This window comes from Urocampus carinirostris, chromosome 15 (genome assembly GCF_059441175.1).
Source record: "Urocampus carinirostris isolate Australia breed hairy pipefish chromosome 15, RoL_Ucar_1.0, whole genome shotgun sequence".
NCBI lineage: Eukaryota > Metazoa > Chordata > Actinopteri > Syngnathiformes > Syngnathidae > Urocampus > Urocampus carinirostris.
The window spans coordinates 16,547,301-16,823,287 of NC_142363.1; the positions used below are offsets into that span (position 1 = coordinate 16,547,301).

The 275,987-nt window shown below is 39.6% G+C and overlaps 7 protein-coding genes, 1 long non-coding RNA gene and 1 other non-coding gene across 15 annotated transcripts; 4 read left to right on the forward strand and 5 right to left on the reverse strand.

Annotated features, from left to right (window-relative positions):
* Positions 1 to 324: 324 nt before the first annotated feature.
* On the reverse strand, positions 325 to 129,369 carry kif26ab (kinesin family member 26Ab). Its single transcript, XM_088354967.1, has 16 exons — positions 129,316 to 129,369; positions 128,981 to 129,199; positions 72,339 to 72,815; positions 64,187 to 64,380; positions 28,987 to 29,170; positions 22,856 to 23,071; positions 19,808 to 19,901; positions 19,169 to 19,431; positions 16,797 to 16,980; positions 15,599 to 15,758; positions 15,315 to 15,477; positions 11,419 to 14,611; positions 8,399 to 8,583; positions 6,429 to 6,452; positions 6,197 to 6,347; positions 325 to 4,203 (listed from the first exon to the last, which is right to left on the reverse strand). Exons 1-16 carry the CDS (start codon positions 129,367 to 129,369, stop codon positions 4,022 to 4,024), a joined length of 5,943 nt encoding a protein of 1,980 aa, XP_088211093.1. The 3' UTR covers positions 325 to 4,021.
* On the reverse strand, positions 38,325 to 38,397 carry trnaf-aaa (transfer RNA phenylalanine (anticodon AAA)). Its single transcript has one exon. It is a non-coding gene; the product is annotated as a tRNA-Phe (tRNA).
* A 19,866-nt stretch (positions 129,370 to 149,235) lies between the features above and the next one.
* On the reverse strand, positions 149,236 to 174,184 carry aspg (asparaginase homolog (S. cerevisiae)). Of its 3 annotated transcripts, none has more exons than XM_088355090.1 (18): positions 174,040 to 174,184; positions 169,028 to 169,352; positions 166,064 to 166,190; positions 164,001 to 164,112; positions 163,793 to 163,918; positions 163,437 to 163,520; positions 162,862 to 162,988; positions 162,664 to 162,776; positions 161,377 to 161,562; positions 161,152 to 161,265; positions 160,945 to 161,064; positions 159,036 to 159,131; positions 158,729 to 158,892; positions 156,093 to 156,179; positions 154,416 to 154,515; positions 154,251 to 154,316; positions 154,137 to 154,172; positions 149,236 to 149,972 (listed from the first exon to the last, which is right to left on the reverse strand). In XM_088355090.1, exons 1-18 carry the CDS (start codon positions 174,040 to 174,042, stop codon positions 149,925 to 149,927), a joined length of 2,034 nt encoding a protein of 677 aa, XP_088211216.1. In that variant the 5' UTR covers positions 174,043 to 174,184; the 3' UTR covers positions 149,236 to 149,924. The 3 variants fall into 3 exon arrangements, with proteins under 3 accessions (XP_088211216.1, XP_088211218.1, XP_088211217.1); XM_088355092.1 differs by lacking the exon at positions 174,040 to 174,184 and adding an exon at positions 169,423 to 169,541; XM_088355091.1 differs by lacking the exon at positions 154,137 to 154,172.
* arf6b (ARF GTPase 6b) lies at positions 173,784 to 176,405 on the forward strand. The gene is made up of 2 exons (XM_088355093.1): positions 173,784 to 174,202; positions 174,421 to 176,405. Exon 2 carries the CDS (start codon positions 174,966 to 174,968, stop codon positions 175,491 to 175,493), a length of 528 nt encoding a protein of 175 aa, XP_088211219.1. The 5' UTR covers positions 173,784 to 174,202; positions 174,421 to 174,965; the 3' UTR covers positions 175,494 to 176,405.
* Positions 176,406 to 189,855: 13,450 nt separating this feature from the next.
* vcpkmt (valosin containing protein lysine (K) methyltransferase) lies at positions 189,856 to 192,585 on the reverse strand. The gene is made up of 5 exons (XM_088354924.1): positions 192,202 to 192,585; positions 190,965 to 191,078; positions 190,624 to 190,696; positions 190,404 to 190,523; positions 189,856 to 190,315 (listed from the first exon to the last, which is right to left on the reverse strand). Exons 1-5 carry the CDS (start codon positions 192,456 to 192,458, stop codon positions 190,211 to 190,213), a joined length of 669 nt encoding a protein of 222 aa, XP_088211050.1. The 5' UTR covers positions 192,459 to 192,585; the 3' UTR covers positions 189,856 to 190,210.
* On the forward strand, positions 192,471 to 205,485 carry msh4 (mutS homolog 4). 3 transcript variants are annotated; one of them, XM_088354923.1, is made up of 20 exons: positions 192,471 to 193,074; positions 196,074 to 196,223; positions 196,293 to 196,456; positions 197,070 to 197,180; positions 197,254 to 197,369; positions 197,453 to 197,626; positions 197,712 to 197,884; positions 197,946 to 198,013; positions 200,268 to 200,342; positions 200,412 to 200,476; positions 200,675 to 200,844; positions 201,100 to 201,236; positions 202,193 to 202,296; positions 202,475 to 202,599; positions 203,470 to 203,670; positions 203,733 to 203,851; positions 204,143 to 204,349; positions 204,436 to 204,610; positions 204,694 to 204,782; positions 204,925 to 205,485. In XM_088354923.1, exons 1-20 carry the CDS (start codon positions 192,867 to 192,869, stop codon positions 205,111 to 205,113), a joined length of 2,820 nt encoding a protein of 939 aa, XP_088211049.1. In that variant the 5' UTR covers positions 192,471 to 192,866; the 3' UTR covers positions 205,114 to 205,485. The 3 variants fall into 3 exon arrangements, with proteins under 3 accessions (XP_088211049.1, XP_088211046.1, XP_088211047.1); XM_088354921.1 differs by having other exon boundaries at positions 192,503 to 193,074; positions 204,221 to 204,349; positions 204,925 to 205,483; XM_088354920.1 differs by having other exon boundaries at positions 192,501 to 193,074; positions 200,268 to 200,476; positions 204,221 to 204,349; positions 204,925 to 205,484.
* LOC148351708 (uncharacterized) lies at positions 204,182 to 206,594 on the reverse strand. Its single transcript, XR_015852919.1, has 4 exons — positions 206,090 to 206,594; positions 204,673 to 204,723; positions 204,463 to 204,592; positions 204,182 to 204,367 (listed from the first exon to the last, which is right to left on the reverse strand). It is a non-coding gene; the product is annotated as an uncharacterized LOC148351708 (long non-coding RNA).
* On the forward strand, positions 206,476 to 226,380 carry ktn1 (kinectin 1). 3 transcript variants are annotated; one of them, XM_088354917.1, is made up of 36 exons: positions 206,476 to 206,909; positions 211,742 to 212,451; positions 212,711 to 212,878; positions 212,950 to 213,060; positions 213,144 to 213,274; positions 213,365 to 213,469; positions 215,238 to 215,378; positions 215,594 to 215,700; positions 215,791 to 215,923; positions 216,417 to 216,513; positions 216,597 to 216,769; positions 216,913 to 217,002; positions 217,081 to 217,118; positions 217,210 to 217,300; positions 217,381 to 217,449; positions 217,533 to 217,570; positions 217,658 to 217,748; positions 217,842 to 217,910; positions 218,090 to 218,127; positions 218,343 to 218,433; positions 221,099 to 221,202; positions 221,287 to 221,335; positions 221,402 to 221,442; positions 221,537 to 221,627; positions 222,204 to 222,290; positions 223,437 to 223,526; positions 223,603 to 223,689; positions 223,764 to 223,853; positions 223,920 to 224,012; positions 224,123 to 224,191; positions 224,263 to 224,346; positions 224,624 to 224,707; positions 225,191 to 225,274; positions 225,360 to 225,455; positions 225,536 to 225,640; positions 225,726 to 226,380. In XM_088354917.1, exons 2-36 carry the CDS (start codon positions 211,743 to 211,745, stop codon positions 225,753 to 225,755), a joined length of 3,774 nt encoding a protein of 1,257 aa, XP_088211043.1. In that variant the 5' UTR covers positions 206,476 to 206,909; position 211,742; the 3' UTR covers positions 225,756 to 226,380. The 3 variants fall into 3 exon arrangements, with proteins under 3 accessions (XP_088211043.1, XP_088211045.1, XP_088211044.1); XM_088354919.1 differs by lacking the exon at positions 222,204 to 222,290 and having other exon boundaries at positions 206,478 to 206,909; XM_088354918.1 differs by lacking the exon at positions 224,624 to 224,707 and having other exon boundaries at positions 206,481 to 206,909.
* Positions 226,381 to 228,763: 2,383 nt separating this feature from the next.
* Positions 228,764 to 250,014, forward strand: peli2 (pellino E3 ubiquitin protein ligase family member 2). Its single transcript, XM_088354615.1, has 6 exons — positions 228,764 to 229,103; positions 238,867 to 238,996; positions 242,928 to 243,029; positions 244,371 to 244,568; positions 244,671 to 244,859; positions 249,162 to 250,014. The coding sequence occupies exons 1-6, from the start codon at positions 229,027 to 229,029 to the stop codon at positions 249,738 to 249,740; spliced, it is 1,275 nt and encodes a 424-aa protein (XP_088210741.1). The 5' UTR covers positions 228,764 to 229,026; the 3' UTR covers positions 249,741 to 250,014.
* Positions 250,015 to 275,987: the final 25,973 nt, after the last annotated feature.

Here is a 275,987-nt window from a genome sequence, read left to right on the forward strand (position 1 = left end):
ATGTTTACTATGTTTGTGTACTGTGATTTAATGCTAAATCTATTCCACCCTGGTCATCCTGGAAGGGGGATTACCACTTGTGAGGCCCCTTCTCAAGTTTTCTTTTTTTCCTCACGCTGATGTTTTGAGTTTTTCCTTGCCTGCATGTTGGTTTAAAATCAGGCAATGGTGTAATTGTAATCCTTTGCAGTCCTTAAAGACATTTTTGTGATTAAAGGCTATACAAATAAATGTGACTTGACTTGACTATAAACAAGCATTGACGCACAACCAAAGCAGAACAACATTGTAAGAAAAAACAAGAGAAGTCTGTCTCATCTGTAAGAAGTTTTTCTTTTTTATTCACAGATACTGTAAAAGTAAAACACGAGCTGCCATATCATACAATTTATACACAGGGTTCGAAAATCCTTTACAAAAAAAAAACAAAGATATTCGAAAATATGAAATATGAAATGTGACCTTACATAAAATAATTTCTTGGAAAAAAGGTCTCGGTTTGGTACTATAGGTTTCTCATTCATTAGCCTAAAACCACACTCGTGAAAAGTGAAGCTACTGTAAAAAATTTGAATGGTAAAAATGGAGTAGAAATCATTATTTCAAAAATGGTTTAAAAATCTCATGCAGCATCTTCAGAGAGGGCCTGAGAAATGACATATTTGCCAAAGAAGGTAAACAAAGTCCTGTTTTGACTTACATACACTAAAAAAAAACGCTGAAATACCTTCCTCAAAAGTTGCTTTTTATAATAGTTCTCATTGATCCTTTCAGATTACAAACAAATTTCTACCTAGCTGTGGTGGAGAGTATTAATGTAATAATAAAATGCATCTAGGGCAAGGAATTCAACAGACCAAACTAAAAATTTTACAGTGTCAGAGTCGGAAAGATAAAAGGAATGCATAGAGCTGAAGCTCGGCTTAAAGAAAATTAAAAACTTGCCTACTTGTGCTTTCTGCTTTGTGCCTCTTGGTTTATGTTAACATTGTACAGTTAGATGCACATTTGCTGCCATTTTGATTTTCTTAAAGGGACAGTGTGTATGTAATTTTTGACCACGAGTTGTCACTATATTGTGTAGTGCAACCGAAAACGAGTGTTACAAAACACAAGGAAGAATACAAACTACGGAGACTAAAGGTGAGTGAACTGCACCCTTTGCTTCCCATTTTTTTCAAATTTTAAAAAGGACGATTTAAATAAAAAAGAAAGAAAAAGAAGAAGGAAAATAAAAGAAAAAAAATGGGACAAAAAGAAAAAAATAAGGTCAGAAAATAAAGCAGAGGAAGGAAAAGGAAAAATTTTAAAAAAGACAAAAGGAGCAAGAAAAAAATAATAAAAATAAATACATACATTTTTAGGGTTTCGCGGCAGGCCCTTGCCTTGGCATAATAATGTTGAGAAAAAGAAAAAAACACAGGGTCAATTACAATCCTTAACATTGGATGGCGATAATGCCCTGCTCGATTTTTTTTTTTCCTTTTTCGGTCAATTGGCATGTTTAAGAAGTACCGCATCTCATTTTATTGTGATTGTGTTGGCTTTATTGCCTTTTTCTTACCATGATAATGGGTCCCAAGAAGGTTAGTGATAAGGGGTAGGAGTAGTGGAATACAGTGATAACAATGAACCGGTCGAATAAGGAGATAATTGCTCTGTAGGGTACAGTAATTGTTTAAAAATATTGTATTTTTAGCTTTTTACCGGAGTATTAATTTTTATCAACTACATAGTGAAATAAATATCAATGTTTAGGTACATGCTTTGTTAAAACTTTTTTTTAGAACGTGGCTATTTCAAAGCAGCTTTAGGGGGTTACTTACATGCGAGTATATAGGGCTTTTGAAGTGTTTGGGGTTTTGGTGGTCATTTTGTTTTTTGGGAGAGAAAAAAAGGTAATATTTTCAACTGTCACAATCCTTCTTTTGGATTTAGAAGGGGAAATGTGTACTTAATTTGGGTCGCAACTTGGTATTAGGGTGGGATACAGGTCCTGAAGTCGGACCAGTTGAGAACCAATGCCCTCAATCATACACAATGTCCCTTTAATGTAGGCTTGGACGGGAAAATAAAACAAAAAGTGCACATCGGGAGGCACAAAAAGAACAAACAAGAGGCGTCCATCACAGTGGCTGCATAATATGTTTTGGTATAACATCTCATTTTGGAGCACCCATAGATAATAAGTTAACTACTGCTCTACCTCGGTGCATCCAAGACTCAATGTGATCAAGGCAACTGGATAAACCAGGAACAAATTAAAATAAATGCATCATTAATGATCAACACAGTCCAGTTTTGAAGATCTAGTAAACTAGAAATACAACGTAAGGCGCAAGAGGCTGAATGACGAAAATGCTGACTGAGGTTTTTGAACTCGAGAAAAAGGCAAAATCCGGGAGCGCAATAACATTAGCTTATTGCTTTTTGTTTTCCCTCCCCCCACTCTTTCAACGAGATTTTTTAAACACAACACAAAACCATAAATACACTTTACAATGCGATATAAAATATTGTTTTTTTTTCACAAAAGCAATATGTCTGTGGGGTTGCTTAGGTTTCTCAAGACATCATATGAAAAAAACGACGACATAAAAACATGGTTTTCAAAAAAAAGGCACTTCCAGGTGTTCAGAGTATGTGATGGCCACTGCTATGCATTTTGTGCTCACGTTTCGACCACCCAGACCGACCCCTCGCCTTCAAACATGTCCCGGACAACAAAGCGCTCTAGCAAAGTAGGTACAACTTTCTGTTTCCATGTGTCATCTTCGCTGCAGTACCGTGTTTATTCGTGTATAACGCTCACCCCTGATTTTTGATTCAAAATCGGGAGAAAGTTCTGTTTCGCTTTTTCACAGCTCCGACTTTGCGGTTGGATGCAAAGGGAATTGAGCCCTTTCCCGGAGTTGAACGCAATGAAATCATTACCGCTGGACCACCAGTGATGTACGCAACGCATGAACAAGCATTACATTTCATCTCCATCTATCTATCTATCCTTGAATCATAATAATTATTATTATCAATAAAAATTTATAAATCCCAGTTTGTGTGTGTGTTTGTATTTGACCTATAGCCTCCGAAATGGCTGAACTGTTTTTAGTGAAAATTTATACAGCTGTATTTTAGGCCTCTGCATGTGTTTTTAGCTAGGCTTTGTGTCAAGGCACCCCTAATACATACCAATAAAATTAATAAACATCTGCTTTTGTGGGCTCTGCTTTTGTGGGATCTCAAACACCCTCTGTTGGCCAAATTTGGTACTGCTGATCTTGACCACTAACTACTCCATGAAGCTGAATCCCATTTTCTAATCTATCGAAACCAACACCTTAATTAGAGGTAAGATTTTAATCCCAAAACCAATCTGAGCCTGACCCAAAATTCAAGTCTTCAATGTTAATCATTATGTTTGTGACGGGTCGGAGTGTTGTTGACTTTTGTTGTTGGGAGTTCAGCCAAAATCCCCCCACCTCCTCCCGTGTCCTCACAGATAAACTCTAAAATTCCGGGTTTTCTTCAGGCTCGGTCCCTGATATTAAGTTAATTGGTTGGGATCTGACCAGATCGACTGTAATACCAGCGGGCCTGGGTCAGGTCGGGCCAGATATTTTTAGGCCCAATCCACCTTTTTCCTTGATTATTGCCACACGTTCGATAAACCAGGTTTTTGACTTTCGAGCACCAGGCCGATCTGCTTTTAGTGAGATCAAGTCTAAAGCCTTTTCGTAAGTCATTTCTACTATTGGTTATCCAGTGGTTAAGATTCAACGCACTCGCACCCGTGACCCTGGTTCCATTCCTGTTGCGACCAATGTTTTGCGATTGTGGTCCGCAATATTTTTTGTCTGATTAATCATTGCAGAAATACGGTAAAACGCAGACTTTGAGTTATTTTTTGAGTACAAAAAAACGCGCGTTATACATGAATAAATACGGTAACATCCTCCAAATAGCCGCTTCACGCCACCATCTTTTCACTTTCTCCTTTCCCGGCAGTTTTTCCGTGCCGTCCTCAGACTTGGACTTCCCTGGGATCTTCTTGAATTGCGGGCCCCTGCGTGCTAATGTCGAAACAAGTCACCATCATGACTCGCGACTTGCACAAGTTGAGGCAAAATTCCAAGTCCTCCGTAACACGCTCCAAGACGTCCAAGTACTCTGGGGACTCTTTGTCCAGACTCGGGTCCACTTCAACTGTTGAGAAAAATATGTATAGTTAGGAGTTCAGATTTTAATATAATAACCAAAATGTGAGCATGGCAACTCGGAATGCAAAATAATGTTTTGATACCAATCTTCTTTTACTATTCAAATATTGGGAAGTCATTCCTTAATCATTTTGTTTATTATACATTATATTTTGCTGTAGCTCTCTCTCTCTCTCTCTCTCTCTCTCTCTCTCTCTCTCTCTCTCTCTCTCTCTCTCTTTCTCTTTCTATTTATCTCTCGCTCTCTCAGTATTTTCTTTTTATTATCTGTACTCTCTTTCTCTCTCTCTCCCTCTCTCTTTCTCACTCCCTCATTTTCATGCATGTCATCCTCTATCTCTATCTCCTTCTCTCTCTTCCACTCGCTCTGTCCTTCTATCTCTTTGTTATTCTTTCTTTGGCTCTCTTTATCCTTACTCTTTCTGTCCTCTCTCTCACTCTCTGTCATTACATCTTTCTGTGCTCTCTCTTTATTTCTCTCTCTCTCTCTCTCTCTCTCTCTCTCTCTCTCTCTCTCTCTCTTTCTATTTCTCTCTCGCTCTCTCAGTATTTTCTTTTCATTATCTGTACTCTCTTTCTCTCTCTCTCTCTTTCTCACTCCCTCATTTTCATGCATGTCATCCTCTATCTCTATCTCCTTCTCTCTCTTCCACTCTCTCTGTCCTTCTATCTCTTTGTTATTCTTTCTTTGGCTCTCTTTGTCCTTACTCTTTCTGTCCTCCTCTCTCTCACTCTTTGTCATTACATCTCTCTGTGTTCGCTCTCTCTCTCTCTCTCTCTTTATATATATATATATATATATATATATATATATATATATATATATATATATATATATATATATATATATATATATGAAATTGCATGTCATATATCATAAGATTGTGTATATCTTTGGTACACAATATTTCAAAATAAATACAATTTTTGAAATGAGCAAATTGTCTTACAGTATTCATCTATCCATCCATTATCTGCACCGCTTATCCTCAGTAGGGTCGCGGGGGTGCTGGAGCCTATCTCAGCTATCTTCGGGCAGTGGGCAGGGGACACCCTGATCTGGTTGCCAGCCAGGGCACACAGAGACAGACAACTCACTCGCTCATCCACACCTAGGGACAATTTGGACCGGCCAATTAACCTAACGTGCATGTTTTTGGAAGGTGGGAGGAAACCGAAGTGCCCGGAGGAAACCCACACGAGCAGGGGGAGAACATGCAAACTCCACACAGGAAGGTTCGATCTCATGTCCTCATAACTGTGCCGCACACGTGCTAACCACTGCGCTGCCGTGCTGCCCCTGTCTTATAGTATAATTGTTATATTTTTTAGAATTTGTATTGTTATTTTTATATATAATATTTTGAACTTTTACATATTACAAATATATATTTACAATACAACATTTTCTGATGTAGTGGATGGGAGTTAGTTATGCTCACTTTAACTGTTATTTTCGTGTGTATGTAAATAATGTCTCGTAATTACGAAATATTCTAAAATACAATTTCTAATATGGTCTAAGATGACCTTTTTTGGTGAATTACACGAAAATAACATTTTTACACACTTGGAAAAAAATATGTATTCTGTTGTTGTTGATCACATTTAAACAATATTTACAGCTCTTATAAGTATGTTTCTAAAAGGTTCTTCAGAATTCTATAGCCGGGCTCCAAGTGATGAATTATCGGCCCATTATTTGTGTGTGTGTTATTGGCCCGATAACTCATCTGATAATATTGGTGCAATGATTAACATTAATTCCGACTAGCAGTTTTTGTAAACAGTGCTTTTTTAGTATGCTGAGTTGCTGATAATGGTATCACACCATCTGCCTTCCACCACTGCTGGTGGGAATAGGCCAAAGATCTATTAAGATTTATACTGAAGAGCAAAAAAAGAGCAATGATGCTTTGAGAAATGATCTCGGATCAGAAACACAGAGCTAATAGGGGAAATAAAATGTTACTACTTACACTCTCCGGTCCACTTGCTCGGATCCATCATCAACCGTACTTTAGTGTCCTCCAGCTCCTCCATCAACACCTCATGCTTCGATTCCAAATCCTTGACTTGCTGCTGCCTCCGCTCCATCATCTTCAACTTGTTATTAAAATACAACAGTCCCTGGTGAAGAAGAAGAGCCGTTTAAGCTCCACATTGATGCAAAATCTTAATGAAGTTCCTTATTGATATTTTTGTTCTCACCTTGTCAACGTCATGAAAGGTTTGCTGAAAACAGAAAAAACATAATGTTAAAATGTTAAACAGGATTCAACACAACATGTTTTATTCAGGAGTGCCAATATTATTTTATGACTGGAATGAGTCCGCCGATTAAAAGGAAATCAGACGTAAAAGTTATTACATCTCCGTGTGGCTGCTCTAAACCTATGGGAGCAGTCAATGAGCCACACAAGAGAAGCCATAAAAGGCAATCAGCTCCGAGTGGCGAACTGATTGAGCCTGCTCGTCTTCGTTGCGCATTCCTCACAATTTCATTATCCTTAACCGTCCGTATGTCATTTAGAGCCTGTTAGTAATTGCCTCCAGGACTATTGGCAAAATTGCGATCCCTGCACTGACACTTTCGCTGAGTTGAATGAAGGTCAGATGTCTGAAACATGTTACTCCGTTTTCGTTCTTTAAAAATAAACTGAAAACAAGTGCACTAAGACATTACCACAACTTGTCCGGTTGCAAAAAATTGCCAAGGCTTATAGCAAGTAAACTTCACGATTGGCCAAGTATGATGGACCAATGCTGCTATATGTAGCAAACATGTTTGGATGGGTCATTGGCACATAAGAATCAAAAACCCAATGTGTAAGACTGAGTCCAGATGGCGACTAAAATTTTGAAATGGTGGTACGAAAAGCCCAAATATGAAATTGTTTCTAGTATATTATTTGGAACGGATTAACCTCAACTGGCTGGGCTTCTCACTGGTATCCAATTTGTTCATCACTTATTGACACATAGGGAAAATGTTCAGGCAATTTGTGCCACCTCTCATTTAAATAATATTTTGTTATGGAATAAATATACAGCAAATTACACAACAAAATACACAATAAAATACACGATGAAATACTGTCACATCTTGCTCTCTGGGTCCTGTGTCCTTTTTCTCTTTCTATTTTAACTATAACAAAGTAGACCCTATAAAACATCAACGTTTCATTTCACTGAAAAACATAAAACAACAAAGGTGTTTAAAAAAGTACATCACAATGAAGTACAAATGAATCAAAAAGTATTAATATTGAAGTTCGTAAAATTTAATCTGAATGAAAAATTCAAAACCAATTGCACTATGTGAACGATTTCCCAAATGTTCAATATCCACACCGCCTGAGACATGAATTACGGCAAATCGGCTATCCAGTGCCTACCAAAAACATTAAAGCTTATCTTGGCTAATATTTGCCACCAGATTACTATTATTTTCTTATTATATACAAATTATCTTATCATGAGTTAGTACAGGCAAATACATATATTTATTATAGTCATTTATTTTTAATATTCAAACGAAACACCCTGTATCAAAGAAAAATACTCTGTTTTTGTGACAAAAATAAACGACTAAATGGCGTTCGAGACTGCTAAGCGGAATCGAGGAAAAAAAACAATCATATATTGCTTTCTTAAAATGTTACACACGCGCTTTTCATTTTGGCAAGGAACACAAACAAACAAATAAATAAAAACAATCTCGATAACACACACTATTCCAAGACATCAAACTAGCTCAGAGCCAAGGACACAGAGTGTTAAAAGAGTGATGAGGGAGAGTCGTGATAGGAGAGAAATCAAGACAAATGCCAACAGCTGTGGGGTGAAAATAAGAATCCGGAAGTGAGAGACCAACTATAGTGAGGGGGGAAAAAAGATAGATAGAGAAAACGAAAACTATGACAAAACAAATAATGACATAAAGAATGACAAAATAGATGACAAAATGAATAATACACGAAAATATTTTATTTATGTCATATATTTAGGTATTATGTGATTTATTTATGTTGTTATTAAGTTATATGGCTAATTTGATCATATATTCATTTATATTTACATTTACTTCTTTCTACATATGGCAAGATCTGTCCTCCAAAACAAAATCAGTAAAAAGCAGCGCACAATGGAGTTTATGTCAGGGAGGACCCTCTACACACCTCTGTGACTTGTTCCTGGCGTCCTCTCTGAAGGCGTTCCACATCGTCAATCTCATAGACTTTGATTTCAAAAGGCTCTTTGAGCGTTGGGGGCAAGTCCACCCACTGGCCTGCTGTACCAATTTTCTTCCCCAGGGAAGAAGTGTCCGGCAAGGGCGCTGGAATTAAACGTCTTCTCTGGAAACCTGAAAACGCATGTAAATGCTTAATTTCATTATCTGTTTTTGTGGGTGACTATTAGTCAAGTCAAGTCAACTTTATTAGTATAGCCCTTATCACAGAAAGTCTCAAAGAGCTGCACAGACCTCTGTTGCAACATCCCCTGAACGGAAATCTACAAAGGGCAAAGAAAAGCTCTAATAAACTCACCCTGAGTAAAATTAAGAAGGGGTTGTACATTAGATAATCCCCTTTCAGCAAAAAGTATATTTATCCATATATATATATATATATATATATATATATATATATATATATATATATATATATATATATATATATTTATATAGATCAGGGGTCGGGAACCTATGGCTCGCGAGCCATATATGGCTCTTTCCATGAGTACCTGTGGCTCAGAGACAAATTTGATTGCATGCAAATTTTCTCCATCTCGTCCAAAACATAAACTACTAATTCTGTTCAGATACACGCAGAGCCTTACCAAAGTTGACAATAAACCAGTACTTCGCAGTATATATAGGGCACATTTTTCACTACAATTTACAGTCAAGGTGTCACAAAAAAAAAAAAAACCTCGTTCTGGCTGTACAACGCTAAATAATCCGTTATATAAAACATCACTATATTATCTGTCTTCAGTGTTCAGATACCTTATGATGAATCCACAGAACAAACTGTAAATACGCCAAAACACCGGAAGAGAACTTAAAGTTTTTTGATTGGGTGAGTGGGAGGGATGGGTGGAGCTATGCAAAAAGTGCAAGCACTCCCTCCCATCTCTCGCCCTGCGCCGTCTGCGCCATAAATAAGCACATCAGGCTCCCTATTTGCAGAATGTTGTGACGTTTTTACACAATAACTGCTTGCATCTGGTTTTGAAACCAATATGTATGAAAAAAAGGGTCAAAATGAGTTTAACTGATGTTGAGTAATTGCAAGAAAGAGACAAGTTTAAAGTGCTATGTTTGTTGATTTTGGGACAGGGGCTCTGGCATTATTCTCTTTTCATAATTTTTATCAAATCATCAAAAATAAATGTGCTGAAGACTAAGCTTTTGTCTGGGGCGCGGGTTTAGCAATTTAGTACATTTGTCTCATAATATATGGTGTGGCTCTTTCCCAAAATAAAATTGATATATTTTGCTTTTATGGCTCTTTGAGTCAAAAAGGTTCCCGACCCCTGATATAGATAGATGTTTCTTTTAGTTTCAAATAGCTAATTGTGTTGAGGCTAAACGATTGAATGTTCTTTGTATAGGATGTGCTGTAAAAGAAGTAAATAATTCCATTTTTGGGGGCGAACATATATGCTTGATAGATTAGCCAGGGGCTACTTGGTACACTAGAACTTTAATGATTTAACAGTACAGAAAGCTTTTTTAGTATATTGATTTGATTACAACTCTTTGAAATCTTTAGCAATATTGTGGCAATAATTTAAGCCATGTATAAATTTGTCATTTTCTAAGTGAGGTATTGATATAAACAGTGTTGGGAATAACGCTGTTACGTAAAGGTGTTAAATTTTCACTAACTGGGTAATCTAACTAATTACTATTTCCGCCATTACAACCCTGTTACGTAAACTGAAGTAAAGTGTTAATTTGACTATTTCCCCACAAACCTGAAGCTGTTTTCAATGGCGTGCTTTTCCGCTTGATAATTTGAAGAATTATTTTTCATTTTGAACTATAAATAGAAGCAATCTTAAATTCAACAAAACATTTTGCCAATGGGATAACTGCAACACTTTTAAAATGAATCTACCATTACTCATCTATAGTTTACATTTGCAGGTAGTTACAAAAAAATGTGTTGGCAAAATAGCATACCACATGTTTCCTGTGTGTATTATGTGGATTTCATACATACACTACATACACTTGCGTTCCTGCACGGTTTATGTCCGTAACGCTCAAAAGTACGCACTTGCTCACATCTTGTATACAAGTCAAGTAATCACAAGAAGTCTCAAAGGGCTGCACATATCACAGACTATTGCAAACCATGGGCTATTCATACACCATCCCCTGTTCTAAAACCTATATGAGGGCAAAGAAAAACTCAAAAACCTCAGCATGAGGTAAATGAAGACACCTTGAGAAAGGAACCCACATAAGATAATCCCGCTTCCAGGATGACCAGGCTGCAATGGATGTTGCATTAACAAACAATAACAGTAAAAAAAAAATACAAAAATTACAGTATAATATCAAATAAAAAATCAAATTCAAAATGAAAAGGATGACTTGGTTGCAATGGATGTAGCATAAACAAACAATACATACAATTATGTTTCCAGTTATATCACACAATTTTATACAGGTCCAAAAAATTATAAGACTTATATGCCCCACCGATTTCACAATTGCCAAATGAACTTATTCACATAAGGCCAACGAATATTTATGAGCCTCAAATGATACAAAACTGGTGTTATTTTTTGAGGATCTTTGTGAGTTACTGTGTTTTAGGTTGACCAATGGGATAATATAGTAGGCTGTGTTTTAGTCCCAGTTATGCTTTGAATTTCAATGTTTGTCCGTAATGGACAAAAATAAATGAAATGGGATCCCCTATGCTCATGATCAATTCATCTAACTTGATCATCATGCCTTTCGTCTTTTTCGTAAATCATCCATCACCGTTTTCCCTCACCTGCATGAATAATTCATTGGAGGCAATAGGAAATACAAATTTGCAAATGAATAATAAAGGATAATGGAAAAGACAAGATAAAGTCATGATGATGAAGCCGAAAGTCACGCCACATTGCAAAAGTAAAGTTTACTTTCCTAAACATGAGATAACCAATGCATTTCATTCGCCGAGTTTCTCACCGGTTGCTCTCTTCTTGGGATATTTGGAGCTCCTCGTTTTACCCGAAGATGACAATCCACTCTCGCTCATGGAGTCATGGGCAGACGAAGCGCTCCCGGTAGCTTCGCTGTCTCGGATCATGCTTTCGTACCCGCTACTGCCACCGCTGTGGTAGAAAAGAGCGGTGCGGCCCATTGCCGGGGGCAACTCGCCGCTCAACACGCTGCTGTTGTCACTGCCGTGACCGCTGCTGTAACGCTGGGGCCGTCTGGGCGCCGTGATTTTACTGTAAGGTGAGGGTAGGGAGGCCATCGGGGGTTTGTCCTCACCCACGTTTACGCCGCTATCGTTACCGCTGTCCGAGTCTCCGGAAGCTTTGACGTGTTTGCCCGATACGCCACCCGTCGCCAGTTCACTCACACGACTGTTGGCCGCTCGTGCCGCCTGTTTGGTGCCCATGATAGTCCTGGGCTTGCTACCAACAGCAGCAGGAGTTCGAGGAGAAGATGTGCGTCCCGATGGAGGAAGGTTAGCGTTGGTATTCCTAGTCACTGCAGTGGCCAAAGATTTAGTGGAGGAACTTAAGCCTTTTGAACTGTTGGCGGACAAAGAGCGCGCCTTACTGCTATTTAGTGACCCTAACGCACGAGGGTTTCCTGCTCCTTTGAGTTGCCCCGTTTTGCTTATCGTTCCTCCGCCCGGGGACAACGAGCAGGTAGCAGTAGGAGAACTCGATGAATTCGGAATACCATATCTGGAAACAGATTTTCCAATTTTGCTGCTGCTCCCTAGACTTGCGCCACTGTTTTCCCTACTAAGCGCAGCTCTGGAGCTGGACAGAGGCAAACTGTCACACCTCTCTAAAGACAATTGACTACTGTAATGATGGCCAGCTTCTCCTCTTGTTCCTTTTGCCTTCAAACTTGAGGTAACTTTAACATTGCTGTGGTCTCCTCTTAGGCTGGATGTTTTGAAATGAATGGACTCAACTTTGTGATGAGCTTCAAGCTCATCCACGGACACTCCTGACCTTGAACCAATATTCCTTCCCGCCTCCCCATATGCTGACTTTAAGGCACTGTGAGGTAGAAGAATCTTGGTCTTTTGGTCGAGACTGGACTTTCTCACAGGCGGTGGAGGAGGGGATATGCAACCAGGTCTGGGTAGGTTACTTGATTTTTGTGAGTTAGCCTTGTTGTTTTTCCCAAGGGAGGAAAATTTAAGGCTTGTCGGTGCCGCAGCGTCTTGGGTTCCCGTGTAGTCCATTGATGAATGGATGACGGGCACTGTTCCCAGAGTGGTGGCACCTCTGCGTAGTTGTGGCATTCTGGTGGGGGGATCAGACTTCTTGCAGGTAGATTTCTCACACCCATCAACCACCCTTTGGGATGAGGTAGGCCCATGTACCTTTGATGGTCTAGGGGAACTGTTACAGTTGTTGGATAATTTGCTAGAAGAGAGGCCACTTGGAGGAGTTCTGACAAACCCTCGAGTGGAGATAATCGCTTGAGCTTGTGGCAGCTGTTGCCTCAGCGGATCTCTGCTGTTCCCACTACTGCTACTAGTGGGGATGGATGAGGTAGGCTTTACCTTCCTTGGAAGACTAGAGTGAATCATAGAGGGACTCTGTGAAAGTGTGGAGCTAAGTGAATGTGTTTTTGTTATTTTAGAAGGTAATTTGAAAAGTGCTTTGGTTGAATCAGGGGATGGGGGGCACTTCGTCAAGGATTGCTTGCTTGATGCAACACTGTCACTGTCTTGTTCAGAAAAACTAAACCCACTGTCATTCAAGGAATTCTTTGCTTCTCGAGTAGATGATACAGCATGGAACATGTCCACGGAATCAAAATCAAAGGTGAGCCCGCATTCCAAGTTTTTGTCTGGTGGAAGGAAGACATCAGAAGATTGAGCCCCTTCACTCTCAAGGGTGCAGACACTTACTTCACTAAGCCAAGAACTGACCGACGAACCCCCACTATGTACACATTCCACTGCTCCCTCCTGCATTGGTGTGACAATTTCAACATTTAACTCAGCTCCCCCAGCAGAAGTTGTGTAAGCATCAAATTCATCATTGATGCTGCTAATGATGCTGACAGGTCTAGAGCCAGAAGCAAGGGCCTGCAGCGAACAATCACTGTTAAAGCTGATGATGCTGGACGGACGACCATTATCAACAATGCCGCCTATAGAGAGTTCCTCTACCACAGTAAACACCAGCTCGTCTTCTCCATTAAGTTCTACAGGCTGCTGCAAGGTAACAGTCGCTCTCATGATGTCCCGATCAAAACGCCTTTCTTGCAAGGTGGAACTTACTTGGCAAACCTCCATCGAAGGTTGGATGATTGGAAACAGGCGAGGATCCCTTCTTTTAATGGCTTGTTGGCTCATTCCCACAGGGGGCATTCTGGTGTTGGATCGTTCCAAATTTTCGGGATTGTCCTTGCGTGAAGCTTTCTTGTTGAAGTAGATCTTTTCCCTCACAACTGGTTCAGGGTGAGCTGTTGAAGCACTTGGCAACTTTTCCACATCCAGACTGTTTTCTGAAAGCAAGGTCCTCTCCCCATCAGCACTGGTTCGGCATACACTTGGAACACATTCTGGTAGTTTTCTTTCTTCCGAAATGCCTTGCCTTTCAGAAACGTCTGCCTTTGATTTAGTGCCAGAAATGCAAAATGGCTGCATGGCCATTAATTTAGGAGATTGTTTGGGAGGGGTGCCGTCTTGGTTGCAAGTCACACTTGGAACGGTTTTTGGTGAACCAGTACCTCCGACATCCTTGGATTTGTCAGTGTTGGGACTGGCCGGATTTCCCTTTTCCTCCCCAACAAATGCTGTAGGTTCTTCACTTCCGTCAATACATTCCAACCTCTCTTGCAGCTCAGCAAACGTGTTGCATTTAAAGAATTGGTCTCTGTCTAGAGGGTTCCCCTTTGCCGTCCTCTTCTTGTTCAGGGAAGGGATGATGGGAACAAAAGCCGGTGGGCCTTCATTGTCGCTGAGCTCCCTGTCTGAGATGGCAGCTCCTCCAGGACCCACGTAAATGACAGTATCACATGACTGCTCACTGCTGGAATAGTCTGGGTCACTGAGTAGAGAGGGCATATCCGGATCTAGGGCCACAGTCCGAGGATGGAACGGCCTGAGGTGAGGTGGTCGACGGATCCTCCCTTCCTCACATGAACTTTCCCCTCCAGATGAGCTGGATGCATACTGGGAAGGAAAAATAAGCATATTAAGGTAACTAAGGTTATCAAGGTAGTGTAATTTTAATGCATGTTACATATATATTTAAGTAAACATATAAACAACTTTCCCACAGTGTCCAAAGTTGTCACAATATATAATCATATTATTTCACATTAATTTGAACTTAACTTTTAACCGCCAGTGCAATGAAATATTTGCCTATTATTGCCATTAATGGCAGGAATTGGGAGTTTCAAATAAAAATAATTCTCTTCCACGGGTTTCATACAGTGATTCTTTTTTGTGATATTAGGAATTGATTTCGAAGAACATCTTTAATCATAAAGAAATACTTGTGCTTCAAGAATTTCTGAAAAGTAAATTGGAAACATTGAAATACTCATTAGGACCTGAGATTCAATGCCTTTAATGAGTTTTTAAGGGTTGATATGACTCCTCAGCTGGTGGTAGGCATGTCCAGGTTGAATTTTTAAAAAAACTAATATTCTCAGCTTGGGAGTCAGAGGATACCATGTTTTTTTTTATGATGTAGGGTGATTGCAACTAGTGTAATGTTTCATAAAAAATATTCTTCACTGATTGGTCAAATAATAGTGGGAAAAGTGATTTGTTGCATAATATAGATGTTCCTTCAAATCCCTCAAGGAAAATTGGTTTATGACTGAAAACATCAATATTCGGACTGGGTATTAAATGATTCTCGTACCTTTGATTTCTTTTTTCTCATGCGATGGATCCGGGATGCTAGCTGAATTGTGTTGAGTGAGTCGACGTAGTTAACTGTAGAGTCCGAGATGTGGGCGATCATAGTGGTTCGACAATTGATGTTGCCAAGGGACTCTCTCAGTAGCATTGTCAGTTTGCTGTCCCTGCAAGTGACATTGGATTAAGCAAAGATCTTTAACAGTGCTATATAATCCTACGTTTAAGGTTTTTTCAAAAACCAGGTACACATATACGGCTCTAAATATTACCCAAACAGTGTCTTACCTGTAAGGTACATGTTTTGCTCCATTTGCCAAAGCCATGATGACGTTTCCCAATGCATTGAGAGACAGGCAGGCACCGCCACCTCCCTCTCGGCTTTTGCTCAGAATCTTTTCACAGCTGCCTAGGTCAATGAGGTGAAGTCTGCTCCGCCCGCCTGTCACTAATGGTCAAGGAACAAAAAGGAGAAAAACGTCAGGTTTTTGGAAATACTAATAATCAAATGCAAAGTTTGTGAGGATGTTCTTTATGTTTTCAAACAGAATACTAACTTGAGTTTTGCTTCTCTGTAAATTATTTCACTCTCTCCCACGCTCTTGCCCTCTCAATCTCTCTTTCTCGACCTTGCATTATTTGGTTACTCACTTCGAGTTGCTAATGTCCCCCTTAAAGCGTTTGCACCTTAAATGTTATCGTAGCATTGGACCAATAGCTACCAATTTCCACCCCACAGCTGTTGTCTTGATTTCTCTGCGGTTTTCCCACCTATCACAACTCTCCTTCATTGCTATATAAACACTCTTGCCTCAGCGCTTTCCTACTTGGCTCTGTGCTAGTCCGTTGTCCTTCTTGTGACATTCCAAGCACTCTTGTCTCAGCTCTTTGTTATCCCAGGGTACCGAACTCTTGCCTGTCTTTCCGGATCACAAGTACCGCTCGTATAACTATTGGACTGTCGCCTTTGCTGCCTAGGTCTACTAGATAACTTCGCCTGCCTTTTGGATCCCGATTGTTGCCTTTGACGTTCTAGATAATGTTACCTTACTGCTTGACTTTCTATGTACAGAACACTGCCCGATTAATAAAAGACCACCTTTGAATCTTCCAATCAGTGTTTCTTTGTTGTGCTACCTCACCACCCCAAGTAGGCTACTGGTCCAATTTTTGTAATCCTCAATGTTGATATCACATTTAGACAAAACTAATATTTGCCAAAAGATGAAAACACCTACTAATTATCTACTTCTAATTTGTGATTTTGAAATGGAAACTAAAATTACGCCAATATTTATATCCTCCTCCATCACAAGCTTAAATAAAAATGGTATCGGCACAGATATTGATATCTGAGAATGGTACTCACACAAAAATGTGGAGAGATTATTCCAATGTTATGTAAATGTTTTTAATTCATATGTTCACCCTTCATTGTTTTGAATTGAATCAAATTTTAATCAAACAAAAATATAATCCCACTCACTTCCTCCCTTGCCACTCTTCTCCATGCGATACTGGTAGATATGCAAAGTGAACAGCATGTGCGAATTGCGTCGGTCTTCCTCGTTCGCGTCGGGCCGGCTGGTGCTGCGAGCTGAGATGGCAGCATCCAGGAAGAAGGCCGCCTTCTCAGCCGTCGGGGCGTGAAGCTCGCTCTGATTTTGAAGCTGCAAAAAAGAAGGTTTGGCAGGGATGAGAGGTTTCAAAGAGAAGGATATCATGAGCAAAAGAAACCACATGGTGCTTGAAGAAGATGGGGGGAAAAAGGATAGAGGAGGAAAGGACATCATGGAGCAAAGAGGGTTGCTCGTTAATTGGAACCCAGCATACATTTTTGCCCATTCGATTGCGTCTCAGGGGCAATTAAATGGGCAGATATGTGCTCAGAGGGAGGAAGATTAGCAGAGGTAATGGTGCAGCAGGAAGCAGAGGTAAGCCCTTCACCACAGATGCGATGATGAAGATGAAGTTGGATGAGACTGAGAAAGAATATGAAAGGAATCTCCATGTGGCTGCTTAAGCGGAAGAAGAGCAGCCTTTGAAGTGAGGGCACATGCACATCACCCAAACATCTGAAGGCAACACCTGTGAGTGGTTTTCAAACCAGCACCATCCCCCAATAATACTTCTATTGTGCTCACAAGCGCTCATATATCTAATAGATGTTGGCGGATGCTGAGAAAAGTCAAGGCGAATGTACGTTGAAAGGCATCAATAAGGCAACGATAGCTTTGGTGAAACAAGAGAAATGCTAGAGCAGAGGCAGAGCAAATGACGGCTCGCGGTCAACACAGGGCCCGTCAGGCTGTTTAATCCAACATGCCAAAGAAAAACTAAGAATTTAAAGGTGGGGTGTGTCTTTGTGGTGTCCTTAAAAAGTTGATGAGTAAAATTTTACTCTATTAAGTATTTGTATGTGAATGTGTGCTTCCAACTAAGTTCAAAGAGCCCTTAGGCTTACTTTTCACAGTGCCTATCTGCTTTAATCTTACTTTTATCAGAGCTGTTCGTGGCGGAATACATTAGGTACGAAGAATGGAGGCTGAGGGGAGTGCTGGACAATGACCTCATGCTCGTCCCTGCAGGTTTTTGTAATCGTTTTGTCAGTGTAGCATGAAAATGGTGAAATTAAGAAAAGACCTGCTTCGAATAGAGTCCAAACACCAACCCATAACCGCAAAAAGATAAAAAACAAAGAGTTCAAGTAGCGGCTTGAAGTCCATGATTTACAATGTTTTTCATGAAGCATTAATGTGGACTGCGGTCAAGACCAACATTCAAATTGCTGGCCACATTATTTTTGTACTGTACTTGCCATTTTTCATCATTTATTTATTTAAATTATTTTGTGTTCTTCTTCAAAGAATATTATCAAAGTTATTATAGTATTTCACCATAGCTCTTTTTTTTTCAAACCAATTTGCTGGAATTAATTTATTCATAAACAAATATAAAATTGAAGATAACATGTACATGTAAATGTCTGAATATAACAGTACATTTATTCATACATGCAAATAAGAAAAATTGGATGGGTTTACATAAGAGGTAAGATCGGACCTAAAAAGTCCAGCCCGACGCAACCCGGCCCGCGGGTATAAAAGCCCGACCAGCCTGAAACAGCCCGAACCCCAATGATTAACTTGATTTGCAAAACCGGGCCCAAAGTAAACCCGAAGCTGCGCCTTGCGTACTTTGGCGCCAAAGTGTGCGTTTCGGCAAAGGAGTGAATTATTTGACTGAAGTACGCGTGGTGCCGAAATGCAGCGCCGAGGGACAGCTCCAATTTTAACATCGGGCTTGATGTGTATAAGGCCTCGTAGTCCAGCGCCGAAGTCCACACTTCCACGCCAAAGTACGCATGCCGTTTAGGTGCCGCAACACCGTGTTATTCAAATAAAAGTACAGTTACTTCACAATTTAATCCAATCTAAGAAAAAGGAGTCATCCAAATAATTACTTGAGTAAAAGTAAGTGCATGCTGTGCAGATTCTCCACGTCAAAATAAATAAATAAAGGCGAGAGAGAAGCCCGGCCTGGCCCGGTCAGACTTGATGGTTGACATTCAGGTTGGGGCCCAAGATCTTACCTCTGGCCTAGAGTATCTTTTTTCCTTGTGTATTGCGGAGGTATCTTATTTGAGACCATGAGTAGATCCAAAAAAAGATCAAATCAATTAGGAAATAATTCCCCCGCCCTCTGTCAAAGTGTTTTAACCCAATGTGGCCAATCACATAAAACGATTGCCCACTTCTGTGTTAAGGTGTAGCTGACAACAAAAGCCAAAAAACAAATCAAATAAGAATATTTTTGAAGATGGATGAAAGGCCTGTGAAGGAATTGTGAAGCTCTTACCTGAGTGCCACAGATGGGATCTTCTCTAAGATGGATGCCCGGTGAAGGGCCCTCCTGATGGCTTCCTGACGATACTTCGGCCAGAAGGTCTGTGAGCTCTTCTTCCTGCCCCGAGATTTCTACCGCGGACACCCGGACGGAGAAGCGGGTGCCCGTTTTTTCCTTGCGTTCGTTGATGAGCTTGAAGAGCCAGGAGATGGCGCAGGGCACCACACCTAAGGTCTGCGTGGAGATGTCTTTGCCGATCATTGTGTATGTCTTGCCTGGAAAAGGTTAAAGTAACACTTACTTGCATACCTTTGGGAAAACCTAGCAATGCCCCCATAAACGAAAAACTTTAGCCTTTACTTCAGCAAAACCCAAACCAATACAAAAAAAAAAGATTAAGGTAAAATAAATACGATGTTTATCGTAGCCCAGACATATTTATTCCTTGTGTTTGAAAAAAGTAGCATGCAAAGATTTCTCTTTATTTCTGTGAAAGAAGACAAAAATAAGACATTATTTCTCAAATTGTATATATAAATTGAGTATTTATCTTGAGTGTCAATTTAACTATAAACTTATCATGATCCTTAAAATTATCATAAAATGACACACATTTTGTTTTCAGTGGACTTTTTTTGTAGCAGGCCTTACCAAGCTTTACTTGTCCGAAGCAGAAGATGCACCCATCTGCGCCGTTCGCCACTGACTGGATGACCTCTGCTACTGTACCTGAGCACACCTCAGCCTGAGGAAAACCATCCAGCACTCAAGTCACATTAGAGTCAACAATACATCAACAAGATGCCTTTGAAATTAACAATTATTACACATCGGTTTACCATATATCATCCACGGCTTCTCATTGCCCTGGTGTGTATGCATGCTTTAATGCCCTGCTCATTTTTCTAATTTGTTTTAGTGTAGGCGCTCTGGGGTTGTGCTGTATAGCTGAAGCCTGCCCCCACCTTCACATACATCATAGAGCAAACAAGACCTCTAAAAGCACAGCAGCTTGCTGATACAGTTAGCCACCAGCAGTGCGGTCCCAGCGGCACTGTGGAGCACGCTGGCCTCAGCTCTGCACTAAAACCGTTTTGGGCTTAAACGATCTGCAGCTTACTTAAGCAAACACTCGTTCCAATGATGGAGGATTTCGCTCCATTACGTAGATCAAGTATTGCTTGAGAGATGGCAAGCTTTTTTTTCACTTTAATTTGTAAAGTATGGCCTGAGCCTCATTGCAATTTTTTATCTTAAATGCTCGCTGTACTTAAAAATAAAGCCTGGAGACTGCATATTCTCATTTATTTTTTATTGGAGGCCAGAAAGATAGAATACACAGCTATGGAGCCTATTTTAGTATGACGGGCAAGATGTCTGTCTTAACTAAGATAGCGCCCAGTCCTTATATTGTCTTAGAACCCACCCATACAGGAGGGGTGACTCACTCAATGAGTGATCCAATGATCTTAACAGGTTAAAACTAGATAATGTGTATCACTGTGTTTTTTTATAGTAAGATGCAAAGCAAGGAAGGTCCCATCAATTTAGCTGGGTAAGCTCAAGTCTTCTATCTGAGAGGCCAAATCTAACAGATGTATTGAAAGTTTTCTGCAACCCGTAATATGTTGGTGTATAACTGCAGACTAACTATGCTTCTATTAAGCACAGACATGGTAAGAAAAAGCTGTAAAATCGTAATCATGACCTTTTGTCTTTCACGGCTGAGATTACATCTAGCAGTGTGTGAGATATACTTGGAGTGGATTCAAACCATTCCCAAGGGAGCTTAAAAGGCCCAGCTGGTAAGCATGACCCTGACCTAAGTGTGGCATTTCTTTCTAAAGATCATGGACTGTTCCCGCATATAGGGACCTTTCTTTACCCTTGAGGACATGGACCCTTTCAAAAACAATGCAGACGTGCGGTAGAATGGTATGTATTACGGATGGAAAAAATATGGATACCATATATCGGTATTGGTCCCAGCTTCCAAACTTTTTTTAAGGTATTGGTACACATGATGGAGGCCGAAATCAATATTGGCATCTTTATAGTGCCCATTTTACAACCAGGAACTAGATATTTGATAAGTCAAGTCAAGTCACATTTATTTGTATACCCCTTTATCACAAGATGTCTCAAAGGACTGCACAGGATTATAGACCATTATTACACCATTGCCTGATCTTCAAAACTCAACTCACAATTTTACTGGCATTGGCTACCTTCACAAACCTTGAATTAAAGGAATAGTATAAAAAACATCCATCCATCCATCCATCCATCCATCCACCCATCCACCCATCCACCCATCCATCCATACATACATACATACATACATACATACATACATACATACATACATACATACATACATACATACATACATACATACATACATACATACATTAGCAACAAAAATGGTACATTAGGATTTAAAGCTGATAAGTTTATTGTTTTTTTAATATTGAACACATGTAAAAGAGATTGCATAAATGCCAGTTCGTTATCATGACTATCATCCATACATATTTTGACTAGTATGCACTGTTCCTGTTCTTAAATTTCCAAACCTTTTAGGGCAGATCTACTCCTTGTAACTTTGGATATTTGATAAAATGAAAGGGTGTAGAGAGGACCTTTAGAAAAGTTTTCTGTTCAGTCTTTTCCTGCTCTTCTCGGATGTAATATTGGTATCAAGACCCGCGATCAGTATTTACAAATAGGATTTGGGGGTCCGTCTTAAAATAATGTTATATCAAACATATGTTATATTTATAATGTGAAATATTTTTTTTTAATGGTAAATATATTTTTTTTAAAGTTTTACACTTTTACCATAACTTTTTTTTAAACATCCCATGGTTAATTTTCTGATGTGCACACCAAGTGGGATCCAAAAAAGATACTCATACTTGAACAGCATTGGTATAAGTGTATCCAACGTCCTTACGTAAAATTAGGAATTAAAATTATATTTATTTAACATTCGGCCAAAATTATATGCCATTTATTATTACAGTATACAGGGAGTCATCAACACAGCCCAGAAACTCATTGGTTACTCCCTGCCTAGCCTGGAGGACATTGCCGTCAACATTATGAAGGACTTTTCTCACCCAGGCGACAACCTATTTGACCTGTTGCCCTCTCATAGGTGCTACAGGTCCCTTAAATTCAGAACCAACAGACTCAGAGACACTTTTTACATCAGGGTGATCACCATCTTAAACAAGCCAACACAACTGTAAAAATAAATAATTTTGCCAGTTGCATTGAAAATTGGATACTTATATCCTATGAATCGACTTATTTGGGATTTTCTGTTGCTGTAAAATGTTGTTGCTCTATTTTATTGCACTATCGTTACATTGCACTTGCAATGTAGGCCAGTGTTTAAGCATTACCATGTAAATATGTGGCTTATTTAGCCCCACTTTTTTGTCTTAATTTTCACTTTTAAGTCTTTATTACATCTTTATCCTAGAGTGCCATGTCCAATCTTGTTGCAAACAATGTTATCTACGTTGTTTTTATTGACATCCATCCATCCATTTTCTGCGCCGCTTATCCTCGCTAGTGTCTCGGGGGGCTGGAGCCCATCCCAGCCATTCTTGGGCAGTGGGGGGGACACCCTATACTGGTTGCCAGCCAGTCTATTTTTAATGACAGTAAAGACAATTCAATTCAACTTACTTGTGAGGCGTCCTGGGTAAAAACAGCATCAAAAGCAAATATCTTTGGGACAGCAACAGTGGCGGAGCGTCTGTGTCCTGAACTTGAGTGCGGAGGACTTGATGCAGGATCATAGAGGGTCACCTGCTTTTTCCTGCTGTCCACTTTTAGGAAGGACTGAGACTCCGACGCGTCTGTTGCATCCAAAGACGGGCAAATGCGCATCATCACTTTGACCTAGAGTTAGACAGATTACACCATGAGACAAAAGCACAAGCTCAACTACAAAGTGAATCCTACAAAAAGATTCAAACATGGTTTCAGATTTTCCACAAATTTTCAGGTGATATCCTTTTGCTTCTAGAGCAGACAAAAGAAGAATAAATTACACAGAGATTCTGAGTATAGCTCGGCTTCCAAAAGGAAAGCTCGGTGCCACATTGTGCATGGACGTCACGTCATCTGTATCGAGAGTTGACGGACACCAAAGGTTTCCATGGAAACGCTCCATCCCACATTGACTGGCAAGCCGGCAGGTCAGCTTCATGCCTAATGGTGTCAGCGCGCCAGCTAAACGCAAGGTGCGCATTGAAAATCAAGGCGTAGAGCGCTGCGGATGAATGAGTGTGAAGAGGGGGGATTAGCGCTCTGGTGGGGTGTTTTTCCAGGATGAGGGGAACACACCCGCATGGGAGTGCATGTGCATAATACCCCCCACACCCATGATTGCACCTACTGAGTCTTTCTACTTTTCACCTCCCTCCCCTGTTGCATTCTGTGATTGGCAAACATAAAAAAATTACATTAACATGTTACAGACAACAAATTCAGTGCATATTGACATGTCCCACAAGGCACTACCATGTTTGACCCAAGGTATGATGTTTAGTCTAGAGCTTTCTAGTGGTAAACAAAAAAATGTCAAGTCAAAAACTATATTGATTTAAATCATAAGCAAAATTAGTAAAAATACCCTTGGATCAAGAAATGTGTATTCATTTTACTTAACATAAAGGCTCACTTAGGGCCCGGTCACACAGCCGTTTGCGGCTGAATCACAGCCAGAAATTTCTGCCTGTGAGGCGGACGCTATTGGACGCTTTGAGGTCGCCATACAGACGGGATACAGCAGTGCTTTACTCGCGGTCGGAAATTCACACGCGGTAGGCCGCGCGAAAAAGTTTTGAGCTGCTCAAAACTTTGAGCACGTGTTAACCGCGGGCGGCACACGAGGTAATGACGCGGAAATGACGCGGAACGACGTGCTCTGGCCGCGGCCAGGGCGTGGTTACACATGGGTAGGACGGGAAATTTCAGCGGGTAATCGTGGGTGGAGCATGGTAATAGCATGTTCTGCGCCTGTATCGCGGTGTTATTACGTGAAATTAGCGTGTTACGCGTGTGACGGTCAAACGCCTTTCTCCGCGTATATACAGCGCGATTTGCCGAGCATACGTCAGTTGTGCTCGAGACGTCAAGGGGTGGACATGGATCCCCGTCACCGTAGTGACCTCGTCTTAATCCATTTTTATTTCTTGACATTTATTTTAATTTCAAAACAAGATAATAAAATCAAAATGAAAAACTATTACAATAATAACATATTGGCTTCTTCGGTGCCATAGCTTGAAATCTTGATCTTCACGGGACTGTGTCTTGAGCGGTTATGATTTCTACAGCCCGGTGTTATGCCGAGAAATGCATCCCTGCCGAGATTTGCATCCCATCGCTACAACAACCACTTTTACCTCGTTTTATCTCACTTTTATATCACTTTTAGGGAATTTAATGGCGAACATATAACCAAAACCACTTCGTCTTGCATTTGTTGGGAATGTAATACAACTTAAACCATTCCGTCTTTGTTTTTGTTGTGAACGTAACCGAACGGTAATGCACACCGTATATAAATCCTCCCCCCCTCGCGTGAACGCGCATTCTGCTGCGCTTCCAACAAAAGCGATCGTATTCTATATAAAACGCTTATTAAAACAATAAAGCGAGCTAATTATAATAATTGGGAGATCCTAGTCTATATAACGCGTTTATTCAAACAATAAAGTGCGATCGTATTCTACAAAATGCGTTTGTTAATGCGGATGAAAAAGTCACCAACGTCAATGCACGCTTCCAACAAAAGCGATCGCAGCAGAATGCGCATTCACGCGAAGAGGGGGGGGGGGGGGGGTATTTTGCCTAGGAGTCGGATTTGGGCACAACACCGGCTCGGGAGCTTTTATACCCGTGGTCCACACGAGAAAATGACGCAGAAATGACGCGATGAGGAAGCGGAACAGTCGCCGGCGTCTGTTTTGCGGGCATACCATCGATGAACAGCGGGTTGGCCAATTTTGCGCATTTTCCATCGCGGGCAACCACGGGCAAAAAAAAAAACGCAAAATTTTACCCGCGATACAGACGCAAACGGCTGTGTGGCCGGGCCCTTAGAGGGAGAGTTCTTCCTACTATTGGTACCTTGTGAGTCTAGTTCGTTTTCTCCCTTGTGTTTCTTGCACTCGTATTCGGTTGCACAACATAGTACAGCGACATTTTCTGGTCAAATATTACAGGGGCACTGCGGTTACTGCCTGTTTAACGTGCATATGCTATCACAAATCTACAATGTGCATACAAGTAAAACATAACCAAATATGTATTAAAACTAGCAATGGTATCATACCGATACCAGCCTTTTAACCAGCCTGTTTTTAGGGAATTGGTACTATTAATGTTGGCTGATACCAGTATATTTTGCCCTATTGGCGTTGTTTTGCAATCACTAGACCATCAATTAACATAACTTTATTTGCTGAACCAATCTGTAAATTAGGGATTGGGTACCTATGGCTCACAAGCCGTATATCGCTCTTTTCATGAGCACATATGGCTCGGAAAGAAAATATAAATTTTACAATATATTGCTTAATACAAAGCCAAGTGTTGCACATGAGAAGCCAAAACAACACTGTTGTACAAATGGTATGGTCCGGTACATATAGCACATAATTTTGACTAAAATAGAGTCAAGATGTCACACCAACAGACCCCGTTGTGGCTGTAAATCGTTATATATCCTTTATAAGAAAGCTCATTAAACATTTAATGTTCATTGTTGAAACACTTTATGATGTAAAGCAGAAGAACAAGCTTTAACCATAAAACAGACATTTTACCTAGAAGCTCTATCAAAGAATGTAGAACAATTTGATAAGTGAGCGGTAGGAATGAGTGGAGCTATATAAAGCGTGCACTCTTCCTCCCTTTTCCAGCACCGTCTGCATTGAAGGAAAATACATTGGTATCCTCGATTGCAGTATTTTATGACATTTCTACAAAAGACCTTTGTCTGCACCTTGTTTTGAAGCTGTTATCTAGGAAAAAAATTACAGTCAAAATGAGCCGGTTTTAAGTGGTATATTTCTATGGATGTGGGACATAGGCTCCGGTGTGATTAATTTTTTCATAGACTTTATTACATCATCTTAACCTCACCCTGGGTAAATAATATGAGCTAAAGAATTAGCTTTTTGTCTGGAGAGTAGGTTTGGCAGTTTTTTTTGGCAGATACTGATAACAATAGAACATAAAATAATTACCTCTGCCACATAACCAACTTATCATTTTTAAAATATTTGAAAGACCAACATATGTTCCTTAAAATTGCAAGAAAATAATGATAGTTCCACAAATTTGGAGTGCCTGATTTTAATACGGCCACTAGAGGGTAGAATACAATAGAATCGGGTACTGTTACATGTGCCGATACCTCAAATAAGGCTTTTATGAGCACCCATAGTATTGTTAGTGCCTAACTACTGGCTAACATACAAACAATGGAGTTTTTTTCCCCTTAAGTCCCACAAATTACCCCTTTCCCTTTACATTTGAGACCTTTCACATGGTTTTATGGTTTCCTGTGAGCAAAATAAATTGTATTATGAAAAGGGTTTTAATTCCAGTCTTCGGCAAAGCTTTTCAATCAATTGAAATGCCTTTCGAAGGCTAAATGAGTACAGTACCTACGGCACAATCATGTGCCAAGGCTGTGACTGAAAATGCCTTTCTTGTAAGTGCATGCTTTCCACTCAGCGGGGGGGCCGTTGCCATGACTGACACTTGCATGTGTCGGGACTATTACATTTGCTGTGACATTTAAAGAAGGCGCTCTTGCTACTACAGCATCACATACCCAGTCCACCGTCCAAGCAAATGCTTCTGTTATATTTATGTTGGCCGAGATTACATGCTGTAGGCCATGGAGGATTGGCTCCAGTACTTTCACACCTCAGACTGCTGTGCTAATGGCCCCGTGGTCCGCTACCCCTCGATCCCCCCTAACAAGTCCATCAGAGTGTTTTGGCAATCCCCAAATCACCACTGCGCCTGAGTCAAAAGTAGATATGACCCACTTTTAACTTAACACAGTGGTACAATTTAAGAAAAGTCACTTGAGAAATGAAGGTCAGCTTGTCCCAAATAGACAGAGCAAACAAACGCAATAGCTTTAAAAATGATAATCAAGTTTTACGCGATTCTAACAATGTCATAAATGTTAATTACCTCTTTGCAAACAAGCCCTTCGGGTGCACAGATGAACAGTTTACCTCAGTTTTGGGCTTGTTTGCAACACAGATTTTGTGTGCCTCGACAGGAAATTTACCATAAATGCCCGACTGTCTGCATTCCTGGCACAGAAAACGCAAGCGCTTCCTACCCAGGTGGGATTTAATTTTGTTGGGGGAGTTCTGATTTCTAAATACAGGACGCTGGCTCAGACAAACAATGGCCAATAAACCTCAGAGGAAGAGCGATGTGTTTACACTGTTTTCCTTAATGATTGATCCTTTGCTACCAGTTTGGCTTTCATGACCTCACACTGCTACTGGCGTTTAACAAAACCTGTTGTTTATACGACTATGGTTTTGTCCTCTGTGTCTGTATTACAGCAGGAGGAATGCTGGTTTCACAAATTTGTGACATTCCTGCAGGCTTGTCACAAGGATAAAGTTTGAGCCACTCTAAAGTGTCTTCAGCATGTTGTGCAGTCTATACCCCCCCAGTATTCAGCCTCATTGTGTTTTGTATTGATCGTATTATTATTATGTTGCTTCTAATTTCATAACTATGGATTTACTGTCTTTACTTGCCAGCGTGCTAGATAGCTTCTGATGTTTTCTCGTGCAGAAACACAACTTTAAGTATTTAGAGATTGAAAAGGCAATATGGCATAAACAAAGAAAATATTGTATAGCCATGTTTTTTTTAAATAATCATAGCATTTTAATTGACACCTTTCTGCTAGCTAACCATTGTTAGCAAAATTGTGCCAAGAGAGACAACAAAGAAAGAACGTTATCATCTCCTGACAATGCTTTTAGACCCAAACTCATGAATTAAAAAATATTTTTTCCAAAAACTGTGTTCCATTCCTTTTCAGTAAAGCTAATTGATAATTTAGCCAATGATTACCCACTGAGTACACAATGTTGTTTGAGCATTGAATTTTGGGCAAAAACTGGTCTGGTCTCTCCAAGAATAGATGTATGAAATTGGGCAATGATTTGTCAGTCAGATGTGGTTTATATTTAGTCCAAATTTAGTCTCTGGTGTTTTTAAATCATCCCCAGAAAGATGTCCTTCGTTAACTTCTGGAAAATGTTTTTTTCAAACCTTCAATTTCTAAACTGAATAAAGTCGTCTTTCGGAAAGAATTTTCTTCAAAGATCATTATACCAGTTGTTGCTGGGCGGGTTCTAGGCTAGCATGTAAGCTAGCAGACTTACATGGAGTCAAAACAGAATGCATACATGACAACCTTTTAACAACAAAAAGCGGTAGAGCAATTCTGAGGCGCAAAACATAATTTTTTTGAGGAGTATTAAAAAACATGTGCTTCATTAAAACCAGAAGTAGCAAACTTTTCCCAAAACAGAAATCTAATGCGATCATTGGAGCAGTTTTATCATGCACAAAGACTTAGTCACTCTTCAATTTAAAGGAGCCATAGACTAAAATACAGGTATCAACTAGTCTTTTTTTAATGTTTGGATAGATTTTATTTTTCAAACCATTGACAAACTCTCGATGAGAGCTGACAAACTACCAATATTCCCATTTTTCTGAATTTAAAGGTTGCAGCAGAGGTGTCTCACCTTTCCCATTCCAGGGTTGTCTTTCACTTTGGATACGGCACGGAGCAGGCATGGCGGGGCAGCAGGGGGCGATACCTGCAGGATGCCACTGAAGTTGGTGGGGTAGATTGAAGGCTCCTGTGGGTGGAGCAGGGTAGGTGGCTGCTTCTTTCGTTTGGACGACAAGTTCAGCTTCTGAGCTGCCCTGAAACCAAACAAGAATATTAAATGGATTGAAAAAAATACTCTTGTAATATGCGTCTAGCTTTACATTGTACTTGTGTTCTACAGTAGAATAGTTAGTTGGTTGGATCCCTTAACCAGTATGGCACAATTTCCTGTGTTGTGTCTTGTGCAAGTACAGCCTGGTGGCACCCATCCCTCCTTAGGCCAACGTATCTTTCCACCCGGAAGGACCAGAGGTCCAAAAAGTTTCCCTGTTTCCCCAAGAGAACACATTTACACAAATCTATTACCAGTAAAGATAGTGTTGCCTTGTTTCTTTTTCAGAGCCTAATCTTACATTTTCCTCCCTCAAGGTACTATCTCAGTGTACTATTGACATAGCTGTGAAAACCATTGATTTTATCTGGATCAAACAAACACAGATGTGAAACAATAACAGAAACTGGAAGTCTCTCCTCTGGGGCAATTACGACACATAATATCCTACTGTCTTATCATTCAGAGCAGCAAATGCTGTGTTGTTTCATTTTTTCAACCAAAAAAGGCACGGTATAACACCCAAAACACTGGAGAAAGCTATTTTTTTGCGGTGAAAGCTGTTTTGCACATCAAAAAAGTGCAGTAGTCTTTTTACAAGCATTTTAAAGGGACATTGTGTATTATCTAGCGGCTCCTAATGGTGAAATAAACGTTATTCACTAACAAAACAATAGTCTCATCTCATCTCATTTCATTAGCTGCACCGCTTATCCTCAGTAGGGTCGTGGGGGTGCTGGAGCCCATCCCAGCAATCATCGGGCAGTGGGCAGAGGACACCCTGAACTGGTTGCCAGCCAATCGCAGGGCACACAGGGACAGACAACTCACTCACTCATTCACACCTAGGGACAATTTGGATTGGCCAATTCACCTGAAATACATGTTTTTGGAATGTGGGAGGAAACCGGAGTGCAGGGAGGAAACCGGAGTGCAGGGAGGAAACCCACGCAAGCACGGGGAGAACATACAAACTCCGCACAGGAAGTCTGGAGCTGGATTTGAACCCACGCAGGAGGTTCCCATGACTTGAACTGTGCCGCACATGCGCTAACCACTGCGCTGCCCACAAAACAATAGTGATTTAAATAATGCAATAAAAAAAAACTCGAACTATTACATAAATGTGCAAACACTCATGGGTTGAGGGAGTTGTATTTATTTTACATAACATGAGGCTCACCTAGAGGGAGCTGTAATGATTGTCCAACATCTTGCTGCTAGGGGTATGCACCAACATCAAAAACTTTGAAAAAGGTTAAGGAAATGAGAAGTAGAATTATGCGGTTTGGTCACTTTGAGTCTCCATATTTTGTATTTTCACAATGGAGAGATATCTAGTGGTCAAATACGTAAGAAAAAAACATTAGTTATTATATAGTTATAATATAATTTGACGACATGCTACAATATTTTTTTGTAGAAAAACTTGAGAATAAATATCTAAAATGACCAAACAGACCTGTCATATGCCTCATCCAATCAATATGGTCATTTACATTTTCTGATTTTAGTAGAAAAAAGAAAGAAAAATAATACTTAAGCTAAAGATTTTTCAAAGTGTAAAATAACAACAGTGATGTTATTATGTTAACTAAATAGTGATGTAAATAATATTCACTTTCATATTTAGAATAAAATGATTAATGTTGTCTGACAGTCGAAAAGTATTATTAATTCAATGTTTTACTCAATTTTCTTGTTTTGGGCTTTGTATTCTGAAACCAATATGTTTTTGTTGGAGAAAAAAAAAAAAAAAACTTTTATGTATGTGCAAAACACAAGAAGATAAAATTATAAAAAAAGCTTTGAAAAAAACACTAGCAATTTCAGGATAATATGAAAAACAAAGCTATATCACTAGATAGATAAGACAATATTAATCCTCTTAAATCTTACATATTATGTTAGCTCTCTGTTTTGCTCTCATTATTATTACTGACCTTTTGGGTCAGTTTCATTTTCTAATGTCTTACTACGGATGTTCTCAACCCCATTCTTATAAAACCATTGGTTCAAAGTGGTATACAGTGGAATTTTGATAAGGAAAAACAATATTTTTGGAAAAATTTGACACAGCTACTCATAGCTCTCAAAGAACCCTGCTGAGAGCTACCCTCCTAAAACTGATGTAACACAAGCCACAGTTGTGAAAGTCCTCAAATTGCTTTTTGGTTTGCAAGAAAAAAACAAAAGTCTTGATCGTCAATTCCTTCCTGTGTAGCTATTTCCAAGTTTGCCCTGCAGACCCATCAGAAAGATCTCTGAAATTGAGCTAACAGCACCGTCAGGGAGAGACAGAGCAATAATCCCAAAATCATTTGAATCTCCAGTACTGTAGAGTTATTCTGGCAAAACGAAAGACTTGTGCACCAATGCAACAAGCAAGCCCCATTAGCCCTCCTCAGCTCCTCCGGACAAAATTAGCGGGTCTCCGCCAAAAACACAGCCCCTCCCTCCTTTCTCAACACCCCCCCCATAAAGCCTCCCTACGCCCCCCTGCTGCGACAACCCTTGAGCACAATCATGGAACATGCTGCCGGCTGATGGAATAATTATTGCATCCAAGAGGGCTACAGTAGACGCTTCTCCCTCGGGGAGTCACTGATGTGTGATAGTGTGCTGACTGGAAAAAAATGACGGCGGTTGAGGTGAGTGTGAGATGAAATGAAAGAAAGGTTGGGACAAATCTAGTACTCTTTTTCATCAGTCAAAGGTAAATAGGTTAGGCCTGCCTGTCCACCTGTTCGGTCATGTGCTATCTGGCATAAATGATCAAAAGAAGGGGTATACTGAATTGGTCTCGAATGCAATAAAGCTGAAGTTACAGAAATTGCCAGGATGCATACTTACAGCTCTTTCCAATCCATTCTTTAGATTTTGCTCATAGTCATCAAAGAGACAACTGATCGAGTTCAACTTTGCAGTCCATGTCTGTGTTGTCTTCATTTTCCATTACTTAAACATTTGATCTTCTGCCACAGTCTTGCAAGAACAGAGCGAGAGAGCTCAGCAAGGTCTTTTTCACTCTGATGCTGATCATAGAGAAGCCTGATTTCCAAGAAAGGGACAAGGTGAGGGTGTAGGACTGAATAGGACGAGAATACCAGTTTGCAAGATGAGGGTGCAGGTAGTCCACAAGCCTTCTTGTGAAGGGGGAAATGAGGGGGGTCAGGACGAGAATATGCGTAACCCCATTTCACACGCCTCTGAAGCGCTTGCGATTCCCAAAAAGTTGAGCCCCAGAGACTCAAGAATCCGGCAACAGTCTTGGCGCAATTTCACCCGGCATCCCTTCCATCACGTCCATGCGTTCACATCACAAGCCACGGACCCAATTCCCCATGGTGGTACGGCGACTGATTCCAAGGAATGCGTCGATGCTGCTCACACGCGGGAATTAACGCACTGGCAGGCTGAGATCGACGTGTATTCCTGCTCCTTCTATTGCGCTCTCCACTAACCAGTGAAATTCTGGCAGTTGTCCTGCTATGCTTCTCTTGCTCTCTTTCTCCTTCTCTCTCTCTGTTCCCCAGCCCATCCCCTTTCCCTTCAACAAGCAGACAGAGTGTCAGCTCACTGGATTGCTGGCTGCTGGCGGCGCTATTTGGGAGTACTGTTTTTCCCTCCACACACCACAACCCCATCGTGCGCACATGCACCCAGCGCACCCCGCTGCACGTCAGATGAATACTTAATGGACACAGGAGCCCTCCTTTCTTTTAGGGGTCCCACACTTCAAACAGATTTGGTTAGTATGCCTACAGTATATGTAAGTGAGCGTTTTGGTGTGGGTAGTCACTACATATAGAATCAGTCCTTGAATTAATAAACAGTTACATTCTGACGCTGGAAGTCAAATTTTCTTTTTAATCGCGTGGGATAAATTAAAATAGAGTGTCCCTTTTGAAAGCAGCTAAGCGCATCATTGCCTGCCTTTTCCCCTCCCTGATGATCATGTACTCCACTCAGTGCCTTAGCAGAGCCAGACACATCATCAAGGACAGTTTACATACAGGTACCCAGCTCTTTGACCTGCTGCCCTCTGGAAGACACTACAGCAGCATCTGAACAAAAACTAGAATGAGGAACAGCTTTTTCCTCAAAGTCATTACCACCCTGAACTCCCATCTACAGTGTTCAAGGGCATAATGTTCTGTAGAACTGCCATTATGAATATGCACATATCTTTTTACGTTATTAATAAATTGTTTTAAATGTTTTAACCTGTTGCACATATTTACCTTTTTAATTTGTTTTACTTGCACTATAGGGAGAATCCCTCCAGTTGTGTTTTACTTGTATAATAACAATATAGGCCATTCATTCATTTAATCATTAATTCACACATTAACCTTTCCAACATGATGTGTTAGACGAAGGATGAACTCGCGACTCCCAGTTCACCTAGACCTTCAAACTCGAACAAGGATTGGACTCGTGTCGTGAGCAATCAAAGGCTTTAGACTTGCCTGAAGGCAGGGATCATTTCGAAAATGTCTGCAAAAACTCAGGCGATTGGACAGGGACACTTGAGAAAGACGCTGGTTGAGGATTTAAAATCATCAAAGGGGGAAATATCGCGGAGAATAGCAGTCGACTTTTTGTGACCTTTTACAGGAAATCATATGCAAAAGATGTCATCATATAAACAGTCATGGAATGATTGTGTAAACCAAGAGATCGTGGCGTCCTGAATGTCCAAATTTTGTGTTGTGCTTGGATAAGGCGCAGGTGTCATAATATTGAAATGTTGTAAGGGGCGTACTTCAAAAATAGAGGACTGCCTGGATTACTACTATGTCTTTGTAGTAGCATGTGAACAAGTCTCTGTTTTTACCATATTTTCCAGATTACCGTAAATTCCGGACTATAGAGCGCACCTGACTATAAGCCGCACCCACCACATTTTAAGAGGATAACCGCTTTTGTACTTACACAAGCTGCACCTGTATATAAGCCGCACGCTCCCACGTTAAAACATGTAACAGAATCACAAAAGTAACCCAAATCCGATATTAAGTCCCGCGATTGTACCTGAATATAAAGTACACAGTCCAAAAATTACAGCCGGCAAAATGAACGGAAAATGATATCGGTAATTAACGTTTGATGCAGACCTGCAGAGTCCGGGTCCCGTTGAAAGTAATCCAAGGAAAAAAAGTCTATATTTCAAAAGGTAAGGGTGGGAAATATATATATCCACAATTGTCCGCTGCGTCCACAAACACGTCTCACGTTTACTCCACTTCCCGTCAGCCCCCGTGGTTTTCATCCCTTCTTTTATATTCGCCCGTACAAAACATATCAGAATAAGTCTCTAAAATAAATACATTACAAAAATATACAGTTGCAAATACATATTATACATGGTTACACATATTTACAAAGAAAGACGGTACACCGAGAGAGTTTTCAAAGCTTTAATAATAATATAACTTTCATCCCAAACCGTGACTGTGACAGGTAGCAACACGCTACTACCAACACGCTCGCAAAACAGCAAACGGGTCTGTTAAAAAAAGTACAACGTACTTGTAAAAACCACAGTAAACCGTCCTCATCTTCCTCCTTATAACTGACGCCATCAAAGTCGTCTTCCTCAGAATCGGAAATAAACTTTGCCATGTAAACGTCGTCCCACGCCCCCATATTCCAAAACACGCTAGCAACACGCTCAATTGCTCATTGTTTCATCTTATCGGATTGCTCGATTGCTTTTAGCTCGAAAGCTGCGTCATGTGCCTTTCTTTTTGCAATTTGCATGATGAGGGTAAGTTTACGCTAATTTAATTTGTGCACAAGCTAAGAAGTTGCAGTCTTCCTCGGCGCATATATTCCAGCGGTCTAAATCTTACCTTTTGTACTCGAGCGCCTCTGGCGGCCGTTAGAAAAATTACATAAATTGGCCGCATCACTGATTAAGCCGCAGCGTTGAACGTTTGGGAAAAAAAGTAGCGGCTTATAGTCCGGAAATTACGGTATAAGGCGCACCTAAAACCAAAAGTGCCAGAAATTCCCAGAGGGGACCTTATATATCAGGTAGAAGGTTGATTAAATTGGAAAATGCATAATTTCGGGGAATTGCCATTTTGCACTGTAACCATTCATGAATAAATCAATTTATTTCAATTGTGAAATCAGATTTTATGATGTTACTTTATGTTCTATGAAATGGATATCCATTTTCTGATATTTTTTATGAAATCTTAACTCTTACTGCAGTTTTAATATAATGCACCCTACAGTCAACTGGCTTCATACATCAAAAATATTTCGTGCAAGACTGTTTTTAGGTGCGTCTTAAAAACTTATGTGCCTTATAGTCCAAAAGATAGGGCAATCATAAAGACAAAAGGCACATATAATATAAGCACCTTGATGAATAACTCGACCGACAAATGCCACTACTAAAAGGGAGTGAGGCTGCAAAGACATTGAATAGATGACATCGAGCGACAGATTGATGCCGGACCGTGAGAATGAGTGCAGTCAGTCACCGGTCAAGGGTAGAAAAAGGCCAACGAAAGCCGGTGCGTGGGCGAGAACCCCCCGTATTCCCCGGGCTGCCAATTTAGCACGGAGCTCCCCAGCCCTTCGACCGACCGGTGTGGAGAGCGCCCGACGGAGCGAGCGTGAGTGCTGCAAGATGAAAGAACATTCAAGCGCAAATGCGTTTACACCCCGCACCATCCGACACGCTGCCCGTTTTATGAACTTAGATGAATCGACAATGGAAGCAAAAAAAGAAGAAGAAAAAAATCCAGACCCCTGCCTAGCGCCTTCCTATTTGCTGGGCACGGAATTGTAATGAAGCGGTTTGATGTATCGTGTAACCTTTAGCTTCTTCCGAGTCTCCGAACGCTGTTTGGCAGCGTGTCTAACTTAATTTGTCTCGAGGGCTTACTTCAAAGAGCAAGAATCGTCGCTAACCTTGATCTTTGCCACACGCTTCCAATTGCACCCTATCCTGGTGGCTACTGATTGCTGAGCATCTCCCGTGGAAGACAATGCTAATGTGAACATTGGTCACACTGACAGGCTAACCAGTCATTATTAGAGTAATGCTTCTCCCCCTCAGTGAGGATTCAAGTATTAGATGTCGATGTGACGTCATCGTCGAGAGCGGCCACAGTTGGAAGTGCCCCGATAGTGGTTCCGCTTCATCACTGCCTCCTCCTGAACAGACCTCAGGGACAGTTACTGATTGCTAGATATGGAAATGACCCAAAAGAAATGAGGGAGAAAAAGTCTTTGTTCCGGACGTCAGATCGTGTCCTCTCTTGTGGAGGAAGTCACAGTGGGGAGCAAGGGGAGCAGAGGGAGCAAGCGGATTGCAAAATGGCACTGTAAGCCAATGTAAATGGGTATGTATGGATTTGAATTCAGGAATGACTGTGTATGTAAGAAAATCATGTGAGGCTTGTTAGCCAAGGTTAGCATGTCCAATTCATTTGTGTCGTACAAGACCAAGGTTCAATACAGATACTAGAAGGAGAAATCAAGCATGCGCAAAAGGAATCTGATAAACTGAATGGGATGACATGAAATAGAATCCTGCTTATAAATAATGTTACTAAGCCCTTTTAATCAGACTAACGCCTGTTGCGTAAGAGCATCTTTGGGTTTCTGTTTGCGTTTACATGGCCTAATAAAATGATTTACTCAATGTCAGTGGATGTGTCTGGATCGGAATTCAGGAATGAACACATATAAGAGGAAATCATGAGAGGCTCATTAGCCAGAGTTAGGAGATCCAATTAATTTATGTCCGACAAGACCAAGGTATATATATATATATATATATATATATATATATATATATATATATATATATATATATATATATATATATATATATATATATATATATATATATATATATATATATATATATATATATATATATATATATTCCGCTTGTGAATGGCATTACTCAGCTCTTTTCATCAGAGTACTGTGTTTTCTTATCCTAATCTGATTATCCCCGCTTGTAAACATACTGAATCATAGTGCCGGGTTGCATTTCAGTCCTTGTCAAATGAACACCCCAGAGAATCATTTGTTACTAGCATTTACAATGTTGCTTGTACAAATGTTCCTCTGGCCAGTTGCAGATCTTTAGGTAGCTCTAATTATCAGTTTCTATCCTTGACATTTCCTTTCGGAGATTCTCCTTGTTTTTGTCCTTTTGTAGACACGCAGGGATCTGGGAGCGATATCAGACTGTGAACAACACACGCTCACAGTGTAGCTGATTAGCTGTCTGTCGCGAATCTTCATGAATAGAGACGGGGATTCAGAGCTCCTGCCAGCCTCACAATTGCACGGTGATAATGACTAGAGCGCAGTGATTCAGGGTCGCTCGCATTTTGGAGATATTTCGGTTCACAAAACCATGTTGTTAGCGGGATAAGCTGACAAGATGCCATATCAGCAGATGCCATGATTGACTGGGAAGGATGTGCGCTCGTCTTTCAGGTGAGGTGGGTTTTGGAGAATCAATAGGAAGAAAATCTCCCCTGGGCTAAAATCACTACATGTTGTCTTATTGATGGTCTGCCCTTGACACGATCAAAACCCTTTTTGCCCAAATACAGTATGAGCAGGGGATCAGCACAAATAAATGAGATCAACACTTAAACACACAACAATGTAGCACATACAGCCAGTGAAGGATAGTTGGGCTCCTCTCCAAATATGTGAAAAATTTGCATATTTTCGATATAGCAGAGCAATGGCCATGATAGCCAACAACCGTAATATGACCCGACTAATGCTACGCTTTGGCAATGGTGCCATTCATCACAATAGGTTCACAAGCTACAGCCTAGAATTTATAGCCGCAATGAGGTTGATTACTAAGCTTGTGCATGTGTTATCATAGATTTAGTGCTGAATGGCTGATATAAAACACACAACGGTATGATGTAATTACTTTTTGTTGACATTTTACTTAACTTAATGTGCTAATACCTTCTTAAGTATATTTTCCACTTCAGAAGAAATATACATCTTTCAATATAGGGTTGGCTGGTTGTATCTCTTAACCACTAGAGTTGCAGGGGCACCATTTCCTGTGGTGTGTCTTAAGCAAGTTCAGCTTCGTGATGCCTGTCCCTCTCCAGCCCAACATATGTTTCCACCCAGTCATGAACCAGGGTCCTTTCGCATTTTAGGCAAATGTGCTAACCACTGCACTACGGAAACATATACAAATGACAAGATTTGATTTGGTTCAAACCAGGATTATAACAACTCTTGATACACTCTGGGAAAAGTGACCTTGCGTCAGTGGAATAACAATTTGAGCTGGTGAACAGAGTGGAGTAGGAAGGTAAAAATGGGGAATTTAAAATACGAACATCAACGTGTATATATTTTTTCATTTACCAGTCCCCCAATGATTAAAAAATAGCTTTAACTGTATTAAAATCAGTTGTTTGCTAACAAACCATCATTTACTGTGATAAAAAAGCAATTTTTCAAACTGCAATGAGTCTGTTGATTTGACACATACCTCCAAATCTCAATTTAAAAATATTTAGCCACAAGAAGTTGCAATGTTGTGTAGTGCGACCGAAAAAGAGTGCTAAAAGCACAAGGGAGCTTACTCAAAGTGGCCAAACCACACGATGTTCTTCTCTATTTGTTGCCCAGCCTTTTAAAGGTATTTGGTATTTGGGGATACATGTAGCAGCAAAATAGCAGGAAAAATATGTCAGCTGTCTTCATGTGAGTCTCATTTTATGTAAAATGAATGCACATTTCTTGGCTAATGAGTTTTTTAATGCATGTCTTATGATAGTGGGTGTAATTTTGCTTGTCTTTTCTTAAAACCAAAAGGTGATAAATAATACACAATATCCCTTTAAAGTTTGGGCTTTTTTTTTACATAGGAACCTTTTCCCATAGTTGGTCGCAATTTGCGAAGAAATTGATTAATTTGGGGATCAGTGTTAAAACTCTTGAAATCCCAACGATGGCAATAACAGTCAAATATATAAGTTATCCAACAATGCATATTTTGTATCTGAGTCAAAGGTCTATTATTCAAACAGGTTTTTTCACCTGCTGTTCATGTAAGAATAGAAAAAAGGACCAAAAGGAAGTACACGACTTCAGTTTTTTAAAAATCAAAGCATGTGACCAACTGTGAATAAAGACCAAAAATGTGAATGTGTTTCGTGGTGGGCTGTATAATCATCCTCAGGTGGGCTTATCTGTAAACACCACCACTATAAACATGTATTTCCTTACTTTTACTTTTCCTGATTCACTAAAACAAACAGTGCCGAAGTCTGCACCATTGTAAACATAAGCGTTCATCCTTGGAGTGTTCAACAAAGTGGCAAACATCAGTTATTTTGCTTTCACAAGCCAATGTTTCAAACACACCCACACCAGAACTCGCCAACCATTTTTGAAATGATGGCAACCCAGATATGTTGAAATGAAAAGCAACCAAGTTTCTTATCTTTGGCTGACTGAATCTTATCACTCGCAAGCACGAAGACTTGGGCTGACTGCCTGCCTGTTTTTCTGCAGCCTGTGCGTAGTCTCATCTCTCTAGTCTCAGATTACAAAATGAAAAATAAAAATCCAACAGGTCAGGGCCAGGACGTATAAGAAATAGATAAACGAAACCTCAGTTATGGTTAACAGCGAGGGACTTGATTTCCAGTTTGTTGGGCATTATCCTGCCCAAGGTCGTATCAAACTTAATGCAAGGCTTTTAAGAGAACGTCTTTGTTTCCAGGTGGGAAATCAATCTAATATACCAGAATGCAAAATTGCTCTATTTAGATTCCGGCTACTTTTTTATCCTAAACCTTTGATTTTTTTTATATTTTGATATGCATATTTTTTCTTCTTTTAACCTTGCTTTTGTTGTATTATGTCTTATATTTTTCCTTTTTGCACGTGGGAAAGAGGGAATAATGGTATCTCTCCAGTGTGTTGAATATAGCATGTTTGCCAATAAAGTTAAAAGTTGAAGTTGAAATGGCTTGACAATTTTAGGTTTAATTTCAGCAGAATATTACCTAATCGGTCGCCAGTCGGGGCGGCACTGCGGATGAATGGTTAGCGCGTCGGCGGCACTGTACTGAGGTCATAGGATTGACTCCTTCTGTGCGGAGTTTGCATGTTCTCCCCGTGCTTGCATGGGTTTCCTCCGGGCACTCCGGTTTCCTCCCATATTTCAAAAACATGCATGTCAGGTCAATTGGCTGGTCCAAATTGTCCCTAGGTGTAAACGTGCGAGTGAATTGTTTGTTTCCGCGTGCACTGCGACCGGCTGGCAGCCAGTTCAGGGTGTACCCTGCCCACTGCCCGGAGATAGCTGGGATGGGCTCCAGCACCCCCACGACTCTACTGAGGATAAGCGGTCCAGATAATGGATGGACGGATGAATGGTCACCACTCTACTCAAGACATTCACATCAATCAACAATATTTCGATTAATACACATATCTCTTGATATTTCACCAATAAATAAGCGCCCCAACCTCTTATTTGTTTCATCTGTTTTGTCAAAGATAGCTCCCAGCTCGTAAAACACTTGTAAAACGCATTTAGCTAAATATAAGCTAGCCAAGGATCAGATAAAAAAATAGGGAGTGAAAAAAACAGAGTGGAACACGCAGCAATGAATAAATAAGAGATAATGATGCAACAGATGAAACAGTTGAAGGGCGCTGACATTTACAGTTAGATGAAAAAGAAACTACATGAGAAAGAGCTTGTAGTGAGGTTTCTTTAACGTGGCTCTGAATGATTATGTGCCTGAGAAGGAAAAAAATGATCATTGGGTCTTAAAAATCTTATTTTCCTCCCGTGAATATTAGTATTCGTCCGACTGACCATAATCAAGAGAAATAGTTATTACAAAAACGTCTTCATGTTTAAGAAAAACTTGTAGACCGGTCTAATTAACAGATGCATGTGTTACATAAGGATTAGAATTTAAATTAGAATGGTCTTTATTGTAATTGACACTTGGGGATAAACATGTAATTATGACTTAAAATAAGATAAGATAATATGTATTTACAAGGTAGTGCTTGGAGATTGGCCTCCTCGAATTACCAATTTCTTTTGCTAACTGGTTGAAGCAATTCTAAAGAATATGCTAATTCTGTAGGAAGTGGACCGTGGGCACATTCAAACCACCTTAAATTAGCCTAATAAGTTGGATCCTAAATGTGGCATGATCAAGCCTCCTCGGATCAGCAATTTGGGTTCAGAGAGAGTAGAGCTGTTTGCCGCCATCTTGGATGTGGCATGTCATCTTTGATTAGCAACTTGTGTTCAAGTTCTGAAAGCATCGGAAGAGTGGTGCAGCAAAAAATACCTCAATAATATTTGACAACAGCGTATTTCCAAAATAAGTCAATAAACTAAATGATAAGTACCGTGTAGGTAAGCGCCTTGCATGGCTGACTCCCTATCGACGTGTGAGTGTGTGTGAATGGGTAAATGTTGAATACACTGTCAAGCGGTCATATACTTTAAAAGCGCTAAATAAAATGCAGTCAATTTATTATTTACACTTTTTTATAAAAAGGAAGGAAATAAATATAACCTCTAAGACAAATAAAAAACATGACAGTGTGAGGGCGAAAAGACATAAAAGTGCTTAAAGTGTGCAACGGGACATGTGTTTCAATAGGGAGGGATCAAAGTACTTAAATACGCTATCGTTGCAGTAACTTTTTAGCTTTTGTAGGTGTTTCCTGCTCTCCTCATAAAGCCCCTGCATACTCACTGGTCCACAAAGCCCTCTTGACTACACAACCATCGTAATGAGGGCTTAAAACCAGTAAATGGGGGACATTTGGGAGCAGAAGTCACAGGCTGTAATTCTATTTACAGTTCATTTTATTGTTCTCCCTAATAAGGCCTTAAATTGGATGAATATTAGGTCATAGAAGGGGAGACAAAGAAGAGGGCATTCTCTCCATAGGACGCAATTGTCATTCGATGACACGTAGCAGCCAACGTAAAGCCAGGGAGGAAAGAATTTTAACTTTTGACCCCCTTTTGTGCAATTGTAGCAACAAGCTATCTGCTATTTCGTCAAACCCAATTAAACATGCAGCGGGCGAAATGCCATGGCATAAAATTCACTTTTTATTGGATAGATTCCAGGCTGTGTTGGGAGTAACGCGTTACAAAGCAACGCATTCCTGGAACGCAATTACTTTCGTCTGTAACGAGTACTGTAACGGGTTTTTAATCAAATTGTAATTCTTGTATTCCTGATCTTTACCTTTTCCTCCTTCGTTCATGAAGCATGAAAGCATAGTTTTACTGGCAACTGACTGACCCAAAAGCAGCGTAATGAAAATAAAACAGTTGCTGGAGAACAAATAACTTTGTTATTAATCTCATCTCATCTCATTAGCTGTACCGCTTATCCTTATTAGGGTTGCGGGAGGGCTGGAGCCCATCCCAGCCATCTCCGGGCAGTGGGACACCCTGAACTGGTTGCCAGCCAATCGCAGGGCACACGGGGACAGACAACTCACTCACTCAGTCACACCTAGGGTCAATTTGGACCAGCCAATTCACCTGAAATGCATGTCTTTGGAATGTGGGAGGAAACCAGAGTGCCCGGAGGAAACATAGGCAAGCTCGGGGAGAACATACAAACTCTGCACAGTAAGGCCGGTAGCTGGATTCGAACCCACGCAGGAGGTTCCCACAACCTCAGAACTGTACCGCACACGCGCTAACCACTGCGCCGCCGTGCCGCCCTGGTTATTAAAAATTAAATATTATTAATAACTTTCGGTTCCTATCAATCCTATGCACGTTGAGATGGTGAAGCCACTAGCCTGCCATGTTTGTGTGTGAGATACAAAAAGGGGAAGGGCTGTCGTCTGCCTCACGTTCCAATTGGGTGAAAACAGCGCTGTCAGATCCATTAATTACTTTCATTGTATCACGCTACTTTCAGGTGTCAGTAATCTGGGGGGTATTGTAATTACTTTTTTAATGAAGTATCCGTAACTAATTACTTTTTCCGTAACACGACTAAGACTGGGTGTTACGTAAAACCTGATTAAACATGCAGCGTAAATATTCACTTCTCATCCGATAGATGACAGGTAATAATGAAGACATATTCCTCTTATGTTGTGCAGACTGCAGTTTATCCCAGCCGCCACCTCACCTTCACCCCCCACCCCTACCAGCCGGCCTGGCACCGCTGACAAAGATTAACAGCTGCTTTCATCCCTTTCCTGTACGTTGGTTCACTCGGCGCTAGCTATTTCGGCGGCGCTGATCTCCGCGACTGAGGGAAGTCGCCTGGAATGACTTCACACGCCCGCTACACATGTTGAACTCAGGTTCAACTGACACTCCCGCCCACAGCTTCCCTTGAAGACCTCACCGAGCGACAATGTGAGCGGTTGTATGGAAGAAGAGACGACAAATGTTCTTTTGTTTGTTCTTAAATGTTACGGGGATGAAAATGTTTAAAAAAAAAAAAAAAAAACGCAATAAAAGATACATTATATACAATTATGTATTATATATTATACACAATATATATATATATATATATATTTATATATATATATATATATATATATATATATATATATATATATATATATATATATATATAACTAAAGTGAATAACAAATGAAAACAATAATTTGGAAATATTTTATGAAAACCAAATTTAAAAAAACATAAACAATATGTAAAGAAAGAAAAAAAATATATAATCAGCAAAAAATATGCAGAAATTCACAAAACCAAAATGAAGAAAAAGGAAAAAATTAATTAGAATCTAAAAATATTTTCAAAAAAAAGAAAAACAATTTGTAAAAAATAAAATAAATGGAAAGATAAGCATAAAAAAATCTGAACTAATATACAAGTTAAATAAATAGAAAATGAAAAATAAATTCGGAAAAACTTAAATTATAAATAAATATACAAATACAAAGTCAGCAAAAAAAGCTGTTGTTAAATAGTATTAGAATGCAGGATTGTGTTTGAAAATTGGGCAGAACTACTAAAAGGGATACTGTGTAATATTTGAGCACTAGATGTTGCTCCATTGTGTATTGCATCCAAAAACAAGTGCTACAAAGCTCGAAGAAGAACACAAACTACAGAGAATCAAAGTGATCAAACAATTCATTTTTACTTCTAATTATTTTGCCCTGCCTTTCCCTGTGTTTTTGTTTTTTGGGGGTAGCTTAGCAGCAAGATGGCGGACAGTCATCTCCTTCTAGGTGAGCTCTAGGTGGGCATCAAATAAATGACTTACAACTATTTAAAATAATGCCTGTCTATGTGATAGTCCATGCGTTTTTGCAAATTATTCAAATCAATAATGTTTTTATTTTTTAATGAATTGAGTTTTTTTCCACTAGGAGTCACTAAATAATACACACTGTCCCTTTAATTGTTGATGAACAAGAAAAAATATATATAAATATATCAATTAACAGATAATTGGAATAAATAGAGACTACACAAAGATGTATTATCTACATCAATACTTTGAAAATGTGAAGAACGATGAATGAAATTCATACATTTCCTGTTGACATTGTCATGAGCAAAGAATAAAAAATATGACAGTGTCTTGTTTTAAATATCAGATTTTTAAATTAGTTTTGGAATGTTACTTTTTATTTTATAATCATGTTTTTTCTTTTTCTTTTTTACTTTATGTGACTTAATTTATGTATTTATTTATCTAAGTTTTCTGAGTTGAACTCATATTTTGGGAATTATTTGTTTGATTTTATTTTGTATTTCGATTTTTTATTTTATTTTTGTTCATCCACAACATTTGTTTATCTGTCAAACTACTTAGCATCTGCATAATGAAAATCGTGACAGCTTCTGGCCCACTTTAGTTTTTCATTAATCACTAAGTTACAACCAAGGTGACACCCTTATTTGTTTGAACGGCCACTTAAAGGCTATCACCACAAAGTGGCCTGTGGGCTTTTACAATCATTTCAGTGATTAATCAGTAAATCCATTGGATGTGAGGCAACTAAAGGGTGGGGTGAGTTAACATTTTGTTTCATATTTCTCCTATATCCAATGAGTGTTTGCAGTTTCCAAGATCAAGTGGTCTATAGCTGACCAATACACATAAAGCATGGAATATTTAATCCTTGAAGTGGATCTCCATATAAATCAAACAATGATCCTGTATCACACACACAATAGCAAAGGCCAGGGCAAATATTATAGATAGATTTAATGGGATTTATTTTCCCCTGCATTTGTAGCCAACCCTCACGTGCTGGGTTGGGACGAGATTACAGATTAATCCCACATTCAGAAGAGGGGATAAAAGCTTGACTTCAACATTTACTTTTACTATGCTCACGGATCCCTTAACCGCAGTGGTCGTAGGGACACCACATTGGCAATTGTAACCTGGTGACGCCCATCCTTCTCTAAGTCAGTTATGGGTTTGCTCCACCACATGAAACAGATAGTACAGGTTTACAAGGTTACCAGTGGCATGACAAGCCTCCTGATCCGACTTAAATACAGCACCTGCCACATTTTTTTTGCTGTACAGGATCATCCCGCTCTTGAACAAAGATACATATTTCGACATTGATGGGCAACGGTGTGTGTCTTTTTTGATAACGCCAGTTTTTGGTGTAGAAGAAGACAACGCTAGTTTGCTGTCATGATTTGCAAATTGCTCTCACCTAAGCTCACTCGTTCAGACCCAACTGCCACTCGTTCCCTAATTAGTCCTACTCCTATTTAAGCACGTCATTCTCGTTCCGTCCAGGTCAGTCCGTCAGCGAACGTCCACATATGCAAGGCAAGCATTTTTGACTCTGGCTCCCGATCTGTTCCCGACTTGTCCCTGTATCCTGCTCGATTTTGTCCCCGTCTCCTGTATCGATCCCCTGTCCCCGGCTTCCCAATTGTCTCTGGTTACCTGACTTGTTCCGATCTCCGATCCACTCTCGTTCTCTGTCCCGGCTGCCTGACTTGTTCCGATCTCAGATCCACGCGCCGTCTTCCGTCCCGACTGCCCGACATGTTCCGATCCACGCTTCGTTCGCAAGGGCTTCCCGCTCCTCCTGCCCAGTGAGCACCGGATCACGGTCTTTTCCTCTCGCCCTGACTTCCGCGATCCCCCAATAAAGCATTGTGATACGCATTTGGGTCCCCTACTTGTGCCGGTCGTGACAATGTACAGTGTAGAACAAGAGTGCTCACACTTAATCAGCCTGTAAGCTATATACAAAGTCACCAAGTCGAAAAATGGCAAAAAATTTAAATATTTCCAATGTTCTTATTCTTTGTACTTTCATTAATTAAACCAAAAACAAACTAAAATGAATAAATATTCAATGGCAGTGAGGAAAACTGTCTACTGTATGACTCAATTCATATATTGTTTTCATGGCCACTGTTTTCGGCCAATAATGCTATTGAAGGAAATAAGTTACATTGTACTGCTGATTCCCCCTAGACTGGCTGGCAACCAGTTTAGGGTGTCCCCCGCCAAATGCCAGAAGCTGGTTGGGATGGGCTCCAGCACCCCCGCGACCCTACTGAGGATAAGCGGTGCAGGTAATAAATGAATGGATGTACAGCTGATTTACGGCATTTGATCGCTGGACAACAGTGTGTTCCAACACATAAAAAGCACTGAATTTATTTTCCCTGTACACCCAGTACTGCCGCTGAGATCTACCGGTAGATCGTGATCTATGTTATGATCACCTCTTGTGTAGAAGAACAAGATGCTAAATATAGGCATTGGAGCATAGGACGCAAGTTCGCAGTATTGGAGATAATAATGGTTATTTTTTAAGCGTAAAAAAAGTGAATTCCAGCATTGAAGTAGAAGACACGAACATTTTGTACATAATACAATGACGTATTTTTAGCGTAGAAGCAGACAACACTAGTTTTTCGGCTTGCACGACGATGAAACTAGCTTGAGTCACATAAAACAAATATTTTGTCCATTTATTTTTTTATCGGCAACAGAAATTGAAAAGAAAGATTTAACTGCGGTGAGCAAAGTTTGACACCTTAAGCGTGTTGTTGTTTTTGATGCCAGGCCCTTGGACCAACAGCGCACGATTCGAAAAAGATGAAAATACCTGAACATGTTGTTTTCAGTGGGCAACGTTTGGGGAAATCAATGGACTGGCAACCGATTAGGCAGCTATTAGTAATTCATAGTGAACAGAAGGCAATGGTGATGCTGAATGCTAAGCAGTGATGCATAAAAAGTCTTTTCCGAGCCATTTTTTTGTTTCTGTGAATATTCCCATATTAAAGCTGAGCAGATCAGACTCCATCAGAATAGTCTTTGTATATTCACAATAGGTCACGATTCCTCAAATGAGGATTAGTTGACATCAGCTAAAGCACTTTGCACAAATTTACTTTCTCTTACTCGATGATAACCGTGCATTTGCATGCCACCTGTCAAACACATTGAACTGTATAGTAGCATTCCATACTCAGGATGCATTATAATTTTAATTACACAACAGTATTTTATGATTATATATTGGGAATGTTGCTTATTTCCAGGTTTATATATTTATTAAGGGGAGAGCGATGCCACTGACAAGTCCTTTCTCGGTCTCAAGCTTTTTAAGTTAACAAGCCTTTCCAAATTAAATGGATAATTGGTCACCATGGAAGACCGCTAAGCACTAGCAGGCTAGCGTCCGTCGAAAACTTGTCGGCAAATGTTTGAAGGTAGAATGTGTTTTATTTTGTGGGCCCTATATTTATAAAATATATTTGGATTGAAATAGTAATCAAAAGTACACAAAATAACGTATCAACATCCATCCATTGTCTGCACCGCTTATCCTTAGTAGGGTTGCGGGGGTACTGGAGCCCATCTCAGCTGTCTTCGGGCAGTGGGCATGGGACACAGAGACAGACAACTCACTCGCTCAGGTTTTTGGAATGTGGAAGGAAACCAGAGTGCCTGGGAGAAACCCACGCAGGCTTGGGAAAAACATGCAAACTCCGCACAGGAAGGCCGGTTTTGAACCAATGGCTACCGAACTGTGTCATGCCTCACATATCAATTTGACTTTTTTTAAAATACTCATAGGTTGAGAAATTTTGATTCATTTTAGACATTGTGACCATCACAGGATAAAGACGGTACGTTTTGGTGGTCACTTTGAATATCGGTAGTTCTATAGTTTTTGTTTTTCCTTGTGCTTTAAACATTATTTTTTTAATTGCACAACACAATACAGCAACATCTATTGGTCAAATCATACAAACTGTCCGTTTCGGTAAATTCTGTCATCGACAGTTTCTCTATGTCAAGGCTATTTTGTCATTTTTAATGTTGTTTTTCTACTTTTGGTCTAAATATCACAATGATAGAGAATACAAAATAATAGAGCCATAAAAGAGAAATGTGTTCATTTATTTGGCAAATAACAGTGCTGTTCTTTGATTCCACATCCTTTAAGTGAGATCTGCATTTTGTAACCGAGGACATTTAATAAAAAGAAAGGGCTTTTAGAACCGATTGAAATTTCTTACCTGAGGGTTGAGTCCTCTCCTGTTCTCTTTGCAAGTTGAACATCCATTGATGTCTTCTCACCTTATTTTGAGTGTCTACTGAACAATAAACCTTATTTTAGGATTTTTTATTTTTTATTTTATGTAAATAAAACAATGTAAAGGATCTTAAAACAGGAGTAATTTCACTTAAAAAGATTATTTTGTTATTTACACGGGAAAATTATTTTGAAAAAGGAATACGTAAATGAAATAAACATTGAAAAAGCTGTATATGCACTAATGTTCTGACACTAGTGGCTTTACTGTACTCTCCAGGGTGGGAATGTAACTAATGTTTGCCTAATCAAGCAAAGATGTACTACTGTTTGGAAGAAACATGTCTTTATGCACAAATCATGGAGCCCTAAGGCATTCCATCCACTGTTAAATTGTATTGTGAATGCTCTGCACTATGTGGGCTGAAAATGGAATGGTGCGAAAGCTTTGACATTTTCTTCCCAGTGGACATGCAGCCACTGGGTATCCAAATATTTTTTTATCACCTCTATCAACATGATGAGACAAAAGCCATCCTCTGTTAAATGACAAGTCCAGAACTCCTTTCATGACTCCACATGTGAAAGAAATCAGTGAGGAGCGTTGTGTTTCTTTCCCTCTTCCTGCAGGGTTTGATCCACATGGTAAGCATTCTGCTTCACGTCAGCACTTGGACTCTTTTGTTTGTCAGACATCGCCGCACGCTCTGCAGGCTATGTGAGTGGGCCAGACAGACTTACTGACTCAGAGCTTTATGTGAGGGAACACTAGAGAGCGAGAGGGAAAAAGAGAGCACTCACGCAAGGCGTCTCAACTATCGGTCGCAGGTTGGCGACGGAGGGTGAAAGCAATACCCTGGCGGCCGTCACCATGGCAAGAGTCAATCGATGGCTGCCGGGCACAATACGATCACGAGAAAGATGAGGAGACTCACAAAAAGCATTAACATATTTTCAAGACCATAAGGCGCACATAAATGTCTCAGATTCAAATTCTGTGGTGTTGTATTGTGTTCCGCAGGGTTCAATTATGGGGCACCTGCTTTTATCTTTTTAAGACAGCCTGTGCATTGTTTTTCTTGTTAAATAAGAAATATCGTATTTGAATCAGGGAGGAATTACGCCACATTTTCAGAACCATACCGATACAGATACTCAAATCCTGATTCGCTATTGATACCATATACACAGGAAAATAACCAGTAATAATTTACAAGAAGATAAGGACCATGCATTATGCTCACTGTGGTAGTGTTAGGGTTTATGCAATTGTTAAATTTACACAATTACTGAGTACCTTGACATAAAGAGTGTTAAATAGTGTGAAGTTTTAACACTAATTTAGTGAACAAATGATCTTTTTCGACAAGTGTTAAATCAACACTGGCTATTTTACTGTCTACCAATATCAATAGTACGGAAGATGCCATTCTTTCTGCAAAAATGACAAATTACCTTTCAATGTCAACACACACTATAAAAGTCATCCTATGCAATTGTTTTCAGTGTAGATTTAATTTATTTGTTTTAAAGATCCACTGTGTTGTGTTTGACTACCAGATACCACTGCAGATCTCAGTATTGCAATAAAAGTCATCACTTGTTCAGTTAGGGTCTGACCGGAACCCACCTGCAAAATATATTAGGAAAGAAAATGTGCTTGAAAACATCCATCCATCCATCCATTATCTGCACCGCATATCCTCAGTAGGGTCGCGGAGGTGCTGGAGCCCATCCTAGCAATCTTCGGGCAGTGGGCTGGGAACACCATGAACTGGTTGCCGGCCAGTCGCAGGGCACACAGAAACAGACAACTCACTCGCTCATTCACACCAAGGGACGATTTGGACCAGCCAATTAACCTGACATGCATATTTTTGGAATGTGGGAGGAAACCGGTGTGCCCGGAGGAATCCCACACAAGCACAGGGAGGATATGCAAACAGAGGGAAGGTTCAATCTCATGACCTCAGAACTGTGCCGCAAACGCGCTAACCACTGCGCCTACCGTGCTGCCGCTTGAAAACATAGTTTTGCTTATTTTGTTTGAAAGTATCCTTTCCTTACCAGAGAAAAGATAGTAAAAATAGCTAGAAACTGACATTTACAATTACCTCAGTTTTCTGCCAAAACAATGGGATTTTCTTTTTGCAGTGTACCAGTAGAAGGCAGGTGATTTTGGTATCGGCTAACATTACAAGTAGCAACCCTTCAAGAACGGTTATCATCTGCACTATGACGAATCCTCATTGGTACTTGCTTACTTAAAATCAGCAAAGTTGTCATCCGTGGCAGATAGTAGATAATAATTAATGGTAGAAATGGTGGAAAGATTGTAGAATGATTTTTTATTATCCTGGTGGAAAATATTTCTTAGATTGATGATAAGTCTGTTGGGTTTTGATTATTGGACACCTGCAGAGGAGATTGCCTAGAATGCCAATTGTTATTTTGACTATTATACCTCACCGTTGTTTGTTATTTTGACTATTATGCACAGTTTATATTATTGTCATTATCGTTCAATAATGTTGCTGTTTAATGACTTCCACACACTTTTGCACAGATCTGCATTTTGTAAGATAATATCCATCTTCAGGTACGTCTTCTCTCCTTATTTCATTTGTATAGTAAACTATAAACCTATCAAATGAAAAAAATATATATATTTATTGTTGTCTATAGCCATAAAACATACGCTTTTCTTAGAAATGTGTTTGTTTCAAGAGCAATTTTCTTATTTTCTAAGGAAACAAGGTAAAATATCATAAAATTGGGAAAAAAGACTTTTAAAATAATTACAACTTTCTGACATTGGGGTCAGATTTTTTTTTTTTTTTTTGCAGTGTAGTGTCTCAAAAGAGAGTAAGCATTTTATATGTGAGTTTTCTGCAGTGCTATACATTCCCCTCACACTCTTGCCCCGGTGGACGAATCCATCTTGCGGTGGCTTGACAACACAACCATTACCCTCTCACCTCCAGGGAGAAGACTGTGGAGCCTTGACTATGCAAAACTGCACAGTGGAAAGTGCAGGACAAAATAGATTGAAACAAAACAGAAGACACAAGAAACTACATGACATTGTAAACACGAAAGAAGTATAATACACTCTAGAGTGTCGACACAGTTTATGTGGTTCACATTGCATTGCATTTAACATGCAGTTCCATCTAAACCTGAATCCCTGATTCCTGGTGATTTTACAATCAAATATGAGCCGCCTTTCCGAAATATATCATTTACAAGTACGCTCATCCGTGGTGCTATTCTTGCCACACTCACTGCCTGGACCTTTGCGCTTCACGTAATCTGCCCAACCTACTTATCAGGAGTCATGATCTCTACTGTCAGTCAGACGGCAGCCAACCAAACAGTCCTGACCTCATTTGTCATGCTGTTTTGACATCACAATGTCGAAAAGTACGAAAATGGTAGAAAGAGTTTTTTAACCACAAGCGCCACGTACATATATGCTAAAGGAAGAGTGTCAAAGAAAAACTGATGGAAGGGCCAAATAAGAAAAATAAGCTACATGCTAAAGGGCCGGACTGATCTCATAAACCTGATAAAACCGACAAAAAAGCTAACAAATATATTCCAATATGATCAGACAAGTAAAGCAACGTTTTCTAATGGCTCTGTTAGTGATCTTCTGTTTTCAACAGGAACAAAAGACAAATGTCCTTGATACAAATATTCCCATTACATGAACATTAATGAAAGAAACCAGTATTATTCAGGCAGCATCATTAGCCTGTATTTCATATTTTAGCAAAAGTGTGCTAAAATAAAATCAAAGAAAAAACAATTGCAATGTTCTATCATTCACTTAACTACAATAAAATGAAGTAACATACATTCAAAACAAATACACAACAATTCAATATGATACGATAATAATTGAAGATAAGCGCAGGAGCCAAAGAAAACCTTCTTGGGGGCCAAAAGTTGCCCGCAGGCCTTGACTTTGACATAGGTGCACTAATGGATACAAGGGCCAATTTAATTTTTGTCAAACCTAAACCCTAATAGCTTTCTATAACATTAATTTTTAGGTAGTTTTTTTCCTCAAATTACACATGTTAATATAAAAAGAAAGGACATTTATAATGGTAAATATTTAACATGTATCGTGGAATTTAAAACAAAGATATACTGCATTGAAACATTTTTAGAAGCAAACAAAATTTTTGAAATATGTTGTGGGTCTATGAAAAATGGTTGACTTTTGTTTGGAAACAAAAAGGAATATTGCAGGCACATAAGAGCTACAAGACAATGGCAATAGGATTCATGAGTGCGCAGTCAAAATGGCTGACAGTCACTTTTATATTGGCCCGAAACCTAAAGAAAACAAAACTTAGAGAGTGAGTTGAAGTGGAAATACCCCAAAACAAGTAAACTATTCTAATAGGCACTGATATGAGGAGCCGATAAAACAAGGCTGGTAACCCGCTACTTAAGTAAAGGCCTATCACCAAAACATGAATGCAAATTAATCAGTCACACTATCACAATTTCAAACCTTTGAACCTCTTTATAAATCCAGATAAATTAATAAACGGTTTCAGTAGACGTGGTCAGGATAAAAAAACGCATCAAAGCCGGGGGACAGACAGGAGCAAAAAACAGGTTGGAATTAGGGTCGAGTCTGAGGCAGTCGGCGCCAAAGGAGCGGGCGCGGGTGATTCACATCTGTAATCATGACAGTTTATGCTTTAGAGTATCGCTTTTCTTCCTTTAAAAACGTCTGAAGATTTAACTTTTTTTAATCTGCAGTTTATGGGCTTCATTTTTCAATTATAACAACAAATAAATATATTGACTTGAGACTAGTATAGACAACCATTAGATTTCCGTTTGGGTAAAGGTTTAACATTTCTGGTTTTAAACAAGCACATGTTGTAACGTCGACACAATTGCACAAGAAATGAAAATAGTCTTAAGGTGACACTAGAAAACCAAAAAGTTGAAATCCAAGTAGATAAGTAATGATCTTTTTATAAAAGCATCATAGAAAGGAGAATGTAAACATTGTGGATTCGATTCTGGAATAGGAGATGGAGGATATAATAATATTATGCCACATCTTGCGACTGTAAAGTGAGTAAGACCAAGTATGCCGTCTTCCAAACTAAAACAAAAACTGTGGGTGCAACGAATAGCGAGGTTAAATTTACTCGATTACTTACAGAACACAATCTTCCGCTCAGTCTTTGTGATCATTTTACCAAATTATTACCAAAACTGCTTCCCGATATGAACAAAGCGAAATCTCATCTCATCTCATTAGCCGTACCGCTTATCCTCATTAGGGTCGCTGGAGCCCATCCCAGCCATCTCCGGGCAGTGGGCAGGGGACACCCTGAACTGGTTGCCAGCCAATCGCAGGGCACACAGGGACAGACAACTCATTCGCTCATTCACACCTGGGGACAATTTGCACCGGCCAATTCACCTGAAATACATGTTTTTGGAACGTGGGAGGAAACCGGAGTGCCCGGAGGAAACCCACGCAAGCACGGGGAGAACATACAAACTCCGCACAGGAAGTCTGGAGCTGGATTTGAACCCACGACAGGTTCCCATGACATGAACTGTGCCGCACAAGCGCTAACCACTGCGCCGCCGTGCTGCGCATAGCGAAATAATATGCAAAAATATGTGTTTTTGTATTTGTTTTTTTGGTAATATTCTGGAGACAGGGTGTACAATAACATCTAATGCTTTTGACTTTTAAATGGTATGTATGTAAAAGCCAATGGGTTTTTATATGGCAGTTGGCAGGGTGAGGCACAAAAGCGAGCATGAACAATTACGTTAAGATTCCTCGTGTACGATCACCGTCAAGCAGTACTCACCTGGGCAGCAGCTGCAGGGCAGGTACCATAAACAGATACTCACTTCCTCCCGAAACCCCTGCGGGGTTGCATTCCAGCATACAGCTGTCCTAGTCGTGCCCGTGCAACCCTGATCGCATTTCTGCAGTCTGCACAGCGAATTTTCACATTGTGGGTATAAATTATAAAGGTTTTCAGTGATGTGACATCGTCCGGCAATTATTTTTCTTGGAGTTTACATTACACAACAAAAAAAAACAAAAAAATACAGCAGTAATGCAGAAAATTACAAATCACAAATATGTTAAATAGTTATATTAATTCAGTGTTAAATTCCTTTCTCATGTATACAATTTGTAGATGTTCTTTCTCAAAATTGTTGATTTTTCACATTGTTTTTTGAATAGTATTAGGGCAATTATTATGTAACTTTTACTTCTTGAGCAGATGCAAAGTGAAGCCCGCACTTATCTTGCCTCATAACAGAGGGCGATGGGGAGACCAATGATTGTGATTTGGCGAACAACAGCCCCATACAATAGAGTATTAGTGAGAGTATTAGCAAGCTTAAAGCAAGTCAAGCCATCTACTATATTTTTTCTTTGCTTGGACTTTTATCATAATGAAGTTTACGCATCTGTTTATGCTTGTATTCAAAAGTAGCAGCGCATAGACCTAATTTATAAGGTGGGGTAAGACATTATGAAGTTTGCTCCAATGCTACAGTTTTTCTATTGTTTTCTTGCTCTGACAATCATATGAGGAACAAGATGTAGGTTTTCATTTATTTACCATATTTATACCGGCCATAAAGTTCACATAAATTTCTGATTTCATTCAAAAAATCCCGGGCAGTGCGCCCTGTGTCTCATGCAGAGCGGCAGAGAGGGACCAGCTCAATGTCCTTAGGGTTGGGTGCCTGCTCCCGAGAATGGGAGGTCACAGGTTCGGGTTAAATCCCATGTTTTAGTGAGATTGTTCACGTTTCGAACTAATTATTACTTCCAAGCGTGTCCTGTGACTTTCAAGCATCTCTTGTTTGATTGCTATCATATCCCGTCTGAGCAGAAGAGTGCACGTGACATCACACGCAATGCATTGTTTGCGGCAGTACTCTTGGATGTACCCGCAAACATTATTTAAATCCAAAACCTTAGTTACACTCCATTGAATGCTCACCGTGTTATTATCCGCCATGGTGTGTGGATTTCTACGCTAGGCGGAAGAACATGGAAACCGAGCAGCCACAAGAAAATTAAAGATTAATGAATCGAAGGTTCGCAAGCTGAAACTCGGTTTTGCTTTTTTTAATACGCACACTTGTATGCTTGTTTGTGCGGTTTTAAAGCGGTCGCGCGGCACTCGCACCCAATGAGCTGGTGCGCCATGTGTGTTGATAAATACCGAAATAGAACCAACTACGGAGAGGGCACCTTTTGACAAAGTGCGCCTTATGGGCAGGAAAATAGGGTATTACAGTGTTTTATTTTTTATCTTAGTATATTGTCCTTTTAAAAGAATCTTTGTTCTGCCAAATGAGATACCTTTTTTAATACAAAAATAGAAACACTTGAAAATAGCTACATTTCCTGATAATATTTCTTACTTAAAGATGATATAAAAGTTTATAAAACACTTAACTGAGAAATATGTACTCAAAACGAGCAAAGTACTCTGCCAATGAGGTAACAATGTACTTTTTTACCTAGAGGTCCAATTAAGTAGTTATATCTAGACTTTTTATTCCCAAATTAAGGATAATTGATATTGCATGCACAAATCATGAAGTAATTATTTTGCTAAGGAACTGTTGTAACTGTTAACTGCACAGTCTTTTGAAACATTTTGTGAATAAATGGGACTTGACTAGAAATGTGACTTTTATATTTTTGGGTTGCAGGAAAAGCCTTGTAATAAGTTAGGTATCAAATCAGAACATACCTCTAGGATAACATCTTCACGAGAGTTTTGACAATGCTTAAAGGGACAGTGCACGTTATTTGATCACTAGATGTCACTGTATTGTGCAGTGCAAGATTTGGGTTTTTTTAGGTACCCGTAGCAGATATAACAAATATGTATTTTTTTTTAAAAAACTTGTCTATGTATTTTTGCTTAACATTAAAAAACATACATTTATTTATTTATTTTCTAATGAATGAATGACGTATTTGTTTTTTGTTTTCACCATTAAGAGGCGCTTAATAAAACACAATGTCCGGCCAACAGTCACATTGACTCTCAAAGTTTAAGCTCCAAAATCCCAAGAGTTGACTTTGGTCACAATCAGCCGACTAAGCAGAATGTAATGAAAACCAAGCAGGACCTTCCCCCCCTCTGTCGACGTATCTCGTGGGCCTTACGGGTAATAAACACACCTCGGCAATCAGCAGGTGTTAATGGAAGAGGAAAATGGGAATAGAAGCGGCGGTTATTTCCGCAGTTTGGCTCCCACCGTGAGCTCCACCTGCGTTCATTACACGCCGTTGTGTCAACATACTAATCATATGCTCCGTCACAAGGCAATCAGGGCTTAGCGTGCTAGTCAGCTCAATGCAAGGCTCTAAATTCATTAGCGGCCTGTACACACAAATGCACAAAAATACACAAACAAACACACACACACACACACAATGATAAGCAAGACAGCCAGCCACTGTTTGACCCCCTGACTCTCTCCGTCTCCATGCAACTGTCGAGTCAGTCTAATTGGTCATTACTGACCCTGTGTCTTCTTGGCTTTTAAGCCTTTCTGCAAAAATGAGAGGGTGGGGAACAGCCTGATTTCTTTAAAGTAGGATTCACCCAATAGGAGCACAGAGAAAAACATGACACCCTGTTGAAATTGTGAGTACGGGGTTTGATTATTTTCATATGTATAGTCAACAACACATTTACCTTATTTACTTTTGCATAACGCCCATTTTTCAAATGTACAAAAGAACAATTATGTCCTATTATGTGTGCAAAGTAATATCCAAAAAGATCATCATCACAAAACCTTGCAACAGGGTGTTGAGAGTGCCTAATCCTAATAACAAGACTACCAGTGAAATTGATCCTATTACAATATTATTTTTATTCAAGGTACCAGAGACGGATGTTAGAGAATGGAGTAAACAGATGGTTGCCTAAAACGATATATATAAACGTGAAAAAGCAGGCAAAGGGCAACAACTCTGTGGTGTATCTGACGATGAATTGGACTTTGAAGGACATTAAAGAAGCTGTACGGAATTTGGGACTTTGGTACTCTCTACCAACATCTCCTGGCTAGTGTCATCATTGCAGCCTCAATCAAGCTCATTCATGATGCGCCTTCAAGTACATGCCTTTCTTATAGGCGATCGACTAAACACTTATATTTTCATAAAACACTAACAAATAGAAACAACAGATTAAAATCACAGGAGTGCTTTTCGATAGTCATACGCCAACCAAGGACAAGTCACAGCAACCTAGCGTGTCGGCCCAAGTTTTCTACCTAATATTTGAGAAGCCTTATACAACATAAGTTTTATTTTTAATTCTTTTTTTGTCCTAAAATAAAAAAATATATATTCTAGAAATAAGCAATTATTTTTTTTATTTCTTTTTTTAATTTTTTTTAACTTTTTTATAACTGGAGTATGAATAAAACTCAGCCAATTATACATGATTGAAAATATATCCATAATAATATCTGTCATACAACTTGACTTTATTTTCAATCGTTTTTTTACTAATTGGGTGAGGGATGGGATTCCTCCCTATGTTGCAAAGCGCAGAGAAGGCCAACTGCATCTAATCGTATTCTAATTAAAAAATAATTTGCAAGTAAAATGTTGTAGGTTGAATGTCAAACAAATGTCCGAGGAGCCAGCAAGCGTTTGATTATTCAGCTTCACCATCCCAACCCTGCGGATTTGCACACAAATCCTACTAATTGTATCCATCCAGAGCAAAACTGAATGCTAATCAGATGTGGGTTTTGTTTTCAATCAGGTCTCGTGCCACATTCCTTTGATTTTCTTTTCTTTTTCCTCTAATCATTGAGGTAGGTTTTAAACAGTGTTAGTATGTTACAGCAAAAACAAAGGCGAGGAGATAATGATTGCAATAATATTTTGGTAGCTGGCGACAGCTGCAGAGAATTCAGGAAGCCCTGAATAGGCCACAATGCATCTCTCTTGTATATGTGGAATGTTATTCACCTCATCGCAACTCTTCTTCTTCAGGCCAAGCAAAACACGCAACTCCTGCCAAGCAAATTATCATCGGGATCAAATAAAAGGTGGGACCTTTCATTGTGCTTCCATCTGAACCTCCCCTTAACCCACTAGGGCCCGCTACAGCGGAAAAAACAGATTCACCTCACCCACTTTTTTCCCCGCAATCCGAATACATTTGTGGTTGGCGCCAATAAAAACACCAAAACCAATAAATCCAAGTCAGCGTCACACCCACGGTTGGGAGGGTAACTCGAAAAATGTCATCCGAGACAGTTACTAGTAATCTGTTGAAAAAAGTATAGTAATAAGTAACCATAATATTGCAGTAATGCAACTTGGTCACTTTCAATTACTTTTGGATGACTCCAATCCCATATATGCTAATAAAAGAAAGAAATAAACATCATGAAATAAAAATTACTACATTTCGTAAACAAATAATGATAGTATAATATAAATGAAAATTGCAACCTTTGAAAAATAATTAGTGGAAACCAAGATGAGGTAGTTGCTCATAGTCCTACAAAAAGTGCTCAAAGTTTTAACCACATAGTATTGTCACGATTGCCATGGCGCCCAATTGGCCCCGCCCGTGTAGCACCAACTGCAGCTTGTTGACGGATTGGCTCCCTGTCACTATTCAAACTCTGTCCTGTCAGTCCCCTTTGGTCAGTTCGTCTGCAAATCTCTGTTTTTACACGGGAAGCACTTTATCGCCTGTCCCGTTTTTTGCTTCTGTTTGTCTCCCACTACGATCTGTTTTGAGTTTGACCAAGTCTGCTCTCCTGTCCCGAATTATGACCTGTTTTGATCTTGAACACGTCTGTTCTCTCGTCCCAAATAACGATCCGTTTTTTATTTCGACTACGTCTACTCTCCTGGCTTTCGGCTTGCTTCCGATCCAGGCCACGTTTTTGCTCTTCTATCCCATCTACTGATTTCTTGCGTTCCCGACACCGCCATCGCTCGCCATGGAAGTCCCACTTCCGCGTTCAGAGCGACCTGCTTCCCGCATTGAGCAATCCCCAGATGGTGGGCGCAACCCCCTTCCTTTCTTCTAATAGAACTGTGATAGACTTTACGCGAGTCTTGTCTCCGTTCTGGTCCTAAGAAGTATAGTTTATTAACCTCAAATAGAACTTCCTTTTTCATATGGAGGACAAAATACTCTCTGTTTTAGTTCACATTAAGAGTTTATCAAACGCCAAATATTGTTATAAAACCAACAAGTGTTCTAGATGTCAAACAAACGCTGAGATGGTTTGTCTCCAAGTTCAAGTTTTACTTTGATGTGCGATGCCAAACCTTGTGACAATATTCAGATTTGCTAGGCTAAGTAAAACATTTGTACAATATAACAACACAGTGATTGTATAGTGATTTTAAACACCAATTGAATGCAAACTAGAAAAAGATGACAATCAGTCAAATTTACTAAATGTCACTGAACGCATCACTAGTGCACAACTGCACTCACAAAACAGCAGGCTCACGCCAATTCAACAAAATGACTGCTACATTGAAGGAAAATTGAAATACAGACAGAAAGAAAAGTGCTTTTGCCTGCAAAACTGTGAGACAAATATGGAATCGGTACAATCTGCGCAACAGATAGGGACGTTACCACAATGTGCGCGCACATCATGTTAAAATCTCTGTCTCTCAAGGGTCAGTGATTACAATTATGATAGACATATTTCGTCTATTGGTGGATTATGCAAATGTAACTATATTTTTCTGTAACTGCAATAGAATAAAATTATATTCTATTTTTTTTTTGTATCTTAATGACATAACGCTATTACATGTGTTCCAGTACTCCTCAAAACTGTTCACACCTCACTGCTACTCTTGTAACAGGAAGTTAGTGGACTTGGAATTCCCCTCCAAATTAAATCGGCCAACTGATCCCTAGTGAAGAAAAAGGCTAATCCCTCTTAGTGGTGTCCCACAGGACATCTCCTTCAATGGTTTTCTTTCCCTGATGGGGGCCAAACCTTCAATAGTCCCCGTGCGTCATTCCCATTAGGATTTCCTATTGCCGACATTAATAATGAGAGCTGCAGCCCTAGCCGAGCTGCCAGGGAATCTGTTAGTGGCTATGCGGCACACCGGGGAGTTGCAAAGATAGACCGGTTGTAAAATACATTATTCTAATGGTATCGTGTGTTTATTTGTTTGAAGTAGCACTATTAAGCTAGGATACATGCTTGGGTTTATTTGCAGTGCAATTACCGCGGTGTGCAATCAGAAAAAAAATGTTTAGTCAATCTGGTAAACTTTTGTTGTGGTTGTTTAGTTTAAGCTAATACTAAATGTTATCGTTACTGAAGAAAGCAGGATTTTCACATCCATCCATCTATTTCTGTACCGCTTATCTTTACTGGGGTCGCTGAGGGGACGGAGCCCATCCCAGCTATCTTTAGGCAGTGGGCAGGGGACACCCTGAACTGGTAGACAGCCAGTCGCAGGGCACACAGAGACAGAAAAAACTCTCGCTCATTCACATCTCTGGACAATTTGAACCGGCCACTTAACCTGACATGCTTGTGTTTGGAATGTGGAAGGAAACCGGAGTGCCAGGAAGAAGCCCACGCAGGCACGGGAAGAACATGCAAACTCCACATCGGGAGGCAACGGTAACTGGACTCGTGGGGCTGTGCGCTAGCCACCTAGCCGCCGGTTTGTTACACCTCCAATGCAAATTTGTTCACCAACGAGTATTTAATATCAATACACTAACGTATATGATGTGCATTTTCACTTATCATATAAATATATAGCTTTTTTTTAAATGACGGAAGTTTTTTTCAAAAATTGATATGAAAGAATTATCTAAACAAGCTTCAACCAAAAACATTTCACTGTTCCTGAGCAAAAACCTGTAAATCCGTCACAGTGGCAACAGAGCCAATAAGAGACAATTAATGATTATTTGCATTACTGACTTTATTTTGAAATTATTGTGCAATGGGTTTGACTCTTGGCTCTCTCTCTCATTTCTGTATTTTATATGTTTAAAGTTTGCAATCAAGTTTTTGGATAAAATTAGAAACACTTGGCGTTGTTTCCAGGGTGATATCGCGATTAAATGCAGTGCGACACGCTCCATCACAAAAAGAATTGAGCCTTCAGTTTGCAGGCACCAGTGCCCATGAATGAAAAGTAGAATTACATGGTTTTATAAGAGAATGAGAGAGTCTCACGCAAGGGCTTATCCTATGCTTAGTATTGTCTGGAGGTATTTCATGTTTATTTCAGTGTTTGATATATTTTTTGCACTTTGGAACATTACCAAGTTGCCATATTGTGATGGAACAAAACATGTAAATAAAACACAATTTACATATCAAGTTCCTAGGGGTGCACATTACAAACAAACTCACCTGGTCCGTAAACACTGCATCACTGGTTAAGAGGGCACAGCAGCGCCTGTACTTCCTGCGGAGGATGAGGAGAGCCCACCTGCCCCCACCCTCCCTCATTACATTCTACAGGGGCACCATAGAGAGTATCCTGACCAGCTGTATCTCTGTGTGGTGTGGAGGCTGCAGCGCTACCGACTGGGGTAGTGTGAGGAGGGTAACGAGGACAGCAGAGAAAATAATCGGGACTACACTTCCCTCCATTCAGGACATTGGCCAGAAGCACTGCCTATCCCATGCAAAAAACATTACCGGGGACCCCTCTCACCCCCATCATGGACTGTTCACTCTTCTAGCCTCTGGGAAGAGGTACTGCAGTGTGCGGTGCAGGACCACCAGGCTCCGCAATAGTCTAGTCCCCCTGGCCATTAGACTGTTAAATGGTCAATCTAACATATAGTTAACTTAAATCTAAACGGCTGCTAATCTGACTTTTGCACTACTGGCAGTTTTTTTTATAGCTTGCCACTCCTTGCACATTGCTCTCTGCACTATTGTAATTACAGCGTTATTGTTACAGTGTTAATGTTACTGTGTACCTGACTTGTTAACCTGACTGCCCATATTGCACATCTGGTTAGCTACTCTTCTTGCACTATCGGCACTATGGTAAAATACTACACGTAGCCAAAATACAATACCACATTATTTATATCTGTACATTCAAGGAAACTGTTGGGGGTCAGATGCATCGACATTTCGTTCTGTATACACGTGTACTAGAATGACAATAAAGTAGATCTGAATCTGAATCTGAATCTGAATATATTTTTAGAGACGACTGTGCATCTTGTAATGCAGTAATGTACTCCTGGATATCTTTTTTATTTCCCCAGATTTTTTCTTTTTCCTTTTCAATGTACAGTAATGGCAATATCGACAGGTTTACTCAGATATGAGTAAAAAGGTGATTCTTTTAAATCCTTACAAACTGCACAGTTTAGATTCAAATCAAACACCTTGGTGAAAAATAATGAATTTAATCTTTATTAACTTTGAATTAATCCTATAATCCTATATATATATATATATATATATATATATATATATATATATATATATATATATATATATATTATATTTATACAGATATACAGCATATATTTAAATATATATGTTTTGTTTATTTATTTAATTTAATCAAACAAACAATATATTTCAAGACAAAATTCCAAAAAAACACAAAACCCGCTCTCCAGACTACGGTTAATTCTTCAGTACATTTTATTTCACTATGTTACGTTAGATGATTTCCTAAGATCTATCAAACAATTATAATGCCAGAACCTATGCCCCATTTCTAAAAATATAACACTTAAATTGGTCTCCCTCCTTCAGTTACTTAGGACTGTTGAGGCTCATTCTGATATAAATAATGGTTTCAAAACGAGGCACGAGCGGAGTTCTTTTGTAAAAATGTCACAAAATATTGCAAACAAGAAAGATATGCATGTAATTAGGGGAGTTATCTTTGTATGCTGTGATCCGATCACCCTAATAAATTGCCTTGGCTCTTGGGTGGTGTTTTCATTGGTTCAGTGTTTTCTCTGGGTTTCATTATCAAGTGTTTTAACAACAAACTAGATTGTTTAATGATCTTCGATGTGAGGTATTTCCTTAGCGACTTAGAGCCAAAACGGGGTCTGGTGATGAAACACCAAGAGTGTAAACTGTAGTTGAAGCCATATCTTGCTTGTGAGCCATACATTCCCAACCCGAGTTAGAGAGTAGCATAGGGTACTGTGTGAGAGAGATAGGGGCTGTGCTATCTACATAGAGAACCAGTGCATTGAGGAAATTGGCAGATGAGCGAGGTATTGAACCCAGAACAATAGCATTGATCAGATCCTATTATTTGCTTCATTTTGATCATATCAATATTTGGATTGACCACCCACACCATTCCCAGCAACAGCCGAATCTCAGATATGCCGGTGGTGAAAGTTCTCACCTGATAAAGAAAGAAGCTGCTGCAGATGAGGAAGGCGCACCAGTAATAGGGGTGGGCAAACCCGTCCGCATGGACCCCCGTAGGTGACATGGCGTCAGGGCACTACTTTTAGAAGTATTGCTGCTGCTGATGGTCGCAAGCGGGGTCGCCGAAGTTGTGACGTCTCTGCCGGCATCCCCGATCCAGGTCTGGGCCTGTTGGGACATGGAGTATGAGCAAAGACCACTATCTGTGTTACCTTCTCCTGCATTGACTGCCCGACCGCCCTCTGTTTAGTTGTGCTCCAGATGGACGTGCAGATGCCGCCGCCAGCATCGCTTAGCCGGAGTAAGCACCCGTGACTGCTGAAAGACGACGGCATTTATCGTTTCCGGCAAGTCTATTGGGTGTGCTTTGGGCCTGTAGTATAATGTTATTAAGAAATGACCCACTCCATATATCTAATGGCAGCAAATATAATTACAGTTGCTTTATGGATGTTAAAGATGTTTTCCACATTTTCTATGCTCCACTAATGCCAAAACAACACTGACTTTTACATTGTGACTATCAGTTTCTATTTACCTACAGTCAGGTTCGATTCTGTCGGCCACATTTTCAAATATTTGTCTATGGTATACAGTGAATATAAAATGAGAAGAACACTTTATTAGGAGTTCATTGGGAATCTGTTTTGGACCACGCCCTTTGTCTTGGATGGCTAAAACCCAGACTATAATTGATGGCTCAACCACAATACCAGTTGCGATAGGTACATGAAAATTGTTCATTATATACATTTTAGTTTCATATTGGCTGCAAAAAATACATCGTGTGTCTCTGTTTTATTGGCAGATAGTTTTGCTTATCTGTAACATTTGTCTTATTTCCTCACTTCTGAATTACTTTTAATGATAATGCTTTTTTGATGATTTTTAGATGAGACAATTCACGGATATTTGCTTTACAATAACACACAAGATATTGTTAAATTAGGCCTCTTAGATATTAGCTAGAAGATTTGAGCTGATTCACTTGGTGGCTGTGAGCTTATCCTTGCTTATGCATCTTCCTATCTAAAAGCATTATTGCCCAAGTTTTAGGTTTGAAGCAGTTAAGACCATAGGGTCTCACTTTGGCACAAAGATGAGGTTGAGTCACCCACCCCTGCATGGGTGAGCGGCTAAGACAATATAAGACTAGGCACTATCTTAGATAAGACAGGCTTATTCTGCGTCATGCTGAAAACAGTATATTTGGTGAGTTTGTTTTTTGATTACTTGGCAAGCAGCTCAATGCGATATGTTGTGTGAACTATTATGACAGCGACCAGAGTGTGTTGCAGTTGCCCTTGTCATGTGATATTTGTGCGTGTTACAAAGATACCCAAATATTGCACATATCTACACACTTTATATTTTATATTATTGTTATTGTTGTTATTAATATTGGGCTGGGCTGTGAAAATATTGTCAGACATCAAACCGGGCCGTTGTACAAAAATGTTGGGCACCACTTTTTTAACTAAATTCCAAAAGTGAGAGCCAGCATAGCGGGCGCCCAATTCTACATTCCTTTTTTCGTAATCTGTTATCAACATACATCTGAAGGTCACAGGGACGCAAAGTTAGCCATCCAACTGATTAATTTAAATTTCCACCTCCAAGAAAGTGGAAATGAGCCATGAAATGCTCCGCCAGCCCCATGCTGGTTAGAAACTGAGCCAATGCCAGGCATGCGGGCCCTTTAAGCTTTGGCAACAATGTCTGCTCCACATTCACAGAGCAGACCTGTATGGCTTATTGAATTATTCACAGATACAGACTACTGGATATCATTTTACAAATCATCTGGGCCAGAATTTCACAAGCACGCAGGGACAGTGGAGTGCATCGCAGTACAGTGGTACCTCTTTATATGAGTACCTTTAAACACGAGAATTTGATGAGCAAATTGTATTTGAAACTAAAATCTTGCCCGCTACATGAAGGAAAATCAAGGTCACGAGGAGTCCCAAAGGCTAGTCTGTGACCGCTCATTGCCAGCATCAGCTGGTACCAGTTTGTACATGCAAATTACTACAGGCATTGCTGTAAAAATGTGTGTATGTTCACTCAAAGTTACAGTATCTTCAATGTTAAGTGTACGGTATATGCCTACCTATCATCAACAGCCTCTCTATCTTATACCTGTCAACCTCATCCCTGCATTAGGAGCCGGTCACACAGACATTTGCGGCTGAATCACGGCCAGAAATTTCTGCCTTTGAGGCGGACGCTATTGGACGCATTGAGATCGCCATTTAGACGAGATACAGCGGTGCTTAACACGAGGTCGGAAATTCGCGCGCAGGTGGCAGCGCGAAACTGTTTGGCGCTGCTCAATTCTTCAGAGCGCGAGTACACAGCCTTCCACGAGCGTATTGAGGCTGAACCACGGTCAGATATATCTGGCCGTGAAGCAGATGCTGTTGGGCGCTGTTGGACGTTTTGAGACCGCCATATAGACGAGATAGAGCAGTGCTTTACTCGCGGTCGGAAATTTTCTCGTGGTTGGCCGCGCTCAAAACTTTTGAGCTGCTCAAAAGTTGGAGCACGTGTTAAACCGCGTGCCGCACACGTGGTCAACACGAGGAAATGACCCGGAAATGACGCGGAACGACGTGCTCTGTCCGCGGCCAGGGCGTGCTTACACATGGGTAGGACGGGAAATTTCAGCGGGTAATCGTGGGTGGAGCATGGTAATAGCATGTTCTGCGCCTGTATCGCGGTGTTATTACGTGAAATTAGCGTGTTACGCGTGTGACAGTCAAACGCCTTTCTCCGCGTATAAACAGCGCGAATGCCGAGCACAAGTCAGTTGTGCTCGTGACGTCAAGGGGGTGAACATGGATCCCTGTCAGTGTAGTTTCTCTTCATTTCGAATAAATCTTTCGGTGCATTCGCAATGGTAGCAGCAAGGCTTTAATGCTGGGACCTTAGCTTGGCCTTTTTGGCTGAGAGTAAGAATCCTGGCTCCTAAGCTTTGTAGCGTATTATGAACTGATCGATAAAGAATAATGACTAAAGAAAATAGACCAATAACCTTTAAAACCTAATATCGTTATGAGTTCTACAGCCCGGTGCCGAGATTTGCATCCCCTCGCTAATACAACCGCTTTTACCTAGTTTTATCTCACTTTTAGGGAATGTAATGGCGAACACATGACCAAAACGATTTTGTCTTGCATTTGTTGGAAATGTAATGCAATTTAAACCATTCCGTCTTTGTTTTTGTTGTGAACGTAATCGATCGGTAAATCCTCCCCCCCTCGCGTGAACGCGCATTTTGCTGCGCTTCCAACGAAAGCGAGTATTCTATATAAAACGCGTATTAAAACTATAAAGCGAGCTAATTATAACAATTGGGAGATCCTAGTCTATATAACGCGTTTATTTAAACAATAAAGTGCGATCGTATTCTACAAAATGCGTTTGTTAACGTGGATGAAAAAGTCACGCGAGGGGGTGGGGCGGTGTGGGTGTTGCGTAGGAGTCGGATTTGGGCACAACACCGGCTCGGGAGCTTTTATACCCGTGGTCCACACGAGAAAATGACACAGAAATGACGCGATGAGGAAGCGGAACAGTCGCCGGCGTCTGTTTTGCGGGCATACCACCGATGAACAGCGGGTTGGCCAATTTTGCGCATTTTCCATCCCGGGCAACCACGGGCAAAAAAAAAACGCAAAATTTTAGCCGTGAACGGCTGTGTGACCGGCCCCTTAATGGTTGCAATTCCCCTTATTAATCTATAATGGACTTTACAAACTCAATACGGCAACTGTTTACTCAAAATAAAAAAGACTAAATAGAATACAGTGACAATATTAGTCATCTACAATGACGATGTCGTTTGATACCAGCGACCCAGACAATCTGGAATCAAAGCCGAAATTGATAAACCGAGATTCGTCTTTTTTTTTAATCCCTATATAAATAATGCTTTACGGCGTAAACAATTTGAAATGATCAAAAACCATATATAATACAAGGAAAACGTATAAATTAACAAGTATGGGATCTGTGTCACTTGTCCTTGCAAAACAACCACCGCCTCCCCCACTCCACCCTGACTCCAATAGTTACTGTGACTCCCTTCATAGACAGAACTCAAAATAGACTCTTGCTTTATTTTGCTAGTCTTGTCTTATTTATCTCATTACCATATTTTTATCTTAGATTACTATTTGAAAATGTTTTTTAGTGATCATGAAGATGTGTTGTATACCTATTTAGGGCTCACTGGGGTGTTTTTGGGAGGAGGGGAACGGACCAATTCATTTTTTATTATTTTATATTGAGAAATGTTCTCATTTTACGAGCAACTCAAACGGTGAGCATTAGTCTGGAACAAATTAAGGTGGCATGAAGAGATACCACTGTATTCCTTTTTGGTTTTGAGAATACAGAGTTAAGGCCTTCAACCAAGTTGCTCGCTGCAGCCTTGGACCTAAAATGGCCGCTTGATCCTGGTGAAAGTTCCAATTTCTCCCCTGTCGGGTAATTAGTCGGCGTCATTGGAGCTTTTCGTGCCGATTCCGTAATGAGCTGGCTTTCTACCCTTTAACTCCTTTCTGGTGTTCTTTTTTTTATTTGCCGGAGTATAGCAAGGCGAGGAAAGTTCAGGAGATTCGGCCTAATGGAAAATAGAGGACAAAAGACTTCTCGGGAGTTAAAGTGAGGCGGGGATTGTCGGTGTCCGAGCAATGCGGCATCGGTCTCCCGTGACCTCAGATCTCGCTGGTTAACGGATGATCACTGGCCAACTGAAAGAGGTCCACTTAATCTGGCCGGTCACGCTCCCTTGATTTCTCCGGCTAATGGAAACGAATGGAGGCCGGGCTCTAAAATACCGATGAGAAACGTAAGCCAGGCATGAGGAAGGGTGTGCGAGGTTTGAAGTCAAGCATAGCGGCTTTTCTCAGCTGACAGAAAATCTTTAAAGGGAAATAAAACCTCTACTGGTGCAAGAATAATAATTGTATGTGCTAGCAAACATTACTCTAAGTAATACTGAGTTTATAATGACAAATGGAATATATCATTAATCTCAGGGCAACAATGTGTAACATGAGTGCCTTCTGAAAGAGATATAAAGTGTAGAGAGTTTTTGCCTGCTAAAATATACATTTTATTCAGCCTGTTTTATTAAAACAATCGATTATTACTGTGTTTCTCAATTGGTGCCCTTGGGACCTAAAATAGGGTCGCAGAATAATGCTAAAAAGGGGGGAAAACGGACGGTCGATTACACTCCTTAACAGTAGATGGCAAGAATGCTCTGATCAATCTTTTCTTTCTGTTCAATTGGCATGATTATCATTTTAAAAAACATATCAAAACTCATTTTTTGTGATTTCGTTGGTTTTGTTTTATTTTTCAGCGTGTAATGATGGGACCCAGAACATTTAGTAATAAGAGGGAAGAAAACTGGAAAACACTGAGAACAATGATTGCGTTGAAGAAGGAAACGATTGTGAAATATGATAATGATGTCCGAGTGATTGTCTGCTATTGAAGCAGTGCTCAAAGGTACAGAAGATAGTTTAAACTTTTTATATTTTTAGTCCTTTACCAGTATATAACTCTTTATTGATAACATGATTAAATATTTACACTATATGAATATGTTTAATTTATTTTAGTATGTGGCTATTTTAAAGCAGATTTGAGGGATCGCTTGTATGCGATGTAGGCTTGTATGCAATGGAGGCCTATATATATATATATATATATATATATATATATATATATATATATATATATATATATATATATATATATATATATATATATATATATATATATATATATATATAAATATACATATATATACACATATACATATATACATATATACATATACGGTGCCTGAAGTTGTTTTTCTGGTCATGTTGTTTTTGGAAAACAAAATGAATATATAATACTAATTATATATAATACTAATTCTGCTTTAAACTGCACAATCTTTTGATTGGATATATTTGAGAACTGGATTTGTTTTTTAGTTTGGATCGCAGTTCGTCATAAGGCTGGAATGGTGGGTCGTGATGTCAGACGAGTTGAGAACCAATGAAATATTCAACAACTAATTGTTGTTGTTGCTAAATAATTAATGTTTTTTCTGGTCTCCTTGGCAATACAGTTGGCATTAAATGTTATAAAAATATTTTTCTCACTAATTCAAACTCTTGGAAGACAATAGATCTACAATGTTGCCCCACATTAACGAATAGGTGTAAAAACAAAAAATATTAAAATAAATACTTAGTGAATTTAAGAATACAGCATCAGATCAAGAAAATATACACACAACACACTATAATCTGTCGAGATAGTTATTTCTTGATTGCTTTTGATTTTAGGCTACTATTTATGTTTTGAACTCATGTTTTTAACTGTTGTTTTAGGTTTTAACTCACAATTTAGGATATTTCCAACCTTCAAGCTTAAAAAAATCTTGGCTATCTCTATAAAACCCCGGTGCCCCAGGAGTGCTGATTCAGAGGACCCCCAATACTTTCAAATCCAAGGACTACAACAATTATTCCAGATATAAAGAAGACTATTTCTCAACAGAGCCCGGCAATAGATCCAAGGCCGACTCCAATGGGCTCAATGTGGGAATACACTGGCGCCCTTGACTTGCACACACGAAGGATTTCTGTGCACACTTACACAATACACACCCGTTGAGTCTATACTTCTTTGTTGCTGCAACACTTGATGCCCTCCTTACCAAAGGAGCCAAGTGGGAATCAAGCTCTTGCCTTGGGGCGCTGTGGACCGCAAAAGCTTCTGTGGCTTTTTGTCATTCTGGTTTTAATGAACGGCACAAAGTACAGCAAAGCTTGCATTCAGGACCCCTTCGAAAATCCTTTGTCCCAGCAACATAACCACATGTTGCAATTCTAATGTACAAAGTTACCTCTTCATACAAGCTTAATTTGTTCCAGGATCATGCTCGTAGCTCGATTTGCTCATTAAATGAGCAAATTTTACCGATTTGCAATAATTAAAAAGTAATTGGCCCATCCCCAACCTCCGAAAAGCATCAAATTTAACATTAAATGGCTATGAAACACATCTTCCTGATCACTAAAAATGTGTTAAAATAGCAATTAAACATAAAACTGCACTAATGAGATAAATACGATGCTATTAACTTAATAGAATGTGTGTTTCTTATGAACTCATGCCATGGAGACAGTTGGCGGTTGCTAACTGTGCAGCAGTTGTGAGGGTGAGTGACATGGCACAAAAGACTGTTGGTGATACATAAGCACTTATAATTGCGTTATTGTAACTTTAAATAAACACAAAAATAAACATTTTACAGCATACATTTTTTCTTTTGTTATTTTATCTAAATGATGTGGAGCTCTGCAAAAACTCTTCTGCGGCTTTGTAACATGCACTCACTGTTTCCTCATGCCAAACCACAGTCACAGAGTCAGTTCTCTTCTTGAATTTCTCAAAGCAGCCATTACTGGGCTTGAGCTCCATTCTGGATGTACCCGACGATGATTCCCCCCTTGTTGATGCTGCTTCAAGTTGTATATCCTTGCAGATAGACATCGTCATCTCCGTGCCGCAAGCTCTTGATAGCTCCTTGTCACGTGTCGACAATAACAAGTCCTTCAATTTCGTCATGACTAGTTGTTCGCGAATTTTGAAAGAAGAGTCACGCTCTTGGTCAGTTTTATTGCCTTGATGACATCTCTCTGTTTCTAGCATACAAATAGATGTTGACTGATCATAGTCCTTGGTCACTCACAAGAACACTATGATCGAGTATTATTTAATGCTTCATTTCAATAGACGTCATTCTCCTTTTATTCTTGTGAAACATCTTAACGTTTCCCTTTCCAGAACTAATAGGTCGAGTCACAAAAAGCCACAAAAAGCCACACAAAGCGATTCAATGCGATCAAAACAAACTTGCTGCAAGTGGTGCTTTATTAGGTGTCAATCAGAGACAAGCTGATGCTGGTGGTGAATGGTCTCGAGCAGTCTTTAGCGGTAGCCTCTGAAACTGCTTGTAGCTTGGATTTACCCTTGTAAGTAGAGCTACCATTACGAGGTGATCGTATAAAGAGGTACCACTGTATTACAGAAGCAAAATGAGTTACCGATTTAGGCTGGTTGAGGAGGTCGTTGATACTGGAGATGCTCCATACACCCTCGAGGTACTGCTGTGCTTGAATAGTGACAGAGCTCACAGGTCCAGGGAATTGCCCCCCAGCCACTGTCACCTGCACACTGGTTTTTTGACCCGATGGGAGCGAGGGGTTCTGGGACCAGCACGGTCCCTTGGGCTGTTCCTCCGAGGGCAATATCGATTGTGAGGCACTTTGGCCTTTGTACAGTTGTTTGGCATAGATGCCGGAGGACGGCACAGCCAATCTAGAGGAGTGCTGAAGAAAAGGCGAAGCGGGCAGGGCCGGCATGTTGGGGCCGAGAGCCAGGACGGGAGCATTGAGAGTCTGCAGAGCCTCTTGCTTCAGTTGATGGAGAGGCGTGAAGCACACCTGACAGCATGTGACGGCACCTTCGTTGTTGCCAGACGTGTGCAGCTGCTCGAACAGAAAAGCTGCATAGTCCGCGTCCTGCAGAGTAAAATCAAACACAAACAAAATCAAGAAAAAAAAAAACCACTTCTCAAATGTATGATTAAAAAGATTGAGCAGTTTAAACCATCAATAGTAGAATGTTTTCACTTTATTTTAATAAATTAACCAGCAAAATCAAAACGGCTTTAAGTAATAATATTCATTAGTGTGTATTATTTAGCATCTCGACTCGGCAGTTTGTGCATGATTACAGCCAGCTTTATTAGCAACAAGCTTCCGTGATGCGAATGATATAGATAGATAGATAGATAGATAGATAGATAGATAGATAGATAGATAGATAGATAGATAGATAGATAGATAGATAGATAGATAGATAGATAGATAGATAGATAGATAGATAGATAGATAGATAGATAGATAGATAGATAGATAGATAGATAGATAGATAGATAGATAGATAGATAGATACTTTATTCATCCCCGTAGGGAAATTCACACTTCCAGCAGTCTACCCCGTTGTTTATTAACAGATGAACATGATGCCCTAGGGGTGCTTGTAGCGAAGTGGATGACGTCACGCCAGTCCAAAAATTCGACATCCCTGCGGCAGATGTAAAACTTTTCTTTGTGAAAATCCAGGGATACACCACCTCGTGTTAGCAAGTCCGCCTCCTCTCCGATTCCCCCCGGCTTTCGTGTCTCTGTTTAGCGGCGTTGAAGCCGGATTGCTCCGGGTAGCTCCGGGTGGCTACACGTTAGCGTCCGGAATGCTAAACGTGAGCCACGTTTACGCAAAACACAGCAACTGCGCTCCCTGTGCGCTTCGATGTTTTCCACCAGCACTCGATGATCTTATTTGGTCGTGAGTTCGGATTTACCATGATTACGGATGGTACCGAAGACTTATAACGCCGCTAGCCGCTTCGCTAGCTCCGGCTTTCCTTCCACGATAGGCCCTTTCATCACGCCGGCACGAGAATTTTAGAATGGTAGCATTACCAGGAAGTTTCATCCAAGCGGGCACTCGCATGAGCAGCTAGTTTTTTCGACACAAGTGTTTATTGGTGGGCTGGGGTGTGGGGGCGGGGGCTGTCAAAATGTACTTTATTTCAAAATAAAACCCAGTTAGGTCCTCATTAACAAGAACCATAGCTTTGTCTATTTTATTTACAACAAACTGGAATTCTAATGAGATGCCAAAATGCTGGCAATGTGCAGTCCAAATTATTAAGAGTGAAGATCTCATGCGCAGTTGTCAGTGGACCACGTAACAGCCCTATTCATATGTAGCACTATTTAGCAAATGTAATAATAATTTATCATTGTTAACGGGGATAATTGTTTAGTTAGTCAGGTTGAATTCCAAGTAAACCCTTTTTCAGTACCCGTATGATGAGGCAGGGGTAAACCAGTGAAAGCTGTCGGGCCCTGCTGTTGAACAAAAGAGTATGTTGGGTCACCCTGACCCGAGTGACATGGCCACATTCTTGTGTCCCGTTTCATCTGGAGGGACGAAAGCATGACCGACTTGGGTGCCGAGGTGCTTAACTTGTTTTGGGTGTTTGGGCATTTGGGTTGGCCATGGTCCAAAAATGTTTGTGTGTGTGTGTGTGTTTTTTTTTTGCTACTTTTTTTTAATTTACTTTGTTTTTGTATGTGTTTGTCTTGCTGTCGGTCACCCTATCGAGGGATATGACCAGGGTAGATAGATAGATAAACCCTTTTTCCGGATTATATATAATGTTTAATGTATTTAATAAGTGGAGGAAAATGGGTGGTCACATCTAATATTTTATCCAAACAAAATGAAATAACTCAGAGATTGTGTTTTGGTAAGAAATCACACAACCCTATTTTAGACTGAGGCATTCTGTCTGAATGTAAACAGTTGATCACGCATTGTGTATTCTGAGGGATCCAATCAAACCCAAAACAATCCAAACCACATGCTATGACAAAACACTGCACAGTGGTGGATTAGTCTAACACACCAAAGACAAACCTCATTAAAAATCTGTTGCATTTGAATGGATGTTCCTTTACTATGTTTTCCAAGGCAATGTCCACTAAAGTTTTGTCTTTTTACTTCAAGAACAACCCCCCCTGGGTCGTTCTTCTCTGCTGGTGGGGAATGCTAAGCGAAAACAACAGCTGAAGTAAATCTGGCACCCAGAGGTACGCAATTTACATAAGATAAGTGTCTCTGCGTGAAAACAGATGAGAAGCTAGCAAATGTGAAAATAAGAATCTCCTGAAGCTGTCGGCCAACTATTCAAATTATACCACATACTGCAACACACATTTTAATACAAACAAACACACACTAACCCTCACACTCGCACGTCTCTTAAGAGGCATAAAGGGGCATGGGCTCCAGCCCTGCGGAGTCATGGCCTATGACAGAAACCCACAGCCCAAACATAAATGTTTATGAGGCCTTTGCTCAATAGACCCTCAAAGGTGATCAGGAAGACTGAGGATGAAATAACAATCCAATGCCCTAATGCAATTCCACTTAATACATCAAACCCAGTAGACACGTGATGCATAGGACCCAAAGGCCCTACAATATATGTCTAAAAATGAGTCGTCTGAATTAAGATTATCAATAAATACAGTCCAGCTGAGGGACTATTACTATTCTGTGAATTAAGGACACGCTAGCATGACGTAGCAGGTTCATGAGTTTCTGTCCTACACGCATGAGCAAATGGAAGCACATCCCAGGCAAAAAGCGATAAACAAGACATACTGAGGTCCGTAAATCCTTAACACAAATGACAAAATGGGCCTGCGGACCACTCCTTGACACATTTGATAAATATTGACTCAAGTGAAATACTATCGACTCGACGTTCATCCGCAGTGCAAGTTTCGCGGGTCTACACCACGTGTAAATATTGTCTTAGACGAATGCAGATTGGTACTAGTAGAAATATTGGGTATGTCTTGTTGGGGGCTCGCACAAGATACACAATCCTTGACATTGTGTGAACTGAGTAGCCGGAACCCTTCAAAGCTTGCAAATGACACTTAAGAAACGCGTTACGATCTGCAAAAGTTGATCAATGTAGAAACGTCTTATGTACTTTTATGCAGCAAATTGTCTGGATTCGACACCCTCAATGCTGAGAACCCTAGGCACCACATTTATGAGCTGCTGCCCTTTTGCAGACGCCACTGGTCCCTTAAAACAAGCACTAACGGGCTCAGAGACAGTTTGTTCCCCAGGGTCATAACCACCGTAAACAAGTGTACAAAACTGTGAAAAAAATATACATCTTAAGTATTCATGTTTTATTTCTCAACTCTATTTTTGAAAATTTGTTGTAAACAATGGTCACTACATTTTTATAAATTACAGTAAACACAATTCTTTTTCTGATGCAGAGAAATCTGCCAAACTTCCAAACATGCTAAACGAGGAATTCGCCAGAATGCTGAATGCATCATTGCTAACCCTTGAGCAGACCTGCGCTTTTTACGATTAAAGAGCCTTATATCTCAAATGGAGAATGCTAGGAGATGAAGGAAAGATTGTTGATAAAAGCTGAAAGAAATCACATCACCAACAGTACATCGCTTCCCAGGCAGAAAATTGAAGCCCCCGTCAGAACTTGTTAACTTGGTCCATCCATTCACTCTCACCCTTTACCCTTTGGCAAACCCTTTACCCACCTCAGGGAACTAGTAGATGGAAGAAATCAATTCCCTGACGCTCTCCATGCATTGTTAAGTGTTGATTTAGGAGAACTAGTAAAAGCACACACAAAGCTGAGCCCATCTGCTATTCAGTAAGGTTTTGGGAGGTTAGAGAGCAGGCTTCTCCTGTAAAACTGTCCGCGAGCTTTATGCCGAGCCGCTTCGACAGAGGGTCAGGGCCACAAGTGTGCGAGGATGATGGAGACGATGATGGCCGATGATGCGAGAATGATAAAACTCAAGGCTGTGCCGTCCATATGCCCAACAGTTAGGGGGGGTGAGGTCCACAGGTTTTGCATATGAGACTATAAACATATGGAGGATAGAAGAGAGGCCCTATAGCAAAGCTGTTATGTGGGGAACTCATTCAATGCATTACTGAAGCGAGCTGAAGAGGATTGCCTCTTTGGAGAAGACCGTAACTCATGGCGGTAGGCACTGACAAAGGATTTTTGTAAACCTAATGTTATGCTTAAGCTACTTAAATAAATGGCTATCTAGCATTGCATATTGAATTTTTGTAAGACAATTAAATTTAAATTCAATGTTTCCTAATAACTCATGATTACTAGCACATCTATCACATATGTATGTTTTTACGATATAATGTATGTTATCCAGTTAAACATTTCAATGTTAATCGAACTTAAAATAACAGTGTGTAATATTTGACCTCTAGATGTCACTGTATTGCAGGTATGTCTCAAGTCTGGCCCCAGGTCCAATTACAGCCCATGATCACATTTTTTATTTTATGTGGCCTGCCAGTAATGTTGACCGGAACATAAAAAAAAATTGCCCTTAAGCCACCTTGCTCTTGGTTTTCTGTGAAAATTTTAAACCACCCCATTTCAGACACAGCGACTGCAAATAAAAAAAGAAAGTTGACTGTGAGGGCCGCCGCTTCCAGGACAAGTGAAAATTGGAGTAGTTTTTCACTTAAATCTGAAACAGCTATGTCTGCCTGATTTGCCAAGAGACTGTGGCTGTTTTGAAAAATTATAATATCAAAAGGCACTGCCTGTCCAAACCTGCTGACTACAAACGACTAACTTAAACAGCTAACTTGGAACAAATGCTGTTAAAAGGTGAAGCAACCAAGAGCTGTTTTAATGGCATAGGAACGCTTTTTCACAAAACCCTGCATGTCAAATGAAAATACTACAAAGGTGAGCTTCAAAAGGTGAGCTTCAAAAGGTGAGCTACAAGGTCGCGAATTTGATCGCAAAGTAGTGCAAACCTTTTACAGAGGGTGAATTCATAAAAGTCTGTTCAAAAAATGCTAGGCTGAATATTCGGCCCTTACAGATTTTCAATTTACCAAATCTGGCCTGCTTTCTGAAAGTTTGGAAACCCTTGGTGTAGTATAACAAAAACAAATGCTACAAAACGCAAAGAAGAATACAAACTACAGACAGAATGACCAAACAGGCACATTTTATTTGCCAAGCCTTGTCCGTCTTATCCAGCATGCAAACTTATCATTTTTTGCTCTTTGAGCACCCATAGCATCAAGATAGTGTACAACTTTTATTTTTATTGGATTTTCCCAGATTTTTCGGTCATTAGGTAACCAAGCCCCCCAATTCCAACCCCTAATGCCGAACACCAAGTAATAAGGCAATGGATATCAATGTCACAAGACTTAGATATAACTCAGACGAGGCTCAAACCAGCGACCATTCAGTCTTGAGGCGGGCGTGCTACCCCTAGCCACCGAGCTGGTAAACAATTATGCCAGCTCCTGCTAAGTTACGCTTATAATATGTAAAACAATACTGATTTCTTGATCTACAAGTATTTTGAAAAAAAATATGATATTTCATGTATTTTTGCTTGTTATCAAAAAATTGAAAAAATTTGAATTATTATTCAAATCAATATTGTGGGGTTTTCTGAATGAATTAAGTTTGTTAACCATAGGAGGTGGTGAATAATACAAAATGTCCCTTTAAAAGTAAGAATAACCAGATAGTTTCACTTTTTAAATTTAGACTCGGTAATTGACTTTTGTTTCGCCAATAGGAGGCATTTGTAGGTCATGTGGACATTGGTTTAGGGAACAGTAAATGTTGTCTTCTAAATTCAGCTTAATTATTTGGAATACAAAAAAATAAAAATGTGCTTGTTACTAATACTATGTATACAATGAATACTTCTAGTACAACACATTTCATATCTTGCGTTAAAAATACACTTATTTAAATCACTTGTATTTGAATCAGTGTTATCAAAGTTAAAGTTTGAGTTCAGAGTACAAAAAGCTTTAAAACTTTAAAGCTGCTTTATGCTGAAGTTCAATTTGAGGGCTTAAACTTTGACAGCCTTGGAAAATACTGTTGCAGTCAGTTTTTCAATTCGACCTACATCTTATCTTTAGCTCTTGACTTCAAACTTTCAAACTTTGCACTAATTTCAATATTTTAGCAAAATCTATGTTAATGACTTTAAATGCCTTCTATTTAACCTAGAGAAAAAACTGCAATGGAAGAGATCAAATAATTCTTTTTTGGTGTGGAGGCATAGCGGAATGGCATGGATCTGAAATGCCAGCCATTGTTCTGCATGAGTGATAGATGGTTTCGGTTTTCAAGCCAGGCTTGCTTGCACGGGTGTGGATAAGAGGAAACGAAGGAAGGGTGGAGAGGGGTGTTAGGCTAGGGTTGTTGCCATTTGCCTGCAGGCTTGTGGGTGGTTATGTTGGTTTACTGCCTGTCAGCACTGATCTTTATTAAACTCTTGGGACAAACGGAGTCAGATGCCGTGGCCTTATTATGGAAAGGAGGTTGGATGACCGCTGTGGGGGAGAGGCAAACCTGCCTCTGTGAAATAAACCCTGCACAGCCCTCAGAGACCCAAGTTTGTCGCAGTCTTTGATAGAAACCGAGGCAGAGCAGATCACCTGGATGTGTCTCTGCTGGGTTTATGGAATGTCATTATACACACTGCATTCCCACAGGCTATGGAAAACAATTTCAACCTCTTGGGAATGATTGGAAAGGAAGATGGACTTTTAAAAAGAAAAAATCACAGTCTTCAAAATCAAACTCTTTTTCATGAAACAAATACAGTCAAAATGTCCTTTTTAAACTAGATGTTACCCTGATTTGGAGTGACTTCAATCACAAGGTCATAACCATTTTCAAAGCACAACTTCCCGCAGTGACTGGAGGGCACGCTTCATTGAGGCTCCAAAAAAAATTCATTCCAGCAGAGGCCATTTTCCTTAGTTGCCCACGGTGGCAGAGAGAGAAATGAAGAAAAATTGTAGCGATATGCATACGGAATATAAAAAATATATAAATAGTGCACCCTGCAGATATTTGTGCAGTCTTGCCCTGTGCGTGATTTGTTTTGTGAATCCGCATAACACTGTGGCCAGTTTGTGAGTTCACAAGTCTACTTTGAGTAGCATTCTTAGATTAATTAAATCAAAAACTGCTAATCGCTAAAGCCGTTTTAACCACTGACATTTTCTTCATTTCGTTACATGACATCTCCAGTTACATTTGAGAGGCAATTATTGGGAATAAGGTTGTCCTCGTCAAAGATTTATTTACACTGTCAAAAATAAATCCATCTCCCTATGGATGGGAGTGTTATTTATTATTATCTTTCTTTTACTAGATATTTGACACATTTTATAATGTATGAAACGTATGAACCTTTTTGAAGTCATTCCCTTTATCTTTACTCCATGTTAAAATCATTATTGAACCTATTTTACTACATGTTAAACCAGTTTTGTAAAATTGAAAAACAATTACAAATACCATATTTTCCAGACTATGAATTTGAAAACAAATAACAAAAACATATGTTCCATTGGACACTTTTGCTTTTTTGATGTATTAATTTACTTACTTTACTACATTTCTAATCCCCAAAAAACATTTTAGTAATAATAATGTTTAAATTAATGCATTTTCCAGACTATAAAGAGTACCTCAAAATTCAAATTTTTTTCAGAAATCCCAAAGTGTACCTATACTATTAAATAAGCAGGTAATTCATTTTTAAAGCCTCTATTCCAGGCATGTCCAACGAACGGCCTTAGGGCCAGTTACAGCCCGTGATCAATTTTTTACTGGCCCGCGGCCTTTGTCATAAGATTACTTATATGCGTCCGACAAGGAGTGTTGACCGCAGTACTAGATACATTTACACAAACAAAAATCACCATTTCACTAGATGATGGCAGTAACATTTTGGCCACTTAGCCCTTGGAATTTCCGACATCGTGACTGTAAATGAAAAAAGGAAAGTTCACTTTGAGAGCTGCTGTTTTTAGGATAAGCGGAAATTTGAGTATTTTGTACAGAAAACAACTGCGTCTGCTTGATTTGCCAACAGACTGTTGAATAAGACTAAACTATCAAAGGGACTGCCAGACAAAACATTCTTCCCCAAAAAGCTATCTTGAAACAAACGCTGTGGCAAGGTGAAGCACCGAGAAGCTGTTTTAACAACACATCAGCGCTTTTTCACAAAACCATGCAAGTTAAATGAAAACGTTACAAAGGCGGGCTACGAGGTCACGACACTGATCGCCAAACACTGCAAACCTGTTCAAAGAATGCCAGGCTGAGTAGTCAGCAGTCGCAGACTTTTCATCTTAGCAAATCGGGCCCGTTCTCTGAAAAGTTTGGACATCCCTGCTTTAATCTTTTACCATTTGGAAGAGAGCAAGTATTCAGTTAAGTAACTGGGTTGTTTATTTAAATAATCAGTAAAGTAACTTCACTACTTTTTCAAGGTAAAAGTGGAAACCTTATTTAAATCCAGACCCATATCGGTGTAATTTCTTCGTTTTGGGCTTATCAAGCCCTAAAATGACAAGATTTAAAAGCCTCTTTGTTGACTCGTCCTAGACACTGTTGACCCACACCACACATGAGGCACAATAGGAACTGAACTGGCAAGAGATTCCAGCTGATCTGCGGTCCTCAGAAGGACGTGCACAGCTGGTGGCCTTACCCTAGGTGGGTCAGAAAGTGTTTTGGCCAGATTACATCGCCAGGATAAAGGAAACACATCCAGCAGTGAAATCCCTCGACCCGCTATATCCCCGTTTCTGACGTGCTCTCAAAAACTGCGCCGAGATCCCCCCAAGGAAAGCAACAAAGCTAGAAACGCCGACACTGATTAGATATCAGGTGAAGTTTTTAGTGGCACAGCAATTCTGCGGGATACACACCATTAAATTTAACCACTGCCTGCTTGGAGGCACACAACACAATGACCCAGGATGTCACACTAGCGTGCTACCCTGCAAACTGTGAGAACGCCTTTAGTGAAACACAAAGCAGGATGGCTCCGCAAATCACTTCAAACACATTCTGGTGCCTCAATTATGACTCGGCTAAACTGCACAAATCAGAAAGAAAACGGAATAAACACCCATGTAAGGCTATTCATTTATTATGAGTGTTTGTTTAAATCAGGCATAAGTACATCCCAAATATAATGCTATTAAAGTATTTTCCAGACTATATCTTGCTCCAGATTCTAAGGTGCACAAGAAAAAGCATATTTAAGAAAAAAAAGAATAAAAAAGAAAACATCTAAATTTCTTAAATAACTTGAAAGCAATAAAGAATGTAGTTGTGTGTTTGTACTGTTAGACACCTGCAAAGATACCTGCAAAGAATATTGCATAGAATGCCACAGTTGTTTGTTTTTTCATCATATGTTTCTTCATATGTCAAAAAAATACGTGACTTTCAGGGTCATTTCTTTCAAAAAAATATTTGTTTTTTAAATAAATGCAAATAAAATTCTCTCTCCAGTGACATAGCTGTCAACCCCCACTGCTCCATGCCCGTACAAACTGTCGTGTTTTCCCTTACAAAATACAAAATAATCTTACACCAATTTTTTTTTTTCGGAATGATGCATGATGGGAAATCCCCTGGCGGCAGACGCATGCGCACAGTAGCATCAAACTGCTAGCTCCGTTTGCAACGAAAAAAACGATACCAAGATAGAGGCTACCGCGGCGAACTCGTTAGACTTGATTGATTTACCGTTTCGTGATAGTCGGTGTTTCCCGGATGGTACCCATAATTGACAAATTTGCGTTTTTCCGTACAGACTTTCTTGTAAGTCGTTCACGTCTTAAAATGCATAATAAACGTACTTTGTACGCCAAAAACGCACAGGTTGACAGGTATGCAGTGAATAGAAAGCCGTAAATTTGCAAAAGAATTAACGCTTTAATTTGTGTAGCGTGGTGAATTGGTTCAGGTATAAACCAACTAAATTGTTAATATAAATCAGTTAACACATGAAAATCATTTTTCTGACCATTGTATGTGAATACATGTGTTATGTTAAGAAAGGATCTCTTGTCATCCGTGATTGTAATATGTAAGTTGGCTGAATGATAAAGCATAATAATGAAGACAAAGCTAAATCTCTTTAGTCTATTTACGGGTCCTGAATCTTAAATGGCCAGTAGAATAAAGTCAATAATGGTATTGACTACTATCAAAATTACAGACGCCATTGAAAGTGTCTTCACTTGTATTGGTACTATCCCATTCCTATATATTTATATTTTTATATATATATATATATTTATCAAGTACCGTCACCCTAAATTCTAGTTTTTTAATGAGATCCCAACAACTATTAATGACGCGTTCCTAAAGCCGTCAAATTCAACGTACACAAATGGCAACATTCAACCTGATTATCTATATCACTTCAAGCACTTGAGAAAGATAGGCTTCCAAAATCCATCCAGCGTGCTAACAAACAATAAGTGGTACTAACAAAGACAACCCAAAAAATCAAGCATAGCGGGGCTAATACCTACAGCAGTAACAGCATGTCCCAGTCAGGTAACTTCTCAGACAGAACAGGAGATCACGCTATTTGGTGTAGAGCGTGAGATGTTTGCGTGAGTATTCCCTTAAATGAGCAAGCCCATGTGAGAGCTTCAGGCATCTGTTCCCCAGCGGACCTTACGGAGACAGATGTCGGACTCTACCCCTCCCTGTCTTGATTTAGGCCTCTCTTCCCTTTGACCGTTGAGTAAGAACTGCTGACTAAAAATGCAAATCAGTCCTTAGCCTTTCGTGACACTTCCAACACATGACAAAACCACCTGTCCAACAAAGGCATGCTTGTGGGTTCTTCAAAGCCTTTCTGGTGTGTTCATATGTTATGCTGCATTTTCTATCAACATATTTGTATGTAATCGTCTGTCAAGTAATCACTACTATCATTGGTTATAACGCAGCCAACAAGGAGATATATTGTTTCCTCAATCTCAAAAGACCCTCCGGTAATGCTAACTTCAAGCATTCAACAAAGGTTCTCTTTTGCCTCCCTCCAACTCACTTTTCCAGCACTCAAACTAGATGTTGCTGGCCCTTTGTGTTAGTTTTTTCTAGTTACTCTTGCTCACCTTCTTCATCTCTTTATCTTACATATTGATAAATATAAACTAGTTATTAGCCTAATATTAACCTCTTTGGAAACATTGATGATATTTTAAACACATTTCACAACTTATTTTGGCCTATGAGGTGAGGTGATGAATGACAATTCGAGCAATTCTTTGGAATATTTGAGTGAATTTGGTTTCTAAATGTCATGAACAGAAACGCCAGCGTTTCGCATGAATTTCTGATTTATTTTTTTTCCCTTCAAAAAACGTTTGTATGACAATCAGATGCCTTTATGTTAGGACTGGGAGTTGCTCCAAAACGTTAGCTATAAGTGTGGTACATGGGACAATGTTAAAAATGCATCTAGCTAATTTTTTGAGCAATTAATGGGCATTTGAAAGAGATTTGACAACAAATTTGTGTTGACTTGCGTAAATTTTCAAATACAGAACATTTCAAGCTTCGTTAGAAAAAAAAATGCACTTCCATTTAAATCAATCAGATGTTTAAAATAACAACATTGTTTTTTGTTTTATTTATTTAGAACTGTGACATCAGTGTTTTTGTTTCCACTGAATGGTTCTGTTGTTAAAAGTTACATGTAAACTCTAACTGACGACCCAGTTTTGAACCTCGCCAACCAGCTCTTCTCTTCAAGACAAAAAATCCGCATAGTCCCCCAAAGACTGAGTTCCAATCATCCTCTTAAGCATCAGAAATAAAGCTTTTATTTGTGTTGGCTAAATAATGTTGGGCTTGGATCCCTGACTTTGTCTATGCAGATTGCCAATCCACCAGAAAGGGCGTACTTGTAACTGACCTTACAGTAAAAGTGTCATTGTATCTCCCCAAAAATTGACTGGACGAAGCGTTAGTGCACACGAGTGTGCTGTCCCCCGTCTATTTTTTTCCACCACGCCTATCCATCACGCTGGCTTTTCGCCACTTGGCCAGTTAATTACGCTTTCCTGTTCACTCGCGCACATAAAGAAAACAAGCCCCTTCCACACTGTTTGGACAGACTTCCATTCTTCCTCACCCCCCTGTCTCGACCTCTTCTGCTGCCCTCGGCAGGATTTACTGTTCCTTTCATAGACTTTAAAAAGGGACATCTCGCCACTTAAATGACATCTGGGCTTGCAAAAAGTAACATTATAAATTTTTAAAAATAAATTTTATCTCATTTCATGCAAGCTGGATGCAAATGGTTTTGATTTTTAAAGTCAACTATGGCGGTGGGATGTGAGGCACACTTTTAGAAAAAATAAAAAATCTCAAAACACATCGTTCATTAAAAATGTTTAAAATTGTATTCCCGGCGCCAAAATCATTTTTATTTTTTTTAAAGCTTAAATTATCACCAACCTGTTTGCAGATGAGAGCTACTTGATTTTGTTGTTTAGCACAAAAAGCTACCAGCATTTCTATAATAACAATTTATCATGTTATTACTGAATTGTTAGTATATTACTACTGTTTTATGTTATTATTAGGAGTAAGGATAAAAAAGGCCCAATCAACCAGCAAAACCTCTGCCTTGTGCAAAGAGCACGGAGTTATTTACCTTTACAAATGATTGGCTTATTTCAAAATAAACTTTAGAACAGTTGATCGTGTATTTAAAGGCATAGATCGTGTCAATGATTTCTTATGCCAGTTAGGATGTCCCAATGACCCATCACTGGTGAGCTTCTCAGTTGTTTTAGGGGCTACGTATTGCCCTCCTTCACTAGGTGTACACAAAAATTACCAGGCTAGAAAAATAGCAATAAAATATAAAATACTTTAAAAATACCATATCTTACAGACTATAAGTCACTCCAGAGTATAAGTCGCACCAACCAAAGATGCATAACTAAGAAGGAAAAAACAAATATAAGTGGCCCCTGGAGTATAGGTCAGATTTTGGGGGCATTTTTATTTGATAAATTCGAACTTAAAAAACATGCATACCATCTTGAAAGGCAGTTCAAAAAATAAAAAAAGAGGACAACAAGCTGAATAAGTGTTTATTAACGTTACATGATTGACATGCCTGATAATGTCAGTAATGACGTATCACATTGAGCGTTATTTAGCTTGCATAAAGAACATGTACAAAACTGTCAGTTTTAATCCAGTTCACTAAATCAAATTAAATTGACATCCTTTGTGTCACTTTTACCGGTAAACAACTTTCCTAACTCCAGAGGTAGACGATAAGCCGCTTTCTCCTTCTGCTTATCCATTGCTAACGTCGCTAACTTGAAACTTTCTTTCGATTGCACAATTACCATTTTGGGGTGCATATTTCATTAATTGCAGCTTGTAATGTGCAGAGTATGAGTTTCCTTTTGGTGCAATTTTTCAGCTCTTCTCCGCAAGGTTAAAATTATCATTACAGATCGAGAGCTCTCTCTTGCGGTCTAGTGTGAAAACAACATGTGAAATGATATAATGTAGCAGTCTTAAAACATTAAAACTCAAGGACAAAATAATGTGCTTAACGCAAGTAACACCTGGAGTAAAATCCATCACCAACAACACAACCCATCCAGCACACTGTCTTTTCAGCCTCCTGCCTTCTACGAAAAGACACCGAATACTCTGCTCCCGCACTACTGGACTCACAAACAGCTTTTGACGCCGGGCGTTGAGATAACTTAACTCTCTCCACTCCCGGTAAGAAGACAAATAAACACTCATGACAGCACAGCAACTTGCACACCTGCTGATTGTATTATTTCTTTTTATCTATCTTATCGTTATCTTTTTAACTTTTACATTTTTATCGTTATTTATATCAATGTCAATATTTGCTGCTTTGAACATTTTATTGTATGCCGTGTCTTATATGTCCGTTGTTTTTACTTCAGTGTGAGCTGAAATGATACTTGCACTTTTATCGAGTATTATTTTCGGTCAAGGCTGTTTCCGTGCATTTGTACTTCATTGTTGTCAATTGTTGTCTGCACACGGGAGAGTGGGAAATGGAATTTCGGTTCTTTGTATGTCAAGTAAATTTGAGAAATAGACAAATAAAATTGGCTTTGACTTTGAGAATAAGTAGCACTCCAAGCCAAACAATGAACAAAACTTATTGTCCGGAAAATCCGGTACTTAAAATGACCAAAACATATCTGCCAGCGCAACACAAAATTGTGTACTCAAACAGATTACTGTTTGTTCTTCTTAAAAAAAGAAAATGATTAAAATAAGCAAAAATGTGCGCCACATTTTTACTTAATGTAATTTACGTTATTATTTTTGCTGGGCAATCGTTAACAGCTTCATCGAACAAAATGCATTTTTAAATACATTCCCCCTTGGGCACACAATTAGTTTGTAAAAAGAAATCAAATAATAATCTGCTGCTACCTACTCACATGGATGAATGTTACAGTTACTCGGCTGATCACGGGTTGAAGGTCAAGATACTGAATAATGGCATGCTTTTTTGCAAATTGGGCAGTTTCCTGCGGCACAAAAGACAAAGTCTCATAGGTGTGCCCAAACACACTGGTTAAAAAACCCTGATCAACTATGGCAATGAAATAGTTAATAATCAAAACGTGCATTGTATGTTCCTCGCAATCTGGAAAATCCTCCGAGGCAGTTTCCAAAGTAAACCAGTATTCCGTATTCCAAACCATCCGATGGCGCTCGTTGAAAGGCTTATTTGAGATGAAGCGGCCACTTTAAAACACTCACCGCAAAGTACGGAAAGCCGACTTGAGAGTTTCTGCCAAAGCGGTGCTTGAAATTCCCTTCAGTGATGACAACCACCTGCCTTTCTCTCCTCTTCTCTACTGTCACAGCACAGGGAGCAAGGGGATGGAGTTTATTTTGGAAGGGGGTGGTCTGTTTCACAGAGGGATCACTCCCACTTTTTTACTGCTTATTTAGAAAGAAAACAAACATCTTCTCAACCATTCAGCAAAAAAAAGAAAAAAAAGAAGTTGAGAAGTTGATAAAAAGACATCAAAGTTCTATCCTATTATTGAAATAAAATATTTTTCGAGATGAATGACTGGATATGTTGGATGGGCTAAACTCAACCCAATTCTAGACTGCTTTTGGATTAAATCAAGTCCATGACACACTAGTCCAGATTTAGCCCAAAATATAACATTCAAGAGACTTGAAGAGAAAGTGTGTAATATTTGACCACTATTTGATGATACTGCTGTATTGTAGTTAAGTAAATAGTTTAATGTGTGTTAAAATAAAGAGTCAGGACCAGAACATGAGGTGGACCCAGATGCGTAACGTTACTCACAAGTTTATTAAAATATAGTCAGCGATCCGGTGCTTGCTGGACGCGGGAAGCAAACCACTCACGGGATTGGAGCGTGTTTTGAATGCAGAAGTGGATCTTCCAGAGTGGGAAATCGTAGCGTAGTTAGACGGAAAACAGGTCGTTAGCCGAGACGGGAGATCAGCACGTGGTCAGGGTCAAAAAACGGGTCGTTAGCCGGGACAGGAGATCAAAACGTGGTCGGGGTCGAAAAACGGGTCGTAGCAGGAGACAATTGGGGGAATCAGGAACGGACGAGTGGAAAACGGGTGACTAAACGGGGCCGGCGGGAGTCAGAGTCAAACATGCTTGCCTTGTGAAAAGGTTTGCTGACGGACTAATAACAGGCGAGTGAAAGGACTGAAGTAACCAGCAGCAGCTGGCGCCAAACGTTCGGGCATAGGTGAGTGTAATGAGTAATCATAACAATAAGAATTGATTGATTGATTGATTGATTGATTGATTGATTGATTTGTTTCCGTGCTGTGATATAAAGAGGGGATGATAGGTATTAGCACTGCACTATTACCTGAAATCTTATCGATATTGCGTTGTGACGTAGTGCAATTGTGTGATGGCAAGACACTGCGTGTTCAGTTCCGTGTTTGTGTTTTTCCCCTTTGTTATTTCAGTGAAAGAGTGTTTTGCCAACCGGAATTTTCACATTTCAGGTTTTAACGGCACCGGCCGATCAGTGGCAAGTTTCAATGGCAAAGTTTGCAAGCAGAACACTATGCCACACACCCACCTTGAGCCTCATGTCAGCATAGCGCAACCCTAACAGAGCTTCCCAGAAGAGGGCGCTGTTTTCTTAACATTATAGGATGTCAGTAGGTCTCAAAAAACACATTTTTTTTTCTCCAAAATCGTGCAGTTCTAATAAGCAGATAGTTATTCAGTTTTTACTGTCGCACATCTACAAAGAAGTTTGCTGAGGATGGCAGAGCTGTTCGTTATTTTGTCTGTTATTATTGCGTACAGTATTTCATTATTCTGGCTCACTGTTCGTTGTTTTGACTATTATTTCCCACTGTAGTTCATTATTTTGATTACAATGCGCTATTGACATAATTGTTACTATCAGCCATTTGTTGTTGCTATTCTTTGATACCCGCAGCCCCTAGGGATGGTCTGTTTCTTTAATCTTGAAGATTTAATAATAAGAAAGGGCTCAGTGAGGTTTTTAAGAACAGGTGGGATTTTTTCATCTGAATGTTTCTGTCCCTGTCCCCTTTGTAAGTTCAAAGTCCATTGATGCCTTTCCTACTTATTTTGAGTGTTTACAAAACTTTAAACTTATCATTTGCGTCGTGTAACTGAAAACAATTTCTAAAAGCATGAGGAAGAATACAAACTACGGCGATTCAGAGTGAGTGACCGAATTGCAACATTTTTTTTCTTTTGCCCAACCTTTCGTGAGGGTTTTGTTGTTTGGGTACCATAGCAGATAAATGGCGGTCAATTACATCAGCCCGGGTTTAACAACCTACTATTATTCAAAAAGAAAAACATTTATGTGATTGCGAATGTATTGTCGGTCATTATTTGAATATATATTATTTTTATTTTTATCAAATCAATTGTTGTTTAACCACAAGGAGGCCTTAAATAATATGCACTCTCCCTCAAAGACTGTGTGAAAAAGCAATGAAGTTCCTCTAAAGGTTGTCTCAGCCTCCCAATAATACTGTAAATCTGCTGTATGTCTCTTTCATCAATCTGTCAGTTTAAGATTAACATGTCAAGCTGCTTAGGAAAAACACTTTGAATCTATAGACTCTGGTTAAGTGCTTGCTGTTTTTATTTTACAATGTATTTTCGCAGAAACAGCACATAGCCACAGCCGTGGTTACAAAAAACACAGTGGTTGAAAAGTGATGACGGTGTGAAATGTTGAATATCTTTCATTCACGCTACACTTTACGGAGAGAACCTTGGCAAGCAGCCAAATTGAGAAGGGTTGGCAATATCCGATATCGTTCCAGACTTTGAAACCCTTCTTTCAAAATTGAAGGGTTGACTGTTTTGATTGACATTTTGAGGACGATATTATGTTTGCTAGTTCTTTATCAAACTTTAAGTATACCAGCTACGATGATGTCCATTTACTCCATCCACAAATCTGTTGTTAACACAGAACATGTTTGAGAAATACACAACAATAGATTGAAATGTGTTTGCGTTTTTGTTTGCATAGGCTCAAACCAAAATGTCAACAATTTTAGCATCAAGCCGATTTTAACCGTTTTAAAATCTTGGAAGGTTTTTCTCATAAGTTTTTACTTTGATAGACCTTCAAAATAAGGAAAGAATATATCAATAGATTTTGAAAGAATAACAGGAGGGGACTCAAACTTCTGATAAAAAATTACAACATGCTCTGAAATATTCTAGGTTGCAAAAGCAGAACTGCCCTAAAGGGTGAGAATATCAAAGATCACCAATGTTATTTTCCTACAGTGTGACAATAAAGTAAAAAAGTGCATAATAGTCTAACTATCAAACAGCAGTGAGGTATACAGTAACTTTTGCCTGGAAGTAAGAATACAAAAAGACTAACTTGGAATCTGCACTCAGTCATAATTAACTAGTTAATATCAAATGTGCTTCAATGTTAGACAACACTGACCTGAAGTTCTTGGTAGCAACACAAAATAGCGGTTTACTCTGCTTTTTCTATGACAAGGTGAGCTGTGCAAACACGCCACTCGCAGTCATTATCTCACTGAGTGACATGCTTTGTGAGTGTCAAAGCTGCTGCTTGTCCACGAGGACAAAGGAAAAGCAGAGTTGCAAAAGAGACAATCAATCTGGTGCATTGCTAGGGCAATATGAATTCACTATGAAAGACGCCCATGTTCGAGAATACCAGCTCATTTATTTTACTTATGAATGCAATTTAATGATACAGGTTTAGCTTTAGTCCAGGTGTATGAAGTGAGAGTGATGTAAAACTGTAACAATTACCTCCTGGTAAGAATAGAAGAGGAAATTACATACATTGATAACGCTAACCAGATCTAATTTCTTGCTAAATGAGCTGTCTAGACACATTCAATAGAATCTCAGAAGATAGGGAAGTAGGTTGTGTGCGCTAATATATAGTAAATCGAATTTCTTATTCAGCTTTTCACCATATGCAAGACGTTTAAGTGTTCTGCTGAATACACCATTTGTTAATTTTTGTTTTGTAGGAGCAGTTAGATCCTGCTGTAGCACATATGTCAAAGTATTCTTGATTTAAAAAAAAAATGGAAAATTAAAAATGAATGCACACAACACACAGCAAAAATAATTTTAATTAGTGAGAACATATTTAGCTTTAGTGGTTAGTATCTGTATTGCCATTGCCATAGGTTGCTTGCAGCAACTAGCAACAACTAGCTTTGCTTAAGAATTTTGACATCCCAGACTCTGTCACTCACTGTATTAGCATTCATAAATAGTATTAATAACTAGCACTGAGATCTAGCATTGCTCAAACAATCTAGCATTGCTCAAACAAAATGTTATAAAGTGGAAAATCAACTGCAAGGAAATCCATCAATTATCCGCTTAACCTCAGTCGGGTCGCATGGGTGCTGGAGCCCATCCCAGCTGACTTTGGGCAGTAGGCATGGTACAACTCGAACTGGTTGCTAGCCAGTCGCATGGTCACAAGCTCGTTCACACCTAGGGACAATTTGGACCGGCCCCACCTGACATGCATGTTTATTTGGAAAGTGGGATGAAACCGGAGTGCCCCCGCAGACACCGAGAAAACATACAAACTCCACAAGGGAAGGCTGCAGTAGCTGGACTTGGACCCTCTGCACCGTGGGGCTATGCGCTAACCACCCAGCCGCCGTGCTGTGCAAGGAAATTAAAAAATATTTTTTTTTAATTATCATTTTACATTGGTATTGGGTTGTTGTCAGCCTGAACTAAGCACATATTTTGCTTAAGTAGTTAGCTGTTAGCCTTATTATTCTCTAGCATTGCTTTATGGGTCGCTAGCTGCAACAAGCACATTAGCAACTAGCATTAGCTGCTTGTTTCATTTTAGACATTCAATCAGTCCGTCCCTTGGCTTGTAGTCAATTTTTTTATTTGACCCTCAGTACATTTTGACTTTGACACCCCTACACTAAAGCATTTAGAACAGCGATGGGCTAACTACGGCCCATCGGGCATTTTAATCCGGCCTGCCAAACACAAATGTTAAAAATATAATAATAAAGTAGTGGTAAAAAAAAAAAGTACGACTAGTGAATACTTGTTGATTGGGTACCACTCTTGTCCGCAGTGACCCCAACAATCAAATAGCTTATTTGCATTTTTTTAAATAATTATGAGATATGTATTGCATTTAATGTATTAAAAAAAGAACTGACGTCGCAAGATGGTATCTTGAGTTTCAATGTATTAAATTGCTTTCATGAGTGTTCCCAAACCAATTTTATTGAATAGTTTATTTATAGGGGGAAAAAAATCAATCAATCAATAAATCAATCAAAAAACTTCACTTGTCTCAAAAGGGCAATTAAAAGGCACACTGAGTAGCATACAACACCCACCCACATACATACAAGAATCCAATGTTCAACCGTAAAGTGCTGAAGTCCTAAAGGCCATATAACAAATAAGACTGAATAATATGTCGTCACTGCTTTCCTAAAAAGAACATTTCTGTCATTTTTTTTCTTTTCGCCTGGATGGTATGTGCAAAAATGCAATAACTAAATAAATGAAACACACAAAGACGTCATTTAGAAACTGCCGTGACAATATGAAAAGAAATGGGCTTAAGTCATCTATTTACCCTGAGTATTGGAGATGTCTCACTTAGAGACTTACTTAGATTCTGAACACATCACCAAGGCATTTTTCATGACATATCAAGATGTTTTTGACTTCAAGCTTGTGTAAATTTATATGACAGGATGACACTTGTACAATGCATGTCATCAAAACTTTGCATGTCAAGCTAGTTAAGGGATGCAAAACAATGCTAACGTCTGTGCTTGTTGCGTGTCTGAGAGGTAAAAGGGTAACTAATGGAGGTTATCATCAAATGGAGCTTCAGAACTTCACCAGAACACAAATGAATGCTCTTGGTCGATGTCATAAGTTGAAATTTGCACTTTTTGTCTCCAGTTGAAGTTCAAAAGCCTGAGGTTTTTCCTCCTTTGAATTCTGTCGTATGGCCTCGAAGTCAGAATGCATTGTTTGGGGAAAACACAAACAAACAATAGCATTCTTCCGCAGGCGGCTGGCTCTTTTTCAAGACTTCATAAAAGGGCTAAAAGTAGTTCCGCTGTCTGACTCGTGGAATTTAAAAACTATGAGTTGAACTGAATCGTGACTCAGGCCAGAAGAGGAGATGGTTATCATTTTTAAACTGTCAATAATCAACCAATTGTGCAATGTGTACTGAGTCAGCCTATCTCTTCTGATTTACGGTAGTTCTATACTGTACATGGGAGAGATATATACTTTTTCACAGTCTTGTGCGCTTGTTTAGGGTGGTGATGGCCCTGGGGAATAAGTTGTCTCTGAGCCTGTTCTTTTGAGAAACCTTGATATGTTTATACTGATTAAAATGTTGGTTGGTTGGTTGGTTGGTTGGTTGGTTGGTTGGTTGGTTGGTTGGTTGGTTGGTTGGTTGGATTCCTTAACCACTAGGGTTGTAGGGGCACCATTTCTTATGGTGTGTCTTGGGCAAGTACAGCCTGGTGGTGCCCATCCCTTTCAAGGCCGACACACGTTTTCCAACCGGCCTCGAAGCGAGGACATTTTGCATACAAAGGCGAATGTTGGATCGTACAAATATATTTTCATTGTTTGACTGACCTAAGAAGAAGATCGCATAGTATGTCGGTATGTTATTTTGATTATGGTACCTCACTGGTGTTTGCTGTTTTGACTGCTATGCACTGTTTACATCATTGTCACGAACGGCAAATCATGTTGCCGTTCTTTGATTTTTACACCCTGTAGGGCGGATCTGCTTTTGTAAAGAAAGGGCTTAGGAAAGGGCTTTTTAAACGGGTTAGAATATTTAATCCGAGGTATGGGCTTTCTCCTGTTCTACTCACCAGTTCAAAATCAGTTGATGTCTTCTCTTCTCATTTTCAGTGTATACTAAAAGTAACAGACTTGTAGCATCTACCAAACAAACAGGTGAAAGAGGTGGTGGTAAGAGGAGTCTATACAACAACATAGAATAGATGTACACAGTTGTTTCTTTTTTATATATACACATGTAATTTTATTTTATTGTATTCTAGTTTTAAACATATTTTATCAACATTGTACACCAGGGTTAGAAAGGAAATGGCATTGCCACTTTTATGTTAATGGCAATCAAGACAATTTTTGAAACTTGGATTTTTAATAATGTTGTTTCTGCTGTGATATATCACAAGCTGGCATTGTCCTTCTGACTCGACAGCCTATGACTTTTTGGGCTATATTGATGAATCTCTGTATGTTTTATCTGTTGTGTGAGAGTAGACGTTTGGCCTTTCCACCTGCTCCCCCATCTGCAATTCATAACATGCCTGAGTCGCACTAAAGTTGTGGAATGGAACGATCTCTTTCATTTCAGGTGCAGATAATTCTGACAATCGGGATATATATTTCCTCAGACTTTTGTTGATTGTTGTACAAAAGCATCCCTCTTGGTGCTTTGTAAAAGCGATCAAAACAACACAGAGACGGGTCACGCCCCAAAACCTGTCTATTTTTTCCTGGCCGGGACTCGGGAGGGTCACTCACTGCCGGGCAGCTCGAGCCAATGTACATCAATGGCCACACTTTCCTGGCCTCCGTTTTCACCCATACCACTTCCTGTTTTGACAGGAAGTGGGTGATGATAACACGGCCGCACAAGCAAGCAGTCATTGCCAAAATGACGTCATTTGATTCAGCAACATAGCAGTTCACCTTTGTAGTGAGAGACCCTTCTTCTTTGATGCTTGGGATGTCTCCTGCAATGTTGTTTATGCCTCACATAAGCAGACAAAACTCTTGGTGGTGCTTCTCTATTTGATGCTATTGTGGGCTTGTTTTCATTATTTGTCAGGGAGAATGCAGTGCGTACATTTTTTGGGTTGTCTTCTTTTCCCCTGTTTTGAAAGGCAACCAACAGGGATCTGTTCTATTTCCATTGATGTTTTCATTCTATATCATGGATTTCTGTCAAAATGTGTGGGTTTTCATTCTGTTTTTATATTGTTTTATGACAGCAGATTTTAACATTGCGCTCCAAAAAGCTCTACCAATGAAAACTTTTTTTGCATGCTTATTTTTTTTTTTTAAATCTGCTGAGAGGTTCGTGCATATAAAAAATATTTTCAATTATAGTTATATCGGTAAGCAAACATACTTACTTGGAAAAACTCCTTGTTGTTAAAAAAAAACCTAACTACGGTACTAAAACTGGCAGGTAATAAATGTCATTGTCAACTTTATTTTCAAATATGTTATATGAACAACAAACAGCCCAAATGTAAAAAATCATAATATAACTATCTATCCATTTTTCGCACCGCTTATCCTCAGTAGGGTCGCGGGGCTGCTGGAGCCCACCCGATACCTCTTCAAACAGTGGGCAGGGGACACCCTGAACTGTTTGCCAACCATTTGCAACTCACCCGCTGAGTCACACCTGGGGAAAACATGCAAACTCTGCACAGGAATGCTGGTAACTGGACGATAAATAAGATGATATTAATCAGTGTCTGAAACTCATGATGAAAAGTTACTGGACACCAGGGCAGACCATTCTGAAAAGTTGCCTGCCCAGCCATAAAGTTGCCTGCCCCATTTTTCACAACTTGGAACACAATGGGGCGGCAGTAGCTCAGGGGGTAGAGCCCTCGTCTTGGGATCCCAGTTCGAATCCCGGCTTGTCTGTGTTACATGTCGAAGTGTCCTTGGGTAAGACACTGAACCCCTAATACCCCCAATAAGCAGGTTAGCGTCTTACATGGCTGCAATACAAGGCCGCTATTGGGAAATGTGAAGCACACCGTAAAGCGCTTTGGGAAGTCATTGACTTGAAAAGCGCTATAAAAATGCAGATCATTTCATTTCAATAAGACGACTAATCGCAAAAACAAAAAGAAAATTGTTGCAAAGTATTAAAGATTGATGATCAAAATATACAACAGAACAATACTTTAAGATTAGGTTTATTATAAATCTACTTATAACATTCATTCCATGTATAGGACATCGCTGTTTTCCATCTGCCATCAGTAGGTACCTGTATTTACTCATCTTCATTCATGTAATGTTTGCGTTGTGTCGTCTGCTACAAGCCATGTGAACTCCTCTTTCCGTTATGCTTTTAATGTACGTTTACGTTTTGTAGTGTCATAAATTTTGTTAGCTTGTTTTGAATATTTCTTATGGGGCTGAGCTTTTGGCTTGATTCCTAACCACTTATCCATTTTTCTTGTGTTCTCTGTGCATCTACTTTAGAAAATGATATGCTATTGCACGACCTTATAAGGCTCGGGAGAGTCCGGAAGCACGAAGTTATTCGATGCAGGCTTCTGATTGGCTGCCGAGTATGCAAATTGCCAAATGAACCGAAATTTCAAAACCGAACGCTGATTTCAAAATCGGAATAAAGCAAACGTTTAATTTGAAAAAAAAAAAGAAAAAAAAAAAGAATGACAAAAAATGAAAACGTTTTCGGCCACCCGGAGATATTTTGTACGTTTTACGCCTGACGTAAAAGATATACGCCCCGGGCGTCCGGGCACACATTATTTCAGACACTGATTGGAGTTAACAATCTGAGATGAATGAAATCCACAAAAACATCATCAGTGTAGTGTGATGGTTATTAAAAACAATATCATTCCATTTCATTTTTATTCAATTGACTGGTGGAGCCATCATACCAAAAACTAATCAAGGAACTAACTTCTATTACCAAGAACATAACCTTCCTCTTAGTAGTCACAAACACGAACACCAAGCCTCCCTGGCACACCAAGACGTTGCATCGTATATCAAGGCATCTTCATGCTGAGCTTCAAGGCTTCCTCTTGTGCCAGTCGAGCACAGTGACGCACAAAAGAAGCCCATAAACACAGACCACCAAAGCCACGAACGCACGAAAAAGAACCAAATGCTACATCTTGCCCACGCAAGCCTTGAATTGACATCTCTGGAGGAAGGGGGGGCCATACTTCAAAGGACTGCAACTATTGACTATTTTAGTAGTTGACTAGTCACCAACCATTGAAAGAATTAGCCAAAAAAATTGGATAATTATTAATTAGTGCTTAAGTTTACCATGAAGTTGATTTAGTTATGTGGCAAACGATGAACACAAAGGAAAACAAATAAAAATCCATCATCTATTGAACATACTGCAAATTCGTACAAAAACTAACTAAAAAAATGCCCTATCTTAAAGAAATTGGGCATAGTGTATGATCAGTATAGACACATCTCCATGAATAAACCTCTCTCCATTATTTAGGAACAGGCAAATACATAATAAATCAAAATTACCCCTGTAAACCAAGAACAGACTAACTCGCAGCAGTAGAACAGTAAATAAAACAATGATGTGCATTCTGTGAAATACATTCAGTAGTCAATCACAAAGTCCGTAACAAGAGAATTTAAATAATAATAATAATAATAATAATAATTTCCTTGTATTGTCATTCTGTGTAACAATGTACACAGAACGAAATGTCGATTACACCTGACCCGTTGTAGCGAGCCGATGCAGCCGCAGCCAACAGAGGGCGCCGCCGACCACTTTTTAAGTCTTAGGAATGACTCGGCCGGGGCGCGAACCACCGACCTCCCAGTCTCAAAGCGGGCGCCTTACCATCTAGGCTACTGAGCAGGGACCGTCTGTAAAATGGAGTGCCTCCTATCATTCCGTAAAAGAAAAAAAACATTAATTTGAAGAATATAAACATGAACTAATGTTAAATTCTATAAATATTGATAGTTTGAGAAAATTGTATTTCTTTTAAATAGCCGATTCAATACCTAAAGTTAAGAACCCGCTCAAGATGGTGTAAAAGCATCAATGTCTCTCAAAAGGACAGGCTCAGAGACAGCTTATTCCCCAGGGCCATCACCACCCTAAACAAGCGCACAAGACTGTGAAAAAGTATATATCTCTCCCATGTATAGTATAGAACTACCGTAAATCAGAAGAGATAGGCTGACTCAGTACACATTGCTCAATTGGTTCAGAAATACAGATAGTACAGGGGTTTTTATTTCAAGCAAGGTTGGGCTCACGGGGAATCAGGCATCGGGACAGCAGTATCTCAATCACCGGAGGCAGCAGACGTGGTCGAGAAAGGAGCCAAGGTTCAGTGCACTAGAAATAAACAAAGCTATGACAAGAAGGCTTGGAACGTGTACAAGAGGCTACGAACTAGCAATAAGCCCCAAAACAGGAGTGCTTAAATAGTGAGCAGGAGAGGAGGAACAATCACAGCAAGTGACACCAGGGGGAGGGGGAAAATCAAACATGACAGCCAGACTGTGACACCTAGTCGTCGCAGCCATGTTTGTCTAGCATCTTGCTGCTACACTCTGCTCATTTTGTTTTGGTTTTTATTCGCATAAGACAATAAAGTGCCATCTAGGAGTCAAATATTACACAATATACCTTTAATGATTATCAAAAGTTTGAAATCAAAAAGTTTTATCAGCGGACGTTTTTCACTTGTAAGGTTTTATAATCGACGGTTGTTTTCCGGAATGTATTCATTTAATTTCCCATAAATTTGTCAGGGACAGTCTCATATAACGCTAAAGCTCTTTTTTAAAGCAAAATGCACACCTATAAAATGTACAATGCATGTCATCAAAACCGTATTAGCGTGAATGTTATTTGAATCTTACCGAGGCGAGTCAGACTCAGTTTCGTTCGACGTGCTTTCGTCTTTAAATATTTGTGGATCGCTGAGGTACTGCCACGGTACGAAAGGTCTGCTTGGCAAACTTTCCGAGTAGTCTTTTTATTTGACATATCCAGGCTAAAATACTCCTAAACTTTCAAAGTTTTGGTATGCATTGTTGATTTGATTCCATCATTTATGTATGTTACCGCTCGAGAAAGACGCAGTTGCGCATGAGAGACACTCAATAGATCTGCTATTCATGTAGATATGCATCACTAGAAAAATACGTTCAGCGACAATAATAAACGATTGAAGTCATTTTCGACGATTTCACGATATCAATTTTTGTCGACATCAAATAATCGTTGCAGCCCTACTTTAAAGGCCGGGCAAGTGTGGATGCTGAGAGTCTCCTTTTTGGAATTCGTCCCCTTTCATCTAAGCAGGAAGAAGGCCGTAGTGAGAGACACAACAAGGATGGCGAAACGACGGCTATTAGAAAAGCTTTGTCGATTGTCGGAGCTCCTCCAACGAACAAACCGTGTTGATTGCCCCCTCTGATCCCCCTGCCAGCTTTTGTTTATGAGCTAATTAAGCATTGTGGTGGGACTGCGGGAGTCTCCATGCACGATTGCACCGCCGTGACTTTCAATGGCTACTGTAGGGCTTTTACGGCACCTTTCATAACTTAACGACTATCGAGATCGAGCGAGGGAGGGAATCCCCATTTCTCCCTGCACTCCTCCGCCCCGTCTAAATCGACTCCCGGTGCGTGAAAGACCGATTGTGTGCGAGTCCAGAAGGTCAAATTCAGTTCAAACGCAGTGTCCTGCGTCCGTTTCTGGGGGAGTTCAAGTGTACCCTGACAAAGACACCGAAATGTAAATGCCCAATGTGGACCAAAGGAGCCGAGGAGGTCAGTGGACGGCCAAAAAGAGTAGGCGGGGTGTGGGTTCTAGCTTGTGGTGATGACTGTGTGAGAGTGCCGAACGCTATGGAATGTATAAAAACAAAAACGATTGTAAGCTGTCATAAAATCTCAAACCCATTTGGAGGTTTGTCGTGGGACTTGCCCTGGAAACGGACTGACCATGCCCGGTTCGGCTCGGTCACTGGGAAAAGCGCAGAACACCGTGGCCAACGCCGGATTTTTTTTTCATTGTGGCTAGTCCGAATAAATAAAGCTTTTGGTGTTTGAAAAAAAAAATTATCCATTCTTCTGAGGTTTACCAGCAAGGCTTAAACCCTGAACTGTTGGTAAATTACCTGAGTTGGGACGCACAGACAAAATTGCTCTCAATTGAGACTACTGATGCGTTATAAGGAAAATGAGAAACATGTTGTTTTTGTGCATGGGTCACCAACCTTTTTGAAGCTGGGAGCTACTTTTTGTTACTGATTGGCATAAAGGGCTACCAGATTGATGTGCATTTCTAAAATGTCAACTTAACATGTTATTACTATGTTGGTACTATGTTATTAACAGGTTGGAATTTGAGTTAAAATAGGATCAGTCAACCACTAAAACCTCATTGAAGTTAGAAATCAAATTTCCTGGAAAATTACAATGACCTATTAGCAGTGAGCTATTTTTAGAACCTGTTCGTAACCTACTCAGGGACTTTTAGGGGGCAACCTCGTGCATGTGGGCACCATGTTGAAGACCCCTGTTCTCATGGCTGTTTTTGTCCATTTGTCGTTAATGCTTTAAGAAAAAAAATCTTTCCCATACAAAATATAGATATTTGTTACTTTTCACTCCAATTAGTGTTTAATTTACTTGGGTATTCTAAAACAATCCTTAAGTCAAAATGGTGGATAAAGTTTGAAAATATTTGCCATTTTATGTAAGATTTATTAAAATAAAATAAACCACTGTTTTTTTACCCATTTGAAGTAATGTTTTCAATTAAAATCAATTCCATTGAATATTTTTTGCTTTACTAACTTTTTTTTTTGCAATTGAGTTTTTTGGGTAAAATAAAATACTTAAAACATGCACAATTAGTTTCAATGATCAAATCAATTTAGTGGACTGATGAGTTTTTACATATTACCTATGTTTTTTTAATTGATGTTCACTATATTTTGTGTATTATTAACCAATGCTAAATCTATCACCACATGTGAGGCCTCTTCTCAAGATTTCTTATTTTCCTTGTTCTGAGGTTTTGAGTTTTTCCTTGCCCGCATGTTGGTTTAAGATCAGGGGATGGTGTTATTTTAACCTGTGCAGTCCTTTGAGACATTTTGTGATTGAGGGGTATACAAATAAATGTGACTTGACCTGACGTGATATAGTGCATCAGTATATTTAGACGGTATTTATATGCATTTTATGTAGAATATCCAGATAAACTAAGAGCAAATGTTAGTTTTTTCATAGTTATATACCAGTGCAATTCAACCGGTGTGCCGGAGTACTCTAGTGTGTAATAATACTGCACCATGTTTAGTATGCAGCAGGAAATTGCCCAATTTTATCTCAGTGAAGAAAAGAATGTGTCATGATGACTGATTAGTATCACCTGTGCCCGCTCGTTGGCGCCAGCTACCTGATTGGTTCCTGTCTTTTTTAAGCTCAATCCTTTCACTCGCCTGTTGTCAGTCCGTCAGCAAACGTCTGTTTCTATAAGGCAAGCACTTTGACTCTGACTCCCGTTGGTCCCGCTTTTTGCACCCGTTTTTCCACTCGTCCATTCCTGATCACCCCGTTTGTTTCCGGCTACGACCTGCTTTTTGACCCCGACCACGTTTGCTCTCCTGTCCCCGCTATTGACCTGTTTTTTCCGTCCTTGACACCGCCATCTCCGGCTCCGGAAGATTCACTTCCGTATTCGGAACACGATCCGATTGTGTGAGCTGCTTGCTTCCCGCGTCCAGCGAGCACCGGATCGCGGCCGCTGCCCTTCCTCTTTCTATCAGTAAACTTGTAGTTAACGTTACGCATTTGGGTCCTGATTCCATTCTGGTCGTGACAGAATGGCATTGTCGAGGATCTTTGCTTTCTTCCTATGATAAGCCGAGTAACTGTAACATTCATCTTTATCAGTAGGTGGCAGAAGATTACTATTTATTGTTCATTTAATACTAATCATCTGCTCATAATGTGGTACAGAGAATGCAACTTATTTTGTTAGATAAGTCTTTTCAAAACTTTCAAATGTATGCCCAATTTGGGGTTTTGCTGCCTTATAGCAGGGGTCGGGAACCTATGGCTCGCGAGGCATATATGGCTCTTTCTATGAGTATCTGTGGCTCAGAGACAAATTGGATTGCATGCAAATTTTCTCCATCTCGTTCAAAACTTGAGCAATTAATCCTGTTCAGATACACGCAAAGCCAAACCAATGCTGAATTTCAAAGCAGTACTTCGCAGAATATACACGGCACGTTTTCCACTACGATTTACAGTCAAGGTGTCACACCAAAAAATAAAAAATAAAAAATAAAAATAAAAAACTCATTTTGGCTGTACAATGCTAAAGAATCATTTATATAAAAGCTCACTATATAATCTGTGTTCAGTGTTTAGATACCTTATGATGAAATCCACAGAACAAACTGTAAATACGCCAAAACACCGGAAGAGAATTTAAAGTTATTTGATTGGGTGAGTGGGAGGGATGGGTGGAGCTATGCAAAAGTGCAAGCACTCCCTCCCATCTCTCGCCCTACGCCGTCTGCTCCAAAGGTAAGCACATCAGGCTCGCTGTTTGCTGTTTATGACGTTTTTACAAAATAACTGCTTGCATCTGGTTTTGAAACCAATATGTATGAAAAAAAAGGGTCAAAATGAGTTTAACCTATCTTGAGTAATTGCAAGAAAGAGACAAAAGTGGTAGGTTTGTTGATTTTGGGACACGGACTCTGGCATTATTCTCTTTTCATAATTTTTATCAAATCATCAAAAATAAATGTGCTGAAGACTAAGCTTTTGTCTGGGGCGCGAGTTTAGCAATCTGGTAAATTTGTCTCATAATATATGGTGTGGCTCTTAAATAATAATAATAAAAGTATTATATTTTTGGCTTTTTGAATCAAAAAGGTTCCCGACCCCTGCCTTATAGTTTTGAGAAACCGTTAACTGGTGACATTAATTAATTTTTCAACATATTCAACAGTCAATGAGCCTCCAAAAAGTTTGAAAACACTTTTATATACACAGCGTGTATCCCAAAAGTGATCTGTTTCTAAATATAGCGTTAAAAGTCAAGACAGTCCCCTCGTATCCCAATCTCTCGGACGGCCATGTTTGTCAGACATCGCTCAGTTTTTATAGGTCATGCTGAAGAAACGGTGAACAGCAAACGGCCGGGACCGAGCTGCAGAATGGGGCTCATAAACCGAGAGGTTTAAGCTTAAGTGTCTGACACACACCAAGAGATAAAGTAGCCCGCAGCTCTCCACTATGACATCATAAAATAGAGGAACGGCAACAAGATGGGAGACATAAAGGAAGGATATATTAATGCGAGTCACTTCACAGAAGGTTTATTGTGAGAGCATTCGCCAAGAGTGCTGAGCTATTGCTCGGGTGGTATCCATCCTTAAATGTTATTATATTTTTTAATGTAAATATGAATCTCATTATTTCATCATTTCAATCAATATTTGTAGCCTTCAGACAAAAGGTAAATAAGAGATTGTGTAAAATTTGAACTTGAGTTGTTGCTGTTATATGTAGTGCAACCGAAAACAAATGCTACAAAGCACAAGAGAGAATACAAAATATGAAATGAAATGAAATGATCTGCATTTATATAGCGCTTTTCAAGTCAATGACTTCCCAAAGCGCTTTACAATGTGCTTCACATTTCCCAAAAGCGGCCTTGCAGCCATGTAAGGCGCTAACCTGCTTATTGGGGGTATTAGGGGTTCAGTGTCTTACCCAAGGACACTTCGACATGTAACACGGACGAGCCGGGATTCGAACTGGGATCCCTTGATCCCAAGACGAGCGCTCTACCTCCTGAGCTACTGCCGCCCCATAGGTGATTGCATTGTTTTTCTTCTCATTTTCCTTTGCCCAGACCATCACAAGGTTTTTCTTGTTTTTTTTTTTATTCTCGTAGTAGCAAGATGGTAGGCAATTATGTCAGTTTCCTCTATGTAAGGCTCTTGTCATGTAAAATTAATTTCTCAACCTACAAGTATTTAAAAGAAATGCAAGTTTCTGTGGTTGTTTATGCATTTTTGCTTATTAATTACTGTCAATACCAGACTCCCTACATTTTAAACACTGCTGCTTTAAATACTGAGTGCAGACTTTTTCTTTTTTCATACATCCGAATTGAACTGCAGTGGAAGTTGTTAAAAACGCTTCACTTCTATCGCTGTATCATCGGTGTCAATGTAAAGTCATGTTTCCTCTAATTCACGAGGAACGATGACAAGCAAATGCAAGATGTACTCGTTATTCTCGGTTTTTTTGCACAGTAAAAAATATTGTATGTGCTCAGCTTTGATATTGCAACCTTGAAAGGTCACCTGATATGAAAATATGTGACCTAGGCAAATAAGGAAGTATGGGGGCAAAACAGCACAGCTCAAAACGTCACTTGCAGCCACATTTTAATAAATTAGGTCTTTTTGGCGCAAAACAATACTCACTGTCCCTTGAAAGGATATCAAATAACATGTCAACTTCATTGTCAATTCTGTAGCATAAACAGAGAATTGATATCACGTTACTCTCAACTCAAAGTTTTTAGAAGATAATACTTATAGTAGTTGATCCCAATACTTAATATCAGTACAAAGCAAAAGTATCAATTTTAAATCAACACAAAGCAAAGTGTTTACCATGGATCTGTTCAACTTGAATGAATGAATGAATGAACGAAACATTATTTTGAACATGAGCCAACAAAAATAATAAGAAAACAAGTCAAAAAACAAAAACAATGTTAATGTAACATATCCGAAAAGGAATAGGAAAAACCATATGCTTATTTAATCGTACTCCTTCGACTTCCTTAATAATTGTGTCTTATGGCTAGATCTCCTGTGTATTTATATATAACAAACATGTCTCAAAAGTAGATACTTACATCACCACCACCATCACCATTTTCTTCATTATCATCATCGCTGTCTTCATATATTTTTAGGTTTCTATATAATAAAAGCATTATCCATCCATCCATTATCTGCACCGCTATTCCTCATTAAAATCGTGGGTGTGCTGGAGGCCATCCCAGCTATCTTCAGGCAGTGGGCAGGGGACACTGTGAACTGGTTGCCAGCCAGTCACAGGGCACACAGAGACAGACAACTTACTCGCTCATTCATTCTAGGGACAATTTGGACCGGCCAATTAACCTGACATGCATGTTTTTGGAATGTGAGAGGAAACCAGAGTACCCAGAGGAAACCCAAGCAAGCACAGGGAAAACATGCAAACTCCACTCAGGAATGTTTGATCCCATGACATCAGAACTGTGCCGCACATGCGCTAACCACTGCGTGCCTTGCTGCCCTAGTATCTATTATAATAACAATAATTTTCATAGTGATAGTTGACTATTTTGTGATGTATGCTGTCCATCATACAAGGTATATTTGAACCTACTTCTACAAGGGGGCTGCCCCCAAGCAGCAGGATTACCCGTAGCTAAGTGTCATGATCTTTGCGTTAAAAAGACAAGTCATGGGAGCTTGAGCTAGATACCTCCAACATCAAAACTCCATTTGTCTGCCCTAACTATGAGTTGTTCAGGTATGTCTGTTTTGTGTTCTTATTAAAAGATGTCTCCATGAGATTCTCCATTTATTGAGATCTTGTTTAATTTTCACCATCATCTACTTACTTACTTATTGCTCCAGCGAAGGTCGGGGGGTCCCGTCCCTGTGCGTTGAGCCGACCAGATGAACCAGGTTTTTCCAATGCTGGCGGTCTTGTGCCAGCTGTTCTGCATCCTCTACGGCAACTCCGTGTTGTTGGAGGTCGCCCGCAACGACGTCGAGCCATCGAGTGCGGGGTTTCCCTCGTGGTCGTCTCCAGCCTGCGGCCTTTGGGTCAAACTGGAGAATGGCTCGTGTCGGATGGTCTGGTGGTAGACGAAGGACATGGCCAAACCAGCGGGTGCGGCGTTGTGCGACCAAGGAAGATGCTTGGGGCTGGCACGTGCGGGCTCTGAGCTCTTTATTGGAGACTCGCTGGGGCCACCTGATGTTCTCGATGGTTCTGAGAGCCCTGCTATCAAAACCATCGATTCTTGTGGCCAGGGTGTCGTTCAGGGGCCATGTTTCTGAGCCATAAAGCAGGATAGGGAGTACGGCGAGGTTGTAAATGCGGAGCTTCGTCTTGCGTGCGATGGTCTGGTGCCGCCAGAGTGGTTTCCAGAGAGACTGCAGAGCAGATGCTGCCAGGGCTCTTCTGCGGAGAATCTCTGGTTTTAGGTCCCCATTGTCTGTCACCATGGACCCCAGATATACAAAGCTCTTGACAGGCTCTACGATGTCGCTACCAATTTGGATGGGAGGTGGATCTGGTCCATCACCGACATACATGAACTTGGTTTTCGTCCAACTCACTTGCAGGCCAAGCCGCGCTGCCTCTTCGCTGTAAATGCCCAGAGCGTCTCTCAGCTGGCTGTAGGAAGTGCTGAGAATGATGGTGTCGTCAGCATACTCCAGGTCAGTCAGGTGGTAGTTGCCGAAAGACACTCCGGGGATGCGCTCACTAACCCTGAACATCAGATGGTCGATGATGCAATTAAAAAGGTCGGGAGCAGCCACACAGCCTTGGCGAACGCCGCTGGAGATAGCAAACCAGTCGGAGTCAATGCCGTTGATACGGACACAGCTCTCTGTGTTGCTGTAGAGCAGCTTGAACAGGGCTATGATCTTGGGTGGTGCTCTGAGAGCTTGGAGGATGTTCCACAGTGAAGAGTGGCAGACGGTGTCAAAGGCGGCCTTCAGATCAATGAATCCGATATATAGATGGCGATCTTTACGGAATTCACGGGTCTTTTCTATCAGCAAACGGACGGCAGAGATGTGGTCCGTTGTGGAGCGGTTGGGCATAAAGCCAGCCTGCTGGGGACGGCGGCAGCTTCTGATTGCTGGAAGGGCACGGCTGAGCAAGATCCTGGTAAAGACCTTGCCCGGGATGGAGAGTAAGGTTATGCCTCTGTGGTTTCCACAGACAAGCCTGTCGCCCTTGCATTTCCAGAAGGGCAAGATGACTCCTCTGGTCCAGTCGGTGGGCAGCTGCTCCGATTCCCACACCTGGTTGAATAGGCGGGTTAGCCACTCCACCATGCCATCACCGCCGGCCTTGAGCATCTCGCCGGTAATGGCACAGATGCCGGGGGCTTTCTTGGTGTTCAGCTTCTTCAGAGCAGCTCTCACTTCCTCGGGTGTTACAGGGTCTGTGCAGCAGGTGTCGTTAGGAGGTGCTGTGCTCGCAGCCCGTAGGAGGGTGGGATCAGCCGGGATGGTGCTGTGCTGCAAGAGGAGGCTAAAGTGCTCCTTCCAGCGCTCGAGGCAGTTGGCTTCTGTCATGATGAGGTTGCCGTCTGAGTCCTTTACCAGGGCTGTCTTTATGTGTGGGCCGCTACGGGCTTGGCGTAGTAGACTGAATACGCGGCTCATGTTGTTGTTGTTGGCCGCGGACTCAAGCTGTTGGGCTTCTGCCTGCCAAAACCTCTCCCTATCTTCAGCAATGGCCACATTGCGCAGGCGATTCAGTCTCCGATACTCTGTGAGGTCGCCTCGGAGTCGGGCCTCACGCCGCTGGTCTATGATGTTTAGTGTCCTCTCTGATATCCAGGGCTTTCTCGGGGAGGATCGCGGGCGTCCGAGGACATTGTGAGCAGACTGGAGGACACTTTCCTTGAAGGCCGCCCAGTCTGTCAGCTTGTCAGGAGCCAGGGTATCAAGAGAGCGGCGGATGGAGCAACTGAAGTCTCTGGCGATGTTGGGGTCGCTGAGTCGGGAGGAGTCGGGGCGAGGCAGAGTCTTGTGCTGGTTGGCTCGGAGCTTTAGCTTGAGCTGGGCCACCAGCAGACGATGGTCTGTGTTGCCAAGCTGTGCTCCTCTGAACACCCGGCAGTTGGTTACAAACGACTTCCAGCGTCGTGATATCAGGATGTGGTCCAATCCCTTCCTGGTTCTGCCATCTGGGCTGTACCACGTCCAGTGATGGATGCATTTCCGGGGAAACCAGGTGTCAGCAACACAAAGGTTGTTTTGGTGGCAGAGGAGGAGGAGGCGGTTGCCATTGTCGTTTGTTGTGCTGTCAACGAAGGTGGTGCCGACAGGTGAGCCGGGGGACCGATCATTGCTGGATAGAGTGGCGTTGGCATCAGTGAGGATGATGGTGACGTCGTGTGGTGGGGCTTGGTTGACAGCCTGGTGGAGTTGGTCAAAGAACGCGTCCTTCGCATCCTCATCAGCGACATCGGTGGGGGCGTAGGCGACGATCACTGTCATCTTGCCGTGATGGTGGAGGAATCGAGCAGACAGTAGTCTGTCACTTATTGGTGTCCAGCTGATGAGGGACCTCCGGAGGGCTTTTGGAATGGCAAGAGCCACACCGTAAAGGCCGGTCCGACTCTCGGGGCCACTCCAGATGTAGCAATGGTTGCCAGCTGTTGTTTCACCATTGCCTTGCCATCGTACTTCACAGAGCCCTGCCATGGTGATGTTATAGCGACAGAGCTCTCGGGACAGCAGGGTGGCAGCTCCGGGGCGAAGGAGTGTCTGGACATTCCAGGTGGCGACACGGGTCTTATGACGAAGATCGATCCGTACTCGTTGGTCGGGGGCAGGCTGGGGTCCGTTACCGTGTTGGTCAGTCCGGCTTCTTTCTCTGGTCAGTTTCGTAACAAAGTGTGTTTCTCCTGGGTGAGTTGTTAGCCCTCCGCAGGATAGTCGGTTGGTGGGGCTGCCACCTCACAGCGTACCGACACGCTGGGGTCTTTGTTTGTCTGGAACCTACCCCGGAGACCGGCCCGCCATGGGTGACCCTACCAGGAGCAAGCTCCCGACGGTATCGCTCTCCAGGGTCACTGGAACACGCAAGCCCCCTCGCCGCATCAAGGCCAGACCCATCCGAGGGGGACCATCATCACTAACATATTTGTTCACCTCATTGTTTTTTTGAAAATATATACCTAGATTGCAATGAATTTGCATAATATATTGGTGACAGCAAAAGAATAACAATAACATGGTTCAACAATAACAATAAGAGTAGTCATATAGTTGCTGATGATATAAATAATACCAAAAACAATACCAACAACAACATAACTAATAGTCATGATAATAGTTATGATAATAACATGCTTTTTTATTAGCCTGGCCCATCTATTGACTGCTTAAGGCTTCTGCTCCAACTTTATTTGGATACCGATAATACTACTTATAATAATACCAATAATATTCACATAACCTAAGTTTAACTGCAGAATTTGCACCATACTGGATGAAAGGTACAAAATGATAGCTGCAGATGCATTTACAAAATCTGGTGGTTCATGCATGATGTGGAAAATATCAGCCACTGCTTCCTTTTAAGTCCAAAACAGCAGGAGAGAGAATATAAATTGGTTCTGAAAATCCATACAGATGAGGGTGACCTTTTATGCAATCTGCCTATGGAGAAATTCGCTGTTTTTGCCCGGGAATAAAAAATGAGTTTTCTGTCGTTTTGCCAAACACGTCACTAGGTTATTTCGTCTCAAAATGTCAGCATGCAAATTGCAGCGCAATTGAAATCAAATCACTCAAGTAGTCCCGCAAAACAGCACAGCTGCACTAGCTTGCAGTGGACCAGTCATACATAATCACAAATAAAGGAGTTATGAACTGTTTCCTCTGCTTTTAAACTTACATTTGTATTCAGGGTTTAATACTTTGACCTTCTGGAATGATTCAGCTTGTATTGCTGTGTTCATTCCATCCATCCATCTATTATCTGCACCGCATATCCTCAGTCGGGTCGCAGGGGTTTGTGTTTTTAGAAAAATTCAAACCACTATAATTGTCCATTGCCCTCCTGGAACTTCACATGCAATCTCACCAGAAATTAAAGTGATTATAGTCACTCGAGTCAGTTTGCGCAACCTAGAATGTTAATTTCTCCTTGAAGCTAATCCTACCACGGCATCAGGGCACAAGTGATTTGCCTCCTCCTTTCAACTAACCCCTGCGAGGCCAGGATGAGGATATAACGCTGACTGCAGTTATACAATCATAAATTGGTCAGCAGTTAAGTTGAAAAAGATGGATGGCAAACTGGAAGTCGAGGGCAGGAAAACCCGCTCGTCTCTTTCTCTTTCCTACACTACAACATCAATACGCACGCCCGACTTGGCCGGGACACTCAAGCATGAAATGAACATGAGCGGCGTGAACTTTGACGCGGGGTTCAAGATTTACGGGGCACCAATGTCCTTACTGTAGCCGAACGGCTTCCGGATTGAAGGAGAAAATCATTACTGATTTCGCCAGGAAATAAATGATGCCAGGTCAACCTAAACTAGCAACAGAACACCAAAAATAAATCAATGTATTTTCCCATTTTCTTCATCATTTACCGTATTTTATGGACTATCCAAAATAAACAAAATGGCCAGTAACCTGAACGTGTGCCTTGAATGCGAACGGAATTGGAAATGCGGTACCATATTTGAACAGTTATTGGTCAGTCGATAAATTTTATCCAAGGATAAACTTGATAACAATAGTGAGAGAACTGAACCCAACCCACTACACCCCTAGGGACATGGATGGTTGTTTGCAATTGCATCACATAGCATGCAACAGTAATGAAACTCTGATCACAGCAGGCAGAGCATTGTAGCCTATCCCCTATAGTCTAGGCCCTAGACCACTTACAGACAACACATTAAAAGGTATTAGTGAGAAAACAGAGAGTGAGTAAAAGTCAGTATGAATTTTGGTTTTACTTTTTCTTAGCTCAAACTGAAGTGACAAACATTTTGAATACGGGCGGCCGTTTATATGTTTAAAGATGACCAAATTACTTCCCACAATGACTTTGTCTTCATTCAGTTCAGAATGTCATGTGATCCGTATAGACTTTGTGAGTCTGCCGTACAATACTGTATTTCAGTGCTCCCCAATCTTTTCTGTACCACAGACCGGTTTAATTTCTGACAATATTCTCTCGGCCCGGCCCAATTATGACATCAACAATTAAGTACAGTGAGTAAAAATAGTTGGATGATAGATAAAACCAAATGCCTAACCATGTGTCATCTGTATCCCTAGTGGTTTAGAAGATAAGTTGAGTCACGCTCTCAGTCCAGATCCTGGTTCGATTCCCGTTGCATCCCTTTTTATGCAATTGTGATCAGTGATCAATCACTGCACAAATTTGCTCCATTTTTTTTTATGCAATCACATCCTATATCTATAGTTTTATATCCATGTGCCTTATAATTCAGTGCCCCTAATATATGACAGAAATATCACATGACTATTTTTGGGGGTGCGCCTTATAATGTGGTGTGCCTTCTAGTGCGGAAAATACAGTACCACTCAATTGACATTACAAGCTACTAGGTTGAGGATTGCGGGATGACATCATTCGGTCAGAGATGAGTTCTGGAGCTCAGTCAAGCAGAAGGAGGATGCCATGCAGAACCAGAACAACGATCCCAGAGGGAAGAATGGATTGATTAATGGGGCCAGATATTGGCTGGCGCAGAATTTCCCTCCCTTCTACATCAGTTGATGGGTAAATGATCATTTGAATGCATCTTTTATCCGATCAAAAGGAGAAAAAATGTCATTCCTTCTGTTATTTTCATGGAGGTTCTTTTGGCAGGATCATTCAGAACCAATTTCCACGAACCGTTTTGTGAAACAAAGTGGCATTGGCACAGAAAGAGCCTTTTCTGGCATGGTTTGTGTCCTGCTCATTTTTTCTAGAGATGTTTGATTCAACCAGTTTTTCAGTCTTTTCCGGCACAAAATCTGAACTCTTTCACTCTTACCGATACCAATATCTAGTGATGTGCAGTCAGGGGAGGTAGGTGAGCGTGTGACTCACCTGTCACCATGGAAATATAAAATTGACTATAAATTAAATATATATTAACTTCACAATTTCCTCATTAGGGGGGCCCATCCCAGCCATCTCCGGGCAGTGGGCAGGGGACACCCTGAACTGGTTGCCAGCCAATCGCAGGGCACACAGGGACAGACCCTAATGAGGATAAGCGGTACGGCTGATGAGATGAGATGAACTTCACAATTTGGGGATTTTTGCATTCAAAATCTCAAAATTTTTACATTAGATTATGAATAACATGAATACAACTACCGGTGGTATGTTGTGCATATTATCAGTGTTGGGAATAACACCATTTTAAATAAAACCTTTACTTACTTAACAGGGTAATCTAAGACTTTTTAATGCCTTTTAAAATCAAATTTAAGACCAAGTGGAGAAAAAAAAAATGAAACGAACAAAACAAAATAACACAAAATGAATTAGAGGCAAAAGCATTATCATCAGAAAAACATGGCACTCTCCAAAGATTTAGACATGGAAAACAATATGTAAAAGGAATCTTTACAGATTATAATTGATTCTCATTTAAAACTGGCAAACAACTACAAATGCTAAATAACTCTTCTGCTGCATTCATTAATCGTTTTTTTCATGGTGCATGAAAAATGACCTTTTAACTAAATATTTGTAGTTAAAACAAATATGAGTCTTATGGTGTTCCCGTTTTCAAGACTTTCGAGAATTGGATATAATACATTTTAATGACAATTAAGGCCTTATTTTTAGAAAGAAGAATTCAATGCCTTTGAAGACTTTTCAAGGATCTGCAGGAACCATGGTAAACCTGCCAAAAATCCAAACGAACACAGCGCCAAAGAACGTGCGCTGGACTACATCCCACCCCAACCGAGTATTTGCCGTGTGCATATCCATCTTGGCGGGCGTACACACCGCTGGCGTTCTCTTTTTCCTAATCCGGGCGATTTGTCTGCGACCACAAGGCCCGCTTGTCAATAGGAGGACGTTTTATGGAGCAGGCAAAAGATTACCTCCGGCTTTTCCACAAAGGCGGACCGACCCGAGCGCCTTGAAAATTTATCACAACTATGTTTCTCCAATACTCTGAATTAGCCCCAATAATGGACTGTCTTCCTTCACGGCGCACGTCTCACTTCGCCTTGACTTATTAAGCCGAGCTCGACAACGCCAAAAGCAAACAAATCAGCGCCATTACAAGTGTTCCAGTAATGCCTTGATAAATGCGCTCGTATCGTGGCGCCTCTACACTAGGGCTGCAACAACGAATGGATAAAATTGATTAAGATTGATTATTAAAAGCAGTGGCAACGGATTTCATCATTGTCATCATCGTTTATGCGTAACTCAGCACATTAATTTGATCCAAATAAGAGTGTATTGAATTTTCTTTCAATCCGGCGACAGACCTGTAGTAGCACTTTGGTCAAGGGCGCTTCGAGACCACATTTCAATGCACGAGGTCAACCTGATCCAAATTCTAGTCTTATCTAAATCTAAGGTACTCTATTTGTCTGTACTTTAGGCCTCCCTAAGTGTCATTAGCTAGGTTTCGCTGCAAGGCACCCATAATAAATACGGATAAAATTGATGAACAACTGCTCTCCTGTTGTCTGCTTTTGTGGGGTCTCTAACGCCCTCGGGCTGCCAAATTGGGTACTCCAGATCCCGACAACAGACCACTCAAAGCTGCCCAATCCAATCTTCTATTCGCCTGGCAACTCAAAATGCTGTATGAAAGCAATCAATGTGCAAAACAATGAAATCCAAAGAAGTACCTGTATTTTCTCCATTTTTTTGTACTTCATGAAAAAATATCTTACATATTTGCAGGTGTATAGCATACATTTGTATGCATTTTTGTTGATTTTTATGTCATGATTGCCAAATTGAAGACACCTGGGGCAATCGTTTGCCGCGCAGCAGCGCGCTCTCTGATTGGCTGGCACTCTCCTCTTAAGCTGTCAGCGCCCAGAGGAGAGTGTCTGACCGTACTTGTGTCTCCCTGTGTGTTTTGCCAGATTCCAGTACCAAAGACCTTTCCTGTTTGATTCCTGCCTGCCTTCGGTGTCGACCTGTTTCTGCCCCACGCTTACGACCTCCTCTTCTGCCCTGGCCATCGACCTGCCCATTAAGCCGTATCGATTCTGCCTACCTGTCACGGAACTGCCATTCCATCCAACAATGCTAGCGACCGACAATCATCGGCTTCCTGAGCAAGCTCTGTCAGCTCAATCCAATAAAGATTCCTTTAAAAAGAACGCAATTCGGTCCAAGATTCCATTCTGGTCCCTGACATTTTAGGCTTTTCGACACACACTTTGATTGATTATTGTTTTATATTACAAACTATTCTGTGGTTTTGGGGGACTATTTTGACTAAAACTACGAATTGGATTTATCGATTATTGGAAGACAATAATAGACAGATTAATAGATTATTAAAGTTATCCTTAGTTACAGCCCTACTCTACACATGAGAATTCCAGAAGTTTCTACTTGCAAATGAATGAATGGAGGTTGCCGACGAAAAAGGGTACAAACGTCTGCATGCATTATTGCCATACAAGGCAACCACTCAGATTACCAAAATTAGCAGTAGATTAATCTTTAAAATCTGCAATTTTAAATAATTATTGTTGTTTAAGTACACATTTTATTAATATTTTGGGTACATATTTCTTTTAGTGTTTGGCTATTTCAAAACAATCTTATGTTGTCGGGTTATATGCAATGTAGGCTTAAATGGGAGTATCTATGTTAAACAAGAACAAAAATAATGGACACATTTTTCTCATGTGTAAAAAGCTATGTTTGTTATACAACTGGTCAGAAAGTGCATATTTGTATGTCTTTTTAACGATTGAGTTTATGTATTGAGGGAAGAAACCTGTAGAAAGTGATGATGTTGCAAGTCCAGCTAAAAGGGCTAAAAAAAGTGATTTCGGGAACAGGCCAATCAGTTTTTAATTATTTAATGGGGAAAATTTGCTCGTTACATGAGCAATTCGGACTACAAGCACGATCCAGTTAAGTTTTTGTACTCTGTTCAACGACATTTCAGTTTTTTGTTGTGGTACCACTGTAACGCATCAGTCGGGACAGCGGCGCCATTGTTTGGTTCGGGTCTGGTTCTTTGTTACGCGTTAGGTGGGCCTTCGTCAAGCACATTTAGAAAAGGTCAAGTACGCACATGTCGGTGAATGTTCCCACTACATGCTGTTTATGTCAAAACACATAACAAAACGTGCAGGGTATTCGTTTTGGATTTTTACTTTACCTCCTCCAAGTTTGAACTTGTACTCTTGGGTTTGTTTTGGCAAATGTGACTAGCCCAATTAATCAACTTAACTTCATCCATACAGCATTCTCAAACAAGCGTTGCTACGTAACAACCTACCGTAAGTCATAAATAAGTTCAGACAAAATAACACAAGCAAAGGTCAGGTAACGATAAATATAAGCAGGCAAGTAAACAAATGAATAGCTTGAAATTAAGAATTCGAATTGGTTTAATATAGGGGTGACCAATTAAACTACTCGAGGTTCTAATTTATTTATTTAGAGTGCCTAGCAAAAGTATGCCAGAGTGCATAAAGTCTCAGGTCAAAAGCACCTACTTTGTGATGGGTTCGGAGGTATGTGAAAGCAAATACTAGAGAACAGACAGCATTATGTAGACCAAAGAACACACCAGGCGGGTACGAGATGAAGTAGTGCAAAAGTTTAAAGCAGGAATGGGATAGAGTAGATTTGCAACTCCTGGAGCACTGTGCAAGCAACAAGCTCAAAATAGAGAGTGCATAAAACCACTGCAAACCTATTAAAACCTGCCCGTCTCTCTAAACTTAAGGCCCAAACATGAAGAAAACTAATCAGATAGGCAACCAAGAGTCCGCTGATCATATTGTATGGCCTGCAGGCATACACAGCTAAGGTGGGACAATATGTGCATAAGACAACTATTAGTTGTACTCTGCATGAATATGCCTTCTATGGAAGAGTAGCAATAAGAAAGCTCTTTCTGAAAGAATGCCATTGAAAGGTCTGTTTATTGTTTGCGTGAAGCCACATGGGAGATACAAATAACATGTATCCGATGAGATGAAAATCAAACTTTTAGGGCCTAATGCAAAGCGTTAAGTTTGGCGTGATAATGACACTGCACATCACACTGTAGACACATCCCCAGTGTCAAACATGGCGGTGGCAGCATCATGCTCTTGGGTTGCTTTTCTTCAGCAGGGACTTGGTAGATAGAGTTGATTCAAAAATGGATGGAGCCAAATACAGGGCCATTCTGGCAGAAAATGTGTTGGAGTGTTAGGTGTAGGTTCACCTTTGAACAGGAAAACAACCCTAAATTTAAAGCAAAATCTATAATGGAATGGGTTAAAACTGACAATATAAAGGTGACCTCACTCACATTTATGGAAAGAGTTTATAAGTACAGTCTATTAACAATCACCATCAAATCTTAAGGAACTCAAGCTGTTTTATAAGGATAATATTTATATATAATATATAATATAATATTTCTGTTCCAAGATGTGCAAAACTTACCCAGACCAAAAAAAACGTGTGGCTGTAATTGCAGCAAAAAGGAGTTTGTACAATGTAATAACTCAAATGTATTTTACAAAGCCTACTTTTCCTTTCTCTTTTTTTTGTTAGCACAATAAAAAATGTGAAGTCAGCCCAAAAAGGCTTTTTCATTTTAAAAATGGCCTTCTGATTAAACTGCTCTTGAAGGATATGAGTTAAAGGCGGAGAATTTTTTTCTGTTTGTACAAAAACGTGGAAAAACAGTTAATCAGAAAACGGCAGCAAACCAGCTCAATAATCGGAAAAGCATGTTTGCTGGTGTTGATTGAAAATGACTTCATTTGTATACGCCTATTGTTGATTTTAGGAAGAAAAAAAACAGCTTTGGGCCATACATTTAGGAAGCAACTACGTAGACGTATAAATCCTTATGGGTGGTCAGCAGTTTTGTCGATTAACGATGGCTGAAAAACGCATTTAGCTTAGATGATGACATTTTAAGCATGGTCTTTATTGATTGACGGCAAATGAATATGATTATCAATGAACTCTAGGTTTTCAGTAAATATGTAGTGACGAGTTGCTAACAAAATGGAAAAATGTCTTTCAGTCAAGATTTGAAATATCACTTGAAGTTGCATGCCCCAATGGTCTCTTGGAGCCTGTTCCCCCCATGATTGAACACTTCTCTGGATATCTGTTATTGAGGACAATACCAGGGCTTAGCATGTTTGTCTTCAGTGAATAGGAGGCAACACCACCTTGACAATTGCCACAGAGCCAGTTGGCTAACATAAACCTGCTCACCTGAAAAGGTCCCTGAAGTAATGTTGCCTGCTTGTGAAGACATGCAGCTAAAGAACAAAAATTTGACACTTTTAAGTCAACTTCCTTTGCAATCAGAACCCGTCTCGATTCGTCAGCAAACAGTTATATGACGCGCACTGGCATTCTTTTATTATTGTTTTATTTATGTCCTCCTATAGCTTTTCATGTATGTATCCATTCACTAATTAATTTTTTTCGAATCGCAATCTCTTTCCGTTCAGTCATTTTTGTCATACAACTGGTCAAAAAAAAGTTATTCGTACGTCAGTTTAACAAATCCAATGATTACATTTATGGAGCGAATATCTTGAGGAACGCCATTGACTGCACAGTGCACCCATTTCTAACTTTAATGTACAGCTTTAAAGTGGGTTCCATTGCGAAGAAATGAAGAATATTTAAGTTCTCCCCAGAGAACCTGAAGCACCTGCTTTTCTCAATGAAAATAGGTCTCACTCTACTGAACCTTTAATTTCATGCTACTCTACCACCGAAGTGCGTGGTTAGTGAAGCCCACGATTTGACATTTTAACACGATAGCTCACCACCGTTTCCAAAAAGACCTTTCAGGCTTACAAAATGACCTGCAATTTTTGGGAACTAATCGAGATGCACAGTTGCACGCTTAAAAAAAATGGAGCGTGTGAAAATATGTCGGGCAGCTGCACAAAGAGTAAACAAAAGAAGTTGGGTGGAGAGGTAAATCGGCTGTGAGCAGCTGCGGGGGTCCACAAATACAACAGCGCAGAGCTGTGCAGAGCCGTGAGTGATGTTTGAGCCGAGCGCACCACTTGACACCGCATTATCGCTCGGCGCACCCACACAGGCGCACATCGTAAAACACGAGTATGACGCGTAGGAACTCGACTCATTTCTCTTTGCGTAAATACACGGGGGCACTGAGGTCATATGTGGTTTGGAATCTCAGGTTTTAACCAGTATACAGTGGCCTTTGTATATACAAGCTGCTCTTGTCACATATGTTAGACAGACCCAAAAGCAGGACGCACCCAACGGGGGTGTTTATTTGATATCAATGTTGGAATCACAAAGACAGGTAAGGGGAAGGGAAAACCGCTGAAGAGGTTGTCTTGGGGGGGAGTCTTGAGAAAGATATTTGAAAATATCAAAATATCTTGAGGAGAATACCTGGAGAAGTATGGCTTGGAATGAAAAGCTTGTCGTCTTGGAGAGGGAATATCTCGAGTAGAGTACAAACACAATCAACAGCCTAGAGTATTTAGCAGAGGGTGTCTAATGACAATTGGGAGTGGAGAGGTCGACTGGAAAATCGAGCGTCGCCGCCATCTTTTGGAGAAGGGGTGGGACTGCAGTCGCCAAACCATGACAGCTCAAGTTACAAGAAATTCAAGATAAGAGATGTCTTTTAAGCAAAAATCTTGCCTGACAGACGAGAGAAAATCTACGCTACGAGAATTTCCAGACGCTACCCCTAGACGGCTGAGTGCTCAATACCGCTCACTACCAGCATCACCTCATCCAGGTTAGCACGTGCGTGGTCCACCATAGAAAACTGATCTTGCGCCCTTGTGTTTTTTTTTTAAATTGTATTCATCCAACCTTGTGCTCCCTCACTCCTCTTGCACCTCTCTCCCTCACTCCTCCAAAACCATGCCTACACCTCCATTAGCAACCAATAACTTCCTTCATAGTAAGTTCTCATAATAACTATGGCTGACAACGATGGTGTCAACAATCTATAAAAGAAATAGTCGACAATGAATTCCATTGAAAACTATTGTCGCTTGACACATTTTTCCAACAGAGTGAAGCATCTTGGATGATTAAAATACCTGCTGAGAGTCGCTTATGCGCAACAGCATATCTGTTTCGAGCGGTAACATACAAAAATGACGGCGTCAACATTAATTACCGGTACCAAAACTTTTAAAGTTTGGGAGCATTTTCGCCTAAATACGATGAATACAACGACTGCTTGCGGAGTTTGAAAAGCAGACCTTGTGTATCATGGCAGTACCTCGGTGAAAGGTTTGACAGTTGAACGAGTCTGACTCGCCTCGTTAAAGTTTAGGTAACATTCAAGCCAATTTGGTTTTGATGACATCCATTGTAAATTGTATACGCGTATATTTCCCTATTGAAGAAAGCATTAGGGTTATGCCGGACTGCGCATAAAAAACGTATTTGAAATTAAATGTATGCAATCTGAAGAACAAATGTCAGTTGGCGCATTTTTAAATTGACAAACGTCAGTTGTTAAAATGGTTTGGTTTCAAACCGTTGAAAATCGTTAACTTATTTTGTTGCAGACTTTGCAGTTGACCAATGAATGTACTTCACAAAATGCATATAGCATTGCACATTTTAATTTATTATTTGTTTGACTGACCCTAAAAATAGACAGAAGTTTATTAATGGATTTATGTCCCTATTGACCGAGCACTGTGCCGAATTGGTTTGGGTGGGGCATTTTATTTATTTTTTTCTTTGAATCTGTGGTATGTTAAAAAACGGTGTATTTTTCACTATACCTATTTTTCATCATTTGCCATTCAATTAAATGAACTTAGTGATTAATTTAAGAAAGAATCCGGTCATATGACTAATCGTTTCAATAATCGGTGACTGGTCGACTATTTAGATAGTAGTTGCATCCCTAATAATAAACTTGTTTTTTTATTTTATTAATATCATCTTATTTATCGTATTACTCTACTTTTATGGTCAATTACCATTTGAATGTTTTTAGTGATCAGTACGATGTTTTGTATAGCTTTTTAGAGTCAGGTTGGATGGTTTTGGGAAGCCGGGAACGGATTGATTGGTTTTCATTTATTTCTTATGTATAAATGTGTTTGAGATATAAACAATTCTAAACACAAGCTCAATCCAGTAACTACATAATCTTGTATGTAGAAGATCTACGGTAACTAGTTTGGTTTTCAACACATTCAATTATACAATGAAGTAACATGCTTGTTGGATCCGAAACCATGGCAACCACCTAATTTTGAGTGACGGCAAATTGAGGTCCGTGTGAGGCATGAAAGCATTGATAAGAAAATTCACTCTTCTGATTTGGATCACTTTAATCTGAGTAACATTCGCGGCATGATAAAAGGTTGATTTTTATAAATCCTTTAAGACACTATAAACCGCTTTGTTAGACATGGGCGGATTCATAGAATGTAATTGGATAAGGTTTGGATCGCACATGAATACAAATGTCTCCCTAGTGATTTGTTTGTGTTCTAGTATTTTATTAGGTCGACATAAAAGCAGACAAAAGGGATTATGGTTTATTAATTCCAGAAGGCATATTCATCAAGAATATATTTGAAAGCATCGTGTATTCCACGCTTGGCAATTATCATTTTACTGTTTTTTGCTTTGACCCAACAAGTACTCTGGTTCTTGCGCGTCATCTGCCCCAAATTCGCATTGTTAATTAATTAATACGCTTGTGGAACAAGCAAGATTCAACACTGCATTTATATTCATGAAAACGGGTTTATGAGAGGGTGTTAAACACTGCTGACTCCGTCATTGACCTGCAGTGTCTGCAACCACCCTAAACTCATGTCAATGAAACGCTTACATAAACACCTTTTCACGTGAACGCAATCACAGTACATTTTTAATGAATTAACTCTGGTGTCGGAGCTAATTGATATGAAACAGGTAAATGTGAGTTTCTGAAGTTTTATGGGTGAAACAGATGTAAAAGGCAGTGCTAACAGCATAACTGGGCAATCATTTATAAAAGTGTACTGTATTATTTGAACTCTTTGGTACACTGAAATATTCTACCCACGCCCCAAAAAATATTATTTTGTTATATATTTTTCATATATAAGGAGCACTGGACTATAAGCTGCATGGAATTAAAACTACAGTAAGTTGGGGTTGCATAAAAAATAAATATATTTGAATTTAAATAATACATTTCATTGAACATAAATTAACATTATAATATCTGCTTTGACAATTAAATTTAATTTTAGCGACAAATAATTAACAGGTTAACCGCTGTGCACAGTGCAGAGCGTAGAAGCAAGATGCCAGACAAACATAGCGGTGAGTACTGGGTATGGATGTAAAAGAAGTACAAATTTATTGATCTATAATTCTTTAGAAAAATTAACATTGGTATGACAGCTCATGTATTTTTGCCCATTATTCCAATCTATTTGTTTTTTTACTTAATGAAATTTTTTTGGTAACACAAGCAGACACTAAATATTAACACCGTCCCTTTAATAGAGAAGATATTCTACTTTCAACTTTTTAAAGATACCTCAAACAACAAACCCTACAGTTGAAAACAATTCGAACAAGAGTTTGAAATTTTGCGATTTAAGTGATCACAATACGTTTCATACTTACAAGAAAAGCAAATTAGCAATGAGCTTTCGAAAGTTTGCGTCTGAGCTGCTGTCAAAGTCTGTGCTTCTCTTATGCTTCCTTTTAGCAAGAAACAATTAGTATGTTAACCATAAGAGTGCACTCAAAGACCACTCAAAGTGTTACTGAAAGGCAGAACAGCTGCCATATGCAGTATAATTAATTGTAACAATGCATTTCCAATTTTACCCACTGTATTTCCTCGTATATAAGGCATACTGGATTATAAGGCGCACTTTGAATTTCATCCAATTTGGGGTTTTTAGGTGCACCTGATATTTCACAAAATACAGAAATAGGTAGATTATGATTTAGACCATCTTTAACATGATTTCCACTTTGAGATGGAGTAAACCTGATAATCCTTTTTCTCTAAGAGCAACACATGCTAAAGTTAGCTGTGCCCTAGCATTCAAAGAGGTCGTCGAGCCAGCAAAGATATCGCTTCAATCTGCTACTTTCAAACCAATATTTACTTGAATACAAGTCAGGGCTCGACTCTTTGGGCAGCACACAAAAACAATGATGTTTAGTGGTCCCTGACCGTGTCCTGACTTTAATTTCACGGGTTAACTGGAGACACAAAGAACCAAAGTCAAATTTAGCATGTGAGTATTTTAGCCAAGCAACCACGAGGTCCTGTCTGCACAGTCTGTGATTACTGCAAGGCGCTAATTTGCAACTTTGATGTCAGAGTTTTACAGCACACGGCCTGCTTTCTTTTCCGCAAACCACCATGTCCCGCTACAATGAGCTTAGTCCACAATTACTGAATTTGCTTCTCTCTATTGAAATAATGCCCGTAGGTTCTAATTATGTAAATAGAAGTGGATGAGTTTCCGTTTGATCGCGTCAGGGTTGGGACAGTGGGGGGGAGTTTCGGCCTTTTTTGTATGTTTTCAATCATCGGCTGTTTGGTCAAGTCTGAAAACAAAGATAGAAAGAAAACAATTGCATGAACCCTCAAATTTGCATAACATTAAATGACTCAAAGGCCCCACTGGTTGAATTAAGTGGGTTGCTCCCTGCAGGTACCCAGTCAGTGGAAGCAAATAAATAATTGGGGACACAGACTCACAACAAAGAAGATACTGTGAGTGTTGTTGCCCCTGGGAAAATTTTAAAAATGTATTGTATTTAGTGCATCTACATCAGAACTGAGCTGAGTTCAAACAAAATGGAACTTTCATACTCAAACGGTCTTTGGGCTATACAATTTTGCTATTCAACAAAGTTATCTTGTATTACAGGTAACGATGCCTCAAGAATATACTGCACTTCAATAACCAATACACACTCCTCTATTTAATATTATTGCTGTCAAAAGCTTTACAAGTTGCTCTGGCCCATGCATTTAAGCTTTAACACAAGTGCTAACACCTTAATACAAGAGTTGACAAAGCTTTAGCACTTAAATTCTGAGTTTACCTTTATATAACCTACTTAAACTAGAAGAAGATAGTGTCAGCAAGTAGAACATTTTCGAATTCTGGACAGCACCTTTAACCATTGAACATGCTTTAACAAAAGAATTAAAGCCAGTTTAGAGCTTTAATTCAGAGTTAAAGAGGACTGAATGCGTTAGTGCTGTTTTTTTAGTTAAAACTTAAAATCTTTAACTCTTTCAACAGTAAGCAAGAGGTCATATCTTAGTCCAAACATAATGTTCTGGTTAATATTGTCTTCGGGGAATTGTGATTTGGTTCCATAATCATCCCACTTTTCTCCTCCTCAGGAGGTATCCATGTTCCACTTGGTTTTAACTTAAATTGCATAATTCCTCAGGGCTCAACTAATAGCCAATCAGAGCACAGCTTCAAAAAAGTTGTGCCCAAAATGGTCAATACTTGACACCTAAGTAAATATCTTGTTTTGTTTGTTCAATTGATGGGAAATGGAAACAAAGGTGCCGAGGTAGATGGATAGAAATTGAATACTTTACAGACAATTTCATTAACCATAAATGGAATAATAATTGGAATGCAATCATTCTGCATGTGAAAATGTAATGAAAGAGCCAATTTCTACCCAACATATATACTCGAAACGTAAACTAATTATCATTACCATGAGTTACATGCAGTGAGGTTGGTGTCTGGTGAGGCGCAGTCAGAATTGAAGATAAATGAGCCTACGCCTATTCCATCATTTGATTGGCAGAGCAAAAGCCATATATAACCTGTAGCTTCGGGGGAAAAAAAAAATATTATTGTCTTACTTTAACTTATACATGATGTATATGCACTGCTCGTGGCTGAACTTGCTTTAAGCTTGCTAATACTATCACAGCTTCTGATGTTTGGGGCTGAGGAGTGCACCAAATTAGAACCCTAAGTCTAACTATCGCCCTCTGCCATGAGGCAAGAGAATTGCGAGCCTCATTCACACAAATAAAATGTAAGCACTTGTTTTCCTTGCCATATTGATATGAGTTATCTTAATGATGTTTGAAATATGTCCCAAAAGGTTTTTATGCCCTGCAGATGCTCAACAAAGGGTTATATTGTAATAGCTTACAAAGTAATTGTAATAATAATATTCATCATTTTATACGAAAATTTGACTATTTTGAACAACAAAATCAAAAATTGTGGAGTTAAATGAAAAATAACTTTAACACTGAATAAATACAACTATTTAATATATCCTGCTTGGTGTGTTATTTTGTCTTCATAATGCAGTCTTTTCTCCAGTGTCTGCTTTCACAGACCTATGAGCTCATCCCAGAGCATGTACATATCAACTGAGACTTATTGCACTCTGTTTGTCATTGTTAGTCATTTAGGTTGACAATGGATCATTCAGACGTCTTCAGGGAAGTCTGAGTCCATTGGATAAGCTGAGAAAACAAGGGGGTAAATATTTATGCAACACCTACTTTTCAGTTTTTTTGTTGTAAATGTTAAAATAATTTGTTTCCCCTTCATGATTGTGTCTCACATTTTGTTGATTCTTAGAAAATATTTTAAGAAGAAGAAAATATATACGTTTTTTAGCTTTAGGTTCGAAGCCTGAAATGTGACAAAATGGGGGGGCAACACTTTCACTTGGCACTGTATAAATAATAACCTAACTTCTTTGACTGTACGTCGCTGATTACATTCAGAACAGTACAAAAAGTAAGAATTCAATTTCCGTCACGCATTCTCGAGGACAAAGCACTGCTCCCTGAATGTTAACCCACACAGCACTACTACTGTATTCAAACAATAGGGCTACAATCAGGATGGGGGCAGGTTGTTGATTTTTTCTGGTGACCAAGCCGACTTTCTCTTCACAATTCCAGGCCAGCCAGCACAGGGAAAGAAGATGGAGGGGCGAGACCAGACTCGGTGTAAACAGTACAATAATCTCGTTTGGCCATGACAACCGCAGACGCTACACTAGCTAGACATCTTTCGAATTCTGCAGGTTCCCTCATGTCACCCCCTGGTGACCTCCGAGGAAATCATTCAGAGCAATCATCCAGAACGGGAAGGGTCAACAGGTGAGCTACTTAGACTCGCATAGACAATAACTCCCTGTCTTCAACAATTACCACCCATGAATTAGGGCCCAACTTAGCTTTCAACAAGAGCGAAACGGTGATCTTGAAGAGAGCCAAGCACCTGTTTAAGGCCACAAAGTGCCATTGAAGTATCTGGGGGCAATCACAACCAATAAGAGATAAGCACTCCTAAAGGATGTGTAAGGAATTTGGAACTTTGTTATTCTCTGCCGCCATCTCCTTGGCTAAAGTCATGAATGCAGCCTCAGTCAACTATTTTATAATGCCTGTGCAATTACGTGCAGTTCTTAGATGCACTCGTAATGTCTTCTTTTTTCATCTTTTTGGGGCTTGGGGTGGCGTGTGGACTCCACTACAAGCAGGCCTTCTCTTACCTTCAACATTTCTATGCTACACTGATAGATCAAAATAATCTGTGAGACGAGCATGACGTCTCTCTCCAGTACAGTACTCCCAAGGGCCCCATTTCTCAAACCTAATGTGTTCTGCCACGAACAGCTCTGATAAAAGTAAGATAAAAGAATATAGGCGCAGTTGAAACTAAGGCATAACGGCAAAAATGCCACTCCGGTTTTCCTACCGCATTTCGTTGAAGTTAATTTTGGCCGTCATTTTTGTCAAGAATGATAGTTTCAAAACTAGGTGCGAGCAGACTTCTTTTATTAAAAGGTCATAAAACACCTCAAACAATAAGGATACGGATGTATTTAATTTTATCTATGTGATCAAGTGCTCATCATTTGTCTTGCATCCTGTTTTATTGACGTCAATCTTCAACATCTTTGAAATCTAGAAACATTCATCTTTATAATACACAAAGCGTGTTACTGATTATTTGTCAATTTTTTCATGATTTGTGCAGACTATACGTTTGAAAATATATCGAGGAAATGGTAAAAGGCAAAGGTCACACCCAAATCTATGTTCTGACGCATCTCATAGGCTGAAAACAGAAAAAAATTCTTATGACATTTCTAGAAATGTGCTATAACGCTCCTGCTACTAGTGGTAGAAATTCAGTATTGCACCCTTGTCCTCAAGGCGTTAGAATAGTGAATTTTATCCCTGAGCCAGATGAAAAGAGCCACACCTGGCTCGCGGGCCAACATTGCTGACCCCTGAATCACAGACCACACATGCTGTAACCTAAAGTCCAGGTGGCCCCTTGTACCTGCACTGCTTTGAACATCATTGGATAAGTTGGGAGAACCTTAAGAGCGTGCAACCCAATCTGCCTTTTAAAACCACCCCTCTTAAAACGAGACAACAAAAACGCGAACTGTGGCGTGGGGGGAAAGGGGGCAAAGCAGCCCGTCACAACAACAGTCGTCTTTGGGCCTATATTTAACAGTGGTGGGAACTTTGCAAACATTCAGGAACACTTTCAATGCGCACTGAAGGTCAACTGGGACTCAACTTCCTCCTTAGTCTACAAAGCGGCTGATTGAGTTCGGTCCCTCTCTACCCCTTTCCTTAGACGCAACAGCAAAACCGTGAGATAAGCATTGTTAGGTCTCAAACAATGGCCCACTTCAAAATCTGTAAACCTTTTCAATTTGGCAAACCCAGTCCACTTTTCTATTGTTAAGCACAAGAATATAAAACTTTCCCCAAACATCGTCTGCTGGAATAGAAAAAAAAAAGTGTTGTTAAGGGTAAAGCTTTTATTCCAGAATTAAAGTTTCAAATTTTTTGGAACTCTTCTCCCAAAGTATCCATAAAGATTAAAGACATTTAAGGTAATTGAACTTTGTCAACTTCAAAGTTTTAACTCAGAGCTAAAAGCTTTAAAGAGGTTGAGCTGTCTAAGACTGAAGCTTCAAAGCTGCTTAAACCCCAAGTTAAACTTTAGCCCGGCTTTAATTCTTGTCAAGTCTCATTTATTTGTTTTGCCCTTAGTCACAGTGTCAAGACCAGACCGGAAACAGGACCCAATTGCATGACGTTTACCACAAGTTTATTTGAGAGAAAGAGGAAGTGCTGCGCCCACGATCCGGTGTTTGCTGGACGCGGGAAGCAAGTCGCTCTCAGATTCAGACTGTGATCTGAACACGGAAGTGGATCTTCTGTAGCGAGCAATGGCGGTGTCAGGGCCGGAAAAAAAATTTCGCTAGCCGGCACTGGGAGAGCAAGGCGTGGTCGGGGTCGGAAACGAGTCATAAGCCAGAACGAGAGAGTAGATGTAGTTGGGAACAGAAAGGGGTCGTAAGCCGGGACGGGGAAGCAGACGTGGTCAGGATCAAAAACAGGTCGTAGTCGAAGACAAATGGGAGGAAAAACGGTAAAGGTGGGAGTCTAGTATACACTGAGGTTCGCAGATCGACTGACAACAGGGGACTGACAGCACTGGGTTTAGGGAGCCAATCAGAGCCCGAGGCGGTTGGCACCAAAAGAACGGGCACAGGTGAAGCGCATCGGTGATCATGACACCGTCCCAAAGGGCTTCACAGGTCAAGAATATGATATTCACAATACCCCTTGATCTCAAACCTACACTCTAAATTCAAGACTTTAAACTTAACATACTGAAAAGCTTACACATGAGGTTAAAACAGTTTTACATCTTGGTGTTCTAAGAGTTGAAGCTTTAAATAAATGTTCACTCTCGAGTTAAGACTGTAAAGCTCATATTTTAACCCAGGTTTAAGCTTTAACTCTGACAGCACTAAAACAATCATCTTTAAAATTAGATTAAAATTCCTTATAGTCTTTTCCAGAATAGTACAAATATCCATGACTTTTTGGTTGTGATTGCAGCTATAAGCTTGATTCTTTCTTAGAGTTCAGAGCAGTTGGAGTCAAACGCCCGCCAGTGGTAAGTCCTACTGTATCTTACTCACGTCTACTTCATGGTATGAGGTGTAAGTGAATCATATATCATTGCGTACCCACCACCCTCCAAAGATGGAGGCGTAACGCTCTTTATTGGAGGGAAAATCCAGGATGATAGCTTTTGTCGCCATTGAAAATCAACAGCAGTGCACCGGGTTATTTCTGTTCCTTTTTTTTTTATCTTTTTTTTACTTTCTCTGTTGGATATATGTTCACCTAATAGTGTCTGGAACTCATTAACCTAGGACTAAGACCAAATTTCAACGTTTTTGACAACTCTTCAACTTTGGCCATTCTCCAAAATTTACCTTATAAATATTTTTGCCTATTTATCTTAACATTATGTTGATCTTTTTTTATAGTAAGTTTATTAGATGTTTATTATAGAGTGCCACAGCTAAAATGTTGACTACATTGTTATCAGTGACAATAAAGACAATTTTATTTCCAACAATTTTAATTCTAAAGCTGGAGGAAAATAATAATTGTCATTGAAAAGTCCCTGATGCACAAAACAGCCATCTTGTTTTTTTCTCAACTAATTAATTTGAAAAGCTCTTTTTTTAAGCAATCACATGATATTGACGCTGACAAAACGATGATGGCTGGACATTGGTGGGGACACGTCCCCCTCCGTATATACTAGAACTAGTCTTTGACTATTTCTCTAAGTCTGATCAAGATTATACATGATTTGCCTTGGGGTTCATAACCCAAAAATAATGATGCCGTACCCTTTTTACTTGGAAAAAACATGCATACCACGCAATGCAAAAGCAAAATATATCTGTCAGTGAGAATCAAAGCCTACCTTGGGTGTGTTTTGGTCAGCCAGGGCCAAAGCCAGCTTCCTCAATTCAGAGACTTTCTTCTGACAAGCGTGACAAAAGCCTCCCTTCTCCTCTGTCTCAGGCACCGAAACTGAGCCGGCACCCTCTGGGGCAGGCCGGCTGCTGCAGCGTGCATCCTCCACGGACAGCAGCCTCTTCCTGGGGGTGGCCGGAGACTCCCCGGTCGGACATCCCTCCAGCTGTACACCAAGGAGAAACTGTGAGTTTTCACTGCAGTCATAAATGATGACTCTTGTGCATATACCAGAATAAAAAATGTGGGGTTTTTTTTCCTTTAGAAAAATTCTACACTTACACTTGGATGCCCTCCTCTGCAATAGGCAAACCTGTTGATTCCAAATGTGAACATTGTACACTGTTAAGCACTTCTTCAATCAAAGGTTTTGAGGTGTGAACTGGTCATTTCCTCTTTCATGGGGGCACATATATATCGAGTCATGTTCGTTTGCTTTGCATTTCTCAGACTAATTAAGATTTCTTTCATGTGTTTGACAGACAATAAAACGGAGAACTGATATACCACACTTCTTCATCCAATTGGAAAATGGTCTGCATTTGTATATCAGTTTTCAAGTCACTGAAGATCTCCCAAAGCGCTTTACAATGTGCTTCACACCAAGCATAAGGGATGAGTTTGTCGGTTTGTGTAGTAGCCGACACGGAAATCGCAAAATCCAGTTGTTTTGATGTGGTTTTGCATCTTAAAAAGAGAACTTTGAAATTGTACTAGACCGATGGCTTTGCACAGCGTTTAAATGCTTAATGACCAGCGGTGAACACTAGATCATCTTTAAGAGTAAATATTGCTTGCTGATTTCATTGGGAGCAGCTTTTTCCGATTCCTTTGAAGAACAAGTCAAGTAAAGTCATGTTTATTTGTATAACCCTTAATCACAAAGAGTCTCAAAGGACTGCACAGCCCACAGATTATTGCAAACCACAGACTATTATGACACCATCCCCTGATCTAAAACCTACATGAGGGTAAATAATACACCAATATTGTCAACATAAAATTTATGTTATTCATATGCTATAGAATAGAAGTGTGTTTTAAGCTTGGATAAAAACATTTCCACTGAAGTTGCAGATTGAATCTCAGGGGGAAAAGCATTCCACAGCACCGGGGCCCGAATAGAGCACGCTCTCAAACCTGTGGATCTCTTCTTGGCTCTTGGGATCACTAGTAGACGAGCATTTTCTGTTTTTTTCTATTTTTGCGGAGCTGTTAAATATGAATTTGGATTATTGTTACTGTTTACTATAGTTCCAGGTTTACTGTTAGATGTGTTAAGTGTTGCTTATTGTATTTGATTGAAGAATACGATTATTGTTGTTTTATTGTTACAATATTGTAACTGTTCATTTTTAACAGATTTACTTTTGAATGTATAAAATGTTGGTTGTTATATTTTACTGGAACTTCAAATTTACGTTACTGCACAAAAACATTTCAGATGATTTTAACACAGATGAAGAGTACAGATTGTTGAAATGTTCACCTTGTATTGTGCTGTACTAATTTTGATTTAGACTGATTTGTATACAAAACCATTTTGTGTTTAAGGTTTACAGCTGAGAACTAGTTGCTAAAAGTACATGATATTATTTATTTTGGGCGCAATATTTTTCACTAAATATTTTAAGAAATGGAAATTAACAAAATTGTATATAGTGCTGTTCTTGTACAGTACATTGTCACTTAATAAGCCTCGAAATCCTGTCGTTCAGCAACCAGTTTTACATAATAGGCAGATGCTGCAGCTGATGAATCTGTTGTTCACATAAACAAGGGAACACGTCCATCACAATTGAAATGTTAACGGTCCAAAATGAAAAGGTCCAGCCTCCACTATGGGGTTAAACAGACAAAAATATGAAAAATACTTGAGCTTTTATTTTTTTCAGGTAACTTTTTGGTGACCTCCCCATAAAAAAAAGAAAAGAAAGAAATCTACCCGCTTGTACCCCACCCCACCCCACCTCAACTGCACACACTCACACACACTAAAATGAAGCTGGATCCACCCCTGCTCTGCAGATATGAATCTCCTGCTATCATCTGCTGAAGTCCACTTTCAGATACCCCAGAGGAGTTTGAAAGGCATTGCAATGCACCGGCGCGCAGATAAGTGCGCAAGAGAGGGCATTTCTTGGTCGGCATGTGAGAGGGTTTAAAAGTGCAATTGTAAAGGTCTAACGCACGAAATAAACACTTTTTTTTCTACAATTTTTATGAGTTAATTTGATAATGTCTCAAATACGCCTCAAAAAGTTTTTAGTAGACACAAACCTCAATAACTCCAACACTATGAAATGATGTCACATTAGATTACTGGATAGAAAATGTTTTTTTTTTTTTTGTTGTTTTTTTTCTTAATTTATTTATTACATGTAAGTTAATTCTACCCGATATAATACCCTAAAGTCTTGCATTTTCGTGCTTGGCTGCATGCGCCTAAACGCATGTTTGACGTTACACTGGCGCCACCACCTGGCAACGAGGATTAACATCATTTTACACTTAAAGCATTGGCAATGAATTGAGAACTGCGATTAAATATTTTATTAGTAAACTGAATATTTCATGTTGAAGGTGACGTAGGGACGTTGGCCTCATGAAACAGAAAAGAGTGTCTTCGTATGGACCTTGAAAATATATTTTTTAAAATAAACAAGTCTTTCTTTTTTTAAAGTTTTTATATAATGTTTAAAAACTTAAGATGTGGGCAACGCACATGTTTTTTTCAGACATTGTAATGCTTGGATCTTCAAATTAACCATGCTTTGTTTTTCGCAAGTATTTGTGGATTTTTTTTTATTATTTTTTTAGGGCACAGCACAAATCCAACATCAACCAATAATTAACAAAAGAAACCAAAGTACATTTTTTGCACAAAAACAGATTAACTATACAAAAAAAGAAACAAAACAAAGCCCCACCCCAAGAAAAGAAAACAACAAATACATTTCAGGCTTCCAATTTTACCACTAGCCACTCCTATATCATCTAATACTTTAAGAAATTCTGAATTCATTAAATTATGAATAAAATTATTTACGTATCATCGCCTCCTCAAGTGTTTCATTGAAAACAAATCTGACGCAAATTACCCCAAAAGTGAACTACCTGTTAACCTCAGCCTATCGCATCCCCTTATTAATTATTGCGAATTCCCTTATTTAAGCGATAATAAACCTTACAAACACAACGCAAGGCAGACAATGTTGAATTAAAAACAAACGCCTAAAGAAGTTTATTTTATTAACAAAATAACCAACACAAGCAGCTATTTCAGGCTCTTTCTTAGTTCTTTCCCGAATTGGAGAAAAATCAGTGTTGCTTATTGTAAGTAGCAGTGTATTTTTTTTAAAATGCCTTTTAAAAATTAATATGGTCAAAAAACGTCTAGAAAACGAGGGGAAACGCTAAAATTGACAGGTATGAGTTTGATATGATAACGGAGAGAAAATGAAATTCACAAGTTTGACGTTTTAAATGTAGTCAGAGTTTTGTTTTTCCCTACAGTATAGCACTTTACCTTCTTTTTTCTTTTCAGTAAATGACTAGTAAATCCAAAAATAATGTCGGTGTCCACAAAGATAGTGCCCAGGTCGATAACACCAGGCTCGGACTTCTCTCCTCCGGAGGAGCCCGGAGAGTTTGGTAAAGCCATTGCAAATGTCACCTCCGGTTAAATCCCACTCGTTTTATCGCATCCTTAGAGGCTAGCCCAGTAGGTTTATGGACTGCTCCCAAAAGAAGGCAAAAAGTCCACATGCTATTTTTAATCCGGGAATCCGCGGAATTGGCACGGAACAATCTCCCAGAATTCCGTGAAGTGGAGCCATGCAATCCATATGAGGTGCTCCCCCTCATCTACTTGGATACTCCTTGGGCATCATCTGAGGAGGACCCTCTGCTCCTCTCTGCTCTCTTGCATCCCCATCACCCTCCCCCTTGACGACTTTCTCTCTTCTTTGCTCCCTTTGCTCTCTCTCTCTCTCTCTCTCTCTCTCTCTCTCTCTCTCTCTCTCTCTCTCTCTCTCTCTCTCTCTCTCTCTCTCTCCCACAAACAGTGCAAGCAATAATCACCAACCACACATGACCCCCTGTTAAAATGCGAGTTAGAAATAAATTTAAAAAAGGATAATTAGACATTTAAAGAAATCATAAAAATCAAATGAAAATACATAATTGTAAATATTAAATTCATCCATTGAACTGGTAGCTAACCAGTCGCAGGGCACACAGGTGACAGACAACTCACTCGCTCATTCACACAGAGGGACAACTTGGACGAGCCAATTAACCTGACATGCATGTTTTTGGGAATGTGGGAGGAAAACAGAGTGCCCGAAGGAAACCCACGCAAGCAGGGGGAGAACATGCAAACTCCACAAAGGAAGGTTCGATCTCATGACCTCAAAACTGTGCCACACATGCTCTAACCACTGTGCCACCATGCTGCCCAAATATTCAGTTGTATAACTGAATTATCAAATTAAATTATTTATGTTAATTGGTGAACAACGATGTATTTATACTTGTTTGGATAAAGTTTTGTAAAAAGACACCCTGAATTCTGGTGCAAGAGGAAAGTGATTATTTCTCTATCCTCAGAGAAAAAGTCCATCCATCCATCCACTGTCTTCTGCTAATCTGGGTTCGGGGCGCGGGAACAGCAGCCTTAGCAGGGAAGCCCAGAACTCCCTATCCCCCAGGAACTTTATCCAGCTCATCCGACGGGATCCGGAGGAGGCCTTAAGTAGTATTGCAGAGTGTTGTCCACGGCCTGCACGAAAACCACATTGCTCCTCTTGAATCTGAGATTCGACAACCCGACAGTCCATTTTCTCCAGTGCCCGCAAATAGACCTTACCAGGGAGGCTTTATGCATTTTATCTGGAAATGCCTTTCAGATCACCCAAAGTCACTATACACAGAATAAAGGACAGTCATGGTGATAATAAAAGTTGTCAACCGGAGACAGGGTGTCGTGGTTCCAATGAGAAGGAAATTAGTTATTTCTGCAAAATTTCAGAAAGTTGGCAATGAACCACAATTTTATTTCAGAAAGGCAGGAGATTCGGGTGGGGATGGGAATGTGGAGTTGGATTTGCAGGAAAGCAATAGTTGGGTGTCATCCGTGAAACTGTGGATAGAGATGTTCAATTTACGGAAGGTATGTCCGAGAGGGAGACGGTAGGTTATGAAGAGGAGGGGAACCAGGACAGAGCCCTGGGGCACACCTGTGGTAAATGTAAAATAATCTGGCAACATTACAATGGCCACCTTCATTGACAAAGTCACTAGTAATTATGCTACCAAAGAAAGGAAACATTCAACGATGCATACTCCAACGACAGAACCATCAGTCTCGTCAGCTATGCAAAATGCAAATAAAGTTATGCTGAAGGTACTATTGAACAGACTGAAACCGCAGGCTGAAAACATCCTAAATGAAGAAGAAGTATTTTTCAGGGAGGGAAGTAGCACTACAAAACAGATTTTTAATCTGCTCAACCTGTTTCAACAACACCAGAGAAATGTCTATCACATTCCTGTGGTTTTCAAAAAAGTATTTGACAAAGAATGGCAAGCTGCTTTGTAAGCCACTATGCACAAGTACAAGGTTGCATTATCTCGCAACTTTATTTAACATCTTTCTGGAGAAGATCTTGACCGAAGCCTTGGACCAGCATAATTGTACATTGAGCAGTTTGGGACATAAAATCACTTGCCTCTGTTTTGCTGATGAGATTGATGGATTGGCAGGAGAAGAACAAGAACTCAGAGAGTCAGTCGCCTGGACAAAGTTCATCAATCCAGTATGGTATGGAAATCAGCACAGATAAAAAACAAAAGCAATGGCCAAATACACCTGAGGTATCACCACAAACATCATTATCAACCACAATGACCTTGAACCTGTCACCAAATTTAAATACATTGAGGTGTCAATTCGGAACAAGGGTCTGAAACAGAAATCAGGACCACGGTTACTCAAACAACAGCCACACTTGCCAGATTAAACCCATCTGGAGGGACAAAACGTAGCAGTGAAATCGAAGATCAGACTCATCCAGGTGCTGGTTACTTCAATCTTCCTATACACTTGCAAGACATGAACTCTCACAGCAAAGCTGGAAAGGAATTCCAGGCAAATGGAGATGCAACAGGAAACTTCTATGATCAGATACATAGCCCTTGTGACTAACTAAACAGTGCAAATCACTTTTAGAGAGCACATTAGACCCTACAAAGAACTGTTGTCAACTGTGCGCAGACAAAAAAAACTTCCGTGGTAAGGTCATGTCACAAGATCAACACACACACTAGCGGACACAACAGGCAGGACCTGCGATTATTAATGGCAATCGTTAGCAAGCCATTGCTTTGAAATCAAAATTTCATTTTAAAAAAAAATCCTTTGTTTTGACTCAACCTGGTGACAGTGTGATTCACAAAGGACAATAAGAACGGAACTTGAAATTTCTCGATTAGACTTCAACAATTGAAAATCTCGGTGGTCGGAGTGGCGAGCTACCCAGACCAGGAATCCAACAATGATTTGATTTATCATAGAGACCCACATCAAGGCCATGGTAGGAATTGGATTAAACCTTTGCTCTTGACTGCGGACAATGTGTGCTTATAGCACATACCCATGGATTTGAGATTCCCTAAACAAGAAAACATTGAAATTTTGTTTTATTTTCTTATTTGATAAACCGTCTTTCATTTAATTGAATTGTCACTGAAATCTGAAATGTATTGTGTGATCTTAAATTCTGACACTAAAAGAGATTTAGGTTGATTCTAAAATCCTGTCGGCGCCCATAAAAGTAAATTTTGGGACAAATATTAGACCAATCAAGCAAAACTGGAGTAAATGACCGTTCATAAACTGAAGTAGAGATAACAAAAAGGGTTATCAAACAATGATTAACAAATTTTAGAACTTTTCCTTCAACATCTTAATGCTAGTAAGAGTGTTCTTTTACTAGAATTGGTTATTTAAATCTATTTCATTGTTCATTGAATTGCCAGCTATTGTTGGAATTCATTTTAATTCTGGTGTATCCCGTTTTAATCTTAGCACCATGAAACCTAGAAGTAGTCCAGTAACTTCTCTTCCCTTTTCCCAATAGCTACGATTTACAACTCAGTGATATTGAGAATTCACACAGAGTGAGTCCAAATGACGTCATCTGGACTTATTTTACGGCTCTATCTCTCCTTTAATAGTCCAGCAGGATGCAGTTTGTATAATATCCTACTGAGTACCTCAAGGTAACACTGTTGATTTTTCTTCAAGGTGCATATAAACTGCAGTGATAAACCAGAAGTGATTGGATTGGGATTGATTTTGATGTACAGTCCCACAGAATGTGTTGGACTTAATCAGCTTTACTGCCTCGAAGTGTCGGTGCCCCGATAATAAAACTTTATTGTGACCTCAGTTCATCTTTGATATTGCAACAGAGCGGCCAATAAGACCTCGTGATTACGGATCGATATATTCCATGAATGGCCCCCAGTTCAGTGTTTGCAGCTTGTTATCGCACAGACTGAAAGGATGAGACTGTTGGGTGGCAGCTTTTTCCTGAATATTTCAAATTTACTGTCACTACTAATCACAAAAAAACTCACATAAAAAAGAGGATCATCTATCTACATAGGTGTGTAGTAACAAGTTACATTTACTAAATTACATTTAGAATAAGTTTGGGACAATTTGTAATTCTGGGAGTATTTTTAAATCATTATTCTTTTTACATTAACTTTAGTAGATTTGGGAAGAAGAAAAGGTACTCTTACTCCGCTACATTATGCTACATTGAACTCAGTCATTTAAATCCAATCCACGTAGGTACACGCAATTCTACGAGTCCCACACATTTTTAAAAGAACAATGTGTATAATTTCACCACTAGATGACGCTGTATCGTGTCTTGCTACAAAAAGGGTGTTCTACTAAGCACAGGGAAGAATACAAATTATGGATAAAGTGACCCAAGAGTATAATAGTTATTTAAATTTTTGGGGCTAGCCTTTCGCCCGAATCAGCATTATGGCTGACAATTATTATGTTAAGCTTATGTTATCTAAAATAAATCTAAATATCTCCATCTATGAGTGTTTGAAAACATGTATAGTAACTCATATGTTATCGCTTATTTTTTAAATCAATTCTAAAAAAATCCCCAATAGGAGGCGCTAAATCATACAAACTGTCCCTTTATGGGATATCAGGCACCACTTTTTAGACTAAAATTGATAACATACTTAGAGTTGTTGATACAGATACTCAATGCCAACTCAAAGAAACACTAGAAAAAGTGTTCATACATCTTCATTTTAAGAATATTTATAACCATAATTTTTCAGACCAAAATTGTTACTCAACACCTAGGAATTCATCACTCTCCGTACCAGTTACCAACACCGCTGGCATGAGAATTCTTATTTCTAAATGACAAAAAAATGCAGGTATTTATAGAGAAAGACTTTAAATCCTAAAAAAATGGATTCCTAAAAATTAACCGTGATTTATTGTTCCTCAAGTACCACAAGTTTAAAAGAGGCTTGCACATGCCATAATAGCTATATCTGGTATTGATACTCACTCATCTTTACATATTTTCTACACAAAACAATGTAAACCTATTAGACAATGCAGTGCAGGAGCAAAGACAGTTCAGTGCTTGAAAAAAAGAAACGTTTATTAAGTGGATACTAACAGTTGAACACCTATAAACACTTTCCTAGTGTAATTCTGAAACCGGCAATAGATAGTACATAAAGTCTGCCACATAAGAAATACCTGTAAAACACAACTTAAGTTGCATTAACAATCATGTAACGTTCTGTAAATTCTAATGTAATTCCTGGTAGTAAAACAACCACTTAAGGGCAGCTAATCCTGGTATCACAGTTACTGAAACTGGTATTTGCACTGATAGTGATGCGCTATATTGGCACTCACTCTTCCTTATTTGATTTTTTCTGGATTTTTTCCCTTAATACTTGTAATTCCACATTGAAAAAAAATCAGTTAATGAGAAAAATGGTAAGAGAAATATTATGTACTGTCACGGTTGGCCTCGCCCGTTTGGCGCCAGCTGCGGCTCGGTGCCTGATTGGTTTCCCTCCTATTTAAACCCGTCAACGAACCTCCGCACTTGCAAGACTTGTGTTTTGACTCTGTCCGGTATCCTGCTCGTTTATCCATTATACGGTATCGACCCCCCCTGTCTCGTCCTACCTGGTATCTTGCTCCAGTGTCCGGTATCGACCCTGTCTGTCTCGTCCTGTCCGGTATCTTGCTCCCGTCTCCAGTATCCGGTGTTGATTCCGTCTGTCTCCTCCTGTCCGGTATCTTGCTCCAGTCTCCAGTATCCGATATCGATCCCGCCTGTCTCGTCCTCTCCAGTATCTTGCATCAGTCTCCAGTATTCGGTATCGAACCCGTCTGTCTCGTCCTGTCCGGTATCTTGCTCCAGTTTCCGGTATCAATCCCGTCTGTCTCCTCCTGTCCGGTATCTTGCTCCACTCTCCAGTATTCGGTATCAATCCTGTCAGTCTCGTCCTGTCCGATATCTTGCTGCAGTCTGCGGTAAGCAGGATCAATCCCGTTTGTCTCATCTTGTTCGGTATCTTGCCCCAGTATCCAGTATCGATCCCATCTGTCCCGTCCGGTATCTACCTGTGTGCCCTGTATCGATCCCATCTGTTTTGTCCGGCCTCGATCTCGTCTGCCTCTGACTTCTCTGTCTCACTTCTTCCGCCCAGCGATCGCTGCATCCCTGGCATTTGTGTTCACGCGCATGACTGCCCCATTCCCGTAATATAAAGCTTGTGTGAAAACGTTACTCGCCTGGGTCCTCCATCTGTGTGGCTTCTGACAGTGTACCTTAGATGAGTAAAATTATCCACCAACATCCAAAATGTTTGCAACGTGAATATTTTCTCATAAGGACCTGCCTCACTGTCTTGATTTTTTTTTTTTTTTCATTTTCATTTATATCATATTCCTTCATACTACAGTATATCCTTTAATTGTTGCGCTCCGGGGATATGTTATTTCTGCCAGAGTTACTTCATGCTAAAAGGTTTCATTAGCCTACCTAACATAAATTGCCGTGGGCGATTGCAGGGAACAGGATGAACAAATAAAACATGTTCCTTGATCAGTCCTATTTCCTTTCCAGTTCCGGTTCTACTTTAGTTCAGAATATATTTTCTTATTCAGTCTCAATTATTAGATTATAATTTACCTGTGAGGTTGTTGACTGTCATTCAAAATGCCCTCTGTATACCCATTAGATGGCACAACAGGAATATTCGAGCAGTATCAATCAGGTTTCTAGAATAAAATATTCGCATATGTACTGTAGAAGCGGACACTTAAAAAATGAATTGTACCTTAAAATATTTTAAATAATCTCGTATAGATCATTTAAGATGCATGAAATTATTGTCAATTTATTATTTATCCAATGTGCCATTCTTGATTGGATACTGACCCTTAGAAGGAAGCCGATATTGGTATCAGCCACCCTCCCAGATGCCAACATCTTTGAGGTTTGTATCATTCACCGATACCTATTGATCCTTGCCAAGTGAAAAAGGAAAATCTATCTATCCATCTATCTATCTATCTATCTATCTATCTATCTATCTATCTATCTATCTATCTATCTATCTATCTATCTATCTATCTATCTATCTATCTATCTATCTATCTATCTATCTATCTATCTATCTATCTATCTATCTATCTATCTATCTATCTATCTATCTATCTATCTATCTATCTATCTATCTATCTATCTATCTATCTATCTATCTATCTATCTATCTATCTATCTATCTATCTATCTATCTATCTATCTATCTATCTATCTATCTATCTATCTATCTATCTATCTATCTATCTATCTATCTATCTATCCATCCATCTATCTATCTATCTATCTATCTATCTATCTATCTATCTATCTATCTATCTATCTATCTATCTATCTATCTATCTATCTATCTATAAGAGGGGTGACCGACAGCAAGACAAACACATACAATAACAAAGAAAATAAAAAAGGGAAAAAAATAGGAAAAAACACACACAAACATTTTTGGACCATGGCCAACACAAATGCCCAAACACCCAAACAAGTAAGGCACCTCCGCACCTAAGTCGGTCATGCTTTCGTCCCTCCAGATGAAACGGGACACAAGAAAGCGGCCATGTCACTCGGGTCAGGGTGACACAACACACTCTTTTGTTCAACAGCAGGGCCCAACAGCTTTCACTGGTTTACCCCTGCTGCATCATACAGGTTCCCTGCCCATCCCTTAGAACGCGTACAAACATCCCACTATCCTTTTACAACACCTCTCTAGACTTAGACCTCTTTCCTGCAGTGCACTCATAACACCATCCATCCAAGTCAATCGCGGCCTTCCTCTTGGTCTCCTTCCATTTACTTCTGCTCTGTAGATCCTCTTCAACATTCGCTCCTCATCCATCCTCTCTATGTGTCCGAACCAACCGGGTACTCTCTTATCCTCACGCTTGCTCAGTTCCACTACTACTCCAGTCTTGTCTCTCACAATTTCATTTCTCAATCTATCCAATCTTGTCACTCCTAACATACTCCTCAAACACTTCAACGAATGGTCAAATTGTACTCACTGTCCCTTTAATTTCGTTTTTAGAAAAGGACAGTTTTTAATAAATTTTATACACTGCCAACACTAGAACTATTTTTTTAAACCAAGTATCCCCGTTGATACAGGGTATCGGCGTTGATACAGGGTATCGTACGTGCTCATCACTAATTTTAATTTTAATTTTAATTTTAATTTTAATTTTAATTTTAATTTTAATTTTAATTTTAATTTTAATTTTAATTTTAATTTTAATTTTAATTTTAATTTTAATTTTAATTTTAATTTTAATTTTAATTTTAACAAGCAAAATATTATAAACAATATTGCTTTTATTCAACAGCAATTTATAACCAATTTTATCGGCTGCCAATGTCAGGACCAGAACAGAAACAGGACCCAATTGCGTAGCTTTTACCACAAGTTTTATTGAAGGAAAGAGGAAGGGCTGCGCCCACGATCCGGTGTTCGCTGGACGCGCGAAGCAAGTCGCTCTCGTACTCGGACTGTGATCCAAACACGGAAGTGGATCTTCCGTAGCGAGCGATAGTGGTGTCAGGGACAGAAAAAGTGGTCAGTGGCTGGGACTGGGAGAGCAAGGCGTGGTCGGGGACAAAAAGACGTCGTAAGCCGGGACGGGAGAGCAGACGTGGTCAGGATCAAAACAGGTCGTAGCCGGAGACAGACCGGAACAAAAACGGGACAGGTGGGAGTCAGAAAAAGGCTTGCCTAGTATACACTGAGGTTTGCAGACGGACTGACAACAGGGGACTGAGAGGACAAGGTTCAAATAATGACAGGTAGCCAATCAGAACCCGTGGTGGTTGGCGCCAAATCAGCGGGCACAGGAGAGTCACATCAGTAATCATGACAAGCATGGCTGTTCTGATGAGGATATCGCCACTGGTCTGATACCTGATATCAGTACACACTCATTTCATCTCATCTCATCAGCTGCACCGCTTATCCTCAGTAGGGTCGCGGGGGTGCTGGAGCCCATCCCAGCAATCATCGGGCAGTGGGCAGGGGACACCCTGAACTGGTTGCCAGCCAATCGCAGGGCACACGGGGACAGACAACTCATTCGCTCAGTCATACCTAGGGACAATTTGGACCGGCCAATTCACCTGAAATGCATGTCTTTGGAACGTGGGAGGAAACCGGAGTGCCCGGAGGAAACCCACACAAGCACGGGGAGAACATACAAACTCCGCACAGTAAGGCCGGGAGCTGGATTTGAACCCACGCAGGAGGTTCCGATGACCTCATAACTGTGCCGCACACGCGCTAACCACTGCGTCACCGTGCTGCCTACACTCATTTATAATTTAATTTAATTTACGTTCTATCACATTTTATTCAAATGATACTTCTGTTGCCTTGGCATTTTTTGAAGTATAACAAAGATGCCAGACAGCAAAAAAACAAATCAGATACTACACGTTGAATGCTATAGTAAAATTTCAAAGGTGTATTTTTTTATTTCTTTGGTTCAAAATCTACCCTTCTATAAATGTAACCGTGTTCCAAGAAACTAATATTGTACGATGTTTGTGTGCAAAAGCAATTTGTATGTGAATCGCTCATCAATGTTGACCCTCCATTGTCACGGAAGGCAAAAGATGATTACTACAAGATTTACGATCTCATGCAACGTCAACAAGGGCTTGCAATAATTGATATTTTAGGGTGGAATCAATTATTGCAGCAACAAACAGCTCGTGGCCGTGTGACAGCAGCTTGTACACACTTGTTTGTGAGGGAGTGGAGGAAGGGCTTGTCACTGGGCCGATAATTGCAATCCATAGTAAAGATGATTTACCACGTCCGTCACTCAGCTCTACACCACTCAACGGAGGAGGTCTGAGCCTGGTCTCGGCTGATGAAATTCCAAGGGGGATCTCCCCGGGGACTCGGCCTGCTACGTCTGTCGCCTCCTGCACGTATGGGGAAATGCTCAGGGTGTCTCATTAAGACCTTTCTTATGTCTTGGACGTGCTTGTGAGACCTGAAGCTTTGGACAAGGCTTTGCGAGAAACGTTTGGCAAATATTGATATCCCTACCGAACGGGGGGGGGGGGGGGGGGGCATCAAAGGGAAAGGAGGCCAGGGGCATTATGGGTGCTTTGTGCGTTCATGAATGATTTATGACGTGTTCGTTCGAAAAAGGGGGTTTGGATTTGGTTGCGAGATTGTCACATTTCGTTTACTGAACAAAGCTTGATTTAAACAGACTCGTATGTGCGAGGGTTAGGCGGATCGATTCAAATATTGATATTGTCGGTACTAAGCGAGTACTTGGTTGGATTGATACTATGGTCATTGGATGGACACTTCACTTCACCACCATTTTCCTAAAAGCCCAACTCCCTAACTTAGATAGCCAAGTCGTTCCCTCACTCAACATCCTCGGCAACTCCTAATACCCCTTTTCCACTGCACGTTTCTGGCCTTACTCGCCTCGCCTTTTCTGGTTTTCCATCATGAAACATTTACTGGATCTTTGTCCCTGGGAGCCCATCCTTAAGTACCCTCTCTGTTGAGGTTCTATAGCCTAGACCGGGGACTTAAAACCTCACATACGGAACTGCCGACCACTGATCGGTGCACTACGTTGGTTGGGGCACTGCTGACCTATTGTTGCTTGTCTGGTGTGAGTGATATTCTGGTTTGCGCCGAAGATTTGAGCCGAAGATTTGAGCCGAGGATTTGCGCCGAATTATGACGCTGAAATGAAGTCAAGCTGAAGCAATGACCTATAATGGAAAAGGTACCCGGGAGGAGCCAGGCAAAGCCAAGCAAGGAAGGCCAGAACTCTGTCATAGAAAAGGGGCTTATGCTTGAGTGAGTGACTGACAGGTACACCTTTAGCAAACCTCCCTACCATGCCTGCTGCTGCATCTTGCCGGTCAGACATGAGAGTACCAAATATATGTGCCCAACCCTACCTGAAACTAAAAATAACAGAGGTGAGGACGTTTTTCAACAAAAAAAAAGGACAATGCCGGATGTAATTTTTTTGTAAAGTCGTCTGTTACCGTGGCAACACCACACATTTTCATAAACACATTAAAAAACTCACCCCTGCAAAGAGTATCAAGTTACAACCAAAAAAGCAAACATGTTGCGGTGTATGAACAAAAACCCATTGATGCGTTTTCACTATAGCAAAAGTGTCAATGAGACAATTGACACCATATTTGCATTACTGACTTTTTTCAAAATATTGTGCAATAGAATATATTTTAAGTTCTGTAGTTGACATTGCTATACTATATTTGTATGTTTTTTGTAATAAAAATATATTTTTGTTGTTCTACAATGTTAAAGTCTGCAACGAAGTTAACTATTCAATAATCACGACGTATCCAAGCAAAAAGAATCAGTACCGGATCAGTATCAATTGATCCTACAACTTTTTTAGTTGGATTGGATCAAAAAAAAAATTGCCAGGATCGCCCATGTCTATAATATGCTTTTTAATAAAGAGGGTTTTTGTTCCTCTAAACAAAACCACGTTTGTCCCCCAGGAGCAGGAATCAATAAAAATCCCATTATCGTTTTACAATTTTTTCAAGATAAGAAAATAGCAATTCATAAGGCTTTATTAGATCCCAAATCCGTTTGGTACAGCTTTATTGCTCCAAGGGAGAGTCCTGAATTATAGGCACATTTCAAAAAGAAGATAAAATGTGATCAAATTGGCCAGTAGAGGGCGCTGTTTGACAAGGTAATATAAATGTTTATTAAGCTGCTGTCCTACTGTTAAATCAACATATTTGAAGACACATTCTGATCATTTTGGAATTAACATTTTCGAGTGATTCCTCTGTTTATAAAATTAGACAAGAGAGTGAAGAAAAATAGTTTCTACACTTCTATTAAAGTGTCATTTCATATTCTAGAGGAGGAAATTTGAACATTATTCACCCTTAAAAATTCCGACCTGTTAACCCTTTTTTTGATATGAGGGGTTTTAATGATTGATGTTTTGTATTGTGCTTTGACTTTTGTTGGAACAATGTACCTGGAATGAAAATAATAAATAAATAATTGACCATCAAACGTCATTTTTACTCTGAGGAGAATAGACTAAACTATCATATGAATGGAAGCATATTTTATTGATTAATAAAAAAAAAATCTGTTAATCCAACTAGTTTTTTCTTGTAGGGCTTTGTTTTCTTTTGTCTGTCCCTTTTTTTACTATATTTTTTATTTTATTTTTGCTGAGCATCTTTTATTATTCTTTGTCATATTTAAGGAACATTTCCAGTTATTTTAACGACCTAAATTATAAATACCGTACAAATAAAAATAGGGAAGAAATATATGTTCCTGCAAAAAAAAAATGCATACAAAAGAAAAGTATGACTACTCAAAATAAAAGGCTTTACAACTTACAAAAAAGAAAGTACAAAGGTTGCCTTTTAGGTAAATGCTTCTGTATTGCAGTGAAAATAAATAACGTGCTTTTGCAGTAAACACCTAAATATAAAATATAAACACTCGAGGGGCCCCAAAATAGAGTCCTGAGGGCCACCTTATAACAGTGTGGCATGCATTGTTTTCATGTATCAGACAAATCCAATCATGGAGTTTTCATTAATTTATAAAGCCTTAACCGAAACCCTGGCAAAATTGTCTGGCTAAAAGATGAGGGTTGGTCGGCCTAGCTAACTTGCTAATTCGAAAACTATTACCAAATACTTGATTGGCTTGCAACATACGATCTGTTTCTGGATTGAAAACAATTGTGTTTTAACCAGTGGATGTCCCAAAATAAATACACATAGTACATTTTACTCTTCCTTGTTCTGTATCATGGTTCCCTAACTAAACAACTACTCAATTTTCAGAATACTGAATGAGCCATGATTTAAAACAAAAATGAATCCATTGGGTTCTAGATACAGCATCACCTGATTTGATATGGACAAAATCTTTGTTTCTGACAGCTTACTCGCACTAGTAACATTTGGTCGTTTGGTGATATGAAGAGCGAGTGACCTCTTTGAGTTGTCCAACGTCCTCGCAGGTCGGTCGTCCTTCTCCGCGGTGAGTCAACAGAGACCGATTATTTTTAATTACTGGTTTTAATCAGGACTTTTAATCACAGCGACAATAAACAGAGAAAATACGAGCGAAGTCGTAGAGTGGTTTACCGTCCTATGAGTGCCAGCAGGGTGATCAGGCAGAACCCACAACATTTAAGATGTACTAGCAATTAAAATAATGGTAAGTCTTCTTCTTTGTTGCATAGTAACAGAAAAGTAAATCGTGAACGTTAGAAATCATTTAAGTTGAGCAAAGGGAGATCCTTTCATCGAAAGCAGCAAATGTCCGACTGGTCAAGTGGTCCTAAACATTTCACAATTTTTTCAAAGAACTGTTGAACTGTCGAGAACCACTCAATCAGGGAGACCATGTTCACTCTTGAAATCCACGGTGGCGTTTCCTGTAAAAAGTTTCACCGCGGTCACCGTACTAGTACCTCGTAGGAGACGACTTCCCTTCCTGTGCATTGCTTGCTCTTAGTTCGCCTTCACCCAAGATCGCACTGCTGCACCCGGCTTTATATATGAAGGTTTGGGGCTCGGTTGGAACAGGTTCCATTCAGGCTGGAATGAGGCCTTGGCTGGTCAGACCGGATGAGCTGGGTTCCGAGCGGTAGGCAGAGACGACAGGGCAGCCGCCCTTGCAAAAGAAATCTTGACTGACAACATAAAGGATAATCCTTGGATCACCTATACAAAATTTCTGAAAAAAATAGATAATTCACTCGAATAATCAACTTGAAAAAAAAACTAAAAAATGTTTCGAACCAGATAAGCTGGGTTCCAAGCAATAGGCAAGGACGATTGGGCAGCCTTGGAAAGGAAATCTTGACTGACAACAGACTATCTGACCTATTTGGTTGTTTGATTATACATGTATGTATATATAAGGGTTCCTACAGGTTAAGTCAAGACTTTATAAGACTTTTAATGCCTTTTGAAATACAATTTAAGACCAAAAAAACACAATTATAACAAACAAAACAAAAAAACACAAATATTTCTTTCACACACTACATCGTGCTTTGTACCTGGCACAGCTTTTGGCCATGGTGAAAATTGTCGTCGGACAACCACTTCTCATTAAATGTACAGTTTATCATGGTCCAAAGTAAGTGTTTTAGTAAGCTTCTATCTGTATTATGGGTAGACCTAAGACATACGTCTGCTAAGAAAGGCCCAACTGAAACCACATCACCGTTTTGACAGTTTCATTAACGAGGTCAAGCAATATTGCCACAAAAGTAGATCAATGAATTATTAAAAAAGTACAACTGATTAATGTTATCAAATCTTTGAAGTTCAAAAAAATAGAATGTGTATTAATGTGTTCACATTTTCAAGACTTGTGCACATTGGATTTAAAACATTTAATGCCAATTAAGGACTTATTTTTAAAATAATATATTCAAAGCTTTTTAGGACTTTTCAAGGGTTTGTGGGAACCCTTTATACAGTATATGTAGGAATGTAATGTAAATGTCCTTCTGTGAAAAACATCAGTCATTGGAGGAATTGTATTTACTTTGTTTTACTTTTTTTTTTTGTACTCTTGGAATTGGACCAGAAGAGTTAAGCATTTTATGTCTGAAAAAAGGGGTACTGAACACAAATTAATATGATTATCAGTAATAGCACATATGACAACAGGAACTCGACGGACGGGTCTGTGCAGCGTCCGCAGTCATTCGGACCCTGTATCGGTCCGTCGTGGTGAAAAGGGAGCTGAGCCGAAAGGCAAAGGTCTCTATCTACCGGTCGATTTACGTTCCTACCCTCACCTATGGTCATGAACTGTCGGTTATGACCGAAAGAACACGATCTCAAATACAAGTGGCTGAAATGAGTGTCCTCCGCAGGATGTCGGAGTTCTCCCTTAGAGATAAGGTGAGAAGCTCTGTCATCCGGGAGGGACTTTGTGTAGAGCCACTGCTCTTCCGCATTGAGAGGAGCCAGTTGAGGTGGCTCAGGCATCTGATAAGGATTCCTCCTGGACGCCTCCCTCGGGAGGTGTTTCGGGCATGTCCCACCGGCAGGAGGCCCTGGGGGCGACCCAGGACACGCTGGAGATATGTCTCTAGGCTGGCCTGGGAACGCCTCGGGATCCCATCGGATGACCTAGAGGAAGTGGCTAGGGATAGGGACGTCTGGGCTTCCCTGTTAAGGCTGCTGCCCTGCGACTCGACCCCGGATCAGCAGAAGACAATAGATGGATGGATGGATGGATGGATGGAATTATTCCAAAGCATTGCAGTCAATAACAATTTTTCCTTGTATGATTTTATAATAGGGGCAGCATGGCGGCGCAGTGGTTAGCGCGTGTGCAGCACAGTTCTGAGGTCATGAGATCGAACCTTACTGTGTGGAGTTTGCATGTTCTCCTCGTACTTGCGTAGGTTTCCTCCCACATTCCAAAAACATGCATGACAGGTTAATTGGCCGGTCCAAATTGTCCATAGGTGTGAATGAGCAAGTGAGTTGTCTGTCTCTGTGTGCCCTGCCACTGGCGGGCAACCAGTTTAGGGTGTCCCCTGCCCACTGCCCGAAGAAAGCTGGAATGGGCTCCAGCACCCCGCTACCCTACTGAGGTTAAGGAGTGCAGATAATGGATGGATGGATTTTATAATATGTATTTTCTTGTTGTAAGAGGGCTGCCGATAGTTTGCATGGTATGCTGTCACAAAGTTTCTCGAATGCAAAAGGGTCGCTGCTGTCACCAGTGCTTTATAATAAGACTTGTATAATCGCAGTGTTCTCTATTGTGTATCAATACCCATTCCTCCCTTGTTAAAAAGATTGGTTGCGACCTGTTTTCGTTTTTTTGAGTTTAGAAAAATTACTGTTGTAAATTATTAGCTTATATTAATTTAATCGACAATTACATTTGTCAAGTAATCTTTCTCGAAAAGGCTTCACTTTAATTCACTATAAATAATTCCCAGAAGGATGTGGTAAAATAATAATCAAAAAGCCGTAAAAAGAAAGTAATGGACTGTACAAATCGTGTTTTAGAAAAAAAACATGTGAATGTGAACATGTGAAAGAAAAAAATGCATTAAGGATGGAATAATTTCTTAAAATAGTGCATTTGAATAAGGACTGCCCAATGGCTAATTGGGATTTTGATCTTTATGAACGGATTCCCTGTCATTGATGTCCGTAGATGTGAAATAATGTATACGTGTTACTACTGGACTGACAGGTTGGCTTTTAGGAGGTGCAGTAAAGAAACTCAAATCACATACTTCCAGTAGCAGAAACAAACGCAGTGCTTGTTTCGTTTACAATCAACATGTACTAGCTTATTTTCAAAAGACTAATTCACGGCCCCAGAAATATGAATAGATGTTCAATAAATCATTTATTAGCCAAGTTTGATTGGTGTTTTGTCAGCCAATAATAAGAGATTGTTTTATTCGTTTGACAAATTTATTTCTGTGTCCAAGGGAATCCGAGACAATATCACAAAATTGACATTCAATTTCAAAACAACCAGATTTTTATTACTTCATGACAATTCAATGAACGGCATTTATACATTCAGTCATCTCACTCGTCCACTAAAACCAATGAAAGAGACCATAACACGGACAAAAAGCGTAAGAAAAAGATGGCGAAAACAGGTCGCAACCGAAATTGCGGGTTCCGTTTGAGCGAGAGCAAAGAGCTATGCCACTCTTCCGGCTCGACGACTTCCGGATGTGGGAACAGGACGGGTCAGTTTGCGGATGAGTCGCTTCCCAGTTTTCGTGACACGTGTTCTGGCGGCAGGACACACTTGGAGGTATTAAAGAAAAAACAAAAACAAAAACAAACAAAAAAATAAAAAAATGTAGATCATATGAAGCTCGCGTTCGTCAGTGTCTTTTTGATCATTTCTATATGAAAATAAATATAAAAATAACAGGCCCTGAATTTCATTGTAGTTTCAGTCACAGTTATTATTGCATAGCATCACAGTTTGTCAAGGATTTAACTTATAGCAGCATTAGGCTAATCCTCCACAATAAAATCACCCTGATATTTAGATTTGTAGACATTTGAAAAACATACATGAAACCTGTGCTAACAATTCACTGTGTTGTGCTTAAATCAAAGTTGGACGGTGGCTCAGCAATGGTGAGGACGTGGTGTTTGAGGACGGAGCAGGACAAACTGGACCGTGTGGGCTCACATTTCAGAGGCAGGCGCCGCCGTGAACTCTATCGCGTTGCCGCTCTGATCCGAGAAGACACAGAGATGGAAAACAAAATTAGATTGAGAGAAGGTAGGGAATTGAAACGGAAGCCGTCTAAGTGAAAAGAACAATTACCTTATTTTACGCACAGAATTATAAGGCACACCCCCAAAATAAGTCTTTTGTGATATATATTGTCATATAAAAGGAGTGCTTGACAATAAGGTGCGCGGATATAGAAATACTGTAAGGGCTAGTTTTGCAGACAGACACACACACACAAAGTGCTGTATTTGCGCATCGATTGATATATCATTGGTGACAGATACATTACTTAAAATGCTAGGGAAGACAAATCGCCAGATCATGGCATGTGCCGGTTCCCATCTATTAAACCCATAGGTTTGCAGACGACACATGAAAAGGAATTAGGTCTTATCTATCTTATCTCACCATTTTAGTCGCAGTGTCAAATTGTTGATGAAATTATAGAGCCGGGCCGCCAGATTGTTGTCAAACATTAAACTGGTCCGTGATACAGCTGACTTGCAAAGTCTTTATGAAGCACACAGGATTCTGAACTGAATGATAAGGGCATTGTGGGAAGTAATTCGGTCATTCTGAACTGAATACAGAGAGTATTTCAGTAGTCCTGAATGGTGTAAATAAACAGTTAAATTAAAATGTTTGTGACTTACAATGCTTAATTGAGCTGAGAAAAAGTGAAACAACATTGACATTCTCTCTACTCTAACATGTCTAGTACCGTGACTAAAAATACTGTCATATTGGGGTACGATCTAATGCCTTTCTGTGTTGCTACGGATCTAGCTAGTGGGAACTGGCGGAACGATCCGGGTTCAACTTCCGTAGTATATAGTCATGCAATTGTGAACAATCTTTCATGTCACTGGCGGCTTGGTGGAATTGGTGCTGTTAGCATTGCTATCTGGTTCGATCCCCGTTGCCACCATTGTTATGAAATTCTAGTCAGCTTTAAGATTTATCGACTGATCAGTATCTGCACAAACACGGTAACGCTATACCAATTTTGTCCTTACAAGGTGCACGTTCAAATTTCTGGCCCATTTGGGATTTTTGAAGTGCGCCTTACAGTCTGGAAAATACGGTAATACATCAAAACTACATCACACAAACTTACAGGTTCAACGATTGCTAATGCAAAACATGGGAACTAAGAACTCTTTTTTTCATCTCTCACGTCAGGTGCTTTGGGTTTTAATCGATTCCTTTTGTGTTTTCTATCTATCCATAGATTGTATATATATTAAAGTCTTTACACAATCTGGTGTTTAAAAAAAGGAAAACATTCTGTTTAATTAGTGCTTGGAAAGTACTGATACGGTAAACATTTATAGTTTAAGAGACACTCAAAATAGGGAGAGAAGACATCAATGACATATGAACTTGAAAGGAGAACAGGAGAGAACTGTAAGAGAAACCCTCACAATAATAAATTCCATACATGTTCTAAACGGTGTGGAATCAACGAACAGTAACATTATTGGTCGATAGTTACAAACAGTGCATAATAGTTTGTATAACAAACAACAGTGAAGTGTAATAGTCAAAATAACGAACTGGCACCCTGTGCAATCTCCTTTGCAGGTGTCCAACATTTAAAACACAATAAACTGTATTTTGCCACATTTTAAGGTATCTGTACTTGTAACAGCTATTGATACAGGTGTATGATCAGGAACTAAAGGCATGAATGGCCATCTAGATTTTAAATAATGCATTATATTGTGTAGAAAAACACAAAATTAGTTTTTTGTTTTAATTCTTGACTTTTCTATATTTGTTTTAGATAAAATTCGATGGATCAAAATTTCTAGGTATTGGTATCATTGAGTAGAGAAAATATTCAAATGAATCATATTAGTTGCAAAATCTAGATATGGTACACTCAAAAACATTGAAAAATTCGAATTGATAGTTTTAATTTAAAAAACCAATGTTTTATTTGTCAAACATTACTTTCATTAAAGAATTGAAATTTCTAAGTGGCCCAAAACTTTTGAAAGGCTGTGTATTCTTTTGATTATTGAACCACTATCCTAAAAATACATGAAATGAATGGAATCGTTTAACCAGTTTCTCCCTGTACATGATTTATTTTAAAATTAAAACAGGTGTTGCATACTTGATATTAAAGACTAGCCGATTTTTTGTAAATATGTTTACATGAATCAATTTGGGATTAAATTTTAGGGAATAACATACAATTGGGTAGTATAATTTAATGAGCAAAATCCACTCTACATAATGGAAATTGAAAGAACTAAGAAATTAATTTAAAGGAGGGTGAATTGTTTGAGGTGTCCTGAAAAAAGTTAGATATTTTCTCTATTCAGTATGTGTTAACAATGCCCAAATAAATACCAACGAGACCAAATGGTTTATTTTCTACTACATCTTTCTGGTTTTATCTTACTTTTATCAAAGCTGTTTGGTCCGGAAAAGATTAGGTTGAAGGAATGGGGGCGAGTGCTGTAGAATGACGTCATACTCGTCCTCGAGCTTTTGTAAGAAGAAGCCTGCTTCAAGAACAATCCTAACATCAACCCAAACCCTAATAATGACGAAAAAACAAGTTCATTTAACCCCTTAATGTTCCTGTAAATGTATTCGTAAGTCCCAATCTAAGATGTACCCAAAATAAAATTTATGGCTGTTCTTGAACCCTTGGGAGACGCTTTTGGTCTCTTTTGAAAGGAAACACTCTCAAAGTTTCAAACTGAAATAAGCACTGAAAGTGCCACTAACATTGAGTAATATGATTTAGAACACACCGATACATAAAGGCTTTTATTCTTGCCTGATTTTTTTTTTTTTTTTTTTGCAATTAAATGAGTGTAGCATGGGCACCTTGATTGGAAAAAAGGTGAGAAAATAGCTTACATGGTACCATGTCAAATTTTATCAGAATCTGAAAAACTAAACTTAGTATTTTACACATTTTTCCTAAGTGGCCACTGAGAGACTTCCAGTTTTCAACAATAAAAATCTTTGCAAATGTGTATTTTTAGACATTGTGAAAGAGTTGTGAATGTTGGAATTCTCTTTTCAGAAGTCAATTAAAGATTGTGCACACTTGGGCATAACAATAGTGTGTCAAAATGAATCACTAGTGGCTATACGTACACTTATTCCAAGGTCTAATTTGAATACAATATCGATTTATTCAGAATTTCATTGGCTAACCAATGTGTCAATCATAATTTGAATCGGTCACTATTGGCTTAAGTTATTCAGAGGTACAGAAGGCGAGTTGGGTCAATGCACATTGTGGACCTTCAATGAGCCATGCAATCGGGCGAAAAGTATGTCAATCACAATTTTGGATGCCTAGAAAAATAATTTTACTAGTCTGTTTATTTGTAATCGGGACATCCATTGATGCAGACATACTTTATGGCTGCTTTTTTTTTTTTGCTTTTTTTTTTATCCATTGATATTATCGTGTGTTTTGGAGTAAATATTTTACACGTTTTGACTCAGTAGACTCTCACAGAGTGTAGGGTTGCGTACTATCATCAAATGTGATGGCTGCAAGACGATGTCTTTTGTGAGCTACCCTGGCTTTATAGTTTTTGGGTATTATGTTTCAGACTGATCGTGAGGTTTCTGTGATGAAAACATTTAGAAATTACTATCAGATCTTGAATCCCAAGAGTTTAAGCTTTCCAATGAAGTGTGACGTATTTCAGTGACCCGTAACATCGTACGGACACGTATTTGCCTCTCAACAGTCAAGCTAAGGGGTTAAGCGCGTATATAAAATGCACGTACTTGAACGTTTACAATGAACAGAGGCTGCAATGATGACACAAGCCAGGAGATGGCGGCCACGAGCAATATCCGTCCAGCTCTATTGAATACCAAGCACCATTTTTAATCTATATCTGGGGGAAACCTTTTTTTTAGTTTCTATGGAGTGACATTGACATCTCATTATCAGGGCTCAGCTTAAAAAAAAATCATTAGTCTTCGACTGAAGCCTGAGAATTTTCAGTCAGCACCAAGTGGCAAAGAACACCAGACTACAGAAAATGACATGCGTGACCAAACCGGGTGACTTTCACAAGAACAACCCAAAACCAAAGTCAAGCTAAATGCCATCTCATGCGGAAAGAATGAAGAATGTTTCCACGGGGAAACACAAAATCTTACTATTTTACCTCATCATCATATTCATTTGATCCTGTAAATTCAGTCTGAAATCATATGTAATTAAAGAGTTATTACACAAGCATTTATCATACGCATTGAATGAAGTAAATACAAGTGTTTACCTTCATTTTTTTGTACAGGATATTTAATAGGAAAGTCGCCACATCAGGTTTACCAATAGCGTTGGCCTGGGGAACACAAAAAAATAACGTGCACACTAAAGTTCCAAAGTATTTAAAAAAAAAGGTGCTTATTTAGCGCAACTCACATTCTCAAATAACACTCACCAATTCAATGGGTGACTGGCCATCGTAGCCCGGTTTACTCAGATCAGCCCCGGCGAGACTCCATATTTCCAGGCCCTCCAGGTCGCCGCTGACAACCAAGCTAACAAACAGCAGCAGAAACCATAAATAATGCTGACTATTGTTTTCAAACTTCCTGGTGATTTTCAGCACATTTTTAAGTGTCCTGGGGACGCCAAATAAGCAGAATCGTGCTCTGCAATGGTTTTTTTTGATAGTAAGTCAAATCCACTTCATTCATGTTGTTTGTTTAAGGTATTGGATAGAGACTTGGGAAATTACATATAAGAACAATCTGGAAATGCTTTTTCGATAACAGAAGAAAACAATTAGGATTTTGCATAGCCTGGGTATAAAGAACGTACAAACAATGAATGTGTTTATAAAATCCAACCTGTTAAAATTGGAAGATATATTGAAACTTAAATCCCTGTTATTAGTATACAAAGCAAGTAAGCACAAACTCCTAACAAATATTCAGCAGTTGTTTCTCTACAGAGAAGACACTCATCATCTAAGGGGAATCCATAACTTCAAGGTCCAATACCTTTGCACAACATTGAAAAGCCATTGTGCCAACCGAAAAGCTATTAAGGGAAGTATTTAGATCATGATTTTAAAAAATATCCTTAATTCACATCAATTTAAAAAAATCATATGTAATATAGATTTTAGATGATTATAATAACAAGACAAATATTTCAGGAGTTTATTTGGGTATTATATGTTATAGAAGTCACTAGCGATACTATTATAAGTTTGAAATATTGTTTGTTTTCCAATTTTACTCTGTGGGGTAAGGTTCTGTGTTTTTGTTTTAATTATCACCCGCAATCGAAGCGAGGGTGGTGAGAATGTTATATATATATATATATACATACAGTATATATGTGTCTGTTGCATGTCCACCCAAGAAAATGGGGATGGAGATTAGGTGTGGCCACCAATTTTCACGGGCAGTCAGAGAGGTTACCCTAGATGAGAAAAATACCCCCCCCCAAATAAAGCTCATTCAGCATTTTGGGTTTTTGTCGACTCTGCAGAAAGATATTCCACTCTCCCAGGCCAGAACAATATTGAATATCAATACCATCTCAGGATTTTGGTCTCCATCTGAACTCTAACAAGTTTTTACATTTTCATGAGCCAATAGCCCTGCCAAAAAGCAAATAGCACCCAAAAATTTTCTAGCATCTTAATGCGTGTGATGCTTTCATGGTGCACAACAATTCTAGTTTTGAATACATTTTGCCAGCAAGAAAAAGAGGAGTATGTACTCAAGAGCTTCAGCTTAACTTACGCCCTTTGGGCACATGTTTATAAATTATATTATTGTATTGTACAGCTGTATTTGTGTGTGCAAATTGTTTTTTTCCTATTGTTACTTGATATTTTTTTTGTGCTGTTCCTAATTTAAAAAAACAACACAAACAAACAAGCTCACAGCTTTGTGTTTGTGAAAGATGAAAGAGTAAGAAATCTGGCTGACGAACAACAGGGACACAAGTATGGTCCGACTTCAGACACTATGTAGTCAGGGAGCATTCCTCTGGTACTAGCAAACTGGTTGGGCTTGTGTTAGATATGTAGGATGGGTTGGTGTGGATCTGACAATCTGTGGATGCATGCGTGTGTGTGCGTGTGCGTCGTTTCTGAAACCTGCACAATTCTGTCCCAGCCTCTTCCAACTCGTCCCGGGAGAAGTGGGCTCCTGTCTTTCTTAGGAGGTTGACGACGTCCTTGTGCCTGCGTTACATGACATCACCATTTGCGTTTAAAAAAAGAAAAGAAAAAAAAAGCAATTCTCTAGCTCATTTATATCAAAAATTTATCAAAGATAGTCAGGTTTCATGTTAAAGACAATATAATGCAATATTTTCTCACTTTAGTATGCCAAGCCTGGTAGTTTGATATGATGTTATTGCCAGTTTACTGCTAACGCTCTTTTTTGTTTTTACTGTATTTTAAAGCATTATGACGATTGAGGCAGGCATATTTTTATTCTTAGCTCTCACTGGAGTTATTTTATGTTTGTGATGAGTTGGTTCAGATGTAAAGCTGTATTTACTCAACTGTTACAGTAAGCAAATTCTTAACACATTTAATGCCAAACATAAAAAAAAATGTTTACATTGTTTGTAAGTAAACGTGTTGTGCTTAGAAAAAGGTCCCTTATTATCCGTGATTATAATTTGTAGGCTGGGCTACAAATGTAGGCTGAATGTTAAAGCAGAATGCTAACAAACAAAGCACAAAACAAACTGAAACATAAAATAAAAATATCAATTGATTTCTTTCTTGTCTGTTTGTGATCAACTAAGAGTTAATGAGGAGAAAACACCCAATTCAAAATTGTGATCGCTTAACGGCATATAAAAGTAGAACAAAACTGTTAGCAGGTACAAGTCAGAACATGCACTATTGCCCCACATACGCCCGAACCGCCCACGCAGGAGTCAAACGTTCAACTACACCATTCAGAAGAACAAAAAAACAACAAGAACAAAAAGATTTCATCACAAGCCTACACCTGCACATTGATAAGTTATCTTTCAGACCAACAACCAGCATGAGTGAACCATAAAATTGGCCACAAGTTGCAAGACCTGTTCTGAAGCCACTCCTGCATCTCCACAATTGAGTTCCACATTTTAATTTAGCTAAAGCAGTCTCTTAAAAATCGTCGTCATAACTTGCATCAGCAGAGGAATGCACACCAAGTAAAGTGAGGCTGCAATGCCTCGCTTAACTGTTCAAGAAAACCTGTCGCTACATGCAAGGCTGACCATTCTTTGAAATATGTTCACGGATCCCTTAACCGCATGGGTCATCGGGGCACCAATGAGGATGCAAATCTAGACAGCTTTCTCCACTGTTCAGGGTCCCTGGCAAAATTGGCACCAGCCCATTCCTTAATGTTGTCGGCCCAGTTCTTTTTCAGTCTTACTTTCCTCCTGTGTCCTTGGACTGTGCCCTGGAGAATTAACTTGGTCAGTCCTGATGATCTTGTGACATGACCATACCACTGAAGTTACCGTCGATGCACAGTTGAACACAATTCTTCGTAGGGTCCAATGTGAGCCACTGATGGTAATGCACACCGTTTCGTTTGTCACATGGGCTAAGTAGCTGATGCCTAGACCTTTCCTGTAGCAGCACACCTCTATGGCCTGGATTTTCTTTTCCAGTTTTGCTGTGAGCAGGGTTCCCAAAGCTTAAGGCAAATTAAATATAAGACTTTATAAGACATATTTAATGCCTTTTTAAATCAAATTTAACAAAATTGAAACAAACAAAACAAAAAACACACAAATATCTTGTACACAATACATTGTGCCTCATAGACATTCACACTTTCCCATGGTCCAAAGCAAATGTCTCTGTAGGAAGTTGCTTTGTGTTGGGGGTTGACCTAAGACATTTGTCTTCTCTGAAAGCCCTGACTGAAACCACATCACCGTTTTGATAGTTCTGTTATAGTGGTTACGTGATGTTGCCACCAAAGTAAATTGGTGAATTATAAAAAGACATGTGATAAATACGGCGCAGTGGTTAGCGCTTGTGCGGCACAGTTCATGTCATGGGAACCTGTCGTGGGTTCAAATCCAGCTCCAGACTTCCTGTGCGGAGTTTGTATGTTCTCCCCGTGCTTGCGTGGGTTTCCTCCGGGCACTCCGGTTTCCTCCCACGTTCCAAAAACATGCATTTCAGGTGAATTGGCCGGTCCAAATTGTCCCTAGGTGTGAATGAGCGAGTGAGTTGTCTGTCCCCGTGTGCCCTGCGATTGGCTGGCAACCAGTTCAGGGTGTCCCCTGCCCACTGCCCGGAGATGGCTGGGATGGGCTCCAGCCCCCCCGCGACCCTAATGAGGATAAGCGGTACGGCTGATGAGATGAGAGATGAGATGTGATAAATATTTCTAAATCTTTTTAGTCCAAACAAATATACATCTTATTAACGTGGTCCGATTTTTAAGACATTCAAAAGTTGGATTTAAGACAATTAAGACCTTATTTTAAGAATAATGAATTCAATGCCTTCTACAACTTTTCAAGGATCTGCGGGAACCATGGTGGGAGTCCATGTCTCGCAAGCGTAGAGGAAGATAGAAGTAACAACAGTCACTTACGTTTTCTCCCTGAGGCCAATATGAATTTCAAAAATGGGTACCTTAGTAAAAAATTGGGACAATGATATTAATAAACAGAGTCAATTAGCCTAAATATCACAAATCGCACGTTAACCTCTGCTCGTCCCTTTGCTTCTCTGCTGATGAAAGCAAGCTCAAAACTTACCTGAAGCGCACGGCGTTGCACAGGGGCGTGTCACCGTAGCGATCTTTGGCATAAACGGTGGCGCCGATTGTCAGCAAATACTGCACGACTTCCAGGTTTCCTTCGCAGGCAGCAATGTGCAACGGGGTCCGTCCATCATAGTCACTCAGACACAAATTACTGCCCTGAGCCAAAGGGGATGAAAAAGGACAACAGGCAGTTCATTCAGTTCTTGAAATTTATCACCCCGTCAATCGCTTAACAGAGGAACAATCTGAACAGGTAATGGTGCTTGACAACATGAGGGACAAATTACGGCAGGACTTACCATTTCTTTGAGGGTTTCTAAGGCCTCAATGTCGCCGATCTTAGTGGCTGCGCAAGCCAGTGAGGGTGTCAGTGCGTCACGGATGGCCTCCAGCTCCTATGGACACATAAAATATGGGAACTCACAACATGCCTCAGTGCTTTAAAAAGGTGCTTTACAATCATTAATAATGCTAATGGACAATCCAGCAATTGTTGATTTATTTGGAAGACCAAGCTACCACATGGTTCGTACACCTTTTTCATGTCCAAATTCAAGCACTTTTAACGACTTTCAAAGCCAATTTATCAATTCATCCAGTACCATTAAAAGAAGAAATACGGTGTGAATCATGGATTTTGCAGAGCCACAAATATTTCTGCTATTCACATATGCTATTTTAATCTTGCGTGTGCATTTATCAAGACGTATGATTTTTAAATCTTGAACGAAATGTAACTACATTTGCGGATTGGAACATCACGTGTGTCAATATTTTTGACCCAAATCTCTTTCCATGTAAGTGTAGGGTAAAAGTAGCTTACATTTCCAGTTGCACTAAGTTCTAGCCATTACAATATACTCCTGGGAAACGCTACCCTAATGTTTTTGCATGGCCCATAATAAATGTTGGTAACTGATATGTAATCTCACCTTTTATAGTGCTCTGTTAAGGAGTAGCATGCTCCTGTCCCCAACCCGTAGTGGGCATTTACACTTCATAGGGCAATGCCGTACACACTATTATAAACTGCTGTTATCACAAGGAAAGAGGAAATGCAATAGCAAATCTAAGCCACCAGACCGCAGTGTTGGCGTCATTTTTAAGCAGACTAGTTGACAAACATGGTCACAGTTTCAAGCATTTACAAGCACTTCACCGAAAATTCAGGCAATTTTCAATTCTCAAAATCTCTACTTTAAAATTTAAGCATTTTCAAGAATCTGAAGCACCCGCACGAAACCTAAAACAAATAATCAAGTCAGTGACATGACTTGAAACAAATAATCTAAAAAAATATTCTAAACAAACATGTAATTAAAAGATACAGAAACAATACATAACAATTTGAATAGAATTGAAAAAAACTATAAATAAATGAACATATAAACACACAAATAAATATCTATTCAAAAATAAAAATGCTTGTCAGTCTCATTTATCTCTTTTATGCTGAAGATGTTGTCATAAAATGTGGCATTAAATATTAGTTAAAGAATATGTGGTATTAACTTTAGGGTTTGCTTTCTGCTTGTTTTGGGTTACTGCTTTATAGGGTATTTATGCAATAGTTTCTGAAGGTATTTTAAGAGTCAATAGTGGTATAATTGCAGGTCTGGAATTTATTATTTTCTTATTTCCCTTTTGTAGGGTAAGGTTCTGTTTTCTTTTTTTATTTTAAATAGGTCTTTCCTGCAAGAAAAAATTAAAACTGGTTGGCATTTAAAAGCTTCAACCTACTCCCTTTGGGCACATGTTAATGTATTACACCGTCTATTGTACAGCTGTTTTTGTGCAAATATTTTGTTGGTTACTTTTGTTAATTATTGCTTAATGTTTTTTTCTGCTGTGCAGAGATAAAAATAAGCCTTTAATCTTGTTTGTTCGTTTTGTATTTATATTTAGTTTAAGTGTATTAATTGTGTATTTTTAATATGACTTGTGTTTTGATTTATGTAGTTTATTTTTATTTATTTTTATTGTATCATTTTACATTTCGTGAATTATTTTTTTGGGTGAGTTACAACTAAGTTCACATTGTTTTCAAATAGCTTCTCCTAAGACTTTCAAATCAGTATTAGATATTACCAATTAGTGATGATCTTGGAAACGCAATTGTTAGTTTTTTGGACGAAGTTGTCAAAACAAAAGAAGGAAATTTAAGGTCAAATCAGATGTATAATATTAAACAATGCAAAAGTGTCTTACTTCTTTGCAGCTGATGCTCAAAGACTTGGCAACAACCTGGATAAATCGGCTGTCGCTCAGAGTGAACTTGGCTCCAGCCAAATCGGCAGTCATTTCACCGCGCAGGTTCTGGCCCATCAGCTTCACACAAAAATAGACTCACAAATCAAACAGAGGGTCTTTATTTTCAAGGGTTGTGTGACATTTCATGTTGTTCACTTTACAAACCTTTTTCTTGGCGTTTAGATCTAAATTCGTCTTAGCCAGCACGTAGGACAGCTTCGATAGGGCAGCTTCTGGAGTCATATCGCCACCAGCTATAAGCCCAGCATCGATCAATACCTAAATGTTGTATCACCTTTAATGAATGTGTTGAATAAAAGAATACCGTGTTTTCCGGGATGCGCCTTACAGCACGGAAAATACGGTAATCACATAATCATCATGGTCAACCTTGCCAGTTGCATAAGACGTCGACACCGTCCCCCTCAGACACTGTGTGCAGTTTATGATAATGACACCAGATTCCGTTGCCTTCTTTAACTCCTCCAACAGGTCGGCACGGTTATCCGGGCCGTTTCCACTGCCATAGGTCTCCAGCACCACTCCCTCCATTGGCGGCTGCAGAAAAGCTCTCACCTGAAAATAGATTGGGGTGGAAAAAAATGCAGTAGAATGTACTTCTTTGCAACCCTCCAAAGATAAAACCCACCCAGGCTCCTAAAAGCCCATCTGCTCAAGACTCAGTAAGGATCCAAGTTACTGGAAAGCCCTGTGCCACATCATTAGCCATGGCATATGACTAGAAGAGCAGAAGATGGCGGGGTCCACAAGGAGAGCAATTAATCTGAAGGTGTTAGCAAGTGTAAAATCATTTGGCAAGTGTGTGGTATTAATAGCAAAGTATGAAAAGAGCAAGTAGGTTAAATCTGCTTTTTTTTTTTGCCATAAGCATTTTGACAAAAAACACTTAGCACAGATTAGCAATGAAGCTCTTGAAGCGCCACACTTGAGAGTTTGGTTTCCCAAAACATCGTTTCATAAAAACAGTAAAGGGATGCGAAGAAAATCTTGATGGCCGTACTGGGCTGCAGGAGCAGATTGAGACAGTAAAGTTGCCCTCCCGGTGGCCTCCAAAACGCGAGCTGCAACTAAACGCTTCGCTATCAATGCCAAGTCTTCCTCTTTACAGGGCAATTGGTCATGGCCCATAACGCCAACCTATCTGTATCTGAGCAGAGCACTGATTAGGTTTACAAGAGCGGGAAAGTAGCAAGTGGGATAACTGTGCAATTAAACTGAAGTTAACATTATTTTATTGCAGTTAGAGTATACAAAAGTGTATACCTTTTCAACTTTGAATAACACTAAGGAGAAGAAAATTCATCATAACAGTACCAATATGACTGCGTAATAATAACCCAAATGGGTCAAAATAGGATTTTTTTTTTAAAAATTTTTACAAAATGCCTGACAAATCTAATCTGTTTTTAATAATGGACACATTGACTGCCACAGCAAGCAAAAAGCAAACAGCTGTGTTTACATCAATCTTGTGAATAATTATACTATATTCCTCCCTTACACATAATTTTAGAGTGTGTTTGACTCAAAATATTCACTGTAAGGGGGTTTTATTTGATCTATTTGCACATTTTGACTAAAGGATTAGAGTTGAGAACAGCGTGATTTTATTCACATAAGTGTATCATTAGATTAGGATTCGTAAAATACATTTACCGTAGCAGCAGTTATTCCTGGGAAGAGCCTCAGTAAGCCGACATTCCTGTTGAGCTCAGTGGAGACCTGAAACTTCACTGTGGTGTTTGCTCTCCAAACAGTGTCCCAGTTTACTGCAGGAAAGGATGAAAAGACAAATATACTTTTAACAAGTTTTCATTCACACATGACACAGATCTATTGTGCGGGCATACTTACTCGCAACATCAACCTCAGCAGTGGCGAGAGGCGCCAAATTAGGGGACGCGAATGCATTAAAACTCCCGGAGTCAACTTTGGTCACCCGATTTCCTCGATAGAGCTTGTTGTAGAAGTACAAGCACACCTAAAAAGAGAAAGGGGATTTTGAGGGACACTACATTAACAATAGTAAACAAGCGGACACTACATTAACAATAGTAAACAAGCAAACACTATTTAACACAATTGGTCCTTTACCACATATTACACAAATGCACACTCTATTTTTGTGTAATCCACCTTGTCTGCTGCAAACGGTGGATGGAATTTGTTGCACTCGAATTTTGCGCTTCGGGATAACGACTTCAGTGTTTATTCTATTCCTGGTTATTGTTATTGTGTGTTGGTAAATAAAAACCTGCATTACGTCCCTTCAGGCAATTTTTTTTGCCACAAAGAAACAGATACCCCAACGTGGTGATCTCGTATTTCTGCTAATAAGTGAACGTAAGGGCTTTTTATCAAATCTGGTTCTGGTTCATTTGATCATGAAGAGAATTAGTCTTAATAGACAGATTCCAATAACAACTCACCTCAGGGATGACAAACTGTCCAGCGATCAACAGTGCCCCCAACAGGTTGTCTCTGCCGTCATTCCTTATCTCATAGATAGGCACCTGAGTTTAAAGAGTAAATGAGTCAGGTGTTACTCAACAGACTTCCTGTGAAAGTGATGAATAACATCCTCAAGTTTTGGTTCCTGTTTATTCATGCAAAATGACTTTTTAAACTGATTTTTTTTCACAATAGTATACATGACTGTTTCACCAAAAGGAGCACATTGGAACATTATACCAAAACGGAAATCTGAGCTGCCTAGTTTGTGAACGTCCAACCCCTATCATGGCCCATTTTGTTTTGTGTGGGCTTTTCGTTTGTTTGATTTTACTTGTGAGCCGGTGAGGACGATGGGCTTGCCCAAATGTTCGCACATAAAAGACAGGGCAGAAGCTGTGTAGGCCATCGTGTCTGTGCCGTGAAGGATCACAAATCCATCGTAGTTTTCATAGTTTTTCTGCGAAATCCAAAAATAAGTCGAAAACAATCACTAAATCATTACACAGGTATAGGTGATGATTCTTGAGTGTCTTCAGTACCTCAATGTCCTTTCCTATTCTTCCCCAGTCGTCTGGGGTCATATTGGCTGAGTCCAACAAAGGGCTGTACTCTTGAATCGTGTATATTATCCTCTTTTTGGATTTACTCAAACTGAAATGAAAACAAAACAGTTATAATAGCAATTTGAAAGCCTGTCTTTAAAGATACAGCTAATAACAATCACTGATAAACATTGTTAGTATTAGCAACCAAGTGCAGTTCACGCCAAACCAATAAAGATAAACAAAAGTTAATTGGCATCACTGTGAAAATGATTATTCTCGGTCACGCACCTTGGATGCAGCCCTTGTTACTTTTTCCCCCTTCTATAAAACATTGTGGCTTAATGAAGCGGGAGAAACTCTTTAGAAGAGCTCAAGCAGTGAGGAACCAAAACTTAAATTAAAGAGTGTAAAAAGAAGGATCACATTGTGAGGGAAATTAGCCATTTTTCTTTTCAAGCGAAAGCTTAACACTCTGTGATATGGCACAACATAAGGTGGATGATTGGCTCTGTCTTGCAGGTTATTTGAGTTCCATCGTTAGGAATGAGGGCTGAGAGAACAGTACAAAATGCTAAATAATGCCCTCTTTTAAAGTAGGGGTTAAGTCAAGCAGCAGGTCGGGCCCACCTGAGACACTGGATTTGAAAACTGCATGACAGTCTCATTTTCCGTAAAATCTCCCTTCTAACAGAAACAATGTCGGCAAACACTAGCGCTGGCCGGCCTTTTATAGTCCAGGTTGAATGGACCAGCAGGGGGATACAGATGCATGTTCCAGTCCGCCAAACAGCGGGTCATCTAATAAACCTTCATCACACACAACCCTGCAACATGTTCTGCTGATAATCTTTACCACCAGAAAAATCGGATTGAGGATATTTTACAGCTAACACCGGAATAATAAAAAAAAGATTCAAAAGCATAAACAAATTATCCTAGATATACAGCTTATTTTTGTTTACAAACAGATAATAAAATATAAGCTCATGTACAGGGAAGATTTGCAACATTAGCTGAAAAAAGACAGCATTTCAAATCAATCAGTAACCCATAAGTAAAAGTTGACCTGCGACGCCAACATTGCTCACATTAGATTTGCATACGAGAAAAACGTTAGTGCAAACACAGCATGAATTCAAAGATGTGCATGTATCATAAATCATTCATGCCCACTAGCAACTAATATAAAGGAAATGTAATGAAAATACTGTACAGGTGTTCATGCCAATGTATTTTATCATGGGAATTTTGTATCTGCCAGTTTGAAGAGCATGTGTGCAGGTAAGCAACGAAGAAAATCAAGAGAAAGTCTAAAGAATAAAAAATAACGCAGATTATGTCATAGTATTAAGAAGAGAAATATGTACTTGTTTTTAACCTGCAAGAAATTATAGGTAATGACTAGGACTGCGAGATTTATTGAGACATTGCTATAATCAATTACCCTAGCTTAATAAAGTGACCGTTAACCAGGTGACTTAACCAATTAGTAGGTATGTGTCCAACTTTTAACTTGGAAACTCCTGTATGTGTGTGAATAATATTCTATGGGCAATGTACATCTTGTCAAGCAGGCAAAGGATGTTGTATATTGTGACATATAATATAGGGCAGAGCTGCCCAACAGGGTAGTGCAGGCAAAAACAAAACAACCACATATACAGCACCTGTGGAATATTGTGTCAGATCGCACAGGTATCCTGTCAGGGCAACAAAAGTATTAAATTTGGCACGTACAATCCAATAATTATGTGTCTATGACAAAAAAAATACCCATTATAAATGGTATTAACAATTGAACATACAAATCTTGTGGAAAAACATCGATTAAAAAAGAAATGTAAAATTGAGTGTACCAGAGCTTCCCTCCAGAGCTTATTCTCCCATAGTTTCTCTTCACCCTGTCGTACATTTTAACCTATTCCCACATAATTGTTTGACTTATCCACCACTACAACACAAACCATGTACAAGCAGCATTGATGATTTACTCTGAGGATTCTAAACTCGAACATCATCTGTAATCGGATCACAAAAGGAAATGTAGGTCCACTTACGGCAGGACTAATGTGCGCTCCGCATCATAGTAGTCATACATGCAGGTCTGCTGAGCATACATCTCATCGTGGAGGATAGGCAGCTTGCGCAAACCGTGCACAAAAGTGTTGGCTTTCGGGGCAAGAACTGTGGGGGATAAGTGGATAAAAAAACAATTAGTGGATACACTGTATTTTACAATCGAGGCTTGCTCCTGCTATTTGCAGATGAAGTGCCATGCTGCACTCTAGTGGTTCAAGTGAGATTACAACCATGGCAGATTCAAATGTGTTTTGAGAAATGAGACAGCTGAGGAAAACACATGACGTTAAAATGTCACACCCAAATAGAATCAAAAAAGATTACATTAAATAGATAAACAGCAGTCATCAGCGCAGTTTAGGATCTCGCTCAAACTGACATTGTATAAGGCACAGTATACTATATTCTACTTCAATAAATTGCAACTTATTACTGTGGGCAGGGGCAAGGGACACCCTGAACTGGATGCCAGCCAGTCGCAGGGCTCACAAGGACAGACAACTCACTCGCTCATTCACACCTAGGGACAATTTGGACCGGCCAATTAACCTGACATGCATGTTTTTGGAACGTGGGAGGAAACTGGAGTGCCCGGAGGAAACCCATGCAAGTACAGGGAGAACATGCATACTCCACACAGGAAGGCTGGTAGCTGGATTTGATCCCATGACCTCAGATCTGTGCCACAGACGTGCTAACCATAGCCTAGCAGCTATATTATGTAAGTATATATCAAATATAGCAGCATACATACAGTATGTATACAAACTCGTCTTGCCCATTAAGGCTCCATTCCAGATCGTTTCAATCACTAATAGCAGACGATAATGTCATCGTAGATTGCTGATACATTATTTTCGCAGTACACTAGGAAATGTTGTCCTCGATCGAGGATTCCTCTGTCACGCCTTTTGCTCTGCCGTCTTCGCTGTAATGCCAACAGTGAGTTTTCAGCCATGTGAGGAAAGTGCATGCATAGTATAGGAAGACAATTGAAACTGATACTCTGACATCTTTGTTTCAAATTAAACTAACTATTGACAGTTTCTGTTACATCAATCCATTGTCAGGACCTGTTATCCTCACAAGGGTCACGGGGGTTGCCTGAGCGGGCAGGGCACACGCTAAACAGGTTGCCAGCCGGTCGCAGAGCACACAAGAGACGGATAACTCACTCGCTCTTTCACACCTGTATTGTTGACCCAAAAGAGCGGGTGTAGCAGAACGAGTTTGAATGGATCAAGGGAAGATATAGATGTTGAATTGCATTTTTAGAGTCGTAATTTACAGAGACAACCGTTATTGTGGCGATCTGGTTTGGATTTACTTGAATGTGGAATGCCTTAGTGAGTGTACATAGGATAAGTGTCGGAAACTGCTAAGTGTTTGCTACAAATGCCTGCTAAAGATTGTAAGCTTGCTACAACTGATGCTAGCGAGTAGAAACATAATAATAATAATAACAATAACATTATTCTATCTGTCTATCTACCCAGGTCAAATCCCTCGAGAGGTAGTGACCGACAGCAAGACAAACACATACAAAAAAACAAAGAAAATGAAAAGGGAAAAAGTAGCAAAAAAGAAAAAAAAACACGCACAATTTTTTTTGGACCATGGCCAACCCAAATGCCCAAACAAGTTAAGTACCTCAGCACCCAAGTTGGTATTGGTAATTCATTTTTTTTATACTTGTTAATAATGATTATTATTGATAACATCATTTTTGGACGGCACAGCAACCTGGTGGTTAGCGCACAGCCCCACAGTGCAGACGTTCAGGGTTAAAGTCCAGCTACCGCAGCCTCCCCGTGTGGAGTATGCATGTTCTCCCCGTGACTAAGTGGGTTTCCTCCGGGCACCTTGGGTTTTCTCTCACATTCCAAGGACAGCAAGTGAAAGGTTGTCTCTGTGTGCCCTACGACTGGCTGGCAACCAGTTCAGGGTGTTCCCAGGCCCACTGACCGAGGATGGCTAGGATAAGTGCTGCAGACAAAAGATGGATGCTATCATTATTGATCTTACCAAATTAAACTACGTGTTTAAGGTGGGTGCAAACCAAGGAAAGCCTATTAGCAGTAAGTAGTAAGTTTAACTTCGGTGAAAACGAAGCCACTGTAAATATTAAATACTGATCATCTTTCTTTGCAATTAACTAGCTAAAATACAAGGGTATTTTAATCGTTACTTCCCCAGCGTCGTATATGAGTCGAAAGAGTCACACACAAAAGCTCCACAAAGTTGCACATGGTTGCTCACAAAATCTGTGTGTAGGGCCAATCAAAACAACTGTTTCTTTGTTAACTCTGATCCCTGAAATAAAGAAAGTCGCTTTCTTGTTGGTTATACATACTTTGTCCTTATTTGAGATGTCTTTTACTGTCAATTGGTTGGTATAAACTGACATTAATTCCGCTATTATGCCTCAACAATGCGCGCGCAGCTTGGTCACGTCACATTTGTTTACAAACACGGGGTCTATTCTACAAAGGCGGTGCAGCGTTGTGTTTGTAAAGTGTATTACCGTCGAATAAGGGGAATTGCAATCATTAATAAAGGGAGCAATTGTCTGAGGCGGTGTTTTTTCTAAATCCAATATTTATATAATAATGATAAACAATAGATCATTCATATATATATATATATATATATATATATAGATCATAATAACGAGCTAATCATTTAAATGTAACTTTCACATTTCAACTCGATATTATAGTTTTCTCTTTAAACTTTCAAGCGTAGTAAATAAAGTATAATTCCTATACTCTCCAGTGATCACCTGCATGTGATGCAGCCTCGTGCTTGGCGGGGCATGACATCAACAAGCGGCTAAAAAGAGGCTACCAAATGTGCTAGCAGCATGACCTTGGCTGCACACATGCAAGCCGAGGGGAAGTATTCCAAAAGTATCAAGTGGAGCCCACGTGGAGCTTAGCTACCGTTGTCTAGAAGCGTCATCCCGATGGTTCCTCCAGTGTTGATGACGAATACGCGCGCTTCGGATGCACTTGGCGAGGCGGCCAATTCGTTCCCCTCGAACGATCCGCAGCTCGTTAGCTGCCTCCTCCGGCATGGATGGACCAAAGAGTTACGAGGAGAGACCACCTCGTTGGATTCAACCGTGTCCAGTTTGTGGTGGGACAAAGCCCGGGCGAGCGGTGTCAAGGTGTTCGGGGGGTTATTGGCCATGACTGGAGAAGCGGACGCTGGGGCTGTTGCTTGTTGTAAACCCGCAGTGGTCTTTGAACGCGTCACAATGGACCCCTGTCGAGGAACAACAGTCTTGAACACTGAAATAATATCGCTTTTTAATGTATACGATGTACACACGTACCTTTTTTATTTTATTTGCTTCCTCTGCACCTAAATGCTTAGTTCATCTGGGGTGTGTACTTTCTGGGGGGGATATTGGTTCCTGTGACATCACTGATAGGGGCGTGTCTTTCCTACACACTTAATAACCAAAGGCCATTGGCTGACCAATGTCAAATGCCTTAGAAGTATTATCCAATGGAATGACGCCTGTCACGATAACTAAACGTGAAGTTCAATGTGTTGAGGCATAAAATGATCACAATAAACAATATTATTGAAGACTATTCTGTGCTACAAATGCCTCAGAGCATAGAAATAACAGTCACTTTGTTATTAATGCATTTTCATAACAGGCCTACTTGCTTCTATATTTCTGTTCTTGTAACTCAGAACTTGCTTTAAAGTGTGACTTTGACATGATGTTAAATATGGCAATTTTTGAAATGCTTTGGATTTATTTAGTTAATAAATGTTGACATTTACCTACTTGCTTAATTCATTTAAAATAACCATACTGTTTACCTCATTAGGAATTTTGTGATGTTAGTAGCTGGAGAGGAGTATAGAGTACTGAAATATTGAAACTGACTGAATCATGAAATCTTGGTAAGGCAGTGCTGAATCATGATGTTTCGGGGTAAGTCTTTAAATCGAATCGCATCGTTGGCTTTAGCAGATGATGGATTTGAATCAAGATGCACCGAGATATGCCATTATATCCAATCTTATTGTATCGGTGGCTTTAGCTAATGTATGGTAAATAAATCGGATTGTGACAAGTAAATCAAGAGGCAAATTGTATTGGGCAGAGCCCAGGGATTCCCATCCCTAGAATGAATGTGTTACAGGTACTGCATCTGCAATTCAGTTTTGCATAATATATACAGTGCATCCGGAAAGTATTGACAGCACTTCACTTTTTCCACATTTTGTTATGTTACAGCCTCATTCCAAATTGTATTAATTTAATCTCTTATCTCAAAATTCTACACAAAATACTCCATTATGACAATGTGAAAAAGTTTTTTTTTTTACTTTTTTTGAATTTATTAAAAATAGAAAACTAAGAAATCACATTTACATAAGTATTCACAGCCTTTGCTTAATACTTTCTTGATCCACCTTTGTCAGCAAATACAGCCTCAAGTCTTTTTGAATATGATCCCACAAGTTTAGCACACCTATCTTCAGGCAGTTTTGCCCATTCTTCTTTGCAATAAGTCTCAAGCTCAATCAGGTTGGATGGGAGACATTTGTGCACAGCCATTTTCAGATCTCTCCAGAGATGTTCGATCGGATTCAAGTCTGGACTCTGGCTGGGCCACTCCAGGACATTCACGGAGTGGTTCTGAAGCCAATCTTTTGAGATCTTGGCTGTGTGCTTTGGGTCGTTGTCCTGCTGAAAAATGAACCTTCGCCCCAACCTGAGGTCAAGAGCGCTCTGGAGCAGGTTTTCATCCAAGATATCTCCATATATTGCTGCATTCATTTTTCCTTCTATCCTGACTATTCTGCCAGTTCCTGCTGCTGAAAATGATCCCCAAAGCATGATGCTGCCACCACCATGCTTCACTGTAGGGATGGTATTGGCCTGGTGATGAGCGGTGCCTGGTTTCCTCCAAACATGGCGCCTGGCATTCACACCAAAGAGTTTAATCTTTGTCTCATCAGACCAGAGAATTTTGTTTCTCATGGTCTGAGAGTCATTCAGGTGCTTTTTGGCAAATTCCAGACGGGCTTCCATGTTCCTTTTACTAAGGAATGGCTTTCGTCTGGCCCCTCTACCATACAGGCCTGATTGGTGGATTGCTGCAGAGATGGTTGTCCTTCTGGAAGGCTCTCCTCTCTCCACAGAGGAACGCTGGAGCTCTGACAGAGTGACCATCGAGTTCTTGGTCACCTCCCTGACTAAGGCCCTTCTTCCCCGATCGCTCAGTTTAGAAGGCCGGCCAGCTCTAGGAAGAGTCCTGGTGGTTCCAAATGTCTTCCGTTTACGAATAATGGAGGCCACTGTGCTCATTGGGACCTTCAAAGTAGCAGAAATTTTTCTGTATCCTTCCCCAGATTTGTGCCTCAAGACATTCCTGTCTCGCAGGTCTACAGACAGTTCTTTTGACTTCATGCTTGGTGTTTATGCTCTGACATGTACACTCAACTGTGGGACCTTATATAGACAGGTGTGTGCCTTTCCAAATCATGTCCAATCAACTGAATTTACTGCAGGTGGAGTCCAATTAAGCTGTAGAAAGATCTCAAGGATGATCAGTGGAAAAAAGATTCACCTGAGCTCAATTTTGAGCTTTATGGCAAAGGCTGTGAATACTTATGTAAATGTGATTTCTTAGTTTTCTATTTTTAATAAATTCAAAACAAGTAAAAAAAAACGTTTTCACATTGTCATAGTGGAGTATTTTGTGTAGAATTTTGAGATAAGAGATTAAATTAATACAATTTGGAATGAGGCTTTAACATAACAAAATGTGGAAAAAGTGAAGCGCCGTGAATACTTTCCAGATGCACTGTGTATATATATATATATATATATATATATATATATATATGTTTACAGTTTGATATACCCAACTAAAATGAAAACTTATCATGTTATTACTATGTTGTTATTATGGTATCAGCTTGTAAGAGTAGAAGTTCAGTTAAAATAGGCTCAGTCAACCACAAATACATTATGCCAGTTAGAAAGCAGATTTCCTGGAAAATCACAATGACCCATTACTAGTGAACTAGTTTCAGAACCTCTCCACTGGCTACTCAGGTTTTCTTAAGGGTCTGCCTGGTGCCTGCAGGGACCACATTGAAGACCCCTAATTTAAATAAGCAAAAATACATCAACTATCATAATAACGTGCATTTTTAGATACTAAAAATAATAATAGGTTAAGAAATAAGCATTTATTTTACATTCGTTCTCCATTCGGGCCCCGGTGCTGTGGAATGCTCTTACCCCTGAGATTCGATCTGCAACCTCAGTGGAAATGTTTAAATCTAAGCTTAAAACACTCTTCTATTCTATAGCGTATGAATAACCTATATTTTATGTTGACAATATCTGTGTACTATTTGCCCTCATGTAGGTTTTAGATCAGGGGATGGTGTCATAATAGTCTGTGGTTTGCAATAATCTGTGGTCCGTGCAGCGCTTTGAGACTCTTTGTGATTAAGGGCTATACAAATAAACATGACTTGACTTACATAACATGAGCCTCACCTAAGGGGAGCTGACAAGTCATGTCATGTGTATTTGTATAGCCCTTACACAAGGAGTCTATCGGAAATCTTGGTTCAACAAGTACCCAAAAAACTGCGAAAAGATGGGGCAAAAAGAAGAAGAAAAATTACCGGATTTGGTCGCTTTGATTCTCCATAGTTTGTTTTCTTCCTTGTGCTTTTTAGCACTTGTTTTCGGTTGCATGACACAGTGCGGCAACATCTAATGGTCAAATAATACACAGTGGCCCTTCAAGATGTCCTAATAATGATAAATTAAAATGCAGTTGAAGCTATCGTCAACTGAAATTCACAGTTTACGATTGACAGGTCCCTTAAACGCCAGGGTCGTCGGTAAACTACCTCCTGAGGTGTGTCTTGGGCAGGTACAGCCTAGCGCCGGCCATCGCTCTCCGAGCCGTTTTTTGGGGTAAGTGTTTGCTCCCCCACATAAAACAAATAGTACTGATTTCCATGGCTTCCTGGTCTGACTCAAATACTTCACCTTCATCACCTGGTTGCCGTTGTTGTCGGTGTAAAGTGTTATACCACGCTTCAGAAATAAACCAGACCCCAGCATTGACTGGCAGTGGCATGTGACAATACTAATACTAAATCTAAAATCCCTGGGGGGAACTGAAATTAGAGATATTTACAAAGGTATTGACAAGTGTTGATTAAATTTAATACTCCCGTGGATCTAGTTTTATACCTCCAGCCCCCAACCCATTGTTGGAATAATACAAAGTTCTCAAAAAAATGTGTAAATGCATTTTAGACATCCTTAAAACCAGTTTATGATTTCCACGACGCCATTTTGGCTCGTCATAATAACTATTGACCAATTCTGCCATATGTCGAAATAAATGTAGAAATAAATAAATGCATACATACAAATATATGCCATTAAACGAATGTGAACGTAAATAAATCACGTATAAACTTTGATGTATTAGAGAAATACAATTTATTCATTTATTGCGTTTTGTAATTTGTTATGTGGATTATTTACTTCTACACGTGGCAGGAATAGTCCTCCATATTTGAGACCATTGGAATGTTCAAAACGTGTGTGTGCATTTACGCTATCACAACATGAGATGGTAGTATTGCACTTTTGTTTGAAGTGGAAATACACTTAATAAACGATGCTAACGTTAAACTTTTCTGTTATGTTTTTGTGATTTCCAAAATATTCATAACCTCTCACCCAAACGGGTGTTGGGGGGGCAATACACCTGTAAAGTCTTTAGATATGTCAGTTACAGGTCCCAATGTTGAATGGCTTAAGGTAGTAAATATACCAATCGGTTGAATGTTTTCGTGTTTGCTTTGATGTCTTTGACGCGAAGAAGTTTCGGACGTTTTCTTTTTTGAAACAATTATAATCAGTTAGTTGTTTTTGACGCACCATTGAGAAACGAACTCCATCTGCAAATGAAGGAAGAAGTGAAGGGCAGGAAGTGGCAACGAAAGCAGCTCCACACCTTTCCGGTGTATCTGCCCCGCGACCAGCTCGGCTGAAAGGAGAAAAGAACGAAGAGAATTAATCGAAAGTGGAGGGTGGAACGAAGGTATGTTATCCATGTTTCAGTCAATACGTCTACCCGATATTTTATTATAATGTGTTTTCATTTATTTGTTGTGCCGCGTGATTTGTAACAAGTCCCGGCTGGTTGGTTACCGCTAACTGTTGGCTAGCTAGCCGGCTAGGCTAGTTAGCACGCTAGCCGTCATTAGCGGACACGGGCTAAATTAGGATGTCTGACACTCCTATTTAATCTCCTTACAGAGGGGTGGCGAGACGTGGAGTTTTCTTGGTGGAATTCGTCCCGTCGTGGAATTGTGGAACAAAGACCCTGGCACCCGAGGACTGTGAAGTCGACCTGGCGGAAATCTTCGTTCGCCTCAGAAAGCTGATTTTCTTACCCGGTAGTGCTGGGGCGCAGCCGGGAGAGAGCCGCCTTACACATCGCCCAAGGAACCTCACCGTGGCATTAAGTACTACGATATCCTCTTTTCTTACACAATAACCATTTTGTGGACATCTTCTTTTGGGATCAAGAATGCTTATTGCGCAACTGCTGGTTCCAAGTTTGTAGAGTAACGAGGAATGGTGTGAAGGCCCCGCACATATATAGTGCAACTTTGAATGTACACGTCCATGCGCCTCGCAGTTTAGTAAACTTGTAGTTGGATCGCCATGAGAGTGCTTTTTTAACGTTGGCATGCTTTCTCTTACAAGCCTGTAACTGAACTGAAGCTCATTTGAAAAGCGGAGTGCTCCTGTCTGATTCTTTTTATTACCAGCAAGGAATATATGCATTAGAGTTGAAAATGGGGAAGATGCTCTCGAAGATATTTGGGAATAAGGAGATGAGAATATTAATGCTCGGACTTGACGCTGCAGGAAAGACAACAATCCTCTACAAACTGAAACTGGGACAGTCTGTCACTACCATCCCCACTGTGGGCTTCAACGTAGAGACTGTAACCTACAAAAATGTCAAATTCAACGTGTGGGATGTTGGTGGCCAGGATAAGATTCGCCCTTTGTGGCGACACTATTACACGGGCACCCAAGGCCTCATTTTTGTGGTGGATTGTGCAGACAGGGATCGCATCGACGAGGCGAGGCAGGAGCTCCACCGTATCATTAATGACAGGGAGATGAGGGATGCCATCATCTTGATATTTGCCAATAAACAAGATCTCACCGACGCCATGAAGCCACATGAAATCCAAGAGAAGCTCGGATTGACGCGCATCAGAGATCGGAATTGGTATGTTCAACCCTCGTGTGCGACTACAGGAGATGGACTATATGAGGGCCTTACATGGCTAACCTCCAATTACAAATCTTAATGATTGATTACTGACTGTTTTAGGTCAAAACGAAAATAAAATCGCAAAGAATCTCTCCCAGGAGTGTGGTTTAATACAAATTGATTAGTCTCGTTTATATTTTAATACCGCAATAATCCCCATGACTAATTTATCTGTCTCTTGGATTTCTGATTTAAAAAAAAAATGCTTGTTCTCTGTAGCAGACTTTTATCACAATATTTTAGGGCTTGCCTGTTGAATATTCAATTCGTGGGTTCTCTTATGGACGCCACAAACACTTCACCACCTTTGCCTGTTGTTTATTTTATGTTTTATATATTCTTTTACGATGCTGCATTTTTCTTCATTAAGGTGGGGACCTTTTAATCTTTGCTTGTTTTCGGTGAACTGAAATCTTAAATATTTGACGGACCGACACAGTACTATGTTGAATAGTACTTATTAGAATGATATTGATCGATTAAAATGCGAAATTTGACATTTCCATCAGTCTTAAGCGGAAAAAAATCACATTTCATTAGCCCTCTCGCTTATTTCCCTATTATGGGCTATATTGTAAGATGATGTGTCATGTCTTAATACCTAAATGTGCTGATTATTCAACAAATGGGCCTCCCGGTTTCCCTTCTTTTTTTTTCTTTTTTTTTTTAAATCGTGGGGGTGAATACTCACCAGCGGTCGTGTCATTGCTCCAAAGGAATGTCCTTCAGCTCTGAGTTCTCTCGATCTGATATTGATTAGTCTCAGTATTTGGACATGATATAATAGCCTGTATCTGTAGCATGAAATGCAGCCAACCTCCACTAGGGACCTTCTGTCATGCGGTCCAAAGTGTGCTGCAGCAGCTCCTGTTTTGATCAGGGTGGGGCGGGGATCTATGTACAGACCTTGTCATTGTAATGTCTGATTAAAAAAGTGATTTGAACTCTCCTTTGTTGTAATGTTGCTTTATATAAAGATAATTTCTTAAAAATTGAAAAACACAAGCTGCAGCTACTGACTTCTGTGGCCAGGGAGACTTCACAGAAACCTCTAATGAAAGGTTTCTGCCTGTCAATGGGAGAATGTTTCAAAACAGGAAGTTTAACTGTTGCTCTCTGGAGCAACAGCACAACCTCTCATGATTGTTTGCGTGAGAGTGGGCGTTACTATACATTATGCTGTATTGTGTACCCTGAGGGCAGGTTGTGGGATATAGTTTGCTCAAGCAGAATGTGTTGCGCGTGTACAACAATTGCTTAATGTTAAACCAGTTATTGTGCAAGCATTTCTGTCAGGAAATTTGCAAAACTCAGTTTCTAAGTATACACATTATGCAAAACTACATCGTACCAAAATGTATGTAAGACAAAACTGCAAAGAACCCAATGTTTTTTTTAATGGGGGCATGTGTACCACATCCAGTACGTTATACTTTATTTAGATGTTAATATGCACTCATATTAAAATTTAAAGTCATGATGTCAGTATTTGAAATTAAGTCTGCATATCATAAAAAATTCTATGCAGAATACTCAATATATAGAGGACTTGTGTCTGTTATACTGATTTGGTGTACAGTCCCTCAAAACTGAAATGTTCCTTAGTGATATTTTTTCCCAATGTTTATTTTACCTTACTATTGTTCTGGTAAATTGTAATTGATACCTAAAATGTACAATGATATCTAAGCGGCGGACTACAGATATTTTACTCAAATGGTAAAAATAAAAAATCTTTAAAGTTAGCATAACACGTAAACTAAGTAATGTAAAGGTGATTATTTTGGCGCATTTTTCCTGACGTCGTCTGCGGCGCACATTATTTTTTAGTTTATAGTACAGTGTTTCATCATAACTCGTTACCAAATACTATAAAGACTAACACAAGCGTTCATAAATCTAATGATCGTGTCAACAATTTTTATGTTAAAGTATCTTCAATTCCTTCATCTTTTGAGTTTGTGTTGGGACTGTCCTGTTTTCGCACTTTATCAACCCTTGTAAATGGATACTCCGACCAAACTTTTGTTGCCCATGACAACAACCATCATTTGAAATCGTAGGCTAGATGACCTTTACACTTTTGAAGGGCACTTAGACGAGGAAACCTTTCACAAGAAGTGAAAACGAACATTAAAAAAAATCAACCTTTATGCTACAAGGCCAACATATTTTTTGGCATTGCTACAGGGTTTTCCATCTTGTCGTTGTTAAAACATTATCCTAAACTATTCATACCACCTGGTTTATTAGAAATCATAGGAAAATGTTATTGCCAGATACTCTAAGCTTTTACAAATGGCCATACTTTGTAGATATATAGCAAAGCTTTTAGTAGCATGCTGGGGCTTATGTTCTATAACCGGAACTTTGAACAATTTAAATGCAAGTCATTGTTGGCAACAGAATTGATAAAAAGCCAAGTAAAAACATCTGAATTAAAAAAAATTAACGGTGTCAGTTATGTGGGGACTGCCATTTGAGAATTTGATTGGTTCATTCTGAATGTAGGCCTGCTTTCAGTCACAAGTAGGAATATAGCCTTTTCTTTTTTTTACTTGTTTATCCATCCATCCATTATATGCACCGCTTATCCTCAGTAGGGTCGCGGGGGTGCTGGAGCCCATCCCAGCAGTCTTCAGGCAGTGGGCAGGGGACACCCTGAACTGGTTGCCAGCCAGCCGCAGGCCACATTGAGACAGACAATTCACTCGCTCATTCTCACCCAGGGACAATTCGAACCTGCCAATTAACCTGACATGCATGTTTTTGGGAATGTGGGAGAAACCCACGCAAGCACGGGGAGAACATGCAAACTCTACACAGGAAGGTTTGATCATGACCTCAGAACTGTGCCGCACATGCGCTAACCACTGCGCTGCCGTGCTGCCCCAGTTTAATTCCATGTGACTCAAATTTTGCAAATATCCGTCTTTCCATTAATAAGTTGAACAATCAATGCGATTTTGACTAAAACAACCAAAAACAAGGGTCTTTGATCCAACACAAAAGAAGCAACAGAAAAACTGACAATAATTCATTTAAGTTACGGCTGATAAGGGAAATGAAACTCTCAAAATGCTCACTTCTTTTTTTTTTCATGACACTTTGTGTTCCTTTTTGAAGGACTCCAGGCAAGTCGATACATATTTTTCCTGATCTCCAGTATGGTAAACAGTCTCCACAAACCCATAACACTGTTTTTTTGGGGTATAAAAATGACAAAGTTGAATAATTTCAAAAAGTTAATAAACAATGACATGCACAAGTAAGGGCAGAACGGCGGCGGAGTGGTTAGCGCGTGTGCGGTACAGTTCTGTGGTCATGAGATCGAAACTCCTGTGTGGAGTTTGCATGTTCACTCCGTGGGTTTCCGCCGGGCACTCCGGTTTCCCCCCACATTCCCAAAACATGCGTGTCAGGTTAATTGGCCGGTCCAAATTGTCCCTAGGTGTGAATGACAGAGCAAATTGAGAATAAGCGGGGCAAATAATGGATGGATGAACTGTTTTTTGTTTGTTTTTGTTTCAATGATTAGAAAGTGTCTTGTGGACATTATCCTATTAACGCATATTTTAAAAGATCTTTGCATTTCTCACTAATTGAAAACGTCTCAGCGTAATGACGTCATCAAATGTGGGACACAAAACCAAATTGGGTCCTTTTTGTTGCTCAATGGCAACAGGTACATCTCACTTTTTGTCTTTTCAATCTATTGCGACAGCACCTTTTTAGCCTTGAAAGTGTATCTTTAGAAAGTCAGGAAAATCCTGAACGGGTCCATTTTTAAAATGCTTTCTTTAGAGGACCCCCTCAGAAAATTTGTATTCAGCATTGTGATAAAGGTCTTTATTTTCTGTAATACAATTGAAAAGAAAAAGTCATACATTCTGGATTCATGACACATAAACTGAAATATTGCAAGTCTTTTATAGTTTTAATAATGCTGATATGGGCTAAAACTCACAGATGGTATCACAATATATTGGAATACTGGTAAGCTATGAGCCAGAAATAGACAAACTAAGGCCCGCGGGCCATAAGTGGCCTGCCATACTTTTTATTCCGGCCTGGAAAATGTAATGGTAATATGTATAAAATGGTTAAAAAAAAGTACTGTTCATTTTTTTTCAAGCTGATATGGTGTCGTTCTTGTCAACAGGGTCCTCAGCATAGCTGGCTACATATTTTTTACTAGCATTTACATTACATTTCTTTATGTATTCATTTTTTTGTCAAGATATTCTTCATTTTGAGTTTTTCAATGCATATTATCAAATTTAGGACATGAAAAAAGGGACATAATACTGTTTATTACGTTACATTAATTCTGGTTGTATAACATTTCAATAAATTGTAGACATATATATAAATATATACATATATATATATATATGTGTATATAAATTCTAGAGCGAGAAAGACACGTACGCTTGTAGACATACACCTGTAGATGTCTGCACATTTATTTATTCATAAATGCATATCATAACTGCTATTCCAAAAAGTATTCATTTTTTTTATTATTTCCATGAGTAAAACAATGAAATAAACTTGTTAAACATTGAAATTCATCTTTTTGAAATAGCAACAGTTACAGGAATTTGATAGGCCTCCTTATCTTTTTTCATCGTATATTGTCAAGGTATCTTAATCCATACTGTATCAGTTTCATACCAAAAACAAACAAAAAATCCATCCTGTAAAGGCCCTTACGTCAATTGTTTCAGCCCAATGTGGCCCAAGAATAAAAATGTTTGCCCACCCCTGCCACAAATCATAACCAGCAATTGAAAAATAATAAAAGCCTAGCAAGATTTCAGGTATAATGATTCCAGAATCTAATGCAAGTTCCTTTTTTTAATTCTATTACAGAAAATATCCAAACTTTTCTCGATATTCTAATTTTCCAAAACAGTCCTGGAAAATCTGGCTTCCTTCCACTTCCCAAAACAAGCATTTAAATTCATCTAAGACTAAATAGTCCATCGGCATACAAACACAAACCACAGTTTGCTCCAGGCCTCCATTAGAAGCCAATGTCACTTTAATTGGGCTAAATGGCCGCTTTGGGTTGCACCACTTCATTACAACTGCATGATTCTTGCTGCTTAGGGGCTCCCAAGCGAGGACAGACCGTAAGCAATTTTTTTTACGATCGCTCCTCTGAAAACAGGGGACAATGTTTCTGGCATTTTGTTTTAACTCCCTGGGTGCCCGGAATGCCTTCCTGAAGAAGAAAACCCGTAGTACTAATAAAACAAGTTTCAGGTTGTTTTAATTATAATCTTTATTCCCCTCTTTTTGACTCATTTTCAGCCAACACATTTATCAGTTCTAATGTGTCCCTTTGTTTTTTCGGTTGACCAGAAGGCATGTTATTGGTTTCGGACTGTTACTATGACGATGACCATAAAGGACATCTGCTTCTGGTGATTTCAGTACCATCAAAATGCAACGTGGACACAAGTTTTAGTGATTCCCACTATGCTAAAAAGGAAGAGGGAGAATTTCAGGCTGTTCCACTAAATTCAGATTTTAATGCCGGATTATACTCGGTATGTGTGGAGGGAATAAAACAATTCCTAACTAGGTACTCAATGGTGTGATTGCAAAAGTAAAATCATCCCAGTCTTGCTGTGTTTCTGGCTTGATGTACAACTACCGGATTTGTTATGTTAAAGCACAAGAGGCAAAGCATATCATTACAGTGGTCTACAGGATCTTAAATGTCAGCAGGGACCGCCCACCCTCCTACATTTTACAAAGCCAATGCTTATTCAGCCAAAGCGGATTCTCAAGGACATTAAAAGCAGCCCTTGAGCATTTACTGTACTTTTCTCCCACGGGAGCTGTACATAACGTCTTGGGAGCTGAAGAAGCACACATATGTTGTGTCAGGTGCCCAGATTTGGTTGTTTAATATAATAGTTTTCACTTTATCAGTTTAATTTACTTCATTTTTTAACAAAGTGTCAAATTGTGCACTTAAGAGCCATTGGCATCCTCTTTGAGTCGCAGGCTGCATTGGGTTAAAAAAAATTGACAGATGAGCCCGTTAAAGAAATGTGTCAGAATTAGTATAATTGCATGCTCTCAATATTTCTCAATGCACGTCTCAATAAATCGAATATGTTAATAGGTAATACAATAGTCGAGCTGTAATATGAATGAAAACAAGTCAGTGAAATGATATGATCTGCATTTATATAGCGCTTTTCAAGTCAATGACTTCCCAAAGCGCTTTACAATGTGCTCCACATTTCCCAATAGCGGCCTTGTATTGCAGCCATTTAAGACGCTAACCTGCTTATTGGGGGTATTAGGGGTTCAGTGTCTTACCCAAGGACACTTCGACATGTAACACAAACTAGCCGGGATTCGAACTGGGATCCCTTGATCCCAAGACGAGCGCTCTACCTCCTGAGCTACTGCCGCCCCTACTGACATAGGGGAATGGACAATACACTTTCTTTTCAGTAAGCGAGCAATATTTGGTAATTGTGATTTATTATAATTATTTTTGGGGGTACAAATTTATTTTATACTGCGGTCAATATTACTGGCGGGCCACATATTATTTATTTTATGACAAAGGCTTCAGGCCAGTTAAAATTTGATCACGAGCCGTAACTAGCCCCCAGGCCAGACTTTGGACATGCCTGCTCTGCCTGAATGTTATTTGATAACTTTTATTGCCAGAGCCTAAAATAATCATAACATGTTGGATTTCTATTTAACATAAATTTTGATCGTAACGGGAAGCTCGACATTTTTATACATGCATTTTCCAAGCAGATTGCATTCTTAAGCATTACATATCATATTCCTGTAAAGCCAGATATTTGTCCATACACTGTAATTTAACTGCTTGGGCCTTGAAGTGTTTATTCAGCTGTGAAACACAACACACGCACACTTGCACGCAGAAATTCAAGGACGTCACAGACTATCAGTTTCTAGTTTTACAGAGAAGCCTCAATGAAGTACTGAAATTCAGTCGACCGAAACTGCATGTATCTTTGAAAAGAAACAAGTCTATTGTTTGTTCGGTGTATTTCACCGAGAGGTTAGGCACACAGGACAAAGTGCAAGCGGCATGAGCTTGGAGAAACTGTTTTTGGCTTTATATAACCTAAACCGCCACATCACTCAAACTGAAATTTCAAAGTAACCTTGGCTGGACCAATGCAATCACTAATCACAAAATAAGAACTTTCTTCCTCAAGATGGTCAACATGAACTACATTCTGTATGCCTGTAAAATTGTATGTAATTACAGAGGAGCTGGCTTCCTAAGTTGATGTTTCCATAGAAAACACGACAGTATACTTACCCAGTTTGTTGGCATGACAACTAGGAGAAAAAGCTTTCAATAAGGCTTTTGAATTTCATAATAGTAATAATTAGGAATGTATTAACATCCAAACATCAGGATAAGATAAATATCACAATATTACCTTACAATGACATTATTTTTGTGGTTAAAATGTCCATGCAATATTTGCGCCGCTTATCCTCATAAGGGTCATGGGGGTACTGGAGCCCATCCCATCCATCTTCAGGCAGTGGGCAGGGGACACCCTGAACTGGTCGTCAGCCAGTCACAATTCACAAAGGGCATACAACTCACTCATTCATTCTTACTTAGGGACAATTTGAACCAATTAACCTGACATGCATGTTTTGGGAATGTGGAATGTGGCGGCTGTTGGAATTGAACTCTGGACCTACGCTAACCACCCATCCACTGTGCCGCCTGATTAAAATAGCGATATTTAAAAATAAATCTAGAAACCATCAAACTTGATATTGCGATAAAACAGTGTTTTTTTAACTACCGTTGATACATAGGCGGGATTGTGTGATGTCATAATTATGCAAAGTATTTTGGTCAATGTAGTTGACAAAGAAACACTAATTTGTCTTTTTAACAAATTTATGGAGTATTATATTGTCACATGATTGCTGTGCTATATTTTTGCAGTTTTAATCCTGCAGAATCCACGGGTCATCATTTTTTAAGAAGAAAACGGTTGTTGGGTCCTCCAAGGTTCATGTTGAGACACAATGAAATGGCAAATATTGTTGCATCCTTACCAAACAACATGCACGAATATATTGTCTCCATTAAAAAACTTAGAAATTTAACATTATGGCTAACTATAAATGCAAGAGAGAAAATACATTTCTCAAAAAAACATTTCTACTATTTAGCTTTTTTTCCTCAGTAGGGGTAGCAGTGGCTCAGGAGGTAGAGCGCTCGTCTTGGGATCAAGAGATTGGAATTTGAATCCCGGCTCCTCCGTGTTACATGTCGAAGTGTCCTTGGGTAAGACACTGAACCCCTAATGCCCCCAATAAGCAGGGGCGCTATTGGGAAAGGTGAAGCACATTGTAAAGCGCTTTGGGAAGTCTTCATTGACTTGAAAAGCGCTATATAAATGCAGATCATTTCATTTCTCAGTCAGCATTGTTTTTTTTTTAAATCTTCTTTGAGACTTTTTGTGAGAAATGGCTATACAAATAAACATGACATGACTTATTTGTCATGGTTGCCATGGCGCCCAATTGGCTGCGCCAGTGTGTGTCACGGTTGCCGTGGTGCCTAATTGGCCCCGACCGCGCCCGCGTGTGTGTGTGTGTGTCACAGTTGCCATGGTGCCCAATGGGCCCCGCCTGTGTGGTGCCAGCTGCAGCTCGTTGAGAGATTCACTCTCTGTTTATATAGAGCTCAGCACTCTCTTGCTTCAGTGTCAGCCTGTCAAAGAAACCTCTGCCCCACAAGACGTGGGTTCTGACTCGGTCCTGTTTTCCTGTGAGTCCGGTATTGTTCCCGTTTATTGTTGGCCTGTTTAATTTCGGGTTCCAGTTTAGTTTCCGTCTGTTTTTGTCCAGTTTATTATTTTCTCCAGTTTTCGTTCCCGTCTAGTTTCTCCTGTCAATTTTCGATATCCTTATCCGTTATCTATCCTGGTTGTGACTTCCTGTCCGGTATCGACCCCATCTGGTCGATATCAACTCAGGCAATTGGAATCATCTTGTCGGTCTCTGGCTTCCAGTCTTTTCACGCCAGACCGGCTACTTAACGTGCGTGACTCCCCATTTCCCGTCAAATAAAGGCTTGTGTGAGAACGTCACGCGATTGGGTCCTGTATCTGTTCTGGTTCCTGACATTATTAATTTGGAAAATGGAACTAACAATCCATTGAGTACGTGCTTTCCTAATTATACTACGAAAGAAAAATGTAAAGGTCTCAAAACGAAAAACATAAATGTGCACATTTTAGCTACAGTGTATGGTTTATGTGTACCTTCTCAAGCTGTATTAGCGAAGCAAGCAAAGTTTTCAGAAAAGTGAATTACAGAATTCAAAACATTTGATAAATTTGACAAAGACAAAGGGTTGATATTTGTTAATATGACTGGGAACAGAGGTCAACGGAACTAACAATTGATAGGATGAGTGTGTTCCTAATTATTTTAAGAAATAATGCATAAATGTACACGCTTGTGGCATGGTGTTGTTTGTGTTTATCCACGCGAATGCAGTACAATTGTGATCAGCTAACTGTAGTCTGTATTTAGCTTTGATTCAGCTGATTCATCCATCTGATTTTATTCCTTGTACAGGCAGACTGAACTTTATGTGCAAAGATAGTATACATTTTGTATAAAAAAATGCATGAGTTAAATGGCGTCAGCCATTAGTAATAGTTTCTACAGCACTAATGGTAGCGGCTGCGTTACTGATGCTCGCTTTTATGGTGATTGTCATGATTACCCATTTGGATAACCTGTGCTCGCTCATTTGGCGCTAGCCGCGGCGGGCTATCTGATTGGCTCCCTGTCCCTTTTTAAGCCCAGTCCCGTCACTCTCCTTTTGTTAGTCCGTCTGCGAACCTTTGTTGTTACAAGGCAAGTCTTTTTGACCCTGACTCCTGCCTGTCCCGTTTTTGCACCCGTTTTTCTACCTGTCCGTTCCTGATTTCCCCGTTTGTCATTGGCTACGACCCAATTTTGATCCCGACGACGTCTGCTCTCCCGTCCTGGCTATTGACCTGTTTTTCCGTCCTTGACACCGCCATCTCCTGCTACGGAAGATCCACTTCCGTATTCCGATCACGATCCGATCGCGTGAGCAGCTTTTTTTACCGCGTCCAGCTAGCACGGGATCGCGGGCGCTGCCCTTCCTTTCTGTTCAATAAACTTGTTAATGCTACGCATTTGGCTCCTGTTTCCGTTCTGGTCGTGACAGTTTTTGAACAATGTGGTGAACATTGTTATAAAACAGATTAGACATGGCACTCCAGGATCAACATGTAATAAAGAATTAAAAAGGGAAAAAAAGAGTTAAAAGAATATCAGGATACATAGGTAAATATATTAACATTGTAACTGTAGTGCAATGAAAAGTAGTGTAATATCAGTGAGCAGCAACAAAAAGTCAATAAATTCAGAAAGGTTTGCAAATTTGTCATAGTCTTTTTGTCAAGACCAGAACAGACGGAGGACCCAGATGCATAACGTTACTCACAGGTTCATTAAAATATAGAGGAAAGTCAGCGCCAGCAATCCGGTGCTCGCTGGACGAAGAAAACAAGCCGCTCACGGGATCGGAGCGTGTTCTGAATGCAGAAGTGGATCTTCCTGAGCGGGAGATCGTAGCGTATTTAGATGGAAAAAAGGTAGTTAGCCGGGACGGGAGACCAAAACGTGGTCAGGGTCAAAAAACGAGTCGTAGCAGGTGACAAACGGGGAAATCAGGAACGGACGAGTGGAAAACGGGTGACAAAACGACTCTGACAGGAGTCAGAGTCAAAAATGCTTGCCTTGCAAAAACAGAGGTTTGCTGACAGACTGACAACAAGCGAGGGAAAGGATGAGCTTAAATAGGACGGGGAACCAATCAGGTAGCCAGCAGCAGCTGGCGCCGAACGAGGGGGCACAGGTGAGTGTAATGAGTAATCATGACACTTTTAAGATAAATTGTTAATATTCGTTTATATAGCAAGGAAAAGGGTCAATGGGGCTACCAATTTCTCGAAAAAGCGCCTTCCCATTTTTTTAAAGAAATAACGCATTAAGGGCCTATAACAAAAACACTAATGTGCTTGCTTTTGGTATAGTGTTGTGATTTTTTTTTGTACCCGCTCAACTGCAGCACAGCTGTCTAAGCAGCACCCTCCGTTATGCGTGAGTGTTTGTGGGGGCTTACCATTATGTTCGGGCTGTCAGGCTTGAAGCGCCACAATACACACCGTTACAAACGTTACATCTCATTATGTAATCGGAGACGGTACTAATCAAAAGAGTTCCACTCAGGCTCTGACTGTGTCTGTGAGGCATTCATGAGAGCATTTATTTGATTTGAGTCATCTTTGGCGAGCGGAGGCGAAACAGATGGACTAAAACTATGCTACCGCCCATTTTACTCAACAGTAATTATACTGTAGCATTTTCTCTACCTCTGCGGTTGTAACAAAGCACAGAAAAAAGCCATCCTTGAACAGTTGGAGTTATAGTGAGGCCACACTTGAAGAGTAAGAGAGGACGCCCTGATTTAGGGAAGGGGACTTTTCTTGGATCGAGGCACAAATGATGATAATGATGACAAAAAGGATCCTCTGTGTCACTTGACCGTGATACAGAAGAGTGCTGCAGCAGCTCTAGTGTGATGGGTATGTTGCAAAGACTAACTGCGGTTTTGAAACTCGGAACCGGCATAAATTCATTAAAAGCATATATACATGTAAAAGAAAATTCACTTTTACAATAAATGAAGGCGCACACATTGTGGTTATGTAGTTAGAGTATTTTCCTGAATATGCGGTGCACCCAAACAACAAAAACAAGCCAAAATTTTAAAAGTTCACCATCTAGTGCACCCTGTAAACACAAAAATAGCGTAGCGTACCTAAAATTGGAAACTCATAATTACTATGAATTGCTACTACATATGGTAACCATTCATGAATTAATTTTAATGGTGGTACCGATTTCATAATAATTATTGTCTATGCCCCATGTCAAAGCAAAGACCCTGGGCCTGGATGTGGCCTGCTAGAAAGTTTTAAATGGCCCCTGAGATGATCTTGTTATGTTATTGTATCAAAAATCAGGAATCCTTGTTATTTTTGCTTAATTTATTTGTGTATGATACCTCTCAGTTAAGAAAGTTTTGTTTCTTTTTTATCTTATTGTATGCAAATCGGGCGGCATGGCGGCACAGTTCTCAAGTCATGAGATCAAATCTGTTTGGAGTTTGCATGTTCTTCCCGTGCTTGCGTGGGTTTCCTCCAGGCTCTCCGGTTTCCTCCCACATTCCAAAAACATACGTTATTGTAATTGGCCGGTCCCTAGGTGAGAATGAGCGAACGTTCTGTCCCTGTGTGCCCTGCGACTGGCTGGCAACCGGTTCAGGGTGTCCCCTGCCCGAAGATAGCTGGGATGGGCTCCATCACCCCGACAACCCGACTGAGGATAAGTGGTGCAGATAATGGATGGATGCAAATCCAATAATCGAGATATTCAAAGAGCTAGAAAAATATTCCCCAAAAATCAGAAGATAAAAAGATTCAATAAAACAGAAAAATAAATCCTCCAAAAACCAAGTCCCCCAAAATAAACAGTTTTATTTAATTTTAAAGGACACCGTGTCGTTTTTGACCACAAGATAGTAGTGTTAAAACGACTGCTACCAAGCACAATGGAAAATACGAAACAACACAATTTGTATTTTTTTTACCAGCCTTTTACATTATATTTTTTTTCAGGTGGCACCCTCAACAGCAAGATGGCAGAAAATCATGTCAGCGCCCTCTTCGGGAGCTTAACATTTTGTAAAATACAAATTTATTGACGATTATTTCAAAACATGCACATTTATATAATAATTTGTGTATTTTTCAAAACAATTGTTTTTTTGAACACTAGGACGCGCAAAATAATACACAATGTACCTTTTAGTGAATGCAATTCCTTTGTTATAAATTTCCAATTAAGACTTTAATTTTCCCAACAAATAACACCATTTGAGGACAGAAATTGTTGTCACTTGGCTCCAAGCTACAAATACAATGTTTACAGTTGAAATGTGAGTATAAAAGACAACATGCAATCCCGCCAGCCGCCCTCATTTTCTGTATTCCCCAGCAGTGCTCACATAATTAGCAGAGACTATCACAACACTGCTGGAATTATTTTGGGAGAATTTAAAGACGCTAGGGAGATTTATGATTCTGAATAATTTCAATGCCTGCAGCTCCGGTCGGTAACACTGCACTTAATTATGATGCTTCCCTTTAATCTCCAAAATGATCCCCTTGGGTCACGCTCCATTACTATGTACAGGACCACAGATTTAGATAAAGTAGCAAACCAAATCACAAAACATCTAAAGTGTAAAGTCAATAACATCTCAACTAAATTTGTTGTCAGGATTAATTGGTCACCAAGGGGCAGAAGTGTAAATAGTTAGGAACATGAAAAGTCAGCAAAGGGGCCCCCCATGTGCCTGTGGGAGAGCCGGGTGGTAGGTGATGGTTTAGGCTTGTAAAAGAGCGACCATCTAGCGCCACGTCTAGGCCTTCGGCTGGAATTCCCCTTGTATGGAGAAAAAACACGGTGAATTGAGCAGCACTTGCCTCACACAATGGAAGCTAAATCGACAAAATGGACTACACGCCTTTGCATTTGGTTGTGGCCTGTACTTGATGCTGTGATGACAGAAAAGACGGGAAAGAAAACAATCAACCACAGATTTTAAAAGACAGCTTTATTGCAAGTTCTATCACAGCAGCTTGTTTTATGGCAACTATTGCCCCCTAATGTTACAATGTGGCAATGCTATTGCCCCACTTAAACACCCGGTAGAATGATTCCACGTATAATATTACAGTACACTAATATTAAAACAACATAATTGGTGGTTTTTGAGTGTGCAATTTATGGCGACAAAGTGATACAATTGTCAGAATGTCCAGTACAAAGTTTTGAGTTTTGGAGGCAAAATCTCAATCCTGGAATTGTGTGCAAATGTTTCTCCTGTGTGTGTACGGGTCTTCTTTAAACTGTGATATTTCAAAAACGTGAATGTTACATTGATTGAAACCTAAATACAATACATATTTTGTTTTAAAAACATCACCAGAACTTATATTTGCTGTCAATACCAGCTCAGTAGCCTAGATGGTAAGGCGCCCGCTTTGAGACTGGGAGGTCGGTGGTTCGCGCCCCGGCCGAGTCATTCCTAAGACATAAAAAGTGGTCGGCGGCGCCCTCTGTTGGCTGCGGCTGCATCGGCTCGCTACAACGGGTCAGGTGCAATCGACATTTCGTTCTGTGTACATTGTTACACAGAATGACAATACAAGGAAATTATTATTATTATTATTAGTGAATTCTATTGACAAACAGAAAATTTGCAGGAAAATTAAAAATATCCATTCCTATATACAGGCCCAGGTTGTTCCTCGGAGGCGAAAACCTTGCTACGCAATTGAAAAAGAGGTAAAGACAAAAATTAATAATGCTTGAAAAGAAAAATATAAATACAACAAACCCAAAAGCTGCGATGGACCAGCTCTTCTTTCCTTCAAAGTCAAGTTTAAATACTTAAAAGAAAAAATAATAATTCTGAAACCCAAAAATAATCAGTCCAAATACTAATTGCTGTTTCATAATCTCCAGACTATGTCTATGTGCCCTGAGCTTAACCTGGCAACCAAAGAAACCACAGATCAACTTAAAAGCTCAAACTTTCTTCCTAAAATGCAGGATGTGGATGTCTGGACTACTGAACTCTGTATCATGTTTGCTCAAAGGGATTTCTTCATACTCGAAGCTTTGTTGCAGCAACTAAAGGATGAAATTAAGAACATGATTGAGTGATACAGGTTTTTACAAAAGCATGCATTCATATTCATAATTCAAAGACATGACTGACCTGAAAAAAGTGCTTCTCTACCTTTGGGTTGATGCCTTCAGAGCGTTCCTCATAACAACAAATGATGCAGGTCTCTGGTCCACTGAGCAGTTTCAAGGTCTCTACTAGGGGAGTAATGGACTGAGAGAAAAAAAAATGCATTTTTGAAGTAAGTTAGATCACTGTTGCTATTGTACCTGATGATAACTTGCAAACTATCCATTTGGCTTTGTAACCATACCTGCTCATAATAAATGCAATCTGCAAGTAGCACATACTTTGGAGGTGGAAGGAAACCGGACACATCTTCACCCCTGAACAAAAGATGACCTCAGAGTATCGCTGTTCAGACCAAAAAACAATCGACTTTGGCCTGGACGGACCTATTGACACTAACAAAGATGTTACATAACGAAATTGTGAATATGCTTGATTGCTGTTAAGATTGTTGAGAAGGGTTGTTCAAACCTCACATTGTTTGTTTGCTGTTATTAGTGTCAATAAATTTGTTCAAACCAAAAAATCCCTTATGATGACATTATCAAACAACCAAGCATCATAAATACATAAAACAGTACAAACCATTTCAGTACCTTGGCAGTTATGGACCCGTTACTGACGAGAGTCTGATTTGCTTGAATGTTAACTTTCAGGAGTGTTTGTAGCTCCTCCAAGTCTGTGACGCTGACATGAGCGCTACGATAAAAAACAAAATGAACACATCACAATTGTTGAGTTGTTTACGTATTTGTATGACTGGCATACCTGTCAACCTATATGTTTTTCTCATAGTTTATACACAATTTTGCTAGAATATTTCAATACACTGTTCACGGTTCACTGTTTCGTGGATTTTCATAATGCATTATTTCTTTATATCAGGGGATGGTGTAACAATAGTCCGTGGTTTGCAATAATCTGTGGTTTGTGCAGCCCTTATAGAATCTTTGTGATTAAGAGCTATACAAATAAACATGACATGACTTGACTTGCCTAAACAGAGGAAAATACTTTATATCACCGACAAATGTGGATCCTTCTACTTGATAAACCTGATAGTCACTCTCTAGCGCTTTTTCAAAAACGTTTGATAATGATAAGATAAAGTATATGGTTTCTGTAGGACAGAACCAGACGGTAAATGCAGTTTCCAAAACGTCCACTTGATGGCGGCAAAGTATCATGTAAATTGAAATGGATGGGGTCCTTAATTCATAAAGTTGTCCAATAAGACAGCAAAATTATTTGTAAAATGATCATACGACAACACGGGGGTTATTTGTAAAGAAACATTTATAAAGCACAATACTAAATAATCGAGCCTATAAATTGGGTTTGTACTTGAGTGAAAAAATAAAACAATTAAACAAATAATAATAACATTTGTGGATTTTCACATTTCGGAGGCGCTTCCTCCCCCATTTACAGCGATGACCGAGGTAATACTGTACGCGCTAATCTTCTCTACCTGTTATCAATCTAACATGCAGGGGAAGAAAACAATTTGCAAAAGTATACTTGCAAAGGTGCAAAATGTTCTGCAAAATTAAGCGATCATTAATATAACAAACTCCCTACGGACCTTATTTTTGATATGTTCGAACCAAAAAAATGATCCTTCTCGTTGTTTTGGCAATAGACCTTCACTGTTTACACTTATTTGATAAATTCGCCAAAGACTAAAACATAACAAGATTTTTGGTTGAGGAAAATACACTTTTATAGTATGATTTGTACACTCGGGGTGGCATGTATTTGCAAACTCCACAGTCCAATAAAAAATAATAATAAAGTAATATATATTTGCAAATGTACTCACCCCAATGTGGCAGCCATCAAACCCACGACCCCTGTCCCAGCTCCTAACTCGACCACTCTTTGACCAGCCCATAAATTCACGCCTGAAGACGGATCGTGAAATTGTTTCGTTTCTAAATACTTGGCAAGAACAATGGCAGCATCCCACACCACACAGCCCACGTCCCCCATGTAACATTGTCTCAAGGTCAAAACAGAACCATCGCTTTTCTCGATTTCTCTGACAAAATAGTTGTTTTGTTCTCCGTGCACCGCCATGTTGGCTACGACGAATAGGAAACGGAAGCTCGTCTTAGCTATTTCCTTTCAAAATAAAATCGAGAAAGTGTCATTCATACTGTACAATATTTAACTGGTATTAAATAGTAAGGAGGCAAGTGGTTGGTATTAAATAGTGCATTAGAGATAGTAGAAAACATGAATAGTATTTTTTTCACAATTGGATGTGAAACAAGAATGTGCTAGATAAGGATGTAGCGAAGGGGGGAGGGCTCTGATTTCCTAGCGCCAGGTTTAATTTTTATTTTTCATTTTTTTTCTGCATATCTTTAGCTAGCTTCTCGGCTAATAGCAGTTTTTGCTACATGTCTTTGTTGCCATGCTAGCTTTTTAACCTACCCCAAACTTGACCACAACTGACTTTGAAACACAAACTTGGTTTTTAGAATGTTTCACAGCAGTACAGAAGAGATTGTCACTACTAGCGATACTTCAGAAAATGGACACACTACTGAAGTATCGGCAGATGTGAGAAGTTTGGAAAATGGAACCACTTCTAATCCAGTTGAGGCCTCCCCTGCCTCGTCCTCTCATAGTGTGCCAGAAGGGAGCACTTACTCCAGCACTGGTCCATCACCTCCTCGGACAACCACAGGTAACTCTTGCAGAGGCACCGCTTCGAAAAGCAATATTTCTCTCTTTTTTATTTGGAGAAGTCCAAGGACCGTGCAACATATTGGCCGATGCTGAACGCAACCATCCCATCTTGGCCACCGATATTTTAATCTGGAGAAGACAAATGTTTAGGTTTCAAATATTGAAATTTCTTACTGCATCGATAGTCGTGATTTTATGAATTCTTCATTTAAAACCTTTTTATTTTTTCAGTCATACATGACTACTTCACTTATTTATAAGTAACTATCCATCAATCCATCCGTTATCTGCATCGCTTATCCTCAGTAGGGTCGCAGGGGTGCTGGAGCCCATCCCAGCTATCTTCGGACAGTGGGCAGGGGACACCCTGAACTGGTTGCCAGCCAGTCGCAGGGCACACAGAGAAAGACAACTCACTCGCTCATTCACACCTAGGGACAATTTGGGCCGGCCAATTAACATGAAATGCTTGTTGTTGTTGTTTGTTTTTTTTTGTGGGGGGGAACCGTACTGCCTGCAGGAAACCCACGCAAGCAAGGGGAGAACATGCAAACTCCACACAGGAAGGCTCGTATCTGGATTTGAAGCAATGACCTCAGAACTGTGCTGCGGATGCGAGAGCTTGAGCATTATGTGAGACCGTCCCTGACAAATTTATGTGAAATTAAATGCACGCAGTCCGTAGAACAACCGTCAATTATAAAACCTTACAAGTGACAAATGTCCGTTGTTAAAACCATCCATCCATTATCTGCACAGCTTATCCTTAGTAGGGTCACGGGGGTGCTGGAGCCCATCCCAGCTATCCTCAGGCTATGGGCAGGGGACACCCTGAACTGGTTGCCAGCCAGTTGCAGGGCACACAGGGACAGACAATTTGCTCGCTCATTCATACCTAGGGACAATTCAGACCGGCCAATTAATCTGACATGCATGTTTTTGGAATGTGGGAAGAAACCGGAGTGTCCGGAGGAAACCCACGCAAGTACGGGGGGAACATGCAAACTCCACACAGGTTTGATCTCATGACCTCAGAACTGTGCCGCACACGTGCTAACCACTTCACCGCCGTGCTGCCCATTTAAGTAACTAATTCAGTGTAAAATAATTATTTATTGAATGTAATTGAATTTTTTATATATTTATTTGACTTCTTGATAATCCTTTCAATTGTCATTACATTTTTACATTAGTTTAAGTGGTTAGCAGTTAGAAGACAGCAATGAGTCTTATCGATATTTGCCAGAATTTCTTTCTGTTGTGAAGTAGGGATTTTTCCACTATCTATTAAAAGGACAGTGTGTAATATTTAACGCATCTTAGTGGCACAAAAAACTTTCATTCAGTATCTCTATTAAAAACTCATAGGTCAGGAAATATGTATTCATCCTACATAGTGGGATCCATGCCTAGTAGTTGCCACCATCTTTGGTATATAGCTATTACACAGTGATCGTTTGGCACTGGTTTTCCTTTGGATTAGACAACAGTGCTCTGTTGCAGACCCATTTTCAGTGGATTGTGGGCCTTTGCCTTGGCAAAATAATGTTAATAAAATACATTATTTTAGACTCCTTAACAGAAGATGCAATAATTCCCTTCAAATGTGAGTTGACACCCACTGTTTGACACCACAAAAACATAAAACGTGTTTACTCATGCTGAGCATGGTCAGAAGCAGATACAGCGGAGAATACATGATATATAGGTTTTATTATCCTGAAGACAAACCCACAGAATTGAAGAGTTTTGGATTTTGTTAAAAAATCCAGCTGATTGAGCAATAAAGGGAATTTTAGTTATTGAAGTCTTTTCCATTTTCTGGTCATTTTTTTCCAACTATCTATGATTTAAATTACACAATAATATAATTTCAGAAGTAGATTGTTTTTCTTGACCTGCATTGCAGCTTGCAAAAAGTGTGGGATGGTGTGTCCTGAAGTCATACCAGTTCAGAAACGCTTGTCTAATGAGCCTAATTGAACTTTCTGAAAACTAAAAAAATATAGTCCAATGTGATCACATTAATATACATTTTTTTCCCCATAACAAACATTGACGTAAGGGTGGGGTGCGAAGTTTGAGGTGTCATTACAAAGTTTAAAATTTAATATTTTCTCTATTAAGTATGTGTTAACAGTGCAGCAAGATGGCAGACAATAATGTCAGGTCAGCATGTGAAGTAAAATACATACATTTTTCAACCTACGACTATTTTAAAAATTGTACTTTTTTATGATGGTTTGTGTATTTTTTCTTATAAAAATCAATATTGTTTTTTTTCAATTAATCAAGTATTATTTACCCCCAGAAAAGAACTTAATAATACACAATGTCCCTTTGGGAGAACTGCAGTTTCGAGAACGTTCTCCATTTGGGCCTCGGTGTTGTGGAATGCTCTACCCCCTGAGATTCTATCTGCAACCTTAAAGGAACTGTTTAAATCTAGGCTTAAAACACACTTCTATTCCATAGCTTATGAATAACATATATTTCATGTTGACAATATCTGTGTATTATTTGTTATCGCAACATCCATTGCAGCCTGGTCATTCTGGAAGGGGGATTACCTCATGTGCGGTCCCTTCTCAAGGTTTCTTCATTTTCCTCATGTGGAGGTTTTTTGAGTTTTCCTTACCCTCATGTAGGTTTTGTATCGAGGAATGGTGTAATAATAGTATGTGGTTTGCAATAATCTGTGGCCTGTGCAACCCTTTGAGACTGCTTGTGATTAAGGGCTATACAAATAAACTTGACTTGACTTGTTTTTGCCATAGCCTGCCCTCCTAGTATAAAAAAGATTGCCAGACATGTTTGTACTTCCAACTTGTGAATCAAACAGCTTTGTTCCTTACCCCATTTGTGCCTCATGTACCTTAATGGTACTGCTCAACTCAAGCGCTTATTCTACCCGTCTCACAAACCGCATGTAAACAAACACGTGAGGGAATTAAAAAGCCGTTCCTCATCACAATAAACTCTCATTTTAATTTAAAGGACAAATCCCCCAGACCTTTCAGTTGAAAAGGCGCCGAGTTGCCTGTACTTCAGACAGCTCCTATCGTGGAGAAACACCAAGCTACAGGAGGACCCCGGGATCTGCAAGGATCACACACCCCGCACGGACACCATTGACTGATCACACTGGTGCTGTGGCCGAAAGGTGTACTTTGTGTTAAGTGTGTTGTATTTTTTAATGGAACTTTTTTTTTTTAGCTACAAGTTGCCCCTCATCTACAACTGGTTCTGGCTCCTTTGTGATGGTAGCCCTGGTTGAGGGGCGCGGTTTGGCTAGGGGAGAGATTGGAATGGCCAGTCTTAATTTGAAGTGTCCAGAGCTTATTCTCTCTCAATTTTCAGACACTGGAACATACGTCAAGGTATCTCATCACTCACAAAGTTGCATTTATAGCAACAAACAAAAAGCTGCAACAAACAATTATTCTAATAATTGATTAATCTTTCCATTATTTTGTTATGTTTTCATTTCAATGTCGTTTGAAACAAAACATTTTTTTTTAAATTACTATTGTGTCCAAAAAAGTAACGATTATGTAGTCACTGGTTTTGTTAGTAGCATGTAAGAAAATTGGCAAATATTTCAGTATTTTAAATTACCTAAGGCAATGTGAATTGCTGACACCAGGCTAAAATGATCTGTTATAAACCTTTTTGAAGTGACACCAAAAAAACAGTAATTTGTAAAACAAGCACATAAATAAAAACATGTGTGAACAAACCACCATTAAAGATAAAACAAGAGTACCTATTTTGTACATATTAAGCCTTTTATCATACAACAATTTGGAAAGTTTAGTCTCTAAGAGCTTTTTGCCCCCCAAAAAGATGAATAATGAATGAAAATGAATGTTAAAAAATTAAATATTGACAAAGTGAGTCATCCTAATAATAAATTAGCTGTCAAAATATTGATCATTTGTACTTGCAACTTGTATGTACATTAAAAATATGCCAACCTGTACATCTCTTAAGGTCATAACCAAGGTCCATATCTTGTTTCCAATGGAAATACTAATGCCAGACACTGCTTGTGATAAGAAAAAGGCGACAAAGCTCTTCAGCCTTATCACTGAAAACTTCCAGGTGCCAATGCAATAATACGTGTGGCATACAAAAAAAAATTCAATCTGGTGCTAAAATTCATTTTGTGTATTAGGGTGTTGCCTTAACTGCAGTTCAGAGGAAATACTTTAATGAAAAGAAAGGACTGGAGTACATCCAGCAGCTCTGCGCTCCGGAATTTAGCACTGTCCTGATGGAGGTTCAAGCAAAGTATGCCATGATGTAGACAAAAAAAGTATGAAATAGAGGCAAAATGTGACAAACATTTATCATCAACTGTTCTTTTTGTGCAGGTATTATTGTCTTGCAGCAGCTGCTGCTTTGTTAAAATACTTGGAGTTCATTCAGAACTCTGTTTATGCTGCCAAGTCACTGAAAGTGACCTTTAAAGGAAGCGAAAGGACTGCTATGATCGACTCTGCATCTGCCAGTAACATGGAACTTGTGATTAACAATAGAGACCACAGGTAGAGTAAGACCAAGAGATTAGCAAGCATCATTTCATATACAATGCTAAGTATAATGTACATTATACATTCTGTGGGAACACAGGAGCAACCATACCCTTTTAGGTGTCCTAAACTACACAAAAACTCCTGGTGGAGCCAGGAGGTTACGTTCCAATATTCTGGAGCCACTCATAGATCTGAATACCATCAATATACGTTTAGACACCATACAAGAAATGCTCCAGGATGAGGAGCTCTTCTTTGGCTTGAAGAATGGTACAAAAAACTATAATATACACTTTGACAAATTATTTGAACGTGTGTTCTCTTTTTTCAGCAATAGGTCATTTCCTTGATATTGACCAGCTGCTCTCTGTTCTGGTGCAAGTCCCAAAGCAAGAGACAGTATGTGATATAGTTCTATTACTTATTGTGCGTTCATATTGATTGTATTGAAATTATCATCATTTGGTGCATGTGATGTGAAAACAGTCCATAAAGTATGCTAAATAAACCGGTGTATTTTTTACTGAATAATCTGCAAGGAATTAGAGTGTCATAAAGATACAATTTTGAAGTTTATGGAGTTAAATACTTTCCTCAGGTAATATGCCGATATGAAGTTAAAAATGTGATTCACAAGATCAACACTTTAACATGTGTTAAATGCTGCTTATCTCAGATAAAACCTGTTTTTAATTGGATACTGATTTATGGTACAGTTAAAGACCTGTGATCTTCTCAACCTAGGCCCACTTGTACATATGACCACGGCCAGCAGATGATCGTTTTATTTTCCAGGAGATGCTCATTCTTTCCACCAGATGCTCTTGATTTTAATTCAATGTCAGCGAAACAAATGTAGCATCCCAGTAACACCTACGGCAATTTTGACAGCCATAGATTAGCAGTCAAATTAGCAATCTACTACTCCACTCATCATAATAACGAGACACCATTTCGACAGCTTTTGGCTGTCATTTTAATGGATATATATAACTAATTTATTATTATTTTTTTTAGAACTAATCCTTGTCTTAAGTCGGGTGTAACCTGTTTAACATGTTGAGTTCTAGCTGAAAACAGCAATTAAATAATAAATAAAATCTGTCAATTAACATTTTTGGATTGATTGGCCGAGCCAAATGTTTATCCATTTTGTTTAGGGTTCTTCAACAAGGCCAAAAGAATCATATCTCAATTTTATCAGCCAGTGTGGACGATGCAGATTTTAAGCCATAAACCAAATAATGTCAACCAACACACAATTTTAAAAAGGAAGTTTTATTGTTAAAAAAGGCATCCAAAATGTTCAGACTGGAATGACAGTTTTCAATACAAAATTAATATTCATGGGTATCACAAAACCTAAGTTATTAGTTATTGCTGACTTTAATTAGCACCAGATTCATGTTCTTTATTTTATTCTTATGCTCAATTTCACTGTTGAAAACATCTTCAAAATGTTTATTTTTTAGGATGACGAATTAATCAAAATAATCTGATTTATTCTTTGTAATTTAGAGTAATCTTTATTGAGTATGATAATATTGATTATAAAAACAACATTAAGCAATGTTCATCTTTGATTATTATTTTCTCATGCGAGTATTATTCATTTGCTTTATGGACATGAAGAGGTCAGCGTTTCTTCGAAATTAGTCCCAGCATGTCCGTAATTTTCAAGTAACACCTTGATGCTAAAGGTATGGAAAAGTCACTAGCAAGTAAGACTGACAAATCGCTTGTTTGTTTGTTTTATCACCCCCTGTTTGTCAGGGCTAGAACGGAAACAGGACCCAATAGCGTAACGTTTTCTCACAATTTTATTGAAAGAAAGAGGAAGGGCAGCGCCCGCCATCCGATGTTCACTGGACGCGGGAAGCAGGTCGCTCTCGTACTCGGATTGTGTTCCGAACACGGAAGTGAATCTTCCGTAGCAAGTAATGATGTTAGGGACGGAAAAACTGGTCGGTAGCCGGGACTGGGAGAGCTAAAACGTGGTTGGGGTCAGAAACGGGTTGTAAGCCTGGCCAGGAGAGCAGACGTGGTCAGGATCAAAAACGGGTCGTAAGTTGGGTCAGGAGAGCAGACGTGGTCGGAAATCAAAACAGGTCGTAGCCGGAGACAAAAGGGAGCAAAAACGGGACGGGCAGGAGTCAGGGTCAAAAAAGGCTTGCCTAGTATACACAGAGATTCACAGACGTACTGACAGGACTGGGTTTAAATAGCAGGGAAGCCAATCTGTCAACGAGCCGCAGCTGGCGCCACACGGGTGGGGCCAATTGGGCGCCATGGCAACCGTGACACTGTTAGTCACGGATACTTGGTGCTATTATGTTTGCATGAGACATAACTTTCCCTTTTCATCCGATCTGATATCAGCTGGAATTATTTATGCTGTTATTTGTCATTGGGTTTTTTTTCTCTTGAAATGTAACTGGGGACACAGTTATTCTGGTTCCTTGAATAGATTCTGGTTAAAATTAATTTTGCTTGGTTTAGATAAGGGAGCAAACCACATTTTGTAGGGGTGGTCGGAAGGCAAATAACATTTTTTGCGCATTTATTTTCTGCCAATAGCATTAACTTTTCGAAAACCTGCGAAAAGTAGTATCTTGTGTGTACGTAAAGGATTTTTATTGTATAATTTTTTTAGGTTCAGGTTGCAGAAGCAAAGATTACACACGTCATCCAGCTGAAACATACTTTGGATTTGGTGCCACAGTTGAGGGTTTGTGTCAGCCGGCTATTTGAATCCAAACAGAGTTTAAGTTATTTTGTGTATTTTTTTTTCAAACAGGTGCTGTTAAAAAACTGCAAAACAGCTCTTCTTAAAGCATACAGCACTTCATTAGAAGACAACAGGTCTGTAAATGTGTGCTGTTTAAAATCTTAACTGTCAAGTGTAAATAATTTACATAAAAACACTTTAAAATGTGTGGAATTAAGACTCAACGGTGTGGAAACTCTTTTTCTAGTGTTAATATAACCGTTGGGATTTTCCTATGTGCTAGTTGTCATCTTATTTTTTGTACTAATATGAGGGCTTGTATACATTTCCAGATTTGATATGATCTCGAAGCAGATCCTCACTGTGATTAATGTTGAAACCACCTACCTGAAGGGGAACCTTAACCTGCGTGCACAGAGGTGCTATGCTGTGCGACCCGACATCAACGAATTCCTGGACATTGCTCGACGAGCATATACCGAGATAGTGGATGACATTTCAGGTGAGGAAGCCAAGATTTATATAATCCCTGAATTTTATATTTTAATTTATTTTCCTAATGTTCCTATGTGCTGCTCATGCTTTCATTATAAAATTAAACATCACTTTTACGTGCTCATGTGTTTTTCTTTTTGGATGGGATGATGATTGAATGTTTTTCCCTTTGATTCCTCTGAAAGTGCGTGTTTAAGCTATCAACGTTATTTTCCTTGTCTGTTTTTGTAAGTGCTCACAAAGCATTTTTTTCTTTTCTCAGGACTCGTAAACCAGTTGGCAGAGAAGTATGGATTTCCCATGCGCACAAGTTTCAATGCCTCCAGAGGATTTTTTATCCAGATGAAGTTGGAAGGCATGTTTTTGCCTGAGGGGAAACTTCCTCCAGAATTCATCAAGGTATTATCTAAAAAATGTTAATTAAAAAATAATAATAACAATAATTTGTCCAGTAATCCCTCGCTCTAACAGAGTTCATATTTCATGGTTGCTTCATGGAAAGAGTTTGTTCTTTGGTTTTTATGTACAATAGACTATACTATTTTTAATAATTGTAAAAAATAAAGGTTTGTACTTCACGGTTTTTACTCATTACGGGTTGTTTTTGGAACATAATCCCCATGATGACGAGGGTTTACTGTACTTGGAATTTGCTTAATTGAACTGACATTTTTCCATATCAAAGCTTTCACTGTTCTTTATTTAATAGCTGCAAGTTGTTGTTTTTAAGATTGTAATTATTTTTGAGCAACATAAATATGATATTCATTCATTCATTATCTGCACTGCTTATCATCAGTAGGGTCGCGGGGAAAACATGCATTATCTGCACTGCTTATCCTCAGTAGGGTCGCGGGGGTACTGGAGCCCATCCCAGCTGTCTTCGGGCAGTGGGCAGGGGATACCTTGAACTGGTTTCCAGCCAGTCGCAGGGCACACAGGGACAGACAATTCGCTTGCTCATTCACACCTAGGGACAATTTGGACCGGCCAATTAACCTGACATGCATGATTTTTGGAATGTGGGAGGAAACTGGAGTGCCCGGAGGAAACCTACGCAAGCACGGGGAGAACATGCAAACTCCACACAGGAGGTTCGATCTCATGCCCTCAGAACTGTGCCGCACTCGCGCTAAACACTGCGTCACCGTGCTGCCCATAAATATGATATCTCATCTTATCTCATTAGCTGCACCGCTTACCCTCAGTAGGGTCGCGGGGGTGCTGGAGCCCATCCCAGCAATCATCGGGCAGTGCGCAGGGGACACCATGAACTGGTTGCCAGCCAATCGCAGGGCAATAAATATGATATATTGTATGAAAATAAATGCCAGTATTTGATATCTCTTTTTCAGGTCGTCAAACACAAGAACAACTATAGCTTTAGCACTGCAGATCTCGTGAAGTTGAATGACCGATGTGATGAGGCAATGCGGGAGATCATTCACATGTCTTATGTGTGAGTAAGGTATCAAATGCTTGAAACAAGTGTGTTCTTAGCTTCTACACATAATTGTGCTGTCTTTATACAATCTTTGATCAAACATATACATTTAAATATACAAATATCAATGCATGGAAGTTACTTTTTATGCGTAAACCCAACATTATTCTTCCTGAATCTGTTTCCTTTGAAGGGTGGTATGTCAACTGCTTAGCACTATCCGTGAGCACATCAATTGCCTCTACAAACTGTCTGATGCAGTATCGATGCTGGATATGCTTCTGTCTCTAGCCAATGCCTGCACTTTGTCAGACTATGGTGAGTGTTTTCAGCTGCCAATGTCTGGTCATACTGTCACATTGTGATTTTCAGTTGTATAAAACTCCCCACACAATGCAAAACAATGTCAACAACTTTGCATTACAGCTGACCTATGACATTTTTACTGAGGTCGAGAGTAATCCTCAGCTGTTCGAGAATGTCTGTCCACACAGTCGAACTTATTCACCTCTAATTTTTTCTCAATTTTCCTTCTCCATTTAGACGTGTTACGGTGCTAAGCAAGGCAGATAAACCCCACAAGGTGGCGCTGTCTTTCAGTGTTCTCTTTTTTAAATAGTATTTATTTTTCTTTTTTTACTGTGCGCATCATCTAACGCTCTCACTCACCTTACACGTGAAAGTAATACCACCACCAAGCTCTAATTAATTCCTTAATAATGCTTAATCTCCAGTTTAAGAGCGTTACAAAATATATTTCTCTTACATTTAATTTTAATTAAATAAATCTGTGCTAGAGTCATCTTGCTTCCAGTAGAAATCTTCATCAAAGGTCTGTGTGTATTAATGTGTATTATTTGTGTACGATTGTTTCAGCTGTAGAAAAAGGGACACCTTTTGAGGCTTTCAAATTTAACTGTTTAGCAGAAGTTACGTTACTGAAACGAGGAAGTCAACTGTTCTCAAACGTCCCCTTGTGGCTATCTGAAGTATAGCATCATCAATAAAAAAAGTTTGCAATAAGAATAAATTTTGCTGGGTGGTCAGAATTCATGTTTGATTATCACTGTTGTACAATGTGTAGTACTGTAGAAATCCATTATCTTTTTTGCATTTTTTGTCACTTTATATTTATTTATCTTTTTAATAATTGATTGGATCGTGTTTGTTTGTTTGTTTGTGTGCAAGTACGGCCAGAGTTTACAGACACATTAGCCATCAAACAGGGTCGCCACCCTATCCTGGAGCGAATGCCCGGCCAACAGCTCGTGTCTAACAACTGTTATGTCACGGAGGGCAGCAACTTTGTCATCATCACGGGGCCCAACATGAGCGGAAAATCCACATATCTCAAACAGGTGGCACTGTGTCAGATCATGGCTCAAATAGGTCCGTATCAGCTACATTTATAGCTGCAATGATTCGATTTTATTAGGTTTTTTTTCTTACAGGTTCTTTTGTTCCCGCTGAGTATGCATCCTTCCGTGTAGCCGACCAGATTTTCACCAGAATTGGGGTTGATGATGATTTTGAAACGAACTCTTCAACATTCATGTTGGAAATGAAGGAGGTAAGGTACCACATTTTTCAGAATATAAGGCGCACCTAAAAATAAAACAAAATATTGCCAGAAATTGGCAAGTGCACATTATAGGCCAAAATTTTATTGCAAATACATAATTACAATGAAATGCTACTTAATATGGTAACTTTTTATGAATGAATCTAGGGATGAAAAAATATTTCATAATGATATTTTATGTTAAAGGTGGGTTGCGTAGTTTAAGGTGTTGTTAAAAAGTTTAAAATTAAATATTTTTCCTATTAGGTACGTAATAACAATGCCCAACTGAGCTCAAAGAGCCTTTATATTTTGTTCCCACCGCGTCTATCTGCTTCTATCTGCTTCTATCTTACTTTTACCCTTGGTGTTCTTAAGGTGTCATACATAGTCCACAATGTCAGTGAAAAGTCCCTTATCATCATTGACGAGCTAGGACGTGGCACCAGTGCTGAAGAAGGCATTGGAATATGCCACTCAGTTTGTGAATTTCTCCTCGGCCTCAAGGTGAAGTGCAGTGATTCTCTTTTAATAAAAAAAATAAGTCTGAATGAACAATTTCCTTTTGTATGTATTGTTTTGCACATTGTAAGGCCTTCACATTGTTCGCTACACACTACCTTGAGCTGTGTCAACTTGAATCTCTGTATCCCTGTGTGGACAACCAGCACATGGAAGTTCGGCACACGCGGACTCGTGATGCTGGCACCGAGAGCATCGTGTTCACACACTTACTTAGCCAAGGATTCTCTGAAGAAAGACATTATGGTAAACAGTGTGTTTAGGCACTGTGAAAACACATTTGTCAAAACAAAAGATCACCAACACACCATAATGTTTTGCTCCCTTAGGCCTCAAAGCAGCAGAGATGACTTCATTTCCTTTGAACATAATTCAGGAAGCAAAAACAATTGCCTCTAAAGTCAGCAAGCAACTTTCGGTAAGATACCTTTAAATAAATTTAAGCATTTCTGATATTTCGTCAAACTGGTCATAAATGGTTTAAAATATGCCTATAGTGTTTAATTGACAAATCCTCTTTGAATAAACAAATAAGATGTGTTTTGTATGTATATCTTAAGGCCAAGCGTATGAGTGATCCTGAAACAGAGAGGCAACGGGCTTCACACCGCTTGGCCACCCGCTTGCTGCAAACTGCCAGAAACTCCAGACTTGACCCAGACAGCCTACGCATGTATCTGAAGGGCCTCAAGACACACTATGCTGCAGAGCTGGAGGCAACAGGGCTGCCAGATTCCTCTGGTACATAAAATAAAAAATATAACCAGATTCCTCTGGTACATAATATAAAAAATACAATCTAAAGAGGCTGTGTCAGCAGTTTTTCATATTTATTTAGAAACCTGTGTATTATTCTGCCAATGTTTACCACAAATGCATATTGAAAATCCAACGCAAAGAGAACATTGTACTCTTATAACCGACCATTGGGGTATCCAAATATTCTATGCTCTGGCTGCTGTTACCTGCTAAGTAATGAACGAAAGTGAGGGTATGAGTATTTGAGTATTATAAGTATAAGTTGTACAAATAAGTTTTGACACAGTATTTTGTTGCTATTTAAATCATTTTACATATACTTGTATTGTTTTTAATCAATACTGTATTTACATTTCTAATTAAACTATCTACCTAATAAACAGATAGAGGTGTGCTTTTAGATTTTTTTGTAAATTTGAAACCTGGTCTGCATTTTTATAGTTTTTTTTCAAGTCAATGAAGACCCCCCAAAGCACTTTACAATGTGCTTCACACGATCATCTTATCGGGGGCATTGGGGATTTAGTGTCTCGCGCAAGGACACTTTCCCTCCTGAGTTACTGCCGCCCCAACCTGCAATAAGTATTCAAATTTCCAATTAAATTGCATCCAAAAGCTCATACTGTTTACAAATATGTATTTTTATTACTTGTAGCGTGAGGGTTTATGGAAACTGGCAAGTAACCACTCCTCCTGTACTTTGATATTGGCCCGAATTAAATTGTAGGTTTTCTCAATCGATACAGACTTGTGACTTCTAGGGTAACCTTATTTGACGTCAATATATCAGCACAGCGAATTTGAAACATTTCAGACGTTTCTCCTAATATTACTATTTTTATTATTAATAGTAATAAAAACGAACTCAATTTATCGAACACATATTCAGTAACGCATCACAAAGTGAAGGTATTCCTCTGTAGTTGGAAAGCCACAAAAAAATAATAGGTTTAAAGTGTGTCTTACTTTGCCAACAGTATAGGCAGGAGAGTCAGATTTTAAATAAAAAAAAAAACATTTGTTTACACCGCGAGATCCAATGAAAGCAGGGTTTCATTCACAATAAAATGCATGACAATACGACTATTATAGTACATCAAATAAAGGCTACTTTTGTACAATTAATTGTGATCGTGAATATTATAGCGTCAACGTTGATTCGTCAACGGTGTTGGTGACGTTTGCATCTGTTTTAATGAACGTACTATATGGACTATGATCGCTTTGTTTTTATAAACTTATATGGAACGCGCTCGCTTTTGTCGAAAGCGCAGTGTGAGAAACAGAATGCGCGTTCACACGAGGGAGGGAAGATTTTGCAGGGGAGTCGGATTAGGCACAACACACACCATTGACTGTGTATACACGGAACAGATTGGTTTTAAAAATATCCCAAACATTTTGTTAATAGTGTATAAAAACTGACGTCGAAAGATACGTTCTTATTTCTCTTTTTTAATTAGACGTGTGCGTCATAAGAAAGCTGTGGCGACATAACGTAACCCCTCCTCCTCTAGTCTGAGGTTTGCTCGTTTAGTACCTCAATGTGTCTCGGCCGATCGGTCCTGTCTGTTAACGATTTCATGTACGCGGCTCGGTAAATTCCTGTGTGCGCAGTGAGGAAAATAAGCGCACCCTTTAGGGTTCGCCCTGCCCAGTGAACGGAAGACGGTGGTGCGGTGAGTGCTTTGGAGCCAGGCTGCTTTAGGAAGTGAGGAGGAGGCTGCTGAGCCCACCAAAAACCACGCATTTCCATTATAAGACAACAGTTCTCTCCTACGTACAGGTACGTTTGACAAACTATTATTTTTTGAGTGCTTTAATGTTGACGTGCGTAAGCTATGTGTTAGGACATGGCTGCCACTTGGGCCTTGAAAGTGGGAACGGCCCCCAGCAACAGACCGGCCAAAGGGAGCGACACCGGGTCATAGATTTCGGGAGAGTGGGAAGGAGGAGGCTGTTGTGGCCAGTTATAAAACGCTATAATCCACTCTAAACTAAACTCGTTTTGGTCTCTATCAGGAGCCTTTTGTGTTTCTTTTAACGCCGTAGACTTTGATGTGTGTCAACAGCCGGCTAGCATTAGCATCGCCACTGCCAGCTGAGTCTAATCATGGTCTTCGCGTGAGAGCTTTAATAAGTGTCATTGTTGACCTCAAGCTACCCAGGAGATGCTAGTCGCCACGTCCTTGAGTGCTTCTTCCCTTATGGCTTGGCAGCTCACTTGGGCGCAGTTTATCTGCCTGCCTAAACCTGTTTTGGCCAAGTGGGCTCGAGAAATCACGTCACACTGTCTAAAAGTGGCCCTAGTTTGTGCTGGAACAGCTGCGATTCACTTTACCACCATTAGCAATGTTCTGAGATTGTCACGTGACATGTCATTATAAATACGTGACAAGATATGGCGAGTAAAGGTTTGTAAAATATATTGGATGCCAAATTTCTTAGACTGATTTATATCACTATCAGTACATCATTTCACGCCCTTTAAAAATATGCGAGTTACTCGTAATGCTCTTTTCCATGGAAGTGGGAGTTTTCAACTTCTGACCAGAAACTATCACGTAAATGGCATTCGAAGTGGGAGGCCCTAAGCACAAAGTCGGATAACCAAGGTTTGCTGGAGGTCCAAATGTCTTTTAATGAGCAAAATAAAGAACTTTTCACGATCAGCCACCCTTGTTGATTATGTTCACTCGTAACACTTTGTGGTCGGATCTGGAACAATTCTAGTAGGATATTTCGAATTACCAATTTTCTGGAATGTAGCATCAGTATCCATGTGACGTCACTTTCATACCGGAATATAAACACTGCTATACTGGATGGGTCCAACAGACAAGGTTCGTCGTTCTTATTGGTCTACACCAGGGTTTGGGAACTTTTCTGGCTCAAAAGTCCATTAAAGCAAAATATTTCCGTTTTGTATTTTTCAGTGAGAGCCACTCCATGTATTTTAAGAGAAAATCAAACGAATTTGACAAACTTGATCACTAGCCAAAAGCTTATGCTTATCCTAAGTGATGCAATCAGATTTTATTTCACTCTCAGTGAAAGCATGTGATATCAATGTTCACATGGAATGTTTAAATGTGTTCAATGTGAGCACCAATGGTCGCACAACAAACATCAAGCCGATAGTCAAATGCTTGCCCAATGCGTCCGAGCGTTGCAATGTCAATGGTTGAAACTGCTTTTGTTTTTCATGCCTTCTCCCTATCCATGTCTTTTGGAATAGGGGGCACATAGACTTTCAGAAATCCGCTCAGAAATAAAATGCATGTGTCTGGAGATTTGAATGGGCAGGACATGAAATTGCAATCATTCTACCCTGACCGTCCAATTCTTCTGTCTGACAGTGTTGTGTTCAGAAACTGTCTAACCCTGAGGCTCAAATGTGGTGGTGCCTCTTCCTGTTGGAAAATGAAGCCACTATACCACGGGTGGCGAACAAGTTTGACACAAAGAGCCGAAATGTTTAACTGTAAGAGTCAAAGAGCCACACCACGCACTCACCTGCCAAGACAGACAGATGCACACAATTGAAAACATTATTTCCCATAACACACTCCTCTCCTTACAATACAGTATTGTTCTTGTGTTGATTTCAAGGAAAGTTTCCACCCTCAATACACACAAAAAAATTAAACATGAAGCAAGGTAAAGAGCCACAGCATATAGAAAATATAATGAGGCAAAGAGCCCCATTCCTATTGGCCAAGAGCCGCATGCGGCTCTAGAGCCGCATGTTCGCCACCCCTGCACTATCCTCTTCCTCCTTCAATTTATCCATTAACCAGTTTTCAGCATATCAAGGCAAGTCTCACCATTGACTGTTGCTCTTTCAAAAAAAAAAATAAAGTCCTTAGACGGCGTTCTTCAACAAAGCACAAAACACGGTCACTATTGGGGAATCTTGGTAATGCTCAGTTCATGTGTGTTATCAGTATCTCATATGTGGACGTTATGCTTGTTAACTTTGCCATTTAAGTGGAAAGCTGTCTCATCGCTAGAAACTAACTGGCCATCAAATCGGTCATCTTCAGTCTTTTGTTTCATTGCAATACCAAAGTTACTGCGAGCTGGTTTATCAGTGTCCTTCAACTTTTGGACTAACTGTGTCTTGTAAGGCGGAGTAGGAACAGTCGTAAGACACACCAAACAATTTTTGTTGGACACTGAAGTTCCTTATTTAAAAGCAGTTCAAACTTGTTCAATCACATCTTCTTAAGTTTAGGGGCGCCCTGCTCTTGTAGCAGGACAAAAGCACCCACCTGTTACAAATTTACCATCCCATATCACTTTGGACTTCCACTCTGGTGGCTCCTTTCTGAATTTTCAGCAAAATGCACATTGAACAAGATTCAGTATTTACAAATTCAAGCACACAAATGACCTTTTCTGGTTAAGTGAACGCCATTAATGGGTCTGAAAAGAAATTCTAAAATCAATAGCCATACAAAAGTCCTGATCTAATAAGCCTTGAAATGGCACAACCTTGATGTTAAGGAGATATGTAGACTTCATATGCTTTGAAACAACCTGTAGCTTGAATAATAAAAATACTAGAGGTTGTGTCCCAAATCAATAAATATTTTACTTAATCTCATACATCCCACAGTTAGAGCTGTACGTATTTGGTTTTATTTTTTGTTTTGTTTGTTTTTTACCCGCGGCTGCCATCTATTGGCTTGTGTCATCATTGCTGCTTCTGCAGCTCGTTCATGGTGCATGTGCAAGTATGTGCATTTCTTACTCACTCGAATAAACTCATATTTTTTGGGGTACGGGTAGGCGTTTGGACTGACTATTTGAAGAAGGCCTCTTCTTACCCGAGTTAATATCCTTTACTCCTGTTACCCACTGAGTGCAGGTCAGCGAGAACCTGACTCAACATAATGCGACCCCTGAAGAAGTCATAGCCGTGCGCCATAAAGCTTGGCCGAAAATAGTGCGGCGTTCCCAGGCCAAAACAAGTTCAAAAGAGAGCCCCGGGCAAACCCTAAAAGCCTGGCTCAAAATAGTGCACTGGTTATCCAGTGAGAGGAGGGCGGAGCGAGGCCCTCTTTTGGTGCATTGTGACCTACGAGGATTGTGAGGGTGCACTAAAAAGGTTGGCTGAAAATGGTGCACCGTTTACAGGCCAAAATTACCTCCAGAGATGGGCTTTTTGGAACCCTGAACCCCCACTACACGTTCTTTTCTAGCGTAAAGAATGTGTTATAAGTTCTGTTTGATAATTGGTGAATATTTGTCATCATGTTGTAGCTAGGAACCTTAGTTGAGCGTCATTTTATACCTAACCTAGGCCTTGCTAGCAACAATTCTAAAGTTCAATCAGAATAAGCAAACATTTAAACGTATACCTAACCATCTAGCTTGGCACTACCCTGGTTGCCCGTATGTATGTATTGCATTTGTTCAATGACAATTCACAATTCCTTTTAAATTCAAGTTTCTGATTGTTAAACTGGTATTAGAAGGCAAGTAATGCTGGTATTGGCTAACGTCAAGAGTATTGATACCATTACTGGCATTAATTACCAAAACCTGTAATCTTGCATTCTTTATTATGAGAGATGTTCAACAGCTAATTTATTATTAAAAACATACCTCATCTCATCTCATCTCATCAGCCGTACCGCTTATCCTCATTAGGGTCGCGGGGGGGCTGGAGCCCATCCCAGCCATCTTAATTGCAAAATATCTCTATCAGTTAATTTTGATGCCTTTTTGTATTGAAAATTTTCAAAGTCCTCTGTCAGGTTTTCACCATATAATTGCCAAATTTTCGAAGGACACATTTAGTTGATGTTTCACATGCATTTTTTTCAACAATTTTTTAATTTTGCTCAACGTGTTACTGTAGCTATGAGCGGTTAATAAGTTACTGAACTGATGGTTTGGTTTAGAAGGAATGGCTCATTGTGTCTTTAGTTTAGCATGCAAAAAGCTGATGAGGAAGCCATCTAGGCCTTTGGTTACTGTAGCGGGTGAGAAACCAGTCAGACAGGTGAAACCAATTTGTGACTGTTTTGTCTTGGTTGTCTGCTGATTTAATTTCATGTCACACTGATTCCTGTCATAGTCAAATGCCATAGTTATTTTTGGAGCAATTTAGCCTGTCTGTATCCAAAATATCTTGTGGTTTCCGTATTCTGCCCTAACGATTGAATTAAACCAAATTTGTGTGCTCTAGTTGGTACATCTAGTAGAAACTATTGACATTTTTTTCTAGACCTTGTCTCGCAGAATCCCATTTATTATACTATTGAATCATTTATCTTATAGGAAACGTTACATTCCACTTCCAGGCTCAAACTGGTGATGTGATGCATGTACCATCAACCACGTTAACTGTTGCATTTTTACATTCCACGATGGATTCCAATCACTTTGTTGTATCCACGATTGACCGGTGTTCGATTTTAACTGTTCATGGAATGATTTGTCTATTAGTTAGATAATTTGAGCTTCATGACTAAGAAGGAACAGTACACACAAGCTAAAGGGAATATAAATCATTAAAGTTTAACTTGGATTAATAGTTTGACTTTCTGTTTTGGTGGCTTTGTTATATTCATTTATTTTTATCACTTTTTTCTTTCGTCTTTTTAGGATGGCGTTGGATATCTCTAACCCACAGTACCTGCTCATCCTGGTCCCAATGCTGGTTGTTGCCCTCCTCTTCCTCCTCTTCATGTTCTTCACAAAAGAAACTTCTTACGATGAGGTATTGGCTCGGCAGAAACGCGACCTCAAGTTACCGCCAATCAAGCCAGATGCCCGCAAGAAGAATGACAAGAAAAAGATTAAAAAGAAGGAGAGTGCTTCCATGGCAGGTGGAGGAGGAGGTAGAGGTAGTGGTGGTGGTGGTGCAGGGGAGTCTGAAGAGGACCAGGGAGATTTTGAGGCAGCTGATGGCGGCCAAGGCAACATCCCTGAGTTGGTTGTGGAACCAAAACCAGTGGCTGCAGTAGTTCCTATTCCACCAGCTCAGTCTATGCCTGTACCAGTTTCAGCATCAACAGAGGCTGTTGGTGGTTTGAGGGAAAGAAAGAAGAAAGAGAAAAAAGCTGCAAAAGCTGCTGCTGCCGCCGCCTCCGCTGCCGTTACAACATCATCCTCTCTACCCGAGGAGCCAGAAGTGAACAACTCCAAGCTAATGGGACACAAAGTAGAGCAACCTTTGGTTTCCAATAAACAGCCCGGACCATCATCTCCACAGCTTGAAATTCTGGTTCAAGTTACTCAGGCACCTACTGTCAGTCAAACACCCCCACAGGCATCTAAGAAGAAGGAGAAAAAGAAGCAAAAGATGGAGGCAGGTTAGTTGCCATGAGAGACATTTCTAAATGATACATTGGGATTTCATACAGCCGTTTAGGTTATTCCGCCAACCTTTTAGAAAGTAGCATTAATAACTAAAAATGTATTGCAGCATAACGTGCACAAAAATCTAATGAGTAATCATGTTACACACACACCCCAGACTACCATTTTAGAATGTCTAAGCTCTGCTTTGTGGGAGGGAAAAAAACGTAAAAAAAAAAAATGTCTTCATACCAGTTATGTCCCTCTGCGCAGTGACTGACCAGCAGCCACCGCTAATTAAAGTGGAGCAGCTACCTGCCAAGAAGGAAGTTCCTCAAATGGCTGAGACTCCTCAGCTAGCTGAAACCAAAGTTTTGTCCAATGCAGCATCAAGTGCTCCTGGTGGAAAGAAAGGCCTGAAAAAACAAAAGACAGAGTCTGGTATATGTTACCTGTGTGCTTGAAATTGTGTGATTGTCATTTTTAACCAATGTCTTTGTTTGCCAATTTAGTTGAGGAGACTCATGTACTAGCTGGGGCAGCAGCTTCTACTAACCACCAAGCGGCCCACAATAATGATGTACCTCCTAAAGGAAAGAAACAGAAGAATGAGACAGACAAAGGTCAGAGGAGGCAAAATGAACATTATCAACTCAATTTTATGAATAAATAATATATCCTACATTTCTACCTGTTACCTTTTCAGAGAACAAAGAAGTGAAGCTCAAAGAACTCCTGTCAGGTCTTTCCTCCATCACCCTATCAGAAACTGAGGTTTTCAGTTTTATCACTTTTCTCCGAGAAAAAAGCCCAAACGCTGTGGATGCTTGGCAGAAAGTGAGATATAAAAAACGTACTGGTTTGAAGAATAGAAAATGAGGGAAATCTTCCTTCTTTTTCTGTTTTCATATTCTCTTCCATATTTAGTCTGCTGCCAAATCTGATCCGGCTTTTAAGGAACAAGAACGTCTCCTAACCACTTTTCAAGAGGAGGCATCCATTGCTAAGGATAAAGTCAAACAACTCAGCCAGGTTGGTATCGCAACCCTGCATCGCTTGAATCAGTGTTTCTCAATTTTTTGCCATGGCACACCTTTTTTGTCAAAAGATCTCGTGTTCCTGCTCATAAAACAGATTATCAATGATTGTGTGCATGTCTTCTGGGCAGTAGAGATGTCATCGAGTCATTCTTCAAGGCACAGCACGTTAATTTGTTATCTTTGATTAGATCAAAATTGACAATTTCCTGCTGCACACTAGAAAAGTTTTCAAGGCACACTGGTTGAGAAGCACTATCTTAAACTGCATACAGGATGCTGGATTATTTATATCCTGTACCAAGACCTGGGAACTAAGGAATGACTTATAGGTTTTTCAGGGCCCATACCGATTATTAGTATTAAGAGGAGCTCTATATTTGGAGCCGATATTCATTTACTGTAAAAGTTTTTTCTAAATAATGCAAAAATAAAGAATATTTATTATAAATTCACATAAAACTTTAAGAGCGCTTTGAAATAAAGAAATTAGAATTTCAACACAACATGACTAATAAGTGTGCTATTCGTTTGTTGTCTCCCAACATTTGTTTACATGGGGATATCCAATAAAACCGGGGTTCACTCACAATGGTGCTCTAGTTAAAGCGATCAGTGAACAACTACATACAATAAACAAGCATTACTATAAGGCTACTATAGTACGCTATATAAAGACTACTTGAGTACAATTAGTCATGATAGTGAATATTGTAGCGTTTAGCATCATTGGGTCGTTTCCAGTGTTGATAGATATGTCTCAAAAAAGTCATTATATAGACAACGATGGCTTTGTTTTGATGACGTCAGCCATTATTTCTTATTAAAACGTAAAGATTACAATTGGGACATAGGAAAAAACAAATTCACGTAAAGGTTAGTATTTGCTGCTTCCGCGTGTGCGTCGCTGCACGTTAGCGACATTTACTCGAAATTTCAGTCAAGGGTGGTCACAAAGGGAGGGTGGGGAGGATTACAGACGCTAATTGCGAATGTGAAAAATATTTTCGAATATGAAAAATATTCGCAACAGCCCTAACTCTCGCGGCTGGGGAAAGTGCGGTGTGGGGACAGCTTTCTGCCTCAGTGTCTCTGCCCCCATTCATTTATCCAATCAAAAGGCGCAGAGTGTGGTAGCGTCAGAGACAGAAGGCAGGAAAGGGAAAAAGAGGCTCATCTTGGCTGTTGCTTAGTGCTGTGCTTAAAAATCGGCGCCTCGAATAAGTAAACAGGACGATACCGATATCCATCAAATCCCCAAATATTGGTGCCTATTATCCGCCCACCCGATAATCGTCGATAATCGACCTCTACTTTGAACCCAATCAATGAACCCAACTTGTCTGTTTATTTTTTTATTATCAGGTTTTTCTTAAAAATATTGGCATTCTTGTGATATGTTTGTATTAATGAGCTGCAATGTAATATGATTAACGTATATGCTGGTAGTGTTGAAATCTAAGTTAATGCAACACTATTGATATCGATTGTTGCTACATTCTGGATTTATGTGATGAAAATTGGCATTTTTTTTTAAGATCAAAAACTTAAAAATTTAGTTTTTAATTTATATTAATAGAATTTACAATTCAATATTTGCTTGGTGTAACATTTTAGCCTACTTTTGTTAGGAATGAATTGCAAGATAACATGTAATTTGTGCAACACTGAGAGTAAATGCAACAGACATACACTAACCCATGTAAATCATAGTTTTTGTCACTCTGTATAACTGTAGTTTCACTCTTGCTACCTCGTAAAAGGAGCTCCAGGTTTCAAAGCAAAAGACGGGCCGGGTGGAAGCCATAATGCGAGAGCAATGTTCAGCAATGGAGAAAGAATTGGGAGCCATGCAGGCCAAAGCACAAGGTAGCTACCAAGAGTTACAGACCATGCAGATTAAGGTGGGTTTGTGAAATCTGTTAATTATTATATAATTATATAATTATTCTCATCTTTATTTACTATATTTTCACTTGTGTGTTACGTTTAGGTAGGTAACTTTGAATGTGTATGTCAATAAACATCGTAATTTATTTAAAGAGAGTAATGTAATCTAAGTAACGAAGCAGGTTGACTTCCACGTTTTAACAAATTGGTACTTTGTCATTGTGTGCAGTTCCAGCAGGCCAGGGAACAGCTGGAGAGTCAGATCAATCGGCTACAGCAGGAGAATGGCATCTTGCGGGATGCTGTCAGCACAGCCACCAACCAGATGGAGAGCAAGTGGGTCCACAACATCACTATCTGATAAATTGAATAGATAATTCTCTACCAAAAAGGTTTTTCATTTGTGAATTTTGTAATGCTCAACAGAAATACCGCCGAGATGAACAAATTGCGTTCTGATTATGCCACGCTGATGGTTGAGTTAACAGACAACAATGCCAAGCTGCAGCAGGAAGAGCACCAGAGGACGTCGCTTGAGGTCAACTACAAGCAGCTTGAGGTATGCTGAACCAGAAAGACTTTGTTTATTTTTTTCCGCCCAGCCCATCTCGTTAAAGCCCATACCTGCTCAGCACAGCGCCAAAGTCTGTGTGTCTCTAAAGATTGTGGAGTCATGCCAAGGGAACGGGAGGAGGTTGTAGTTGGTTGTTTGGGTGTGGGAACAAGAACATATTTAGGGAGGGAGTGTTGCAATCGGACGTCCTAATGTTGGAAGTTTTTTTTTCCGAGTAATAACACTGACATCCTGCTTGAAGCATAAAATAGTTATGCTTCTTTTTTTAATAACCCAGTCTTTTATTGCAGTTGTCTACAGGACGGTTAGGTCTTGGCCAAAAAAGTGAAAAATACTTGTTGTTTATCACTGAACATTGCAAAGTATAATGATAGGTTAACAGGGGTATTGCAACATATAGTTCTATCATGTTTAAAGTGTACCATTTGTAATTTAGGTTTAGTCTTATCTGTCATATGCCTTTTTTTACCATTACAAGGTTGAACTACAAGATGCTAAGCAACGCTGGGAGAAGATGAAAAACTTCCTCCATAGTGTCAATGCGGAGCGAGAAAAACTTGAGGCCTCAAAGAAAGGTGCTATGATCTCACTTGCAAATGCATACCACAAACGTTTAGGCACTGCAGAAGGAAGTCACCAGTATATTTTGTTTGTGTAGAACTCCACAGTCAGCTGATGGTGGCAGAGACTGAGATGAGCAACAAGAATAAAGAGCTTCAGAATCTTCATAGCAGTTTTACTGAAGCCATGGTTTCGAAAGAAAGACTGGAGCAAAGGGTGATGGAGCTTCTCGAGGTCTCCCAGCGCACTGTCCCTGATGAATCTCTGCAGGTTTGTGCTCAAATTAAAAAAAACGATCAAGTGAAATGGATTGATTCTCTTTTGAAAGTTGTGAAAAATGCCCCCCCTCCCCATTTATAACTATGTAATGCAATGGACAAGCACTTGTACTTTCATTGCTTTGTTTTCAAAAGGAGCTCATGAATGAAAACCAAGGTCTTCAAGCTGAAAAGGAAACACTACAAGCACAAAATGAGAATTTACATGCCCAAATCTCAACACAGGTACGGGTAACTAGTTTAATTGTAAATTATAACTCTGTGTAATAGGGATAATTATTTTTTTGTATTTCCATATTTCAGGCCAACCACGTCTTACACATTGAGGAGCTTCAGAAGCTGTGAGATTATTTTGCCCTTATGCAGATCAAGTGTTTTTCCTTTTATTAACGCAGCTTTCCATTAATGACCTTATTCCACTATTGATTCCAGGCTAGCTGACAAAGAGTTGCAGAGGAAGAGCCTGGAGGATTCTTTGAATGCTGAACGGAGCAGTGGCGCCAGTAGAGAAACTAACATGCAGGTCTAGCTGCATCCACGTAAAGTTCTTACGTTATGTTTCATAGTTCATCCATATTAACCTTCGTTCACAAATATCCCCAGGCCTTGCACAATGACAATGTTGCTCTGAAGGCAGAGATTCAGAATCTGCTGGCACAGATTGCTGATCAGGTGCGTTCTGGTACTTGAATTATTGTTTTAAAAGGTGTCTTTATTTGACTTCCTCCATCTGTTTTGACATTCCACACATGCAGACTGCCTCTCAACAGGCTTTCGAACAGATCCAGAGATGGTGTGTACGAATGAAAACCTACTCGATGCCAAACATTTTCTGCTACTGTGAGACTAATTCCCTTTTCAAACACTTGTCTGTGTCCAGTGTCCAGGAAAAAGACGAAAACATGAAAACGTTAGAGAACCTCCTGGAAAATGGGCTGATCCAAGTAGCCAACATGGAAGAGGAGCTCAAGGTGCCATTTTTGCTGTCCACACTCCGAATCACATTTGAGTGACATAAGTACCTTTTGCATTGCGTTGTTTAACCTTCTTTTTTCCTAATTCAGACTGTGAGAGGGGAGAATGAGGCGCTAAAACAAAAAATGGTTTCCGTTCAAGAAAATGTGGCTGATCAAGTGAGTGTTACATCTGTAATTTGGTTGTAATAGGCTCAAGTAAAGCCAATGATCAAGGCTGGCTTTTTTTTTTTTTTTTTTTTTTTTTTTTTTTTTAAACGATAGGGGAATTGGTGGTCGTATGGAATACTGTATTGCAATTGCTTGACCCCTAGTAATGTTGCTCTCCTTAATTGCAGGTACCATCAGAGTCACTTTTGCGAGAACTGAGTAGCAAGTAAGAATTTTGATTTGATTTATGTGTGAACTCCACATGCAGTGTTTTGTTAAGCGGGTATATTAAATGGCAGATTTAATATTGACCCATCAATTACATGAAGGGACATTATGGACATATTATTTGCTGTTAAACATGCAGCGTCCCATGTTGACCCATGAAATGGGGCACCGAAGAAAAAAAAATGAAAATTATATGGTAGTTGTGCTTCATAGGATCCAATGGAGGGATTTGAAGCTGAAGTCAATGGAGGACAGTCTGCAGGCAGCACAACAAAGCTATTTCACCAAAGCACAGACTGTTGAGGTGCTGTATATGACTAAATTGTTAATTTTTGGGGGAGACATTGTTTAACATTCCCATGCTTCAATTGCTATATTTTCAATTGCTGGCGGGAACACAAACAATATCAAAATTAACACTTTAGTGTCTGCCTCTATATTACTATTCAAAAAAAACATTTATGATTGCTGGCATGAGGTCTGGTCAATAAATCAAAGTTGTTTTAGTTGTCTGTTAATTTGGTACATCAAAAAGATAGGGACGTTGTTAGCTCAAAGTATATATGAATAATGATGTATTTTGGATAATTAAAAGATATTTTGAAAATCATTACCTCGCGTTAAACAATTGTACGAACTATCAAATTGTCGAAATTAAGTTGCGGTCAAGATTTATTGGCTTTTTATGTTAGCAAAGCGATAGTTTTCAACTGTATTTATTCGTGTCAAACGCGCACCTCTTATTTTGGACTAAAAATCAGTATACCGTATTTTCCGCACTATAAGGCGCACCTAAAAGCCTTTTTTTTTTAAAAATTTTTCAAAAACTGACCATGCGCCTTATAATACAGTGCGCCTTATATATATCAATATTAAGTCGCAAGGTCTCGCAACAAAGGCAAGCAGCCTCCGACTAGATTTTTCCTCGTAGGCGATGTGGTCCGCGGTGTATGCCTGGGATACATATGCCGGCGTTTCATTTCCCAGCAAATGTGTCAATCATCGTTTGAATCGATCACTATTGGCTAAAGTTATTCGAAGGTAAAGGGGGCGGATCCTTTTTATCATTTCCAGGCTCGCATAGGCTAAAAAGGCAAAACAAAGCCTGCAATTGGCCGAAAAAGATGAATGTGAATAGCATGTTTGGTTGTCTACGGCATAGAGGAAACATGTTTTACCATTCTGTATTTGTAAATATTTTACTCTCCTGGATTTACTACACTCACGGATATAAGAGGACCATGGTTGCACATTATTATTGAACGCAACGACTTCGGTGAGCTACTCCGGCTATATATTTTCCCAGTATCTTGTTTCAGATTGATGTCGATGTTTCTGTGATGGGTCTTTTTTTAAATTAAACTCAATTCCAAGTGTTTATTGTCATATGCACAGTAAAGTTGCGAGCGAAAAAGAAAATAGAAACTAAGGAATGGTTGGCATTTTTTGAATCCCAAGACTTTAACCTTCCGAATGATATTTGGAACGATGCATTTGAGTGACATCGTATGGACACCGCATCCGCACGTGTCTACGACACGTATTTGCTTCTTTGCAAGCTTTCGGAATGTTAAGGGGGTAATAAGTTTGACTGAACTATCTGACTATCTGTTTTGTCGACGTTCCCATTGTAGCGCTTTATAATCCGGTGCGCCTTATGTATGGAAGATATAGGACCAAAAACTATTTTTTGGGGGTGCGCCCTATAACCCGGTGCGCCTTACAGTGCAGAAAATACGGTACTTTTTTTTTTTTTTTCACTTTTCCTAGCTTAAACAAAGCATTGGAAGTGACAAATGTTTTGGAATACGAGTGGCCATGATTAAAATCGTTTATTATGTAAACTATAAATACAATACCAACATACAAGTTACAATGTATTTATTTAATGTCCTTCAAATTTCAATTCATCATCAGATACACCAAATAATTGGTTCCTTCGTCATGCTGTATTGCATTTACTTAAATCTTTTAGGACAACTTTATTCTCTTCATGCTCTAACATCTGTCTCTGGGACCATGAGTAGAAATAGTGCGATAATGAGCTCAAATAGAAAGCCTTTTTCTACGTCATCTACAGTCGTATGTAAAAAGTTTGGGCACCCCTGATAATTTTCAAGATTTTGTTTTGTAAACCATTGGAATTTTTCTGTTGGGTTGCCCAAATTTATGCACCTGCCTACTTTTGTTTAAGCAATTGTTGCACATTGTCTGTAAATCCTATAAACTTCATTTCCCCCTGAGATTTGATCTACAACCTCAATGGAAATGTTCAAATCTAAGCTTAAAACACACTTCTACTCTATAGCATACGAATAACCTATATTTTATGTTGATAAAATGTGTATTATTTGCCCTCATGTAGGTTTTAGATGAGGGGATAATGTCATAATAGTCTGTAGTTTTCAATAGTCTTTGATCTGTGCAGCCCTTTGAGACTCTGTGATTAAGGGCTATACAATTAAACATGACTTGACTTAGCAGATATCCCTGGGTTTGTCTGCTATTTGATATATTTAACTGAAATTGCTCATCCGAACAACCAATGTTTTATAAAGGAAAATCTTGAAAATGATCAGTGGTGCCTAAACTTTTGCATACGACTGTAAATTACTGGTAATCTACTGGTTACGAACTGACTCTTACTGCCGCGACCCCGGTTCAAGTCCCGTTGCATCGAATGTTTTGCGATTGTGGGCAGCGATATTTTTCGACTGATCAATCATTGCACAAATATGGTAATATTCTACCTTGCAACCTCGTGTATACATTGTGTTTAACCCTCACGCAAACGTTGAGGTTTATTTAGGTAAAAAGAAAAGTGCATTATACATGGATAAATATGGTCATTTGAAAGGGCCATACATCACAAGTTTCCTTTTTTTTCTTCCAAAAGTACACATCCTTTTTGCTTCCCAATTGCCCACAATTTATTTTGAGAAACCTTAAATGAATGCATTTTGTCTCAGACCATGCAGCAGCAGTTGGATACCCTTAACATTGAATTGGAGCAGCTGAAACGGCAAAGGCCATCAGAAGATGCCACCAAGTTGAGTTCCCAGCTCCAAGCACTGTAATAAATCCTTCCACACGTTGGCTTTCTCATTCATGGATCTCTTAATAATTCAAACACCATAAACAATTATCTCATTCACAGACCCAACTTGTCCGAATGGACAGAACATTCTGATATGGTACACCAAACGGTGAGAAAGTTTCTATTATTAAAAATAAGGACACAAACTTGGTCTTTAAACTAGTTTTCCTTTCAGCAAACTGTCTGTGCAGAACCAACCCCAGAGCTCCTTACAGCGTGAGTTCTGTGTTTTGTGCAATCATTGTATTATTTTTGTTAAAAACATTAAATTAATTGATCAAATGCTTTTAATAAATACATTGTCTCTCAGGCTGTCTGAGAAGGAGACACAGGTCAAAGAACTGCAGAGTGAATTGCACAAGGTGACAGAATCGCTGGAGCTTTACAAGAAGAAGAACAATGTAGGTTTTTTTTTTTTTTGCTAAGGGAACTTCAAACAACACTGACTTGAAAGATGTGCCCTTTGAATGGTTGGTTCCCTATACCTACTCCCACTTTACACATGTCTCCCCCTGCTGGCCACCACCCCTTGGTGTCATTTTGCCTGCTTTCAGTTTTTTTCCTCGTTTTGGTTGTCTTTTAACTGTAGTTGTCAAATTGCATAACACAGCTTAAGCGTACTCTAAAATTTACCTTTTTAACTACTCTTGAGTATTTAATATTTTTAATCGATGCTTTAGTCTTAGGAAGAGGAAAAAAATAATTGTACGGTAACCTGTCGTAGGGTGGTAGGACTCATACGTAGTAGTGCCCTGAAATAAAGCATTTTGTATGAAGTGCTCCCCAAAACAGCTCAATTTATTATTGTGATTGCTGAATTCCCTGCAACTAATGTAAAGGGCTAAAAGTAGTGTTAAAAATCCAAAAACATCTCTCTACCACTATGATTTTTGTATCCACGGTGTTTGGAGCTCACTGAATGGCTTTTCCCTGAGGCTGAACTGAACGTAGTGTTTCTTTGGCACTAAACAAAACAGGAGCTCCGGGAGAAAAACTGGTGTGCAATGGAAGCTCTGTCAGCCACCGAGTCCATGCTTCAAGGAAAACTCGGCAAAGCTGTCAAGGTTCGACGCCCGATCTCAGTTAACTTCACTTTTTAGCTCCTATCTGATGCATCCCCTCCAAATTGTCTGCTATGATTGATCCAGTGAGATGTTTTTCATAACAAAGCTGCATAAATTTTTCAGATTGCTTTTTCCTCTCATGTCACATTTGACCATGAATTGCCAATTGGCTTGGTTGAGAAGCTGATGTACTTTCCTTAAATACCTTTTAACCTACGATTTATCTAGTGTAAAGTACTTCAAGCCTTAAGACCTAAGATCCACCCTTTGTCCAAAGCTTAGGCTTCTGACTGTGCAGACATGTCTGTGATGTCATCATTTTTGCTGTTGCATGCATTTGTCTTTTAGCATGTTCTTGTCCCATTCTCCCATCCTCGTGGCTTTGCTTATCATGCAGTTCTTCTTTGAATGAAGGGAATGACACTTGCAGGATTTGTTTTGTTCCAGGAATATTTTTATTCAGACTTTGAATCTAACTGCTGTGTCTAAAATACACACTTTGATCAGGCATCAAGGAGTCAAGTTTGTTTCTTAACATTATGTACTGTCCAACAAGTGTAAAAATTGTAATATTGTAAAAGATTTGCTAAAAAAAATGGTTATGGTTATATTTTACAGAAGAGTGGGCCAATAAAGAGCCATTCTATTTGAAGATTATTTTTTCCCCCACTGCCCCCACTCGGCAGGGTCGGGGCATGTGTGGAACCACTGACACTGCAGCTGCTTCTCTGCCACCTCACTACCTGCATACAGTAGATAACCTGAAAGTAGGGCAATCCTTTGTACACACTTCATGAGATCACTGGTTTTAAAGGCCTGAGCCTACTTGTGAAATGTGCTAGATTATTGTTAGGGGTATGATTCAACACAGTACTCTTGGGTTCATAATTTATTTTGATATGCTTTTAATCAGATATAACAATCTGGATGCAATTGACTGTGATTTCTCTTAATGATTTGCTAGGATAAGTTTGGACATGAAGTGTCGCATTGCCCCAAGTGTCTTGTGTGCTTTTGTTTGTGGAGAAACCATGTGTTGTGTTTTTTCCCCTTTCAAGTTTAATTAAATGTAAGCCAATATATAACTGCTCAAATGCTTTTACTGATTTGTCATTTTCCATATTTCTTCCTGTGATGACCCTTAAGGAAAACCAGGCAACACAGGCTTTGTCTGAAGCGGAGTGTCGCAATTTTCTGCACAGACTTTTGCCCAATGTGCCTCTGCCCAACGAACAAGTATGGAACCGAATGACTGATATTTTCATGAACTAGTCCTCTACATTTGCTACAAAACACTACTTTCATTTCCTAGAATCATCAGGAATGGCTCCGCATTTTTGAGAAAAACCTTGCAGAAAGTTCAGCCCCACAATCCACCCATGTTTCAGGGAACCCAGAGGTAGTTTTCCAACAAAAAGAGTCATCATGAGATACCGAGCACGTGTTAGTTTTCTTTTTTAATTATTGTGCCAGGAGCTTTCTGAGAAACTCAAAGAAGCGGAGGAAGCCCAAAGAATTCTACAAGTTGACTGTGAGACGTACAAGAAAGTTTTAGCAGAAACGGTAAATTGACTTACTCTGCTCACGTTAGTGCTCCAGGCTCAACTGTTGTTTCTGGTATTTCTACAGGAAGGCATTTTGCAGCGTCTCCAGAGCAGTGTGGAGCAGGAAGAGTCAAGATGGAAATTGAAGGTAGAGCAATCGCAGGTTGAACTGAGAGAGGTGTGTATTACATTTTATGGACATAATTGTCAGGTATATTTTAATTGGAAAAAGATAAACAATGGAAATAGGCGATCACTTTTTTTTAGTGATAATTTCTTTTACCCTAGATGAGCCAGAAAGTCGTATCTCTGCAGCAGGAGATTGAGAGACTAAGTGACGGATCTGATTCGGAAAACGTGAGTCTTTTTTGAAGTGTTATTTACATTTAGGTACTTATCCAGTAATAGTAGAAATTGCCAATCTCCAGTTGAGAAGAGAAAAGCAGCAGTTGGAGTCTGAATTGGAGAGTGCGGAGCGAGCGAGCGCCACGTATGTGACTGAGGTCCGAGAGGTAAGGTCAAAAGATTTGCGTGGTGTGAGTGATGGTTTGGTTTCATGTTGAATTTTTCCTTGGCTGTCACTGGGCATCTCACAAAAACGTCTTGTGTCTCAGTGTTTTTAAACTGTAATTCCTATTTATAGAACGTTTTGACATTGCATGTCAACTTTTAAGCCCTTAGTGTCCCAGCAAACTATTGTAGGTGCCTATTCTTAGGCCGACCCCATCTCGCAGGCGCCCTTACTGTATTTAGGGCCCAATAAACACATCCTCTCAAACTTAATTTCAGCTCAAAGATCTGTTGACTGAATTGCAGACCAGACTTGATGGCTCATATACGGAAGCCATCAGGCAGAATGAGGAACTGAATTTGGTAAGATTGACTTGCCCGCCTAGGTAGAGAATTCCTTCAAACCTTCTCCTTCGCACTCAGGATGGTTTCCCCAGGTCGGCATTCATAACCTCGCTCTCTTGCTTGTTCTGCATGATGTGATTCATTTGGTCAGGGGCTTTTTTTCTAATCAAGAGTCAGAAAAGTGTGTGTCAAAAGAGGGGGCTATGAATGGTGACTCCTAATCACCCCCTTACGGAACTAACTCTTCCTTTTTAAAGCATTCAAAGTGTCTTATCCTATGTTGATGTGGTGGCTAATAAATTAAATACTCTTTTACCATCAATATTTTTTTCATATCACTTTAAAATACTCAGTTTTGCTCCAACCAACACCAAAGTGGCTTCTCTTACAGGAAAATATGGGCAAGATAGAAGTAAATTTCTTGTCAAATTGTCTCCCTGTGTGTCATGACATGGAAACTATTGCATTGGTAACTGAAGCTGACTGTTTTTTTATTTCAAGTTGAAAACACGACTCACGGAGACCCTATCCAAGCTAGAGGCAGAAGAGAAAGAGAGGCAGAAGGTTGCAGGTGATCTGTACAAAGTAAGATATATGAAAGAAAAACAAACAACATGGTCAATCGTAAACTATCTTTTTTTCACTTTAAGATCTTTGTTTTTTGCGGCAGGCCCAGCAGTTTTTGGACCTGATCCAAGGGGACCTCTCTAAAGTTACAGACGATGCAGACGGCTTGATAGAGAACAGCAGTTTGTCCTCGCAAAGAGTTAGTTTGCTGTTTATGGACAATACAAAAACTGCATTCATGTTGTTAAGTGTTTTAATGATTGGATCTCATCACACCAGGAACAGCTTGATAAAAATGAAAAGATGACTGCAGGACTTAATCAAACAGTTTGGGAACTGCAGCAGCTGCTACGAGGTGTCAGCCAGCAACTAACCAAGGATGCCGTAAGCTTCCCATTACTATCTTTGTGGATTTGTATTTTTTGTTAAACGTAGCATTTGAAACGTACACCATATATGCTTTTCTTAGGAGGCCGACAGAGACGTGTTGAGGTTATAGCACGTTATAGGCTAACAGACTGACATGCAGCCATTCGGATCATTGCACTACAGAAACATCACTACCAAGTCACATCGGCTGTACAACAATGGAACAAGCTGAGGTGTACTGTTAATACCAACTGCTTCACTTGCACCCAAACTCCTCCTGCTACATTCCGCTTCAGGAGCAGCATCACATCATCTTTTTTTGTCATAACCTTGTTATCCAATCAGTCTTGAGTAATTATTTGCATGTTACACACATGAGACAAGCAGTCATTTGTTTAATTTTTATGTATTTTAATGTACTGAGTTATGTCGCTATCCGTTTTTCTGCCAGCTGTGTATCATTAGACACTTAAGAGTCACATAAATGCACTTCTATTTGCAAGGGGATTGAGAAAGACCAGTCTTTTATGAGCGTTTACGTGATGCAGGAGTCTACAAAGCGTGGAAAGGGAAGACACATTTCAAAATGCACATGTTTTCTTTCTGCTGTAATGATTGGAGGAGAGCGTCCCATATCAGTTAGCAACACTTGCAATGGTGTTGTCTAAGTTCATTAACACTGAGGAGTATGTTCTTTTTGTAACAGGTGATGTTAATAAAAGGGATGCTTGTTAAATAAAAATGCTTAGTTTTAAGGTGCTTTTCTTTATTACACATTGTTTTATCTGCCTGGAGGGGGCCATCGCATTCTTGTAAATGCATTCAAGAGTTGAAAACCACAACTTCAACTGGTAATATACCAGATGTACTGGACTTTTGTTTATTTACTCTTTGTCTAATGTAAGACAATTTTAAACTAAATTATGCTTCAAATCATTAACATGTGTTCCGTCCAGGTCATGACAAAAGTTAAATTAAGTCACAGATGTGCTTACTAGATGGAGCTGTTAAAACTTTAATCCTCACACTTTCAGTTTTAAGGGCTTTGTTCTTATTATCCCTCATAATTGTATAAGTTGTGACAACCCATGATACTGCATAAACATAAGTGTTCAATTCAGAGACAGGCTTTCCAAGTGCTATTAAGAGTACAAACTTTCAAATAATACGTGAGGAGACCTAAAATGAAATTAATACTCAAAAGAGCACCTGAAAGAAGCATTGATCTTGGAATCTTGAAGTTCACCTTCCAATTTATTTGTGCAGCAGTTTTGTCAGTAACTACAGTATGTGCACTTAATTGCATGTCATTGTAGTACGAAAGGTCTTTAAAACACACAGTGATGGAAGTGTTGAGCCTTATCTTTTTGTCCCCTTTCTGTAATGTTATCACATCTCTAATGCAATGTTTTAAAGAATCTAGCACTTTAAAAATCCTCCAACAACAAACCGTACTCCTGTGTGGACTGGCCTGGGTGGGTGGCCAGGGGCGCATGCAACATGGGATCAGCACATTCCTTGCATTCTCCCACACTGTCATGCTGCAGTCAGCTGGTTGGTGTTCTGTCTGTCTTTATGGAAATATCTCGAAGAAACTTGTGCCTCTGGAGCTTTAATGACGTTACATTTCTACATCACATGATTTTTTTTTTCATTACACATAAATGGTGTAGGTTTGGTCTTGGCATTGGAGACATAGCACATTTCCTTAACTGATCACATAATATTGGTGGAAACAAAACTACAATTGCTCGATATTGTTGCGGACCTGTCCCCTCTGTCAATCCTAAAACTGCCGATGAAAACCGCTAAGAAGGCTGAAATGGATGGAGTCTGTATTAACACTGCTCTGTAACTTAACTCCTGACTGGAGTGGAATTTTGCTTGAGGTGTTGTTTACTCATATGTGACCTTCCACAATTGAGGCCTTGCAAACAGCAGGTTACCATGTCATCGTTACTTGAAGTCACTTACGCAATGCTAGCCATGGTAGGCCTACGTGATGGCGATATTTGGCTCCTCCCATTAGAGCTAAGTTGTTTTATACTTTTCAGGCACAGTTTCAGCAAAGAGAGTCCCCTCCCTGCATCTGCTCTCCATCAGTGTGGAATGCGCGAAAGCTTTGATCTACACACACACACACACAGGCTAGCGTGTATGTGGGAGGCCAAGTAGGCAGACAGAAAAAGTACTATAGAGAGCACTCTCACAGACAATGCCCAGTAGATGGGAGAGACAAAAGAGCCGTGAATACTGTTCTTTGTGGTCAGCCTCAAGGCTGCAATACAAAGAATAGAAAGCAGAATAAAACGTCCGAGCTCTTTTTTTTTTTTGTACCGTTAATGAATAACTCTATATAACCTGCGTAATGCATTGTGAAGTGGGTAAAGTTTGAACGCACAGGAGGGTAGCTCTGAAACTCCTACATGTGAAATTGAACACCAGTTCAAAAGAGACGCAATAATTGAGCGAAGGGGGTGAAAGAGTTTGAAGAAATGAGGGCACCCCCAGCCATGCAGAGTCTTGAGAAAATAAGGTGGGCTCATAAAGTGTAGATGGGGCTTCCAGACAAAGGTTTGAGTGGCACATTCATTAGACAGGCGTGACAAAACTATTTGTGTCATTAATCAACAAATCGATATTATGTTTAAAAAGGAAGAAATAATTCACAAGAATGTGTTTCTGTAGCCAGTGGGATTTGTCACTCCCTTACAGTCATATAATGCATTGATATAACTAAGCTTTGAATAACAGGTTGCTACATATGGATGTTATTACCCACATGTGCATACATACCTTTGCTTGAGATATAGTGGGTCATTAAATATTTCACGTTAAACAATTAAATGCACATATTTGAGTCAAATTTGAATAATATGATTGTAGATTGTACTCTTTGTTTACATAACATAAAATGAGTGCCACGGACTATGTCAGGGTACGGGCATAAAGCCACGTGTAAACAAAACGGGCGACATTGTCCGTTTATTACTTGTAAAGTGTTCATTATAGTATACTATGTATATCTGGTGGAATATATAAGCAATTTACTGTGCAAATTAGTTCAAATAATATTTTTAAAAGGGTCGTTAAAAGCGTAACCCCCCCGCGCAAAGTGAAGAACAAGCCAATGGTACATTCCGCTCCATCTCCTAGCTGTTTTCGTATCCGCTTCAGAGCGCTTTCAACGGCCAACTAAAGTTACTCTTCGCCATGTCACCGAAAACCAAGTTAGAGGCTGCGTTTATTTGACACACAACGGATTTCGCTGGCATTGGGCCACCCTCCGGTGGACTCATGAATTGAATTAAGTGCGTCTCGGAGCGTTCCGAAGCTATATTCGCGCTGCTGTTTTCTTTCGTGTACAGTGAACGCCATATAGCGAAACTACTACAAGCCCCATGTTTTCGTCCAGCCAAGAGGAACACTGCGCCCCCTCCAAAGATCCAGTTAAATACGGCGAGCTGGTTGTGTTGGGGTAAGTTTTTTTATGTGATTTAAAAGTTAATATTTTAAAAACAACAATAAAAATCGTCCTCGAGGGATAGCGCTACGTGATCTCCTCACGCAGAGGAAGTTTCACAAGAGTTCTCATGTAAGCAGTTATCTCTACGAATTTCCCACAATTCCCATTTTAGTCTATAAAACTATATTTTTTTGTATAATAGGATCGCTTTTTAGACCCCAAAGCACTATTGAGTCACGTTCCTATCTTATGGGACACGTGCACGTTTCAGGTGTTTACTTGATGTCTTTTTTTCCGAGTTGATGTTTTGTGGTGTTTAAACGGTTACTTTCCATCTTGCGGCAAGATAAAGACACCATTTCTTCGAGATGGACGCCACGCTTTCTACCCCAGAAGTTAGCTTCATGGGTTTTGAGGAATTCGGAAGTGGAAGATGCCCCCCTCCCCCAATCCTAGTTCTTCCTCATTTTAACACACTCTGCTCAACTGCTTTCAACGTGTACACACTCTAGTCACTCACTAACAAGATCTGAACACGATGCTCATTAATCTTTAAATTAGTACACAAATAGAAAAGAAAATGTGCATGAACCTAACATTGGATATACACCGTAAAATTTTGGACTGCAAGGTGCACCTGAATATAAGCCGCCCTCGCCCACATTGAAACATGAGATATTTACAAAGAAGGATGGTACACAGAGTTTTGATTATATATGGTACCGTGAACCCTTAATGTTCTGTTTTTATAAACAAATATGTGTCGATACGATGTCACTAAAATACGTCATGCCACATATCATTTAAAGGCTTAAACTCTTGGGATTCATTATTTCATCTCATTAGCTGCACCGCTTATCCTCAGTAGGTTCGCGGGGGTGCTGGAGCCCATCCCAGCAATCATCGGGCAGTGGGCAGGGGACACCCTAAACTGGTTGCCAGCCAATCGCAGGGCACACAGGAACAGACCATTTCAAAATATACTCATAGAAACATCACCATCAGTCTGAAATAATATACCTGAAAATGATAAAGCCTGGCAGTCTTCAATTTCTTCCCGCGAAAATTGTTTCGTTGTTTAAGGACAATCCATAGAATCCAGCCGTGTAAAATATTTACTCCAAAACAGACAATAATGCCGACGGATTAATAGGAATCCGCCTTACACATTTCTGCTTGGTTGGACATTGCTTCTCGTAATCTGTTCGTTTCGCCACATTATTTCAATTTACAAATAGTAGGTAGTTAGTGCTCCCATTTTGAATGACACCTTCTCCATAATGAGTGACTGTTCATGATAGTTTTATTCACGCTCAAAGAGCGAAGTTACATTAAACTTCCGTCTTCCTCGACACATATATTCCATGTGTCTCACTCTTCCCCTTACTGCTCGGGCGCCTCTGGCGCCGTTAGAAAAAAAAAAAGCATGTATTAGCCACATCATTCCATAAGCCAGTGTTGAAACCTAAAGACAAGAGTTGCAGCTTATAGTCTGAATTTTTCAGTGTGGGTGTGTATATTTATATATTCCACTTTACTTGTATGTGTTAACTCCAAAACACACCTCATGGACTGTTCACTCTGCTAGCCTCTGGGTAGTGGTACTGCAGTGTGTGGTGCAGGATTACCAGGTTTTGCAACCGCTTTGTCCCCCTGGCCATTAGACTGTTAAACGGTCTCTTTAAATTCTATTGTTACCGTAAAGTGAACATGTTTACCTTACTGCCCATTTAGCACATCTGTTCAGCTGCTCCTCTTCACTCTTGCACCACTGTACAGCACTCATAACTATGATTATTTACATACTACTGTACATCTATATATTTGTACATTATATGATCCTCACAATTCTTTAGCACTGTTTTACAATATCCTTTTTCTGAGACTCACGTTTTCATTCTGTATACATATGTACAAGAATGATTAATAAGGTAGATCTCTCTCTCTTTCTCCCTCTATATATCCATATATCTATATCATATATATATATATATATAAGTACTGCACTAGGACAGTGGAATAGCTTGGAGATAAAAAACAAGACTCCAACAAAAACATAATGTGATGGGAGAACAAATTGTGTTACATCATAATCATATAAAAAGTAATTGAATGATTGTGCACACTTGCGTGTGATAAGAGCACGTTAAAATGGATCCCGGGTTGCTTTTACCCGCGTTTATTATCAGCTTAGATTTGAATAAAGCCCGTAAAAGTGCTTGAAATTATGTTTGGAATTTCTTTGGCTAACTAATGAGTCAATCAACATTCATCAATCTGTCACAAATGGCTAAAGATTTTTGAAGCCGAAGTAGGTCATGTTGTTTCTTTCAATACAGGCCCTCAAAAGTTGTCACAGGCTAAGGCCTTTGGAAATAAAGCTTGCAATTGGCAGAGTGGTGTCAATCAAAAGGTCAGAGGCTAATGTCCAGATTGGAAATAATATGACAAGTATGTTTATTTTTAAAGGGGAATTACGGAGCAAAACAAACTGATTACAACAAGGATAGTCAAACGATGCAGGAATCCTTTTAGGCTGATTTTTTTTTTAATCTGTCGCAACAGCGGTTACAAACCACTAATATGGGGAACACTTTAATTGCTCTTGGCTTACAAGTGCAACTTAACTGCCACCTAAATGCATTCCTTAGTTTCTTTTGTAATCACCCTACCACGTGAATTATCTGAGTAGATCTGTTTTCTTGTCAATGCACCAATACAGTCTATGTGCTATAGGCATAAATAACATTTGCTTCTGAATGCACTGATATGAAGTTGTGACAGAGTGGTTTTATTCTTCACCCTCCTCCTACACAACCCCGTCTGACTGCTTCTTGTGCGAGACAAAAAGTACTGCCCTTGAAGGAACATGTGGCATGTTTGAAGTCGATACTGGTTCTTCCCTACTGAGACACAAAGACATATTTGATGGGTGCATAATCACCTCGTGTGACACCTCCTTCCGTCTCATTTAAAACAAAACTGGGGGCAGACAAGGGAGCTGACAACGCGGAACAAAGAACCGCGATCCCCTCGGTGATTTGTTACTATGACCGCCATGACGACAATTGCTTGGCCTCATCACTTGACTGTGCGGACTTACCCGGTGCCGGTCGGCGAGGGCCCGGGGAAGAAGGGGGGTGCAGGGCAGCGTGGGCATCCTGGAAATGAAAGGGCGGATTGATCATGGCCGAGCTTTTGCGTCTACTCAGCTTCCTCTGTCCATTGTGACATGGAGACTAGGCCTATTGATTAAACTTTGTACGGTTCTTCCACTAAGAGCTACTCGGTCAAGGAAATGTACAAATTAACTTGGGTGTCTCTGGCACAGGTTAGCACATGTGTATATATCAACATTTTTAGAAGCATGTTCAGAAGTGATAATGCATCTCTTATGCAAGATTTTACTCCATCAATTACATTCATTTTGAGGTCATGGTTCAGGGCTGCATCTAACGATCATTTTAATAATTGATTAGTCTGACGATTATTGTTTTGATTAATCAATGAATCGGATAAAAAAAAAAAAAACATTAATTTCCTCTTCTCTATCCAAAATTGCAATTTTGTGGACAAACAAGAAAATAGTGCACAAAAGACTATTCTACAATATCAAACAATAAAAACAAATCAGTGTTTGTCAAATAACAAACAAAATACAGACAAACCTATGCTATACACCTGCATACAGGGAGTGCAGAATTATTAGGCAAATGAGTATTTTGACTACATCATCCTCTTTATGCATGTTGTCTTACTCCAAGCTGTATAGGCTCGAAAGCCTACTACCAATTAAGCATATCAGGTGATGTGCATCTCTGTAATGAGAAGGGGTGTGGTCTAATGACATCAACACCCTATATCAGGTGTGCATAATTATTAGGCAACTTCCTTTCCTTTGGCAAAATGGGTCAGAAGAGGGACTTGACAGGCTCTGAAAAGTCAAAAATAGTGAGATATCTTGCAGAGGGATGCAGCACTCTTAAAATTGCCAAGCTTCTGAAGCGTGATCATCGAACAATCAAGCGTTACATTCAAAATAGTCAACAGGGTCGCAAGAAGCGTGTAGAAAAACCAAGGCGCAAAATAACTGCCCGTGAACTAAGAAAAGTCAAGCGTACAGCTACCAAGATGCCACTTGCCACCAGTTTTGCCATATTTCAGAGCTGCAACATCACTGGAGTGCCCAAAAGCACAAGGTGTGCAATACTCAGAGACATGGCCAAGGTAAGAAAGGCTGAAAAACGACCACCACTGAACAAGACACACAAGCTGAAACGTCAAGACTGGGCCAAGAAAAATCTCAAGACGGATTTTTCTAAGGTTTTATGGACTGATGAAATGAGAGTGAGTCTTGATGGGCCAGATGGATGGGCCCGTGGCTGGATCGGTAAAGGGCAGAGAGCTCCAGTCCGCCTCAGATGCCAGCAAGGTGGAGGTGGGGTACTGGTATGGGCTGGTATCATCAAAGATGAGCTTGTGGGGCCTTTTCGGGTTGAGGATGGACTCAAGCTCAACTCCCAGTCATACTGCCAGTTTCTGGAAGACACCTTCTTCAAGCAGTGGTACAGGAAGAAGTCCGCATCCTTCAAGAAAAACATGATTTTCATGCAGGACAACGCTCCATCACACGCATCCAAGTACTCCACAGCGTGGCTGGCAAGAAAGGGTCTAAAAGAAGAAAAACTAATGACATGGCCTCCTTGTTCACCTGATCTGAACCCCATAGAGAACCTGTGGTCCCTCATCAAATGTGAGATTTACAAGGAGGGAAAACAGTACACCTCTCTGAACAGTGTCTGGGAGGCTGTGGTTGCTGCTGCACGCAATGTTGATCGTGAACAGATCAAAGCACTGACAGAATCCATGGATGGCAGGCTTTTGAGTGTCCTTGCAAAGAAAGGTGGCTATATTGGTCACTGATTTGTTTTTGTTTTGTTTTTGAATGTCAGAAATGTATATTTGTGAATGTTGAGCTGTTATATTGGTTTCCCTGATGAAAATAAATAATTGAAATGGGTATACATTTGTTTTTTGTTAAGTTGCCTAATAATTATGCACAGTAATAGTCACCTGCACACCCAGATATCCTCCTAAAATAGCTAAAACTAAAAAAGCCCCACTCCAACTTCCAAAATATTCAGCTTTGATATTAATGAGACTTTTGGGTTCATTAAGAACATGGTTGTTGTTCAATAATAAAATTAATCCTCAAAAATACAACTTGCCTAATAATTCTGCACTCCCTGTATATATAGTACATGAACTTTTGGAACAAGAAATCATTGCAAATCTGAAAACCCTGTGTCACGTATCAACATGAACACTCCAAGTGTTTGTCAAATAACATAACAATCAACACAAATACATACAAATCAATGGTATACACCTGCAAATGCACAAGATAGTGTTTTAAAAAGTGCAAATATGTAATTTTGTTGTTTGAAGGGATATGAGCCTTTGGAACAAGAAATAAATGGAATAGAAGAATAGAAAATGTGACAAATGTGAAAACCCAGTAACATGATTTCCAACATTAACAAACAAAAAGTAACTACTATCACCCTTGCTCACTAACTCACTCACTCATCCTTCTTTGAGATCTTTGCATTGCAATTCAAAAATGTCAGCATGTCAATGAGGATCATGTTGAGGATGCTCTCAGTGATGACAACTGCTTGCGATAGCGTGCATGATACCTCTTTCTCATCGTGAAACTGGTCATTGTTTTCTGTTTTCTATTAAAATAAGAACTTAAAGTATTATTATTATAACACAATTTAGAAAGACACAATAATCACTCAGACTTTGCTAAAAAAGTCAAACATGATGTTAATCTTTAACTTATTCACACCATTGTGTGCAAATTGAGCTTTTTTGTGAAGCATATTTAAACGCTGCCTAAGCCTACTCTCTTTGGGCACATGTATATGATAATATTGTATTGTTCAGCTGATTTTTTTTTTCATGTGTTTGATGCAAATCATTTGTTGTTCCTTTTTCTTAATTAGTGGTTGTTATTTTTTTTTTCTGTGCCCAAAAAAACTTCATTCTTTCATTTAACTGAAATAGAAAGTATCTCGCACACACACGCAGTCACTATTAAGCTAACAAACGCACGCACATCAAGCGAGCGACCAGAGACTAACGTTACGTTTCCTCACTTAATCACTCAGACAAGAAAAGGGAAAAAAAAACACTTGATGCTCTGTCTTACCCAAATTGTGTGAAAGTGGATTTTTATTTTTTTCATTTTTATTTTTTAATGAAGCACAAACGCTGCCTAAGAGGATTTATCTCAAATAAAAAGTATCTTGCGCAGTCATTAGTTAGCTAAAAAGCAAACGCTAACATCAGCTAGCTACCAGAGACGAAACGCAAACAAGTAATATAGTGGCTTCTTCTGAGCTCCCTTCATCTTCGTCTGTGACTCCATGTTTTGGTTTTGATTGCTGCCTCCTCATCGTGATGCTCCTGTGCCATAACACTTTTTTTGTTTTGTGGTAAAACGATTTATAAATTTCCTTAGTTATTTTGCTATACAAGCTATTAAATGTAAATGGTCTGCATTTATATAGTGCTTTTCAAGTCAATGAAGACCTCCCAAAGCGCTTTACAATGTGCTTCACATTTTTCCCTTTTACACTGTAACCAACCGATAGCAGCGTCAGCCCTGCAAGGCAACTACCTGCTATCAGGGGCATTAGAGATTCAGTGTCTTGCCCAAGGACACTTCGAGTGTTAACTTCTCAATTACTCTGATTTTAATTCAGATATTAGACGAGCTGTTTGAATAGACATTTTTTCTATCAAGCATCCGCTCCTTTATTTTTGTTGGTTTAGGTTTTTTCTTTTGTTTAAAAATGATTAAAATCTGCATCGTCCACAATGACTAGAAACATGGATGCATTTGCCATCCTTTTTTGTTGTTTTTTTTTTTTTTTTTTTTTTGTAAAAATCAAGTATAGCTTTTTGTCGAAATGGTGCTTTTTTCCAGGGACTTAAATGGGACCCTTGAGGTGTATTGGAATATATTCCTGTTGTATTCCAATATGAGGCACAGCAACAGGGTAAGCTAAAGTTAGTGTAGGTTTATTTTTATCATTTCTTGCCATTTATCCTTGGATGTTACTGCAACATGGTCATAAAAAGGTGCAGGGTTTTGCTGTTATATGCCTCCTCATGACGTTTCATGCTTTATTGTATTTTATTATTTAGGAACTTGTCACGAATGAATAGTTGCCAGTCAATTCCCCATTTTGATCATAATGGGAAATTTAAAAAAAATAGGGATGTTATTGATTTATTTGTTCAAAAAGTAAACAAAGACCCGTGAAAGGAAAGAACATTTTATTTTTTTCAATTCTGTCAGATCAAAGCCTTGTCGACCCTGTGCACGAGTGACGTCATTCGGACTCGTGATTGGGTGGTAAGCTGAAACGAGTACTGTGAGAACAAACACAGTCAAGTGTGAGGTCATTTGTCAGCTGTTTTTATACTGCATGGAGTGTGGGCTTAAAATGTTGGTCTTTTGGTGAATAAGGAATAATGTAAGTTAGTAAAACATTTCAATCATAAAAAAAGAACCCCACTAAGAGGATTTCTCATGAATATTTTGTTGTATAAGCCCTCACCAGTCTAAACACTGCAATTTGATTATCACCCGCGAGCACAGTGAGTTTTGTGATAATGTTTTCGTTTGGGATCATTGTCAGTACAGAGACCCCTTGCTACTTTGCGCTTTGGTCATTGCTGGTTGATTCCATCACGGATTTCTAAATAATTTGATTTTGTCGTTCTTATTAATATCATTGTATCTTGCATCGTAGTGAGCGCTCTGAAGTCGCTCTGGTTTGGATGGGTGTGACTGTCCGTCTGGGGGTCTTTGATAGGCTGCCTCCGTAAACTGCAGCTTAGCGCCAGATAACTTTAAGTGGCTCATTATATTGAAAAGAAATTCATCGTACTCTAAGGAAAGTTAGAAGAGCGCAAAGAAATGCCAGCAGGTGCTATGTGGATTGTTATTGCGTCAGGAAATTGTCTGAGGTGGCACCTGAGGGGAAAGCAATAGCCTGGCTGCAGCTCTTGCCTACTGCAACAGTTAGGCTAACAACTCGGCTCAGCCACTGGTGCGGACCTCTTTCAGGCCAGCGTAGCATTCAATCTTGCAGACAGAAGGATGGACCTAAATAGGAAAAAATGCACAAAGAGTTGCTTCAAAGTCTCTCCCTGGTCAGAACGACATTGAATATCAACATAATCTTTAACAGGCAGTCAGTTAGTTTACCCCAGACGTGAAAACTGCCCAAAAACTGAATTGGTGGGTTTTTTTTTTTTTTGGTTTCTTTTTGCTATATTACCAGCTTTTCTAGAAAGACACGCAACTTTCAGACCAGAATAAGATGTGCGTCTGATACGTTACTGGCACCCAGCCATTCTAAGTAACATTGCTTTTGTAAAATTTTGACTTAAAAAATGAGTGAAGTAGCATTATCCAACTTAATTTAGCCACCTCCAGCAGCCACTTTACTACTTGCAGGCTCTTTAAGATGACATCACTCTTGCTGTTGCCTCTAGTTATGATTTTGGTTAAGAGAGCTTGTGACCTGTCTCTGGTAGTTACTTGAGAGCTGAGCTAAATAACAAATTTGCTGGTAAGTATTACTTTTTAACTCATTCTACATAACCAATATTAATCAAAATGACGTGTTTAGACAAGTGTTAAATCCTGCAACATTTTATTGTGTGCAAAACCGTAGGGTTGAGTTCTGCTTTGAGATAGCTTCTGGCTTACCCGCGCCACTACATACATAACTTCCTGTTTTCAGTTCTACGTACACTGCAGAGTATTGTTTTATTTTTCCTCAGATACATTTTGAAGTACTTCCAAGTTGAATTATTACCGTTACGTAGTGCATTGTTTGAATATTCAGATTTTTTTTTTTTTTATTCTGTTTTTCTATTTCAATAAACTTTGATGAGCTTCAAAAGTAGGCCTTTTGACCTGCTAACTGCGATTTGATACCACTTATCTTGATCCTGGAAAAGTGTTAAATAATTTAGTTGTTGGGAGAATCATCTATTGTACCATCTAGCTCTCAAGTCGGTGCCTTGTTTAACAGTCCAGCTTTGTTCTCCAGGCTGACTTATTAAAGTCTGCGTGATCAGTCATATGGGTCATTATTCCAAATGATATGCATTTTTTATCTGAATGAGGTTATTGTCATATTTGAAATGTGTGGCGTGTAATATGTAGTTCAACATAATTAAGTGTGAGGGTCAGACAGAAGGTCTGTTTGTTTGGATGATAGTCAAATATGGGTCAGCCTAGCAGAAGGAACCAGCTGGTAAATTGATGACGGGGGGTTGAAGAAGGGACAAGTAACAAGAGTGTTTGAAAACCTCACAACCTACAAACCTGACGCGCGCCCCCAAAAACTGCTTGTATGCGGGTGGGACACAGCAACAAACAGCTGCACTTTGTACTGTGCACACACCAACACAAATCACAGAGTGCATTATGTAATAAGCTCCAGCATCCAAGGTAATGCTTCGTGTGCTAACAGGGTGTGCTAGATTTCCAAAGCTTCTTTTGAAACACATGAATGTTGCTAATTCTCTCTTCACTTGTTAAATGATTATGAGAATTACGCCGGTAATTCCCTCTTGACGCATCCTGATGCTGCTCCAAAAATCGTTTATTTCAATTTTTTGTGACCGTGACTTTACGACGCACTGACAACCCCCCTCCCCCCACACTTCCTCTCTGTGACAGGTACAATGGCTCCTTGCCCAATGGGGATCGCGGTAGACGGAAAAGCAGATTTGCGCTATACAAGAGGACCAAAGCCAATGGTGTTAAGCCGAGCGCCGTGCACATCCTCAACACTCCCCAAGACAGCAAGGTACGCATTTAACAAGTCGAACATTGCAATTACCTGCTGGTGTTTCCATTTACACAAGCATGCATCTGCTGTTGTTATTTTTCAATGACCTCAGCGCAGAATGTGCAGCAACCCGTGAGCTTTTCAGACCTCGTTGACATAACACTCGTTCTTTACAAGACCTCACAGTTTACTTATCTGTGCACATAAGAGGCTGTCACAAACCGCCTGGTCCAGAAGAACACGTTGGCCTTCTTGCATTCTTCTCCTTGGTGTCCGATAGGGTTTGACGATAAATCAAATCAAATAAAAATATTTGTGATTGTAACAATGGACAATTTGGTAATGTGACTGATGAAAACTAAATTGTATTTTCGTACGTTATCTCCCAGCTTTAGTGTCCAAGGAATACTCCCATATTTACTTGTATATAGCGTGCTCTCGTGTATAACGCGCACCCCTAAATTTTGATAAATAATAGGTATAAAATTTTGTTTCACTTTTTAACCACCTCAAATGTGCCAAAAAATGAAATCCGTGCAACAGTGATTTGAAATGATTTATTGATCATACTTACATAAGTCCAATTCATCATCAGATACGCCAAAGTGTTGTTTCCCTCCCTGTGCTCTTTTGTGTTTATCTTTCAGGATAACTTTTTGTCTACTCAATCCTCTATCTTTCATTTCTGGTACCGTGAATACAAATAGTGTGATGATATGAAAGCAAATGCCTTTTTGTATGTTATCTATATCAATTGGTTACGATTTGGAGCTTTCATTGTCTCAAAACGGGTTCGATTCCTGTTGCATCCAATGTTTTGCAATGGTGGTCAGCGATGTTTTTCGACTGATTACTGTAAAACCCGGTGTGTAACACGTACCCAAACTTGAGTTATTTTTTGGGTTAAAAAACACGCACGTTATACACAAATAAATATGGTACTTTACGTTCCGATGGGCTGTCGGTCCGTTCAGATGCAAATACGCGTCAGTACGAATTCAACAGTCACTGAAATAGATCATGCCACACATACGTTATGCAAAAATTAAGTACAACCCTCACATTTCTGCAGAGATTTCATCAGAATGTTTAATGGAACATCACTGAAGAAACATCGCTTAGACACAATGAAAAGTCTGTCATAAAAGGCCATTGCTTACGAGAAAGATATCCTCTGGTCTGATGAGACAAAGATAACTTTTTTTTACTCAAATGGTGTGAAGCATGTGTGGGGACAACCAGGTGAGGGGTACAAACATGTTGGTTTTGTGCCTAAAGTCAAGCATGGTGTTGTGAATAGCATGGTTTGGGGGTGCATGTGTGCAACTGGAATTGGGGAGTTCCATTTCATTATGGGAAACACTAACTCAAAAATGTACTGTGAAATACTGGGACAGAGAATGATCCCCTCCTACCAGAAACTGGGCCGCAAGGCAATTTTCCAGCCTGAAAATGACCCCAAATCCACTTTTTTTCTAAAGGAGCTCAGGGTAAAGGGGAAAACTAGCCAACCATGTCTCCATATATAAATCCAATAAAACATATTTGGGACATTTTCAAGCGGAAGGTGGAGAAGAACAAGATCTTGAATATCCCATGGCAACTGTAATTTAAAATGATTTATTGACCATACCAACATAAAATTTAAGTCATGTTGTCTTGGAGGAGTGGAAGAGCATTGCAGGGGCAAAAATGCTTTAATGTTAATATTGTGTTTTCAAGGTCACGAAAATGCTTGAATTTTGGGTGAAGTGTTTGAAAATGCTTAAGTGTTGCCATTGCCTTGTTTCTTGGCAGTATGACTCCATAGACCACACAATAAATGGAGGGGGGGGGGGGGGGAGTGTGTGAAAATAATGATAACACGTCGGGTCGAGTGGTTTGTCATTATGGCGTTGTCATGTGAACCGTCACAGCCCCCTACTAGTCGCACCCAACCGTCTCTTTTGGCTCGGCTCACTGAGAGGAACCAACTCTTTTGACTCCCAAACAGCTCTTCAGATTTTTTTGTTTTGATATTATTTTAATAATAATAAACCGTATGCACCAACATTTTAGTAATTAGTAATTCTTATGTTTTGCAGGGATCTCCGTAAAACACATGTAATATAATTTCAAATATTTACAAAAAGTTGTAAAATGCCAAACAGCTTTAACACACTGCACAGATCTAAAGTCAAACGACAACACAAAATCCCCAAAAAACAAAACAAGATATAATGTAAAAAATAATTAATCTTTAGTGCTATAAATGAATGATAAAATGCCAATCAATGAACTAGTTACAATTCTATTTTCACCAATTTAGACAAAGGTCCTCTGAAAAATGTGCGAAAAAATATGAATTAAAATAAATAAAACAAAAAGCAAAATATTGAATACAAATGCAAATGATCTGCATTTATATAGCGCTTTTCAAGTCAATGAAGACCTCCCAAAGTGCTTTACAATGTGCTTCACACTTTTCCCTTTTACACACTAACTAACCGATAGCATCGTCTTCACCCTGAAAACATCATCTTGACTGTCAAACATTGTGGGGCGATCATCATGCTCTAGGGCAGAGGTGTCAAACAGCCGGCCCGCTAAGGGATTGAATCCGGCCTGCGAGACAACACTCACAGAAGCGCAATACACTGTGGTTCAGAGCAATCAACACCCTTAGAAAAAAGGCAAAAATTAGCTAATTTTTCTGATTTTACACATTCTATACTTACTTTCTTTTTGTCTTCCGTATTGAACTCGATTATTACCCAACATCTATAAGAGCGCTTTTCCCTGTTTGTAAACAAGTGTGACGGTAGCTAAGCTGCCCCTGCGTCGTTGAAGCAGAACGTCAGAATTCATGTCAGTTTGTAGCAACCCATGGACAAAAAAGGTCGTACATCATAGAAACAAAAATCTGGAAAATATCACAAACTATGTGCTAGCAGCAACATAGTGACTTTATTTTAATAATCAAGGTCAACAAACAGAAAGCATTCTTTAGATCAACGCTGCATTTTGTCCTTTGAACGTACTGGAAAATATGAAAAAATGGCCTTGTAAGTGCTTGAAAAATGCTTGAATTTGTCCATGAAAAAGGTGTATGAACTTTGAATGAGGTAATGTAACAGAACTATTTATTTTGCATATATAATATATGCAATAAATATGGATTAATGGGATGCTTTTACAGCAGAAGTAAGTTTGCGTACTCCCTCCTGGTTTGCCACACACGCTTTTAGCGGTCAAGTTCAGGTTCAGGAGGGCAAAAGGAGTTGTCACTGTTGACTGACCCTCGCTTCCCAGCTGCGCACACACAAGTCCAAAATAGCCTGAAGAGAAAGAAGGAGGTGCTAAACTTAATTTTGAGGGAAGCCTACCTTGTACAGCAGTGGGATAGAGCCATGAAGTCTGCCTTTTTAGCCTTCTTAAACCACTGTCATTCGCCCAACAGTATCTATAGCACTGTCACACACAGATTGGTATTTGAAACCATAGAAAAAAACTGTTGTATTGTTTTGCCGTTGAACGGGTTGGTTTATGAGGAAACTCAACCCACGTGTGATGACACTTGTCACTAACCCGAAAGCAGCAGCTTTGTTGACCCACTTTCTCTCCTTTTCTTCCGCACGTGACAAAAGAAGGATGTTTGTGGGGGTGGATTTGTTTTGGGGGAGTGGAATTTGCAGATTAAGGAGGCATGTGGTAAAGCGTCTCTGGAGTTGAGCGGATCTAACCTGCACCAGACGCTTGATTGGTGTTAACTGAGGCCAGTGGGGAGTTTAGGGTAGACACACATTTTGTTATAGAACTGAATGTTTTGACTCAATGTATGGTTAGGTCTATTGTCTGTATTGAGTCCGTAATTATATCACTGAGACTATGCAATTGTGCCAAAAGGTTTTTGCCTCAGACGTTTTTCCTTGGAAACTTCTCCTTACCCTTCTACCTTTTCCTTTTTTAGGCTGTCAACTCCAAAGGTCAGCACAGCATCTCATATACTCTGTCACGCAACCAAACTGTGGTGGTGGAGTACAGTTATGATAAGGACACCGACATGTTTCAGGTAGAATAAAGTTGTTGGGAACTTCTTTACATTTGTGTAAATTATACACTTACTGAACATTTTTATTATAAAAAATTAGGCCGGCGTTGTCTTAAAGATAAAATAAAAAAAATAATTTTTCGCTCAAATTTCCTGAATGACTTGCCCATATCTGATTTATTATCTATTTTCTAAACTAAATGTTCTGATGACAGTAAATAAAGTCTTTATTTTTTGTTTTGTATTTGACCCCTAGACGGGGCTCCATTGTGTCGCACAACCAAAAAAACGAGTTCTAAAAAGCACAGGGAAGAACACAAATTACAGAGACTCTTGGTGCCAAAACTGCACCATTTTATTTCTACTGTTTTTGCCCGGCCTTTTGCGAGGGTTTTGGGTAGCTTTATTTGCAAAACGGCGGACAATTATTTCAGTCCCCTTTAAGTGAGGCTCACAATGAGTAAAATTAATGCAAATTCTTCCACATACGAGTATTTTTAAAATTGCATGTTTAGATCATAGTTGGTGTGTTTTTGATTATTATTCATATCAATTCTGTTTTTTTAATGAATTAAGTTTTCTTACAATTAGGTTGGAGGTGGACTAAGTAATAAACAGTACCCCTTCATTGTTTGCGGGTAATTTAGCTCATGTCAGGTATTGTTTTTACTTTTTTACCTATTTAAGTTCCAACCGAGCAAAATCCTTTATCTTGTGTCACTTCGAATTAAACCTTTGGGTAAAACAAGAAAAATGATATTGAAAATACCTTTAATACATTTTTCATGTTCCCAAGTAAGATGAAAACAATAACACTTAAAAGTAGTACAATTGTTTGACAGATGTCTAGATATTTACTTTAATTTAACAGTTTGATAAGTCAAATCATCTGTTAAATATCCAGTATTTTTTTCTTTTTATATCTTATTTTTAATTCTAAAGAAAATAATTATATACCATTTCAGATTTTTTTCAAAAAGGCTACAGTAAAATAGGGAAAAGACTACTTAGGATGAGCAAAATTACCTAGCAAAAGGATTAATTTATTCAATTCTTTATTCATGCATTATTCATTTCTTGCAGTGTAGTAGGACTGACTAATAGTATTTGTATTGCTGTGGACACAGTTTTTTAAAACTATTTCAAACATCTGAGTTTTAAGTTTCTGATGAAATATTTAATTGATAAAACACTCATCATAACAAGATGTAGCCAAGCCTTTTTGGTTTCCGTCACCACACAACAGCTTAAATTATTGAGTTGAAAACGTTATCCCTGTAAATATGCACCCAATAAATGAAATGACTTGAAGAGATTGTATTGGCCAAGTAATGTTTCTGAACAATGCTTCCTCCCGACTAGATTGGCCGTTCCACTGAGAGCCCCATTGACTTTGTGGTGACAGACACCATAGCGGGAGGCCAGGAGGGCGAAGAGACTCCCATCACGCAGAGCACCATCTCACGTTTCGCTTGTCGAGTTGTATGTGAGCGCAACCCTCCCTACACTGCCCGGATCTACGCAGCCGGGTTTGACTCGTCCAAGAATATCTTCCTTGGGGTAACCAGTTACTTTATAGCTGTTATTGCGTGCTTATAGCTACTTTGTGTATACATGGCCAATATTTCAGTAAACATCTTGATGTGTTTCTCTTTTTCCAAGGAAAAAGCTGCAAAGTGGAAGAACCCTGATGGTCACATGGATGGTCTGACAACCAACGGTGTGCTGGTGATGCATCCCAAAGGCGGATTTACAGAGGAATCCAAGCCCGGCGTATGGCGAGAGATTTCTGTGTGTGGAGATGTTTACACCCTGAGAGAGACGCGCTCTGCTCAGACTCCAGGCAAACTGGTCAGTGCTTGCTAAAACTTTCCCTCAATTTGAAACCTCATTCATCATAATGTCCAATCAGATCAAAATCATTTTAATAAAATAACTTTTTAATGGACGCATTTTTTTTTTTAATTCTCTCAAAGCAAATCATTTCCTACGTTTTTTGCTTTTTTCTACTATGCCAAATAAATGTTAAAAAGAAACAAAATCATCAATGAGAATTACCACTACGAAATAATAGATACACTGGGTATCAAAATTAAAGAGGAATTTAGAAACGATTAAATAATTCTGAAAAAAATGCCATTGTCACTGCTCAACAGTTTAACCCCTTAACGTTCCTGTAAAATTCGCCTCAAATCCTAATCTAGGACATACAAGTAAATTGATTGCTGTTCTTGAACCGTTAAAAGAATATGAACAATTTTGGTCTCTTCGGAAAGGTAACACTCAGAAGTTTTGGTCCAGAACTGATATCACTGCAAGTACCACTAATATTGAGTAATTTGTGTTGTAACACACAGAAATAGAACGTGTTTATTACGTGCCTGAATATTCTTTTGCAATCACATGCCTGCAGATGAGTGTAGCATGGCCATTTTAGCTAAAAAACAGATGAGACATAGCTTGAAGCCTTACCTGGTACTTTGTAAAATTTGAACACAATCTAAAAAACTTAACATTGTATTTAACACATTTTACTGATGGTAGGTCTAGGGGTTTCCAAAAGTGGCCATTTGGAGACAACCAGTTTACAATACTAAAACCTTTGCAACTTTGTATTTTACTTGGGCCGATTTTTTTGACATTTTGAAAGAATTGTAAATGTTGGACTTCTCTTTCTATTTTACCTGGTTGGATTTGCTGGATTCTCATGAATGTAACCAGACCACCTTTGTGAATAATCGTTTCACGAGCTGAATATTATTAGACTTTTGGGTGAGTTATACCGGCCGGCTTTTTAGTTTTCGGGTATCTTGTTTCGGACTTATCGTGATGTTTCTGTGATGAATACGTTTTGAAATTAATTTAGTTCCAAGAGTTTAAGCTTTCCAATGATCTGTGGCATGACATATTTCAGTGACTGGTGACATCGTGAAGACACGACTTTGTTTATCAACAGGCTGACAGCATGCCGTCGGTACGTTAAGAGGTTAGGACATTTTGTTGTGTCTAGAACCATGTCACTACAACACTTTCACAAAATGGACGAGGCATTTAAACAATAACAACGGTATTTTGCCAAAAATGCACTGACTCTCACTTAATGGTGCTAATCTAGTACATGGTGCTATTTTTCTTGATGATCTGTCAACCCCTATTTAATTGACATTCTAACTGCCAGTTTCACTGACTCCGCAAGATGGTGGGTCGTTCAAAGGTGACTGAAAGCCTCCGGCAGCAGGTTGTCCAGATGAAAACCAAAGGGATGATCCTATCAGCCATAGAAAGACAAGTTGATCATTCCAAATCTCAGATTTTAAGAATTTTGAATGTTTACAAACCACAAACTCATTCAAGTCGTCCAAGAAGGCTGGTTGTCAATGGAAGATGAATGCAAGAGAGGACAGGTCACTGGTCACAGAAGATATCAATGAGTTATCGTTAGTACACTGCCTAATAAAGATCTGTCTCACAGTTGAAGAAAATTTGGACTGAAGGCTCCCACTGCAGTGACCAAACCTCTCATTAGCAAAAAATCCAAAAGCTGGACTAAGCTTAGCTGAGGAGCATGTTGTGTGACATAGGTTGTTGTGGTCCAGAGTTCACTTCAGTGATTAAATCAATTTTTTTGGGGTCTGATGGGAAGCATTATGTGTGGCAACACATTCAAGAAAGACTAAACCCAATGTGTGTAAAAAAAAAAAAAAAAAAAAAGACAACTAAAAAGTCAGTGAAAGGGGGAAGAGGAAGTGGTGGGGTAAGGGGCATGATTTTTGCAGCAGGAGTTGGGCCTTATGTACAGCGAGTGAATGCAAATGTGTATCAGAATCTTCATCAGCACATCGTTCCTAACTTGCGTTCATCGCCCAATCAGCCTGTAGTCATCATGCAGGACAATGCTCCATGTCTCACACAAAAACGGGTAAAGAATTTCCTTGAAGGTGAACATATTGAATTAATGGAATGGCCTGCCCTGAGTCCTGATCTCAACCTCTGAAAAATCCTTGGTCACAAAGTCCTGGTCAAGAAACCCACTACAATCACCAAACTGTGGAGGAGGCTTGAAGAAGAATGGACCAATATCACACCACAGCACTGTGACAGACTAGTGCTATCCTGTGGTCGCAGATGTGCTGAAGTCATTCACAGTAGAGGCATACGCCTCTTGGTAATTGCTGACTGTTGTAACCTGCAGAAATTTTCCCCTTACCCCATGATGAGTGTGTTCTTTATTTTGATCAGTGTGTTTTCTGAGTCATTTTTTGGTTAAAATGCCTTTGGTCATTTTGTGGAAAAGGTGTTCTAGTACCATGGCATAGTCACAATACATTGTCATTTAACTGTGGAACAGTGAGGATGGTATTATTAGATTTTTTTTTCCTCTCTACTTTGGATCCCCAGTGTATAACGAATGATTGATGTCTTAAGGCTTTCTGTAAAAGAAGGAAAAAAATATAATTCGGGAGATAATACAAAAAATATCCACATTTTTATTTCTCATCAAGAAGCTTTAGAAAGTTGCATTTTTCAAATTACATCAGGGTCACCAAATGAAAAGGGAACAAATGTTCTTCCTCCGCGTATTTATTTCATATCCATGTTTTGAGACAAACCAAATAAAATCTGAGATGGGCAATATCTTCAAAGTTTTGGTTACGCAAGATTGCAGTCATACGTAAGCTAAAAACAATGGCTCTATGATTCATGAGTGTGCAGCCATAATGGCTGACAATTATTTCTATACTGTTAGGGCGGTCCCAATGACCGAAACACAAGGTGCACATGAAACTCATTCAAATTTTCCACTGCAAAGAGATGTCTTTTGTTCAAACCGGTTCTTACAGAAACTGATGTGACCATTACCTGGCTAAAAATTAAAACACGGTCGAGGTAATTGAGAAAAACTGAATCAAGTAGTCAAATAGGCTATGACTTAATAAATTAATGAGTTAATTCATTATGACGAAATGAAAAAGTTACAAATAACTGAAATAATAAAGAGGTTGTGAATGAAGAAATCATGCAATCGTAACAGTATTTACTACATTATAAGCTAGAGTTTTTGTTAGCCAATTAAGGAACATAAGAGATGTCTTCCTAATTTTTTTCCATTTATTTAGCAACCTTATATTTATAAAATGCAAGTCAATTTGTATGTAAAATAAAAATCTATTGTTCAACAAAAACATTCACGCACAACCAGCCATTTATATACACACACACACACACGTAAATATTCTGTAAATGGCAATGGTGAGGCACAGGGACATCGCGCGAGTAAAAGAACCGTGTTCCTTATGCCTTAAAAATGTCTGGTTTATGACTGATATGATTCAAAACATTTTAGTTTAACTACATATATTATCTGTTGCCAGCATAATTTTGTATTAGGTGAACACCTCTCCAAAAGGGCTTAAGGGTCTTTCGCGCCCTCATGCCAGTCCCGCTTTACTGTTCTGGTTATTTACCAGTAATTACATTTGGTTTTAGTCTAACACAAAATTAACATTCCCTGTCACCGGTATTCCTTTACCACCACACACATTCACTTATCTATAAATGTGTTATATTCAAGACCATGTGAGATATTCAGTCAAAAATGTTTTGATGTAGATCCCACAGGTTAACTACATGTTAAACTTAAAACCTGAAATGAGCCCCAATCCTTTTTGAATTCCCTTTCCGGCAAAACACGTTTTTTTTTTAAACATTGACCCCGTTTAAAAATCAGTTCTGACTGATGCAGCCGCAACATAGGACCAACAATGCTCAATGAATGAATGAAGAATATATTAATGAATCAATGTTGAAAATGAACCCTTCATGATGTCACTGGTCACTAAAATACATCATGTCACGTATATTTGGAAAGCATAAACTCTTGGGATTCAAGATATGCTGACCTTTTCTAAATCTACTCATTACAGAAACATCATTACAAGACACCTGAAAACTATAAAGCCGATATAACTCGCCCCAAAAGTCTTATATTATCCACTATTCACAAACGTGGTCTGGTTACATTCACGAGAGTCGAGTGAATCCAACCGTTAGTCATAAATTAATTCCATTGTCCACTATTTGTGTTATCTATTTTAGCCGACAACGCTGACAAATCGTCGCAGCCCTAGTTACGAGTGACGCTTCATTTTTCAGGTGGAGAATGAAAGCAATGTACTTCTGGACGGTTCACTGGTAGACTTGTGCGGCGCGACCTTGCTGTGGCGCACCGCCGAGGGTCTCTTCCACACCCCCACCCAAAAGCACCTGGAGGCCCTCCGGCAGGAGATCAACGCGGCCCGTCCTCAGTGCCCCGTGGGTCTCAACACGCTAGCTTTTCCCAGCATGCAACGCAGCCGTGCCCTCTCCTGCCTGGAAGACAAGCAGCCTTGGGTATACCTTGCTTGCGGCCACGTGCACGGTTACCACAACTGGGGTCACCGTTCGGAGCAGGAGCCCAACACCCAGCGGGAGTGCCCCATGTGCCGGGTGGTGGGGCCCTACGTGCCACTATGGTTGGGATGTGAGCCTGCCTTCTACGTGGACACGGGGGCCCCAACTCACGCCTTCGTGCCGTGCGGACACGTGTGTTCAGAGAAGTCGGTCAAATACTGGTCGGAAATCCCCTTGCCCCATGGCACCCACGCCTTCCACGCGGCTTGCCCTTTCTGCGCCACGCAGCTCAGCCTGACTCAGGGCTGCTCCAAGCTCATTTTCCAGGGCCCTGTAGACTGAGCTGGGGTACAGGACTTTGCTCTTGGACAAAGAGTGACAACATGCTGTGAAACAGTCGAGATTATTTTCTTTCCTTTTCCTCATGTGGGAAGCTCAGGTGGTGATAGTTTGGGCTCTAAAGGCGGTCTGGATATCCTTTTAAGAACCAAATTTACTCTTTCAGCTATCCTGCCAAGAAACTGCTTTAAACGTTATCCCAAATTCTTTAACATGCAAAATGTGAGGAAATATTACAAGGTGTTTGGATAAAATCAATATACATATTTCAGCGGTATATTTTAATTATTTTCCAAGATAATGCATTTTGAAGAGAGAATGTCTTTGTCACCCTGAGCTGTGACGTCATCGGAGGAACACCATAACCCTAGCAAGCCAGGTGCCATATTATTATACGTGTTAGTCAAAAAGGTTATGAGTAATTTAAAGGGCGGTAGCGGCAGTAGCTCAGGAGGTAGAGCGCTCGTCTTGGGATCAAGGGATCCCAGTTCGAATCCCGGCTCGTCCGTGTTACATGTCGAAGTGTCCTTGGGTAAGACACTGAACCCCTAATACCCCTAATAAGCAGGTTAGCGCCTTACATGGCTGCAAGGCCGCTATTGGGAAATGTGGAGCACATTGTAAAGCACTTTTGGAAGTCATTGACTTGAAAAGCGCTATATAAATGCATATCATTTCATTTCATAATTTAAGCTTCAAGTTTTGGTAGTTTTTTGTGGAGAATACCTCTGTGTTTTGTCACAGGTGGGTGTAGTAATGATATAACAAAGGGCAAGCAGCCAAAAAGGGGCTAACTGGAAAAAATAACGCCGGTAACCCGCCAATAGGGTCTAAACAAGACGCAGCCTGGCCAACCTAAAAACACGCCAGGCTAACTGGGAACCAACAACAAAGGGCGGCAACGGCTACGGCAACTAATGCTTACCGGAAGTAAACACAAAAAGGAACACTGGCAAAACCCGCACTAACACCAGGCTAGCCGATCAAAAAACACACTGTGAGCATCCAGGCTAACATGAACAATAAAAAGTGGCGACTGCAACAAACAAAAAGCCGGCCGGGAATGAACCAAGGAACACGGCAATACCATCGCTAACGTCAGGATAGCCGGCCAAACACAAGCTGTAGTCAACGAGCGGCCTCGGGAGCAAACAAAATATTAAAGACCTGCGCAGCTAACGGGTAACGGACAAAATCGTACTACCCGCAACACAAGTGGTGAACAACACATACAAAACGCTACAATCGCCCACTTCAAAGCAAAAAATGAGCGGTAGCAATTGCTGTTCACTGCTGTCTGTCTCTTAGATGGCCTCACATGTTGTGTTGATTGGATTCACCATTTTGAAAGTGTTCTGTTCCCTCAATGATGTCACAGCTCTAGAGGAAACTAGTCAGATGGGTCAACTTCAAGACTAAATTTCCTGATAACCCCGGTGTGTGGAATATTTAGCAACATATTTGCATAACTGTGCGCATGAACACTACAAGTTCTTTGCCTAATTGAAAAAAAGGTTTTGAAATAGCTTTAAGGTAGAAAAGCAATGTCATTGTTTCTACTTGTTTTAAACTTGACAACAATGAGCATGTTTTGGTGAGCCTGAAGCAGGTAAAGTGTAGCTCCTGTCGGTTACAAGAGGTTACCAAGGCACCTGACAGCTGGACTGTTGGCTTGGTGTACCCGAAACAGTCTTTAACCTTCCCCAATGACATCTCCTAAGCCCCTTTAGATGCGTCGTACACACAGTTGGATTTCAGTGCCTCTAATCCAGTGTTTCTCAACCAGTGTGCTGCAAGAAATTAGCCAATCTCATATAATTTGCGACCCAAAATTGGATAATCGCAAAACGTTTGCTGTTGTTAAGTATCTGAGTTGTCTTCCAGTGATCAACAGAGTTACTGTAACATTCTTTTGTTTCCCAACTTTTTATCTGTTCTCAGGAGGTAGTACAGGAAAAAATATTATGGTAACTAGTTTTGTTGAGGATGACCTGTATACTTCTACTGCAAAAAAATGTTTATAGTACTCTCAAATATCTTTTTTCTTTACACACAACAAATTACAAACGACATAAAATTCCCTTGCCTCTGGCTAAAAATACAGATATTTTAAAGGGATACCTTTTAAATTCCAACCAAATGTTTCCTTAATATTGAATGTATTAAATGTGTATTTATGATTTCTTCCAGGTTCCTGATTGTGAAATGGCTTCTAGAGGGCAGCAATACTGGTTCTGTATTGGTTACCATAGCCAGGGGGTTGGCAAAGCAGCTCTTGAACTGCATCGAGCTATTTGGCGCTCTCTGGTGGCTTCCTGGCGCTTTTTCCAAAATGTTGGATAGTGGAAAATTATATGGCTTCTTTAGGAGGGTAAAAATGACACAAACATTTTTCACGTTTTCGAATTAATATAGATGGATGCAGCATGTGTGTATATATATATATATATATATATATATATATATATATATATATAAATTTAGTTATACAACCAGTTGAGGGTGTCCACTGCCCGAAGATAGCTGCAATGGGCTCCAGCACCCCCGTGACCCTACTGAGGATAAGCGGTGCAGATTATATACATACAGGGGAACCTCGGTTCTCGACCATAATCCGTTCCATTTCTTTGTACGTTGTTCCAACACCCTAAATGTTTACCACGAAAGTAAACATGAAGCTAACCCAGGCTAATCATACGTTTGCGTTAGCGTAATCTTCCGTACGAAGATTACGCTAACATGAACGTGTAAAAATAAAAAAATCAGGTCGTTTACATGTCATTTAGCACCCGGGTCTCCACAACAAGTGGTGAGCAGTTAAAGGATAAAGAAAAGAATTATGAGTAGGATTTCTTACCTTGGCGGTTGTCTGCAGAAGCCATGCTGTATTCCTCAAAGGGAAACTCACACACCTTCATATTTTGCTATTATTTATTTCTTAAATGCAATAGTTGTACGCACTGCTTCTCTTTTTTCAGCTGTAGCAACTTTGCTGCTTGCACCAACTTACTTCCGAGGCATAATTAGGAGTTAAAACACTCCCTTCACTGCTTTTGAAAAAACGAAAGCAGAGAAGGAGTGCGCGTTGCCGTGACAACAGTTCTTCACGAGGGGTGGGGGGAATCTACACACGTACGCCGCTCAGCATCGCACCTAGCGTACCGGCGTTCGAACTCCGATTTTTTTGAACGAAAAGCGAAGCAAGAATTTCTCGAAATTTTTGGTCGAGAACCGATTTATTCGAAGAGGCGTTCGAAAACCGAGGTTCCACTGTAATATATATATATATATATATATATATACACACACACCGTACGTGTTGCCTTCCTTATACAGCTTATACGCTTTTAATTGTTTGCAGCTCCAAACATATGTCTAGGTGTTTTTTTTCTGTCCAGTACTGCTCTTACAAAATTTTGGGTCGTAAACTCAGGCGTTCAGCAATTACTGACATCAACACCATATAGGTATAGGTACTTCCCTAGTTTGTTTTATTCTGAAAAAAAAAAAAAAAAGTTAAAAACTGTAAAATAATAAAGGACTCATCTACAATATTAGCCAGTACTACCTCCTGGGCCGCAGCTTCAAATAAAAAGACACTTTGATGAGAACAATGTTACATGGTCAACTTGGGCTATCTTGTAGCCTATCATGACAATTAAAACGTTAGGAAAAATTGAACTGAAACCCAGATTGATTTTTTTTTTTTTAACTGTTTTCATTTTTTTCTATGAGAACAAACGTGCCTATGTGCAAAAAGGTTGAGAAACACTGATCAAAGCCCACGAATGAGTGAAAATGCCGTATTTTTTCATGTATAACCTCCCCCCCTTTTTTTCTTACCCCAAAAAAAGATTTGGTTGCGCGTTATGCTCAAGGCTTTACTGTAATGTATTTGCAAAATGATTTATCAGTCGAGACAATCGACGGGAATCAAACCCGGGTCGCTTTGGTGAGCGCGCCAAATTCTGACTGGACCGCCATTCTTATAGATGACTTCGAATAGGCATTTGCTTTCATGTTATTCTCTCATTTTTAGTCACAGTAACAGAGACTGATTTTAATTTTGTTGTGCATTTGACATGTTTTCAGTTCGCGGATTTGTAATTGCCAGGGTTGTGGGGCACCATTTCATGTGGTGTGTCTTGGGCAAGTACAGCCTTGCTCCCCCACATGAAACAAAAAAGTCAGTATGAAAAGCCTCCTGATATGACTCATCCTTTGCTTTTGTGACATATCAAAGGTTGAAAAGCTTTTTCTTTAAAATACTTAGTATTTTTTTGTATCTAAATTCAAATTGTTATAATGACAGTAAGTCTGTTACTTACAATGCTTACAATAGAAGAATAGAGTATAATTTATGGCCATAGTAACATGAGAAATGCACAACTAAATTAACATTTGTGTCTGGTACCATGAATGAAAACGTGATACTGAGATCAAATATACTGCCCTATTGGTTCATCTATACTAGTGGTCTGACTTGAGCACCCACCATTTCAACCAAATGACCAGCTGCGACACAAATCGAGAAAGAAAATCCAATTCTCATATTATTGAATGAACTAATAGTGCAGTATTTACATAACTCTCGAGCAGAGGTTCAATGGTAGTCACTCGTACAACATTTTTGTATTTCACAATAATGTCCCCCCTTGACTCGATTGTTGTTCCCGTTTTCCACTTTTCCTTCCCCTTATCACTATCTTTCTTAGGGCCCATTATTGTGGGCAGAAAAAGGAAATGAAACCACAATCACATTAAAATGAGATTTGGTCCCTTCTTAAATGTGCCACTTAACAGACAGGAGGCATTTTTACCATCTACTGTTAAAGAGTGTTATCGACCCTCATTTTTTTCTCCTTCGCAATATTTTGCCTGCGGCCCAACGAAAACGGGTCTGTGACACTTTTGGGTCCCGACCCATCTATTGAGAAAGACTGATCTGCAATCACTAGAGATCAAAATTAGAGAACAACTTATAAAAAAATAATAATTTTGAAATAATACCATGTTTACTGGGCCACAGATAAATGCCATTTTATTGTCTATATCATGGTATCAGAAAACTTTTTTTCACATAATAACTAAAGGTATTTCACGAAGAAATCTAAAAACGCATGGATCAAAATAGAGAACACACTGAAAAAAATCAGCAGATTAGAACAGTCAGCAAATGCTAAGAGGTGTACAGGCCAATACCGTGAATGACTTCAGACATCTGCAGCCACAGGATAACACTAGTCCCTCACACTGCTGTTGTGAGATTTTGGTCCATTCTTCTTCCAGCCTCCTCCCCAGTTTGGTGATTAAAGTGAGTTTCTTGACCATAACTTTGTGACCAAGGATTTTCCAGAAGTTCTCTATTGAGTTGAGATGAATACTCAGGGCAGGTCATGCCATTAATTCAATGTTTTCACCTTCAAGGACATTTTTTACGCGTATTGCTGTGTGACATGGAACATTGTCCTGCATGAAGACTGCAGTAGTATTGGGCGATGAACGCAAGTAAGGAACAATGTGCTGTTGAAGATAGTTTTGATACACCTTTGTATTCACTTGGCCATGTATCTGTACAAGAGGCCCAACTCCTGCTGCAAAAAACATGCCCCAAACCATGACACTTTTTTCTCCACCTTTCACTAACTTTTTTTATACACTTTGGGTTTAGTCATTCTCCGATGGGTCGCCAAAACTAATGCTTCTTATCAGACCCAGATAAATTAACTTTGCTCTTATCACTGATGTGAATTCTGGACCATCTCTCCTTTGTCCCCCCACACGTTCCTTAGCAAAGCTCAGTCTTACTTTTTGATTATTTTTGCTAATGATAGGTTTGGTCACTGCAGTATGGGCCTTCAGTCCAAATGCTCTTAGAATGGCGAGAAAGAGGCTTACCATGTTCGGCACTAAACTGGCCAGCAATTCCAGCTAGAGTGTGGAAACGATTACCCATTGACATCCTCTGCAGTGACCTGGCCTCTCTTGCATTTGTCTTCTGTGGACCTGTATGAGTTCGTAGTTTTGTAAATATTCAATATTCTTGAAATCACAGATTTGGATAGATCAACTTGTCTTGTACGGTGGATAGGGCCATTTCTTTTGTTTTTATCTGGACAACCTGTTGCTGGAGGCTTTCAGCCACCTTAGAACAGCCTACCACCTTGCAAAGGCAATGAAACTGGCAGTTAAATAGGGATTGGCAGATCACCAATGAATTTGGCATTACGTGCCAGATTACCACAGTCAAGTGGGAGGCACCTGAATGTGTTCTCTTATTTTGATCAGTGCATTTTTGGCAAAATACAGTTTTGTAGTAGCATGGTATAAACACAACCAAATGACCTGAAATTGTTGAGCTGTAAAGATGGCCTTTTTTCAGAATGGCTTAATTGTTTGAAAATCGTTCTCTAACTTTGATCTATAGTGTATACCACAGGTGGTCTATTGGTCCATTAGGATTTGGTGCTCTCACCGCCACGATCCGGGTTTGATTCTGTCTAATTGAAAGTTTGAGCAGGGAAAAACAGTTGTATTCGCATATTAGGGATGTGCGTTATACGCGAATGAATACGGTATATGTACATAGAACAGATCAGGATATTTTCTTATATAAAAGTGCGGAGGTAGCTTTGCATAATGTTGTAAAGAAATGACTGCCCACATGGATCGATCTTTGTGTCCCACAGAAAATATATTTTACTACACTGAGGCCCTCGCAATGTTTTCTAATGCAAATGTTGATATATTTTCCCTCCATCAATAATGTTTTGAGTGTGCACATGAGTGCCTGACGCCCCTCAGGCCTTCTTCTGAAACCGTTTCACCCCTAAAACCTCCCTCATGATCTTCAAATCACCAGCCAAAAGCTCGACAATGATTGTACCGGATTATAGTTTTTCCAGATAGATGAAAAAGATAAAAACATATGCATCACTAAGCGTGTCTCAGTCCCACATGTGTACTGTACGCCATCTGGGGCTGCCGCTATCGTCTGTCCGGGAATCGTGCCAGCAACCGGCTTGCCAAGAAACCTGGGCATCGTCTCAGCACCGTGCAGAGATTATACCAAATATAAGGAGGAGCTATTTTCTCTCGGCAAGCTGCAAAATGTTTTTTCTGTGGATTCCAGTTGCCGGCACCGGCTCGGTGAGGAATAATGATATTATCGCACATGATGCCAAATTTGTTCTTTTGTGCGTACGAGAGGACTGAAAAACAAACTAGCGGAGGAAGTGAAAGTTACAAAAAAAAAATCGGGGACAAATCTGCGTATTCTCTTTTTGTTGTTAGCTTAACAGACTGTGTCCAAATGTGGAGAATATTGGCACAAGCTTTTGCAGAGAAGAAACACAATAGCCAGCATTGGAACCGAGTTGTTTCAAGATGGATGACTGAGGGGCAAAGAAAAGAAATGTTCTACTTTACTGACAAACTTCCCTTGAAAAGAGGCGACATCTTGGACAGGGGTTTTAAACTCACCCCTACCTTAATACAAAAGTTTAAAGTAGGGGTTGGGAACCTTGTTGACCCAAAGAGCCATCATAATCAAATCAAGTCATGTTTATTTGTATAGCCCTTAATCATAAGAAATGTCAAAAGGCTGCAAAGACTTTTGCAAACCACAGACTAATATTACACCATCCCCTGATCTAAAACCTACATGAGGGAGAGGAAAAATTCATCTTGAGGAAAATGAAGAAACCTTGAGAAGCGACTGCACATGAGGTAATCCCCCTTCTAGGATGACCAGGCTGCAATAGATGATTCGTTAATAAACAATAGAATTAAAAATACAGTATAAAATACCCTTCCAGGATGACCAGGCTGCAATAGATGATTCGTTAATAAACAATAGAATTAAAAATACAATATAAGATAAAGTCTAATTTTAAATAAGACATAAAATGAATATATTAAATCTGTATCTATTTCTATCTACCCTGGTCATATCCCTCGAGAGGGGGGACTGACAGCAAGACAAACACATACAAAAACAAAAAAAGGGGGATAATGTAGCAAAAAAACAAAAGTTTTTGGGGACCATGGCCAACCCAAATGCCCAAACACCCAAACAAGTTAAGCACATCGGCACCCAAGTTGGTCATGCTATCGTCCCTCCAGATGAAACGGGACGCAAAAAAGCAGCCATGTCACTCGGGTCAGGGTGACACAACACACTCTTCTGTTCAACAGCAGGGCCCGACAGCTTTCACTGGTTTACCCCTGCCGCATCCGGGTGCCCTGCCCATCCCTTAAGTCGCGTCTAAACATCCCACTATCCTTTTGTTGAAATTATATATTTATCAGCACTTTCTATTTCACCGTGTGACGTTAGATGATTTAATAAAATGTATGAAATAATGCCAGAGCCCGTGTCCTATATCAACAAATATACCCTCCCACAATTCCTTAAGATAGTCAAAGCTCATTTTGACCTTCCTTTTTTTCACAATTGTTTCAAAACCATAGGTGCAAGCAGAGTTCTTTCATCAATATGTCACAAAATGCAGCAAATAAGAATACTGGCTTATTTAAAGTTGGTGCAGATGGTGCTGGGCAGAGAGAAGTGCACTGTATGCATACATTTGCCCACTGCTACCACTAATTGCCCTGTGTGCTTGGCTGGCGTTTCTGGCTGTTTACAATTTTTCTGTGGGTTTTCCTCAGTGTCTCAAAAGTGAACCTTTGTTTTAATGAGCTTCCATATAATGGGATTCCTTAGCCACGTGCAGCCAAACTGTGGTCTCTTAGTGTGACACTTTGACTGTAGTGGGGAGTAAGCTCTTTATATACTGCATCAAACTATTCGTGATATAAGCGCTATGTCAGCTATATGCGCGCTAGACTCGACTCCACGCTTATCAGAATTTGAACGCTATGGATAAGATTTGCAGGCGTATAATTTTATTTCCGATCCATATGTACTGATGGAAAGAGCCATGTTTGGCCTGAGAACAATGGGTTCCCGATCCCTAGTTTCAAGGTATTGTTTAGCACATGGGGTGTCAAACTCATTTTAGCTCAGGGGCCAGACTAGTAGATTAAAGAGGGAGATAAGAGAGTTAAAAGAAAAACAGAGAAATAAACAAAAAAGAGAAGCCAAGAAAGAGAAGAAATACAGAGTAAGATGTAGAGAAAGAGTGAGAGAAAGGAAATAAAACACAGGAGAGAAAATAAAGGGAAAATACAGCTTCAGGTCCTATATGGCTTCTCAACATTTTGGATTGCCGACCCTTGCCTCCAGGATGGATGAAGCAGTTTTCCATAACGTCCTCAACCCACATGAGGGCGACAAAATATCATCTGAAGAAAAAACGTAGTGTCCTGAAATCGTTCCCGCCCATTATTTCAAAACGAGCAACAAATTATTTTTAAAATGATAATTTGACAGTACAGACATTTTGATTTTAATAGTACAGTACTTGTATTGTTAAAGACATGTTTTAGCCTGAGAATTGTGTTTGTTGTCTCGTTTCAATGTATAATGGATTATTTTATGAATAAATAAATGGAGGTTTCTACTTTGCGGGACTACCGTGGTACCTATTTGTAACGCAAACCCCACAAAATGAGGGATTACTGTACTGTATAACAATGTTAACAAGGCAACTAAAATACTTGCCATCACACAATATTTTGAAAGTGCAAATAGTGTAAACAACGCAATGTAATAGCGTTTAATGTCCCCTGACCACTGCCCGAAGATAGCTGGGATGGGCCCCATCACCCCCGCGGCCCTACTGAGGATAAGCGGTACAAATGATGGATGGATAGTATAAAAATATACAATACTTTTATTACAACAAGAACAAAAAAGCAGTAAATGCTGTATAACAAGGTCAAAAAGACAACTAAAGTGCCTTCCGTCGCAAAATAATTTGCAAGCGAAGTTCAAGTGCAAATAATGTAAACCAGGGGTAGGGAACCTATGGCTCGGGAGCCATGTATGGCTCTTTTCATGAGTACGTATGGCTATGAAATAAAATGTAACTATTGCACATCTCTCTGGCGTTCCAAAGTCAAGTGATTACATCCTGATTTTGGTCCTTATAAAGCCGAAGCAACTTAATGCAGACAGAAGTTCGATAAGAAACCATTTGAACTGATAAATAAAAACGCTGGCAAACAATTTTGATTAGGTGAGCAGTACAGGTGGGCGGATCCCTGAACACAGCGCAAGGCACTTTCTTCTCTCTCTCTTGCTCAGTGCAGTCTACACCGAAAGTGAATATGACGATATGCTTATCGTTTGCAGTCATTTGTGACATTTTTACGAAAGAACTTTGCATGCACATTGTTTTGAAGCCGTTATTAAGGACAAATCTCATGGAAAAGAATTGCCTCAACACTCTTAACTTAATGTGGAAGACACATTTCAAAGGCAGCACAGCAGCGCAGTGGTTAGTGCGTGTGCGGCACAGTTCAAAGGTCTCGGGAACCTACTGTGTGGGTTCAAATCCAGCTACCGGACTTCCTGTGCGGAGTTTGCATGTTCTCCCCGTGCTTGCGTGGGTTTGCAGACGACACTCAACTATATCTTCCGTTGGAGGAATCTTCCACACTAAACTGTGGAAATTTGGAGGCCTGTCTCACTGAGATAAAAGAGTGGATGTCACTCAATTTCTTGCGTCTTAACTCTGAAAAGACCGAAATGTTAGTCATTGGTCCTTCTAAATGCCGGGACTTATTCGCAAAAACTGCTGTGAACATTGACAAATGTCACATCACACAGAGTGACTCAGTTAAAAATTTAGGTGTCATATTTGACCCTGATCTATCCTTTGAGATGCATGTAAAGCAAATTACTAGAACTGCCTTCTTCCATCTTCGCAACATTGCTAAAATCCGTTCAATACTGTCTCAGTCTGATGCGGAAACAATAATTCATGCATTTGTTACCTCCCGTCTCGATTACTGCAATGCACTACTCTCCGGTCTCCCGAAGTCCAGAATCAAGTCTCTTCAGCTAGTACAAAATGCCGCAGCGAGGCTTTTAACTAGGACAAAAAAGTACGATCACATAACACCGATTATGGCTAACCTGCATTGGCTCCCAGTTAGCCAAAGATGTGACTTCAAAGTTCTCTTAGTATTGTACAAAATCATACATGGACTTGCTCCCTCTTATCTTTCAGATCTGATCTGCCACTATGTCCCGGTCCGAAGCCTACGATCTGAGAGTGCTGGTCTTCTGATGATCCCGAGAGCAAAGAAGTCTTCTGCTGGTTCGAGAGCGTTCTCCATCCGGGCACCGGTGCTGTGGAATGCTCTTCCCCCTGAGATTCGATCTGCAACCTCAGTGGAAATGTTTAAATCTAAACTTAAAACTCACTTCTACTCCATTGCATACGAATAACCTACTCCTCTTGTCGGTTGAAAATAGTTTGTGTAATATAGTGTAACAATCTGTGAAGCCCTTTGAGACTCTTCGTGATTTAGGGCTATACAAATAAAAATGACTTGACTTGACTTTCCTCCGGGCACTCCGGTTTCCTCCCACATTCCAAAAATATGCATTTCAGGTGGATTGGCTGGTCCAAATTGTCCCTAGGTGTGAATGAGCAAGCGAGTTGTCTGTCCCTGTGTGCCCTGCGATTGGCTGGCAACCAGTTCAGGGTGTCCCCTGCCCATTGCCCGATGATTGCTGGGATGGGCTCCAGCACCCCCGCGACCATACAGAGGACAAGCGGTGCAGCTAATGAGATATTTACATTGATTTGGGACACAGGATTTGACATTATTATCATTTCATATATTTGATTAAATCATCCAATGACACAGTGAAATAAAATGTGCTGAAGAATTAGCTTTTTTCTAGAGAGCGTGTTTGGCAGTTTTTTCAATTTTGTCTGAAAATATATGATGTGGCTCTCTCAATTTGTTTTTAAAAAATTTTTTGCTTTTATGGCTCTTTTGGGTCAAAAAGGTTCCTGACCTCCTTGGGTCGATACTTGGTGTTTTCGTCCTCCACGTACCTGGCAGGCATAAGCGACATTCCTCAGCGGACATTTATCCAAGGTTATGTTCTCCAAGAGCGGGCTAAAATTTTGTTCTTGGTAAATGAATATAAATGGGGTCTTGTTCAGGAAGTGTGTGCGCTGATACTCTCCCAATGCAAAGGAAAATAGAAATATATTTTTAAATGTAACCTTGCAGCAATGTTTTTTTTAATTTTGGTCACAGTATCTTAAATTCAACACTTGGCATAGATTTTTGAAGAATTTTATAGACATTAAATATTCGTAACTACATAGCAACATGGTTACGCACGCTTGCGTACTGGTTTCATCATTTGCCCTTTTGTGTGTTTCCTCGCGATCTTCGTTGCCAAAATGAATTTTGAGAGATAAGAGGCAGCGTTTTTTTTGTGTGTGTGTTTTTTTAAATACGTTCTTTGTGTATCAGCTCTTTTGATCTGGTATCATGCTCATCTCGAAACGCAGCGTAGAAAATGGTTGCATGGGCTGCATTCATTGGCTTTTCCAGTTTAGGACACAGGGGGGCACTGTTTCTTCAGCAATAAAGGAAGCGGGGCGTCCTTGCTAAGTGCTTTTGTTGGTGAAACAGCTGATGAATACTTTTAGGTTAGATAATAATGATATGAAAAAAAGGAATTTCATCAAATATTTGTTAAATCAAATAACAAGCATTTTATTTTGTAGTTTACACTGAGGTTTCAATACTTTTATGTTCAAAAATACAATAAAGTCCCACACCTCAAAAAATCAAAACAAAGGCAAAAAGCAGTTCAACATATGTGGAGAAATCAAAAGCAATACACATAACTGCGAGTGTGGTGCAATGCACTTTATTTTGGAATTCATTATTGAAAAGTTTTCTTTTGACACATACAATGCAGTGACAACATCGAGATTGAGCTTTATAAAAACTGCGGCTCCAGTTTCAGCTTTTCAAAGTTAGGCTTTAGAGGGACATTTAGTGCTTCCTAGGTTAACAAATCAAGTATTTTAAATATATTATTTAGTATTTTTATTTTGAAAGAAAAAACAACTGTATGTGTTAAAAATAGGATACCTACTTGAACAATTACACTTGTTTTTATAGATATTTTCTGTATGATTTATCACTTCCTATTTCTAAGGAAATCCTTATTTATAAAAAAAACAAACAACAAAAACTATACTAATTTGGATAATGAGAAAATACATGAACTTTCAAACGTGTCCTCTTTAAAATATTTGTAATACTTGAGATTGAGCTTGATAAAAGATATGGCTCCAGTTTCCTTTTTTTTTTTTCAAAGTTTAAAATATCAAGATGGGCTTAAGAGGGACATTTTGTATCTTTTTGTGCTTCCTAGTGGGGAGAAAATCAAGTATTTCAAATATATTACTAAGTATTTTTATTTTACAGGAAAAACAATACTAAGTATAGAAAAATAGGATGCATATTTTAAGAATTACACTTGTTTTTATACTTTATGTATTATTTAGCACCTATTTCTAAACAAAACTTAATTCATAAAAAAAAACCCACTCATTTCGATAATAACAAAATACATAACTATCAAATGTGTACTTTTTAAAATACTCGTAGGTTAAGAAACGTTTAAATTATTTTACATAATATAAGGTTCACGTAGCTGGCAGGATAGTCCAGAATCTTGTTGCTACGGGTAACCTTGTAAAAAGTCTTTGCAAAAAATGAGGAAAAGAATGTGCTGTTAGGTCTCTTTGAGTCTCCATAGTTTTTATTCTTCCTTGACCTTTTGGCACTCTGTGGCACTACACTATACAGCGACCGCTAGGGGTTAAATACTACACGATGCCCCTTTAATGTGTTGTATTTTCTTTTTTAGTTTTGCTATTTTTTATATTTGTTTTTCAAGGAAAATGATACTGACAATGGATGTCCAAAAATTAGATTTTTAATTTGTTTGCCTTCCAAAATGAGAAAATAATAGATAGATAGATAGATAGATAAATAGATAGATAACTCTCATACAGTCCCCTCTTAACAACCGTACTCACTGATAAATATCTATGACACAACACACTCTTTTGTTCAACAGCAGGGCCCGACAGCTTTCACTGGTTTACCCCAGCCGCATCATACGGGTGCCCATCCCATCCTTAGGAACGCGTCCACAATTCCACTATCCTTTCACAACACCTCTCCACTCATTCCTATCACCAACAAGAGCTCTAGCTTCCATTATATTTAGACCTCTTTCCCGCAGTGCACTCATAACACCATCCATCCACGTCAATCGCGGCCTTCCTCTTGGTCTCCTTCCATTGACTTCTGCTCTGTAGATCCTCTTCAACATTCACTCCTCATCCATCCTCTCCATGTGTCCAAACCAACCGAGTACTCTCTTATCAACACGCTTGCTCTGTTCCACGACTACTCCAGTTCTGTCTCTCACAATTTCATTTCTCAATCCATCCAATCTTGTCACTCTTAACATACTCCTCAAACACTTCATCTCAAAAATTTTTAATTTCCTTCTTAAATCTGCGTTCAGCCTCCAAGTCTCTGCACCATACAACACAGTCGTCACAATCACACTCGCATAATGTCCCCTCTTAACATCCATACTCATACTCTTGTTGCTCATCACTCTCCTCAGAGCACCCAAAACCTTGCTTCCTTGATTCACTCTCTGCAATACCTCGCACTCCATTCCACCGACAGCAGCCACATCACAACCCAAGTACCTAAAGCTTTCAACTTCTTCCAGCACCTGTCCATGCAACCTGATTTCTAACGTCATGCCCACTCATCACGTGAACACTTCATCACCTTACTCTTCCCAACATCACCTTACTCTTCCCAACATTGACACATAACTTACGCCTATCACATACTCTTCCAAACTCCGTTACCAACCTTCTCAATGTTTCCTCAGAATCAGCCACAAGCGCTGTCATCTGCAAACAACAACTGACTTACCTGCCACACTGTTCCACTGTTGTCCATCATCTCTACACCTCTGCCAAATACTGTTGCATTCACCTCTCTCACCACGCCATCCATGTACACATTGCGTAATTATTTAACAGAGGGGAAATTACTTCTTCCTGAAGACATTTTAAAAGGACAAGCTCCAAATGATTTTTTTGAACAAATGTAGTCATCCAAATTATTTCTACTAATTAGCCTTCCACTGCTACGACCTGTTTTTGATCCCGACCACGTTTTTGCTCTTCTGTCCCGGCTATCGACCTGTTTTTCCGTCCCTGACACCGCCATCTCCCGCTGCGGAAGATCCACTTCCGTATTCGGATCACTATCCGATCGCGAGAGCGACTTGCTTGCACGTCTTGCCCTTCCTCTCTATCTCAAAAAACTTGTGAGAAACGTCACGTGATTGGGTCTACCCTTTGTCCTGTATTAGGTCCATAAACTTGTATAATCACTTGAATTTAAAAAGAAACTTCATCTCTGGCCCGCAAGTTGGTTTCTATGGCCCCTGAAATGATTTTGATTCACGATCCAATTATTCAGTACACCAGAAATCTTATTTTTTTCTATTGGTACTGCACAATACTTATTTATGAAGACAGAGTTGGTTTTAATTAATAGGTTTTTGAACTTGATTGTATTTCAAACCAATTATACTTAAAGATCATTTGAATTGAGTTCATGTAAGACCTTTGCTATTATTATATTTTTATTTGAAGTAAACTGAGTGATTTAGTCATTCATGTGCCTTGTGGCCAATCCAATTACGGAGCGGCCGAGACGGCGTAGGGATCGCAAACAAAAGCGGAGCTGTTTCTCGGGCCATGGTGCTAAGCTAAGGGAGCTACATCGGTGGGACTTCAAAACTGATTTTGGAATCTGCAGAGAAGGACACAATAATGATGGAATTGTGGCTAAATACACAGATATTTCTTCAGTGACCAAATACGAAATAATAACAAAGAGCATGAAAAGGGGGGCAGTATATTAGGAAGTCTATTATGAAAACGACAAGTCTGAAGAGGTGGGTTTTGAGTCCGGATTTGATGATACACACGGTGGCTGAATTCTGAAGGTCAGGTGGTAATGAGTTCCAGAGCTGTGGGGCAGAGCGTCTGAAAGCTCTTCAACCTTTGCAGTGCTTATCCATCTGAGAAGTTCACGGTTCACAAAACCCCTAACCACCTGGGTTATTGGGGCACTACTTCCTATGGTCTTGGGCAAGTTCTCTCAAATGCCTGTTTGCTATTGGTCAACATCTGCTATTGGTTTATGTCACGGTATCATGAAAATGAAGATATGCGATTGGCTCAATAACCTTACACAAATATTGACTCTCTTCACTTAGTTCAGAATCTCGCGTGCTTCATTAGGACTTTTTTTTTTGTTATTCAGTCGCTGTGATGCTAAAGGGAGAAGCAAAAACTTGACTTGACTTAAATTTAGCTCACTTGCCAAAATAGAAACTAAAGGCTACTTAGGGTGCCTGAATACTACCGACTTTCACTCCTATTTATTTTCATGTTTTAAGTATTGTTATACCAAGTAAATGAATCTTTTTTTTTTTTGCCTGATGAAAATTGTGGAATACTGACAGAGCAAAAAATGTATCTGATCATACTGGAATATAACTGTTTAATTAGGTTGACTGGCTTTGTATTGGAAATATTAACATTGGATTAGCCCGGCCCTTAGCTTGTAGTCAAGTCATGTTTATTTGTGCCGCCCTTAATCACAAGGAGTCTCAAAGGGCTTCACAGACCACAGAATGTCAACACCTAATGTGTAGCTTTGTTTTTCAGTACAATGCTTTATCAGTCAGCCTGCTTTGTAATTTTATAGAGCATATTATTTTATTAAACGTTCATTTTTCAATTTCAAAACAATACAGGTTACTTATAGCCATTTTTAAAATTTGTATTTCTGTGCGTTTTACTCTTAAACCCCTGAATTAGACAAATTTGGAGAATATTTCTGCTTCACGCAAGTGAAAAAAAACCTAAGCTAGATAATGTGTCTGCATCAGTTATGTGACATCATCGTGTCCTCTGTATTTAGAGGAACATGTGGAGGGATTTAAATGCAGCGGGATTCCTTGCTTCCCAATTAACGTTGCGGTCGTGTAAGGGTTCAGGTTTTTTCCATTTCTTTTGAATGACAGACAGAAGGTGACAGCATGCTAATTTCCATGGCTTTCTCGGTGGCTCCCTGCCTTAAGCAGGCCACTGTTATGCAAATAAATGGGATTGATGCAATATTTCTTCCTTGATGATAGGAGCCAGGTTCATGCGCTTTAGTGACGCTGCTTTGGATGATAGCGCCAGTCTTCATCACCTTTCCCATCCCAATTAACCCCTCTTAGGATGCTTTACTTTACAGTGCTCTTAATTTGCGATGTTTCTATTAAAAAAAGGTGATCCGGTTTCAGTCTGTTGACCCCCTGCACTCGTCCTGCAGCATCAGAGGGGGAAGTGAACCAGATGTCTCAAAGAAATGTTTTTGCTGCTGATGTATTCATCAGTTTTGCCTTTTATGAAAGGAACAAAGGTCTTCCAGATTTAAAGACGAACTAAAACTTTTATCACAAATGTCATTTTTTTAGGCAATTGATTAGACAGATCTTTTTGTCAAGGTTAGAAAAATGCTCTACATCGCAACATTATCAGAATTTTTAGGGTTTTAAAAGGACACTGTTTATTATTTGACCACGAAATTTCACTGTATTGTGTGGTGAAACTGAGAACGAGTGCTATAAAGCACAAGGATAAATACAAACTATAAAGACCCTAAATACACAAAAAGCAACATTTTTCTTCTCATTATTTTGCCCAGACTTTCCCAAGATTTTTGGCTTTGGGGTACCCTTAGAAGCAAGATTGGGGACAATCGTGGTGGCTCCCTCTTAGTGAGTTTCATGTTATGTAAATTGAATAGAAATTTCTCAACCTACGCGTATTTAAAAAGGCATGTTTGAGCAACAGTTCATGTATTTCTGCTTATTATTCAAATCAATAGTTTCTTCACAATGAATTAAGTTTTCTCTACCACTAGTACGTGCTACGGCGGCGCAGTGGTTAGCACGTGTGTGGCACAGTTCTGAGGTCAGTTCAGGGCGTCCCCTGCCCGAAGATAGCTGGGATGGGCTCCAGCACCCCCGTGACCATACTGAGGATAAGTGGTGCAGATAATGGATGGATGGATGGATAGTATATGCTAAGTAATATCCTTAAAGATCCTCTAAGGAATTTAAGTAATACTTTTTTCTGCTCCTTTTCAATCATTTCATTATTGAAATATATTTTCAACTTGTGTATTTAAACACAACATGAAATGAACTGCTGCGATTGGCTGGCAACCAGTCCAGGGAGTCCCCTGCTCACTGCCCGGAGATGGCTGCGACGGGCTCCAGCACCCCCCGCGACCCCAATGAGGATAAGCGGTACAGCTAATGGATGGATGGATGGATGAAATGAACTGTTCAAATGAACACACAAAAAAGGCTTTATCTTTTTTTTACAATTTTTAAAAAAAAATTCTTGGAAATCATTACAGTAGTCAATAATGTTGCCCATTATTCATATCTTATTCCTTTTTTTGCAAAAAATAAAATAAAAAAATAAAGTACAACTAGAAAAACAGGAACTTTTTGAGGTCCTCAGTGATTTGAAAAGCTCTAAATGCACTCCATTTACCATTAACCATTATTGTCAACTTGGGTCAAATTCTATCCTGATTTGAAAATATACATTTTAAAAATATTTAAATAAAGCTGATTATTTTTCAGATTTTTCTACATGTGATGTGTCTGGATAGTTCTTGAATGAAAAAATTATGCCTTTGCTCAAAAAGTTGAAAAACACAAGTGTAGGTAACGTTGGAAGACTCTTAAATGTCTATGCATATAAATTCATAATTGTATGAGTTTTCCAGTTGCATCCATTCGACTATTTCAATCGTCATCTAGTGGAACCTCGGTTCTTGACCATAATCCGATCCAGAACCCTGTTTGAACCGATTTGGTCGATCACAGTAAATCGTTTTTCCCATTAAAAGTAATGTAAAATCGTTTTAATCGGTTCCAACACACTGAATGTTTAACATAGATAGATAGATAGATAGATAGATAGATACTTTATTCATCCCCGAAGGGAAATTCACTTTTCCAGCAGCATCCCTAAGCTGAGAACAATCGAAAATAACTGAGAACAATCGAAAATAACACGGGAGCTGCTGGACATGAACGTAAACATGAAGCTAACCCAGGCTAATCGTACGTTCGCGTTAGCGTAATCTTCCGTACGAAAGATTACGCTAACATGAACGTGTACAACTAAAAAAATCAGGTCGTTTACATGTCATTTAGCACCCGGGTCTCCACAAAAAGTGGTGAGCAGTTAAAGGATAAAGAAAATAATTATAAATAGGATTTCTTACCTTTGTGAAGGTCTGCAGAAGCCATACTCTTTTCCCTCGAAAGAAGGGAAACTCGCACACCTTCATCATATTTTGCTATTATTTCTTTCCTAAATAGTTGTACGCACTACCCTTCTTTTTTCACCTGTAGCAACTTTGCTGCTTGCACTGACTTTCTTCGGAGGCATAGTTAGGGGTTAAAACACTCCGTTCACCGATATCTAAAGCGAAAGCAAAAAGAAGTGCGCGCGAACGTCATAACAGTTCTTCACGAGCGGTGGGGGCAATCTACACCCGGAGGCCGCTCAGCATCACACCCTAGCGTACCGGCGTTCGAACTCCGATTTTTTGAACGAAAAGCGAAGCAAGAATTTCTCGAAATTTTTGGTCGAGAACCGATTTGTCCGAACTGAGAGGCGTTCGAAAACCGAGATTCCACTGTATTATGCTTTTGATACCCCTCATGATTAGCTACATATTGGAACAAAGCATTTACTCCTGGTTATGTTTATCTGATGTCTCGTCCGTTCATTGTATATCCCGTGCACGATTTATGTGTTTTTATTTGTGTCTGATCCATGCTAGACATAAATCAGCTCACCTGTCCACGGTTGAAAAGGTAATTTTCGTTTACTTCCACTGTGCACAGAGACCCATTTTTCAAGCCACGCCCATGTCTTATGAAATACTAGCCGTGCAAGTTTCCCGATGGTTTTTTGGTAGACATGTTATCCAGAGCAAGCCCAGGATATATATATATATTTTTTATATTGTTTTATTTGTTTTTCTTGTTGTACTTTGTTATTCTCATAAAATACCTCAATGGTCATGATGACTGATTAATTTCACCTGTGCCCGATCGTTTGGCGGAAGCCGCTGCTGGCTTCCTAATTGGTTCCCCGTCCTACTTAAGCTCAGTCCTTTCACTCGCCTATTGTCAGTCCGTCAGCGAACTTCTGTTTCTACAAGGCAAGGATTTTGACTCTGACTCCCGTCTGTCCTGCTTTTTTCACCCGTTTTCACCCGTTCGTTCCTGATTTCCTGTTTGTCTCCGGCTACGACCTGTTTTTTGACTCCGACCACGTTTTGATCTCCCGTCCCGGCTTACGACTCGTTTTTTGATCCCAACCACATTTTGCTCTCCTGTCCAGGCTATCAACCTATTTTTCCGTCTACGACACTACGATCTCCCGCTCCGGAAGATCCACTTCCGCATTCGAAACACATTCCGATTCTGTGAGCGGCTTGCTTACCGCGTCCAGCGAGCACCGGATCGCGGGCATTGCCTTTCCTCTTTATCTCTATAAACTTGTGGTTAATGTTACTCATCTGGGTCCTAATTCCGTTCTGGTCGTGACATCAATTGAATTACCCTGATTCAGTGTCAAGAGATGAGGGGCATGTGGAAGAGAAAGACAAATTTCCTTCAGAAGAGTAAAACACGTGGAAAAAACATAACTCTTTTCCTATAGCTACTCTTTCAATACCCAACTCACCAAAAGCTGTCAATATCTAACTCACTTTATTTGCTACACAACAAATGACCATTAAAAACAACATGAAAAGTTGGTAATAGTTGATTGTAGCTGCACAATGACTCACGGAGTTTCTTGTGCAAAAAAATTTGAAAAAAGTAGAAATTATAATTATAAAGTCGGCACTAATGAAATCTTTCAGTTCAAAAGTAAATATAACGCTCCCACGTGGTGAATGTTTTCCTCCCTCCTGTTTGTCTCCCACTGAAATTGATTGTGATAATCATAATTGGACGACGGGGTCGTTTTACACACCCCCTCAATAGCCGTCCGCCGCTTCCAAGTAACATATCAAACGCGGCGTTTGCCGTGTCCTCTGCTGGGAATTGAGATAGACGTTTCCTGTTGCTTGACAAAATTGAATTCTCTCATTTTAATTGCTCTCTAGTAGGTGTGCCGCTCGGGGCCACAAGAGCAGAGGCGCCCTACACCCGTTCCCCTTTGGACCATTATGTTCCATTGTGCTGGACGGTGATTACGGCCGGCTTTGTCCCCGTCGTCTATCGGACTTGGGATCATTTCGGTAACCGCACGTTACAAAGGAACAGCGGTCCACCCTGTTATTAGATGTGTTGGAGTCCCCTGCTTTTTGTAATGAGAAGCAGATCACAAAGGACAACTAATCTCTCTGAAGGCACGTGGACTCAATCAAGACCTTTTGAGAATTTGTAGCGCGCGTAGCAAAAATAGGATGTTAAATTTGGGTTTGTTGTAAGGGGACATGCTTTGAATATTTAAAAAGCGTAAAACTAAATAATCATCCTAATATGATGGTCTGTCAAGCACAAAAATAGCCTTTAAATTGTGAGTAATCAGCAAGACTGAAACCGGTACCTGGGTCTGATAAACACTGAGGATTCATGCTACGATAACCAAAGTTTATGATGCAGTTTTTCCAAATCCAGGTCATTGCTCAAGTCTTTGACTAACAAGTTTAAGTCTGGTCAGTCTTATCATGTTAATTTTTATTTTTTTATAGCAAATCTAAGTCCAAGTAATTAAAGATAAGTCTAAGGTCCTTGAACCCCCAAAAAAGTCTTAGCACAATTACCCAAAAATTCTGGTCAAGTCTCAAATATGTGACCCACAAGTGCAAAGCGTTAGGTTCCAAGTACAAGTACAAGTGAAGTTTAAAGTCTGTGGCATACCATTCCAGGTCAAGTCTTTAAGTGTTTAGGTTTCATGTCTAGGGCAGGTCTTTAGGTTTCAAGTCCAAATTAAGTCAGAGTCTTCTTGTTCCAAGTGTTAATGAAGTCTCAAGTTTTTGACCCACAAATCCTAGTCAAGTCCAAGTACTCAAGGTTCTGTGACAAGTGTAAGGTCCTTGAAAATCTGAGATCAAGTCCAAATTTTCAGATTCAATATAAAGTCTCAGAACTTTTAAGTTTAAGTCAAGTCTATGACCCACAAGTAGAAGGTATACTGTTCCAAGTTTAGGTACAAGTGAAGTTTCAAGTCTGCGGCACAAAATCCTAGTTCAAGTCCAGGTGTTTAGATTTTAAGTCTAATAAGTTTCTTGTCCAAATTAAGTCTGAGTTTTCTGGTTCCAAGTGCTCATGGACCCCAAAACCAAGTCCAGGTCTGACGGTTCAAAGTAAATTCTGAAGTCCTAGGTCCTCAGATGATTTAAAACGTTGCTCGTCAGGTTTCAAGCCTTTGCCCCATGAATCCAAGCTAAGTCCGAGTTTTAGGTTCAAAGTCAATTCTGAAGTCTTTGAGTCTTGGACGTTTAAAAATTTTATCAATTCAAGTCACAAGTCATTGACACAAAAACCCAAGTCAATTTAAAACTTTAATTTTCGTAATCTGGTTTCAAGGATTTGACCCATAAATCCAAGTTAAGTCCAAGTCTTAAGGTTCAAAGTGAATTTCGGAAGTTTTTTTAAACTCAGACACTTACTAATTTCACCAAATCTAGAGTCTTTCACCGACAAATCCAAGTCAGGTCTAAGTTTCAAGGTTCCAAGGTATTTGACCCACAATTCCCAAACAAGACTTGTGGTTTCAAGCCCTGGTCTGGTCTTGGGACATTGTCCACAAGCCCAAGTCAAATCCAAGCCTTGAGGCCCTGAATCCAGTTTCAAGGTTTTGATCCATAAATCCAAGTCAAGTATGAGTCTTGATGTTCCGCAAAACAGTATGGCTTTGTGACCACGCGCCAACATTGATCTTAAATTCCCAGAATGAAATCTTATGACTCGCAGGGCCATGAATGTTTGTTGGGTTATGAATGAGTGCAACGTGGCCGTGAGAGGCGCGTTGAAAAAGAGCTTAAGTGGATTACGCCTCATTTCAAGGATGCTTATGGTGAGATTAAAACAGATATGAGGTAACTGAGGAAAATGCTAAATCTGATAGATTGAATTCCACTCATCCGTTTTCCTCCGCCCTCTAAGCCACTTGCCTGTATTGTGTGTTTGTAAAAGTACACTAAGTAGACCGTCCGGTTTTGGCACCAGTTTATAAGGTTCCTAATCAGACTATTTGTCATTTTATTTAAAAAAACAAAAAAAACAAAAAAAAAAACACAAACAATTTAATTTTCCAATATTTTCTGCCTTTTCTTTCCCGGCTTGCTGCCATTTTGAAATTTGCAGAGTGTGTGATAACAGTAAACTGAAGTAACATGCTTACAGAATAATTGTTTTATATAATTATCAAATTGCATCTATAGTACATTACACAAAAGAAAATTTACCTGCAATCTCACTTGGAGATCAGTTGATTAGAGATTGACTACTTATGTCTTCTGCTCCCACGTAGCATGGCTAATAATTGTTTACTATTCAGGGCTTCCGGTAAGTTTAGAGATTGTTTAAAGTGGGGTTTGTCGTTTGAGGTGTCTTTAAAAAGTTTAAAGTAGAATATATCCTCTATTAAGTTTGTGTTTACAAAGCCCATCTTACCTTTCCGAAACTGTTCCGGGACTCGCAACACATTAGGAAGCAGCAAAATGGGGAGAGGGGACAAGAGATGGAGAACAATTTCATACTTGTGCTCACGTCTTTTTGTTAGTGTAGCCTGAAAATGGTAAAAGTGATAAAAGGCCTGTTTTAAATACAGTCGAAACGCCAACTCAATTAATGTTTTTTTTTTACCACTAGGAGGTGTTAAAAAATACACAATGTCCCTTTAAATCATTATATGATCTTCTATAACCTCATGTATTTTAACCAGGTCATGCTGGTAGTTATTAGCACATCTGCCCAAAAGATCCCAACTGAGAGGTCACCCAAAATCCCAACATGGATTGTTTTAAACCTAGCCTCTATATGGAACATGTGTCCACAGGCTCACATATAATCACATTTAATCTGAAACTATAATGAATTCCATAGCTACGGCAGTCAACTAATGTGCCTTAATAACTTGCAGCCATATGGACACAGGCACTTTGGGTAATTCCGCTTTTTGGACTAGCTGCCAATAAAAAGGCCACATTAGGAAGAGAGTGGGCCTAATCCACAGACACTCTATTAATGTGACTATATTATGCTTTTATAGTTTTAACTCAGGGGTGGGCAAACCGTTCGAGTCGAGGGGCGCATTGGGTTCGAGCATATGACCTGGGGCCCAGAGTGTAGACATATCCAATTTTTTCATTCGCATTTATGAATAAATATACATGCCGACGTTTACATTTTTACGGTATCAAGTGGACCAAAATGCTGAGAAGAATGATCACAGGTTAGTGTCTTCGAAAACTGTATGATGTTGAATAACATAAAACAGGAAACAAGTAACAAAGAAAGGGTCAAAAACAACAACAAAACTGTCTGAACAAAAAGCAAAAACCAAACCACATATAACAGTGGCAAAAATGATTGAACGGGAAAACAGTCAAGTCAGGTCAAATCATGTTTATTTGTATAGCCCTCAAAAACAAGAGGCCCCAAACGGCTGCACAGACCACAGATTATTGGAAACTAATGACTATTATTACACTATCCCGTGATCTAAGGAGAAACTCAAAAACTTCCACATGAGAAAAATGAAGAAACCTTGAAAAGAACCGCACATAAGGTAATCCCCTTTCCAGGATGACCAAGCTGCAATGGATGTTGCAATAACAAATAATATACAGATATTGTCAACATGGAACATAGGTCATTCATAGTATATTGAATAGAAGTATGTGTTAAGCCTAGATTTAAAAAATTCCACTGAGGTTGCAAATCAATTCTCAGGGGGCAGAACATTGCACAACTCCTGGGCCCGAATGGATAACCTGAAGATTTCTTCTTGGCTCTTAGGCTCACTAGTAGACCAGCATTTTCAGAGCAAAGGCTCCAGACAGGAGCATTGGGAAAAATTAAATCTGAAAGATATGAAGGAGCAAGTCCATGCATGATTTTGTATCATACCAAGAGAACATTAAAATCACATTTTAAGCTAACAGGGAGCCAATACAGGTTAGCCAAAATCGGGGTAATGTGATCAAACTTTCTTTTCTTAATTACAAGCCTCGCTGCAGCATTTTGTACCAGCTGCAGGCTCTTGATTTTGGACTTCGGGAGACCGGAGAGCAGTACATTACACTAATCGAGACGGGAGGTAACAAACCCAGGAATTATAATCTCCGCATAGGGCGAATTTGGCAATGTAACAGGGTGAAAGAGACAATGACCCGACCCAGTATCCTGTCCAATTAGTTCTTATAAAGGCAAAAAAGCACAAGAAAAAAAATCTGATAATGACATCAAATCCAATGCCTTTTCGTTTTTCATCAGTGTCACTGGTGGTATAGTACTTAGGTTGAGGGGGGCTCACTGCCCCGACTCGGGTTAGATCTTCGTTGCATTCAATATTTACGAGCTTGGTCAACGATGTTTTTTGTGTTTTACGACTGTATACCGTAAAACATTGCTAAGTAACGCACATGAATAAATAGAATAGATAGAATAGAATATACCTTTATTGTCATTGTTACAAAATGGGTTAACATATTGTGACAACGAAATTGGGCATGACACTCCAGTTCACACATTTACAGTGAGGTAAAAAACCCAAGAAGATAAAGGAACAGGGAAGATAAGGTTATAAAACAAGGAGGATAAGGTTATAGTTATAATTTACTCAAAATTTACCCAAGAAATGTCGGCATATAGGACATTACATACAGTTTGGTATCGTAGGGTTGAGCAATATGCATTTGGTGCAAAAATAGTCATCATAGTGCAAAAAAAAAAAAAAAAAAGGTCAACATATGCATTTGGTGCAAAAATAGTCATCGTAGTGCAGGGAATACAGTATGCATTTCTAATTTTAGCCACCAGTATTTTGCAGACTTTAAGTAATACCTTATTATGAGGCGCTCTTTGAAGTTTCTGTCAAATTTGGGTTTTTTGGTCATGCCTTATATTATTGAAAA

Excerpts from the sequence above, each read along its gene's own strand:
- ktn1 (XM_088354917.1), top strand. The coding sequence starts at position 211,743 with ATGGCGTTGGATATCTCTAACCCACAGTACCTGCTCATCCTGGTCCCA. Across the intron at positions 212,879-212,949 it reads AAAACAAAAGACAGAGTCTG|TTGAGGAGACTCATGTACTA; the intron begins GTATATGTTACC and ends TTGCCAATTTAG. Across the intron at positions 223,690-223,763 it reads ATGTTTCAGGGAACCCAGAG|GAGCTTTCTGAGAAACTCAA; the intron begins GTAGTTTTCCAA and ends TTATTGTGCCAG.
- msh4 (XM_088354923.1), top strand. The coding sequence starts at position 192,867 with ATGTTTCACAGCAGTACAGAAGAGATTGTCACTACTAGCGATACTTCA. Across the intron at positions 203,671-203,732 it reads TCAGATCATGGCTCAAATAG|GTTCTTTTGTTCCCGCTGAG; the intron begins GTCCGTATCAGC and ends TTTTTCTTACAG. Across the intron at positions 203,852-204,142 it reads TCATGTTGGAAATGAAGGAG|AGCCTTTATATTTTGTTCCC; the intron begins GTAAGGTACCAC and ends CTGAGCTCAAAG.
- aspg (XM_088355090.1), bottom strand. Across the intron at positions 166,191-169,027 it reads GATGACGCTTCTAGACAACG|TTCTTGCCCCGAAAGCCAAC; the intron begins GTAGCTAAGCTC and ends TATCCCCCACAG. Across the intron at positions 163,521-163,792 it reads TCGTCCTCACCGGCTCACAA|GTGCCTATCTATGAGATAAG; the intron begins GTAAAATCAAAC and ends CTTTAAACTCAG.
- peli2 (XM_088354615.1), top strand. The coding sequence starts at position 229,027 with ATGTTTTCGTCCAGCCAAGAGGAACACTGCGCCCCCTCCAAAGATCCA. Across the intron at positions 244,569-244,670 it reads CCAAGAATATCTTCCTTGGG|GAAAAAGCTGCAAAGTGGAA; the intron begins GTAACCAGTTAC and ends TCTTTTTCCAAG. Across the intron at positions 244,860-249,161 it reads CTCAGACTCCAGGCAAACTG|GTGGAGAATGAAAGCAATGT; the intron begins GTCAGTGCTTGC and ends TTCATTTTTCAG.
- kif26ab (XM_088354967.1), bottom strand. The coding sequence starts at position 129,369 with ATGTTCACATTTGGAATCAACAGGTTTGCCTATTGCAGAGGAGGGCAT. Across the intron at positions 15,759-16,796 it reads GAAGAGTGGCAAGGGAGGAA|TGACAGGCGGGCGGAGCAGA; the intron begins GTGAGTGGGATT and ends CTTGACCATTAG. Across the intron at positions 6,348-6,428 it reads CCTTTCATGACGTTGACAAG|GGACTGTTGTATTTTAATAA; the intron begins GTGAGAACAAAA and ends CTTCTTCACCAG.
- arf6b (XM_088355093.1), top strand. The coding sequence starts at position 174,966 with ATGGGGAAGATGCTCTCGAAGATATTTGGGAATAAGGAGATGAGAATA.
- vcpkmt (XM_088354924.1), bottom strand. The coding sequence starts at position 192,458 with ATGGCGGTGCACGGAGAACAAAACAACTATTTTGTCAGAGAAATCGAG. Across the intron at positions 190,697-190,964 it reads ACTGCCAAGGTACTGAAATG|GGGTGAAGATGTGTCCGGTT; the intron begins GTTTGTACTGTT and ends TCTTTTGTTCAG. Across the intron at positions 190,524-190,623 it reads ATTGCATTTATTATGAGCAG|TCCATTACTCCCCTAGTAGA; the intron begins GTATGGTTACAA and ends TTTTTCTCTCAG.